Source organism: Chaetodon trifascialis, chromosome 6 (assembly GCF_039877785.1).
Source record: "Chaetodon trifascialis isolate fChaTrf1 chromosome 6, fChaTrf1.hap1, whole genome shotgun sequence".
Classification (NCBI taxonomy): Eukaryota; Metazoa; Chordata; class Actinopteri; order Chaetodontiformes; family Chaetodontidae; genus Chaetodon; species Chaetodon trifascialis.
The window spans coordinates 28,359,635-28,647,992 of NC_092061.1; the positions used below are offsets into that span (position 1 = coordinate 28,359,635).

At 41.3% G+C, this 288,358-nt stretch overlaps 9 protein-coding genes across 12 annotated transcripts; 5 read left to right on the top strand and 4 right to left on the bottom strand.

The window, feature by feature from the left end:
- The first annotated feature begins 18,298 nt into the window (after positions 1–18,298).
- dph7 (diphthamide biosynthesis 7) lies at positions 18,299–26,368 on the top strand. The gene is made up of 10 exons (XM_070965190.1): positions 18,299–18,325; positions 18,645–18,817; positions 20,675–20,808; positions 21,057–21,144; positions 21,745–21,839; positions 22,155–22,312; positions 24,169–24,241; positions 24,331–24,396; positions 24,582–24,754; positions 25,280–26,368. The coding sequence occupies exons 2-10, from the start codon at positions 18,686–18,688 to the stop codon at positions 25,681–25,683; spliced, it is 1,323 nt and encodes a 440-aa protein (XP_070821291.1). The 5' UTR covers positions 18,299–18,325; positions 18,645–18,685; the 3' UTR covers positions 25,684–26,368.
- mrpl41 (mitochondrial ribosomal protein L41) lies at positions 25,863–27,797 on the bottom strand. The gene is made up of 2 exons (XM_070965192.1): positions 27,753–27,797; positions 25,863–27,224 (listed from the first exon to the last, which is right to left on the bottom strand). The coding sequence occupies exon 2, from the start codon at positions 27,214–27,216 to the stop codon at positions 26,809–26,811; it is 408 nt and encodes a 135-aa protein (XP_070821293.1). The 5' UTR covers positions 27,217–27,224; positions 27,753–27,797; the 3' UTR covers positions 25,863–26,808.
- A 382-nt stretch (positions 27,798–28,179) lies between these two features.
- Positions 28,180–56,134, top strand: pnpla7b (patatin-like phospholipase domain containing 7b). Its single transcript, XM_070964493.1, has 36 exons — positions 28,180–28,277; positions 28,830–28,932; positions 29,120–29,163; positions 29,558–29,632; positions 29,923–30,010; positions 30,683–30,759; positions 31,408–31,502; positions 32,146–32,286; positions 32,821–32,980; positions 33,159–33,239; positions 33,500–33,628; positions 33,809–33,889; positions 36,836–36,956; positions 37,050–37,142; positions 37,731–37,813; positions 38,252–38,401; positions 38,757–38,834; positions 44,664–44,869; positions 44,958–45,089; positions 45,397–45,520; positions 45,594–45,783; positions 46,106–46,255; positions 47,924–47,987; positions 49,174–49,342; positions 49,692–49,874; positions 49,976–50,094; positions 51,303–51,459; positions 51,625–51,741; positions 52,153–52,222; positions 52,598–52,714; positions 53,674–53,822; positions 54,055–54,207; positions 54,303–54,419; positions 55,283–55,367; positions 55,729–55,859; positions 55,992–56,134. The coding sequence occupies exons 3-36, from the start codon at positions 29,122–29,124 to the stop codon at positions 56,055–56,057; spliced, it is 3,993 nt and encodes a 1,330-aa protein (XP_070820594.1). The 5' UTR covers positions 28,180–28,277; positions 28,830–28,932; positions 29,120–29,121; the 3' UTR covers positions 56,058–56,134.
- A 7,558-nt stretch (positions 56,135–63,692) lies between these two features.
- LOC139332537 (leukocyte surface antigen CD53) lies at positions 63,693–68,792 on the top strand. The gene is made up of 8 exons (XM_070964559.1): positions 63,693–63,784; positions 64,606–64,689; positions 65,246–65,434; positions 66,848–66,922; positions 67,015–67,122; positions 67,255–67,359; positions 67,493–67,576; positions 68,235–68,792. Exons 2-8 carry the CDS (start codon positions 64,627–64,629, stop codon positions 68,304–68,306), a joined length of 696 nt encoding a protein of 231 aa, XP_070820660.1. The 5' UTR covers positions 63,693–63,784; positions 64,606–64,626; the 3' UTR covers positions 68,307–68,792.
- A 315-nt stretch (positions 68,793–69,107) lies between these two features.
- Positions 69,108–107,816, bottom strand: araf (A-Raf proto-oncogene, serine/threonine kinase). The gene is made up of 16 exons (XM_070964158.1): positions 107,783–107,816; positions 106,115–106,326; positions 104,556–104,659; positions 101,643–101,745; positions 101,369–101,523; positions 99,212–99,310; positions 98,245–98,389; positions 97,866–97,893; positions 97,625–97,755; positions 97,249–97,451; positions 96,793–96,969; positions 95,420–95,466; positions 95,041–95,159; positions 89,035–89,166; positions 74,666–74,800; positions 69,108–74,565 (listed from the first exon to the last, which is right to left on the bottom strand). Exons 2-16 carry the CDS (start codon positions 106,223–106,225, stop codon positions 74,425–74,427), a joined length of 1,830 nt encoding a protein of 609 aa, XP_070820259.1. The 5' UTR covers positions 106,226–106,326; positions 107,783–107,816; the 3' UTR covers positions 69,108–74,424.
- Positions 107,817–108,248: 432 nt separating this feature from the next.
- Positions 108,249–112,863, bottom strand: imp4 (IMP U3 small nucleolar ribonucleoprotein 4). The gene is made up of 9 exons (XM_070964719.1): positions 112,794–112,863; positions 111,819–111,927; positions 111,616–111,699; positions 111,375–111,484; positions 110,435–110,567; positions 109,356–109,510; positions 109,166–109,260; positions 108,994–109,067; positions 108,249–108,689 (listed from the first exon to the last, which is right to left on the bottom strand). Exons 1-9 carry the CDS (start codon positions 112,794–112,796, stop codon positions 108,577–108,579), a joined length of 876 nt encoding a protein of 291 aa, XP_070820820.1. The 5' UTR covers positions 112,797–112,863; the 3' UTR covers positions 108,249–108,576.
- A 768-nt stretch (positions 112,864–113,631) lies between these two features.
- Positions 113,632–115,924, top strand: LOC139332237 (CMRF35-like molecule 8). Its single transcript, XM_070963988.1, has 5 exons — positions 113,632–113,670; positions 114,202–114,489; positions 115,315–115,404; positions 115,698–115,720; positions 115,838–115,924. The coding sequence occupies exons 1-5, from the start codon at positions 113,634–113,636 to the stop codon at positions 115,922–115,924; spliced, it is 525 nt and encodes a 174-aa protein (XP_070820089.1). The 5' UTR covers positions 113,632–113,633.
- Positions 115,925–116,119: 195 nt separating this feature from the next.
- Positions 116,120–136,365, bottom strand: rabl6b (RAB, member RAS oncogene family-like 6b). 3 transcript variants are annotated; one of them, XM_070963638.1, is made up of 18 exons: positions 136,230–136,365; positions 132,890–133,272; positions 132,621–132,755; positions 132,476–132,490; positions 132,199–132,246; positions 131,965–131,994; positions 131,536–131,588; positions 131,272–131,360; positions 129,811–129,951; positions 128,333–128,438; positions 127,111–127,214; positions 126,072–126,457; positions 123,928–124,081; positions 123,508–123,711; positions 120,951–121,212; positions 120,510–120,696; positions 120,057–120,115; positions 116,120–119,966 (listed from the first exon to the last, which is right to left on the bottom strand). In XM_070963638.1, exons 2-18 carry the CDS (start codon positions 133,017–133,019, stop codon positions 119,775–119,777), a joined length of 2,295 nt encoding a protein of 764 aa, XP_070819739.1. In that variant the 5' UTR covers positions 133,020–133,272; positions 136,230–136,365; the 3' UTR covers positions 116,120–119,774. The 3 variants fall into 3 exon arrangements, with proteins under 3 accessions (XP_070819739.1, XP_070819740.1, XP_070819741.1); XM_070963639.1 differs by lacking the exon at positions 132,476–132,490; XM_070963640.1 differs by lacking the exons at positions 131,965–131,994; positions 132,476–132,490.
- A 2,441-nt stretch (positions 136,366–138,806) lies between these two features.
- Positions 138,807–171,229, top strand: traf2a (Tnf receptor-associated factor 2a). Of its 2 annotated transcripts, XM_070964892.1 has the most exons (10): positions 138,807–139,222; positions 143,600–143,678; positions 144,048–144,146; positions 147,611–147,772; positions 148,350–148,424; positions 148,552–148,626; positions 157,899–158,381; positions 158,813–158,990; positions 159,124–159,272; positions 165,450–171,229. In XM_070964892.1, exons 1-10 carry the CDS (start codon positions 139,035–139,037, stop codon positions 165,666–165,668), a joined length of 1,707 nt encoding a protein of 568 aa, XP_070820993.1. In that variant the 5' UTR covers positions 138,807–139,034; the 3' UTR covers positions 165,669–171,229. The 2 variants fall into 2 exon arrangements, with proteins under 2 accessions (XP_070820993.1, XP_070820994.1); XM_070964893.1 differs by lacking the exon at positions 148,552–148,626 and having other exon boundaries at positions 138,895–139,222; positions 165,450–165,797.
- The last annotated feature ends 117,129 nt before the right edge of the window (positions 171,230–288,358 follow it).

The following is a 288,358-nucleotide window of genomic DNA, read 5'->3' on the forward strand; positions in this document are numbered from 1 at the left end:
AGTCGAAAGCTTAACTTCGACCAGCTCTTGAATTCAAATTTCGCTCCTGCAGCTCAACACATCCACACCTCCTCCCCAAAACCTTCTTCTTCTTCTTCTGTGGGGTTTATTGGTGGTTGGCAAACCAACTCATGGTGCATTACCACCACCAACTGGACTGGAGTGTGAACAAGAGATAAGGCAGGAAACAAAACAAAAAAAAAAACAACAAAACAAAACAAAAAAAAAAAAACTAGATTCTGTTATCTAACTTAGTTTCTTTAATGAACTTAACAATGTCATATTGTATCTTGCCTGCTGATTTCCCCAAAAGCCCTGTTAGTGCAAAGTCGTGATGTTTTGCCTTCCTTAATGACTGACTAAGATTTTTCCTCTGGGTGTCATATTTCTTGCAGTGGAGTAGTACATGTTCAACTGTTTCTGGCTGGTTACAGTGTGTGCAGTTTCCGGTAGGGTGTTTGCCTATTTTGTGCAATGTATAATTGAGACCTGAATGACCTATTCTCAGACGTGTTATATTGTTTTCTTCCCTACGTTTGAAGCCCACCTTCCTCCCATCACCCACATGCCTTTGTATTTGATACAGATGCCTTCCAGTTTCGCTGATGTCATGTAGTTTATGTATATTTCTTAATGAATGATTTAACCTCAGCTTTGCTTAGTGGATCTTGCATGCCTACCTGTGCAATTCGGAGTGTTTGCTTGGCCAGAATATCTACCTGCTCATTTCCTTCCACACCCACATGAGCAGGGACCCAGATGTATTGTGTGAATATGCCCTTAATATGCATTCTGTACATTATTAGGTATATTTCATTGACTATATCCATCCTGAATGCTGATCTGCCTGATCTAATACTTGATAGTGCCGAGAAACTGTCTGATGCAATAACTGTTTTTTGTATTTCCCTCTCCTCTATGCACTGTAACGCCAATAGTATAGCCAGCAGTTCTGTGGTGTATACTGAAAGATGATCTGATACCCTTTCCTTAATATGTGTTCCGGAATATATACTGCTGCTCCTGCACATCCTGTATCTGGATCTTTGGATCCATCTGTAAAAATAAACACTGAATCTGAGAAATGCTGGTCTAAATAATTCTGGACTATATGCCATATAGGATGTTTCCCTGACTTTTCCTTCAATTCTTGCTGTATTTTGAGGTCTATATTTGGCAAAGGAAATAACCAAGGAGGAATGGAAGAGGTTGGGACTGTGGGGCTGTACTGCAATTTACTCAGTCCTATGATTCGTGCTTTCACGTCACCAATCCAACCAAAACTCCTGAAATTAGTTTCATTGTGTTCCCAGCAGTCTGCTAAGATATTCTTGGCAGGATGTTTATCACCATGCCCTTGCAGATTGACCCAGTATGACAACATTAGCTTAACTCTCCTAATTCGCAGAGGCAACTCTCCCATTTCCACCTGCATCGCTGACACTGGAGATGTTTTAAATGCTCCGCTGCAGATTCTTAGGGCCTGAGCTTGCAGAACATCCAGCTTTTTTAAATTTGACTCTGCTGCCAACATATACGCTATACACCCAGAATCGAATATTGATCTCATGAGTGCCCAGTTTTGTAGAGATGATCTACTTGCTCCCCACTCCTGTCCTGCCAAACACCGAAGAACATTCACGACCCTCTAACTTTTACTCACAACTTTCCCTATGTGAGTGCTCCATGTAAGCTTCTCATCAAACCAGACCCCAAGAAATTTGATGACTTTAACCTGTTCCAGATGTTGTCCATACAGTCTTAGTGAGAGTGGAGTAATTTTATGCCGTCTTGAAAAGCAGATTACTTGTGTTTTTGCCACTGACAATCTAAACCCCCACTTACTTGCCCACCCCTCCACCTCAAGTATTGCAGCTTGTATTTTCCCACTCACATGAGCTACATTTCGACCTCTTGCCCACAGAGCCCCGTCATCCGCATACAAAGATTTCCCTACACTTCGTTCTACATTAGAAAATATGTCATTAATCATTATATTGAATAGCAATGGACTACATACACTACCTTGTGGTGTACCATTCTCTACCTCATATATACTGGAGTGTTCTGCCCCTACTCTCACTTGTATTTTCCTATTGATTAAAAAATCTAAAACCCAGTTATACGCTCTCCCACCTATTCCCAGTGATTTTAATTTAATGAGAAGACCCTCTTTCCAGAGCATGTCATATGCTTTTTCAACATCAAAGAAGACAGCTATCACCACTTCCTTATTGGTCTGTGCTTTCCTGATGTCTGACTCTAAGCACAATACAGAGTCCATTGTGTTCCGACCCCTACGGAATCCACTCTGATATGGGGACAGAAGAGCTTTACTTTCTAGGAAGTATATTAACCTCTCTGTGACCATTCGTTCCATGATTTTACATAGATGCGATGTCAAGGCAATAGGTCTGTAGCTAGATGGATCTGCTGAGTCCTTTCCTGGTTTTTGAACTGGTAATATTATTGCTTGTTTCCACACTGAGGGAAGTTGACCACACTCCCAAACCCTATTAAACAACTTCAACACTATGGCTTGTGCATCCTCTGTCAGGTGTTCCAACATTTTGTAGCATACACCATCTTTCCCAGGGGTAGTTTGACGAGCACTGATGATAGCTCCTCTCAGCTCAAACACACTAAAAGGCAAGTCTAATAGATCTCCTGACACCTCCATTTTCTCCAGTATGCTGGGGTTCCTTCTTAAGGTTTTACTTCTACTCTGCCTGGCTTCCTCTGTGAGATTGTCTGAACTGTGAACTTTCCTAAATGTCTGGGCTAGAAGTTCAGCCTTTTCCAAGTTGTTGATAGCCATTTTGTCACCACTGTTTCATACTGGTAATTCATAGTTTCTTCTGACACCCCCCCCCCCCCCCCCCATTCTCCTAATCATGCCCCAGATATCTGATAGCTGTACTTCACTACCAATACTGCTGCAATATTGCCTCCAAAATGTGCGTTTTTGTGATCTTATTGTTCTCCTTACTATTGCCTGGGCCCTTTTATACTGCATTAGAGCATCCTGAGAATGGGATTTTTTTTAATTTGCCTAAATGCTTTATTTCTGGCTTTTATGGCTTTGCCACAGTCATCATTCCACCAGGGCACATTCTTGGTACGTCTATTTCCTGTGCTTTTAGGGATTGCTTCCTCAGCAGATTGAATTATTTCATTAACTAAGTCCTCATTAAATATGTTAACATCCACCTGGTTCTACTCTTGAAGTTTATTAAATCTGCTTGCGCTGATCTTTTGGAAAGCATCCCAATTAGCATTTCCCAATTTCCATCTAGGTATTTTCTTTTCCTTTTCAAAGCAAATCTCTGTGCCAACTATAGTCTTCATAGGGTAGTGATCACTCCCCACTGTTGTATTTTTAACCACACTCCATGTGCTTACACCTGCTATTGCACTGGTTCCCGATGTCAGGTCAATTGCTGTTTCTGTGTTTTGCCTGCTATTATATCGTGTTCCTTCCCCTGTATTAAGACACACCAAACCGTGATCGTCTAAAAATTCCTCAACAACTAAACCATTTGTATCTGTGTTATTGCTTCCCCACAATGAGTTATGTGAGTTGAAATCCCCACACCATATTACACTATCTTGCACTAATCCCCCAACATTATTCAATATATCTAGACTTAATTTCTCACATGGATTATAGTAGTTAACTATATCTATAGAACCTTTGTTCGTCCATACCCTAATCACAATTGCTTCATGATCTGTGTTTATTTGTATAATTTTATATCTCATTCCATTCTGTATGAATGTTGCAACTCCTCCCCCTCTACCCGATTCCCTATCTCTTCTAACTGCAATAAAGCCCTTCATAATAAAATCCAACTGTGGTCTCAGCCATGTCTCCTGGATACAAAGCGCATTAGGTTTATCTCTCAAATTATCAATATATTTCTTAAACTCTTGTCCATTCGCAATTAAACTTCTTGCATTCCACTGCAGTAAGGTCAAGACCATTAAGATGATCCAGTGCATGTCTGAGATGGTTGGGCATCTTCATTTAGAATGTTTTTAACATCTTCGCAACTCAGCCCCTTCACACCAAGGTACTTTTCAGCTGACTTGACAATTATTTTGATCCTTTCATTTCGGCTCCCGTACTGTGCTGAGCAGTTAATTATGTCCGCCATAAACAGTACAAAGTCATTTTTATTCACTAGCAGGGTCTCCTCCTTCAGCTTATCACATCTTTTGCATTGTTCTACGTCTTTGTTCTTGCCCACATTTTGTTTTGTTACCTGTATGCTTCCTGAAACCGCTTTTGCTGCCTCTGCGTAGCTCATTCCCTGGGAAACCCTGATTCTCTGCACCCCTGCTGCTTTTTTACTAGCCTCGCATCCATGATATGCTGAGCTATGTTCCCCTCCACAATTGCAGCACTTCAGTTTTGCCCCCTCATCACATTTACCATATTCATGGTCTCCACCACATCTGCCACATCTTTGCTTTCCCTTGCAAACCGCCGCTACATGTCCAAATCTCTGACACTTAAAGCATCTCAAGGGTGGGGGAACATATGGCCTCACATCATAGCACATATACCCAATAAATATCTTTCCTGGGAGTCTTTCTTCATCAAAAGTGATCAGAACCGAGAGACTATCACTTTTAATCCCGTTTCTATTTGCTTTCAGACGTTTGACCTCCCTTACTTTTGCATTTGTTACATTTCCTTTCACATCCTCATCAGATACTCTTATCGGGATCCCTGTCACAACTCCCCTGACTAGCTTTCTGCTTCTAGCCAGGGTACATTGCACTTCCCTGTCCTCTATTTCATTCATTCTGATTGCTCTCTTTTGTTGTCCTTCATCCCTACATATAATCAGCAATGCTCCATTTCTCAGTATCTTGGCACTCCTTACCTCCCCAATTTCTCTGCTGATGATTTTAGTTAGCCGTATTGAGTTCCAGTCGCTGAACGAAGCTCCCTTTTGCACAAGACTAGCGATTACCTTAAACTCCTCTCTCCTTTCCCCTGCTACCGCTGCTCCCCCTTCAGAATCACTATCCTCCGAACTATTCCCCCGCTTTTTATGCTTATTATTCCTAACGATATTCCAAACGTCTTCATATCTCCCGCCACCTTCTTCCATTTCTCCTATCTCACTTCCTGCTCTGTCACTTCCTTCTGCAATCTCTCATCCAGTCATAGTCCAGTGTTGCCAACCGCCGACACTTTCGCTGGTCTCCCATCCTCGCCAAAACCATAGACATAATATACTGTAGTGAACTGAGGTTGTGTTGCCTGGGGAAACAGGGATCACAATTAGAGACTGATGAGTCTCACCTGCTCCAAAAACTGTGGCGGCTACCGGTGGCTGGACTGATGACTCTCACCTGCAGGTGATGAGGGAGGTGAACTGATAAGAGGGAGCGGAGAAAGCAAGAGGGTGTCGCTGGGGAGCGGAGCTGGAAGACATCGGGGCAGTTTTCCCGATCGAGCCGTTGCTGCACTCAAGGGAGGAGGATGGGTGCCGTTCGTAGCTGTATAGGGTTGCCGGCGGCGAAGACAGCTAGTGTAGGCTAAAGCAGTCCTTGTGATAGGGCTGTGGTTAGTCAGGGAACGGGGAGTTAGGCGTGCCATACCGCTGCCCAGCCTCAATTGAGAGCGTCTGCCACGCCGTCAGCCGCTTCATTATCTCCACGCTGGACCGGTGATTCCGTTTGGGAGCGTCTGCCACGCTGTCAGCCGCACCATTGTTTCTGTGCTGGACCGGCGATTCCGCCACGGGCTCCTGCCGTATGAGCCGGGTTGGACCAGCGCCATAAAGCCTAGACCCCGGGGGAGGGTCTTGGCCACCCGGCCAGCTAAGTGGACTTGACGTTTTAAACTGTAAAAGTTGGTGTTATGTATCTGTCCTGTGTGTTATTGTCCGCGTCCAGTTTCCATTGTCTAAATGTAATTTTTATACCTTTTAATCGAATTTCCACAGCAGCGTATTTGTGAGGAGCTGAGAGGAGGTGAGCGCTTCGACAGGTGGCGATACAGGTCCCGCCCAGTTAATCACTCGCCCCTTATTGGGTGAAATTAGGTGTGCGGTAATCTAGAGTGAAACTGGTTGGTGAGCCTTGTTTTACTCAGAGTGTATTTATCTTCTTTCGTGTGACGTGACCTGTGTGCATGCCATTGTGTGCTTACCTGTAACTGGTGATTGGGCTGCTGTGGTACTCCGGGCAGGTGGTTGGCTGGTGGGGGGGACCGGGAGAGGGGGATGTGTAAGGAGTTGGTCTGTTCTCTGCTTTTCTCACAAAGAAACTGTGTGGCTTATGAATTATTTGTTAAATAAAGTGGTTTATTGTCCATACGTGGGGTTTCGGGAGTATTTGTTCTCAGTTCTCTGACACCGGACCAACCCGGTCAAAGGTGGTGGCAGCCTATCTGTCAACCTGCTTATTTGGTTCTACATTAATTGGAAACAAAGAGCAACGCACATTACACTGGTGGCAGCGGTGGGATAGCGCCCAAAGAAATTCAGTTGGTTTTGTTGAATCACAATAACCAAAATGTCAGAGACTGAGAACAACTCACCAGCTCTTGGTGAGTGGAACGCTGAATCCCAGGGTCCTTCGCCTAGTGGCACTGTAGCTTCACTGGGTCCTGGCCCTTCCCCCAACATCTCCACGGTCCCCCTAGGTCTGGTATCAAGTTACACTGCAGCTCCTCAGGGTGGTGGTTCCACCCCTCGCCCCATCTTTATGCCTGAGATGTTTACAGGCACGGGCTGCGAATGGTCTGACTGGGCAGAACAGTTCGAATTAGCTGCAGATGTAAATGGGTGGAATGAATCGCTAAAATTCATGTCATTGTTACTCTCAGGTCGTGCTCGTGAAATTTATAGTGGTTTGTCAGCAGGGGCTAAAAGTGACTTTACCTTGTTAAAAGCTGCCCTGACTAGATGCTTAGAGCCACATGACAGTGAAGACTGGACAAGGGCTAGTTTTTTATCTAGACGGAGGCTGCATAATGAATCTGCTCGAGAGTTTGGTAGTGTCCTGCGCAGGCTGGTTGTAAGAGCCTACCCCTCTGTGGACAGTCAGACCCAAGACTTACTGGCTAGGGACCATTTCATTACACACTTTGCTACCGGTGATTTTCGTATTAGTCTCCGTAGTGCAAAACCCTCCACATAGGAGGACGCTATAAATCTTGCTTCTGAGATGGAGCTCCTTAGAACTTTGGAACAAAGTCAAATTACATCTGATGCTAGAGTTAGAGGGGTTTCAGAGAAGTCAAAAAGCGATGAATGTATGGAGAGTTTGTTGGGAGTGGTAGAGGGGCTGCGCCAGGAGGTCAAATCCTTGCAAATTGCCCTCCATACCCTCCAGACCGCCCCTATTAATCCAATCCCTGCAAACCTCCCTCCCGTCTCTGCTGTGGTTCCTGGGCAAGGGAGGCGGGAGCGTGGCACTGGCTGTTGGGAATGTGGGTGTACTCGTCATATACGGCGTGATTGTCCCTATGTACAGGGAAACTAGAGGGGGCGGGCACAGCGGGTCCAATGCCTGCCCCCCCTTTTCCAACAGGGGCCTATTCGAGTGGTACTGGAGGTTCCGGGTATTTGGCCGCCAAAGTAGGTGGGTTGGAGTCCATGGTATTGGTTGATAGTGGGGCAACCCTTTCTGTAATCCCCAAGCAGGTTTGACTAACTGCTACCGACGGGGGGTCTGAATTGGCGGGGTATACTGGGAATGTTTCAGCTGCTAATGGGGGGGAAATGGGGGTGATGGGACGATGGCAAACGGTGTGCCAATTTGATCAATTAGCCCTGGTGGCGGAGTTCCTGGTTGCGGATATTCCCTCTCAAGAGATTCTTTTAGGGTTTGATTTCCTCTCAAAGTATGGCGTGGTCATTGATTTTGGGGAAAAGACCTGTAAAATGTTAGGTAAAGCCTTTCCATTGGTGGTCCCTGAGGACTCTAAAATGCCCCAAACTGTCGCCGTACAGTCTGACACAGTGGTTCCCCCTCGGAGTGAAGCCATTATTTCAGGTGTGGTTCAGAATGGTTTTTGTGAAAAAGGGCATGCGGGTAGGGACTCTGTTTACGGATGTTGAAGTGGAGGTTGTGGGCCCAGAATTGGAGGGGGTAAGCGGGGGAGGGACAGTACCACCCTGGTCTGTTGATGCCCTTGTGACACAGCTGGGCATTAAGGAGAAAGGTTTGGGGTCTATAGAGTTGAGGTCAGTTCACTAACTGTTGCTGCGGAATCTCTCTGTATTTAGTACTGGTGATACAGATTTGGGCAGGACCCATCTGACCTTACATCAAATTGATACCGGTGAGGCTAGGCCTGTTAAATTACCCCCCTGCCATGTCCCCCTCCATTTGCAAGAAGAGGTGGCAGATCACATTAAGCAGATGCGAGAAAATGACATTATCCGGCCCTCTTGTAGTCCGTGGGCAGCCCCTGTGGTTCTCATTAGAAAGCGAGATGGTAGCCTGAGGTTTTGTGTGGATTACCGTAAACTCAATGATTTGACCCGGAAAGATGCATATCCCCTACCACGCATTGATGATGCCCTTGACAGTTTGAACAACGCCTGTTGGTTTTCCACGCTCGATCTAGCCAGTGGATATTGGCAGGTTGAAGTCGACCCAAAAGATAGGCATAAAACTGCCTTTATCACTCGTCAAGGTCTGTTTGAATTGAATGTTCTCAGCTTTGGATTGTGTAATTCCCCCAGCACCTTCCAACGATTGATGGATCTTGTTTTGGCAGACTTGCAGTGGACCACATGCCTTGTTTATTTGGATGACATCATTGTGTTCGGGCGTACATTTCAAGAGCATTTGCTTTGTCTGGATGAGGTTTTGTCTAAGTTGCGTCATGCAAATCTTAAGGTAAAGCCCTCTAAGTGTAACCTGTTCGCGACCCAAGTTCAGTATTTAGGCCATGTGATCTCAGCAGATGGGGTCGGAGTGGACCCTGCTAAAATACAGTGTATTCGTGAGTGGCCAGTTCCTAAGAACCAGACTGAGGTAAAAAGCTTTGTGGGATTGGCATCTTACTATAGGCGGTTTGTTGGAGGGTTTGCGGAAATTGCGCGGCCTTTACACCAGCTGACAGAGAAAGGACGACATTTTAAATGGACTGATTCTTGTCAGCAGGCCTTCGAACAGCTTAAAACTAGGTTAATGACAGCTCCAATTTTAGCTTATCCCGACCCCCACAAGCCCTTCATCCTGGACACCGATGCTAGTGACGCAGGGATTGGGGCAGTGTTGTCACAGGAGGAAGATGGGTTTGAGCGCGTTATAGCATATGCCAGCCGGGCTTTGACCAAACAAGAGAGGAAGTATGCCACTACTAAAAAGGAGCTGTTGAGTATGGTCACCTTTACAAAGTATTTTAAGCATTATCTGTTGGGGAGGGCGTTTGTGTTGCGTACAGACCACAATTCCTTACGTTGGCTTCATAATTTTCAGGGTCTTGAGGGTCAGTTGGCCCGTTGGGTGGAGCAGTTGGCTAATTTCCAATATAAAATCGTACATCGTCCAGGTAAAATGCATGCTAATGCGGACGCCCTGTCTAGACTTCCAGCATTTGTAATAGAGTCCTCTGTGGATATGGCCCCTCCTGAGAATCATGACCAGGACCTGGGCTCCGGCCCTATCATAGGTGCTGTCCAGAAAACGGCTCCCAAACCCATGTCTGATCTAGAAGATGTAGTTGACGAGTTGGCCCAAGCCCAGCGGGATGATGAGGAAATAGGGCAGCTTATTCAGCTTAAAGGTTTGGGAGGACAGGTAGAACTCCCGAGGGATCCGGCGCTGCAAAAGTATGCTGCTGTTTGGACCCAACTTCAGTTGCAGGGTGGTAGGCTGGTGCGGGTTCCAGCAGCCAACTCAGATGCTGCATCCCAGGGGCAAGTAGTACTTCCAAAAGCCTTGGTTCCCACAGTCTTGGCGCAGTTGCATAGCACGACCACGAGGGGGCACTTAGGAGTGCAAAAACTGCAGGGGAAAGTTAAAGATAGATTTTACTGGCCAGGGTGGTTTGGGGACGTTAGACAGTGGTGTAGGGATTGTGTAGACTGTGCATCCCGCAAGATGCAGGGGCAGGCCCCGTGCGCACCTCTTCAGCCTTCAGTCACCTCCAGACCTCATGAACGCGTGGCTTTAGATATTTTGGGTCCATTGCCAGAATGACATGAACAGGTACATCTTGGTGGTGGGGGATTATTTCTCAAAGTAGGTGGAGGCCTTTCCCCTACCAAACCAGGAAGCACACACCATAGCTCAGGTGTTAGTTGAGGAATGGGTTTGTCGGTATGGTGCCCCACGTAGCATTCATACTGACCAGGGGCGTAATTTTGACTCAAACCTGTTCAGAGAGATGTGTCAGTTGTTGAACATCAATAAGACTCGGACCTCCCCATATAACCCGCAGTCTGATGGGCTCATTGAAAGGTTCAATCGTACTTTGCTCTCTATGTTAACTCTGTTTGTGAAAGATAACCAGACAAACTGGGATGTCCTTTTGCCATATGTTATGTTAGCCTACCGTAGCAGCGTGCAGGCCACAACAGGGTTCAGTCCTTACAAAGTGTTGTTTGGTCAGGAAGTGGTTTTACCTATTGACGTTATGCTTAACTTAGAGGGTGGGGAGAGGTTTGCCTCAGCCAGTGAGTATGTGACAAGGTTGGCAGAGACGCTGTCCACAGTAATAGAGGCAGTGAAAAGGCATCAAGTAAATGCATCCAGGCAGCAGAAGAGGGCTTTTGATTTTCGTGCCAATTTCCAGTATTATTCGGAGGGGGAGTTGGTGTGGATACGTAATAAAGCCAGGAAACGGGGAGTGTGTCCGAAGTTACAGAGGAGGTTTAGAGGCCCTTATAAGATTTTAGAAAGGGTGACAGAAATGTTATATCGAGTTGTGCTGGTTGAAGGAGGGCCAGAATTAGTGGTGCATTTCAACAGACTCAAACCGTATCTTTGTTCCTTGCCAGAAGCACCAGCAGCCCGGGGGAGAGATGGCGCACCCCAAAAAGGTCCACCCCGCTCCCGAGGGCCATCTGAGGTCTCCTTTGGCTCCACCTGGGTTCATCATCGGCGTGCACAGCCAGCCCCGATGGGTGGGGAGAGAGGAGGAGCGGAACCCCTGAGGAGTGGAACCCCCGCCCCTGGGCCACTGGAAGGGCGGTGCCTCTCTGCAGCTGCCCTTACATCTCAGACTGGGGAGGCGACTGGAGGTGTTCCATTGGGAGGCTGCATACAGCCTCAGTCCCTGCTAGCCCTAGGCTCGGGGGATGCTCCAGTTCTTCCTCAGAGCCAGGGGGGCTTGTCACAAAGTCCCACACAGGAAGGGGCAGTCGGAGGATCAGCGCCACAGATACGCCCTGCATGCCAGCGAAGGCCACCTGTGTGGTCTCGGGACTATGAGATGGGCTCAAGGCGACTCGAGGGCGAGTCCTCTCCATTAAGAGTGTAGTGAACTGAGGTTGTGTTGCCTCAAAACAATATGCCATACCATATGTCTGTATTATGCTCTTTAACAAAGACAAAGTATTTCAGCATGAAAGCATTTGTTTTTAATGTGTGACAGTGTCCTGTATCATAACTACATCTCTGACATTTGTAACAAACCAAACTGTGTGAAAATCAGGTAAAAATTAGAGGAGTTGAGATGATTAGAGTAGCTGGACATACACCTTCCTCTGTAGAAATAAGTGCACCGGGGACGCATAGGAGACCCATCCAAGATGGCGGCCGCGCTGAACGTCAGCTCCAATAGGAAGCGGCAGTCAATAAGGTGTCTACGTATATTATGTCTATCAAAGATATACATAGAAAGGCTAGATGGCTGATGGGACTTTCGCCGGCGTCGTCACCGGTCGGCCATCTTACCTGGGGGGACTTTTCCGGAGCGCTCTCTCGTAGTCGATGGAAGGTGAGCGACTTACACAAACAAAAATACCCTTAACTTGCTGAATTCTTGACGGATTTACAAACAGTTTGGTTTATTAAAAACCTTATTAACGTGGCTATGATTCAGGCCGCGCAGACCTGTTGAAATTGCAGTTTTTCTTTTCGAAAATCGCTGCATAGTTGTGTGTTTGTTACAGCCATTTGCAAGGCTGCAATCTGGGAGTTTCAATTATTATATAGGTTTCCGTGAGACCAATAATAATCGTATGACAACAACATATTTTGTCTAAATGACAATTTGTGTGGATGCAGTTGGGTATTAGCTAGCAAAGAAACAAGAGGTTGTGAATGAGACATGTGAGCCACTTGGACTATTACAAAGTAACCTGGACTTAATTCTATACAGGTGGGAAAGGCATAATTACTCCTTCGCTTTAACATGATTTCCAAGCTGTTTCATCAGTGAAATATATCCTCGATTTAGATTTATTGTGATACAGTAACTGGCTGGCTTTGTGTTTGCAGAAATACCCCCCTACAGTACAAGATGCCGCACTTTTGTGCAGCATATGGATGCTCAAACGAACGTTCCTTCAAAACAAGAGCCCGTGGAATCACTTTTCACTCATAAGAAATGACTTGAGGGACATATTTAGGATAATTGTTGCTAACTTAGTGGATTTGTACTTGTATAATACAAGTTATTTTGACCCTGACGTTTTAGAAATGTTTCTACCATTTGTTTACATAATAATCATTGAATATTTCTTTTTCACATTTCTTTTAACATGTTACTGTTATTTAGGTTTTCATAATGGCATTCAAGCATAGGCTACATGAATTACCCCAACAATATCATAATTTAGCTCAGTATTTTTGTCCTTACCATTAATGTTAAAGGTAAGAAGGGTGTAAAATGTTGTCAGTAATTCATGTATCTTGGTACCTTCTCATGTTTTTAAGGTTTCCCCAAAACGCAGAGAAGAGGAGGCAATGGGAACTTTGGGTGCATGTTGGTTTAGAGTGAATGTTGCATGGTTTAGTGTTACTGTTGGTTTGGAGTGAATCTTAAATTGTTTTGTAATTGTGCACACCTGTTAATAAAAGAAACCTTGATGTCATGTTACTGAATGTGTTTATTTAAAAATTTATAATAAAATATATGTAGGGTAGAACAGGTAAGATGAACAAACCATCCCCTTGATCTTTAAAACTATACACATGAGTTGTCACGAGACCCTAAAATAAGAACACAAACATCATTTCCAACTGGCTGTGGAATTCTTTGACTTCTGTGGTATAATTATTTTTTATGCTAAAGCAAATGGACCCAGGTCTAAACTTATACATTATGCATGTTAGTAATATTCAATGTATAGAACTATGTGAATCATTTAGCAAAAGATCATTCTGAATCATTAAATTAATTAGGTTTTATCAAAACGATGGTCATGGGGCAAGATGAACCAAAAGCCTTGGGGTAAATTGCCAATATGAATCACAATTCATATAATGTACATACATTATTCAGGTTAAGTTTGAAATATCATGTGGGTCAACTTACCCCTTTATATTTAATATATGTATTAATTAGAAATATAAAATATCAAACTATTAAATGTTTAACATAAACACTGACGATTTAATTTCACTGTATATGTGTGCAGCTATGGCAGGTAATGGTCTACTATCTACTTTTTTAATTTAATATGAAAGTCCATGGTTATAATTATTATTATTAAATAGTTACAGCGTCTGTAAGCTATCTAGCCTTTCTGTATATCTATGTCTATATGTTACGCTGTGAGCCAATGAGGGCTGACGTCGCTACGCGGCGGCCATCTTACCTAGGGGCTGCTGGCTCACTGATAACATTAATGCCTATGGAGCATGTACTATTTAATTAACCATAACTTGCTCAATTTTCAACCAATTTTTAAACGGTTTGATTTGTTATAAACGCCAGAGATGTAGTTATGTTATTGCATATTTACGGATAATTATAACCATGGACTTTCATATTAAATTAAAAAAGTAGATAGTGTTTATGTTAAACATTTAATAGTTTGATATTTTATATTTCTAATTAATACATATATTAAATATAAAGGGGTAAGTTGACCCACATGATATTTCAAACTTAACCTGAATAATGTATGTACATTATATGAATTGTGATTCATATTGGCAATTTACCCCAAGGCTTTTGGTTCATCTTGCCCCATGACCATCGTTTTGATAAAACCTAATTAATTTAATGATTCAGAATGATCTTTTGCTAAATGATTCACATAGTTCTATACATTGAATATCACTAACATGCATAATGTATAAGTTTAGACCTGGGTCCATTTGCTTTAGCATAAAAAATAATTATACCACAGAAGTCAAAGAATTCCACAGCCAGTTGGAAATGATGTTTGTGTTCTTATTTTAGGGTCTCGTGACAACTCATGTGTATAGTTTTAAAGATCAAGGGGATGGTTTGTTCATCTTACCTGTTCTACCCTACATATATTTTATTATAAATTTTTAAATAAACACATTCAGTAACATGACATCAAGGTTTCTTTTATTAACAGGTGTGCACAATTACAAAACAATTTAAGATTCACTCCAAACCAACAGTAACACTAAACCATGCAACATTCACTCTAAACCAACATGCACCCAAAGTTCCCATTGCCTCCTCTTCTCTGCGTTTTGGGGAAACCTTAAAAACATGAGAAGGTACCAAGATACATGAATTACTGACAACATTTTACACCCTTCTTACCTTTAACATTAATGGTAAGGACAAAAATACTGAGCTAAATTATGATATTGTTGGGGTAATTCATGTAGCCTATGCTTGAATGCCATTATGAAAACCTAAATAACAGTAACATGTTAAAAGAAATGTGAAAAAGAAATATTCAATGATTATTATGTAAACAAATGGTAGAAACATTTCTAAAACGTCAGGGTCAAAATAACTTGTATTATACAAGTACAAATCCACTAAGTTAGCAACAATTATCCTAAATATGTCCCTCAAGTCATTTCTTACGAGTGAAAAGTGATTCCACGGGCTCTTGTTTTGAAGGAACGTTCGTTTGAGCATCCATATGCTGCACAAAAGTGCGGCATCTTGTACTGTAGGGGGGTATTTCTGCAAACACAAAGCCAGCCAGTTACTGTATCACAATAAATCTAAATCGAGGATATATTTCACTAATGAAACAGCTTGGAAATCATGTTAAAGCGAAGGAGTAATTATGCCTTTCCCACCTGTATAGAATTAAGTCCAGGTTACTTTGTAATAGTCCAAGTGGCTCACATGTCTCATTCACAACCTCTTGTTTCTTTGCTAGCTAATACCCAACTGCATCCACACAAATTGTCATTTAGACAAAATATGTTGTTGTCATACGATTATTATTGGTCTCACGGAAACCTATATAATTATTGAAACTCCCAGATTGCAGCCTTGCAAATGGCTGTAACAAACACACAACTATGCAGCGATTTTCGAAAAGAAACCTGCGATTTCAACAGGTCTGCGCGGCCTGAATCATAGCCACGTTAATAAGGTTTTTAATAAACCAAACCGTTTATAAATCCGTCAAGAATTCAGCAAGTTAAGGGTATTTCTGTTTGTGTAAGTCGCTCACCTTCCATCGACTACGAGAGAGCGCTCCGGAAAAGTCCCCCCAGGTAAGATGGCCGACCGGTGACGACGCCGGCGAAAGTCCCATCAGCCATCTAGCCTTTCTATGTATATCTATGGTCTGTAAGCTATCTAGCCTTTCTATGTATATCTATGATGTCTATGGCCAAAACCACTCCAAATCCTGGGTGCTTTTCATTACGTTGAATTGTGCCTCCTCGTCTCCTCTCTCCTTCGTCGACCCGGAAGTTGTTTCTCCTCCGCCATGATGAAGGATCTTCCAATTGCTTAATGCACCTGAAGGAACGAGGAGCGAGGAGAGAGGAGGCTTCTGAAGGAGATCAGAGTGAGGATACACCGGTGTAGCCTACGCGGAAGTCTTTTATTATTTAAGGGGCGTGTCGTATGTGGCACACGTTTGAATAATGGCGGGAGCAGGTCTTCACAAATGTAATCTTGATTCTTGTTTCAACTGTGTCCTTTTAAGAACTGTATCTGTCACCATGAAATTAATGAAAATTCTTGGTATATTACGGTTTTTTAAAGCGAGGCTACAAGGCTGTTGATTTAATCTACCACACAGCCGTCCTCTGTTATGCCTCTAACGGCATATAATTGAAACGTCATCAATGGCAATCAGGAGTAGAACAGTCTGACTGCAGATCTGACCATAATATCACGTTATACAGCTTTTACAGCTGTGCAAACGTCATCAGTAATTGACGTCGCTTCGGACTGAGGATTTTTCATTTCGGAGTTTCGTTTCCTCCGTCCTCACGTCCCTTCCTCGCATCCCTCTTTCATGGCCTCGCTGGGCGGAGCTAAGACGCGAGGAGAGGAAGCGAGTGGAGGAGACGAGGAGACCAATTTATGTAATGAAAAGCACCCCCTTTCTTTCATGCTCCTCTGCCTTCTCCTCTTCTTCCTAAGCTTTAATGACGGTTGGCAAACCAGCTCATAGGTGCATTATTGCCACCTACTGGACTGGAGTGAAGATCCGCCAACATCTTTAACTTCTCTTTTTGTTCATATCCTACACCAGTGGAGACCTTTTTTGTCCCTTCTATTTACACACTAAAGGGGCACAATATTAGAAACAACTCTGAATATAAACAGCTCAATACAACTCCACCAACAACTGCGACCTTGATACTAAAACATATGATTGAATGTATGACAGCATAAAAAAGCCCTGAACATTATAAAATTTATGGCTGAGCTGGAGTTCTATTAGATTGTACAGGCATAGCTAATAAAGTGGCCACTGAGAGAATATCCCTGCAGACTCAAGTCAAGGACTCCCCTGTATGCTCCCCTAGGATGTGTGGTTGAGGCTATGGTCACTCAAAGCACCAGGCTAACCTGCCATCTAAATAACACATAATCTCCACAGTGATGGAGTCACAAACAACAGAATGGATTGTTTCTGTGTTGTTACTCTCCACAGCTGCCTCACCTGTTGACATCATGCAGCAGGTGTGCTGTATGCCTGTCCGCAGGTAGATGACCAGGCCCCTTCAGGCTCAGCAGGAGGTAGCATTCAGAGAGAAAGCAGGTTAGGTTCACACAGTATGTTCCCACAGTAACTGACCTAGAGTTGAAGTTACCCTACCTCTCATTTCACGTCTAACAAAGTCAAAGAGTTTTCTCTAAACCCTCTTTCTGAAACTGGCCTTGTATTTTTGTCTGTATGCCAGTGGAGAATTAGCAGTAGATTCTCACTGCAACCACAAGAGAACAGGAAAGCTCATAGATATATAATATCTTAGAAACCCCTGGTAACAGCTGATTCAATACACAATGATATACTAACTATATCCACTAATTCCCGGTGAAATCATAAAGGACTTCCATGATTGACAAAGATGCAGTCAAACACTGTGAGCACTGGAGGGTAGACCACACTGTTGACTGTAAATACACAAAATTGGTGACTGCACTGGCACCAACACAACAGCAAATACAATGAGTTGTTGCGACACACTGTAAGCACTGGAGGTTAGTGTGCATCCATGACAAACATACTCATTCTATCAAATTTATAATGCTCAATGGCTAATGGTGACATTAGCTAAACAGTCTGGTCAATGTTAAAAAACAAACTTTCAAAAAAGACAGGGGTGTAATTACGCACATGTGACCACTCAGTCACACCATTGACATGCCTGCAATTGCAGTCAGGACGCATATGCGTAATAACATACTAATACTTCCGGTTGAAACCTTCAAAATATGACTTGAAAAATTAAAAGAGGCTGGACCAGGCATGTCCAAACTATTCCACAAAGGGCCGAGTGGCTGAAGGTTTTCTTTCCAACCAAGCAGCAGCACACCAGACTTGACTCATTTCATCAGCTGATCTCAGTCTTCAGACAGCTAATTGGTCAGACTGCATCCTCTTGATTGGTTGGAGGAAAAACCTGCAGCCACACGGCCCTTTGTGGAATAGTTTGGACATGCCTGGAAATGTAGTTGTCTTACCGCGGTGCCATTGTAATGCATTGAATTTCATGACTCTGGAGTTCATGTTATTCCATGGCTACAATATACAGTATACATTATGAATACAGGTGTTTTGCTATCTGTGTAACAAATAAAAGTCAGTCAGTATCCTTATCTACACTATCGGTACGAGCCCGTGAAAAACTGGTGAGTCTCCCTAATGTGTGGGACGGGGAAACCAATCCTTTTAGTTATGTTGCAATGGCACCTGAATGTACCCTTACGCACCGCGATGACGTCACGGCGCACATAGTCGTCGCGTCTGGGCTGGGTCACGTGAGTTTTGTTGATAATTTGTTCTGAGGATATTCAGCATTAAACTGAAATTAATTCGACTTTGGACATTTTATTCACTCGTTGAATATGTTATTCAGTATCTGAAGTGTCTAATTGTTGACAGTTTGCAGTGCGTGACACTGCAGTGAGTTAATTCTGTCTTGCTAGGCTAGCTAACTATCGTACCAAACAGATTAATTTGTTAGCTCAGATAGCCAAAGTTAGCTGGATAGTGATGTAGGTCTAACGTACCGACGTTACTCGATAGACTTATATGTGTTCAGTTTTGTTTTTACCTGGATATAATTTTACTTTTTAGCTATTGCATCGGCACAGTAACGTTATGCAGAGCAGGCAGCCATGGCTTGGAAGTCGAGGACACGCAATCTACAGGTGTTCGACACGGAGCTGAGTGCTGACACCGTGGAGTGGTGCCCTGTTTCATCAAGCCACGATATCCTGGTCTGCGGGACATATCAGCTACAGAAAGGGGTGAGATGAGAGACGAACAGTCTGTCCAACTGCCCCGGTGCATCCAATTACCTGTGCAATGAGCTGTACCTCATACTCAGCGACTATTCTGACCCGTTTTCATCCGCAGTTAATTGGAAGACTTGGAGTTTGGCGATTCCTGTGTATCACATAAACCTTTGTGCAATCCTTACTGCTCACAGGAACACATTGCTTTCACAGTGCAGACGTCTATGTCCAATGTTTGGAGCATTATCAAGCTAAGTGCATACTTTGAGCAAGGAGAAGGCTGCTACAGGCAAAGTGGAGAAATGCCCCAAGTGCACCGTGTGGTCATTGAGTTGTGGAAATTTCATGGTCAGTTTGTAACTTACAATGCATCATGAAAGCACAATATCAATGGACATAATTAGGGCCTGATTTTCAGGCCCTGTGTGAAAATCCACACCGTCACCGTTTTATTTTGCACTCTGTGTACTTGGTGCATATTTCTAATTATTTCTGTTTCATCAAATTTGATGCAGCAAGCTTAGTAAAATTCCAAAGCACAGTGTGGGGATGGGGCCCGCATTTTTATTCCAGGTCCCCATAGCAATGGAACAGAAGTTGGCCTCATACATCCATATCTTCAACCCTGTTTATTTAAATGGACACGTACACTGTACACGTTAATTAAGATAATTAACACATAACTGAAAACATGAGTTGTCATTCCCCAGAGTTTAATGAACTTGAGTAGCAGTCCTGACATTGGCTTCACACAAATCAAAAGGCAATACAAATATGTAATAATGAAATGTAATAATATTAAAACAATATGATAAGATATAAAAGATAAAATGTAATAACAAGTGGTTAGCAGCTCAGATTGCACTTATGGATATCGCAGTAGCCTTATATAGAAAGGTGCAGTTCTAAAGTAATCTATAAGTGTTACTGTAATATTGTAGAGCTGCAGTGCTGATAGTCACAGGACTGAGACAGTCACTGTCAGTGTTTGGCAGTGTTTACTTCTTGTTTGGCTCTGGGGTAGAAGCTCTTCTTAAGTCTGTCCATTATTTGATTAACCTGACCAGCAGGTCAAACAGATGATGTTCAAGGTGAGATGGGTCTTTCTGCCTGCTCGCTGCCTCTACTGAGGCAGGAAGAGCTGCATAAATCCTACAAAGATGGCAGTGACCTTCTGCGCTGTTCTACCTGAAGTTTATCATGAGGTCTTTTATTTTTAAAGAGCTCAGGATGAGGTTGCTCTCTGAACACCACACTGTCAGTCTATGGACTTCTTCTCTGTGAATATGATGGTGAAGGTGGAGTGGATGCAGACACTGTCATGAGTGTAAGGTCTGTGGAGGATGAGGCTCTGTGCACAGCTCTGTGGAGAGCCAGTGCAGACTGTAAGGGTGGAAGAGAAGTGAGGGCCTAGTCTAGCACGCATAGTCCACACGTACACAGGTATTTTTCATAACATAGCCTTTTCGAAATGTTTGGGCATTTCATCCATACACAAATGCAGTTTAAGGTCACTGAAGGTGGAGCTTTTGGAAAACTCCTTCTAGAGGAAAGGTATTGACTCCGCATGCAGTGTTGATGTGAAGAGAGGGCAAATTGAGTTTTTGTCTCCATAGAGAGAGAGTGCACCGTAATCTCTGTTGCTGACTATGGCAAAGGTGGGTCATGCTCTCACCATAGGATCTGACTTCTAGTTGCATGTAGCCTGCTATTAATAGCTTTGCTCTCAGGCTTGTGGTTGGCCAGCTTGGCCTCAGGGTTTGGGTCACTGCCTCTTGATTTGTCATGCTCTTGACAGCGCTTTGAGTTTTTGTGTTTTCCCCTGCTGACTGTTGAATGATGTATGTCCCTTTCACATTCTTCCTGTAGGCAGGGGAAGAAGATGCCACCCCAAGCCGGACGGGTCGTTTGTACCTGTTTGAATTTCGGCGAGAGGCATCAATGAGCCCTCCTCTCACTGAGCTACAGCGCATGGACACAGCAGCCATTTTAGATTTGAAATGGTAAGAAATCAGGTTTAAAACAATAATGAAAATGACACACGCATCCCAATACTCAACAGGATGGATGTTGGATCACAAAATGAATGGCAAAGTAAAAAAAGCAGCTGCTGATTTCAGTCCTTCAAACGGGAGCTATTTGGTGTGCAGATCCCTCTTTTTTCTGCTTTGCCTAGAAATCAGGTTCGACCACAGTGGCTGTTCATGTCACTGTCTGCTTCCTTTTTGTTGATTGGTTTGAATTTTCCCAGGTGTCACATGCCAGTGTCTGGGCAGCCAGTGCTGGGAATGGCTGCTGCCACCGGAGAGCTGCAGCTGTACACACTGTCAGACAGTCAGGTGAGAAAAATGTGGCATCAGAAGACTCACAGCCAGTCACTTCGTATGCTTAGACATTCAGCTGATGTCTGTGAACAGAATCAGCATGTGAGTCCTCTTTTAATTAATTAATTAATTAATTTTTTTGTCTGAAAGCAGCCTGTCTTACCACAGTGACTAAACCGGATGTGTAATTTCCTTCTAAGTAAAGAGCGTCGTTCTAACTAAACTCCATTATAAAGTAGCTTAATGTGGCATTGTCTGTGAGCAAAGAATACATGCAGGGTACCACATAAGAATATTGGCACAGTGTCAGCAACATCTAATCAGTATAAACTCTCATAGCTGTTGCACTAATTTTCTTTACCTTTAATAATATTTGACCACACATGGCTGCTTCAGTCTGTTAAGGATAGTGATTGAGTACAAGCTGAAGTGCTAAGACATATTATTTGTTCAGTGGCTGCTTAGTTCACTGCTAATGTAAAATGATACGTTTGGGCAGTGAATCTGTACGTGCAGGAAAAGTGTATTTATTGTGCTGGTCCGGTCATTAAGACTTGGTGTGACGAGCTGTTGATGTTTGTGTAGTCTGCACTCATGAACATGTGTATCCAGTAGGAAGGCAGTCGCATTCTGCAGACTCTGAGCAGTGTGGAGGTGGGAACAGAACGGCTGGCTCTGTCCTTAGACTGGTCCACTGGAAGAATGGACAGGTAACACTCACCATAGTCCAAAGGCAGAAGCTGCTGCTGCATTTGTCCATGTTGCAGTTAGTGTCATACTTTATACAAAAACACTACAAATATGGTTCAGATTGACAAGGCTCTGAAAGCTTCCATCTGTCCATATGAACATTACATTATTGGTAACATTCTGTATACACACACGTTAAACCCTTTCCTAAATAAAAATAAACAATTGGACTACATTAATGACACCTGAGTGGGTTCTAGGCTTAGACTGGGCTACTTTTTGTCAGTCAAATGTGGCAACACTTGTCATGTGAAATGTCCTGTTTGTGTCAGCAGCAGTGATGTGCGGGTGGTGTGCAGTGACTCTGCCGGCTATGTCAGTGTGCTGTCCCTGGCTGAAGGTGCTCTGACGTCTGTGTCACGGTGGAAGGCCCATGACTTTGAGGCCTGGATCTCTGCCTTCTCCTACTGGGACACACAGCTGGTTTATTCTGGTAACACTCTTTAAAATTATAATCTGGCACATTTGTAACTACAATGCACACATCACATTCGCTGAGGCGTTAGCTTTCCTCAAGGGCCCTACATGAGAGAAAGTTAACACTGCCTGTCTTGATTAAAAGGCCACTCAGCATGACAAGGTGCAGGTCAGCAGTGGGAACATATAACAAGGAACAAACTTACAAGTCACTAAAAAGCACAGATTCAAGACATAATGAGAAAAAAAGAGATAATATGACAGATACAACACTGGAGAACCTGGAATCAGTTGTGAAAACTGAGGGGCGGGGCATAAAGACATCATTGAATATTGAACAAACATGAAATGTATAGTCAAAATACTGCAGGGTATGATTCTTGTTGCATTTGTAAGAAACTGGCACAAAAGTTTTGATGATAAATGTATAATTGAACAGTCTGATAAATTCTTTACTGTACTGAAGTCTGTCAAACAAGGTCATATCATATGACTTAAAAACCAAAATGACATTCAGTGTTCAATGCCCATTCACAATACTGGTGTAACAGTGACACTTCCCTGATGAAGCCCTGATGAAAACAGCAGTCAGACCAAAAAAAACTCATCTTAGACACAATCTGAATTCAAATTGTGTTCAAAGCCATTTTTTGTTCCGATGATGTATAACATAGCCAACAATACTAAATTACTGTATTACCATAAGACACTTTAATATCAAAAATATCAAATCAAACTAAGCATGGATGTCAACTTTTTGGTGCTTGCAACTCAAGTCAATCAAAGAATGGGAAAACGAACTATTTTTAAATGTTTTGTGCTCTTTTAAAATATGCAGTGAACTGTTCCTTAACTCAATTCCAGAAACTTTATACATAAACATGACCAGTCATTTCTCACATATGTATTTCACAGGATGCTTGGTGAACAGACTAGTATCACCTTGGGCTCTATGCTTCTGCCCTGTTTATGCAGGCTCCTGTGTTAATGTGATGTAAACAAGTTTTCAGACCTGGAGGTTGCTGCTTGGATACAACACAGTATTCAACTGGAGCCCAACCAGCACTGAACTTTTGAGGCTGTTAGCAAGCTCTATATTTGAGACATTCAATTCAATTCAATTCAATTCAATTCAATTCAATTCTCCTTTATTCATCCCATGAGGGGAAATTCCAATTCACAGCAGCACTAATAAAGTGGATAGAATAGTAAAAGACAACAAGTGGATGCAAGTTAAACACAGAAAGTATATACAAAAGGGTGGGATAGAAAGAAAACGTCATCCTAAAAAAATTGTAAAAATAGTATTTACAGACTGTTGTGTACCGGTAGTATTGCACAGATTATTGCACAGGTTATTGCACAGATTATTATACATATTATTGTACTGATTACATTTTTTTGCAATCAGTTCACATAATCATAAATAATAAAAGTTGACTAAAGAAAATAACCTTTGAAATGTTCTTGTGATAAAAAGAAATGACTCATTTGGAATGTTCTAACAAATCACAAGCACTGACTTATTTCCCTCACTAATTTCCTTGCAGGACACAAATTTTGCACAATATGTGCATAAATATATTGTTCACTGCCCGTTAGTTTGGAACAATACTGGAGAAGTGAAAAGGTAGCATGAGCAGTGACACTCACAAACATCAGCAAATACAGAGTGCCACCTCCACAAATGTAACAGCAGGGAGATCCCCACATCAAAATGGAAACGTATTATTAAATTGTTTGTTGATTCATTCATGTGTAATCAGAGCCAGTTTGTACTGTTGTGTGTCTTATGTATTGATCCTTTCTAAATGTTTGTATATGCATCTCCACCATTTCCTCTCTCTAAGTGTTTGTGTTGTCCTTCAATAGGCGGTGATGATTGCAAACTTAAAGGCTGGGATCTCAGGGTTGGTCCATCCTGCCCCACTTTCACCAGTAAGCGGTGAGTGTTCATGTTACGGCCATCAGCCCTTATTTGGACTGTCTGTTTTCACAAAATCCATTGACAGTTTGTGATCTGTTCTCTGGAAGGCACTCAATGGGCGTGTGCAGCATTCACAGCAACCCACATCTGGAACACATTCTGGCTACAGGCAGGTAAATATCCGCATGAACTCTGTACGGTTAACTTGGCATTGCATGAGAATTAGCCTTTGTACGATTGTGACTAGTGTTAACTACCACTGTTTCCTTGTTGTTGTTCTTGTCGTCCTGACCTAGAAGCTGACTCACTCTATCAGTCATGTGATTGTAAGTCTTGCATCTTGTACTTCTTTTTGCAGCTATGATGAGCAGGTTTTACTGTGGGATGGCAGGAACATGCGCCAGCCTCTCAGTGAGAGTCCTGTGGGTGGAGGAGTGTGGAGGCTGAAGTGGCATCCGACCCATCAGCACCTGCTGTTAGCAGCCTGCATGCACAATGACTTCCACATCCTTCACTGCCAGCAGGCCCTTGGTGAGTGTAAGGGGGAGCTGGGCAAAGAAATACTTATCATGAGTTTTTGGGTTTTTTTATGGTTAATTATTCCATTAGTTGATGTAAGTATCAAGCATTAGCTTCACCTTCCTTTTGAGTTTGGCCTCCTGATTCATAAGATGCAATGACACTTGAGTTAAATGGCAACAGTAAAGAGATGACAAAGAATGACTCAACAGAAAAGCCAGAGGTTGACTTCTTTACGTTTAGTAACTTTGAGTTCAGTAAATTGTAGAATGAGATTGACACATGTGATTCTCATTGCCCTGGTGCTAAACACAGACTTTGTTACACCTCAAAAGTAGTTTAGCATTGCTGTCCTGCAGCTTCATTACAGAATAAATTAGGATCCATTGGAGTGGTAGTAAACATATATAAAATGTTGTGTGAATGAAATGAATCCCATAATGAACAGGACACATAAAAAGAGTGTGATTTGCTTCTGCCATAAAAGATATTGTTGAGTTTGTCTGACAGCATCGCTGTTTTCCTGTCATTGTCCAGAGGGCAGTGGAGGAGCATGTCCTGTCGTAGCCTCGTACATCCTCCACAACTCCCTTGCATATGGAGCTGACTGGTCCAAGCTGTCCCTGGATGAACTTGCTCCCTGCTCCCCTCCTTCTGCGGAACCAAAGGAATGTCTCATCGAGACCGGAGAACACTTGAGGATTCAGTATGAATCCCCCACTGCCAGCTTTGATACGTCCCTGGAGGATGAAGCAGGACGATACATCCCAGAGGGTACTGCAGCGCCCTCTACCTCCCCTGCTGCAGGCCCTGTGCTTCATGAAAATACCTCTTCACTGTCTGGTCTTCTAGCGAGCTGCTCATTCTATGACCACATGCTCCATGTGTGGCGTTGGGACTGGGCTTCAGATGAGGCTCAACAGGAGTCAGAGCAGTTTTAACCAGGCTGGAGCACTGGCTGCACCGACACAACAGAAATATCTTCTATCAAATTAGAACATGTATTTATGTAAAGCAGAAAGTACAGCCCAACTAAAACATGAGCATGATATACTGTTACTCCATTCACTGTCTTCACTATGAAGGCCCCACACTTTAGAAGAAGTTATCACAGAATATGCAGTTAGGAAAACAATATATTTTCAGAATTATTTTTATGAAACTGTATTTAAACAAATGTTTATAATCCTCTGTTCAAGATTAATGCAACCACACACCTGCTTTTAAGCACTTTGTGATCGTATTTAGGAAAATTGTTCACAAAAATGCAGTTTGAAGACGAGCGCCAATTTTAACACATAATTACTCCAAGTACTTACGCAGTATGCATGAATGTGTCTGATGACTTCAGCTGAACCTGAGGGGCAAATTCTGATTATCTGTAAGTCATAAGGACATTTTGTCAGTGTTAATATTTAATGACTTGTGACTAGTATTAAGGCTCCCTTTTAATGAACATTCTCAAGATAAACCCTTTATGCCAGGCTGTCCTGCTCCATTGAAATCTGAGGTGGTCATCTTCACCATATCATATTTTGGAAACGTCATCACAGTAGTATATGAAAATTTGCTTTGCTGGTTGCATTCATTTCACTTCTTGACCAATAAAGTCACACTGACAAGTTCTAGGTTCACTGTGCATGTCTCAACCTGGACACAACTATATGACAATTAACTCCGGTGTGTGACAGAATGTGAAAAAATACTAAACAGCAGCCTCAGGAAAGTCAGCTCAGTGTTTTTGTAGCTTTTTTAAAATCATTTTTATTGCTAGCCCACATGTAAGATCTTTTCGGACAAACGTAAGAAACCTTGGTCGTCTTGACATGAAAATGAGGAAATACTCAGACTGTTCAACTGATCTTTTTAATGATCCACACGCAATTCTGCAGTATGGATCACAGCCCCATAACTTATTTGGCCCGATGATCAGGTAACAGAATATAGTAATATTCAGTCCACTTTATGACTGATGTGTCACTTCCTGAAAGTGAGACGTCAGTAGGTTTTCAGCTTCTTTCTCAGTCTGTGCCTTTCTTTGGGAATCCTTTACACTGAGCACATCTTTAACGCACATAGTTCTTGGGATAAAGCTTGAAGAGCTTCCCCTCCTGTGTGGGCTCCCATCCATACTTCTCCAAGCGGTCTTTGGTGAAAGTGCCTTCTTCAAAGTCTTTCCTGATGTGAGGGGCCACAACCTCAGCAAACAAACTTTTTGCACTGAGTGGTGGCTCTGTTCCTCTCGGGGAGCGATATGATACGTAGGGTTTCAGTTTGAATCCCTCTAGGTTAGGCACCACGAACTCAGGGATCATGGCCCGTATGGACACAAACTTTCTGCTGGAGAGCCTCTGTCCAGCCGGCCTTGCACCCCTGCCTTTATTATGAGTCCTTGATCCCCGCTTGCTTGTGAACTCCGCCATCCTGTCCGCTCCTCGTATCAGACCCCTCATCAGCGTGGATAACACACCCATGGTGCCACCTGCAGAGAAGACATTGTTTTCCACACATTTTCCAGTAAAGACAGCACACGTACAACGCAAGACAATACCAGAATTTGCATGTGAGCTGTCGTACTGTCCCCATGAACAGAATGATTTCCATGCTGTAAAAACAAGTGAATAAAGCATGAGAGCCAGAGCTGTCGACGGAGTCCAAAGGAGCAATCGTCATCTTTAAGAATATTGTTTTCTGACAGGCTAATGTTACCACGGGGTGTCTTATTTACCGCTTAAGATACTGAATCGACAGATGGATTGCGATAAGGAAAGTCTGCGTCACATTTTCAATTAGAGAACATGTGGAAATGTCCTGATACCTAGTGTGAAAGTCAACGTACCGCTAACCTAGTAACTAGCTAACGTAACGATAACTTACGAGCCAGTTAATGTTGCGTCGTCTGCTAGTAAGCTAACATCGATTCACATTAAAACAGTAGATAACATTTAAATAATAGAATTTTAGATAACCTCTACGTTCAGAAATTGTTATAAAACTCGACTCTTCTCACCTTCAGCACACTGCAGATCCAATGTAAGTAATGTGCCGTCTGACTTTGCAATGAAATACTCAGTGATTGGCCGAAAGGTAACACCATTCACCAATTAAAATCCAAGATACTAGTAGACCTGACAGCGATGAGGGTGCGTCAAGAAAGCCAAAGTTACCTGGAAAATAGATAACATACCCTTCAAAATAAATGCCTAAAGGGCACATTAGAATGCGCAAATCATAAATGTATCTACTTTTTCTGTCAATATTCAGCTGAATTTCCGATATACTTTGTATCAACAAAAAGTAGAATTTAGCTCTATCTCTTTAAATACAGTCTATGTTATCCGGGTCTGTGTACAGTTTCGTCAACAGTGGTTTTATTTTGATAGGAACAACAAGATATCCAGTTTATTTTCCAACTGTCTATATTGCTGAAAGGCATGTAGCTGCACACGAAAACTTCAGAAACAAGAGGGGCAACGTTACGAGGGAAAATTTGTTTTGTCGGTTCTGTCAAAAAGGTTTTGTTGAAGGTGAATTTGTACGTTTGTATTCGTCATAGACTCTGTCAATGCACACTTGTTTTCCGCTTGCATTGGTTTGTCCTTTGGCTGTGTAGCGGATTGCAGCAGGAGCGGAGTCCACCGACAGTCGGTGAGAATGAACGTTAACTTAGCGAACTCTCTAACAAGGTTCAAGTTTATGTTAACGTTGAGTTCGGTCATTTTGACATTCAATTCGGCCTCTGTACGTGCTGTTTTTCTTACTTGTGGCAAATGTAGGTAAATATTAATCTAGTATCATCAATTTTCTGACATTGACACCATTATACATTGTCAACCACCAATAAGAAGCTCCGTGTTGTCGCTAAACTCTTATTTAAAATCTGGCTTTCATTGCAAATATTCTCCCTTCGACGAAAATACGAAACAACGTGATCATGATAAGAAATGTTCAATTTGGCATACAATCCAGAGAGAACTAACAAAAACATCCTGAATATTAGATTGGAGTTTGGAACCAAAAAGAATCGGTCAACATGGAAGGTAAGCTCGCGAGAGGAGTGACCCTCACAGGTGCACTGTGTTCGCAGTGTGACGGTGTGGAGCCTGGTGGAGTTCAGCAGCAGTGAGGAGGTGGAAGAGTGTCTGGTTACCAGCTCTGAGCTTGTGACCTGTTTTTCTTGGGCCGAGTAGGTGAGCTGTAACCCGGATTTCTAACCTTTCGCCGTGTCGGTCAGTCGGGTGGGTCAAGGGTTGGATTCCTGGGCTATTTATATATGATCACCAAAGATGAATCAAAATGCAACACCATGTCAGCAAGTGATCATCTTCCTAAGTTTCAGATTGCCTTGTTTTAGTGTTGCATTATCTTTTTTAGCAGGCATGTTGGACAGTGATGAAGAGGAGAGCTGCAGTATATACCCGGTATGTAACACCATAACACCATCCATTGCTCTTCATTGTCTGAAAATGAAGTTCCACATTCCTGTCTTAATCAGGGTGTTTAGGTACACGATAATGACGATGTAACAGTCGTCTTGACTCGGATGTGTGAAATACATGATGAATGCTTTCTAAACATTCTGCACTGCTTAATGTTTCTTCTTCAGCCTCTGTTGGGTTAAAAGATACATGCTCATTTTGCCCTCATGAAATGCTAAAGAAACAGATGGTTTAGCTGTTGTGGAGTCATATTTTCGACTCAATGCTGTTGTCTCAGTCCTTGTTTTGCTCTGATTGCTGTTACACTTCTTAACAAAGCCTGTATGATGTCCAGCCGGTTCATTCCCTCAGTGTTGTTCCGTGCTTCATGTTTCAGAGCCTGGTTCCCCTTGGCAATGAGATCAAGGCCAGGATGCAGCAGTTTGTGGAAGAAAGGACAGAAGCTAACATGGTAATCTTCAGTTTCTGTTTCTAAAGGTTTGATGGAACATTGTCTACAAATGGGGGGTTTTTTTTGTTTCAGTGAGTGGAATAAATGTGTGTATTTAAGTGCACTTGAGCAAGGGATGTACTGGGTCACGCCAATGTCACGTTTATGTTGTCTTCTGTAACAGCAGTCTACCAAAAACATGGCATAACCATGTCGATGGCTAGAATAAATGAGAGGCTTTTATATTGTTATTGAAGAACTGAATGGAGCTAATTTTAATGTTTGTAACATTTTCTCTGTTGTTCCTCCAGTGGACGGCCGTGCTGATTGGAGCTGTGACAGTTGTGTCTGTCATTGGAGTTGTTGTGTTTCTTCTTTACAGAAGATATAAACTGTCAAGTCAGTGCCCTACACACTCTGTCACACTATGTTTTTTTTTCATATGTCAGTGTTCAGAGACAACATAAACAGTTCATACTAACATGCATTTTATGAGTTATGTTTAAACAGGTTATTGGTTTTAGAAGAATCGCCATTATCAATAATTTTGTGGTGATAGTACAGGTCGTAGATAATATTTTTAAATACTGTATGTGTTTTTTTAAGTGACCATGTTCATGCAAAAGTAAAAATTGGATAACTGGATTTATGGCAGTTGTGATTTATGGCATCAGCCCAGTTTATCAAAACCACGATTCCAAAAAAATTTGGACACCCCATAAAACATAAATAAAACAGAATATGAGAATATGCTTATCATTTTCTACATATAATCAACTGAAAACAGCACAAAGACAATATATTTAATGCTTTATCTCATCAGCTTCACTGATTTTTGTAAATATCTGCTGATTCTGACAAGTTTCAAACACGTTGGGACAGGAGCAACTACAGACTGGGAAAGTTAACTGTTGTTTGTAAATACAGTTCATTTTCAAATGATTGTATTCTGTTATATGATTTAAAATGAGTACAAACTTTTTGGAATCAGGGTTGTAGTATGATGAGCACGCCCTGATTCTTCCTGTAGATTGCAAAGGGTCTTACAGAAGCTGCTGTCTGGTGTTTCAGAGGAGGCTGGCATTCCTCGCTATCGCTTCAGGAAGAGAGACAAGGTGATGTTCTATGGCCGAAAGATTATGAGAAAGGTTGGTGGCTTCTTAAATGTCCCTCAGTCTTTTACTGTTATCTGTACTGTATTCTGTGCGTGATCCTTTCTTTTCCCTGTCAGACTTCAAAGAGACTGATGGTCTACTGATCATCAGTCTGCTTTGGCTCTCTGTCAGGGACATCTGGGTGGTCAACATCTCTGCCCTCACTTTTGACCCAGAAACCGTAAAGTTGTTTATGAGTTAAAATCTTTTTATTGTGGAGCAAACGTTTTAATTTGGGTGCTGTTTAGGAAATACCTTCAAAACATCGATAAAATATGTAAATATCCAAGTGATACTGCTGCAGTGTATTGAACATTAAACGTGGTTTACTGAGTACTTACAAAGTAACAACAGGCCTGCTGTACAGTGTTGGGCTCCCTCTGATGAAGATGTTACCATTACATTTAAATGGATAAGTAAAGTTAAGCACTCATTCACCTTTCAATCCTGACGTTAGGTAAATCTGCTGACTAACTACAACTTGTGGCAATCTTTCCCATGTGGAATTGAAAACTTGGCCAGATATTGGTGCCAGAGGAAGAGTCACCAAAAAATGACAATGAATTCTCTGTGGATCATGAATATACATGACAATTGCATGGAAATGTAGTAATATACATCACCACACTTTTCCTGTTGCAGGTTCAGACGCTGTCCTCAGCCCCTGCCTCCAATTCAAACCTAGCATCCCGGCAGAGAGTGAGGAAGAGGACCAAAGTTCTGTCCATAGCTCGCAAGTAAGTCCTTTTTTTAATCATTTGGTGTAAACAGAAGATAAGCTTGAGTGTTAAAAGTTAATTTTTCACCTTGGGAACAGTTGTTAGACAAAGTAATCTTAACTCAGGCTCCAAGTAAATGAACCTTGAGTTCAGATTGTTTTGTCAAGCATGATAAGATGGTATTTTAACATACCTGGTAACAGGAAAAAAGACGTTATCAGAGACAGCCACCACTAATATATACTGCATATGATCAATTTGAAAAACAGCTTAAGCCCAGAAATACTTTTTCAGTCAAAGTACAATATTTAAACCCGTCAGCATTAACCTGAGCAGTCACTCAGAATGTCCATGAAAGCTAAGATAAACAGACATACATGTACTGAAAGGAAGATTTGCACTAAAAAACATTCTATAAATATAAATATTCTATTAAACATAATGGTTTCTGGCAGGCACCTTTTTAGTTATGTGTTATGAAGGAGAAAGAAGAGTTAAGTTCCAATTCAGATCGGAGAAATTTGGTTTAGAGTGTCAGCTCAGAATTCTGAACTGAGACTTGGATCAGGTTTGAAACTTGAACTTGTTCGACCAATCAGAGCAACGAAGTCCATCTTTTCAGTATGAAGAGCGTGTTTTTATATGTGTGTGTTTGTGTTAGGATCCTGCGCATCCGCAGGGAGCCCCCCACCCTGCAGCACAAGGAGCCTCCTCCCTGTCTGCTGGAGGCTGACCTGACTGAGTTTGATGTGCAGAACTCCCATCTGCCCTCTGAGGTGCTCTACATGCTGAAAAATGTCAGGTTAGTCAAACTACATGCTTTATTTTCGTCCTCCATATGAACAGGCACACAGCGTCCATGCAGCGCCATGGTAACATACAGAATGAATGATGAATAGTCAGTGTGTTAAAATGTGTGAAAATTGATGAATGGTTGAAGTCATGTCTCAAGAACAAATACCAAACATTAATTTGTTCCATGTTCTCAGATCAGAGGATTCGCTGCTTGTCTTTGTTTGATAGTGTATAGTCTGTTCATATGATCCTTCCTCATCCACACACTCTATAGAAGATATTTCAAAATTATTTTTAGCGATTCATTTATAATCAAAATAGTTGCAATTCATTTTCTGTTGATCAACAGATGAATTGTTTCAGCACTGTTTTATTGTTATTGGTGGAGTCCACCTGCTGGGATTTAGATTGCATACCCACACATAATAGACAGGAAGCTATGCATGTACATGTACATATACATGACTCTGAGTGGTCACGTGGTTGTCATCATGAATTCTGTGTTCTAACTACGCTGTGTGTACACGTGTGTTGTAACCAGGGTGCTCGGCCACTTTGAGAAGCCTGTTTTCTTGGAGCTGTGTCGTCACATGGTGCTGATCCAGCTCCACCAGGGAGAGGGACTATTCCAACCCGGCGACACTGATGACAGTATTTACGTGGTTCAGGATGGCCACCTGGAGCTGTGCATCCACGAGAGTGTAAGACTGCAGGGTGACCACAGCACCTACTGCTTCACACTCAGCAAAGCAATAGAACTTGTTTTCTTTGCTGTTTTGTGAATATTGATGATCAGTAAGAAAAATGTCAATGGAACCATCATCTCTGTTGTGTTGTTCTGCTCTCATATTGAGGTCTGTTTGTGTCTTCTTGCTGCAGGATGGTACAGATGCTGTGGTGAAGGAAGTTTTACCTGGAGACAGTGTTCACAGTTTGCTCAGTATCCTTGACATCATCACTGTACGTCCTCATCCTCCTCTGTGTTACAGCTGTATTTAGAACAGATTTAAAACTAAGCAACAAGTAGATCAACTCTAATTTTGGTTGTTATATAAAGCTGACTTTCTGACAAGAACTGCTCTCTTTTTTTAGAACAGTGACCTACAGTATAATCTGTACAATTTTGGTATCATATTGTGTTTCACTAATTCCATACATTAGTTTCACTCTGTCAAAAGTTTGTACTCTTCATAGCACACACTGCATTGTCTGTGTTTCAGGGTTATCCAGCACCTTACAAAACAGTGTCTGCAAGAGCTGCAGTTCCCTCCACTGTCCTGCGTCTTCCAGCGGCAGCCTTCCAGTCAATCTTTGAGAAATACCCTGAAACCCTGGTCCGTGTCATCCAAGTACGTGCACTGAGAATGACAAGTATTTGATTCATCAAGTCAATTAGAGGCATTGCAAGCACCTCGTTAGTCAGTGTATAACATGCAGTGAGTGCAGCCAGCTTCAGAATATGTATCCATTCCCCTTTTTTTGTACTTACTTTTTTTTCTGTTGCCCTGTTTCCTTCTTGTCCTCTGTAGATAATCATGGTTCGTCTCCAGAGAGTCACTTTCCTTGCCTTACACAACTACCTTGGCCTGACCACTGAGCTCTTCAACCCGGTACTGTTTTGTTTTTTTGTTTTTTTGTCAGTCTGGGCTCCAGACTGTGCTTTGGCTGATATGGACTGTGCAGACATGTTTTAGATTGGATTATCTCTCTTTTCACTTGTCTATTATTGGAATTTTTGACCTCACTTGTTTCTCTCTTGTTTTATTCTCGTTCTGTTTCATTCTGTTTTCCTAAGAGCATGAGAAGTGTTAAAAAGCAGGACATCAAGACAATGACCAGATTCTGCACAGGTGTACAACAAAGCTCAGCAAACGAACGTACAGACTCTCAGATAGATGCAATAACCCGAGGGAGAGAACAGATAGAGAGTAATGTCATTAATTACAGTTCTGTCAAAGTGAATCATTTAAAACAGTGTGGATGGTTGTATCAAGTAAGTTTCTTTATTTAATAAATTGTTTCAGTTTTGACTTCAAGCCTTTCATGTTTTCTCTCTCCCTTGTTCGAACTGTGAGCCAGTTTATGAAGAAACTGTTTGTCACTAACTGGCTCATAGATTGAGACAAGAGGGGAGTCCATGCAAGGTTGTGCTTAAAACAAATAAAGTCAACACAGATACAACAGAGTGAGTAGATCAGCAAGGCAGCAATAAAAGCGGTGTGTGTATGTGTGTCATATGTGCTGTGTAGGTGTTGAAGGTGTAAATATAGCTGTAAGCGGGAGAATGGGAGTATTTGGATGCTTTCTTTCGTAACTGATGAGAAGCAGAACTCTTGATTTTCTTTAAAAGTCTTCATCATGTTCTGTTAAAGTATAGAAATCTACTTTCAGGAACTTTCGATTGTGACTTTATGACCTTCAGTAAAGACATGTTTCACATGATTAGATTCAAAATCTGGAATACATCCCATGTCCCAAATGTGAGAACTTATCCTGGAAAATGCAAAGATTCAGACCATGTGCACGATGCCAAAACAGGATTTAAACTCTAAATGTTTGCATGAAAAGACTTCAGCCAGCTACTGAGCAAGTCACATGTACAAGAATTAAAAACACAGAGGGTTGTCTGTGTCACCTTTGGTAGTATACAGTGGCATGTAAACATTTGGGCAGTCCTGCTCTGTGGGCATCAGTTGCTTTCATTGTCAGAGTGCTGGGCAGCTGCTCAGAGGAGCCCATGGCTGCTAATTGTTGGAACTAGGTTTGAGGAGTCAGGGTCTCTTTAAAGCTTTGAAATGTGCATCACTTGGTCTTTCCTAACAATGACTGTGAACATGCCACAGCACTATCAAGCTGATCAAAGACCTCGTAAACGTTGACCCGCCCACCCCCCCCACTGTATGAATTACGGCCTGTGGAGGTATACATGTTTACTGATTTATTTTCATTGGCCAACTTGTATTGAGTCCCAGAAGAGGAGTTTTGTATAGATAAGGACTTGCCTCTGTCGGGTTTGTATTGTATATTGTGTATTGTATAATGAAATACATTTTCTGTCGATCAGAAATTTGTTAGTGACAGTGTAGCTGGAGATTGTACAGTAATCTTGTCCCCAGATAGATATGGTTTTAAAGGCTATTTCCTTCTGGTTGACCTCACTGTCATGGTGATGTTTACTGCAGAGAGTCATGTGTTGTTTATTAGCTATCAGTTCCTAAATCACAGATACAGGATGTCTCTTCTCTACAACAGTTTCTACAACTAGAGTGAATAAAATTTTAAGAATATGTCTGAGTCAGAAATGAGTATGGACCACCTGTCTGAGCCTGTCTGAGCCTTGTCTGCCTCAGTGTCATGCTGGCCCAATAACAGGAGATGTGACGTTAATTCATTGTTTACTTGTTATTTTGTCAATCTGGACCCCTGACCTCAAATAAATGTCAGAGGCAGACCTTTGAGTAATAAGTCTGAGAACCCACTGTGTTGCCAATTATAAGATAAATACCTTTTGCATTCGTGGAGCCCCTATGTTGCAAAACAACCGAAGACTGCATAGTGAAACAAAGCTTGGATACAATTGCTCAAGCCCATTTTGATAAATTTGTGCTTCACTTATGTAAAATTGGACTTAAAGACACAGGTCTGAAATTGTGTCATTTCAAAACGGACTGACATATTGAAATTTCCCTCCTAACCTTCGCTCAGCAAAGTCTGTCGATGACCCTGAAAACGTTTTGTGACACTTGGGCCAAAGGTTGCCAACAAGTTGTCGAAAATCGTGTTTTTGAGAAAACTGAAGTTTGACATCTTTAGAGCAGAGGACCAACATGAACTGAGAGACTAAAATGATGAAAGAATTTTGATACTAAGCCAAGCCCTTTCAGATAATTATGAAAACATAAATTTCATCTGTCACAGCGCCACCCTGAGGTCAATCATTTTATGTGCCTTTGCAGTGGGTAGAATATACAACCCAGCGGCCATTGTTGACATTTTTGCTAAGTTTTTCCTGCAAGAACATTTTAAGTGGAGAAAAATGAGAGAGAAGAGAGAACAATAATACTAATAATAATGAGAACAAAAACAGCAGGGCTCCAGCAGTGAGGTTCACTGCTGAACACCTAATGATGGCGGGTAGAGGAGAGCCATAGTGAACACATGAGCCAGATTTTATAGCCTTAGAGCCCAGGTGAACTTCACCGCTGAAGACCCTCAGACAGTGAGAGTGGACCTTCTAAACGCTTCTTCAATTTCTGTCCTCTCAGTAAAAGTTTAGAGGGGTTTTTTTGTGTTTCCCTGGGCTTATTTAGACTCACTTCAGAGAGGTGTTCTTGTTCCCTGTCCAATCAGTGTGAGGGCTACAGTACAAATAGCCTTTTTGGGAGCATTTGAGCCAATCAAGCTAGTTTGGTGACAAGAGTCAATATCTTCATTTTCCACATAAGTATTTATATATACCTTTATAGACTTTCAGCTAAATGTGCCATTCACCTGAGAATATATAGTGTATATGTGATAAATACACTTTGCGATATTGATTCATGCGTGTGTTTCAGGAGAGCCAAGCCATCTCCTTGGTGTCGGTGGCCCATGTTTTAGGTGAGGCTTATCCACACAAAGGCCTCCGAAGGCAGCCTTCCCACCCTGATGATCTTTGCTCCAAAAAAGCTGATGCAGGTCAGAAACAACAGCTTTCTTTCAACATTTCAAACTGCAGTAATGTGTGTGTTGTAATTTTTGTCTGAATCTATGTCAATCTATCTATTTTAGATTGCAAAGTTTCCGAAAAGTCTGCCCTCTCTGACATGCCCACATTCAAATACAAGAAATCTCGTTCTCTCTCCACCCCGATGGCTGTGACAGGTACAATGTTCTCATATGCAGTATCATTTTGAAACAAAAACATATTTTATATATTTGGTTTTGTGGTTCCTTTCTTGTCTTACTGGGACTTGCAATTCAGTAAACTAAGAACTAAAAAAGTTTGAAATAGAGGGTCCTGGAACATTTACAAAAGGAGACATAACATTTTATAACAAACGTTTTGATACTTTGCAAGTTTTTCTTCAAATGAGCTGAAGATAATGTCAAAAAAGTTAAATCAAATTCGTATCAGTTACATGGGAGTTAATAATGAGTAACTTGTTGCTAATGTTCTCTAACACAAGAACTGATACACAAGCAAAAATCTGAAGCTCCCGTATGACATGTGAGTCGAAAAAACGTTTTGGTTTTTAAATGATGCCACAGTGAAAACTAGCATCAACAGTGGCATCACTAAGCCTCTAAACTATTACAAATACTGTAGCCTCTACATTAGTAAAGGGAGACGCTTGTCCACCTGGCTATCATAATTGATACAGTGTCAGTGAGTGTTGTATTGTAAGATGATCAATATGATGACTGACCTAATGATCAGTATGATGACTGTCAACCTTTTGCATCTTGCAGGTGAAATGTCAGTTGACCTCAACAGAGCATATGAACGGGCTACACTTGCAAAGGAAGAGCCGATGCCTCACAGTCCTACGAAGGTCTCTGGATATGAATGTTCTTTGTTGTACTTGCTGCTGGTTTGAATTCAGGTTCTGAACATCTGGGGCCAGTTTCACTGATACTTTGGACAGGCCTGGAATGTTGAGCCAGTCTTAACTCTGCTCTTAGTCTAATGCAGGTTAGACGGTTTCACAGAAATAACAACTGACTAATGTTATGCCTAAAAGTTAACCAACCGACACCTGCATTAGCTCTGAACTAAGAGCCATGTTTCCATGGTAACAATCAATGACATACACCAGTGGCTGTGATTGGAGGGTAGAACAGGTCTTTGTTTTCCTGCTGGTGGTTTAGCTTAAGTATTAAAATCAGCAGGTATTTGTTGTATTCATGTGCGCTCATTGATTGATTGCCATTTTGATTAGACTTAGCGTAATTTAGATAATCTTCCCTTCTCTGTGTCTTTGTCTCCTCAGTCTATTCTAAAGAAGAACGTGACAATGCAGCACATTCCATCTGCTGTTTACCATTATAGTGAGGCTGGAGGAGGACATGTTCACCATAATAAGGTTAATGCCATTTTCCAAGCTGCCAAAAAGGATCTGCTGCAGGTCATCCAACTACAGGTAGTGTTCATATTACAACTTTATTTGTCTGTGAGATTGTTTTAGCACACAAAATTCACCGTTTTCAAATATGTAATCCTAATTCTTATTTTACAGGGAGAAAAATGCTTTACTGTTGAAGAGTGGAAACATCATATTTCAAGACATTATTGCAATTTAAAGATCATTTTTATTGCTCCCATAAAAGGAAATCTAAATGTTGCAGCAACAGTGAAGTACTGTAAAAATAAGTAAAATATTGATCTGGCAACAGTTTTGTATTTACCAATCCGTGTTTGATGAGGCAGCAATGACTGGATACTTCAGACAGACGAGCAAAAAGGATGTTTCTTAAAATACCATTTCATGTTATCAGGACCCTAGTCTGCTGGAGGGGAGGGTGAATCTTCACCAGGTCAAAGCTGGCTCTACCGTGGCCCACCAGGGAGACCAGGTCAGTCTAGCCAGCACACACGTCTTCATGTGTTGATCTTTGTTGAACACCGGTTATCAAAGCACAGAATGCATGTGTATCTTTCAACAAACAATGGCATGGTTTTCCCACATAGTGACATCGTGACATTAAATGCTCATGCTGTTGCTGCTGGGATAAGGGCAGGATATGGTCCATGATGCACTGGGTCTACATGCACAATAGGGTTGGGCAGTAATTTGGTAATAAGGTATCCCGCGGTATCTAAAAATAGCAACGGTATCAGTTTCATTACCGTCATTAAAAAAATGCTGCGCATATAGGTCTATAGGGGTCTAACATAATTGTAGCATCATCATAACAAAAATGAAGTCCACTCCGTTCAATGTATCTGGTTGAATTTTTACTCGGGAAAAAGGTGACTGTGCAAAATTATATGCTAAAAGACACTGAACCTGAGCAGTTTTACAGATGTTTTAACACAGGTATGTCCAGGCGCTCATATGGGCGCGTCTGGCCATTATCTCGTCCAAGCATACGGAGAGACTCCTCTGTTGAAAACGCTTTTTCAGCCTTTTTTTCTGCTTGCTATTCTTCTTAGCTCTCATAAAAGGATGAAATGCAAATAAAACAGTAAAATAACACTTTGGGCTGCTCAGCAGAGTCCTCTCTGAGCGCTCTGTTCTTTCACGAGACAGAGCGTTGAAACCAACTGCGTGGTTACGCCGGACAATAGCTCAGCGACCCGCCCACATTCACCATAGAAACACCAATGACGATCCAGCAGGAAGTAACCCCAGAGATAGGTTATTGCATGAAGAGCTCTCGACCTCCACTCTAGAAATCCCCTGCTTTTTATGTAAACAAGCAGGACCTTCGTAATTGATCTCAAACTAACGCAGAGTCATAGGAGGAGACATTAGCAACGTTTTTTCGGGCTGGTACATAACTTTTGACCACAAAACAGCAAAGGTAAAACGTACTTTATGATTTAGCGAAGTTTTTTTTCTGGTACTCTTTGGCTGCTAGCTCGCCGAGTTTCCGTCGCACAGTGTGGAGGCACACATCTTCGTGATCATCAGACTCTCTGCTTTCGTATGATACCGGGCTTTGGTGGTTTGGGTGAAGTGGTGAAATCAGCAGATGCCGTAACTTTGACATGCGCTATTTTCGTGTTTGTCGTTAAATGCGCATATAATTTCGTGGGGTATGAATTATGTTTCGTTTGGGTGCCAATGCTTGGTAGAGGCTTTTAACTGAGTTTCCACCCGTCATTCTGGTATGCTACAAGTTAGGACTGGTGCTTCTTCGCGTGAGCACTGACCGTCTGAACTGCGCGTATGTCACGCTGCCCCGCAAAGTGATTTTTAATTAGTCACGGTAATACCGTATACCCCGGGAAAATGTGGGGAAAGTTTGACGGTATCAAAATTTGTATATCGCCCAACTCTAATGCACAACACACACCCACTTCACAAGAAGTCAATAACCAGTCCATCCCTGGCCAGTGCATCACGGCACAGTCAAACACATCATCTGTGTACAGGTGGCAGTATATGATATTCAGCAGGAGGGAGTTAAACTGGAAAACAACATAAAACATATTGCTGTGGGAAGCATAAACAGTTTTTTATGCAACAGTCCAGCAGAGAGCAGAGTAGGAGAGAAAACAGGTCTCCATGGCGAGGCATGAGGGAGAGGCCTGGTGCAATTAACAGGCCCCCTAAAAGAAACAAGGCAAATGGTAATCAAAATCTCCACAGAATGAAAATGAGTTTCATTCTATAATGGAAGAGCAACAAGACCTGCAAATGTAGAAGCTTTACCATCTAACCAAACCCAGCGTGAGCCTGTTGGTTGTGTCTGATATCAGAATCAGAAATACTTTATTGATCCCCGAGGGGAAATTGCTTTTATCACAGGTGCTCCTTATATATGGTGTAAGATCGCTGTCAAAAAGACGTGTCCATAATTAAAGTTTCGTATTTGTAAAGTTAACAATTTATGTGTCATAAAAGTTGTTTTACACAAAATTCTGCTGTCATATATGTGAGTCTGTGAAATTGGGTTCAGGTTACAATTGTTTTTATATGAGTATGAGTCTAAAAGCTGTGAGTGCAAAGTCTTGAGAATACAACTCATTTTTCTACGACTACGAAGTCTTCACTGAGGATACGAATTCAAGTTTACAGGTACGACTCGAAAAGTTCTGAAATGACGTCACTGAGGTCACAGTCAAGTCGCAGGGGAAAGTAATCGATTGGCGATTCCTCTAACTGCGCATGCGCATGCCCCAGACGCAAACATGCAGGGCAACGCCACCAGCCCCGAAGAGACTTCACTGGCAAAGCTCTCAAGTCTCACCGATTGAGCGTGAGACACGCATTTCAACCCATTCACGAGCTCACACGCCCTATCTTGTATTTCTCACGCAGAGAAATTACTAGGATAACACTCACCAAGTTGTGCCACTATTTTTTAAAACTGTGGAACAGGTAGCGGAATTGGTGATGTGCCGGTCGCGAACGAAACGGCTCGTAGAGCCGCTCTTTGAAGTGAATGATCAGAGCAGTCTCCCGCTTGGGAGCCGGAGCGGCAGCCGCTTTGTTTTTTTTTTACACACTGAGCAGGATGGGGAAGGGCGGGGGTTACAGACACAGCGCATGCACACACACACACACACACACACACACACTTGCACTAAGAAATGCTAAATTGAATAAATGTTTTTATTTGTACTAGACCCCCGTCCCCACCCCAACCGTCACTGCCGCCGCCAAAATCTCACTCCGAACTCAGTTCAAAACTTGAGAGCCCTGCACAGGTAACGTCAATAATAACATGCATAGCCCTTATTTATTTCATAAAATCGAACCATTTTATATAATACACATTTCTTGAACTCACGTACTTATTGCTTTAGCTTGCAAGATAAAGATATTTACATGCTAATGAAGCTATCTTAGGGCTGCACAGTGGCGCAACAAGTAGTGCTTGTGCCTCACAGCAAGAAGGTCGCTGGTTCGATCCCCGGGTCGGGCCTTTCTGTGTGAAGTTTGCATGTTCTTCCCGTGCACGCGTGGGTTCTCTCCGGGTACTCCGGCTTCCTCCCACAGACCAAAAACATGCTCATTAGGTTAATTGGTGACTCTGAAATTGCCCCTACTGTAGGTGTGAGTGTGAGTGTGAATGGCTGTCTGTGTGTATATATGTTGCCCTGTGATCGACTGGCGACCGGTCCAGGGTGTACCCCGCCTCTCGCCCGTTGACAGCTGGGATAGGCTCCAGCCCCCCCGTGACCCCGAAAGGGATAAGCAGCATAGAAAATGGATGGATGGATGGATGAAGCTAGCTTAGTGCTATCGTTACTGGGATTAGAAGTGGGCCATTGCTAATTAGTTAGCACTTAACTGAATTGTTGGGGGAATTGTTGGTTTCTTTGTAGATAAAAGAGCTTGGTCTGTACCAGCTCTATATGGAAAGTGTCCTGAGACAACTTCTGTTGTGATTTGGCGCTATACAAATAAAATTGAATTGAATTGAATTGAATTGAATTAACAGCATAATATGAAACATATAACGTTATCCCCCCCCCAAAAATGCACTGTCCTCATAATTTTCGACCAGAGCATTAACAATCAAGCCAGATTTGCGATGAGTTAACGTGAACCAGTAACTCATTGTCTCAAATGTATAATTTCACTCGTGCAATAAGCAGGATGATTCATCATGTCCGGGTTTATTTCTCCATATCAACCTTCTCCCTCTTTCCATGTTAACTCTACACAAAGTTACTGGTTCACGTTAATTCATCCTAAATCTGGCTTGATTGTTAATGCTCTGGTCGAAAATTATGAATGATAGCATAACGATAGCACTAAGCTAGCTTCATCGGCATGTAAATATCTTTAGCTTGCAAGCTGAAGCAATAAGTATGTGAGTCCAAGAAATGTGTATTGTATAAAGTGGTTCGATTTTATGAAATCAATAACAGCTATGCACGTTATTTTTGACATTACCTGTGAAGTCTCTCCGGGGCTGGTGGCGTTGCCCTGCATGTTTGCGTCTGGGGCATGCGCATACGCAGTTAGAGGAATCGCCGATCGATTACTTTCCCCTGCGACTTGACTGTGACCTCAGTGACGTCATTTCAGCACTTTTCAAGTCGTACCCGGAAACTTGAATTCGTATCCTCAGTGAAGACTTCGTAGTCGTAGAAAAATGAGTTGTGTTCTCAAGACTTTGCACTCACAGCTTTTAGACTCATACTCATATAAAAACAATTGTAACCTGAACCCAATTTCACAGACTCACGTATATGACAGCGGACTTTTGTGTAAAACAACTTTTATGACACACAAATTGTTAACTTTACAAATACGAAACTTTAATTATGGACACGTCTTTTTGACAGCGATCTTACACCATACTTATAAGAATCGAAGCGATAGAAGAGATTAATTAGAACAGAAAAAAAAAAATATGTATATATGTATAGAAAACAAAATATATATACTATCAATATGTACATACATATATATTGAAAAAGTCCAAGGGCCATTCAGAGGGAGGAGGTGTACAGTTTGATGGTCACAGGCAGGAATGATTTCCTGTGGTGTTCAGTCTTGCATTTTGGTGGGATGAGTCTCTCACTGAAAGTACTCTTGTGTCTGACCAGCACATCATGAAGTGCATGTGAGATGTTGTCCAAGATAGTCCATAGCTTAGTCAGCATCCTCCTCTCTGACACCACCGTCAGAGAGTCACACTCCATCCCCACAACATCGCTAGCCTTGCGGATCAGTTTGTTGAGTCTTGTGGCGTCTGCCATCCTCAGCCTGCTGCTCCAGCATGCAACAGCGTAGAGAATAGCACTTGCCACCACAGACTCAGAAAATCCTGAGCATAGTCCGGCAGATGTTGAAGGACCTCATTTGTCTCAGAGAATAGAGATGACTCTGGCCCTTCCTGTAGAGAGCGTCAGTGTTCTTTGCCCAGTCCAGTTTATTGTCAGTATGTAGCCCCAGGTACTTGTAATCCTCCACAATGTCCACACTGACCCCCTGGATGGAAAGCGTGGACATTATGTGTCACCTCACATGGTGCATTAAGTCAGTGATTGATTAAGGTATGTGCAACTTTTTTTTAAAACTATGCTGAAGTGACTGAAATAGTGAGTTATTTCGCCATCAACCAGCAAGAGATCCAGGCAGTCTGTACATTTGGCTACACAAACAGCCAAGCTGTGCATCTTCACCAGAACAAGTCTGCTGGAAGACTTCACGAGCCGAACAGCAGAGAGACATAATGATACAGCCTGTTGTCCAGCAGCCACATGTCATCTCAGGGAAAGCGTGAAGGTTGTTGTTGTTCACCTCAGATATCGTAGTATTCATTATTAAAACACCCATATCATCACCTTATTAAAATAATTGCCTAAGTCATTTTTTCAAGTTTTTCTGAAAACTTTTACCAGACACGGGCAGCACGAGGAGCTGATTTAGGCAAAACAATCATTTTGTCGAAAAATGACTCAGTCATTTATCTCTTGTTGATACACAAATGAATTCTCATTTAGACCAAGTTAGTGTCCTTTAAATTGACTGTATTTATATAGCCCTTTTCTAGTCTGATGACCACTCAAAGTGCTTTTACAACACAAGCCTGCATTCACACAATGCACCTGCTCATTATGAAGTTCATATAGCCCTACTGGCTGTATTATATTGTAGTGACTGTAATAGAAAAAAATCACCTTTTGCCTGAGCCACAAAATCTATTTTAGACTGACTAATGTACTGTATATTCTTCATCCAGACCATTTTTATTGTCCTCCTCCACCTCTTACAGGATGTGAGCGTGGCATTTGTCATCTCCGGGTCGCTCCATGTTTACCAGCGTATGATAGACCGTGAGGAGGATACCCTGTTGTTTGTCACCCACCCAGGGGAGATGGTGGGTCACCTGGCTGTTCTCACAGGGGAGCCCCTCATCTACACTGTCCGAGCTCACAGAGACTGCACCTTCCTGTCCATATCCAAGGCTCACTTCTATGAGTAGGATCAAGCTCACACATCAAACACTCCTTTGGGTTCTTCCCATCACACTAATAGGATGCAAAAACCTGTGTTTTCAACTTTGCAGGATAATGCGTGAAGAGCCGAGGGTGGTGTTGAACGTCGCTCACACTGTGGTAAAGAGGGTGTCACCATTTGTGAGACAGATTGACTTTGCTCTGGACTGGATGGCTGTGGAGGCTGGCCGTGCTGTCTACAGGTATCTACTCTATGGAGCCAGTGATGGGCTTTGCACTGAAACAATTAATGCATCACAGTATAGACAGTGATGAAATGTAGTTAAATAAACTTAATTACTACATGGAAACATTGGTTTATCTGCCTCGTATGATCATGTCCAATGTCCTTGTGTTAGACACGAGAACAACTCATACAAGGATACTGCAAGAATATGTGTGAACAATGATAACACTGAATGTGAAAGAAAATAAGCAACTAAAGAAGTGAAATCATACAAGTGTGTGCAGGGTAATATTGGATTTTGTCATTTTTTGGATTGTTTTTAGACAGGAAGAAAAGTCAGATAGCACCTTCATTGTCCTCAGTGGCCGATTGCGCTCTGTCATTGCAAAGGATGATGGGAAGAAGGAGCTGGCTGGAGAGTATGGGCGTGGGGACCTGATTGGTGTGGTGAGTGGTCAGAATCTGTTTAATCTGCTTGGTGAAGCACATTTTTAGGCGTGTTGTCTTGTGGACCGTCCAGGTTGAGGCCCTAACCCACATGAATCGAGCCACCACGGTCCATGCTGTCAGGGACTCAGAGCTGGCCAAGCTACCTGAAGGAGCTCTGAACTCCATCAAGAGGAGGTATCCTCAGGTTGTCACCAGGCTGATTCATCTGCTTGGGCAGAAGATACTGGGCAACATGCAGCAGGTCAATGGACCTCTGGCTGGTAATCGCATACCATTTTTGTTTGTGTGCATCAGGATGTGACTGAATTTACTGTATGTACCACCAATAATAGCAACATCATTAGTTATCATATGGCTTTTATCAAGTTGGCTTTTGAAATATTACCTGACTGAGTAATGACATGTATCAGCCATTGTGAAAAAAAACACGAGACACAAATCAAGATATATGCAAGAGAAGACATAAAATGAGTATATATGTACAGTAAAAAATATTTTATATTTCATATACCTACTCTGTATAGAAAATTTGAATAATGTTTTATCTAAAATGTCCAAGAAAAACCCTCCTCTGCCCTGCAGCTCGTAGTCTGGCTCTGCACACCCCCACCAGTAAGTGGGATGCTGGTAATCCAGCTTCCAACCTGTCCACTGTGGCCATCCTGCCCGTGTCTGAAGAGGTTCCCCTCACTGCCTTCACTCTGGAGCTGCAGCATGCACTCAGTAGCATCGGTACACGCACACACACTCACACAAAGTGAATCCACTTTTATAGGTTGCCTGAAGAGCCATGATTCACAGACCACCGGTAGTGGCAAGCGCAGGCAGGTGCACGGCGCATTCGGTATTTTGGTAAACCGAGGCATACAGAGGTGCGCTAGGATGGGCGTTGCAGCGCAGTAGGGGGGAGGTGTCGGCATAATGAGCCGGTGCATTGGAATTTTCGACCATTTCGGTCTGCGCTGAAAGCTCGCCACCTCAGACCTGGTCAATTCTGTGCGCCAGCGGCGCAAGTGGATTTTCGTAAACCGGCGGAGTCTTGCGCTCACGTCACCAACACCTCACAGTCAGGTTTCCACAGTGTCTGGCATTTCACTGTGACCAATTATTAGCAACAGCCGCAATTCAATGCAACTATCTGTGTCAGCACATACAGTCAGACCTAAATTTATATATTTTGATCAGTATCTCATCTGACCACATCGAAAGCGCGTTCGGCACACATAATGGTCACTCACCCTGACTGAATGTACACAGATGAAACAGGTGATCTGTGACTCAAATGGCCTGGTGACACACGTATATGCCACTTTACAGCACATGACTCGTTCATCGTGGCGAATTCTCGCATCCCTACAGTCTTTCAGGGGGACACCCCTCTGGATGGGTGGCTGCTAGGTGATAACGGCTATCCACTGAAAACATGGTTGATGACGCCATATATCACACCGTCAACAAGACAGCAGCGTGGTTTTAACGGTGTTTTCAGCAGTGCTCGGTCAGTCATTGAACGCACACTGCGATCAAAAATTAGTAACAGCGACGATTCAATGCAACTATTTGAGTCAGCACATACAGTCAGACCTATATTTTGATCAGCATCTCATCTGACGACATCGCAAGCGCGTATAATATATATACACTGAGAAAAAATAAACATTATATACAAACGGGTGTGCAAAGTAATACAAACGGATGTCATGAGACATGAGTGACGTCAGTCTCCTCCTGGGAGAAGTTTGAGCGTCGGACACTTTCCTGTGGGGTCTCAGTCATCCTCGAAACTTGCCATGCTCCTGGCCAGCGGCGTTCTTAAAGGTGAGGCCAGGAGCTGCTGTGATTGGTGAAAATTTCACTCGGCTGTGTCAAACCCACTCCACGCCTTCTCGCCTCCCTCTTTCCGAGTTGCACCGCTGGGTGGGACTGAGATGAGAAGGGGGAGGAGATGCGCCGGCGGCGCAGCGCACAAAAATACCAAAGTCTGCGCTGCCATGCCCCATCGGCGCAGCGGACCTGACTTTGCGCCGCGCCGGTGGCGGAGTCGAAAATAGAGCTCAATGTGTTCAGCATGAACACCATTAACACCGATATATAGGATTTTGAGTATTTAACCTGACTAGAGGTCTAGTCAGCAAGGGAATGTAACTGAAAACATGTATGTGGATGTGTAGAACCTTTAACCAGAGTAAGGATCCTTTACATTGGAGGGGGATTTTTATTTTATTCTTCATGTGATTTTCTTTAAAAAAATATCAAAATGTAGGATTCAGAAATCACAGTCTGCATTTTCAGACACCCCCCCCCCATCTGCTCTGGAATCTGCTCCTTGATGTATTGTACTACACTTTCATTCACAGCAACTTCACAGGTCCCATTTGATTTGATTTCTGTTTTCTGAAGGCCCCACTCTACTCCTGACCAGTGACATCATCAAACAGCGACTCGGCTCTGCTGCTCTGGACAGGTAGACAATTGATTAAGTGATTAAACTGTGAATGTACAAGTTTTTGAAGGTACATTGTTTTCAAGTGCTATGAGGCATTGCTGATAAGACTTTTGACACCTTTCCAATCTTTACCTATAGAAGTCCCCCAAACTCAATTTGTTAACTGGGATAGAATAACATCAAGGTTTATTTGGGGAGGAAAAAGCCCCAGAGTAAGGTATGAAACTCTCCAGCTATCATGCAGCCCTATTTAGATACATAGTGTGCTGGTGTAAGATGGATTACGTGGCTAAGTGGAAAGGTATGGAAAAGGAGTTTGATGGGTACCCAATTCAGAGTATCATTGAAGATAAAGAAACCTACAAGAAAATACAGGAAAAAATAGACCCAATTACATCATTCACTTTGGAGTTATGGTTCAGAGTAATCCAAAAACACAAGATATAGGATATAAACCAATTAAAATGGGTGGCATTTGATAATAATTTTAAACCAAATGAATATGACAGACACAATGTCCTGCAGAAGATACTGGGTTATAATATCCCCATGAAGTGTATGACTCTATACATGTGTAATCTAGATGAAGGACGTATACATATTGGAGATAGATATTTGGTAAAAACATTATTGTTAGCGAATAAGAAAGCTATGACTAGAAACTGTTGTCAGTTAGACCCACCCAACCAGGATCAATGGATGGCAATTGTGCAGGAAATTATACAAAGGAGAAGATGACATTCTGTATGAGGCTACAAGCGGTGCAGGGAGAACAGAAATGGGAAAAGTGGACTATATATAAGAACTCAATCAACGATAGACACGAGGATCTGGAAAATGAACTGAAACATCCAAGAATGTGACTCCCCCCCGTTGTGTTTTTTTTTTTGGTGTGTGTGTCAGTGTTGTTCTTTTGTTAAATGAAAACAACAATAAAAACTAATGTGAAAAAAAAAGACTTTTGACACCGTGTCAGCTGTTGTTGGTTGGTGGTTGCTGGTGTTTGGTTCTCTCTGAAAACAAAACGTTGATTGAGACATATGTCAATTTTCACAGCAATGCAACAGTTTCTTAATTTTAAGAGTTACATACTTCATGAGAAGCAGACATGATTTGTTCAACAATTTACAGTGAACTGTTAAATACTTACAGTAACAGCTAATATGTTGCAAACTGGCTGATATGTGTACCTCATTTTTTTTAGTGTCCATGAGTACCGTCTGTCCAGCTGGCTCGGGCAGCAGGAAGACATCCATCGCATCGTCCTCTACCAGTCTGACTCTGGCCTCACACCTTGGACCCAGCGCTGCATCCGCCAGGCTGACTGCATCATCATTGTGGGACTTGGTGAGCAGGAGCCCACTGTGGGTGAGGTCAGTGTAAAAACACTCACACCTTGTCAGCTGCTGTCGCTTTGTTTTGCAGAAAGCACACAACATGTTATTATTTAGAGAGACAAGTCATACGACTGAAATGATACTGTACCAGCTCTGTTTTCTATGACTTTCAACACATTCAGTTCAATGAAGAATGTGACTTAAAGCTGTGCTAGCACACATCGGCCTGAATCCCATAGTGGGACCAGAGCATGGACCAAGTGCCGTGGCTGAGCTGCAGTGCTCTAGCAGTTTTGTCAGCAGTGTCTTTGTTAAATGATCTGAGTTAATCTGTGCAAACTGCTAGATTAGTTACCTGCTTCTTCTTCCTCTTCTCCACCTGTAGTTGGAGCGGATGTTAGAGGGCAGTGCCGTTCGTGCTCAGAAGCAGCTGGTGTTGCTGCACAGAGAAGATGGCACACCACCCAAAGGGACCGCTGAGTGGCTGAACATGCGCAGCTGGATCTCCAGACACCATCACCTGTCCTGCCCCCGCAGAGTATTCTCCAAGAGGAGTTTACTGAAGCTGGTACTGACCACCCACCCACTGAGCCGTTTATGGGCAGTTCTGGCTCAGTTAGTAAGTGTGTTATTTCTGATTGTGTGTGTGTCTGTGTCTTTGGTTTTCAGAGGGAATTGTACCAGCGTGTGTTTGAAAAGTGTCCAGACCGTCATTCCGATTTCTCACGTCTGGCCAGGATCCTGACAGGAAACAGCATCGCCCTTGTGCTGGGTGGAGGGGGCGCCAGGTACAAATACATATACCCCCATGTGTTAGCTATACTTTTGTCCAGTTAACTGAGGGAAGTGAAATAGTGAAATCATGTAATGTGACATCAGTAAACACATAGAAAGCAATTGTTCACCAGCCTGTCGTGTGTCTAATTCCATATAGGATATGAAATCAAAGTCAGAAAAGCGGGAAGAGCTCTAATGTTTCTGTGGACAGAGAAACCACTAACTGCAGATTGTTTGTTACTTTTTTGTTTCAGTTCATTACTCACTTACAAACCAGGACACATCTATGGTGTCTTAAGAATATAACATTTTCACTTGGTCATATTTGATGAACAAGAAAAGCACTTAGGCTGTTCACAGAAGACAGAGTTGACATGATGACAACATTTTTGCCAGGCTGTGGTGCTTACAGACAAACATGGCTACATCATTAAAGTTGCTACTATCAATTTTGTAATATATTTTGCAACAAAAAGTTTAAGAGAGCTTATTTATTTATTTATTTATTCATTGCTATTCGCATTATATGTAACATCAGTCCAATCACAATACATTTACAGTTTAGCGTTAGAACAATAAGAGTAAATAATAAAATAGAATGTATTATCTCGATACTGGCATTACAGATGTTCTGATGCAGAACAGCAAACTGCTGATAAACAGTATAGAAAATATAATTCCAGTCAGCAGATGTGTTCTGATTGCTTCTTTTTTGCTTGATCTGTTTTTTTTCTCACTGCTCTGGCTTGTCTTGGAGCTCTGGCAAGGTAGGAAGTGTGTTCCTCTCAGCTATGACCTGAGACGATTACACCACTTATAATGTCACTTTCTTATGAACTGATTTCCTCTGAGCCTCCATTATTTGTGTGTATTGGTGTGGTCAGTGCCACGTATCTGTGCACCTGTGGCTCAGCAAACCACACAAATTTGAATTTATCAATTTTGACAAGTAATTTAACTTAGCTGAAACTTTTTAGCAAATTTGATTTACCACATTACAGTACTGTATATATTATATTACTATATAAAGTAATCACAAAAAAGTCAAACTCCAGTAGAAACACATGCAGCAGTCTCATTACAGACAGAATTATTAATATCCTTAAAGTCAGACTGTAAATATGAGACGGATTGGCTTGTTAGAATTCACATTTTTGTGAGTGCTTGAACAAAACATGAGCTCATACGTGTCATTTGATGGAGAACTGCTTCTTTTCAGAGGTTGCTCTCAGGTCGGCATCCTGCGAGCGCTCAATGAGTCGGGGATCCCTGTCGACATGGTGGGCGGAACCTCTATTGGCTCCTTCATGGCAGCGCTGTATGCTGAGGAGAAGAGCAGCAGTCGCATGAGGGTCCGGGCTCGTGAGTGGGCCATGGTGTGTTGACCTTATACTGAAGTTAGGAGAGCACCGATGAAGAAAAAAACATTTTCACTTAATTAGAAAAACATTAGTCTTAATATCTGCTTTCATACTTGTCCAGTGTTCATTCCTGACCTGTCTATACACTTGTTTACTTGCCTTTATAACTTCCTTTCTCAGGATATGACCTCGTACTTTAAGAAGATCTTGGATCTGACCTACCCTGTTACCTCCATGTTTTCTGGAGCTTCCTTTAACTCTAGCATTAGCTCCGTCTTTAAGGGCAAACAGATAGAGGTAAGGTTCTGGGCTTCTTTAAAGCAGGTCTGTTAGACTTAGCCAAATGTAAGAGCTGATTGGTATCGTTCCAGATCACTTAACAAGGAAAATGAGACCAGCTTCTGATCAGTTGGCTCAGCTGTGTGTTATTTAATGGAATGCCATGTATCACTGTTTGACTTCAGGTGCCACAGCTAAAAGTTATCTTTGTTTCTCAGCTGCAGTGAGCGCTCTGTTTTAATGTGCCCAGTACTTATCACGTGTTCTGTGAGAATATTTTATTCAAACCAGAATAAGTAGCATCAAACATAGATGGTATATTTGTTACAACAAAACATTACTCGTGAGATTGTGTCTGTAAATAATGATGATGTAAAACTTCATTAGAAATGTTCATTTTTCCCCCTTTGTGCTCCTCTCTTTTGCTAGGACCTGTGGCTGCCATACTTCAACATTACAACAGATATCACAGCCTCCTCCATGAGAGTTCACACTGATGGTCAGTGCAGCTTTGATCTCCTCCTCCTCTTCTTCTTCTTCTTCTTCTTTCTATTTTTATTTGAAAAACATCCTTTTTTTTTAAGTTTCCAAAATATGAAAAGATTTTCATTTTGGAATCCCCTCTGAAAACATATTTTTACAAAAAAAACTTGGTATCTTTTTACTGAAAGTACAGAAATAAATGAAAGGAAAGGTTACTTGGAGGGTGGAGTGACATGGCAGCAAAGCAAGCGTATATTTGACTTTTAATATTAAGGAACCACAATATGAACTTGGTTATGTAATGTAAAGTTAAAGTCAGCTATCTCTTTCTACTACCGTGTCTTTCTTTCTATTCGTCAAGCTGCTGACTACACGTGTTTCTCCTCTTCAGGTTCATTGTGGCGGTACGTCCGGGCCAGCATGTCACTGTCTGGGTACCTGCCACCACTCTGTGATCCCAAAGATGGACACTTACTCATGGACGGAGGGTACATCAACAACCTGCCTGGTGAGATACACTTGCAGTGAGGATGCTAGTCAGAGGACATCTGAGCAGATATGAGGGGGGATACCAAGCCCTTCTGAGCAAGATGACCAAAATACATTGCCCTTGTTAATGTGCCATGCCCCTCACCATCCCATAGTAGCAGAGAGAGTGGAGGGGCAGGGGAGTTGTTTAGGGAATATGTTAGTCTAGTGTGCCCGACTCATTGGCCCTTCATCTAACTGAGCTTTGTGCAAGTTAGAATCTATATACTTTAAATACTCAATTCTATACTGTTTTGTAGCCCATACTATATACCCAGTAGAGAAGTGTCATCTTCATGATCAAAAGGACAAGTAACAACATGTAGTTAAGGAAGAGTGAGAGGATCATAGAGAAACACTACTGCCTGTAGTTTTCCCATAATATTAATCTAATATTTCTATGATCATTCAGTAACATCCATGCAGCTGAAAATACACCCCCAGACCAAAACAGAGTTGAGTTTCAGTAGGGGCAGATAATAAAGATATAACAACAAAAACAAGATGTTTTATTTAAGTAATTATATATGATGCAGAGTAAACGTGTTATCAAAGAAGCTGAACTAAGCTTTGGACAGATGTGGATGAAATGTGGCTCCACACTGGAGGCTTCAGCTGAAATGTGTTACAGCAATTATCCAGAATATCCAGAATGTTCTGTGTTATTTCAAGGATGCATGTGGGGGTCAGACAGACACCGAAAGGCCCACATTGAACCATTCATTCAAATGCTATTAATATAATGGGAAAAATCAGTTTGGCATGCTTATCATCATCATGAGGACTGTGTGAGTGTTGGGTGATCCATTTGATTGACAGGTAAGAAAACAAACAACCACCAAATACATAAATCTCTCATGTAAAATGACCAACACTGAGATTAGTCATGTCAGACCTCATCAGTCTACATGAAATGTGCTTTTCTCATTTTGTCTGTAGCTGATGTGGCTCGCTCCATGGGGGCCAAGGTCGTGATTGCAATTGATGTTGGAAGTCAGGACGAAACCAACCTGACCAACTATGGTGACTCCTTGAATGGCTGGTGGCTGCTATGGAAACGATTCAACCCTCTGGCTGAGAAAGTCAAGGTAAATGTTGAAGTCAGATGTCTTCTGTTGTTATTCTTGTGGCCATTTACCAAAACTAATGCAGAAATGGATAGTTAAGTAGAAAAATGCCAAGAATATCACCTGCTGAACTTATTTTAGAGAAAGAAATGTAGCCAACATCTATAACATATAGGACAGATAATATAGAATTGTAAAGTCTTGGGATATTGAACACACAGCCCTGTTAAACTCAACTCATTTCACCTTCCAGGTCTTGAACATGGCAGAGATCCAGACCCGGCTTGCTTATGTCTGCTGTGTGCGGCAGCTGGAACTGGTCAAAGAAAGTGACTACTGTGAGTACATCCGACCACCCATCGACCACTACGGCACGCTAGAATTCGGCAAGTTTGATGAGATCGCAGTGAGTTCCCCCTCTTTTCCTCAGTGCTATTCACCATGTCTCTCCCATCTTCTGTGTATAAACGTCGTTGTAACCCTCCATCACTGTGGCTGTAGGAGATGGGATACCAGCACGGAAAGACGTTGTTCGATGTGTGGCAGCGCAGTGGTGTGGTGGACAGCATGCTGAAGGACAGACATCAGGAGGAGTTTCACAAGACCAAAACTGGCCATGTGAGTGCAAACTACAGACATTACTGCTGACCTGTGCTAGATTGTAAAGCCATGATCATGTTATCTTCTTTCATTTTTGTTTAGACCAGTGGACATATCGTGTTGACTTCATTCAAAATGTGTGGAAATGTCAGACCAGATGGTTTGAAAACAAGATATATTGTTTTCAAACCCAACATATTCATTGAGGGAAGATCTCACACATCAGATATCATACAGTGGGGATGGTGCTTACACTAAGATGTGCTCTGTGTAGACTGAGGCATAGCAGAGAGCTTTAGACAATAATAGTTTGTTTGCAGTCACGTGACGTTAAATTCAGATGGAAGGCCGGAAGTGAAAACTGCAATGAACGAGATGAAGGAATGTTCTGACTATGCTAGTTCACATGAAAGTATGAGCCTTACTTGCAATTTTTCAACTGCTGCTGCTACTGAGGCAGTAGATATAACAACTACCTGCTCATTCCGACGTCGTTCCACTCTAGAAACCAAATGAGAGCAGACCGAAGTATGGAGGCAAGAACTCTCTTGTTAGCGGTTGGGTCCTCTACCTTGACACCAAAGTGCTCTGGGATGACTGCCATTTTTTCTGGCATTTTTCCTTTAATTTCTTGCATTTTTCACCCTTATGAACAAGAACTTTTGGCACCCAATAAAAGCTATAGGTGAATGGTTTGTCAGCACAAACTCCCTGCACAGATCCAGAAATAGGGCTCTTATTACATCAGTTCTAGGAATTGTTTTCTTGATGCCACTTGATGTCTGTTTAAATATACAATCTCTATCCCTGCACTCCATAGTGACAGTACAGTGAAACTGAAGCTGAACCTTGGTCTGAATGATGTGGTTTGTGTCTTTCAGGTGGTCACCTGTCCGAATGCCTCCTTCACTGACCTGGCAGAGATAGTGTCACGAATCGAACCAGTCAAGAATGCCCTCATCAATGGTTAGCTATCAGTAAAATACTGAAATCACAAATGAATGACTGAATGATAATGATACATTACATGTACACAGCACTTGCCTAACATGGCAGAAAGCTTTCCAAAAGAAACAAAATAAACACAGTGACAGAATACTATGAAAAAGAAAATATCAATATTAAAACAGAGCATAGAAACAAGGCAAGAGATCTAAAAAAGCACAGTGAGGGAATCGTATATTGGTGTGTGGTGTGATCCCTGTCTGCCATACCAGCAAGATCCTCACTGAAAATGGCCTGAAAAATGATCTCAAATGGGACAGTAATTTTCAAAAAAATGGTTTAAAACAAAGTGTCCTCATATTGTGCCCTTTGTTGTCTTTAGAGGAACTGTCTGATGAATACCAGACAGACTACGATGAGGAGGCAGTGGAAAGCGCCCTGTCTGACTTTGAAGCAGTCACGCCTGGCAGTGAATACACTGAGGGAGAGGAGACAGCAGACACTGCTGAAACAGTATGAAAAACAAAATCATTCAGCTGTTTCAAATCAGTGTAATCATCACTGCTAACCTTTCTCTGATCACTGCAGATGCAATCATCCCAAAATAATGGAAGACGGTGATGAGGTTTTTTTTCTTTTTCACAGGATGAGGAAGTTCAAATCCAAGTGCGACGGCGACTGAAGAACGCCCCACATAGTCCTCGACCATGACAGTCATCAAGGCTGGGACTGCTTGTCAGGACTGCTCACCCAGTCCGCAACACACAAATGCAGTGTTTCTGGTAACCTTTGAGTTTACAAACATGGAGCTGATATTGAGCAGTCAGGTCACATGTTCAGTGTCTTGGTCAAAAACAATGAACAAACATTCCAGCTCGTAGAGGTAGATCTGATGGAGTGAAGAGCCCCAGTGTGTCTCCAAGTGAACTGCAGCGGTTTAAACAGCTCAGGAACAGCCAGGGTTCCCACTCGATGTGGAACGTCACACCTGGGAGATGTGCTTCCATACAGGGAAGATCTCTGAACTCTGTCTGTTCTCTTGGGGAAACTCGGGAATAACAATTTTGCAAATCCTTTTAATGTGGGAATATAGTATTGTTTAGTTTGTTTGTTGTTGTTTGTTTGTTGAGTGACATGTTCATTGAATGTATGGAAGTCTTTCGCTCTGTCATAGTTACGGAAAGACAAACAATTTCTGGAATTGCACTACCATGAGAGCCTTGAAAAGATTAGTTTCATCACACACAACTTAAAAACGCAATGCAGTGTTTCAACATATTATTTCATACTACATAAAGTCACTTTCTGGGACAGTTCTATGCTTAGCTGGTTCAGATCCATAAAATCCAGGGAGTCCAGAGCCCTCAGTGGGATGCTGACTTTATTAATGTTAGTCATTACACACCTTTGCTTTTAAAACCACGACATGTCAAAATATCTGCTGTAAAAGAGGTCTGTTTGTAAGCAAACACTGCAGGGAAATATTACCAGAACAATGTGACAGATACTTTTTGCTAATTTTACTGTGGCCTTCAGCAGAGTCAGAGACTGCACATAGTTATTGTGTTGATGATTGTTTTGCTAAACTTCAGAAGACTTTCAGTGTCTTCACACACCAACACCTCATATGTGCAGTATTAGGTCAATTTTGGTTGTTGTTACGAGTAATGTCAGTAATGGAATGGCTGAGAACATGTTTGTCACCACAAAGTTCAGTTTTAGATTATATTCCACGTCACCGTTCTTCTTGTGCACACAATATCTCAGGAGCACCAGGAGGGAATTTCTTCAAATTTTACACAAATGTTCACTTGAACTTGAACTGATTAGATTTTGAGGGCCAAAGATCACTGTGACTTCACGTCCATCCCATTCTTATGAACATGATCTTTCAGGAATGCCTTGAATTTCAAAGGCAAAAAACATCTACTGGGAATGACGTCTGAATTGATTAGATTTTGGTGATCAAACTGTAACTTTGACCACACACAACACATATTTGGCCATAATGCAATAATTCATATGCTAATTATTATAACATTTCATACAAATGTGACATTTTGACCAAAAGGTCAACTTCACTATGACATCATAATGTTCTGAAAAACACTGACAATGACTGGTCATTTTTAAACACCATAGCTCAGGAGCAGAGGGGCAGATTGTTGTATATTGCACCTTTGGTCAGATACTGAATTGATGACACTAATCTTGGTGCCCACCTTGAAACTGTGGTGATTGTTTAGATCAGGGCTACTTAAGGTCTAGACAGGAAGTCAATCTAGACCCAGTCCATATCACAGGTCGCACCATAGCTTCCCATCCAGCCCGGAGAATATGAATAAATTCTGAAATTAATGAATCTAACGGTACTCATTAGTGAAAGAGGTCCACTCCGTCCTAATTCATCAGCTTGCCAACCCCTGGCAACAAACCCAAAAGTCCGTAATTCATAGTTCACCTGTTCCTACTGAAACTCATGAAGACTGTCCATCAAATGCAAGAGGTGTCACTGTGTGTTTTCAGGTGGCCAACTGTTGTGTTGAGTGTCAAACAGTATTTCTGTTTGCTTCCTGGGATCCCGAAGAGAAGTCTGATTTGTTTTCTTTTGTTTTTCTGATAAGAGTCACTCATTGGTAGCTGACTGCCTCCTTGGTGGAAGTCTGAGAGCATTTTCTAGCAAGTATCTAGTTATCATGGATTTTCCTGTTTGGGAGTCTGTTCACACTGATATAGATTAATAAAAAATATTTATTTTTTATAAAGTGAAAAAAATAAGTGAAAATATTAGTGAAATATTAAGTAGTAATAGGCTAATGAGAGTTAATAAATGCCACTTTTTTTTCTTTTCTTTTCTTTTCTTTTCTTTTCTTTTCTTTTCTGTTCAAAAGTCCTGCCCCACAGTGTCTGCCCTTGGACAAATGCAGGTGAGGACACGTGCCATGTTGTGTTTGGACAGGCTAATGTAGCTGGACATCAGTCACAGCGAACCTGTCCCAGATGATTGTGGTTTTAATGTGGTTTACATACCTGCTGTTGACACAGTTGTCATGGTACTGGGGGAAGTGTTGTGTGTTGTTGCTGCTGAGTTCACACATTATCGTGACACCAGAGAATTAGCTATCAATTTTGCTAGTTAATGTGAAGCTATCAGATCGATAGAACGCGATCACTGTTAAATGTGATAACTTAAACCTAGAACTACCTAACATTGGTACTATACTAAAATGTGTACATGTCAATTAATGCAACATTGTGCTTTTTATAGCTGCTTTTTGTCTTCTTTAATCACTGTGGTTACGGGGTCATGTGTACGGTGCCGCAAACGGCAAAGCGGGTGACGGTTCCAAGATGGCGGCCCCACGGCTCATCAGCGCCGATAGGCAGTAGCGGTCGATGCGGCGTCTACTCTTTATATGTCTATGGTCTGGTCCTACAGGACCGGTCCATCCCTCAGGTCGAGTCCCCCTAGTGGCTTGGCGCACTTCCGTTTTGTGGAGGAATATTGCAGCGTTTCTCTCTTGCAGTTGTTTTGGGGTTGTGTGTGTTTTGATGTTTGCAGCATTTTTCTTTCGCATTTGTTTTGTGTGTTTGTAAGTTTTTTTTTTCTGCTTCGTTTCTGTGATTGCAGCATTTTTCTATTGCAGCGTTTTTCTGTTGCATTTGTTTTATGTGTTTGTGTGTTTTTGGCTTTGCATCATTCCTGTGTTTGCAGCGTTTTGCCGTTTGCGGCGTGTTTGCCTTTGTCGGCCACCGTACATGTGGCATTGACTAGCAATCCAGTTTGAAGTTTTGAAGTGTTACGTGTACAGTGGCTTTCATATTAATCAAAGTGCCACGTTTTTAGTGTTGGTTGATGCTGATGTTAATGATTTTGTGTATTAGGGAGTTATTACCACTGTGCTCTGTTAGACGTTGCCTTTGAAAAACAGAAATCCTTATTTTCAGCTTGCTGTGACTTATTATCTGTTCAACAGTTAAACTGAGTATTGTAGAATGATTTAGAATGTTTAATTCTGAATGTTTAGTGAAGAGAGTGGTGGCTAATTGTAACGTGCTGCTGTGAACGTCTAAATCTTGGAAATGCTGAATGGAAAAGTCCAGATGAATGTTTCTGTGGAATCTGAAATTGAGATGAAACGGTTTACTGCCATGTTGAAATAAAATGATTTCTGACTGTCAGTTAAGGTGTTGAAGGTTGAACTACTATGAAATTAGATCAGATGACTGTTTGTTGATCAATGCTTTTGCAGCTTTTTACAGATGCATAATAACAGCAATGCTATAGTAGTATATAGTGTATTATTGAAGTATGTAAACTTCTAAACTTACAGTAAGTGTCAATTAACAGCACAGATACGGTTTTTATAAGTGGCTGTTCCTGGTTTTAGTCATGCTTGTGGTGTAACTGTACGTTGACCCCTGACTGAAATGTCTCAACAACAGTTAGATTTCCAATTAATTTGGTACAGACATTCATTGTCCCCAGAGGATGAATCCTATGACCTTGGTTATCCCCTGACTGGATCTAGTGCCAACAGCAGGTCAAGTTTTTTACTTATCTCAACATTTTGAAGATGGGTTGTCATGAAATTTGGTAAATTCAGATTCATGTCCCCCATATGAGGGCTAATAACTTGTCCCTAACATTTACAGCTAGCACCATTGTCAGGTCTGCTCAGCTGCTTAGCATTGGCATGTTAGCACGGTGACATTTATGTTTAGATTAACTAATTTGTGGATTGAAAGCAGACTTGGGGATTTCCGGTCTGACTGCACGCGAGTGGATGTCACTGTGAGCGAGGCTCCTCACAAACTTCCAAATATAACTCGAAAATAGCTCAAATTAGACCTCAAGTGCAATGAATACTTACATCATATTTGTCAAGGGATATGAATCTGAGATCTGGAGCAGTTACCCAGGGAATGTGGGCTGGAAATAAGACAAAGGAAACGCACGTGACAAACAAATCAAAAGAAATGGAAATGAGTGGGCTCGAACAAAGCCTGAAAAGTATGCTGATGGACTTCAAAGGAGATATTTCCAAACAGATTGCGGAATTCCGGTTGGACTTCGAAAACTTTTCATCAGAAATGAAGCAAATGCGGAAAGACGTGAATGAAGTCCGCTCTACTCTAGGGGAGGCTGTGAGGAATATTGGAGAAGCCGAACAAAGAATCAATCAGCTGGAGGAGAGAGAGGTGACCACAAATATGACTGTAAAACATCTGTTACAAGAACAAAAAAGATGAATAAAAAGTTGGAGTATCTCGAAAACAAATCAAGGCAGAACAATATACGAATTTACCGAGTGAGAGAAGGAGCAGAGGGGGATGATGCGGTGGGATTTATAAAATCAGTGCTTGTGGAAAAGCTAGAGATCCCTGCCGACACGATACACATAGTTGCAGCGCACCGCTCACCCACACAGAAGCCGGCACGAGAAGACGCAACTCCTCGGTCTGTCGTGGTCCGCTTCCCACAGTGGAATACCCGACAAAAAGTTCTGCAAGCAGCCTGGTCAAAAAAAAAGAGGTTTAAGGTGGAGATGACCGGATTTATTTTTCCCAAGATTTCTCGAGCAAGATAGAGAAAGAAAGAAGCGGGTACGCCTCAATAAGAAGACAGCTGAAAGAAAAAGTGTGAACTCATACATAATATATCCAGCCAGATTGAGGGTCTTTGGAGATGGGGGGGTCCGTGACATGCAACACCCTGGAGGATGCAGAAGCGCACCTACAGGAGCAGGGAATGCTCCCCACCACCAACCCGAGGCCGCATCACGCGCTGGTGCGCGCAGCGGAGGCTCAATCCAAGCCATTCCAGAAAACGCATAACTAGAAGCACAGGCGGAGGCGGAGAGACAAGAAATTGAAAAGAAACTCATGCTCTGTAGACAAACATACTATGATAACAGTCCAAAAGCACTGAAGATATTAGCAACTACATTAAAGAAACGGAGAGAAAAGACTGCAGTAACCACCATTATAGATAAAAACCACCATTATAGATTAAAACCTTTTTATAGATAAAAAGCCTATTTTTTTTTCTTTCTTTAACTATTTACCATTTATGTGCGCATTCATTTTACTGTTTGTTTGTTTGTTTGTTTGTTTTTCTTACTTCTGGGGTATTTGGTATATGTATTTTAAGTTTTGAAAGGTTATGTTTGACTGTGCCACACGGGTGAAAGATAACAAAAACTAAATATTGTGTCAAGTTATTGTAGCAGTGACTTTTGGATTTAACTCAAAGTTAGCAGTTAAATATCTCGCTTTGCCCTCAGGTTTTCTGACTGACTGATAAAAGACTAACTGAACAGACCCTGTTCTTTTCCATATAGGCCAACAGTAATGGTTCTCTTGTAAAGTTGGCCTGTCAGTGCACATGTTCCTCTGCTCCAGTGATGGGTCACACTGATGGTGATGGAGGATTTGAAGAGGAAACGGAGGTGCTGTGCCAACTTTGACTGAACAGCTGCTGAGGTGATGAATCTGGGTGAATAAAGAAGTCAACCAACAGCATCAATCACGTGGAGAACTGCACCATCTTGTGGCTTCTTGATGTTACTGTAAGTCCTACGAGAAACCTGTGCCTCAGCGAGTTTGTGTTCTGTTACTGTAACATCCAGAATCAAGATGCTGAGTTCAGTGAAGCTGACTGGCTCTTTGAATCCGCTTCTTTCTGTGTTCAAGGTCCACATGAGCATTTTAAGGTTAGAAGGCAGCAGGTCCACGTGCTACAAGGTAAGGATTTTATCCAACATGTTGTATCATCCCAGGGACACTGTTTCCCACTGTTGAACAGTTTATTTGAGGTTGGTGATCATCTGTTCCTCCACAGTTAACCAAACTGCAACCAACACACTTCAAGCTCTCTTCCTATAGTTCACTTTGCACATAAAACCAAATTTCCTCATGTGTTAAACAAGAGCTTACTGACAGTTAGCAGCTGCTAAGATGAGAGTGAGAAGGTGGAATGAAAAACATTCCTTCCATTCTGACCTGCGTGGCTTGCTGAAGTCACAATGCTTATGAGCTAAAAATGCAGTAAATCCATTATCATCCACTTGCTTTAGAGCTTTGCTCAATTTGTTTTTAGGTCAAACAAACTACTTGATGAAGATACAATGATGAAGATCATTGATGAAGGCACCTGCTGACATGTCGTCCAGCCCTTCAGAGTGGATAGCTTGTGGAAACAACATGCCTTATTGTTGATGTACCCCAAAACTATCTTGGAGTTAGTCCAGATGTACTCATGGATGTCTGTGCTTGCTACAACTGCTGCAGCCGTCAGCTCTAATGTGGGGATAGTTCTGACCTCAAAGGAGCTCCTCTGGACGTTCCTATAACCAGAGCACAATAAACAATTCATTCACATGTCGCAAATATAAACCCTGGCCTTAATATGTATTTGCATCAGAAAAGTGGTGAAGCTCTTGTCTCAAGACATGTCCAAAGTCAGCTGGCACATAGCTGTTAGATGTGGCGTATCCTTTTTGTGTGTACACATGGTTTAACATTCGGCCCCTGGGCTGCTCATATCAAAGGAGAACACAAGTGCTCCAGAATGTGACTGAGATAGAAAGCAACGTGTTTGACACATTTCTGGAGGTGCTTCTGATCTGTGAGTGAAGATTAACGTCAGCTTGAAGATTTGAGAAGCAGGATTTTCTAGTGACTACAGGTTCATAGCTGTGTGTGTGTGTGTGTGTGTGTGTGTGTGTGTGTGTGTGTGTGTGTGTACGTGTTACTCTGTTATGTTGCACAGTTGCCAGAAAGGGAAATCACTCTATACTTATTCTTACAGGCTGCTCTATTTGTATTTTAAGCAGCTGATTTTCACAAGTACCCTAGTCTGCCTGTGAAATGGAAACCACACCCTGTGGTCCACGAACAGGTTCTCATTTCATACTGAAACTTAATGTTCGGTCAACAGGGGAGCACAACAAAGTTTCCTCATCTGTGTTAGTGTTCCCACTTTAATCTCTAGCTTTTGAACTATGCAAGCGTAGTACAACAGAAGCACATCTTCCTTTTCCAGAAACTAATATTGCTGAAATTCTCCTGTGGCAGCTCATATGCTGTATTATTATTCAACATGTTTTTAACCTCCCAGCTCTCCAGCACAGTTTGGCTGTTTTAGAGTGGGCTTTATCTTGGAATGTACATGCTATCTAAACACATCAGTGTGTCACAGACATGCATCTTCTGTCTTTGTTGCTGTTATTTTGGTTTGTTACCCGCTGCACTTTCTCAGTCATAGATTTTCCAAGTTGCTAATGTTGAGATAGAGGAAGTGAGAGGGAGGTGCTGAAAGCCCCATGAAGCGCTGCACGGGCCACAGCCCGCAGAGAAGTGGAAGTGGAAGCAACAGCAAAGTTCGTTGAGCACAAATCTTAAGAGAGAGACAAACAGATTATTCCTCCAAACAGGTATGACCTACACTTTATTTTTCATCTTTATTCATCTCTTCTGAGTGTTTGAATAAGATTAAACTTTTCAAGTGTTACAAAGATCATGTTTCACGTACTCTTTCACTGTTCTTTTTATCATATAATATAGTATTTCTCATATATTCTATACAATTATAGTATACTTTTATTTATCTATTTAATTAATGACTCATGTCAGTAAACTAAGATGTATGTAAATATCAACCACGTAAAAATACTCATTTGAAAATTGAAAAACAAAATATGGCAGCTGTCGTTTAGTAATGTTAAGGACCTAAAAACAGATCAAATATTAGCAAAATGATATATAGTTGTGTCTTTATTAATCATTCCGAGCAAAGATCAGATCTAAATAGGTCAACAATTTGATGTTATTTATTAAAGTAGTGTCTTAAACACGCTATGTTTCTGGTAAAAGGTTGCGTGGGGCTTTTCCCCAGAAGTATTCACTTTATATTTTGGGAAACTTGTGGTAATCCACAGTAGACCAAACCCCTGTGATGTCATCAGCAACACAAATTCTTGTCTGGATGTCACAGCGACCACAAACTATACTGTATTTGTGTCACGTTTAATAAACATAAAATCGATTTGACACATACCCTGTGCTTGTAAATTGAGGGGAAACAGGAAGTGAGATGTGTCAGCATCTCTTCCCCACAGTGTGAGCTAAGACAGACACGCCGAAACAAAAGGCTAAATAATATGCTGCTTTTGAGTGCAGATCAGATTTATTTTGGCTTTTGGCTTTCATATTCTATGGACTAAAACACATTTTGTTTGTTTGTTTCTTGTTACAGGTCTGATCAGAGGTTTACAGAATGACTCAAGGATGCCTCAAGTGTTTAAAGTTCACCATGTGTGCCGCCAACTTCCTTTGTTTTGTATGTATGTCTCAATCATCCAGCATCATATTCAGAGGTCATTATGGTATATGTTGTTCGTTCTGCAGTTGTCAGGGGGTGTAATTGTAGTATAACTCAGCTAATAACATAGAAACTATGATTTGACAAATACATTTTTAACACCTGGATACCACCAGCTGTTGTTGAGTGTGTGAAAATTAGTAAGTAAACTGTCAAAAAAGTTGATAGCTAAAGGCTGGAAACTCAGGGATTTATTTATGTATTTATGATGCAGCCATGAGTAAGAAGCAGCTGGTTGAGTTGTATATTAACTTTGCCTGTACAGTGACTAGGAACCAAAGCTGTTACATAAATGTAACAAGTAAAAAGTACAATATTTCCCACTGAAATGTAGTAGTACCTGAGTAAATGTAGGACATTACCCGACAGGAAAGAATGCCCTTGAGCAAGGCATTGACTCACCGCTTGCTCTGGTGGTGCTGCTCACTGAAGAAACTGCTGAATGAATGTTATTGTGATGAGTGTGCAGGGTGTGTAGCACGACGTGACCACAGTGTTCGTTCTCTCCTGTCAGATGTGTGGCGTGGCCGTGCTGGGTTTCGGTGTGTACATGATGGTGACCTTCAAGATAGCTGCGCTCACCCCGACGTTGGCCAGCTTCAACTTGGCCAACATGCTGCTGATCAGCGGCATTGTCATTACTTGTGTGTCCTTCCTGGGTTTCCTTGGCGCTCTGAAGGAGAACCGCTGTCTCCTCCTGACAGTATGACTGACACACACACACACACACACACACACACACACACACACACACACACACACACACACACACACACACACACACACACAGCATGTCATGGTCATTGCTCCAGTCAATCTGCTTACATCTCATGGTCAGCTATTCAAGTCCTTTTTTAGGCAACTTTGATGTTGTCAGTCATCTTAACACAATCTGGCGCCATGTCACAAGCTGATAAATAAGTCTCTCATAAGTCAGTTATTACACTGAGTCTTATTATTGTGATGTGCCTACTGCACATCATAGTGAGTAGGTAGGCCAAACTAAGGTGACCTAGTGTAGATGAGGCTGGAGTAACAGGACTACTTTTTCTGCAGAAAGAAGTGTTCTCTGGAAAATCCAGAGTAATTGGGACACTGTTTCTGGAGACACACACTGCGCTTGAGATTTTTTAAATTATGTTATTATTATATTCATCCATTTTCTATGCCGCTTATCCCTTTCAGGGTCGCGGGGGGGCCGGAGCCTATCTCGGCTGTCAATGGGCGAGAGGCAGGGTACACCCTGAACCGGTCGCCAGCTGATCACAGGGCACATAAACACAACCATTCACGCTCACACTCACACCTAGAGGCAATTTAGAGTCACCAATTAACCTAATGAGCATGTTTTTGGTCTGTGGGAGGAAGCCGGAGTACCCGGAGAGAACCCACGCATTGTTATTATTATATATATCATTATATTATGTTTATTTCAAACATTGGTTTGAGAGGATATGCAGAGCATCATTTTAACCACCACTAAGTCATAGAGTCTTAACCAAGCCTCCACAGCCATGCATCAAAATCCCCCAAGTGAATTCAAAGGGAAGGAAACATTTGGAGCTCACTGCATCATGCTTCGGTTTTGAATCTGCTTTACATATTTTGTATCACTAATAAAATAATGAATTAACTAAAGGCCAATTCAGATATCTTCAAATTATTGTAACAATAAATAGGGAAATAAACAGAGGTCAACAGGTGGCAGACAAACCGACAGCGTATGCAGCTGTTAGCAAAGTGTGTGTGCACAACTACAGCAAGTACATAAAGTCAAAGAAGGAAGTTGGTCTGCAAACTCAAGACCATTTGGGAAATAATTTTGTTTTCTCTTCCAAATCCATGTATGTGATCATCTGATTGCTTGTGTTTCTTGCCCCACTGGCCCTTCAGTATTTTGAGTGGTTGTTGTGTTTGTAGGTCTCAGGAATGAATTTAGTGAGTATAATGTTATTAATATTGATAAGAAAGTTGGACAAAACTAAGAGAGTAAGATCCAAGTTGACACGTGTTGGAATTTAATTTCTGTAAATATTATGCAGTGCTGTCATATAATGTGAATGCATTTCAAAAAGTGAAAAGTTAAATACTGTTGTGAAATGCACTCTGTTGACAGTTCTTCCTGATACTGTTCTTGCTGATGCTAGTGGAGCTGACTGCAGCATGTTTGCTACTGGTGTATGAGGGAGAGGTAGGGTCACATCATTTGTTCTCACACATAAAGGAAGCATATACAATATGTATGATCTGCAATTTTAACTATTTCTCACTATCACTATTTAGATTGCTAAATGGGTGAAAGAAGATCTCATTAAAGGCTTGGAAAAGGCAAAAGGAAAGACTGGAAATACAACAGATGTGATGAGTGACTGGGATCTGGTTCAGGAGCAGGTAAGTGAATCAGAGCAGAGACAGCTGACAGCTCTGGACTGTCATCACATAAGTGACTATGGATGTGAATGTGTGCTGAAAAATACTGAGAGCTAAGTGATCTCAGTCTGTTCTCTGACTGATTTGTTCCAGTTCGATTGCTGTGGAGTCAAAAATAGGACAGACTGGGGAGACAAAGTGCCTCAATCTTGCTGCAAGAACAAATGTAACACCCCGCAACCCGAGTACAGAGAAGAGGTAGACACAGTTCGCCCCTGTGAACAGCTTGCATTCAGGCTTGTTTTTTGACATACTGTGAAGGTCAGGGTCACATCTTTTTGAAATGCCAGATGCTGTAGGTCATTTCAACTTTTATGCTCTTTGTTTGCAGGGTTGTTTGACAACATTGAAGAACTTGTTTGAGGAGAATTTCCTAACCACTGGGATTTCTGTCATTGTCCTCTGCATTGTTGAGGTAAACGGATGGTTATTCAATTTACCATATTCACATAATCATTAAAAGTCGCCACCAAACTGCAAGGAAAAGATTCTTTGTTAACTTCTCCACACAACTCTAAGCACGTGAACTGTGCTGTGGGGGTATTGCAAAATGAACATGAGGAAATGGAGGCCTGTTGATTCAAGTTATCAAAGAAAATGAGTGACTGTATGCTACCTGCCCAGCACCACACAGCGGACAATTGTTAACGACGAGCTGGCAAAAGCAGTGACTTGCTGGTGAACACAGTGGAGTATTTAGCTGCTAAAGACCTGGACATATTCCCTAAGGAGTTGGAGACCCAGAGCTAAAATGTGACTCCAGATGAGGCAGCTGTTTGCTGACACGTTTGCCTGAGCAGCTTTGAACAGTGACAGAAGCTGTCTCTGAAATCAGTCTGTTATTCATTAACTCAAAAAATCAATTGAAAATGCTGTTTTCAGCTTGTTGTGCCTTCAAGTGGCCAAAAAATTATTTAACGCAGCTTTAATACTCTCCCCAAATCAGCTCAAATTAAAAAAAAATCCCCCCTTGAGGCTTTTCCATATGGTTGCAGCTATGAAGTATTATCCGTGAAACAAGTTTATCTGTAGCGTTCTTCAATCTAACTTTTTTAAATGTTGTTTGTTGACAGGTCTTGGGAATGTGTTTCGCCATGACACTCTTCTGCCACATCAGTAGATCTGGACTGGGCTACAAATTATAGACATCATTCTCTGAAACAATACGTAAACGTAGCTTTGAGTTAATATTGTTGTACAGTTGTCTTTGCAGAAGCCTGGAAAAGGCATCAGTTGTTTCTGGAAAAGCTCATTTCAGATTTTAGTAAGCTTTATTTGACCATAATTGTAAAAGATTTTTGAGGCTGACAGAACAAACTTACTCATTGAAAGGAAAGATGTTTCAGGCATCTCTGGCCATCCATAACTGCAAGTGATCAAGCGATGTAAAATGCTGTTTCAGTCCACGCTGTGTGAAATGAAAGCCATTTTGTTTACTGTGTGACTTGCTTGTTGCCACATTTCTCTCCACTTGTCTACAATCTACAACTTTTGAAGGAAATCATACTGAAAAGCATCTGTTGTAAAATATAACACATCCACTGTAAGTCTTCCACAAACTTTTCAAACTTGACAACTTTTGGAAAACCCGCATTAAACTAATAAAGTATTGCTTACAGTGTCAAGACTGCACCAGGTCCTCCATTTTGACTGTTTTCATGTTGTCAGATGATCAGCACTTCCTGTATCGAGCTTGCAGTTCACTGATCTGTGGTGGAGCCATACATGTAACCACTTCCTCTTTTGATCTGTTTAACCATCAGCTGGTTCCTCTAAAAATTGTCTGACACTTCTGTTCCTGTAAATCTCATTTGAGAGGCAGTGACCCTCAATTTAAATGTTTGAGACATCCAATGTTTAAGGAAGAAATTCTGTCTAAAAACTGACACATGTAAACATTTCCTTGTCTCACAAAAACTCTAATGAAGGGAGGCAGAGGAGCAAGTAACACAGATGAAATGTATTTATTTAAAGAATAAGTCCTGCATCAATATTTTAAGACCAAAAAAAAAAAAAAAAAAACTAAAAAAATACTAAGATTTCTTTTACACTTTAAAATAATTTTGTTCTTTTTGAAACCATCACACAAAAATAGAAACAAGTACAATTTTTGTAATAAAAAAGATGTAACTGTACACAGCAGAATATACCATTTATTGCAAACTGAACACCCCTGACACCTCAGAAACTATAAACACAAGTATTGCAATTCACCTAGAGATATGAAAAGACAATAAAAATAAAATATTCAAAATAAAATAAAAACCTACTCTGATACAGCTCTCATCCTCTTCTCTGAAACAAACAGCTGTGTTAAGCCTGGTTTCCCCCTCAGTGCAGGCAGCAAAGCATCTTGTTGTATGTGTCATGAAGCTGTTCAGGTCCATTTTAACAAGGGATTTCCAGTAAGTGTGGCACTTGCTCCTTCCTCCTTTAGATAACAGATGAATACAGTTCTCTTTGGGAGACACCATGGTAACACAAAACTGAGCCAAAATGATTGAACATCCTGTCTGAAGAGGGAGATAAAGAGAAACCTGCTGCAACATTCCATTATTGTAAAGCCCTCCTGATCTTACATTATGGAAATTCAAAAGACTTTCTGTCGATGCTATTGCTGAAAGACCATGAAAAGCAGCTCATTTACAACAGATGGGTTTTGCTTAATTCAGCAGGCCATTCAAATTACTTACAGACTGTATTTATCACAGGACACGCTCAAGTTTAACATGCCGCCCACCATATAACTTACTTTTATTTTACAGTATTTTGAAGTGTTACCATTAACAGATACCATTGTAGTGAAAATCTAAAACTAAAATCTGGTAAAAAGTTTGATACATAGTTTGTGCTCAAGATTAAAAACTATAACAAATGCCCCTGCAGGAGATGGTATCAGAAGAAAAGTGATTTGAAGGAGCAGACAGTACCATGCCTAAAGCACATTCTTGTTAGAGAGAAAGTGTCCTGTGATGACATGAATGTTGCAAAGAGTTTTCTCTCTCTGTAAACATTTAATCCATCTCAAAAATGTGGTTGCAGATGAGAACATCTGCAAAAATGTCAATAAATAAAATCCTTCCCAACCCTGGTTCACAAGTCCCCACCCCAAGCCCTGCTGGTAAAACCAATTTCCCTGTGAACACCATCCACTGATAGCACTGTAATGAGTAAGAACACTCAGGGTACCCAGCCCCTATTATTACAACATTAAAATATCAAGGTTTAAATGTCTGATCTGCTGTCAGTCATTACTGATTGACACAGATGGTAAGATCTGTTCCACTTAATGCTCAGTCACATCACATACAATATACAGAGAAGCAAGGCCAGTTCACAGAACACCAAACACCAGCTGAAACACCACCCTCACAGCTGCTGCTAGTCCATTTACACGAGTGTGACACTAAACCCACGACTCATTATTATCATGAAGGTAATACTTTCAAGATCACCAATTATTCCAGTAAGCAATGAACTCTGTTAATTAATTCCTAGGAATAAAATGGAATAGTTACCTCGGCCACTATCAATTGAGGAAAAGAGTGGTCACACATAAGTGCTGTGGACATGTTAAAAATCAAGAAGATAAAACGTCTGATACAAAGCTCTGCTCAGAAACCTGAAGAGTCAAGACAATGTGAAGCGAGGTGTTGCTCTTCCTTCACTCAGGAGCACTTTTTGCTGTGCATTAGCCTACAATTACTTGTTTGAACAGCACTGGTAGAGTTATAAGGACACCTGTGACTAAGGATAGCTTTATTTTCTTCAGTTCTCACACGCCATATGAGAAACTCTGGTTGTTTGTATTAATCCTCCTCTCCATACTGCCTGTGACCTTCTTCTTAGTGCAACTACAAAGTAAGTCACTGTGGCAGGTGCATGTAGGTTTGTATCCAGATGTTTTTGCCTTCCTGGAAACTAACCTACATGCAAATATCACAAACTATCACTCAAGCAGGGCTCAGCAAGGAAAAATGTCCACGGAAACAGAGGGAGGGAATGTGACTTTGAAAGTTAAGATCAAGCCTAATTTTTAGTTTAAACTAGGTATCTGGATTTTGTCCCCCATCTTTTACAGCGTGGTCTCATGAGGAGGGGATCGCTTCACTGTACAAAGAGTAAGAATGATTACAGTAATCAGTAACTGAAGATACTGTACAGTACATGGCATGAACAGTATTATATCCAAATCTATCTTTGATTATTACTAAACCTGAGGCTCAGATCCTCTTTTGGGATATTTTGACCACTTTTTAACAACTGTCAGCAAAAACTATATCATTATCTATCTAATGAGTCCCAAATGTTTTCTTGTTAATATTATCAACTATGTGGTTTAAAACTACATGACTGAAGAATTATGGCTTATAAATTTCTAAAAATCTGAAATCTACAGACATGTCAATTTCTATAGAAAACAAATGTAAGAACACAGAGCAGGCATCTGCTTATGTGATAAACAACAAGCTTGAACCCAACCAAAATCTTTACATTGGTAGTAAAGGGGCCAATGAGAAGACAAGCTTTCAGAAATCTGGTGTTTTTCACTAGTGTCACTGATTGTACAGGACACAGAGAGGAAAAGCAACTCCGGGCAAGGACACTCACGCAAATTCCTTCTGCCATGTACACTTTTGATGATTTCACATTGGCAAATCCAGAGATCACGCTGTGAAGCTACATGATAACTCCTTTCCTGAGAACGGAGCATGGAAGCGTACACACAGCCTGGCTTGGCCAAGAAACTCTGGCCACATGGGAAAAATTCATTGTTCATGCCCAATTTAAAATAAACAGTATTTGAACTTTTCGTCTCTGTATTTCATTCTTTACACAATCACTATTAATGGAGAGCGACAGTGTGAATGCCTTCCAGGAGAGACCGTCCTAAAAGGTGTGCCACCATCCCGATTAATGACGTGTTGTGTTGAGGATACACGATTTAATTCTTGGAGAAAGACTGGTGGCTATTACAGCAGGTTTCCATCCTGCCTTGGGGTGTGGCCATTTGGAGCAGGAAAACACTTATTTGGACTTGGTCTGACAAATGTCTTCCAGCCTAGTTCATCTGAAGCACACTGAACCCTAAGAACATTAATTACCTCCCACAGTGCATCCAGATTAGAGTGACTAATTAACCAAGTTACTCACAGTGTTCATGCATCATCAACAGCTACAATCATAGTTGAAGTGTATGCGTGGGCATGTATCTGTGAAATCTCGACCAGTGGCTAATCCGTGATGCAGTATGAGAGCAAGAGGAATACATTTTTAAGACTAAACAGCAAAAGACCAGTTGAAGCTGTGTGCCATATCAGTACACCCCAGTGCCAATGTGTCTCACCTCTGAGTTGTAGAAAAAAAGACTCACTATATGTAGCAGCAATACAACTAACTATTAAGACTGCAACTGATCAAGGTATGTCAATTCCTCATGAGGCTAAAAATGACTGAATATAAGAAGACATTTGTAAATCTTATCAGAAACCCTGCCATCTGGAGTGTGTTGACATTCTGATAGAAGTAGGAGTCAGTGGAATAGAAAGCCTTGGGAGGTTCCACGTTCTTTGAGAATTCCTTGAATTTGATGGTGTACTCTGCTGAGAGCTTTGCATGAGCACATGGATGTGTGTTTGTCGTGGATGTATTAGGGGCAGACCAATAAACTGAGCAGATCTCACACAATAATGTGAGCCGTTGCCTTTAACATAGTTGTAGTATTGACCCACACTAATCTGTCTATTGAGAGGATTAACCTCAACTATCTTTCTAGAGTATTTTTATCAGCATCAAAATGTTAATATTCTGGGTGTTTGTGCCCTGTGATGATTAAACTCATTTTTAATGGGTTTTCTTTGAACCGATTAAAATTAAAAGCTTGAGAAAACATGACATTAAATCATTGGACAAACCTTTCTGTTCAATCTGAACTTCTTACAAGAAACTACAATAAATCCCAGTGAAGTAAGGTAAATAACATTATAAGCATGAAATTCATTTGTTTCAGGAATTGACAGCATCTTAACGCAGCAGTAGACAACTGAACACACACAACGTAAAGCCTTCTGCCTGCATCACTTTGCTAAACCACTCCCACCAACCCCACACGTTAGAACGGCAGCAGCGAGTCGGTTGCCAAGTGAAAGCTCATGCCTTGTAGGCCTGATCTCCACAACGTGGCCTCGCCAACACCCTGGTCCCTCTCACTGTAACTCGCTGTGTAATGCGCTTTAGTTGAACTTTTTTAGTCTGTTGCAACAATGAAAACTTGGGTCCAAGATGAACATTGTGATTTTAAAGACAATGGCGTGCCTCCTTGAGGATGTCTACCCAAATAAGATAAATTATTCTGAGATGTTAACCCTTTTGTTGGAGGTCATTTTGATTTGCAAAGATCCGCATATTTTCAACAAAGTTACAAATATTCATTTTCATTTTTCACTGAACTTTTTCGCATAGTTCAGTGTCTGAGGTTTGCCTATCTATTCTCAACCTCTCATAGTTTGAGCTTTCCCTTCCTCCGCCTTCTCATGTTGGGTGTCAATTGTAGTTAAATATGTTGTATGACTTTCCATTGAGACAAAATGTATCTTTTACAAGACACTCTGAAACAGGCACTCAGTCTGCTTTCAAATCACTACATTCACATCTCAGATCCCATTTACATTTATATTAGACTGAAATGAGCTCATGACACTGAGCAAGTATGGAAGCTGTTCAAGAGACCTGAACCTGCAGCTCCAGCGTTATGGCTGATGAACTGATTTTAATTTTGGGCTATGATCACAGTACTCCTAAAAATGTCTGAATAACACTACTTTACTATTAAAAATGGGCAACACAATTTTGTATGTGCAAACAAGTCTATTTTTACTTTTCCTCAAAACAACTGAAGAAACCTCCTAATAGGTCAGAGTATCTAATGCTAGTCAACCAGTTTGATGGCTTTTCTCAAGTGGACTTACCAGAGGCGCTTTGACATACTTCTAGATACCGTAGACATTATATCACCTAATGAGTAGATTTTGTCATTTGTTTAACGGACGAGAGGATTCCCTATCAGACTAAACAATGTGTTACGGGTATTTCTACAGATACAGATTTTTGTGTTGAATGCTAAAGCTCCAAGGCTCTGCAGGACCAGGGAATAAGCTGGGGATCAGTGTCCATCAGGACTGTCAGCCTGTGGCCTCTCTGAGGCACAAGAATGCTGTGGTTCTGGACAAGGTGATGGCCTCGCTGCCCAGTGCTGTGTGGAGCTTAAAGCGGCATCAGCCTAGTGGTGTGGAACAGGAGGGGGTTCAGGTCCTCTGCATGGACGGCCCGATGGAGCGATGGCTCCGAGCGACTCCGCTCGATTTTTGGCAGTAGATCTTGAACCTGCTCAATGGCTACCAGGATCTGATGAAGGAAAACCAAACGTAAAGGCGACTGTCAATATGAGATTAAAGTGCATTGTTCATATACCTTTTGGCCTATGTGTAACCTATATTCTCCTTACCTGTGGAAATAGGGGCCTCTCATCACGTTTGAACTTCAGGCAGTCAATGATAAGCCTTTTCATAGACTTAGGTGAGGTACTATACAGCTTACTGAGGTCTGGAGACAGGTAACCACGTCCAACCATAAAGATTATCTGAGAAAGAAAACAAGGACACAATTACTGAAATCTGTCAGTGCTATTCATGTAGGGGAAGAGTTCCAGGAACCAATTTAAGTTGGGGTAAAAGTAGGATTGCTTTCGTTTGATTTTACTGTTGATCAGACAAAACAAGCAATTTAATGACAAAATTTTGGAAGTTGAGTTGGGCATTTTTTCAACACTTTTCTTAGATCTTGTACATAAAACAAGTAATCCTGTAATTAAGAATATAATCTCCATATTGCAGTGTTTTACCTGGATTTCTTTTTTGAGACAAAAGCCAAGGCTATAGAAAGTGCACGACGCGCATGACATACACAATTTAAAGTGCTGTGAGCTTAAGTGGTGAGAAAAAAACCCCAAGAACATGATTTCACTTTTTGCTAACCAACAGAAAAGGACAAAAGGGCACAAAATGAGATTAATAAAGGAAAAGAGCTATGTCCAACTACTTAGTGCCATCACTGGGTGAAAATGAGGAGGAAGATGCTGCTGGATCTGAATGTCCAACTTAAAAACTAAGTAAAATGCAGTGAATATCTGCTTTCTAAAAGTGATCTGTCAAATACCAGCACTCAAAGAGTAGGATACTGAGGATCAATATTCAATCCTCCTTTATGTCTGTAACTTAACCCACCCTTTCATTACAACAGGTTCTGCCATATTTTACTTGTCAGTACACTTTTCAGATTATATTTGATATTTGAGCTACAGGGTTGGGAATCAGCACCCGCCACTCGCCAAACAGGGGTGAGTTTGTGCTGTGGTGGGCAAATTTGCCAGCCACAGTGGCAGGTAAATAAAAGTAGCCTAACAGAGCAAATTTAGACATTACAACACAGCACATATTGAATTGCTAGCCTGCTTGTTTCACTTGGATACTTTAACAAGGAGACACAGAAAAACAGTGTGCGGGTACACTGCAGCAGTTAGGATGTCTGCAGAGAACACTTCCCAGAAAGAGACACAGCCTAAAGAGGCAAAGGTCATAAAATGTAAGAGAAGTGAAGAAAAACTGACAGTGGAGGAGACAAGCCGGACAATGTTGTGTTCAGTATGTCGTCAACATGCTACAGATGCCAATAAGAGAACTATTAGTTTCATTATTAGGTCTAAAAACCTAAAACTGGAAGCCGTAAAAGACCATAAATCATCAAATGCCACGTAAAAAGATAGGTAAAAAGATAGTACTGGCAAAATCAGCCGTGGAGGATACGGCTTCCATGAAGGTACTAACCAGCCTGAAGACAGCCCAGTTGGACAAAATTAGCGTACTGTTGGAAGGGCTTAAAAATTTAAGCTTAAGAAATAGCCTATTCCTTGAATATTGCAGATCATGTTTCATTATTTTTCGCATGCTGTTATACACTCCTAGCTAAAAGAGGAGTTGGCTGTATTAGAATTCTCCAACATTCTTATTATAGGTTAAATATGTCACTGATGTAAGCAGTCAGGAGGATGAAATGTATAATTAGTCTGAATCTCTACTAAATGGCAGTACTAGCACCATAGCCAAATCGATACAGTCTATGGTAGGGCACATGCACCTGTGCATTCGTCCCCGTTGATATGGCGTGAAATTCAGCTTAGACAAGAGAGACAGAAAAGCAATACCACTGCTCATCGAATAATACAAGGGCATTGTGCAGGGCAGGTTTGTGATACCACATATGACATTTAACTACATATATTACCAATCTGCCCTGATATGTATGAAATTAAAATGAGTTAGTTAAATCTCATTTTAAATGTATTTTGTACATTCTGTGGGTCTCATGGTTTGGCAACATCACATTGTATGTCCACATTTCTCATCAGACCTGTTATTTTAATTACAGAGTTCCAGTGAAACTATCAAGGGACCACAATTCAGCTTTCCATTTCCACCATCCTTCAATTGGGCAAAAAAATACCCCAAAGATGAGATGATGATTTCTGATCTTTTAGCTATCAAGTATCAAAATTGTATTGTTTCAATTTCAAGTATCGCTTTCGTATTGAGTGTTGTTATACTATTGTTACTATAACAACACTATAAGCAGGTGGACAAAAAAGTACATTTCTAACCCTGGAGCTGTTTTGCAGGCTGCGATGTAAAGGTCTGGGCCAGCTCTGTGTAGCACTATGCATTCAGTCGCACATCAAACTCCTTGCCTTGCTTTCGACTACATCAGGATCACTCTAATCCCACTCTCTCACACAGTGGTTAACATTTTATCTACAATACCTGCACAAAACACCATGAAAACACTCTTAGAGATTCACTTACAAATTCTGAATTTCATATTTTAGAAAACTAAAGATTTTAGAAAACAATACAAATATTTTGTCATACTCTTCATTTATACATGTTTATCCCGACCTGGAAATTACTTCGGAATTACTTAGGAACCCTGTTACCCAACGCATATTTGTTTGTCTCACAAATAATGACAATTCATCAGTTAACTTGATCTTGCAGAAACTGTGAATGTGTCATTTCCCTGTGGCCTCCACACTCAAGTGCTGCACGTAACATGCACACAGTATGGTAAGCTTGGTAAGTGCATCAAAATACGTGCTGATAAAAGTCACAGTGGTTTTGTGTACAGCCTTTTAGTTAGATCGACAGGGAAAACCCTCTATTGTTCGATAATGAAAATTATTGTAATTGTCCTCCCACTGACTTTCCCCCTTGTGCAAACGTCTAAAAATTTGAAAAGCAAAACACACAACCAAGCTGGAGGGACAGCAGCCCTATGTTTGGATCTCACTATGTGGATGAAAAAAGACAGGCCTGTATGTGAAACTGAAGGCCTGACTAAAAAAAAAAAAATCAGGACTAAGAACAAAGAAATACTGCCAAAATCCCATTACAACTCGCAAATCACACTTGTATATAAGACTTGGCTTGAATCCAAATCCTGATTTCCAACTGGTCAGGAACCACTAGAACACAGGAGGATATAAGAATCGACATGCTCCGCTCGACCTCCCCTTTTCACTGTGACATGTAGTTGCTGCAGGAGGTATAACATTTGTAATTACTCTATAGAATGTTTTATAACTTGCTGGATGAGTAACAGACTGTTCATGTTCACTGAACACATTTGGATCCTCAAAAAAAAAAGAAAAAAAGAAAAAAGAAATCAGTGGTTTGAGTAGCCAGCAGTCTCACTTCACCTACAGAATAAAGACACGGATTAACACCACGGCAATTTATAAAAAAGGACAGAGCAGACTATCTGCTCAGGAGGCTGAGGTCTTTTGGGGTGCGGGGGGCACTCCTGAAGACCTTCTATGACTCTGTTGTGGCCTCTGTCTTGTTCTATGGTGTAGTCTGCTGGGGGAGCGGCATCACAACAGCTGACAGGAAGAGGCTGGACAAATTCATCAGGAAGGCCAGCTCTGTCCTGGGATGCCCTCTGGAACAGGTGGAGGAGGTGGGGGAGAGGAGGATGACAGCCAAGCTGTCCTCCATGACAGACAATGACTCCCACCCCCTCCAACACACAATCACTGCACTGAGGAGCTCCATCAGTGACAGGATGCTACATCCAAAGTGTGTGAAGGAGCGGTATCGCAGGTCATTCCTTCCTGCAGCCGTCAGACTACACAACAAGAACTGCTGAAAGTAATTTTTTGATAATTTATCTGTAAATCATCTATAAATTACCTGTGCAATAATCTGTGCATTTATCTGTAATTTATCTGTAAATTATCTGTACAATAATCTGGGCAATAACCGGTGCAATAATCTGTGCAATTCATCCTGCACATAACAGTCCGCAAATACAATTTATAATTTAAGATAATGCTTATTCTTATTACACTCTTTTGTATATACTTGCTGTTTTTTACCTAATTCTATGTTTTACTGGTGCTGCTGTAAATTGGAATTTCCCCTTGCGGGACAAATAAAGGTATGTTGAACTGAACTGAACCGTTCTGCTGTTTCCTCTCCTACCTACAAGGACTAGCCTGCCGTTAAATTGCCAACGCAGCGACACAATGACCTTGTCACCATCTGAGCTGAAAGAAATGCTAGATGCACTGAATGGACTGAAACACACATTAATCATTCCTGAAGAGATCTCAAGTCAGAGGCTTTTGTCTGAGCAGACAGATGAATGATAGTGTGTTACTGTAGCAGTTAAATACGGAGCCCCTTAAATGCCACGAAGAAAAAAAAACACTAAGTCGAGTGCACGAGATACTAAAACATGCGCTCGATACAGTTATTTCCCACGCTTTGACTTGTCCGTGCATACGCCTCTCCGTAGTGACCACTTTAGATGTTCACAGTCACACACGATACAATGGAGAGAAGAACTCAGCTAATTAACTTTTATTTTCACCTCGGAATGTCATATAATGACATTCTTGTTGCTCTTGCCCTGAGACATGGGATGTGTTGTCACCTGTCTGTATAAATGAACAAGTTAATTAAATCGAGAGCACGATTTAGCTTAAACGTGCGCACGTTTTACTATCTCTTGTGCTCGATTCAGTATCTTGTGTGCACTTTATAGTTTTTTTTCTTCGTGGCATTTTAGGGGCTCCGACCAGTGCCACAACACAACGCAGGCACGTGCTTGCACACACGTATGCAACACACTTGCTTGCTGCCTTAATGCTTGTTAGTGTAGTTGCTTGCATCGCAGCTGCTTGTGTTGCAGTTGTAGTTGTAGACTATACGTTTGTTTATTTATTTATTTATTTTATATTATTTTTATTAACAGATTTGTGGTAACAAAAAAGGAAAACAATCATATCCCCAACCCCATTCTAAGTCCCCCCTCCCCCAACCAACCAACACGGTACGCGTACCAATACGCACACACGCTCATGCACTTCTGACTGATGAGGAGGGGTACAGAAAAAAAAAAAGAGAAATTCATAGTGACTCTTGACAAAGGGCACAAAAAATATACATTAAGCCTACCATGGTAATCCTTAAACATCTTTGTACAGAGAATAACAGCGAGCAATAAAAGAAAAATAACAATGAATAGAAATGTGATTAGGATGATTCCAAATGTTGCAGAAGGGGACCCCATGTTTTCTCCAATTTGAGTTGGAATTTAAGATTACTGTTTCGCAGTTTTTCTAAGTGAATGACTGAAACCGATTCATGCAACCAGTTTTTGAAGCATGCTGAAGTTGGTGTTTTCCAATTTTTTAGAATACATTTTTCTAAAATCCAAAAAGAGCAAATTCCCTGTCAGGAGGGAGCTTCCTCTTATAAACCTCAGAGAAAAAAAAGACAAAAATTCTGACCCAGAACTGGTAGATTAACAGTCCCAAAATAAAGGCAACATTGTACCATCACTGACTTTACATGTATCACATTTAAGAGAAAGAGGGGTAAAACTTATGAAGCTTGTCTTTAGAGTAATAAAAACGGTGAATTACTTCAAACTGTATCAACCTATGTCTACTATTTATTGAACAACTATGAATACGGGAAAGAGCAGTCTTCCACAGTTGGTCAGAAAACACAACAGTTTCTCTTTCCCATGCTTTCTTAATACTGTTGGCAGATAGTGAGTCTTCTGAAAGATATCTTGCAAATTTGGTAATAAGCTTCTTACTGCTAGGTAAAAGAGAAAACCGTTCCAAAAGAGCATGTCTATCACAGTGAGGGATGTGCCTTAGTGCCTGGAATTAGGTATATCATATTTGGAGCTTAACTGCTGAAATGACGCAAAATTGTCTACATATACAGATGCGGCTCCCAGCCGGCACCCAGCCGGCTGCCAGCCAGCTACCAGTCCCCCCCTCCTCTTGGGGGTGTGCCCAGAATCCACTATAAACACGCCTCTTCATTCAATTGCAGGGTGTCACCAGGAGATGGCGTGTCCCTCACAGGAACACATCTCAAGGGCAAAGATTTTTACTCCACTACATTCATCTGCTTTAATAGGCTTATTTGTAGTTAGGCAGTCACAGTTACTCAACTTGTGCATTTGATTTGATTATTTAAATCAACTTAGAAAAACATTTCTCGCACAAAGTCTTAAAAAAGTCATAAATGTGTGTTTCCATCAGCCTGTTTTAATGCATATTTTCAATTTGCAAACAGGAAATTCCTAAGTTTTTCTCTTACAATATACTGTATGAATGTTTTTGTGATTGTTGCGATCAAAAAAACCAAACTCGTGTAAAAAAGTTGTATATAATCACTTCCGATATGATAATAACCATACTTCACATTACAGAACCAGTCGAAAAGATTCAGTTCCCATCTAAAAAAAAAACAAACAAAAAAAAAAAAAAAAACAGTTTTGACTTGAGAATGAGAAGCTCAAAGTTACAAAATCATGTGGCGGGGATTTGGCGCAGTTGGTAGAGCGTCCGCCCCATGTATGAAGTTCTCTGCAGCAGCTACGGGTTCGATTCCCGCTTTCAGCTCTTTGCTGCATATTATCTTCTTCTTCGAAAAAGTTACAAAATCATTCCTGAGTCATAAAAGTGATGTAGCTTTACAAAACAGCCTGTGACTCCAAGAATAAACAGGCTCCATCTGTTTACACAGAGTTTGCTTTTGATAATTATCAACAAAAATGAAGATCTAATTTTACTTTACATGCGCTGGAACAGAGACAGAGCTGCAGGAGCAGAGCGCGTCATCTGGAGATTCCAGGGCTCGCCTATGTTTTCCGCAACAGGCGCGCGGCTCTCGGCAAAAATAGACCAGGAAGCGGCCAGTAGACAGTCATATTAGTATTGGTTGAATATGCGCTCATTTTTGCGATCGCAAGATTTCCTGGTCGGACAGATAATATACATTTTGATGCATGAGGGAGGTGGGAAAGTTGGCTTATCCATAAATGTAATTAAGTGTAATGGAAACATTTAGTGAAGTCTATAAAGTAGCCAGCGACACAATATTAATATCTGTGGCACAAATTGATTTTTAATTACTGGAGGTACGCGCTCCCCTCAGCCCTCCACCTATTTTACTGGCCATAGCTAGTCTGTGGGACAGTGGGGGCTGGGAGCCTGTTTGGCTGGCGACCATCCATTGAGTTAGAACAAAGGATACACTGTAATGCAAATAATGACTTCTCAGCCAACAACGCGGCCGGCTCGACACTACACATGCCTGACAGAGTGACAGACAGGAGAACATCATGACGCCTGTGGTGATGATGCGCGATGTGTCAGTGAAACTACAGGTTTACTCAGCTCTGAAATGTGCCGGGAGTTAATCGCTTCAAATGCACAAATGCAGTGAAGTTCACAAACCACCAACAGTTTACAGAATAGGATGGACTGTCTATCAGTGGCCATTAGAGCAGCTCTCTAATAATTAAAATAGATGTCACACTGTGCGGAAGAGCTTAATAAGTTAACAAGAGATTTGGCCACGACAGCTGAAACAATGAAACAATTGGATTTATACTTTATCCAAAATCGGGTGAAATATTGCATGCCACGGATTAGATAGATACAGAAATCATCATCTGAGAAATACTCATGATACTGATTTCACTGTTTCTTGGCCGTTTTCATGTGTGTGTGTGTTAACTGATTGGCCAATAAAAACAAGTAGATTGGCCCATCTACATCGGCCCATTGGCCCTTTATGCCCCACAACATTGTTTTTTTTCATGGGTCTGATTGGCCCATTAGGATTATTCATGATTGAATGTCAGTGTCGTGTGGGGATGAGGCTCGCTGGCTGCGGAGGGAGAGTTGATGTTGTAGTAAGAACCTGTCTGCCTGGTCTAACATGATGAAGTCATGTTGAACATTTCCGTTTCCCAAAAAAACATTTATTTGAGGTGCAGCGGCACAATATTAATATCAAACACGCGTGCACAACGCCTGACGTAAAAAATGCATTCTTGGTGTGCTTCTGAGCACTATGTTTACCCGCGACTATAACAGAGAGGAGGACACAGACAGAGTGATGAAAAAGATCAGTGATAATTAACTACAGTATATTAAGCCTATGATGTTGAACATCGCAGTGCGCAGAGCGAGCCGTCTGCTGCGCTCCGCAGCCGCCTGTGAAGGCGAACGAAATCTGGAACCTTTCAGCTCAATGACATGACTTTGAAAGCACCAAGTGACTTGTTTTAACGAGTTTCGTTAGATTAAAATATGTAGAACTGTAAAATATCACTTCCATGAGGCTGTTCAGTCAGACATTAACAGATCACAGGCTGAAATTGGCATTTCATCCTCCCGTCCCTCCCTCTTCAGCGCACTGTAAATGATTTCTGTCCAGTAATATACAGTACACACACATACAGGACTCTGCGTATTGCTGGTCACCGCATCAAATAGCGACTCGCAAATCTAAAATGCGCTACAAACAGGAAACCCACCAACTGAAAAGCAGAGTGGCTCTGCGAATCAGGCAGAGTATTAAACATTTAACTGTTTAGCAGTTCAGAATGCTAGAAAAACGCGACGCACAACTTCTGTTATTCACGATTAATTTTCTGGGCACAAATCACTCGGCACGCGGAGATGCGCTGGGAGCCTCTCCAAAGGTGGAGAGAGATGTGGAGGAAAAGGCAGGATGGGCAGATGAGCAGATCCAAGAAGTTTGTGAACGCGCACTACAATAATGTGGATGATTAAGCATAATTATATTTAAAAAACTGCACAGGGTGCTCTACTAGACAAGCAGTTTTTCTTACAGCAGTGGAGGCTATGTGCAGATCTAATGAACGACTCAGCAAAGCTGACACAGTAATAATGACTGCTCCTCCTGGTGGACTGATCGAGCGAGTGCAGGTAGTTTCCGCAAATGGAGCTTAGGGGCGTTACGAGTTGGCCCCGCGCCGATGACGTCATCGCGGGGGATGTCATTACAGTCACGAACCCGCCTACTGCAGAGCAGGGACCGGTCACGAACCCGCCAGGGCCCCAGCATGAAATTAGGGGAATTTCGAGGCCGCTATATCTGTAAATCCCCTATACACCTCAATCCTTTGGCACACCATAAAGAAAATGTTTTGCCACATTGGGACAAAAGCATGATTATTGCAGACAGGAGTATAAGCTGATAAACCAGGAGTTTTAAAGACATTTCTTATTTGGTTGAGAATTTTAAGAGAATTTCTCACAACAAAGCTATGACTAACTGATCTAATAGCAGAAGAAAGGTTGGTAAAAAGTAAGGAGGAAAGGGAAGAGTATGGTTTTTTTTCAAAATGCAAGCTCCAATTTTAGCCAGAGGGAGGCAAAATTGAGTGATTGGTGGTCTGGAGAACCCCACTGCCAGTATGCCATTGCCCTAGCATTTGCTGGCCAATAGTAATCCCTAAATACTGGAAGACCAAGACCACCATCCTGAGTCGGCCTGTATAAATGTTTTTTGGAGAGTCTATGTTTTTGTAACCCCAAACAAAACCTAGAACAATTGTCTCAAGCTTCTTAAAAAAAATCAGATGTGATCCAAATTGGCAAGTTTTGAAAAAGGTACAAAAATTTTGGTAGTGATACCATTTTTATAGCATTAACTCTGCCGATCATAGATAGTGGTAGAGTCCTCCAGTATTCTATGCTTTTAATTTATCTATACCCTCTAATAAATTTAATTTTAACAACTGTTTTTGACTTTTGGAAATTTGAATGCCTAAATAGATTATATAGTCCTGGACTATCTTGAAGGGACAATTTTTTAAAATCTTACTTTCATTAGTGAACATAAGTTCACTTTCATCCCAGTTAATCAGTTATACTGTAAAAGATGGGGAATGCTTTCTTCAGGATTTATTCAAGTGTCACAAGACATTCTGTTTCACTGGCTGCTATACCCTTTATGTGCGGGTGATTTCTTATCCCAATTGCCAGAGGCTCCAACGCTATATTAAATAACAGGGGAGACAGGCAATCCCCCTGTTTCACACCCCGATATAAGCTGAATGGCTCTGATGAGACATTATTAGTTAAAACACAGGATTCAGGAGAACAGTAAATCATTTTATTCCAATCCATGAAAGTCTTTCCAAAACCAAACCTCTTTAGAGTTTCAAATAAATACCGCCATTCAATGGAGTCAAATGCTTTCTGGGCATCCAATGTTATGACAGCTGCTTTGGTATTTTCACATGTGTCAGTACAGTATATTCATCACTCGACACACATTAAAAAAGAGAAAGCCTACCCGGGATAAAGCCTACTTGATCTGGATGAATAATAGTTTCAATTAATTTATTTATTCTGGTAGCAAGAACTTTAGTTAGAATTTTGTGGTCTAGATTAAGCAGAGAGATAGGCCTGTAATTAGCAGGATCTGTGGGATCTTTTCCTCTTGGTGATAACAGACATATGTTTGCTTTGTACAAAGACTGTGGAAGTCTATCCTGAGTAAGTAAGGAATTAGAACGTCCTTAAATGCTTGGTAAAACTCAACCCCAAGCCCATCTGGTCTGGGACATTTACCAGTAGGAAATGCCTTGATTGCCTCATTTAGCTCAACAACAGAAAAACCCCTTTCCAGAGATTTCTGGTTTCTATCACTTACAGTAACTGTGGCAGATTCAAAGAATCAAAAAATTGAAAGTAATCTCTATTTGTTGCTGTGGAAGTAGAAGTATAAAGATCAGAATAAAACTCTCAAAAACGTTGATTAATATCTTCTTGGTCTGTAAGTATTTGCCCATTTTTTGACTGTATTTTGTAAATAGCTGATTTTGCCTGTTCACATTTAAGTTGTCTTGAAAGTCATTTATGAGGTTTATCATTTAATTCAAAATGTTTCTGGCGGATTTTGAGTAGAAGGTTATGAATTTCACTTCACATTAGAGAGTTATACTTAGATTTTAATCTCAGAATCTTGTTATAGTCAGACTGTAGTAAAGAGGTTTTATGTATTTGTTCAATTTGAGTTATTTCTTGTTCTATTTCTTTACGTCTCTTAATTTTTGCCCTTTTTCTATAGGTTTCAAAAGAAATAATACATCCCCTCATAGTAACTTTAAGTGCTTCCCAAAGCATAGAGTCTGAAACTTCTTTATTATTATTAATCTCAAGAAAATCAGTTAGCTTTTTAGTCATGTACTCCTTAAACCCAGGTTCTTTCAGAAGTAGGATTAAATTTCCAGTTGTATTTTGGTCTAGAGACAGAACTCTGCAGCTGCAGTTCAACAGGACAATGATCTGAAATTAATATATAATGATACAATGCATTTCTGATGGTTGAAATCAAACCGGCATCAAATATAAAATAATCAATTCTAGTATAGGTCTAATGAACATTTGAGTAAAAGGAATATTCTCTAATGTCAGGTTGTTGTATTCTCCAGATGTCTACCAAATTTCTTGATTTAATTAAACGATTGAGGGTCTGAACAGTATTAATGGTTGGAGGAGGTTTAGTGGATGATCTGTCTAAAGATACATCCAAATAACAATTAAAGTCCCCTCCAATTACAATATTAGATGATCCATCTCCTGGGAGTAAATCAAAAACTTAACGAAAAGAGGTAGGATCGTCAGAATTAGGCCTGTAGATATTCAACGGGGTAATAAGAAATTAATTAATACATCCAGAGATTAAAATAAATCTCCCATTTGGATCAATAATTTTAGATTTCAATTCAAAAGGGATACTGTTTCGAAAGAGAATTGCAACCCCCTTGCTTGGGATGTAAAAGCCGCATGGTACACCTGTGAAATCCAGTTTGGTTTCAGTTTGTTTTCAGTAGCTTTGACAGTATGAGTCTCTTGTAGAAACAAAATATCTGCCTTCAATAAATTCAAATGAGAAAAAACCTTCCCCCATTTTAAGTCATTGCCAAGGCCCCTTAAATTCCACGAAGAGAGCGAAATTGTTCCATTAAGATTCATTTACTTAACGTTAACAAATGAAATAATCAGAAATTGTAAACCTCAAGAGTTTTATACATGACGTCAACATGACAAATAATAATGAGCGTACCCTCTGAGAGACTAAATCAGGATCAACATATCTTTCCCCACACAGCCTCATCACTCGCACGCACACACACACACACACACACACACACACACACACACACACACACACACACACACACACACACACACACACACACACACACACACACACACACACACACACACACACACACACACACACACACACACACACACACACACACACATACACCAAGAAGGAAGAAGAAAAACCCCCATCAATAATAGGAGAACGCATGGCGAATGTCCAGCAGTCCAGAATCCCTCTGTGAAAACGGACTTAAACACAGACAATGGACGAAAAGAGTCCACAGGCACTCCACAGTGGAGATAAAACAGAAAAATAATAAAGAATTCATAACATTTAATCCGCCGTCTCTACTTAGAGGAGGTAGACGGTTAGCAGGTGAAAATTAATATTCTCAAAGTTCTCAGTTCAGAGGCCTGCATCAAGAAGTTATCTTTTCATGTCATGTTCTATAAACGACATAGCTTCTCCGGGGCTGGTGAAGACTTTTACCTGATCGTTGAAGTGGACATGAAGCTTTGCTGGGAAGCGCAAGGTGAATTTCACCTCCCTCTCCTTGAGCGCCTGGGTCACCTGGCGAAATCCCCTCCGTTGTGCCATCACCTCTGCTGTATAATCCGAGTAAATGAACACCCGTTGGCCGTTATAGGTCATCTGTTGTTGCTGACTCAGCCGAAGGATCAGCTCTTTCTCCTGATAGAAGTGAATTCTGGCGATGATGCTCCTTGGCTTTTTAACATCTATAGGTTTTGGCACAGGTATGCGGTGCGCTCTATCCACAGTCACAGGCTTCGCAAAGTTATTCACCCCGAGTAACCTCGGTATCAGCTCCATGATGAAGTCCGTGGGCTTGCCCTTTTCCTCACCCTCCAGTATTCCCACAATCTTAACATTATTCCATCTAGATCAGGGGTGGACAACCTGTTCCACAAAGGGCCGCTGTGGCTGCAGGTCTTCTTTCCAACCAAGCAAGAGCTCACAGTTTGACCAATCAGCTGTCTGAAGAGTGAGATCAGTTGATTGAATGAGTGAAGTCTGGTGTGCTGCTGCTTGGTTGAAAAGAAGACCTGCAGCCACAGCGGCCCTTTGTGGAACAGGTTGCCCACCCCTGCTCTAGATCGTCCCTCCTAGTCATCAATTTTTGTTAACAGTTTTTCGTTGCTTTTTTCATATCAGAAATATACAGCTCCAGTCTGAATGTGTCGCTCGTGGTTGGTGCCTTGCTCCTCTGTGGCAACAATTCTCTCAGTCAGTACCAACTGAGTGCTCATAAGGTCTTCAAATTTATGCTCTAAATGGTCAAAATGTTTGTTGACTGATTCCAAAATTTTATCCGAAATCTTCTCCCAAAGGCAACAACTCTTCACCTGCATCAGGCCCATTGTCCGCAGTCGTGTCTGATTGTTTGGCGTGCTTTGTTTGACGCGTGTCAGGCATCTTCGTGGCTTTCAAAGGTTGCAATAAAGTAAAATGATCCCACAGTACTTCGTATGGATGTTAGATGTGTTGATGAAAATGATTTTAAGACGGATTGAAAGAGAAAAAAACTTGATTTCCACCTGGAGCTCTGAGAGACCTGACTACCCCATGCGTGCCTCCAACCTCCCACATATTTCTACACTATTGGGACTATATGTTTATTCATTGAAGAATTACTGATTGCTGATCAGTGTTGCAGAAGTGAAATAAATGGTTAATATTATTATTATTTGTGCACATGCGTTGTGATAACACCTGGCTGATTCAATCCTTCACTGTTCACCTGGTAAATGTAAAATTGTATTTTAAACATTGTCATTTTAAGTGAACATCCCTTTTATGAATCTGTATCCATGGGTGGTTACTGCTTCCCTGATCTCAGGCTTGATCTGATGGTCAATAGCTATCCTTGATATCTGTAACCAAACGTGCTCCTACCAGATCCCAACAACTATCAGCAAGTAAACACAAGTCCCCATAGTGTTGGGTGAGATTTCTGCTCTTGTGCCACCTATGTGTCACTTCTTTATCATTACTCAAATCAGCTTGCAGTAAGCAGTAAGTAAGCATGCAACCTAAACATACTAACAGTAAAAACCCAAACCCAGTAATGTATAGTAAATGGTATCAGATGATACTATGTAATATTAGATAGCTAGCTGTTCCTCATGATTGTGACTAAACTGTGTTCCGAACAGGTTAGAAGGTAAAAGTGAAGACACTTAATCATTTTTGGTGAAGATGAATTGGATTAACCAGATACTCTGCTTTAGATTGTGTCGGTGTTCCATAAACACAAAGTTGAGTAATGTCATGTTACCTGATCTCTGTTGTTGATATTGGAGTAAGGCAGGGTCCCTGACATCAGCTCAAACAGCACTACTCCATAACCGTACACATCAGACTGGAATGTATATGGGTTGCTGTCCTGCATTCGGATCACCTCAGGAGCCTTCAGAAAAATAAGAACAAAAGCAGCCACTTAATTTGTGTAATGACCTTCAAAAAATGTCATAATAGATGAAATATTATTGGTTATGCCCAATTAAGCTGTTAACTAGGCTGCTGTGTCTTAAATAAGACAACTACATCTATGCAAGCACTTGTTTTCACATACCAGCTCCATATATGAATATGAAATGTATCCTATACGCATTGAAAAGGCATACACTATTAGAATTTTCTATATTTACGTTAAGATTTATGCAGTAAGTGGCACCAAAATCAAACAAGATCATCAATACAGAGAGAAACTATTTGAAGGTTCAAACATATTATTCTGGAGAGATTTAACACATAGATGGGTGACAAATTAAAGGAGAAAAAAAACACTAAAAGTCTTAGTTAGGTGTTGAGCTAACACATGCCACCAGAACACACATGCAACCTCCCGGGCGCTGTATGAGCGGCAACCTGTTACAGCAGCTCTCTAGACTCTTAGGAGTTTTTCTTCTCTTTTTCTGTTTTCTTGTGCGTCTTTTTTTATTCATTTTAGTTCTACGTGCTTGTAAATGTCTGGTGCATCAGAGACATTAAACATGGTAACTCTGGCACTACTTCTTGATCACTTTTACAACCTGTGCAACTTTCTCCGCGTCTGTGGGTCCGTGAGAGACAATGGCTTCCATTGTGTACAGTAGGGATCAGCTGCTGGCCCTGCGTAACACAGCTGTGCGGCCGAAGGAGCGACCTGATGTCCCCCGCGAGATAAGGAGGAGGATGCAGGGGTGCCGCGCTGGGATCGAACGTCGCGACAGGAGGACAGCTTATAGACCGACTCTCCCGCCCGTCATCATGGGGAACATAAGATCTCTCCCCAAATGGCGTTAACCCGTCATGATCAGGAATACTGGCGGTGCAGTATGCTACTGTTTTCGGAGACTTGGCTGGGAACGCAGCACACAGACGCGACTGTAGTGCTGGATGGATTTTCACTCATACGGGCAGAGCGGGGACAGAGAGGAGCGGTAAGAGGAATGGAGGAGGGCTGGCAGTGTTTGTGAACGACAGATGGTGTAACTCCAGGCACATCACTATCAAAGAGCAGCACTGCTGCCCGGACATTGAACTGTTGGCTGTTAGTCTGAGGCCATGTTATCTGCCACTGGAGTTCTCACACGCCATTGTGGTGGCTGTGTATATTCCTCCCTCTGCTAAAGCCGATGCAGCCTGTGACGTCATCAACACTGTGATCAGCAGGCTGCAGACTCAGAAACCACAGGCCCTCTTACTGATCTCTGGGGATTTTAATCATGCCTCTCTGTCCTCCACTCTGCCAAAATTCATCCAGTATGTCACATGTGCCACCAGAGACAATAAAACACTGGACTTATTCTATGCCAACACCAAGGAGGCATACGAATCATCACCCCCCCCCTCCTCTGGGAAGAGCTGATCACAACCTGGTTCATCTCCTGCCTGTCAACAAGCCCCTTGTCAACAGGCAACCAGCTGTGTCCCACAGAGTGAAGAGGTGGTCTGCCGAGGCTGAAGAGGCTCTGAAGGACTGCTTCGATACAACCGTGTGGGATATATTCAACGACTCTCATGAGGAGGACATCGACAGTTTGATAGACAGCATCACAGATTACATAAACTTCTGTGTGGAGAACACTGTACCCACCAGTACTGTACGGTGTCACTCAAACAACAAACCCTGGATTAATCCTGACATTAAGGCTCACAAAGAGGAGCTGAAAACAATTCAGAGGGAGCTCAGAAGGAAAATCAGGGAGGGGAAGGACAGATACAGGAGGAGAATGGATGAACAGCTGCAGGAAAACAACACCAGGGGAGTGGAGAGGCCTGAAAACCATTTCAGGCCACCAGAAGCCAAACTCTCAGGCAGCTGGGGATTCAAAGTGGGCAGATGAGCTGAACAGCTACTTCTGCAGGTTAAAGGAAGCATCTGCCCCTCCCTCAGCCATACCAGCACTGCAGCAGCCCTCCTTTGATCTGCCAGCACTCTGCCCAAGTACCCCAATGATACCCCCCCCCCCCCCCCCCACACACACACACACACAGTATTCAGCTTACAGCCACCAACGCCACCCCCCACTGTTCCTCCCAGCCCCCCATCCACTTCATAAGACACTCAGCCCCCCTGCTCCAACTTGTCCCTCACACCTCTCCAGATGAGAAATCAGGAGGTTAAAGACCAGGAAGGCTGCAGGACCAGACGGCCTCAGTCCCAGACTCCTCAGATCCTGCTCTGATCAGCTGAGCGGGATCATTGGACATCTGTTCAACCTGAGTCTGAGGCTGGGAAGGGTGCCACACCTTTGGAAGACGCCCTGCGTGGTACCTGTGCCAAAGACCCCACATCCTAAGGACCCTAGCTGCTACAGGCCGGTGGCACTAACATCACACCTCATGAAGGCCTTGGAGCAGCTGGTCCTTGCCCACCTGCGCCCCCTGGTGAGCTCGTCCATGGACCCGCTGCAGTTCGCGTACCAGCCTGGCATCGGAGTGGATGATGCCCTCATCTTCCTCTTCCATTGAGACCGGGTCCTTTTCCTGGACCTCAGCAGTGCTTTCAACACCATCAGGCCAGCCTGAGAAACAGGCTGGAGCTTTCAGGAGTGGACCAACACCTCACATGCTGGATAGTGGACTACCTCTCCAACCACCCACAGTATGTGAGGACACGGGACTGTGTGTCAGGGACTGTCCTCTGCAGTGTGGGGGCCCCCCAGGGAACGGTGCTGGCACCGTTCCTCTTCACCCTCTATACGACTGACTTTTCCCACCTGTCACCCACCTGCCACCCTCCTGCCACCTGCAGAAGTTCTCTAATGACTCTGCCATTGTCGGCCTCATTACAGATGGGGATGACAGGTCATACAGAGGACTCATTCAGGATTTTGTGGACTGGTGTCAGCAGAACCACCTCCTGATTAATGCGGATAAAACCAAGGAGCTGGTTGTGGACTTCTGTCGGCGCCCGCACTCTCCCCTATCACCAGTGAACATCCAGGGAAGGGACATTGAGATGGTGACATCGTATAAGTACCTGGGTGTTGATCTGAACAACAAAATGGACTGGACTCATAACACCACTGCACTTTATAAAAAAGGACAGAGCAGACTTTATCTGAGGTCTTTTGGGGTGCGTGGGGCACTACTGAGAACCTTCTATTGGCGCATTTCCATTACACAGTTCCAGCTCTACTCGACTCAGTTCTACTCTACTCTACTTGGTTTGGTTGAGTTTCCATTACAATTGAGTACTTCATAGTACCTCCTCAATGTAGGTGGGGTCGTCATACCATGGCTGTGCGAAACTGCCATGACGTCAATTTGTATGCGACGCAAACAGAGCCAACAAACAATGGAGGACATCGAGGCGATGTTGTATTTGCTGCTCGGTTTGTGGCTTTTTGTCGACGGACCACGGTGATATTTTACGAGCAGCCATTTCCCTCGAGTGAGAATAAGGAATAAAGTCAGCGGTTGCTGTTGCCCGGCGTTACAATGGAGGGGGGCGGGACTGTTTTTCCGGTGTTGGACGTCGTAGACCAGTGACGACACTCTCCGGCCAATCAGTGGCCGACAGGCTGTTGACGTCACACATATAGTATCGCTTCTACTCGCTTGGAACCTCGCCAGAGCAGGTACTAAAAATAGTATTGGGTACCAGGTACTAGCCCTAATGGAAAAACAAAACAACCGGGTAGAGTAGAGTCGAGTCGAGTCGAGTCGCGCTAGTGGAAATATGGCATATGACTCTGTTGTGGCCTCTGTCTTGTTCTATGGAGTAGTCTGCTGGGGGAGCAGCATCACAACAGCTGACAGGAAGAGGCTGGACAAACTCATCAGGAAGGCCAGCTCTGTCCTGGGATGCCCTCTGGAACAGGTGGAGGAGGTGGGGGAGAGGAGGATGACAGCCAAGCTGTCCTCCATGACAGTCAATGACTCCCACTCCCTCCAACACACACTCACTGCACTGAGGAGCTCCATCAGTGACAGGATGCTACATCCAAAGTGTGTGAAGGAGCGGTATCGCAGGTCATTCCTTCCTGCAGCCGTCAGACTGTACAACAGAAACTGCTCCAAGTAATCAGTACAATAATATGTATAATAATCTGTGCAATAACCTGTGCAATAAGCTGTGCAATACTACCGGTACATAACAGTCTGTAAATACTATTTACAATTTTTTAGGATGACGTTTTCTTTCTATCCCACCCTTTTGTATATACTTTCTGTGTTTAACTTGCATGCACTTGTCTTTTACTATTTTATCCACTTTATTGGTGCTGCTGTGAATTGGAATTTCCCCTTGCGGGATGAATAGAGGAATATTGAATTGAATTGAATTGAATTGAATTGAATTGAACAGCTTCAATGCACATTGGCACTGATTCTACAAGTTGCTGGGACTCTACTGGTAATTAGTAGTATTGTGGTAATTCTAGTAGTAGTACTACTAGTATCTATACTAGTAAAAGTAGTAGTAGATCAGCAGTACATTACAAACAGTGCTGTTAGTCAGCTGTTAGTGAACTGTTAGTCAGTGCTGTCGTACTCAATCTTAGCCTTAAGTGCCTTAAGTCTCAAGAAATTTTTTCTCTTAAATCACTCACCCAAGAGCCCGTCCAGCACATAACCCACACAAAATGGTGAATTGTCATAATATTTCAATTTTGTGCAAATTAAACAAACAAAACATATATTTTTCTTATTTAATGGGTTTTAGAGGTGCTAATAGCCAGGTGAGCCAAGCTAGCTGCTAAGATAGCTCAGTGGCTTCCTTGCAGTAGCTTCCTCTTTACTGTATAAATATGACTGTGGTTCTGCACTTTTCATCTAACTCCCAAAATGTCAAACTATTCCTACAAATACTTTTCTATTTACAATGCATCAAATGACCAGGTGTTTGTGAAAGGTGTTGATTGTAGCGATAAATTCACAGAGAATTGGCAATGGACTCAGTTCTATTGAGCGCTTAAGCATTATTCATTTGGTTTTCCCATTGATCTAAATGCAGATGCCAGTTTAGTGACTGTTCCTACTGAAAGACTAGCCAGTTGAGCAGTTTTTCTACCTGAAGCTTGTGCCAACAATGAACCCTATTTCACAGTCACGTAGTCACTTTTCCTCTTGTCATCTTGACATTAAAATCTGAATCAACTGGGCCTGTTCAGCATTTTTATACATGCCACGGAGCATAATTGAATGTTCATAGCTGAATTTTATCATGCAGTGCATCTGTCTGTCATCTGCATCTGCATTCGTTGTTGTTTGTCCATTCGTCTGTAATTTCTTGTAATATAAACGGGCTATCATTAGATTTAGTTTCCATTAATGTGGCAATTTCATTAAGATGCAACAGCTCAACAAATTAAAATAAGATAAAAGTAAAGTTTTGATTAAAATTTTTGACATTGACAAAACTTGGCTTAACACAAACAAGGAGTGTTTACCAGAACTGATGAAAAGAACTGCACAACTGCTCCAGCAAACAAAATGCAGACCACTGTTTGTCATTTTGTGCAGTCTTGTACTAGCAACAATTTTTACTGTGGCAATTCCCGAAACAGGTGAAAAATGGGTCAAATTGAGGGTGAACAATAAAATCAAATGAAGATATCTGAGAATCACAGAATGATACAAAAAGCAGCCTTACTAACGCTGAGGTTGCTCGGTCCAAATCAAAGAGAAGCTGAATATTTATCAAAACATAGGTGGCAAGTAGGGCTAGCTGTGTGGGGTATCAGAACTAAAACAGGAAAACGGGAAACACTACCCTTCCAAATATGAAGGCAGTGAGTCATACAATCCTGGTAAAATATACATTAAAACATACATTAAAAGAGAGGCTTACCATCCAGAGAATGGATCCACTGGGCTGCTCAACCTGCTGAGAGCCGCTCCACCGAGATTTGACTGTGGCCAAGCCAAAGTCACCAATCTTAACAGTCCAGCCCTCATGGAGAAAAATGTCTAGCAGCAGAGCTCAGGAAATATTACAACAGACAACTGGTGTACATATTCATGGTGTTAGTATTATATCAGGACATATTATTGTCCCAATACTTTGACTATATGTCTGCCTAGAAAAAGGTTATTTGTGGTTAATTACTTGCTTGCTATAGACCATGTCATTTGATTTTGCTATTGTGATTATCAGTCTACAGCAGTTTAAGCACAAAAATCAACATACCTTCGTAGCTAAAAGCTACCACTGGACAATACAAGGATACTGTTTGATTTCAGATCTCGATGAATTATGTTCTTTGCATGAAGATAACTGAAAAAGAGAGAGAGTGGGAGAAAAAAATCCAAATCAATGATTTAATTTGTGTAAGCAAAAAGGAAGAGCACCAAATATACTTTTACATTGCTACAGGAGTGCCTCCTGCATTATATCTGCACTATCAATCCTATGTATCACTTTTCAGACTAAGGTTGCCCCTGAAAGTTGATTATTTAAATCATCAATTGGAGGCCCCCTCAGTCAACTGAGATTCTTCAAGCCAAGTAGTCTTTTTTGTTGCTGATGACTACAAGATAAAACACACAGAAACTTACAAAAAATGCAATACTGGGAAAGCTATAACCATGTCTCAGAAGAAACAAAGTTAAATGCAAACTCTAAACGCTTATCATTAAATGACATTGAATATGTCAAGCCACTTGAAATGGATAAGCTGCATAGCTACTTAGCTAGATGGCCATTCTACAATTATTTGAGTAGATCAACTATAGCAAACATACAGTATAGCATAACATAGGCAGTAAGTCTATTTACAAGGCTAATTTGAAATATATGCAAGGGTGCACATAACTGGTATGCAGGCATGACTAAAATCAAAAATGCATAATGTCCAGTTGTTTAAAAATACACCTTGCATACCAGGTAGCAACTTAATTAGGTCTGGGTGACTGAGTGCACAATGGGATCACTTTGGGCGGACGCAAAATAGTTTGTCCTGTGAAACTGCTACAATCGATCAGATGACAGTAATGCAACACTTAGGCATGTTGACCACCATAAAACTGTTTCAAGGGTACATCATGTAGGTGAGTGATAGAGTCAATATGGCTGCCATAAATTTCATTCATCAGAAAATGATACAAGTTAATTTACTGTGAATCATAGATTTAGCCCTATTACAACACCAAATCTGGTTTGGTTGATATAAACTCTTAATTCACAGAATCAGGAGAGAAGTGAAAGAGAGGGCAGACATCAGACAAGCAGTGGGGGGCAAACAGAACGTAGAGCCGGAATGTTTTCACATGTGACTCAGGAATCATCTTCACCAAACATTATGACCGGAGAGACTTAAATATACTGTACTCAAACAGATTTCTACTGGAGAGTGAAACTCTGGTTTTGTAACCCTATCCTATTTCAGACCTTAGCTGAGAGTTAGTTAAATATTTAAACAGATTCAAGTGCATTAGGAAAGTTTAAAGTTGAACAAATGTAAACGTGATCTATCTATAAATTACCTTTACCAAACTAACACAACGCTTAAAATGCTGCATCAAATCGATACTTGATGCAGAACAAGGGTGTCAGTAAAGGGTAAGTGATAATGGTGAAATGGAATCAAGCAGCAAGTCTTACTCCATGCCCTGTGCTGTCTGTCTGGCCACATCAATGCGACGCATAGTGTCAAACTTGGTTTCTGTGACGTGCAGATGCCGGTACAGGCTGCTGCCTTCACACCACTGGGTGATGATAGCAAAGTTTGGCTTAGTCATGTAGCCCATGAACAGCAGGATGTTGACGTGGCGGGTCTTCCTGCAGAAACAAGAAATGGTAATAGTGTAAAAAATTCCACTGTTTCATCCATGACCGTATGAAGAGATGAAGGCACAGATACTAAATAATTATAATTGAGAGTTTAACAAAAAGACATGCGATAATATGAACTGGGGTTGGCTGAGGTACCACCAAGTTATTACAATCTAAAAGCCATTTTTAATTACTAGACTAAAAAAAGCTGTAGCTGTTAATGCCATTTTTCAAAGACAGACTTATAGATTTCAACTTATGTAAAACACAAACAGCATTTCTCACCGCAAGACCTGCATTTCATTTTTGAAGGCCTGTAACTGCTCAGGCGTTGGCTCTGTGACTTTAAGGATCTTGATTGCCACGTCTCCATGCCACTTGCCCTTGAACACAGTTCCAAAGGAGCCCGCGCCAATTCTCTTCTGAATGTTGACTTCTCGAGAGTGGACTTCCCAGTAGTAACTTGAGTCTCTGTAGCCCCCTCGGTGCTGAAACAACATTTGGATTCAATGTTCTGATCTACTAACTCACACCATAAGTAAATGCCTTTACCATGGATTTTTGCTCATCCTATTTATGAATGGACCATGTCAATATTAGCCCTCTAAACTTCTGTCTGAAGACAACCAATGATGGGAAAATGAGGTCAAAGACCACATACCACTTTCTTTTTGTCGTCAGATGAGGAGGGCTTTCGCTCTTTGTGCTCTGAAGGAGACTTGGGTGGTCTCCTTCCCGGAGAGCCAAGAGAGGACGGTGGGCTGGTGGAGGGCTTCGGTGAGGGCTCCGGACCTGCAGGACAATGAAAAAGCAGGACAAGAGAGTTTTTCAAATGGTGAATAATACCACATGTAATATTACAAATGAACACAAATTTTGAAGGAAAAAAATCTAAAACATACCCATTGTGTTGTTAAATTTAAGTGCTTCCTAAAAATGAGCAGAAACACAACATTATAAATTCACATTTGATAACAAACACTTGATGGGTGTGAAAACAGTCTTATGTGTTTCCACTGGAAGCAAAGTTGGGATTTGTGCTGTTGTATTGACAATTGCACCAAAATGCCTGTTAAAGCTGAACATTGCTGAGGCACCACAACCAGTTCATTTTCTGGGATTTCTTTTTCCCCCACCAAGTGTGATTTTGGCTTTACAGGCAATGGATAACACTGTTCACCAGTTCAGATGTTATGTATAGAGCAGCTAAATGACTACATTCAATCAGATCCTTATAACAGTAGCAACCAATAAAGCATGGACCAAGCAGCTAACACTGACCTCTATAATGCTGGCACCAGCAGGGCCCACTGTGCTGACCATATGAACATTGGGAGTGGAGGTGGAGCGATGCCTCTGTAGAGACTGGCCATCTCCACCTGGCATGGGGAAGCGAAAGGCCGAGGTCGGGGACAGGAGGTCCATCCTGAGCGATCAAGTACAATCATCAAAAATAATACATATCTGAATATCACTTTCTCTGCTTAAGGACATTTTCCCACCTGCACCTCCTTTTCAGGCCGGTTAAATCAAATTCTGGTTCATTTTCCCCCTTTGTGCAATTTATTTGGGCAGGTTTGAATACAGTAGTTACACTCCGGTGCAGAAAAAATAACTGCACAGAGACCTTTTGGAGGTGATGGTCTCAGTCCAATTCCAAATGAACACTGAAGCAGTTTGTTTGAGGTGGGATGTGTTTCAACATTGATCCAATCCAACAACCAGGTGTACTTTGCAGGTTTGAACAAAATGGCTCTCATATCCATGTGTGCTTTGCGTAGTGGGATGAGAATGAGCAAATTTACCAGTTGCTAGCAACTAGCTGGAGAATGGATCGAGGTCAGACCTGGACTAACTCATTTGGCCAGTGAACCTGCTTCAGAACTTTCTTTCAGTGGGTCAAGTGAACAGTACCATTTTGCTTGTTGTGCTGCATTTCGGCTTGCTTGGATTTTTCTCTGTGAGAAAAGAAACTAAGTCAAGGGGAAAATGAACCAAGCTCACCAACTCTAACTAATCGGCACCAGAGCAGACATGGAATATAATATTACAAATTCTATTTTCATTAGTGTATAATCACCTAAAAATATGATCTGTTGTGTTTTGTTACCTTAGAAGGAATTCATTACAGGGGAATGTGAGGCGGGGGGTATTCAGTTAGTTACAAGTTGCAACCTCACTCCTAGATGCCACTAAACACACACTGGACCTTTAATTAGAATATGCTTTGTTTAGTATGGGAACTTACCCAGCAGGCTCTGGGGTTAAGGCTAAGTTGCTCTGGGATGGGGATTTCTCTGGCAACAATATCCGTGGGTACTCATCTGCGCAGGTATTGGAATCACCCCTGGACAAAATAGAGGAAAAGGGATGACTGAAGTCCGAACAGAAATAATGAAAGAAGGTGTCAGACAAAGGAGCACTCATTAAAGTACGTCAAGTTAGGAGGCTCTAGTTATGCTTTTTTAACCTGCGCTCCTAAACCTAAAACTAAAGATGAAGGCCAGCCATTAAGCAAAACAGAAAACACAATGTGATGAGCACACCAACTGAGCAATTCAGCGGTTGGAGTTGATTTTTTTTTTCATAAAATCTGAACAAAACAAAATATATTTATCAACAACCTTTCTTTCAATGACTTCAGTGATTTTAACACATAATTAACACTGGAAACCCCACTAATCACATCTTCATAATAACGCAGACAAAAAACACAGACACAAAACTCTATCACAATATAAAAGACGGGCTGATGTGATAATTATCGACTAGTAACACATTTTAAACTATCAGTATAATCTGTGGATCCTTGCCATTCTACATATTTCTTTTTGATGATTTGCACTCAAACTCTCTTCATTGTAAAACCTGCAGCACCAACAATGCTGGGAATGCTTGCGTCTTTCTGCAATGAACGCATGGTCTTGCCTTTGTTCTTTTTATCTGGTCCTTAATACTCCTGTTTTTGACTGTGAATGTTAAAAGAACCAAAAAGCAAAACCAAAAACAAAAAAGTTTTTCAAACTAGGAATGAAACGAGGTCGAAAAGCAGACTTTGGGTTCAGATTTCTTCCTTAATAAAACACAAAATGCTTGTTTTATTGTGAATTTCTATCTATCTATCTATCTATCTATCTATCTATCTATCTATCTATCTATCTATCTATCTATCTATCTATCTAGACTGTATGTATGTATGTATATGTGTGTGTGCGTGTGTATATGTACATATGTATGCGTACACATACGTGTGTATGTGTGTGTGTGTGTGTATACACACACATATACATACACAAACACACACACATATATACACACACACACACACACACACACACACACACACATATATATTAGGGATGCACACGGTTAACAGTTTAACCGTTAACCGATAACAGGAATGTTAACCGATTAATACTAACGGTCAATTTTGTTTTTTAGCTACGTAAGTCAATCAACTCATGGGGGCGTGTCGAGTTCGTAAGTTCGTGGCTATTACAACGTACCGCTGGACCGCGCTCAATACGTGACAATTACATGTCACTATATCGATGAGTACTGGAAAGTTAATTCTGCCGTCCTGTTAACGCAGAGCATGCCAGATAGACACACAGCTGATAACCTCACAGCTAAACTGGTTGATGCAGTGGAGACGTGGGGACTTAGTGGGAAAGTGTCCGCATGTGTCCTCAACAACGCGCGCAACATCGTGGCAGCCACCTCTCCCGGACGGGTCAGCTGACTCGATCCCCTGTTTTGCACATACACTGCAGCTGGCGGTAAATGACGGATTTAATGTGTTTGTGCATCGTGTTATTGTTGCAGCGGGGCGGCTTGTCAGGCACTTCAACCACAGCACACCTGCATGCAAGGCACTGGAGGCCAAACATGACCAAATGCGGGATGGTGATATGTCTAAACGGTATGTCGGAATGGCAGTATGTCGGAATGACGGAATGTCGGAATGGCAGCATGTAAGGGCATTTAAATTTTATCGGTTAACGGTTATTAATCGTTAAAGGGTGTCGGTTAACGGTCATAAAAAAAATTTAAAATGTGCATCCCTAATATATATATATATATATATATATATATATATATATATATATATATATATATATATATATATATATATATATATATATATATATATATATATATATATATATATATATATATAGTCAAAGGTCAATGGCACATTCAGCCACTCCCACCTCATCCATGCTAGGGGTAGCAGCTATGCTAAACAGTGATGAGTTGGAAAATTTCTCTGGCCTTTGTTGACGTCATATGACCAGAAAGGAACTTGGTGCTCTTATCTTGTATAAGTGCACCAAGTGCCTACACTCATTTATAAACTGAACAGAATCATTGTACGATACTGAACATTTCTTATCCAACTCACCGTTTGCTCACTGTGTCCATGTCCAGACACACAGTTGGGACTTTGCTACTGCAGTGCTGGTGAAATTTGTAGCCGCATGTCTGACATCTGAAGCCGTTAAAAAGAAACTTGTGGCAAAAATCACAGTAAGCCAGCTTGAAGAAAGTTTTCCGTACCTGCAGAGATGCAGTAAAATATAAGGTAATTCTTGATAGGCTGGTATTCTGTAAATGTAAGGTACTTAAGAGAAGCTATAAACATGTAAACAGGGTATGTGTGTTCGACAACTACTTACAAAGTTGTGCATGGTGAGGGGAATATCATCCAGAACCTCGACTAAAAGCTCCTCTCCAACCAGAGGAGTGATGTCTGTGTCCCAATCCGTCAGCCTCTTACGACTGGAGAGGCAAAAATATGAAAAAATGAAAAACTTATACGAAAAAAAGAGTTTGGAGATAATATCAGTTTCAGGATTTCAAACCTGAAAATGCTTTTTTAGAAGTTTCACTGTTTCTCAAGATAAAATGATTCTATCTTATAATATTGTGAGGAAAAGGTCACATTGGTCTTCATCAGCCTACACTGCCTGATAAACTCATCATGAATATGTTTTTTATATATATGTTCATTTTTGTTATTAATCTGAAAATACACTGCCACACATGCATACACACAAACAGTTGTGTTACCATCACCTCAGGACACACGTGCATGCATGCACTTTCACACATGCACACACAGTTTCCCTAATTTTTAGGGAGATTACATAGACTGACATTGATTGCCTGGAGACTACTATAAACATAATGTTCTGAAAGGGCACATTACAAACACTAACAAACAGCAACATTTACATTTTGGAACAGCAAACTTAAACTACTCAGTCCAACATTAGGTATGCATAATGAGACATGTGGGCCAAGTATAATAATGCATATGCACGCATGTCCTGGAGTGTGTGTGTGTGTGTGTGTGTGTGTGTGTGTGTGTGTGTGTGTATGTGTATATACACACACACACACACACACACACACACACACACACACACACACACACACACACACACACACACACACACACACACACACACACACACACACACACACACACACACACACACACATTAGGAAATTTGAGGGCGCGAAAGTAGGGGCGTAGAGACACAGGTCAGCAACTCTAGGACATGCGTGCATATGCATTATTATACTAAAAAAAATCAGATACCCCACTGGTATAATCATCTGGTCAGAGAAGGAGGAGACAGAAGCCAATGACATCAAGACAAGGACGTGACCCACATGAAACAATTAAGATCCAGCAATACATCCAGAAGATGGCCCCCAAAGATGAGCTGCTAAGTGAATACTTCAGGCAATGGAAACCTGATAATGCAGAAGAGGAGAACTGACCATCACGGAAAGACAAGCCCCTTCACGGCCTGTACCACCGCCAAATAGACGAAGTGGCAAGAAATCCTACCAGTGGCTTGAAAAGGCTGGATTGAAAGACAAGACAAAAGCACTAATCTTGGCTGCACAAGAACAGGCCTTAGTACAAGACCAATTGAGGCAGGGGTCTACCACACCAGACAGGACCCCGGGCACAGGCTGTGAAAGTTGTCCCTGAGACAGTTCAACACATAATAGCAGGGTATAAGATGCTGGCAAGAAAAGCGTGCATGGAACGCCATAACCAAGTGGCAGGCAGAGTATACAGGAACATCTGAACTGAGTATGGGCTGGAAGCCTCAAGGTTAAAATGAGAAACACCTCCTAAGGTGGAGAATGACTGAGCCAAGATCCTGTGGAACCTTCAGATCCAGACCGACAAGATGGTGGTGGCTAACAAACCAGACATTGTGCTGACAGACAAACAACAGCAGACGGCAGTAGTGATAGACGTAGCGATCCAGAGCAACAGCAACATCAAGAAGAAGGAACATGAGAAGCTCAAAAAATACCAAGGGCTGAAAGAGGAGCTAGAGAAGATGTAGAAAGTAAAAGCAACAGTGGTACGAGTGTTAATTGGAGCACAGGGGGCAGTGACCCACAAACTGGGAGAGTGGCTTCACAGAAGAGCGCAGTCCTAGGAACAGCTAAGACACTGTGCACAACCCTCAAACTCCGAGACCTCTAGTGGAGGACCCAAGCTTGAGGAAAAAGACACCCATATTTATAAATTTTTGATCATATTTATAAACTGACCAAAAATGACATCTGAATATTCAATCTACAAACACACAACCCCCCACATTTTCTAACCATTCCAATATTGATTTTTGCGCAGACTCCATTCACAGAAGCAGTTATTTTATCATAGTAAAACACACTTTATTGAAATGCGACTAAAACAAAATAAAACGAACCAAAACCTTCTTGGTTTGTCTTGTCACTGTTGCAACAATCATCACTAACTCTGGTTTGGTTGAAATAAACTCTTAATTCACCGATTTGGGAGAAGAGCGAGAGGGAGGGCGCACATCAGAGAAGCAGTGGGGTAAACAGCACATGGAGCCGGAATATTTCCCGCCGTCTTCCAAGATGGTGCTGCACGAGTGGCAGCTTGTTACAGCAGCTCTGTCCGTTTTCCTTTGTATTAGTGCGTTTTTGTGTCTTTGTCGTGTTTTTTCTTGTATCCTGTATTATTTTTTATTTTGACCTCTTTATGCCACTGTGCTTCCTTTTTGTAACTTGCTGGCTGTAACGACTAAATTTCCCCCGGTGTGGGATCGATAAAGTCCTATCTTATCTTATATTTAATATTTTCACATCTGAGGAACTATTTTCAGAGGACATTATAACAGGAAAGACTTAAATATGTCAGACTTCGACAGATTTTCCCAGTTAAACAAAGAAAAACAGTAATTACTGGAAACTGCTTTTTTTGCAACTTCTATCTATCATGCAGTGCTGTCAATGTGGCTGCTTCCTGTCCCGAGTCGAAAGAGTGGACTATTTTTTAGCAAAAATATAGATTAAAATTTAGAACATTCATTGACAGCCCTAATATACACACAAAAATTAACATATACACGCACACATTATACACATACACAAAAAAATATATCTACAAACTACACTATAAAATGTGTTCACCTGAGACTTAGTTTGCTGTTTTTTCTTGATCTTTTATGTAGGCAATGAGGATTGTAACCCATTACCTCTATTCAGTGTGGGAGGACATGCAGCAAACAATATTTCAATCTTACCCTTCCAGAAGGCGAAATACAGCACAGCACTCTTGGCTTAGGCCTCTCACTTTGAGTGCTTTATCTAGACTCTCGTGCACAGTCTGTCCTTGGCGAACATTCACCTGAGAACAGGAAAACTGTATCAGAGCAAGTGTGTCTTCTACCTGACATTCACTAAACAGGTACTCACATGTAGCATATACAAGGGGGCATACTGAAAGCACTGAAAGACAAAAATGACAACTGCACAATGAGTTGATGTTAACGCTACAGATGAAGTTGCATTCAAATAGATTCAGGCAGAAGGCATAGGAGAAACTGGATACTATTTTAGTGGACGACAGCAGGATGGTAGAACTGGGTGAGGCCGTCCAAAGTTAAAATATTTAAACTTTTTTTGTCCTCTGTAGCTCCCTCACACAAAGAGAAAAAACAAGGTGATCTGGACGAGGATTAAATAAATAGATGCACAGATAGATACATAGACAGATATATAGTATATATAATAATGTTATATATTACTGTTCTGATGACATCAAAGCTCTTAGGTCCTGCTCCTGCCTGGCATTAACATGCCAACATGGGTGATCTGATCACAAGCAGACAGCTCTAAAAACGTCACTTCACGCCTGACATTAGAATGCATCTCCATGTGTCTCTAGTGACCACTTGTGATTGGATCTCACTTCCCTGCTCTATATACAAATAAACACATACATCATTTCTGTTTGTATTAACTCTCCTGCCAAAATGAAAATTGGACAGCATGTTCTGGCAGTACTTCATTTATGAAGTACTTTTCTGATTTCTGATTTCTCATGGGAATCCATTTCCCATAACACAGAGGAGGATGTCAGTAGACTAGGCAGTCCATCAATATGGCCCATGACACATTTGTGTTGACAGTTCAAAAAGAATGTGGCCATATGTCACTCTGACCACCTCAAAATGTGGTCTAACCAATCAGATCTCAATATGTCCTCAATGCATCTTGGGTCCATTCACACCTTTCTGTTAGAGCTGCCACTTGTGATCGGATGACCCAAGATGCATGTTACGTGGTAAAACACTGTGTGATGTCACTCAATCACAGCTGCTGGTACCATGGTGATATTACCACACAAAGTGTTTCATAATTATAGGTGTTACATTAACGCTCAGCTTGGACTTATTTCTGAAAAAACAGACTGTGTCTCCGAAAAAAACAAAACAAAACAGACTTGTGTGTATATATTTATATTGTCATATTTTTACTACTTTAATATCTTATTTTTTACTAGATGTGTCATGCATCAACTTCACCAAAGAAAATTCCTCGTATGTGAAAAATCATACTTGGCAATAAAGGCTTTTCTGATTATGATTTCTGATGTGCGTTTTTAAACATAGTAATACAAACAGCCCATCTGTGAAACCTGACATCAACTGTCCACTAGGTTACTCAATAACATTCTGTGAAACATGCCGAATTTGATGTAAGGAATTACACTTAAATAACTGCTGTATGTAAAAAGGTGATTTCCTGGATAGAGCTGTTGTGTCATTGATAAAGAGCAGTACAGAACCAATAATCTCACCACTGTCCTCTGTTTGTTGGGGAGGTAGACTCGGATGGTGCCCCCACCTCGGGGTACATCCTCTGGACTAGTCTCTCCCGAGGAGGAGTAGGAGGAGGAGGTGGAGGACATGATGAGAGACAGGAGCTGGGGGGACGCGGGAATTAGACACCACAACCTCAGAAGAGCTTCATGCACCGTAGGATCAGAATAGTTAGCCCTTTACTTAGAACCTGCAACAGGATGGACAAATTGCAGTTTGGACAAAACATACTTGTGGAAATAAAGTGGATCCAATTGTTGGTCTAAAGGGCATTGTCTGCCCTATATATTATGATGATAGCATGGGTTAAGAATGAAGATTTGAAACTGCAGACAACACAAAATTAATTGAAAACAGGACAAAGAAAATAAATATATTTACTGTTTTACCTTATCAACTTCATTGATTTTTTTCTTTTAAAGACATACAGCTACAACAGCAGAAAGTTGTAGAAATCTATCAATATCAAAATGTATCAGGACAAACAATTCCAGCTGTCTCAATTAACATTATCAGTGTATAATGTGTTAGTAATGTGCAAACGCCAAATTATACTTAAATTCAAGTTGCAAAGAAAAAGCAGATCGCAGCGATAACTGGCATATGTTAGTTATTCATGACAACACCAGTTAATGCATCTGTACTCTCTCAACATCGCCCTTATCTGTATGGAGAGAAGGTGATGTCAAAAGCTACAAAAAATTCTAACAAGATTTGTTTGGTGGATGCCGGATACACAGAAAACGCTAACGTCGAGTCGTAAAGAGTTAATAATTATCACATAAGTATAACGTTAGTCGCTGACGAGGGCAGCATTTAGTTCAGTCATATCTTTGGCGTTATCTCTGGCGATACGAGAGAGACTGGCACACACCGGGTCTTAATGTTCCATCAGTATAATTAAGCAACACTGACAAACGACAACGATGTTTATACCAAGGATTACCTCACAGAACAAGTGATAACGTATCCCCAACAATGTATTCTCACGATGTGCTCGGCCGAGCTTAACATCAATGTTTAAGTGAAGTGCTGACAGTAAAAGTTGCAAAGTAGCGAACTTGCTAACTAGTTACATGCATGACGCTAAGGCTAGCTGACGTTAGCCAGTTAGCTTAGAGTGGGATTTGCTTGCTATACAATATGACATTTCGAGTTTTGGGGAGGCCATATTTCTATCGGGGCGCCAGTTAAACGAATTTAGCTAGTAGCAAACTGCTTAGAAAGGTAGCTTAGTAGCAAGTCGGTAAAAAATGACTTCATAGCAATTGAATGCTAATGATGAAAAGTTATCAAAGCTTTTGTAAATTCCTCTCAGCTCAACTTGAAATTGTGACAGCTAGCTGGCTGGCTAAGTGCTGACTGGAGAAGGTGAGGAGATTATCTCGCTAACTGAGTGGCTAGCTTTACTGTGTATTGCTTTTATGCTACGTATTCTTAGCAAGCTAACATTAGCCAACTTGGGGGGTTTTACCACCGCGTCAGCTTGTTGGCTACTTCTGGTGCCTTCAAGAAATACACTACTGTGACTGATTTAATTGACATGCGTAAAACATTGACATACAGTTATTTAATTCGTCAGAATAACAGCAAAACCTCCATTCGTCAGTGTTGTAATACTACTTGCATACAAGTTTAATTCTTACCTGTAGCAGCCATCTTGAATTCTCTCAATCTGAAGTCGGATCTGTCAAGAACTTGGGGGAAAGCGGAAAACCCGGAAATGCTCCGTCTTCATTGGCTGATTCTTGTAGCTGAGTTTTTCATTGGACAACGGAAGTTCTACATGTAAGAGGTGGGAGCTGTGAGTATACGGTTTTGTCACGTCTAAATAAATAAATAAATAAATAAAAGTTTGTCATGTAAATGAGCTACATAACAGTTTGCAACGAGAATGTGTCACTACTAATTCCACTAATACATACATACATACAAACAAATAAGTAAAATATATCAAACAAATGCAAACAAATAAGTAAACTATATCAAATCAGATTTGCACTGCTATGAATACACTTCAAGTATAGATTTACATATCCGTTATGTTTGCATGTATGGGCAAGTATGAACTTTTTTTCCACTATGGGCAAAAAAACACAACCTGCCAATTCTAGTCTTCAGAAACACATTTTATTACAAAACAGTACACAGTTAATCTATAAAGCCCAGAAGTGTGTGCATTAGGTATCTGTTCAGTAATGAGGGAAAAAAAAAAAGTTTACTGTAAACATTACCATAATTGTTAACATTACCATAATTGTCGACTTTCAAGGAAACCCTTGAAATGATTACACTTCTGGTCACATATTTGTTAGGCTTCTCTAACAAAACCTCATGTCATTTTATAAACTCACATTTTAAGTATTTTATGAAACGTAGTCCAGAAAGTACAGATTTTTACAAGAGTTTGATTATGCTGTATTTGTTCCTTTATCAGTTCCTATTGCACACTAAGAAACCTCCTTTTCTTAGCTGTGTGTGTGTATGCATGGTGACGCCACTCCACATCTGCGGTGCTCTCATTCTCCAGAGTGCCGAGTTTGATCATGTACACTAAAAAAAAGAACAGATGTAAAAATGTTATACATCCCAAAAGAAAAATGGCACAGAACAAAGGAATTTCACTAAAATACCTAAAAATTACAATATCTTGAAAACAACTGCTCATTCCACACTGGTTATGTCAATTCCTTTGGCTGATGTCTCTTCAATCGATCTAAATTTGTAACTATGTGCATTCATGCTGAGTCTGACATTTGCACTGCGAGAACAAAACAGAAAGCCTTGCCAGTACTGGATGGTTTGCGGTCCCATGAACCTAGATGGTGAAAAATCTGTTTTATCTGTCAAAACTCACATTTCATTTCAAACCTGGGTCCTACTTCTGTCAACTCAATGTTCTTGTGGTCTGTTTTCTTGTAGGTGTGATGTCTGTAATACAAAAAAAAGGTATCACTTTTAGTGCTGTTCACCTCAAATAACAAAAAGTTTGTATGGCATTTGCATTGAGGGAGTCCTTACATACTGACCTGAAAGTGATGAAGTCCTCTTGGTTGGCGAATGTTATTACACGTGCACTGTCCTCCTTTGGCACTGGAAAAAGATACTTGAGGATATTCGATACCTGTCCAAGCAGAATGAATTAATTGTACGCACAAACAACTGGTGAAAGATAATATCACTGGAATGTGTACTGTGCATGGTCCAGCACTTGCTCACCCTCTTGCCAAGTCGTGAAGTGAAGTTGTGGAAAATTAGGTGGGGGTAGGCCTCAGACATGGTGCCAATGTCTGGAACATCATGCCTCATTACCACGTTGTAAAGTGTGAAATAAGCTGTGGGTCCAAATGGCAAGTGGCACACCACCAGGCCATCTGTAAATATAGAGGAACCAAAAATGTAAATAAAAATCTAATCCTCCCAATTGCAGTTTCTGTACTAACTGTACTTTACTTCATATTAATACTCAGAGGTATTACAGGGAGCATGCTGTTTAAATCACATTTTACCTTGCTTTCCAACTTTTCTTTGACCACTTGGAAAATTATATATTTCATATATTTTATATTGGATCAACTGTCATTAAATGTAGTGCTAACACACATCACATGTGTTGGTGATACCATGGGCATCATCGAACCAGTGTGTTAGCATGCAACAACTGAGGATGAGGAGAATTAAGTTATTATAATTCATCTGCTGGGGCAATGAAAGTCCTCATACAATTTCATGGCAATCCATTAATTTCAGTCTAGACCCAAGTGATGGACTGACTGACAGACCCCGAGCCACACCACAAGCGTAGCTAAAAATGAACAGAAAGTGTGCAATCTGTGTTTAATCAGAGAATAGCTTTTTTAAAATTTTTTCAAAAATGTATTTTGCTCAGTGCCTCAGCTATATACTATATAGAAATTGTATATAATATGTACTATATACTGATTCTCAGTCTGTTTTTGCAGTTTGTGTACAATAAATACGATTTATTAAAAGGTTTTTTCGAAGCTTTAATATTACTTATTTGGTAATTATTTTTGTTTTCCGAATTTTGCTATTTCACCACTATTCATACTTAGATTAAAAGATTTGCAGCTGTAATTCTACAAACTGACTTTTTCATTGGATGTAATTTTTCTAATGTTTTTTCTAATAGCCAAAAATGTGCTTACAATGAATGTGTAGTCTAAAACTGGGGGGCAAGCTTAGCTTTGTTAGTGGTTGCTTCATGTGGTTCCTGTAGTACCTTTAAACATAGCTCTAGGGACTACTTGTTGATTACCTGAAGTAAACAGGCATACCTGGCTGTCCTCTTGTTTCATGCACGATGACAAGGTCTGTAACGTTGTTGGCTTTGCAGGCTCGTACAAGTGCAGCAATCTCATGATTTCCTCTGTTCATGCGTTGGGCTCCAGGGAACATCAACTTTACCTCCTGTAACAAAACATAGTTCCAAGTTCTTCACTGCTTTCTTTTCAATATTCCCTGATATTCCCCGATGTCAATTTTTTAATAAAGAAAAGTCAGTTAAAGAGGAAGGTGTTTGAGTCTTTTCTCTGGCATGTAGCTCAGGTGGATTAAGACTCCAAAGTAGACTTCAAAAGAGCAAGGCCAATCATTATGACATGTTGCCAAGTGTGGAAAGACAGAGTCCATGAAAGGGAGGACTGGAATTATATAAAAAAAGAAAAACATGTCACTCAGATGTGTCTGTTATTTTGTATTCATACACAATGAGTTCCTATAGCTGTGAAGCATTAACGATTGTAAACAGCATTAAGCAGCCTTAAACTGTCCTTCTACAATTAGTTAAAAAATTCTGTCTTCTTAGGAAAATGATTCTTTTATATGGAAATTACAGACCGACAAAATAAAGTATTGTAGATGTTGAATGCGTGTAATCCAGGGCCAACTCCAAAACAGTCAGTTTGTGTGTTTAGAAAATCAGACTGGCTGAGCCACAGTCCAATGGCAACTGCAGATATGCAACCATGCAGGACACGCACATATACATTTCATCATGTAGAGGGAAAAGACGGCTGCAGCTTTCGTTTCACTGCCTTGCTCAGAGACGCTAAAACAATGAGCTCGACATGATACACAGACCATCATGTGGTGAGTTTACATAATTTTCTTGGCACCCAAGAAACATGTTAGAAGCTTCCAGTTACTGGTCAGCCTTACAATCTTTAGGTCTATCTGCTGTCCTAACAGAACAATTCACAAAGAAACTGGCCTGACCTTGGCAAACATTTTGAGTCTGGAGCTGGGGTCTCTAGATGTGGTGACCATGAGTTTAGGATCTTCAACTCCAGCCCATTTATACTCATCATCCATGTGTGAGCTGACACCTGTACAGACAAGACCCAAGAAATCAACATAAATGAATACACTGATCATCAAACAAAACTGGATGAACACTGATTCAGAAGTGCTATCAGATAAGATGCTGTTGATAATAGCAAGAAATAATAACACTCGCCTTCTGCGCCTCCATCATCATACTCCAATAGTTTCTGCAGCTGCAGAGCGTCTTTGCGTACCTCAGTTGGAAGAAGATGATTTTCTGTCAATAAAGAAAGCAGCATGTTTTATACCAGAATTTGTGGTACGATCATTTACATTGCTGGTCAGTTGTCTTACAAAATTCAGTATGAAAAATGGAACCTAATGATGGCATCCTACCATCAAGTGCGCCCTTCAGCTTCTGTTTCTTTTCCTCAATTGTTCGGAGCCTGTCCTCTTGAGCTTTCCTGTACAGGTACTCTCGTCTCAGCCTTACCTCGCGACGCAACTACAATATATTGCATCATGAACATTAACAAAATTCTCTCAAGGAAAGAGATGCAGACTCTTTAGAGACAAATGTCATTCTGATATTAACGTATGAGCTTGGTCCAGAAGCATGTTAACAACATCAACAACTGGACTATTTTGACATTTGTGGTGTTTTTACATTCTTAAGAGGGACTGTTAGATTGTGCATTGTCAGAAAGATTATTAAATGACTTTCAAGACATAATTGTCAAATGTTAATAACACATTAAATGGTATTTAAAACATGCTAAATACTTAATATAATATTCCTAAACAGTAAGAGACCACTCTTCAATTCAGCACACATGAGAATGGCAATACTTTCACTCCTACGTTTGAGTCCCATCTCTTCAGCAGTGGGAGTTGTTTTAAAGTTAAGACCCTTTTGTGGATCCTGCTTGACGAATCTGAACCTTGTCAATGCAGAATATAAGCACAGCGTTTGATACTCGAGGAAATCTCTTGAATAATCACGTTTTACGAGATATTTGGGTTTGTAAGAATTAACGTAGCAGCTTTGAAAAGCAGTTCTGCGTTTCTTCTTACCAGTCAAAAAGGTGCTATTTCCATGACTATATGATACTATAGGGTATCATTACTTCAACAGGCTTTCTCAAGTTATGGACTGACTGACTGACTGACTGACTGACTGACTGTGATGTTTAACCACATTCAATGAGGGAACAGTATCAAGCGCACACGATTATCCGTAACATAACCGGTATAGCTTCCTTTATACATGTTGCAATAAAGAAACTGGTGGCTGACGCTGGTGTGAATATCATACCAAGCTATTACAAGATTTAATGTTCATACATTTTTAAAAATCAATTTCCAACTTACCATAATTTTGCTTTAGCTAGTAGCTACCTAGCAGGAAAGCTCTACTCACATGGAGGAACACATGGGTATAATAGTTTCCTTCATTGGCTGACAGAGGAGCCAATGAGAGCACTCTATACTGACTAGCACGCTTTACAAAATAAAAGGCCAAGATTCAAGGACTTGCTGGCTTTGCTGACAGTGTTGAGCAATATGGGCTTGGGAGTGCAAACCTCTCAAGTCTCACGCATTGGGCGTGAGACACACGCATTTCAACCCGTTCACACGCAGAGAAATTACCAGTATAACGCCCACCAAGTTGCGCCGCTATTTATTTTTTTTTATAACAGTGGAGCAGGTAAAGGAATTGATGATATGTCGGTCGCCAAGGAAATGGCTCATAGACGGCTCTATGAATGAGCTATCGGAGCTGGCTCCTGCCTGGGAGCCGGAGCGGGAGCCTTTTCCTCGACTTTTTTTTCCGTTCAAGCCGCACGTGTTGGTCAACTACATGACTTGTGTGAGTACGCACTGAGCAGGAGGGGGAGGGGCGGGGGTTACAGACACAGCGCACGCACGCGCGCACACCTGTAGTAAGAAATGCTGAATTAAATATTTGTATTTGTACGAATTTATGTGTCTTTTGTCAGATCAGACCCCCGTCACTCTGAACTCAGTTCAAAACAAATTATTAAACCAGTTCTTTTCTTGATGAAATCATATGATACCACCACCCACAGCATGAAGATGACACAGCACACATATGGGTAGGCATTTCCTGAAGCTGTATCACAAAAAAAGCAGCTTCTCTTCCTTTTTACCATAACTGATGTCAGCACAACCACTTTCAGCACTTGGACTATGCATCCTCTGATACTTATGTTGCTTTTGATTGTAGGTAAGTGTAAAACCTCACCAAGATGTAGATCTTAAATTCAAATGCTCCTTTACAGTTGAAAGACTTGATTACTTGATGACTGCATTGCTTTATTTAACCTTTATTAAGTCCTGCTTGTTGAAATTGATTAAAGGGTGTGCCGCTGACACAAAATATATAGATATGAAAGCAAAGCTAGCTGGCATATTGTCAAAGAAAAAACTGTTTCCTGATATGATAATTATCCACTAAAGATATGTGTTTTTCTCTCTGTTCATTTCAAATTTCTCTCTACTATATTCACTTAGAAGCCAAAAACACATCAGCTGCTACATGTACTTGATGTACAAGTTATCCTCCTTGAGTTAAATTCATAGTGTAGCCTTTTCAACAGTAAAATACAGTAAATCAGTACAGGGAATAAAGGAATAAGCTGCAACACTTGTGAAGATGATACATTTTCCTTTAATGGTTAAGCTTCTTTTGTAATGTGTTGGTCGAGAGTTACACATTAATAAGCGATTTTATTCACCACAATATGGCTGTGTGCAGGTGCCTGTGAGGCAGTGTTCTGGCAGAAGCTGACATGTCCCTATGAAAAACAGCACCAGAGCCTGCTGAGGGTTTGGTGTAGGCAGAGCTCCGCTGGCTGCTGCACGGGCCTCACCTTTAGTCAGAGTGCACACCTATTGGATGGAGGCAAACTGAAAGTGACCCAGGGTTCAGACTCCTTCACTGTGGCAATGCTGGAGCCAAGCCATGGACATGGAATGTACTGGTGTGGTGTGTTGAGCAAAAATGACACCATCATCAGGCTGGCTGAAGGCTACTTTCACAGCTGTAAGTACAAGAGAACACTGAAATGTTAATGCACAAGAAACTAAGTCAGGTCATACGCCAGGTTCTTGATGGACAGTGTGCACAGGATGATACTATATGTTGCTTTTTGTCACACATTGGTCAAATCTGGTGTCAGTGTTGGCAGTCATGTGCTGGCACACCAGTAGTGGTGTGGTTTATGTCAACCAGCTGTGACTGGTTTCCTAGAATTGAAGGGGGGAGCAACCACAGCAACAGAGAGGGCTACAGCAAGAGTGCATGATGGAGCATTATCAGTATCAGTACATTTTTTGTCTCCCCCCCTGCCAGAGGGGGGAGACAAAAAATGTGGACAATATAAATAAATCATTTAAGTCTCTAAGTATGCAAGAGTAAGTGCAGCTACATTAATTGAGATTATCAGAGCTTTTTAACTGAAAAAAGCTTTGATTTCGGGCCTGAAAAACAAAAGAATGATCTAAAAGACACTGAAGAGCTCTGTAGAACTGAGATGAACCACAAAGTTGGTGATAATTCTCCATGGATTTGCCACTACTAATAACACATTTCACATTATATATAGTCATTTTATGTGTGCTCATATTTATAGAAAATATTGATCAGTGCAGCTTTAATTCAACCTACTTGTGTTTTTGTACCTGCTGTTGATTAATACTCCTCAGTATAAAGATACATACATTGACATATAAAGTGTAATACAGAATATTAATGTTCTTCAGAGATCATTACTGTAGGTAACCCTGCACATGTATATGTAAATAACAATCTTCTTGCACACTCAATACTCAAATCACATTTCTGCTTCTTTGCCATCTGCTGCTGCAGCCTCTGGTGCTTTTATCTGGAGTGTCACTCGCTGGATTCTGCTGCCTCTGCTCCCAATGGTGACCATATTCACCAATGTTTACTCCAGAAGTAAGTCGCTCTGCTGCTCCACCAACAAACACAGACAGACAATTACATTAAAATTTAGCTCGTCAGATGGTCAACTCCATACAGAACTAACAGTACAATGATCAAAAGCAACATACAAATACTTCAAATAGAAAAGAGGCACCAAATGGTTCTTTCCTGAGAATGATTCTGAATACTTAAAAAAACTGGAAGAGAAAATAAAGCCTTTGAAGTGCTGAACTGACATTATTTAGTTTATACAACCATTTCACATGAGGAGGATGTTAAACTGAACTCAAATCTTTCTCCCACAGCAACAACAAACAACATGTGTAAGGTAAAACACTGCACCGCTCTATAACTAATCATTTGAATTTTGAAAATGTAAAACAGAATTCCAACATTATGGTGATGGAGAACAACTGGCGCAACATCTTTCTATCTTCTTTTTTAGGAGGCAGAGTATGATGACATAACTATGAGCAGAGCCCTGACCGATCCACAGTGTGTGAATGCAGCAGCTTTCTGTGAGCTGGAATGATGAAGGAAAGGATCAAAGGTGGTCTCACATGGCGTTACCATGAAGAGACTATGACACAGGAGAGACTCGCATACTGTTAGTGAAGTAGTTTTGGACCTGGTGGCAAGACTTACACAAAAGTCACTGTGTTTTCCAAATTGTTTCAATGGTGAAATTCTTTAAAAAAAGAAAAGAAAAAAAAAAAGACGAGAAACGTTCTTTATGAAGAAATAAGTTTGCATTTATTGGACAAACCAAACGTAGGCAAACTCACACACAGTGTAAAGATGGAACATGTCATTGGGTGAAAAATAAATGAAGGGTTTCATTCCAAAATGTCATACATCCATTTGGAAAAAATACCTGAAAAAGTATGTCTGCCCTCAATTCTCAGAAATGTTATGACTTTAGAGCATACAATTTTACAATGATTTCCCCTACTGGATCTTCCTGGTCAACAGAATTTGATAGGATTTCATTGACATTTTTTCCACATGGCATACACTGTATATCATTTTTGGAACAAACCTCTTCAAATATATAGATTCATTAATATACTTTATACATTCTTTTCTTGTACATTTGAGTCTCATGCTTTGCTTGAAACTGTGCTTTCAGCATTTATCCTCAATCACATGACAAAGACAAAAAAAGAGTAGAAAGTATTCAGGATCAATGCTGCATAGTTTCAACTTTGGAATATCAAACACAATTTCTTTGTAAACCAACAGAGTGCAACCATGTGTATATGGGAGATGGAAACTGTATGAAATCTGCCAGTTGTCAAAACAACTCTAAAAATACATAGAATTTCTCTCAGATGCAAGAATGCTTCACTTATTTGAAACATTTTGGTGATGCAGTCTGTGGAAGATATTGCACGTCATCTCTGTCTATTATGAGCAGGCAATTTGAGGCATTGGAACAAAAAACATAACGTGAAATATGTAGCAGTTCATGTCACCAAGTACATGTCCTTAGAAGCAGTGGAAGTAAACCATTGGAGGATGTATTACAGGAGAGAGGAAATGTGAATGACTGTAACCCATAAAAAGCTGCATCATGTGATTGACTGTTGAGGACAGTTTCAGCACAAAATCACACACAAAATCCTGACATTTTGAAACAAAACAAGATCAAAGCAATAAATACAATAAGGGTAAAACAATGAGAAAATCCTGCAAATGTTACTTACTGAGAAATATGAACAAAATTCCATAATAATCATTTATAATGATGGTATTTTGATGTCCAAAGAGAAACAAACAAAAACAAAACACAAACAAATACACTGATTCACTGCAATATCATAACAAGCTTTAAGGATGGTAAAGACTCGGTTTCACCAATATGAGGCTAGGACAACAATCTGAACTCAACTGAGCTACCGAACACTTAACAGTAAGAACACTTAAAAATGGTTTATGAGGAGAGCGGCTCATCATTCCCTTGTAGTAACCTCCATTAAGGCAATTGCAGAAAACATGAGGAGAATTTGCATTTGTCCTACTGGCTGAAGCAGAGAAAGGTGGTCATTAAATTAACAGTTAAGTTGTGTGAACGGGGCAAGAGAGTAAAGTGTATCAGCTATTTTGACCAGTGGATTCAATCAGAAAATCACCAGTGATGACTTTTTCACTGCCAAAGTGGCTTTAGGGGGAGACAAAAGCCAACACTGCTGGCTGTTCCACACCAAGACTACGTTCACACCAAGCCGACAATATCTAAAATGCTGTGAAGATGTCATACGCATACATGAGACTTAGAACACTGAAATACCAGGAAAACTGCTAATGATGGGATCTATATTTGTCTTTCAAGAGGGTCACTGTCACATTAGGCAGTCGAGAGGCATACACTGTGGCTTTGACTTGACTGAGAGACAAGACAGACTACAGTCCCCATCTGAGCCTGATGCAGTGTTACGTGTGGATCAGTAAGGTTTCAGGCACCAACTCACTGTTCCACCCAACAGCTTCAACAACCAATGCTTACCCAGTTTAAAGTCTGAGAGTGAACGAGGACTAATTCATGGTCACTGGGGGAGATAGGCTGTCTTTTCCATTTGCAGTCAGCAGAAAGAGGGTGAGCAGCAGACATGCAGCATGTGTGCAGAGGGTGATGTCACACCCACAGGTATAACTCCTTCTATGTAGTGCACCTGGCGTGAAGGTGAGAGTCAAATGGTTACAGGTTTTAGCTTCAACAGTTATAGAGAGACAGGAAAGGGGGAGAGAAGGGAAGACATGCAGCAAAGGGCCCTGGACTGCTGCTGAAGACACTTTACCAGGTGAACTACCAGGATGTCCTCTCCATGTTCAGACTTTTGTGGAAACGGTATTTTGTTGCTTTATGGGTAAACATCATGGAACACGTTACAGAGGTTATCAAAATAAATTCAGGACACTGACAGGTGTCTCAGATGCTGAATTGGAGTTCCTCCACTACACACTGCAAAAGTGCACCCGTCACCAGGCTTATTTCTGCTCCGAACACCATCATATCGTGGTTTATTCTTGGCACATACTGTATCTTTTTACCTTCTTTATCGTCTTCCCCTGCAAACAGCAAAACTGTGCCACACAGCCAACATCTGTTCAAACAGACACAGTCTCAGCTGTTTAAACAGCCGTTCTTAACGACAACCCCTGACCTGTGTGATCAGCTACACTGACATTATGATCAGAGAGTTAGAGAAGGGACTTTTCCACTGAACTTCGCAGCCACACAGCCGTGTTTACATCATTATTGTTAAAAAGCTCAGTTTTCTTGGTCAACCCTGAAATGCACAGTCAGGATTTTAAGACTTACTCACTCTCCAGACTCTTTAGAAGTATGGATGAAAACAAAGTAAAACCATTTTCAAGTTGAGCTGGCTGAGTGTGGACATACTCCAAGAGTGAAAAAGGTCATTTATTTAAATTCTTAAAGGTCCATAGTGTTGGATTTAGTGGCATCTAGTGGTGAGGTTGCAGATTGCAGGCAACTGAACCCCCCTTGCCTTGCCCTCCTCTATAGTGGCCGCAAAAGGAACCGCCTAGAGTCAGTGTTTGGTGTCCATTCTGCACAACTGTAGAAATATTGTGGTGCAACATGGTGGACTCCATGAAAGAGGACCCGTACTCTCTGTAGATATTAAGAACTCATACTAAGGTAGCAAAAATGCAACAATTCTTATTTTCATGTGATTATACAGTAATGAAAATATAGTCATGAATATTAGTCAGTACATCGCCTAAATCTTACAAATTGGACCTTAAATTAAACTCACTCTGAAGCTGTATTAAGTGTTAATAATTAGAGACACAAGACTGAATCTGCCATTAACCATTTAAGCAAACAAATCGGAAAGAAAGAAAAGACAGAACACTATGGAATCTCTCAGGAGTCAGTCATCACTTTTAGCATGCTCTCAATTATTACCCCAATCAAACAAACATTCAACCAAAGTGGTCATCCTATTTACAGAAGCTGATTTGGAGTGGATCACTTGCAGAGTGTATCAAATCAAAGAAAATATTAAGCCAACATATTCAATCATGTCAAAGTACAAAGAGCCAATTTGTGGCTACATCGATCATCAAATTTAAACGTCACTTCTCACAACAGTACATGTGGGTCTCCTTGCCATTTCTTATAGGTAGGAATGCAAGTGACAGCACTAGTGCAGATGGGGAAATCAATCAGAAGGAACATACAGGTACCAGAGTCCTTGGGTATTTTACCTGGGTGTCGTCAGTAGCCTTGTGTATTGCGTATGGCTTGGAGATGCTGCTTTATGCACAAACAAGTCAAGGAACCGAGAGGTTTTAGAACGACCACATGCTTCACTGCTGTTCTGCAGCTCCAGTTCCTCTTAAAACAGGAGCTTTTATAGTTCTTCATAATCACCATCATCTCTTTTAACCGATCCTGCTCCTCCACCCAGAAAGTCCTCCAACTCGTCCACTTCTGTTTTCTTGGTCCGGGATTTTTTTTTCTTTTTCTCTTTCTCATCTACTGCTGCAGCTTCGTCTTTTTCCTTTTTCTTGTGTTTATGTTTCTTCTTGCTCTTTTCATCTTCCTGAAAACAAAGGATAGAATATATTGATATTTCTATTTTTTAGGCATGTTACAGCTTACAGTATGTAATATGAGCAAACAGTCACTTTACCTCTTTGCTTTTCTTCTTCTTTTTCTTCTTTTCTTTGGAGGAGTGCTTGCTTTCCTTCTCTGAAAGAGGAACAGATGCGTAGTCTTACAGTGATGTACCTTTATACCTTGTTATTACATGAACATCCAAAGATTCAAAACATAAAATACTTCATAAATGTATTCAAATGTAATTTGGAATCCGTACAGTGCCTATATCTGTAACTATGGCCCTATAAATTCCGGATAACCACCATTTCTGGAAGTGAGTGTCATGTTGTCTCGTACTATGGGCCTTTCACAGACTTCTTTTGGTCTTGAGAACACAATTACCCCAGAACTGCCGCCGCAGTCAACATTACAGACTGGGACCGGAATCAATCAATCATTTATGGATACCAGTGTGATTTCTAATCCAAATGTCAGTTGATTTAGAGAGTTAAAAAGACACGTGGACAGATATTTCATGGCTTGCCTTCCTGCTCCTCGCTGCTATCTTTGGCTGCAGGAGCCTCTTCTTGGATGCCGAGGCCAAACAGGTCGGTATCGTCCTTGTGTTTGAAGGAGATCACAGTGGGCTTTAGAGGTTCTGGCACCTTGGCTAACTGCATGTCATTGTCAGAGAGGTCGGACAGAAGCTCATCTCTGACTGGAAATGTATCCTGGGACCAACAGGGCAGCAAGAAAATGAATGATCACATGAGGAAATGTTTAGACTTTTCCATAGAACAACAAGAAAAATAAAGGATTTTTCAGAAGTTGTGAAAGAAGAGCAACTGAGATCTCTTTAGTAGTACTCGCTGACTCAGTCCAACAGTTACATTAAAAGCTCAGGCTGTCAGAAGTAAAAAGATCTGTGAACTGAACTGACCTCTCAAACTGAATCTGCTGTGGTGGCAAATCTGTCCTACTTTACCTTTGCTATTTTTGGTGTGTCTGACGCTTCAGACTCAAAGTCAGGGTCATCCATGACAAATGAGAGCATCTGCTGAGCTACAGGGGCCTCGGGGTCTGTATCAGAGTCCTCAGCTTTGGGTGTGCTTCCCTTCTTCTTGCCTTGGAGTCTGGCTGGCTGCTCTGCTGCTGGAGTCAAAGTGAGGGAGATGGGTACTGCAGTCTGGCCTTTGAGCTCTGGAGCTTTAGGTGCAACCTTTGGTTTTAGGATGTGGATCACAGGCCTGAAAGGGGTGATATAGAAGATTTGTTTACATAAAAATATGTTGATTTTTTTGGTACACAACATACACTGGATAATTGTCCATGTCTTTCACTTATTCTTTAATGTTCTTTGCTTGTTAATTTCTACTACAAATTTCCTTTTCTTATCCGTATGCTGATCTTTTGCTGCAGCAGTGGTAAATATTCAAGTTTCTTAACTAAAAATCTCAGAAATGACAGAAACTGGGAACCTGTCATGGCTACATTGGCCTCTGCGGTGTGATTGTGTAAACCATCTTGTCACACTGCAGCACTTTATGTGGCAGATTGAAATCATTTGCAGCTCAGGCCATGCATTAGCACAGTTATACTATAAGGCAGGGGTGTAAAACTCACATACACACTGGGCCAAAATAAAAAAAAAAATTGTTGAGGGCTAGACTGCGTCAATGTTTATTGAAAACTGACTGAAATTACCTTATTGCACACATTGAACCTGAAACTAACACAGCCTATAAGTTATTTCCTATTAAACATTAATCATTAAATAAATGAAAAATCAGTTGCAATCATTTCTTATGGCTTTATCTGCAGTTTTCCATTGTAATTTCAGATGAAAACACTTTCCCACAGGCCAACAACAGCCTAAAAATTATTTCCTTCAAAGAAAAAGCAAACATGCCCAGTGGTAGCAAGAAAAGAATGCAAAAGGTCAACATATATTAAACCTGAGTCTGAGACTTGCACACCTTTGATGGCCATGACAATGCACTGGCAGTGCATTGTGGGACTTCCAGTACTAGTGGTACGTGCAATAAATTGGTGGGCCAGCTCTAATAATAATGATTAGATATTATCATGCGGGCCAAAGATAATCCATTGTGGGCCGGGTTTGAGTTGAGACATGAGTTTGACATATATGCACTAAGGTTTCCAGTAAATTACAATAAGGAGTCTACATCATCTGGGCACTAACCAGTCACAATGGAAAGAAATGGCAAAGAGGAAATAGCACAGATGCCTTCGAGTGGAATAAGTGAGTTTTTGTTTTTGACATGAGTCTAGGCAATTATCTAAATGTGTTAAACCCATGAGAAAAAACACTTCTACACAACTGAGGACAAAATGGGATGCAGAAAATGTCAATCACCTTGATTTTGTGATTGCTGTGTTTCAAAATCAAACCAGGCTAACTTGGAATTATGGGAGAATTTTCAGTGAAGAAGTTGCTGGTTGTTGAAATGAACTCCTCTCATGAACTCAGTATGTGTTTACTATTGATTGACACCATTTGATTTTTGGAATTTCCCCTTGTGGGACTAATAAAGGTATATTGAATTGAAAAAAAAAAAAGGTATATTGAATTGATGTGAAGACAGGGCTGTGATTATGATGTCATGACATCCAATTTGAAGGTACCAATGCAGATTATGATACAACCCCAACTCCAAAACATTTGGGAGGCTGTGTTATAAATATATGAAACGTGATCATTTGCTAATCCCTTTTCACATATACACAATTGAAAACATTACAAAGACAAATGTATTTAAAGTTTGACCTCGTCGGCTCCATTGATTTTTGTAAATATCTGCTTATTCTGAATTTGATGCAGCAACACATTTCAAACCAGTTGGTCAGTTGTTCACGAACAAGGATGGAGCGAGATTCACCACTTTGTGAACATGTGACTGCATGAAGGATATAACTACATGGGCTCGGAAACACTTTGTAAAACAGGTCATATGCAAATCTGTGCAGCACCCTGTTTTTTGGCATAGGCAATGTACATCCTCTTCAGTTTCACTGCTTTTTTTGCTGCCACTATTACTATTCCAAAGATTTACTATTGTCAGTCGCCAAGGATAAAACAATTATTATCTCAGATCTGGTCTGACATGTCATATTTAGATTTGCAGAACCAATTCATTATCTCTTTCTGAACCATTCCAGTACATTGGCTTGTATAGAGTGTCCTATTAAGGGAAGGCCAAATGCAACTGCAGCAGTGTGTCAAACCCAGTTTGACACATTGTGTCAAATTTCTTTGAGTTATGTATGAAAGTACAGCAAAGCAAACAAAATACGTTGCTTTGCTGTTGTCCGTTTAAGATGTTGCTAGTTAATAGTAAACCCCTGGCTGGAACACTTTTATTGTGGCTCCCTATGACAGACTAAATTTCCTCTAAAATCTCTGCCAGGTTCCAACATGGACATCAACCCTTGATATGGCACCATATTTTTATATGAGAATCGATAAACTGCTAAACTCAGAGAGTTTCACACCATGTCATTGGAACTGTCATTGGACTTACGCTTTCAGCTCAGGCTCACTGTCCAGGTCTTGGTCATGTGTGATAGTGGGGGCTGCTGGTACTCCCTCCTCCTCGTCACTGGTCAGAGTGATATCTTTACTGAGGGGCAGGGACTTAGGTTGGGGAAGGCTGGGATCAGTGTCATCAGGATCAAGCTCATCCTGGAAACCAGACACCATGGGGTTTCCTCTGTCCTCACCATCACTGGGACAGAGACAGAACAAGAAAACTGTCTTTTTCCTTTACTCATTGAGGCACACTACTGTGGGCTACTGTGCAACTCTGCTGGAACAGCTGGGGTGGTTTAAAGCAGGACCTCAGTGACAACGAATGTACATATGCCCATTTTAAAATGCACAGACCTCTGTTAAATATAACTTGTATATAATATTAGATAAAAAAAATTAGCAGACATCTCACCTGTCGCTGTCCACAGCAGCAGCTGGTGCAGGCTGAGGCACCTTGGTCTTGAAGGGCAGGCTGTCCTCCAGGAAGCTTTTATCCAGTCTCTCATCTGGCACAAAATCATCCACACTCTGAACCTTAACAGGGCACACTGGTGCAGGTGGGCCCTCTGAGGAAAACATAGTGGCCAATATATGTGAGTGACTACCAACCAAATGAACTTTATTCAAATCTAACATTTCCCATCAGAAAGCTCCCATCACTGCACTGCCATGTTTTACCTTGTTAATTACACAAAAACTGCAGTGAAACAGTGAAATCACTAAATAAACCATTACCAAAAAAAAAAAAAAAGCACATAAAAAAAAAACACGACATTTAAGGAAGGAGCCATGTGCTCATGCAACACTTAGCACCTGAAGTGGAATGCTGCTGAATTAATTAAATGTGAATGAACCGTAATATAACGGAGGAGGAGTGCTTTCTGTTCTCTTACAGGCTCACTTTGCCACTAAAGACTTCATTACTGACCATTTACATGTGAGGGATTCTTGTCCCCTTTCCTCATAGTGAATGTTGCAATATATTTATTTACATTTTGCTCATCATAATTTCATTCATGTCAGCTGCATGAATGAAACCTGAACATATAAAGAGGGAGACTGCTGGCCCTTTTTTTAACCCCTTTTGAACAGCACTGCCAGGGGGAAACTATATAGACTAAACATACTGTCTCAACAATGTAAAATTGGCTCATGCGCAGTGTTTCATAGTACCAGACTGATTGTATTTTCTTTGAACACAGGAAATGGGCAAGATTAAGGGAGATAAGAACAGTGATCTTGTGAGCACAAGATGTACTGCTACTGTGTATTTAACTTTGTGTTGCTGCAGTCTGTACATTAATCTGACATCTTTCTGTTCAGTTCAGACTTGCACTGAGGTGGAAGTGTACTAAAAACCAACACTGCACTCCACCGAAGACAAAAAAAGAGGGCTGGGATTCACGCAACCAAAGTTCAAGTTCAAGAAGTACAAAAGGGGTTTGCACACCCACTTGGTCTGATGTAGCAAGGCTGCTATCACGAGGAATATTGCTATGTATGTTTTCATTAGTGTACAATAACCTCAAAATTAGAATCGTTGTGAATCTTTATATCTACAGGAGGAGCGGGTCCTCTTCACAGAGTCCACCATGTTGCACTGCCATGTTTCTACAGTAGCCCAGAACAGACAAACCAAACATTGTCTCTAGGAAGCACCGTTCACATTTTTTGTAAGTTCTCTTGTCACTACAGGTTCTCCTACATGCTGGGAAAGGAAGGGCTGAGAAGAGGGGTATTCAGCTGGTTGCAATCAGCAACCTCATTGCTAGATGCCAATAAATCATACATACAGGGCCTTTAACGTAAAAATGACTTATCTATTCAGGACAGACATGTACCTTTGCTATGAAATCTTATATAACAAGGTGCATGTCTGAGAGATGCTAAAGAGTAAGATTTAAATGCAAACATTAGTGAGTGACTCACAGTCTGAAATCATTTAAGTGGGAGTGTTGCCTTTGTCTTGACTCCAATGCCATATACTGTATCAAAGGCCATATACTTTACACTTAGTAAAAACAGTATTTCTGAAGCCATTGCCTTTATGTTCAATATAACACCCTCTTAAGAGCCCACTTAAGTGTGAATTTACAACAGCACTAGGTTAGGGCCTCTGTATGGTTCTTGTGCTGGTCTTCACACGTGCATGCATGCACCAACAAAACACTGCAACTGCATACGTACATGCTGGCACATGCTGATATCTGGCTCCTGGTCTGTGTGACCAACAGCTGTTATCAGCTGGTGGTTACACAGAACAATATTATTTTTGTCCACTGAGTGACTCTTGATACTGCTTGATCTGTTTCTCATTGGTCACAATGTGGTGGCCCACAGTAGCAAATATCTAAAACACGCATCAAGATGTATGCCTCTGTTCCATCTCTGCTCAGGACATGCTGAAATGATTATGTGTAGCCTACATTTCAAAATAATGACACAGCAATGAACAAGATCTAAATGTACATCTCACCAAATAATCAGCAGTGTACAAATGATCTGCAGCCATATGCATCAACCTTCCATGTAACTTTCTGATATGCCGAATCTTACCTGGTGCAGAGGCACTAGCCTCAGCAGCAGGAGATGAACCGAACCAGCGGGAGATGAAGCTGCGTTTCTGGGGGGCTGAGGCCCCAGACGCAGCTGAGGACTGAAGGTGCTCGGGCGACTGAGCCGATGGCTTTGCCTCAACAGTAGGTGAAGCTACCACGCTAACCACTGTTGAGGGAGGTGGAGGGGAAGACGCTGACACAGATGGTGACTGTGGGAGCACCTGGGTGGGAATGGGGGGCTGAGGAGTGCTGGGGCTGGAGCTGCCTGTGGAGGCCCCACTGGGAGGCACAATGGGGGACTGGGAGCCTGAAGAGGGACTCTGACCATTGGCTGGACCAGGAGAGCCATAGCCCTTACTGCGAGACTCCAAGTTCTCCAGGAAGCTGCAGAAATCACAACAGGGATGGTTAATAAACAGCGACTGACCTGAAATAATATCTGAGGCTGGGAGCACAGTGTGGGGATGGTAGAGTGTAAATGCTGCTCTTGATTCAGTCAAAGTCATAAATATTTCTGTTGTGTTGATGTCACCCTGTGCTATAATCACTCAAAACACAGAAGTCATGACTATTACAAGAAATTTATAATATACTCTGATGAAGACAAATGTGGATTTGTACTTATTAAATGTTAATATCCACAACCACCTTTACATGTTTGAATTGTTGTGTCTTCTGACACCATACGGCCAAAAGCTGAGAATCAAGAACAAGAACTTCCTGTCCTGTACTGATGAATTCCCAAGAAAAAGAAAATAGAAACTATTTTTATTCTTACATTAAGAATAAAAGCGTAGCTGAAGGAAATGTACCCAAACAGCAGATTTTATAAAATGGTGTAAAATTCAACAGATGGACAGAAACACTGCTACAGTCTACAGCTGGTTTCAACCGGGAGTGTAGACATGTTTCTGGGGCCCACCAGAATGCAGCCGGTGTACACAGTATGCTATCTGGTGTGAACAAAAAACTTTTGCTCATGTCCCTCTGGAGCTCTGTACAACAGAACACTGGCAGAAAGAAAAAGCAGACAGTACATCTCATAGTTTTGATCTTCAGTCTCCTGCTGGACACAGAGTTCCTCCAGGGTGGCATCCATGTCAAGCTGGTTGGTCTCTAGCTGCCTCAGGAGCGTCTCTCTCTGCACGCACACACACGCACGCACGCACACACACACACACACACACACACACACACACACACACACACACACACACACACACACACACACACACACACACACACACACACACACACACACACACACACACACACACACACACACACACACACACACACACACACAACTCTTTAAAATCCTCAGGACAGGATGGAACAACTGAGGGGGTGCAAACTGATGATGGCAACAATGCTGCCAAAAAAAAAAAAAACACACAAAAAACAATGATGTTTTTGCGTGGAAACAAAAAAAATGATCAATGTGTGGCGTCCAGGCTCCGTGCTACATCCATCTATATCAGCTCTGTGATATATAAAAGCCTGCTCGTGATATTAACTCCCACTGTATGAGGCAATGCCAAAGATAAGAAAAACTCTGAATTTTAAAGATGTGTCGTCCTTCTGCTGATGTCATTCACTGCCTGCAGTTACTGCTTTATTGGCACCCAATTTTTAAGATAGTGTTCGAGTCAAACTATAGTAAACAGTTCAGCTACACACAGACAGCCTTCCTGAAAAACATACTGAAACAATACAATGGAAGCAAAGATGAAAATATAGATTTTGACACTTCATCTGTTTTGGTAAAGTACTCTTAGTGGCTTTTTACAGTTTACATGTACAAGTAAAACATGATCTTTTACTTCACCTGGTTTCAGTGTGTCTACCTCCCTGCTCTACTATCTGCTTAAGTCATGACCTGCCCTTACTCTGCCTCTGATTGGCTAGTACTTGTTGCCTTCACTGGGTTGGTTCGGTTTACACCGGGGACAGACTGCCTGCCTAAGAAGTGTGTGTGCATTGCAGAACCTCATTTAGGCATGAGGAGCAAGACTGGTTCAGGTTATTAGGTTAAGAATATCAGAGTCAGCCACAGGGTGAAACCGATTCACAACATGACAGAATATGTGTTATGCCTGATTGCAGATGACTTGATGGATGACATGTGGACACTCCAAGAAAAACAATGCGTTTCTGTGCAGATCTACAAACTAATTTTGCCAAAATGTGACAAGTCTGCAATCCCAAACTAAGTAAAAATGAATATTAATTAAGTCACATGAGGGTTGAAAAAATAACCTGGAGCTGCAGGAAGGGGATGTTGAAAAACCTGTGCAGATATTTCAAGCCAAAACCATTCTTCATTGAAGACTCAGCATAGTGGATGTAAGATGATCCCATTGGTCTGTAAAACACAAGTATTACTAGTTATCTTTCATGACCTATACAGTACCTTTGTACGTTGTAGAAATGTCTTTGTAATCCTCTTTATTATTCCAAGGTTAAGATTGTAAACATCTGACAAACACATCTGACATATTATCACTATCAGTGTTTTGCAAACAATAGTCATTTCATACATCCAGCAGATATAGGAATAGAGTTTGCTTACTGGCTGAATATATTAGCTATATTGGCTGAGTTCATTGCTGGTTGTTTTTTTTTTTTCTTGGCGGGGGGGGGACACTTTCCATTTTATTTTGCCAATGTAATGGTGTGCCTCTAAAGAATGAGCTGCAATGCAGCGACAGACTCTGTTCTGTAAGTAGCTCAAGGTAGCACAAAGTGGCCAGCAATGTTTAGAGAGGCAGCAGGGATAAACAGTGTGTACAGGCAGAATATTTTCACAATGTGCACACACACACGCAAATGCAGTGGCAATCACCAGTTGTTGGGCTGACGTGGGCAATTTTTATTTTGCCCAACCCCACAGAGCAACCTTATCATTCATCTGGAGACATGTTTGAAAAAATACGATAAATTAAGCTCTTCTGGTCTCCACCAACTCCTGGGGGAAAGTCTCTTTAGCTGTTAAATGCTCCACTGTGTTCACCAGGTAGTATCTAACTGTGTCTCTCTGCTGTTTGTTGCTGACCAGGCACAGTATACCACCAAGAGTTGGTGGATACGCCCACTAATTATCAGGTGTTTCAGGAACACCCATTGCTAAGGTGCAGAAAATCCAGCACATAGTTCTGAAATCACCATAGACAAACTTTTAGAATTAGTCATAAAGAGCTCAGTGACTTTAAAATGTGGCACTGTCATGACATGCAACATTTGCCTTAAGTCAGTTTGTGAAATTTCTGCCCTACTCGGTCTGTCCTGGTTGACTATAAGTGCTATTATTGAGATGTGGAACCACCTAGAAGCAACAACAACTCAACAACAAAGTGGAAGACTACATAAACTCACAGAGTGGGGCCAAATTGTCTATCGTCTTTTGCATCATTTGCTACAGACTTTCAAAGTGAAGGAACGTCTCTGGAAGGAGCCTCAGCCCAAGAACTATGCACTGGGAGTTTCATGAAATGGGTTTTCATGGCCAAGCAGCCTGCTTTGTATCCAAAGCTTGCTGGAGTAGTGTAAAACACGCCGCAACTGGATGAAGAGAAATAAAGCACACCTTGCAGTCTGATGGACGAATCTGGATTTGGCAGATGCAAGGAGAATGCTACCTAGGAGACTGCACAGTGCCTACTGCAAAGTTTGGTGGAGGGGGCTTTATGGCTCAGGCTCCTTTTCTTTTTGCCATTAAGCTAAATACTAATCTCTACCTGTTAAGTCCAGCAATCAGGTCTCTTATATCATCAGGGAGGATGACACGATGCTCGCCCATGTCCCTGTGGTTTCCCAACACACACACTGGCACATGGGTGGGTACTTTGGGCAGTTCCCTCAGGATGTAGTTGAATGTCCTGCAATTGACCACAACAACTCATTGATCAGTGGGTGAGTGAGGAGAACTTATCCATAGCAGTTTTCTAAAGACATTAACAAGTACAAATACATAGATGAAAACTATACAAAAATATGCTGCTGCAAGCTGTTTCAGAAAGGTATATTAGAAAAGGTACACTAAAAGTCTATTTGAGCATACCGATTTAAAAGAAAATCCAGTTCAGATTCAAGAAATCATGAAGTAAAATAACTTAACAAATCATATCACACAGTATGGTGTATTCCCATCACTGGGTAGAATTAAGGGTTCTGTTTATAAAAACGCTTACTTTATTCAGACTAAGATATACCAATAAGGCATCAAATCAAAAAACTTTAAAACTTTTAATCATACTGATGCCTTTTTTACAATATTTACTGGATACGGCCAGTACTATAGTTTTCTCACAATCAATAACCCCCCCCCCAAAAAAAATTAACAACATGGTAGTCTATCAATACTGTCTTTCCTTCCATTTGAGCCTCTAATTCATTCCTACTGAAGACATAAATATTTAATAACAGCTCACTGGTGTATTCTTACATTTTTAAAGAAGACTGTATCATTTCCTAAACAGCTGGGCCTTACAGTTTTCAGTACACATCACTCAAACAGGAAGGAAAGCAACATTTTCAACTTTGGGCTCAAACAAAACTACAGAGTTTGTGTTCATAGTAATGAAGGAACATGTTGAACAGTGTGGCTTCTGGGTGTGTTTCTAATAGCTGTGCTATAGAGCTCCAGTGTTGCCAGACAGAGGAACAAAAGTACAGCATATCAGGTTTTGGATACACACAATACTTGCAGGATATATTTATTGTTGGTTTAGGTGTTTTTATTGGACTCGCTGATAATAAGAAAAATGTGGGACCACACTTGTCCTGTAAGTGTCAAAATAGCATATATTTACTCCACGCAGTGAACTAGAATAAATGTTTTTTATGTACACCTGAGTGATTGGCATGAGTGCATACTGAAAATGACACCAATACTGTAACAGGACAGCACACCCGCATGGCACATCTACAACAAACATTTAAATACCTATTGGTGGGAAGACATGCCGGTATTAAAAAAAAAAAATCAATTTATTCCCTCACGCATGAGGCCCAAAATAGCAATAGTGAAAAGTCTTCAAAGGTTTTTGACTTTCAAGTTAAACAAACTCCAGGAGTGGAAACTCAGCTTCACAGCCACATGCAGGCAGACTGAAACCTCATCCGTCCATGCATATTGTAACATTAGAGTTCACTGACAAGACAGTGTTAGGACAACAACTGAAGACAGACACTCTTACCACTGCTTGGTAATGTCAAACATCATGATGACTCCATTACAGTTCTTGTATACATCCAGGAACTCTGCATCCAGGGCCACCTCATCCGACTACGACACACATATTAAACAAATGTATTAATCACACAGCTTAGAACATAAACATAATAGTTACATTTTGACAACTTATATTCTTAATCATTTATACTGTATAAGACAAGCCAATAAAGACACTGACACACACAGTATTAAGGGAGCCTTTTTCCAGAGCACATATGATACTCACGTCTTGGGGCTCATTCTCCAGTTTCAAATTGTCTCCACGCCTTTTGCCTTTGCCTGAATGAACAAGGAATTGAGAAGTGCTAAGTTTATACAAACTGGCAAGAAGAAAAACCTCATGCTTTACGTTAGTTTAATGAGTAAAGCAAGCAGAGCAGCACAGCCACTTTTCTTTAGGAAAAGCATCTTGCAGCCTAATCTTAACACACATCATTCTTTAAGTACACTGTTGGCATTACGTCAAGGCTCACACAGTGCAGATGCTCAAGTTCTAGCTGTCTACAACAGAAAACTTAGCCAAACTCTGAAATGTAGCCACGCAGGGTATAGCCAAACCTTGAGACTATTGGTGTCAGGTTATGAGTGGAACAAGGCATGGCAAACCCACGGCACACAGGCGAGTTACATTTCTACACACTATTGTGGTGCTCACCTATACCTTCAGGAAGAGGATATTTTTGGCCTGAGATGAGTGCAAGAGAGGTGCAAAAAAGACAACATCAACAATGAGGACAGAAAAGAAAACAAGCAACCATGCGTCTATTTGGTGTCATGACATACTGTAGCAGGCTGACTGCAGTAGACAGAAAAAGGTGTCACTTCTTATACTGAGGTAAGCCTCAGCGGAAGGTCTGATTCTTTAACTGGCATGTGTGTCAATACTCACCTTTGTCAACCACGTCCCACACCTCTACCTTGACCACATCATCAGTAGCTGAGAATTGAGACAGAATTGAGTGTTTTTATTATTCATGTTCTTGGGCTACAGAGAAAAATAATTCATATGTACAGGCTGTCAGGTGACTAATATAGATCCAGTAACTTAAGAGAAGTATTGGTGGAAAGGCTTTGCTTTGTACGGACCAACTAACACAAATACAGGACACCTACTCCAAAAACTGGTTATCTGAAGCGTAATCTAAATGCACAGTCTCTCTTTTTACCTTGATATGGAGCCACTGAAACAAATCACCGAGGCACAAACAGCAGATGTCAAATATTCACCAAAATAGAAACATAATCAAAGCAGTAATGATGAGATAAAATAAATGGTAACATTCAGAGATGACATGAGTAATAATGGCTTACTTTTGTAATTCCAATGGATACTTGTGGCTTGGATCTCCTGAGTGGGAAGGTACTCCTCCACAAACTTCTTGCCCTGCAATCGATGCCATAAAGTGCTCTTTCCAGTGTTTCTATCTCCCCGGATGACTATTTTCACTTCAGAGGGAAAGACATTGTCCATTAAATTAATCAGGAAATAGTTCCTACTGCACTGACAGGCAGCATTTTATAGATGATACAGACATGTCAGACTGCAGAAACCAGTTCACCTGATTGGCTAAATGACTTACTATTATACTGGACCCCTTTGGCAAAGCGTCTCTGCAAACTTTGGTTCATCGACTGCAGCCCAGCCGGGATGTTCTTGTCCCTGAGCTGACCTGGCTCAGATCCCACCAGCTTCTTAAGTGCTGAAAACATCTTGACGAGACTTCACAAGCTTGAACAGCAGCACGCTTTATTACTGAGGAACTTCCCCACAATTTGTCGCACACAACTGAAGGAAAAATGTAACAGTGTATCCTGGTGGCTGAGGAAGTTATGGGTCCATGCTTAGAAGTAAGGATGACGCCAAATCACTAAAAACAGACTCTTTAGCAGGGGTGCTCTTGAATCTGACTAGATGTTCTTGCTTGCCAGTTAGAAGCAACTAACACCTGGTTTTGAGCATCATCTGTGGGAAAAACAGAATACAGAAGTTATGGTATGTCAACTACCCTTCCCTTTCACGTTGTAGGCATGATAAGAAAGGCAGGACTGTCAAACACTTAAGTCCACACAATACCATGTCTTCATGACAAGGAATGACAGAAATGCACAGTCAGATCTGCTTCTTTGAAGGAGATACATAATGTATTTCAGTTCATAAATATCAACAAAAACAGATAACTGTTTCACTTATACAGTAATAATACCATGAATACTTGTTTCGATGTAGCCTCAGGTTGTGCCTGTCATGTTTTGTCATTACATTTTCTGATTTTGATTCTGAATATATTTTCAGAGACCTCATGGTTCTCTGAATTGAACTATACTGCATCCTCTGTACACTATAAAAGAGTTTTAACACGTTTCCCAAGTTGATCCACTGTTTCCTAATCCACAAAAAGATGGAAGCCAGAAATGAAATGTGTGTTGAATTTACACTTCAAATCAGATTTGTGTTCAAGCCCTGAAGGGGAGGAATCGTATTGGGCTTGTGCCAGTTTATATTATAATTACTATTATTTACATGACACTTGGGCCCATAACTGGAAATGATGTCCCTGTGTGTTGAACTTGTTGGATTTTTGACTGATGACTGAGATGCACATTTCTATTTCAAACGAGCAGATTGGTTGGAAAACATGGCCACAACCAACCGAAAAACTCCACAACAGGGTAAATGGCCATAACTTCTTAACGATTTGCCCGGTCATCCTAAGTCTTGGTACGTCTCATCAGGCCATAATCAGGAATAGCCCTACTCAAGCACTCTGAGCCTGGGGGGCATCATTAATACCAAAAACATATATTTCAAAACCCACTGAACAGAATTTCACCATGTCAGGTGAGCTCTGTGGGCAAGTATGAACAAAATGATTGATGTCTATGAAGATTCTCTTTCATCCAGGTCATGGTACTTCTAAGTGCTTCCACAGGCAGCTGGACGTGCTTGTGATTCTACAAGACATTTCACCTCTTATCTAAAAGGCTTCTTCAGTTCTAACTGACTGGTTAGGAGTCTAAGGCATTTGTCCTCTGGCAGGATCATAGCTCCACCCAGCTTTCATGCAAGCTGTTAGGGTCACATGAATCATGGTGCTGATGGCTCAATGGCTGTTAATGGGGGAGAATGGGTGGGTCATTGACCCACCTTACCATCATGTGACTCAATAGGGTCACGCGAGTCCTGGTGTGAATGGCTGTTAAGCTGCCTTGGGAGAGATCTCAGGACTGCATTGTAGATGGCTGATAAGTGGTGTCTTAGACCACCTCCTGTCTCACTGGTCTCCCCTGGCCAAAATCTGTACATTATTGTCCTCAAAGGACTGTCCCTTGTCCTTGAGATGTAGACTGACTGCTAAGTCTTAACCTGTGTTGGCTCTCCTGTGTGCCATGCACTTGTGAAGCAGTTGTTTTGTTTCCCCAATCCCCAATCTGCTGCATTGCACAGCATGTGTCTGGTGTTTCTGCCTGAAGTTGTTGGTGGGCTTGAAGTGAACAGGGATTTGGTGTTTGTTGAAAATCCTTCTGAATTTTCCAGATACTCCTGCAATGTAAGCGATGACAATGTTGTTCTGTTTATGGTCCCTTTCTTCTCTCTCTGTTCTGTGTTTTTTTGCTGTCTTGATGAAGGCCCAGTTTGGGAAGCCACATGTTCTGAGTGCTTCCTTGATGTTTTTCCTGCTCCTTATCCTTGCCTTCTGTCCTTGTGGGCAGTTCTGGGCTCAGTGTTGAAGGGTTCTGATAACCCCCAGTTTGTGCTCCAGAGGGTGGTGAGAATCAAAGAGCAAAAACTGATCTGTGTGCGTGAGTTTTCTGTATACTTCAATGCTGAGGCTCCTGTCATCTTCAGTGTGCACTGCACAATCCAAAAAGGTCAGGCCATCTCCTCTAACATCCTCCCAAATGACTGATGCAAATGGACCTGACCTGTCACATTTTACTCATAACTCAAGATGCCTTTGAGCAATCCTGATTAAACTTGGTGGACATATCCCAGGCTCTCTCCTGACCATACACACTGTTTCTCACTGGACATATCTGGTCATTTCTGGCTACCTTGGAAGGAAGTGGTCACAACCTGGGAAACAAGCAAGTATTTTTTCATTCAGATATTCTTCTGGAAATGACATTAAAACAGCACTAAGGGCTATTAATCATAGATGACAGAAAAAAAAAAAACTGATGATTATCTTAAGCTATGTAAGCAAACTTTGATGTAATGCTAACACATAAGGGCACAAACTGGTGCTATAGACTTGTTTGCAGTGGGTAAATTGAAAAGGCATTAGTGACTGGCTCACTGATTTATAGGTGAAACATTAGGTCCATGTTGGTGATACGTGAAACATGGTCTTACAGCAGTCCATCAGAGCAAATGTCCACGTCCCAGTAAAACCCTATTGGGAGCTGTCACCCTGGAGGTGTTAACATTAATTATCTATTATCGGGATCAGCGTCGGGATTTGGCTCCGGTTAACATAATTAGTACAGTACGTCTTTCTCTGTTCGTCTTGAGCAGAAACTCGATCAAATTCAAAGCCGAATTGTGCAGAACTGTAATACAACACAAAGAATGAAGTCTTTCCAGGGTAATTTTCCCTTTAACGAAATGCAACTAGCTTTAGCTGCCCAGGCTATTAGCTGGGTCCAGAGTGCTGTACCGATTTTTTTAAGCAATGTTTAAACGTGTGAAAGAAAAGTAGTCTGAGTGTACGTCAAGGATAAAAGAAGGCTTCAAACAGTGATAAGGCAGCTCTGTCTGTTTCCTGTCCTCGCTAAAAGGTAACGTTATCTTCTGGCTCTGTTTTAGCTAACGTTTGCCCAGCCAATATTAGCCTAGCTTTCCCCCTGTACGCTTATTAACATGAAACGGCAGCGAGACAGGGTATTTTCTTCCAGCTAATATCAGCAACAAATACTCACGGTCATTTAATAAAATGTGATATTGCGGCCCCGACATTTTTTTCTCAAAACATCTGTCCGACCTCCATCCCGATGGCGATATATCAGCGACATTCCTTCGCAAAAACGGCACCCTCACCAACCCAGCATGAAGAGTGACACAAAAATGAACAACTTCCGTTATCACTTTCAAAATAAGGTTCATGATTAAGAAATGATAACAGTACAAACGTGAAAACTACTTGTACTCTAACAAAACTGTTAAAATTCAACTTAAACACTATTGCCCATTTCCAGTTTATGTAAAGGAAAGTTGATCAAGTATTTCCTTATGGAATATTATTTCTGTCCCATAGGTATACTTGACCTCAATGTGTTTTACTGCAGGTTTGATAAGTCAACAGTCACATGCCTCACTAACTCTGAACACGAGTCCCCTCCTGCTTCAAACACTCCATAGTCATCCTGGTCCTCAAGAAACCCTCTATCACAGGATTAAAAGACTACAGGCCTGTTGCCCTGCTGATCTGTGGTCATGAATCCTTTGAGTGACTGGTGTTGACTCACATAACTAGCCCCCTGCCAAACCCCCTGAAGTTTGACTATTGGGCACACAGGTCAGTGGATCATGCTATCAATATGGGAATGCAATACACCTCAAATCCCTAGTGACATATGCAAGGGCCCTGTGGACTTCAGCTTACCATTCAGCACAGTCATCTCAGAAGTCTTCCACTCTAAACTCAGCCAACTCCCTGTGCCAGCCTCCAACTGTCAGTGGATGAAAAACTTCCTGCATGACAGGAAGCAGCGGGTCAGGCTCAGGCATGTCCAGACTTTTTTGACTTTGACAGACTTTGGGGTAGCGTGAATGGGCACTGACTAATGCAGGGATTGCATGAAGTAATGTGTTGGTTCACACACACACACACACACACACACACACACACACACACACACACACACACACACACACACACACACACACACACACACACACACACACACACAAATGTGTTGGTTCACACACACACACACACACACACACACACACACACACACACACACACACACACACACACACACACACACACACAGGTTTGAATACCATGTATTTACCATTTCTCATATCTGCTTTAACTAACACTAGGGTATGTTACTGTTTCTTACATTTTGGTGTTTACATTTTTATTGTTATTCTTTATTCTTATTCTTACGGTAGGGTAGCACAGGGTGGCACAAGTGGCAACACTGACGCCACACAGCTAGAAGGTCCCCGGTTTGAATCCCGCTGTGGGCGCTGGTGGCGTGTCCTCCACCATGCCTTCAGTGCCTGCTGCTCGAGGAAAAAGGGGGCCTTTCTGTGTGGAGTTTGCATGTTCTCCCTGTGTTCACCCAGGGTTTCCTCCTTAATAACCCCCACTCAAAAACATGCAAGAAGATCACCACCTGACCAATGGTGACGAAAAGGATGGGTCCCCAGGCGCCACTGTTGGCTGTCAGCTGGCAGCCCACCGCTCCTGGTCTGTTGTGGAGGAACGATGGACCAAGATGGGTCAAACGCGGAGAATCAATTTCACAGTAGCATGGCATGTGCATGTGTGCATGTAATGTGTGTGATTAATAATCGTTCTTTCTTCTTTCATTACAATGCATTCATTTAGCTGATGCTATTATCCTACCTCCAAGTGTAGGCTACTTATGACAGAAAACAATCAGAGGTCCCACCTGTCACTGGGCAGATAGCCAATCATACTTTAGAATAATGGGGTGGCACTTGAGGTGGCCAATGAGATTTCAGAAGTGGCCAGTGCCAATCCAGCCCCCCCATCTGGACAGACCCCAGATGAGACCCCCAGGCCTCCCCAGGGGAAAATCACATCCAGCATCTGTAAAATCACCATTGGTGCCCTCCAGAGATGTAAGCTCTCCCCTCTCCTCTTCTCTATTTACACCAATGACTGTACCTCAGGAGACCCATAATATCGTATTATGTAATATATAAAGTCTATTTACATACTGTATATTATATTATATTATATTATATTATATTATATTATATTATATTATATTATATTATATTATATTATATGTGTATAACAGTCCTATCAATTCTTTGTCTTTACTTGTTCATCTTTGTTGTCCTTGTTCTTGTTCCGTCTGTTCCTGTGTAAGTACACTGAGAGCAATGTAAAAAGTCAGTCAAATTCCTTGTATGTGTACAGGTAGTTGGCTAAGAAAGCTGATTCTCATTTTCATTACTTGTTAGGTCCACAATTGTCCAACTAAATACATATAAGAAAGGGTCAGTTCACCAAAGGTACAAGGTCACATCTTTTCTCTCAAGTCTCAGACATCTTTAGAATTTACAATGTGAGCACAAGATCCCATTCTTTCGTCGTCCTGATAAATACAAAGACTTTTCTTTTATTTTGAAGACAAAATGACAACGCTTCTGAGATTATGCTGGCTAAATATCGCCAGTTTACTGCAGTTTTATCCTATCCAATGTAGCCTGTTTCCTAGTACCACTTGCCTCGATGCTCTTCTCTCGGGCTTGCGGCCCCTAGCGGTAGACGTAGTAATCTACAATTCAACATAGCATCCTCAGCTGTCACTTTTATCACATGCAAACGCCTTGTTTATTTGTTGCACAGGAGGATCAAACATCGTTACGCGTCCTTAACACAAGCAAGAATACATATTTTAATAACGTATCAAAGTACAATGACTCATTGATGGCGATTATTTCTAAAATTACATTCAGCTGTATTTGCGGTCTTGAACACACCCCGCTGAGTACCCCGATATTGTTCAAGGGGAATAATGGCTGCACAGGAGCCGTCTCCACCATCTTCCCTGGAAGGTAACAAACCGGGCTTCCCAAAGAAGATTCTGGCCAACAACCTTGAAGACAAGCATTTGTGCAATTCGTGTCAGAAGATCCTAAGAAGGCCTTTGCAAGCTCAGTGTGGTCATCGCTTTTGTTCGTTCTGTTTCAACAAAATTGTGAGGTGAGTGCTGTCATGGTTGCCAGTAAGCTAGCTGGATGTGTGGTCTGTACGAACAATCACAACTTGCCACCATCATCCTGCATATATGTTTCAGATGAACGCCGCCCTGCTCATTGTCACACTTAACGCTGCTTATGAGTCCAAGGACAAGTTACGCTGATTAGATTCTAGAGACCTACAGAAAAAATCATCATACATTCGCCAGTCATCACTTGATTCCATTAAAATGTCAATTCGTGTGATGGGATGTCAAGTAGCCTCATAGTCAAGTCCCGCTAACCTCTGTTGTGATTGTGCGGAGCAAGCAGTGCAAATGTGGGAGACTTGAACTTGACAGTGTTGCAGTGACGTTAAATAAGATCGGTATGTATGCCGAATTTACGAGAAGATCTGACAACTATGAAAACCTTTCCAATACATTCCATTCAGTGTGGTTTTTAGGCGATGAGTGAGCCGACATTAAACTGGGCGGTTTTTTAAAGGAGATCTGGATGACCTTTATCCAATAGTAGATAACGTGACCGATGTTTACTTGTATATGGATTTTTTCCCCCTTTTTTTTTCGTAGGAACGAGAATACACAGAATTTCTTTCATTTTTTAAATCGCGATACAGAAAGAAAGATAACTTAAAAATCCCCCATATTATTATTATTATTATTATTATTATTATTATTTGGACAAACAGCAGTGAGAAGACAGAAGTAACATCACTGATTTCTTTTTTCTTACACCGTATGTTTGTGATGGATTCATTTATTCCTTTTTCAGTTCAATTTGCATTTTAGTTGAATAATTTTTGGTCCAAGCACCACCAAGAGTAATGATGGCAGCCACAGCAGGACTTCACCTGTCTGAAATCTTAGTTAGCACATGCTCTCATAAAAAAACAAAACCTGTGACCCATCAGATGCTGTGACTTGATGGAATTACAGTGGATGTGGCAGTGTATAACACTGTGAGAAATACTGCACTCCCAGTAAAAGTCCTACATTGAAAACCTTACTTAAAGTGGAAGTACTCACAGTGCAGTAAAATGTTCCCTGTTGGTGTTTTTCTATCTGCTGTTTTTAGATTAATATTCCTGCTCTATTAATGTGAATGTTGCGTTTTACTGCTGTAGATGTTTCAGGTTGAGCTCATTTCAACTACTTTATATACTGTTGGCTGGTTTAATCCACAGCAATGCATCATACTCTCTAAGATCACTGTATGTTTGTAGTGTCACTGTCCTTTGAGAACCATGTATCTGTTTTCAGCTTTGTGATGCTGCATTTTCCAGGAAATCCAAGAGGCTTTTTAAGGTGCTTATTTATCACAACATTCAGATTCAACACACATGGGGATACATGGTTTTGGCAGGACAGTCAGGGTATGAACAATTCTAATCTTAAAAAGTAACATACTCAAGTGTAGTGGATTAAGGAGTTCAGTATTTTTTCCCCGACACATGGAGTAGAAGTATACAGTATGTAATGTAAATACTCCAGTAAAGTAGAAGTAATGTGATCAGTGCAGTAAATAAATAAATAATAATAATAAATAAATAACCTCAATAAGCTGAACTTTCTTAAATCACATAATTGTCACAGATTTTGGTGTAACACTGGTACAGTAGATATGACCAAAAAATCAGGTGACTTTAGTGTAAATCCAGTTGTGTAGACTCTGGTTACCACCCCAGTTATTGAAGCCTGCTTTTGTGTTTATAAATATGTATAATAAAGACATTAAAGTAGCTCCTGTGTTATGATCTTACTCTCTCTTGTGGGAGGCCTATCTGTTAAAATCTAAGCTGCAATTATTCTTACATAGTCCATATTCCTAAAGACATTTGTATTTAATAAAATTCTCAAAACTAAATGATACTCTGAAAACATGGTGTCAGATCATATTCCCACATGCAGTAGGAGTGCTGGTTGGTCTCACTGGTCGGTGTACACTGTACCTGAAGGGGAACTTGTCATGGTAAATATACAGAGATGGAGAGGGTTGAGGGTGGATGTTACCACAAGCCTAAAAGCCTTTTTCCCCCAGGTCCCCCTAATAAGATGTAGGGGAATTAACTTAAGTTGATGTTGCATTGGTTAATAAAATACTGGGGCACGACCTTCCTCAGCTTAGAAAGACTGTATTGATTAACTCTTGTAATGCTGATGTAATGCTAACGAATGAACCAACAGTAGACCAGTCTGATAATCTAAAGTGTAAACTCTTGATACAGGGATTGTTTATATCCAGCTCAAAAGGACACCGCCCGACCATGACTTGAATAAAAAGTCTTATTTATTAAACACAATTATGGATAATGAATAATGTATCATGAATAGTACGACAGAGGATATAGGTGATATGAAACACCTACAATTCCAGAGAGAAACTTATGGCAAAACAATAGCAGAATGAGTTTGGTGATAGTGAGAAGTAGTTTTAAGGAAAAATGGGGACACAAATGTAAAGTTCATTTCTTGAATGAATGGTTGAGAGAATTTAGGCAAATTAACAGTATCATAACCTCACGGACCAGCTCTTATTCAAACCCGCTTAAGCTTGCCTACTTTGTCAGCGACGTTCCTGTAGAGGCCTGCTCCGAACTGACACGAAGAGGCTTCCAGTGGTCGTCTGTGACTCGCATTACTTGGAGGTCCAGTGGAAGAACCAAGCACACCAAGGTTGAGAGCCGATGTTGGACAGGGATGTTTAAAGAGCTGGAACTCTACGGTGTCGGCAGCAGGCGAGGAACGGCTCCAGATGGTTGTCCAGATGGGTCAGCAGCTGGCTGCAGGTCTTTGGTTTTGTTGTTGGCCGCGAAGCAAGACTTTAGATTTAATAATCATAAGATTGATAGCCTCTTTGATGGCTGGTCGAAAAGTGTCTCCAAAAAAAAAAAAAAATCATGCAGCTTCACGTGTCGAGTAAAAATCAAAGTTTCACAACGAGAAAACAAAAGAAAATACATCTTCTGAAGAATGAACTCAAGCTACTCGGCGTGGCTATGAGCAGCACAAAAGACTGAGAAAAACGACGAAACAAAAACGACTGAACAAGACTAAAGGCAAAAGAAAGCTGGATGAAAGTCAGCGGAAAACAACTGCAAGAGGCAAAGGAAAAATTAAGACTGACAGAAAACGAAACTAGAACTGACTGCATGCTGCAGACGGCATATCGCTCCAGGCCGTGTCTAATCACCAATAGGCTGTCACACATGTGGGATGGCTTTTTTTGATTATCGCTACTTATCATAATTTCTTATATCAAGTATCTAACATAACCGCTACAAACCTCTAGATGGCAGCATGGTTCCATGGTAGAAACTCAGGTAAACTTTGTAGGAAAGTTAAAAACTTTGTCATTTTACAAGCTAGAAACACTGGAAAAGCATCGATATTATACAGATTATGGGCTTAGTACTGTAAGAAAATCAAAAGTTGAATCAAACATTTAGATTGCATTATCCTGGTGTTATGGGAAAGAAGGCACACAGACATACAATACAGTTTGCTTCAGGAATGTCTGAACCCCGTCAGCATTATCTGATTTGGTAGATTCCTCTGGGACGTGGCACTTTTCATTCAGACAGTTTTATTGTTCTTATCTCTAATGGGGCTATCAAGAAAGAATTAGCATCTCCATGAGAAACATCCTGTGCGAAAGGTAGTCTTTGAAGTGGGAGCCTATCTGTGACTCTTGTGCCCCTGAAAGAATGTGAGAAGTTGCTCTATAGCCAGACATCTTGTCTCTCTCCGAATTCACACCTCCCTGTGAACAGTCCAAATGGTCAATAACTCTTAAAAGTTGGGATGTTTACAACTTAATTTCCCCTGAAGGAATGCCAAAAAGGGGGAAAGAGGGTCAGTTACAGGTCAGTTCTTCTACAAAGATAATGCGATCATGCATTATCGCAATGGTATTGCAACTGATTACTGAAGTGCCTTGTAAACAGGGGTTTACAGCAAGAAGACTAACCCATATAAACACGTTAGTTTTTCCTTGTTATGACATTTCTTGCAGTACTCTGGTTTCTGGTGTGAATGTTCATGTGAGCTGCATTTGTTACAACAGGTCACAGACTTTACTATTTTATTCTATGAAGTTTAGGCAGTAAAGCCTGTGTGTTCTTCAATATCTTCTTTAGTAAAAAAAGTAGACTACAGTTTTTGTGAAGACCATGAAAATGTTGTTGAAAGCTCCGATGAAACCTGGAATTGAGATTTTATTGTCATACTTACAGATCCTACAGGCAGGGAGCGAAGTCGACACAGTCAAACAGGATTTGGAAAGCAGTGATGGTGATATCAAGTGTCTATATAGTCTGACACATGGTAGATGGTGTCATATACTTTACACTCATGTCATGTCACATTGTCCTCCCTTCAAGTTCTGGACCACAGAAATGCGGTGCTTGCATCAAAGAAGACTTGTTTGAGGAACCCACCTCCATTCTCAAGCAAGGTTGTGTAAGTACATTTTCTATCTTTTCATAGTTCATCACAGTTACATTAAAGACAGCATTAGTATGCACTTGAGATCCCTAGTTTGTGAATATGTCTGTCATTAGGAGGGAGTTTGGCCAGATTTGGTGTTTTTGGTTAGCAGGTGATGAGAACCAACATTTTTCTGGATCAGAAACCCCTCAAAATGAGCTGGAGAGTCAGCACTGGAACATCATAGAGTATAGAGGTAGAAAAACATAACATTTTGTGAATGCTCTATAACTCTTGGCAGTGTAGACAATAGATGGAGCGACTACAGTCCCGTGTCCCTAGAATGACCATAGGTGCTGGAGAACCGCAGCTGACAACATCCTCTTCTGTCTCTCTGTGCAGGCGTTCCCTGACAATGCAGCTCGGAGAGAAGTGGAGGCCTTGGCAGCTGTCTGTCCCAATGAAGGATGCACGTGGACTGGAACTATCAAAGAATTTGAGGTACACACTAATGCAAAGCAGGCTGGGAAATGAACACCTGCAAATAGTCAAATATCCATTTAATGTAGACTGTGGTTTGTGTCTTTGTTTGCTCTCCAAGCCACTCACGCGCGTGCATGCGTGCGCGCCTCTGCCCTTTCAAAATCCCTGCAGTTGTTTCTTTATGCTATCATGGATGATGTTTCTGCCACTGATCACATTTTGATAGTTCTCAGCTCTACAGTTAAATAAATGACTGTGCCGTGTGTAGTCCGTCATAATCTGATCTGAGTGATATCAGCCTCACTGTTTATTGTTTACTCTGCTACAGTCTGTCAGAGTTGGGTGAATTTATTACTAATGCTCATCCAACATTTCCAACTGCTGCTGCTTCAAATTGAAAGTGTTCAACTGGACAAATGCAGAGTTGCCTTCTCTGTAAAGCGGCTACAGGAAACCCAGTGTACTTGTTTGACTGCAATCGTTCATCAGAAATGTTGCTCAGTGGATCGCAAATACTGCAGGGAGTAATGGAAGTGCTGCAGGGGACAACCTCCACACTCCACGCTCCATGCACATCCGGATATCAGGGTCACGCCCACAAAGCTCCCTGGTGCAAAAATTTGCTCTGACAATTTTCCCAAATCGCTGCTAGGCTAGGACTCCTTGCTAGGAATGTTTAGGCTAAGTGAGAGGACTCTCAGACTGCTTGTGAATATGACCCCTGTTTCATTTGGCGACAGCAGAGGTTACTGTGGTAACAGCAAGTACAATTTAATTCTACATTAAACACTCTTTAAGCAGCTGCTTTGTGAGAAATGCGATAGACGAGCAGCTGGTGTATCCATTTACAGTGCAGTCAAATAAAGTCATGTTGTTTTCAGAAAGGAGACAATAACTGTCCTGAATAAACATCCTCTCTGAGAGCTCCTCATCTTAGGATCTTAGGAGTGATTTTGGAAAATTCTCAGAGCAATTCTGAGCAAGGGTGGGACTGAAACTTTTGCCTTTGTGAAGAGGCGTGGTTGATGCTGTTTGCTAGGTATGACATGTTTAAAAAGGTGTGATTGGTTGATAAAAGACATGACATTCTGAGTAATACTGGACCATGAAATCGATAGGCCTAAACATAGAATTTAGTCTCTATTAAGACATGGTATAGTTCTGAATATTGTTTAATTTAATGAACATTGTACATTGTATTCTGTACTTCAAAAGTAGCAAACACAGGCCTACTTGTGCAGTAACCTGTTCATGTGCTCAGAGGTGTTATGCTTATGTTTACTATGCTTATAACATTAGTACATGATTTATTTGAATGGCCTGTTAACAGGGAAAAATTGCTCAGTTTTCATCAATTTCCATGACTGCTGGCGTTAGTGTCATTGCATTGGGTGTGAGATGTGAGTGCATCTCTAATGAGATCAACCACAAACATTATCTCTTTGTTTCATCAACTCACAGTCATTCAGTTTATCAAGAATATTTCTCTTACCTCTGTGTCTTTCCACCATTTTCTGCGCTGCTTCAGAAACTCTTACGTCCCCTAAAAGTCCTTCCTTCTCCTAACAGTTTTTTTTTCCTTTCTGAGGAACTTTAAGTGGAAATTCTGATTTTTTTAGAAATTTGCCACTAGCAGCAGCTCTTTCTGAATATGACCCGAGGAGCGGAACATAGCATTTAACATAAGTTATGTCAAAGATAACAGAACATTGCTTAACAAAGAAACAGGCTAAAACTGGACCATACACAAGAATATCCTTCCAAAATACAACACAACTGCATGAAATCCAAGCAGCTCATTTGGACTGCATTGTTCATTGCCTGACCACTATCACTGTGCTCATCGAAACATTGCCCTATGGCACCCTCTCATTCATTTGAATGGAACCAGGCCTTTGACACAGAGGGCTCCAGCTTGTACTGCAACACAATGCGATATAATATGGCAAGGTACTGTGTTGGCCAATCAAATACATGCGAGCACACATTTACTTTGTAATGTGAATGCCACATTTCTGCTCTTTACCACCTGATCATCACCACCAAAGATAAACTGATTTCTGTTAGAATAACTTTGTTGTAAAATCCCTCCTCATACTGTAATATCATAAGCAGTGTTTTGGTGTTGGTTCAGATTTCTATCCCATGGATCTTTTATTCACACCGAGCCTCTTAAATCATCTCACTGGTACGTAAAAAAAAAGTACACCCCCACCAACATATTTTGTATATTTTTTTTAACACAGGGCTTCATTCAGTGTACGTGACAGTCGATAGAGAATAACTTGCTCCTGTCATAAAATACAAAACAGTGAAGGGAATTATGCCAAATTATTTGAGTGAGAAAGATGCTCAAAGTTTACAAAAAATTCCTTCTCCCGATTTGGAAAAAAGCAGCTCACCCCTCCATGTATCTGACATTAAGTGCTGAGTTGGTCGAACTCACAACTTCACAATTTATGACAGTGAGACGCCAAGAATAAGAATTGAGTATGGTGAACTCTAACTGAAACTCAAACTGAAAACCTTTGTTTATAGAATGAAAAAACAAAAAATAAACCAATTGCAGAATGCAGGAGTCACATGGCTAGATGTGCTGGAGAATGCTGGTCTAAAGAGCACAGCATGAAATCTGAAAACACAAATGAAAGTCCAGTGCTGTCACATGCTGAAAAGACAGAGAAAGCTGTGTCAGCATGTGCTCTCACTCTGTGCTACCAATGAACACTTTCACACAGCTTATGTGGTTTTTACTCACAGTGTGTCATAGTAATGCATTTTACATATTCATGGATAAACAAGTTAGCCAAACTTGGTTACAGTTTGACTAACTGTAGAGGAAGGGACAGTAAAATATATGCTTTCACATGAGTGGACTGAAGGAACGTGTGTGCATTCATGACATCATTATAGTGATGTTTAAATCTAACCCACAGTTAACATAGAAGACGGCAACATGAGAAACCCAGCTGAAAATACTTCATGATATGTACCCAACTAATGTTCTCCTTTCCAAAGTCAACTTAATGACATTGATAAGAATTTTTTTACGACTGAGCCTGAATGACTGATTCACTTATTTTATGATTGTAGTCAAATGTCTTCTTCTTGCAATGGTGTCTTTTCATTTTCTTAGAAAGCACTTCAGAAATTCTCTACATTAAATTGGAATGATGATATTTTTATACTTTTAAAAACTCAGATAAGAATAATTATCTCAATTTGATCATTTTATGAGGAAAATTGTTGTAATAATTGTAAATTTGATGCCACACAGCTCCCAATTTCTCCGCCTTTAAATATGAAGTGCTTTTTCTACTAGATGTGTTAAAAGTGTCAGATTTGTATTTTTATACACATACACCACCTGGTGGCAATTTGCAGTCAGTGACATCATCAATTCAAAGGTACACCCAAGTTCATCAACAATAATTGAACATTAGAAAAAAATGTTTAAAAGACTGTTTGTTGGTCACCCGCAGGCCAACCATGAGGGCAACTGTGACTTCATGATCATCCTGTGTCCTTCCTGTAAAGAGCTGATGAGAGCCAACGAACAGGAGCGCCACAATGAGAGAGAATGTCCAGAGAGGACGCTCAACTGCAAATACTGCAAAGAACCCTTCCTGTTAAAGAACATCAAGGTCAGGCTCCTTTGCGTTATTCAAATCAAACACTGTTCGGCTGTTGTGTCTGTATATGACTTGATTTAGGGAGTTGTTCTTTCAAGCACATATTGCATTGTAAAATTCTAGCATGATACTTGTATCCTTATATACTGTAGGCTTATTAGCATCGATGTATGTTATTAAGTATCTGTGATTAAATATTCTAAACTAGAGGTTCACTTATTAGCTTTCCCAGAGCTTCAACTTTTACTCCTGGCCATCCTCAGAAACTGTAACTGTCTCACGATCTGAACATACATGATACACATATTTCTAGAACTGTTGTGACTTACACTTCCTGAGGATGCTATCTCTGCTGGCCACCACAGGTAAATGTCCATAAACCTTGAAAATCATAGAGAAAGACGTTCTTTACAACTCCAGAACTTACTCGAGAATCATAGTTTTTTAAGTCTTTTCTTTGGTTTCATTAGTAAGATTGATCTTCTTAAAAAAATCGTCAAATATTTTGTGTTTAGAACTGAAGAAGGAAAAATGACAACTGCCCTATGATAAGATATTTCCTTGTGAACTAACTTTACTTTGTGTTTAGGCTCATGATGAAATTTGTCCAAAGTACCCCATGATTTGTGAAGGCTGTGCAAAGAAAAAGATCCCCAGAGAAAAGGTACCCCAGATATTTATTTGATGTAATTTTTCATAATTCTGATCTCATTTACCATTTAGCTAGGGATCAAATTCTACATTCTACATATTCTACAGATCATTGGCTTCTTTCATTTTTTGTTTTGCAGTATGTGGACCATATTAAGTTCTGCAGTAAATTTAAAGCACCATGCAGATTTCATGTTGTTGGCTGCGATACGTCTGTAAGTAGACACTTTTGTCATAATTTGCTATATGTGTAACAATGGCTAATGTGATAACTACTGTATCGTGCAATAACTTGAGAAATTCAGCAAAATCTCCCTCTCGGTTGATAGTTTATAAACTCAAATTTTCAGACTGACGATGTAACTAAAGGAATGAATAACATGATTTTTTTTCCCAACACTATATAATTCAATAAATTATGGTAGAAATAAAATTGTATTATGTTCATAGAAGAGTCTTTATTACATTTAGAACATTTCCTTAGTTTGCCAAGGTATTACATTATTCAACAGTTATTACAGAATATTTTGCCACATGCCTGCAAATGAATCATGTGCTGTGTGTCAGCATGCACATGTGCGCATGTATGAGTGTGTTTGTGCAAAACGTCTATATAAAGTGTTCACCTAACTTATGTATTTGGATTTTAGAATAACACATGAAATGCTTGTGTTAATGTTTTGGCACTGATCGACAGAGAGAGTGGAAACAATTTGTGGAGACTTATGTGGAAATATAAAACCTAAATTTGATTACAGTATTTCTCCCTTTGTGTCACTATTCAGTAGAAGCACCTTTGGTAGCAGTAACAGCCTTGGAAAAAAAAACATTGCACTCCTGTAACCTTGCTGCACTCTCACTGGACAGTTCCAAAAACTTTAATGCAGTTGAACCAGAAATATCGTCCTTTTTTTCATTCCATACATTCTACTTCCTTCTCAAAACCTGGGGTTTACGTTACCAACAATGCAACTCAACGATTGTTTGGTCAGAAATTCAGGTGTCTTATGCCAGTTGCAGCAAATGTAGCCTGGAGCACTAGAGATCTGATAACCTCTCAAGCTAGATTTTTTAAAATTTAGAGTCTTCATCCCCAACTGATCCTGACTCGAGTGACATCACTTAAGGACTTTAATGCAACTTCAGATAGCTCCTTCTAAAGACACCAAATAACTTTTTTCACATAAGCAGTGGTACTCCCCCACATCTGAAAACAGACTCAGATGTGTAGAATGGGTGCAGTTCCACTCTAAAATGGATGTGGATACGTCCTCTGGTCTTTCTCTTTTCTTCTTTACGAAAATGTTCAAACTTTTTCTAATTGAATTCAAATTATTTTACAAAGAAAACTCCATTTCCTGGAGAAGACCGTGAAATGTGGTTAAAAGCAACCAACAATGCTTGTATGCAGACTTTGAATTAAATTTTCTTTTTTTTTTTTTTTTTTGTTCGGAGGGGTCAAAGAGCTGTTTCCAAGAATCAATTTTCAGTTTCTGTGAAATTTTACAAATTCTGGATTGATTTGAGATCTGACTCAACTGCTCCGGGACATTATTTTTGACATTCTTCTCATGCAGCTTTGGCGTTATTTTTTTATTTTTATTTTATTTATTTCATCTTTCTTATTTTGCTGGAATATAACTCCTGTGCCAGTGGTAGTTTCCTTGCAGCAGGTCCCCCAGATTCCTTTGACCTTTCCTCCAGGGCCTGCTGCACAGAAACGTTCTCATTGCATGATGCTGACAGTACCATGCTTCATGCTGGGGATGCCACATTTATGATGATTCTGCCATGTATGGCTGACATGGCAAAACAGTATTAATTTTGTCAACAAAAACTATGATGAAAAATAAACACTAATGAACTTTTTTTTTTTTTTTTTTAACAAAAATGAGACTAAACTGAATAAAAAGTAACATTTGTAAATGAGACCTCATTTTTGGTCAGAGTAAAAACGAAATAAAATGTAATGGACAAATGAACCCAATGGTTCTCACTCACTGTTGAGATGTCCTCTAATTTCTCATCTTCTGTGGGGTGGTATGCTGGGGCAGCCACATTTTGACTGGTGTCAGTAAGAGACTTAACAAACTGGTTAAGAAGGCCAGCTCTGTCCTGGGATGCCCCCTTCAACTGGTGGAGGTGGTTGGACAAAGGGAGATGATGGCTAAGCTATCATCACTGATGGAAAACATGTCCCATACGACGCAAGACACTGTGAGAGCACTGGGCAGCTTGTTCAGGGACAGACTGCTTCACCCACTGTGCAGATTTTTATTAAACTAGCCACTATAGCCTAATAAACTCCCCTCTGGAAGGGTAATCAGGACAAGTATGGCGGATACAACTCGAAACTTTTCTTTCTCACTTTTCCTGTTTATTGCACACACACACAATAAACATTCGTACACTAGTTAGCTTGCCTGCCACACTAGCCTACTGATGCTTAACTCGCCAGTTAATTAGATAGATAGTTAGGTTGTAAACCTGCAATGCAAACACAAAACAGAACCCAGAATTAGCCACCAAAAGTTCACAATTATTCCTGTCTTGATACGCTAGCAATGCCAGCTCGCAGTCACCTTCCGACAAGGCGTACTGGTTCTGACGATCAATCAAATGAATGAAAACATTAGTCAACTGCGCTTACTGCGCATGCTCCACCCACACAGGCCAGAGATTAGGAAACTATGATTAAACAAACCTCAAGATAAGACAGTGACCAACATTGCAGTAACCTGGTTTGAATAACATATACACAGTGTAAACACAAAATATAACTATTACTTAAGGTACATTCTATATGTATACGTACAGTAATATTTTCAATTATTGGAAAGTTCTACACCCACAGTGTGTGAAGGAGAGATGCTTCCTTTCTGCTGTTGTCAGATGTTCCAATCAGACCACACAGACACACACACAGACACACACACAGACACACACACACACACACACACACACACACACACACACACACACACACACACACACACCTTACAAATTCAGTCAGGTGCAACATCACTGTATGTCAAATGTTCCCCATGTGCAATAATGTGAACTCAACTATTGCCTTGTTTAATTTATTGTATTGTTTATTTATTTATTTATTTATTTATTTATTTTATTGGTGCTTCTTGGTATTTATCTGCTTTGTTGCTGTTCACACATTGAAACTTATGATTAGTAAAAAGGTATCCTCGAAGCTATTTCTTTCTCAAAGACCTATTGCACTATTAGCACCATCTTGCTTTGAGTAACATCTCTGTCAGTAATATTAGCTAACACAACCAGATGGAAAGCACTTTTTTTATTGGCACAAATTCAAGCTCCAGCAAACCAGATGGGACAAACCACCATTTATATGAAGGTATGCTCATGTAACATTATGAAGGGATGTGGACGTGGATGTAATGTTGTTGTTACTTTTAGTCAGCTGTTTTTCATGTTCCTGTCATTCATTCCCTATAGATTTTTGTTGAAGAAATATTACTGCATTAATGTTATCTGACTCTGCTATCTGACTGAAGTCACGGACAAAAACCTGTCTAAAATGTTTTTACTTTTTGTGCACTAAGTTTGACTACAACAACAACAAAAAAAAATCCAATGAACTAAAATTTGAAAACACTAAAACTAAATCAAAATTAGGTGCCAAAATTAACACATGGAAGTCTCAAACATACACAAAGCTGGGTCTGATGAACCATTGAGAGAACAGTGCCCACAGGCCCATAATCCACCAGTACACTCCAACAGAAATTTTTGTTGGATAGTCAAACTGCTTTGGAAACCCATTCCTCCCTCTCCTTTCCAGCATCGGGACTGGGGGTCTGCATCAAACAATTTTTATAACACTAACAATCCCACATTGATGATCACTTCATGCAGTGATCATTCAGCTGTGTGTAGGTGAGAAAGTAAGCATGCTTTCAGTTCTAAAGGAGTGGAACACTGAATGCCTTCCAGGAGACGAGACACTTTATGATGTTGTTGGAAAATATGCTCTACGAACTAGTTGTTTTCATTTACACCCCAGCCCATAGTGGCCTTGCTCACCAGTGCCCACTTCAGGGGACTCACTTAACAAGAATGACCTTACATATACAAGATTTACAAGTGTGCCACATTTTTGCAGTTTTGTTATGGTTGACCTTACTGTCCTCACTTGGTCCCTTTTACATTTTCTTGCATCTTTTCTTTCAATGGTCCTTTTCATTATCATTATTTTTGATTAGTTTGACATGTATTTTTATCCCTTAGGTTTTGATAGGAAACAGACTCAGAATCAGCTATTGGACCATCTGGATACAAGTGTATTTAACCTAAAATCAAGTGTGCACCTTCATAAGATAGGATAAGATATAGCTTTATTGATCCCACACCAGGGGAATTAGGGTGTCACAGACAGCAAGCAATAAAAGCAGGAATAAAAAGGAGATGAAGAAAAGGACAAATAGACTATAAAAATGGATACAAAATAAAAAAAATCAACTATATATATGTACATTACTTACAAAAGGAGTATAAAAATAATATTGCCAGTGGAAATTTTTTGAAATTGCACATGGTAATATATGTATAATAAAACACAGTGTTTTGTACTATTGCATGGTAGAGTATATAGAGAGAACAGAGAATATATGTAAGACAATTAAAAAAAAAAGGAAAAAAAAAAGATAGAGGCCCAGTACGAAAAATAAACAAGATATTGCACAAGAAATTGTTTGGATATTTGTTTGGATATAATAGCCAAATGTTAAACATAAATCACAGCAGTGCAAACAGTAGGTTTGTTAACACAGTGCTACATTAAACAGTGCTAGAGTTGAACAGTCTGACAGCTGTAGCGTTCCTTCTTACACATTGGATGCGGCAGTCTGTTGCTGAAGGAGCTGCTCAAGCCCCCACTGTCTCATGCAGGCGATGAGAGGGGTTCTCCATGATCAGTGTCAGCTTGGCTAACATCCTTCTCTCACCCACCTCCTCGATGGTGTCCAGAGGGCAGTCCAGGACAGAGCCAGCTCTCCTGACCAGTGTGTTCAGTTTTTTTCTGTCCCTCTCAGAGCTTCCACCGTCCCAGCAGACCACTGCACAGATGCCACCGCAGTATCATATAATGTTTTGAACAGTTTCCTACATACTTTTAAGGACCTCAGTCTTCTTGGCAGATGGGGATGACTTTGGCTCTTCTTGTACAGGACATCTATGTTGTTTGTCCGATTCAGTTTGTTGTTGAGGTGAACACCTAGGTATTTGTAATTACCCACAATCTCAATGTCCAGACCCTGGATGATCAGTGGTGCAGTCTGTGGCACCTTCCTACAGAAGTCTCTCACCATCTACTTTCTCTTGCTGGCGTTTATGTGCAGGTGGTTCATTCCACACCATTTGACAAAGTTGGTGATAGCTCCCCTGTATTCCAGTTTGTTCTCCTGTGTATCATTGGAGAATTTCTGAAGGTGACAGCTGTCTGTGTTGTGTCTGAAGTCTAATGTGTAAAGGGTGAAGAGGAAAGGAGAGAGCACTGTGCCCTGCAGAGCCCCTATGCTGCAAACTAAAACACATCAGACACATAGTTGTGAAGCCTCACATAACTGTGGTCTGTTGGTGAGGTAGTTGATGGTCCACTCAGTCAGGTGGCAGTTTACTCCAGCTCCTCCCAGCTACCCCCTGAGCACTGACGTTTGGATTGTGTTGAAAGCACTTCGAATGTCTCCTTTAACTTAAAAATGTGACTTCCAAAAATATGTCATGGCAAATAGTGGGAATGCTTTGGTTATACATTTGTGCTCAGTTTGTGAGATCACTATGATTTTCAAAAGCGTTTTTTCAGTTGTTCAGTGTCAGTGACTGACTGTTTACACCACACACACCCTCTTACTCTACGCCACAGCCTGTTGATCCCCACAACACTTAATCAACACACACAGAACAGACTCACCCGCTCTCATCCCGTCACTCATCTTTCACCACAGACCTACAGTAAAATGCCCACTATCACACCCTTCAGGCGTAAACCACTGTAACTTAATCAGAATTCCTCTGCTTTCTTTGCCTTATTAGGCCACAGAGGGGGGGTTGCTGTTATTTATAAGAAAGTCTTTCAGTGCAGACCCATTCCACAGAGCAGTTTTACCTCTTTTGAACATCTTGGTTTTATCTGCAATCCCAAAGACCCAGTGTTGGTTTTTATTATCTACAGACCACCAAGGCCAAATAATACTTTTATCCAACAGTTTGCTGAGTTTATTTCTGGTTTTATAATAAAGTGTGAGAAAAGTCTTATTTTGGGTGATTTTAGTATACATGTATGCTGTCCCTCTAAGACTTTTAGTACAGATTTTATGGACATCTTGAATTCTTTTAACCTAACTCAGGCTGTACAGGAACCCACACATGACAAAGGCCACACACTTGACCTGGTGCTTCATCATGGTCTCAACCTAGACAACTTCACAACTATAGATATCTGTGTGTCGGTCCACAAAGCAGTTTTATTTAATATAGTTTTATCTCTCCCCCATCTTCACCATATTTTCCTGTCCGTCGTCGTGTTTTTAATTCCCGGTCTGCCAGCCAGTTTACTGAACTTTTTATTGCTACTTTTTCAACTGCTTTTAATCCAAATTTTAGCCTAGAGGAGCAAGTCTGTTTTAACCACATCTGTCAAAATGTCCTGGACTCGGTTGCTCCTTACAAATTAAAATGAAATAATGCTACTCCACAACCATGGCTAAATGAGTCCACCAATGACTTGAAACGGGATTGTAGGAGAAAAGAACGGCATTGGAAGAAGACAGGCCTAGTGGTATTTTATGAAATTTGGAAAGCGGCTACGAAGACCTACCAGCGAGCAGTCATAGAAGCAAGAGCTCTACCTTAGTTTTAACAAATAAAAACAACCCCAGAATTTTATTTAAGGTTTTAGATGCTGTCACCATCCCCTCCCCCTGTCCTTTTAATGATGCATCTGAGGGGCTGTGTGAAGAATTTTTTGAAACTTTTTTTTTACCAATAAAGTCACATTTTAACCTCTAGTATAGAAACTCTCACTGTTATTTAAGCAATTTTATTCCAGTCTCCCAGTCATTTTTATATCAAACCATAACCCACAGGCATTTTTCCAGCCTCTTTTAAACATGTTGTGATCCAGCCTCTTTTAAAGAAACCAAACCTAGACTCCTCTGTTTTTAGTAATTTTAGACCAATTTCTAATCTTCCATTTTTATCTAAGGTTTTAGAGAAAGTGGTTTCAACCCAGCTTTTAGATTTTATGTCTCTTAACCTCTTTGAGGAGTTCCAGTTATGTTTTAGAGCACAACATAGTGCAGAAACTGCACTCCTCAAAGTGACCAATGACATTCTTTTAGCTGCTGATAGGGGCGAAAGTGCAATTTTAATCCTTTTAGATTTAACAGCAGCCTTTGATACAAAAGGTCACAGCATTTTAATTAATTGTCTAGAGACTTGGGTTGGCATCAGGGGCACTGCACTCAGCTGGTTTCATTGCCCAAATCTTTCTTCAATTCAATTAATCAAAAACAGAAATTGTATTGTTCACTCCCCCACATTCCACCTTTCCCACAGAAAACACCCTGGACACACTATCCACATACATCCAGCCCACTGCCAGAAATGTAGGAATTATATTTGACATAGCCCTTACCTTCCAACCCCACATTAATAAACTTGTCCAGTCCTGCTTCTTCCAAACACGCACCATCTCCAAAATCAAACCCATGTCACACACCAACCTGGAAAAAATAATACACTCCTTCATCTTTTCAAGACTGGACTACTGCAACTCACTCTTGTTCGGCATAAACAATAAAATACTCTCTCGCCTCCAACTGATCCAGAACGCAGCAGCTAGGCTTCTCACCGGCTTTAATAGATATCAACACATTACCCTGATTTTAGCTTCCCTCCACTGGCTCCCTGTGTGTTTTAGGATTGATTTTAAGATTCTACTGATCACTTTTAAAGCTTGTCAGGGCTTAGCCCCAAATTATATTGCCAATTTGTTGACCCCATACAATCCAACTTGTAGCCTTAGATCCTCGGGTGAGTCACTCTTGGTTGTTCCGTAGTCGAAACTCAAGACGAGAGGTGACCGTGCCTTCTCTGTCAGAGCCCCTTTGGAATGACCTGTTGAGGAGATAAGGCTTGCAGTTTCAGTGGACTCTTTTAAATCACTTCTTAAAACTCATTTTTACAGACTTGCATTTTTATAATGTTATCTCTTCATTTTATTATATTCTACTTTATTTTTTTCTTCTCTTTTTCTTATCATTTTCTCTGTTTCTGTTTTAGAAATTGATCTTACCTTCTTACTCTTGACCTTCCTACTCTCCTTCATGTTTTTATTTTATTTGCTCTTGACCTAAACATGTTCAGCCTGTTTACTGGCCCTCTGTTGGGCCCTCTGCTCTGTACAGCACTTTGTAAACCTTGTTTTTAAAAGGTGCTATATAAATAAAGTTATTGTTATGCCCCAGTCTAGGGGAACCCTTGACATAACAGATGTGCTCCCCCAGTCTTCCCACTCCAAAGAAGGCCAGCAACTAAATAAGCCGAGTCCAAACAAGGTGCAGTTTTATTTAGTTTCAGGCCAACATAACAAACATAACAAGCTAAAATCTCCCTACACTTACCTAATAAACAAAAGGAAAATAAATGACAAATTTATAACCTAAGCTCCTGACATAGAAAAACAGGAGAAAACGGGTTCAAAACAAAAAGGCTCCTCCCCCCTACTTAACTGCCCTAACTATTTACAAGTATTTAGACTATTTACACAAGTTCAAAACTTGATTTTCACACACTCAGCTTCTTCTAACATAAACAATTCAAACACCATGTTGGCAGTTCCTTGTGGTGGAAGGGCTGGAGAAGGATGTAGGCCGCCGGTGTTCAAATAGACCGGGGATCTGCCCCCTGACCAATCGCGCTGCAGCAGTCATCATCATGCTCCATTCACACTGAAGAGAGAGAGAAAGAAACACACACACACACACACACAAACACACACACACACACACACACACACACACACACACACACACACACACACACACACACACACACACACTGGGAGAGGAGACACTGCCGTAAAGAAAAACACATACACACTCATAAATGACCCACAGGGTCATAACATTATTATTATTATTATTATTATTATTAGTAGTAGTAGTAGTAGCAGTATTAGTATTAGTATTAGTATTAGTATTAGTATTAGTATTAGTATTAGTATTAGTATTAGTATAGTGTGGTTAACCAAAACCTGAAAAACTGAAAAATAATTTGTATGGTGTATATATCCATTATTAGCTCCATTATTTCTTTGCTGTATGCTCTTACTTTTTCTTCTGTGGCACAGTTTCTCATGTATCATTAAAATGTCACTTCTGTTAGTATGTAATGGATGGTGACTATTTATGTTCCTGATGTGTTTCTGCTTGTATCTTTCTTTGACACCAAGGTGGAGAAAGAAAAGATCCATGACCATGAGCGGCAGTGTTCATATGAACACCTCAACCTTCTCCTGCATTTCATTATGGGCATCAAGGTGAGCCTGGAGAGCCTACAGCCCCAGAGTTTGGAGGTGGCCAGTCACAAGCTGCAGGAGCTTCACCAATCCCTAAGGGATCTGGAGCTGAGGATGAGCCAGGTGGCTGGGGGTGGTGCAGCTCCCGTGCAGGGTGCATGTGCTCCTACCCTGGCCACCTCCTTCACCCCGCTGCCCAGTGCTATAGGTGCTGCACTGGAGCTGCAACTGCAGAGCGAAAAGACCAAGGTGGCCGAGCTGAGCCGGCGCTGCCAGGAACTGGAGCTCAAAGTGAACACATTTGAGAACATTGTCTGCGTCCTCAACAGAGAGATGGAGCGCTCCTGCACCACCATGGAGGCCTATAACCGCCAGCACCGATTGGACCAAGACAAGATTGAGATCCTCAACAACAAGGTGACAAAATGAGACGTGATCTATGCATCCCAGCTGTGATATCCACTAGACTAAGTTGCAATCTTTATTATCCTTGAGGGAAATTAGATTGTCTAGACACTAGAAATTCAGTTAAGTTCAGTGACACTGTGCCTGTAGCTCCATCTTGTTTTTTCTAAAAGGGCATTATATTAGCTTTTTCAAAACATCTTGTGCAATGTAATGGAAATGCATTGCAAATTATTGCTCTATAATTCTATTTATTCCTATATTGACACAATTATACCTATGTTTAGCTCATAGAATCATTGCTGAAGGCTTGATCAGGTATTTGCTCATCATATTTGTCACATTACACTGCAGCAGTCTACTTATCAAGGAGCATTGGTTTTGGTCTCACTGAAGACTCAAAGATAGCTTGTTAAGTGAACTGTCTTGTTGCTGTGCTGCAGGTTCGTCAGCTGGAGAGGACAGTGAGTCTGAGAGACCTGTCCATCGTGGAGATGGACGGAAAAATGAGGGAGATGTCCGCTGCCACATACGACGGCATCTTTGTCTGGAAGATTTCAGATTTCACCAAAAAGAGGCAGGATGCCGTGGCTGGCCGTGCCCCGGCTATGTTCTCTCCTGGTAACAACTTCCTATGATAACTAACATCTGAGTTATAATCCACACAGTTATGAGGCATATGTCTTATTAAGAATTTTCACTTAATATTAATTAATATTATCATTACGCTTTATTGGTGCAATATATTTTCCAGCCTTTTATACCAGTAAATACGGCTACAAGATGTGCCTCCGGATCTACCTGAATGGTGATGGGACAGGCCGTGGCACCCACTTATCTCTGTTTTTTGTGGTGATGAGAGGACACAGTGACGCACTTCTCAAATGGCCTTTTAATCAGAAGGTAACATTCATTATAATCAGGTGTGTGTGTGTGTGTGTGTGTGTGTGTGTGTGTGTGTGTGTGTGTGTGTGTGTGAGTATATATCTATCTATATATAAATATATATATATATATATATATAACTGTAAGTGTGTGTGTGTGTGTGTGTGTATTTATGTGCATGCACTGTTTACTGAATATGTATGTGGGGTGGAAATAACAGAAAATAATTAATGAAACTGGAGTTGATGAAAATTGAGAAATAGAGGGATAAAAATGGATGGGGAATGAAAAATGGAGTGATAACATCATGATTTGAATCATTTCAAGCCGATTTGAATAAAATACTCATGATATGATGAATACAGAGCCATGTTTCATCATTACATTCATTCATTACAAACATTTGTCATTATAAACACAAAATTGCCATTTATCATTAAAGTAAAATTACTTCAATGGTGAGAGTAACAAAAACTAGTTGAATAAAATGAAAGTGATGAAAATGCTCCTGAAATTAATAGTGGAAGTGATAAAATACATGCAAATTGAAAAATAGAGTGATAGATGGTCCACAATTCAACATTCACTATACCTGGCTGACATTTGCTTACACAGTGACAGGAGAATTTATTGTTATTTATCATTTTTCCCTTCCACTGACACAAACACTACTGTCATGTTTATGATAATATTATCAGCCATTTTTAAAATTAATGCAACATCTCTCTCTTCCTCCCTTCCAATTAGCATCGATGTGCCCCATTACTACTTCTGGAAAGCAAAGCTTCAGAGCATTACCTTTCAAAAGAGACTAAAACCATGCATAGTTCAAGATTAGCTTTCAATCGACTTTAGTTATGACCTTGGATAGTTGAATAGTTTTAGGCTAGAATGATATGAGGTTACTGCAGGTTTAATTATGCCCAAAATATAAATCAAAAACCACTCCCACTGACTGACTATCTATGCAAGTTTATGGCTCTCAACTTGCTGATGAGTTGAGCACCATGCTGTGTTAGCGTAAGCTCACAGCCTTAATACATCTGGGTTTTTGTGTTGTTGCTGTAACACCTCTGACACACCCACTGAACGAGAGAAAACGTGGTTCATGCAGCTCAAAAGTTCCAAAGCAATCCACGCTGTCAACCTGTTTGTTCAATATTTATACACAATGTGCTTTGATTGCTACGTGTCGTTAATTTCACTTAAATTCAATGGAACATTTTTTCTGGGGAAAGAGAGAGACGGTGTTAATCAGTTTTTCTGTGTTTAGTTTTGGAGGGAAGAGGGACTGCTCCCATAATGTACAATACATTTCCAACAATGGTGGAAAGTCACTGATTAAGTGCTGTACTTAAGTACAGTTCAATTTACTTGTACTTTACTTAAATATTTCCACTTGCTGCTACTTTCTACTTCTACTCCACTACATTTCACACACACACACACACACACACACACACACACACACACACACACACACACACACACACACACACACACACACACACACACACACACACACACACACACACACACACACACAAACAAGAATCACTGAGCAAAAACTCCACACCACCAGTAATGCTGCAGGTGCTTTATTGTTTTGGTGAGGGCGTTCCATTGCCAGAAGCAGACCATGTCATAGACTCAGAGGAGATGCAGCACTTTGAGCTGCAATTCCTGTATGAAAGGTGCTTTACAAAAAAGTTTATCATTATATTATTATTGTTATTATTAATTTCATTGTTGCAGGTGCTTACATTTATTTCCACAAAAGGGACTGATGGATAAGACAAAGGTCTCATGTAAATGGAAAAAATATGAAACATGGCTCTGTTTTCCTCATATCACTACTGTTTTAATCAAATCGGCTTTAGATAAATCAATTAATTGCGAACACACACATATATACAGTGGTGTGAAAAAGTGTTTGCCCCTTTCCTGATTTCTTCTTTTTTTGCATGTTTGTCACACTTAAATGTTTCAGATCAAACAAATTTAAATATTAGACAAAGTTAAGAAAAGTAAACACAAAATGCAGTTTTTAAACGCTGCCACAGATGAAATAGTGAAGGGTTAGGGTAAGGCTCCAAGAATTGAACGTAAGTCTATGTAATGTCCCCACAAGTGATAAAAACACAACATGTGTGCTAGTGTGTGTGTGTGTGTGTGTGCGCACACACACACACACACTTCCACTTTAAAATAACAAAAAGGAAAAGGGCCTGAAGCATCGTCAGTACTCAAAAGTGACAATTATCACAGCTTGTAAAGGTTGTTGTAGCCAGCTAGGAGTCCTTCAGGTCTTGCTTGCAAACTTTTGCCCATTTTTTCTTTCAAAAGGCTTCTAATTCTGTGGGATTCTTGGGCTGTCTTACATGCACTGCTCCTTTGAGGTCTTGCCACAGTTTTTGATGATGTTTAAGTCAGGGGACTACAAGGGCCAAAACCTTCAGCTTGTTCCTCTTTAGGTAGTCCATTGTGTATTTTAAAGGATGTTTAGGATCATTATCCTGTTGCACAACCCTGTTTCCAAAAAAGTTCGGATGGCATGTAAAACGCAAATTGAAACAGAAGGTGATGATTTGCAAAACACTGAAACTCCATATTTAATTGAAAATAGCACAAAGACAATATATATATGTTGAAAATGAGAAATTTCATTGTTTTTCGAAAAGTATATCCTCATGATAAATTGATCCCCACAACACGTTTCAAAAAAGTTGGGACAGTACCAACAAAAGACTGGAAATGCTCACACTGCATTGGGTGAACTGGCAACAGGTTCATAACATGATTAGGTATTAAAATCACATCCTAGAGAGGCTGAGTCTTTCTAAAGTAAAGATGGGGAGTGGTTCCCCACTCTGTGACACACTGCACTGGCAAATAGTGCAACAGTTTAATACTTCTCAATTTAAAATTGCAAAGAATTTAGGGATTTCATTGTCTACAGCACATAATGTCATGAAAAGATTCAGAGACTCTTAAGAAATCTCTGTACATAAGGGACAAGATGAAAACCAATATTGGCTGGCCGTGATCTTCAGGCCCTCAGACGGCACTGCATTGAAAATAGATGTGATTCTGTAGTGGACATCACTGCATGGGCTCAGGAACACCTCCAAAAACCATCGTCTGTGGACACAGTTCATTGCTGCGTCCACAAACACAAACCGAAACCCTACCAAGCAAAGAGGAAACAGATCCAGAAATGCCTCTGCCTTTTCAGGTTCCGAGCCCATTTCAGATGGACTAAGGCAAAGTGGAAAAGTGGTCCTGTGGTCTGACGAGGCAAAATTTGAAATTGATTTTGGAAATTGTGGATGCCGCATCCTCCAGGCTAACAAGGAGGTTATTAGCGCACTGTTCAAAAGCCAGCATCCGTGATGGTATGGGGTTGTATTAGTGCACAGGGCATGAGTAACCTGCACATTTGTGAAAGCGCCATTAATGCTGAACAATATCAAGTGGTTTTGGAGCAACAAATGCTTTTTCAGAGATGGTCTTGCTTATTTCATCAAGATTATGCCAATTGACATTCTGTACGTGTCATAACAACATAGCACCACAGTAAAAGAGCGTGGGTGCTAAACTGGCCTGCCTGCAGTCCTGACTTGTAACCCATTGAAAATGTTTGGCGCATTATGAAACGTGAAATATGACAAAGAAGACCCCAAACTGATGAGCAGCTGAAATCGTGCATAAAGCAAGAATGGGAAAACATTCCACTCTCAAAATTATAGCAATTGGTACCCTCAGTTCCCAAATGCCTACAGTGTGTGTCCCAACTTTTTTGGAAACAGGGTTGTGGAAGCCATCCTCTTTTGTCTTCAGCTTTTTACAGACAGTGTGATGCTTAATTGAGAATCGCTGGTATTTAATTGAATCCATTCTTCTCTCTACCAGTGAAATGTTCCTCGCGCTACTGCATGCAACACAAGCCCAAAGCATGATCAATCCACCCCCATGCTTGACAGCTGGAGAGTTGTTTTATTCATGAAATTCTGCACCCTTGTCATCCAAATATAACTTAGCTCATTGTGGCCAAGAAGGTCTAATTTAACTTCATTAGTCCACAGGACTTGTTTCCAAAATGCATCAGGCTTATTTAGATGTTCTTTTGCAAACTTTTGATGCAGAATTTTGTTGTGAGGACACAAGAAAGGTTTGCCTCTGTTGATTCTTCCATGAAGGTGATATTTGTGCAAGTGTAACTGCACAGTGGAGCACCACTCCAGAGTCTGCTAAATCTTCCTGAAGGTCTTTTGCAGTCAAACACAGGGTTGATTTGCCTTTCTTGTTATCCAATCAGCAGCTTTCTCAGAAAGTTTTCTTGGTTTTCCAAACCACAGCTTGACTTCCACTGTTCCTGTTAACTGCCATTTCTGATGAAACAGCTACTTGAAAATACTTTGCTATCTTCTTTCAGCGCTGCACGGTGGTGCAGCAGGTAGTGCGTGTGCCTCACAGCAAGCAGGTTCGATTCCCGGGTCGGGCCTTTCTGTGTGAAGTTTGCATGTTCTTCCCGTGCATGTGTGGGTTCTCTCCGGGTACTCCGGCTTCCTCCCACAGACCAAAAACATGCTCATTAGGTTAATTGGTGACTCTAAATTGCCCCTAGGTGTGAGTGTGAGCGTGAATGGTTGTGTCTTTGTGCCCTGCGATCGGCTGGCGACCGGTCCAGGGTGTACCCCGCCTCTCGCCCGTTGACAGCCGAGATAGTCTCCGGCCCCCCCGCGACCCCGAAAGGGATAAGCGGCATAGAAAATGGATGGATGGATGGATCTTCTTTCAGCCTTCTCTTGCTCTGTGGGCATCAGTTATTTTCATTTTCAGAGTGCTGAGCAGCTGCTTAGAGGAGCCCACGGCTACTGAATGTTGGAACAAGGCTTGAGGAGAGTTTTTATGAAGCTTTGAAATTTGCGTTACCTGGCCTTTTTTAAACAATGATTATAATCAAGCTATAGCCCTAAAAAAGTGAGAGGGGAGAGCTCAAATCTCTAGGGGTGTTCAAACATTTGCATGGTGCTCTTTTCCTTTTTTCACTCTTGTAAAAAAGCACAAAATAGTACACTAATCCAACTTGTTGGAGATCAGTCTGTCGTTGTCTCACTCAGCTATTGACCGCAACATAGACTTTGACCAGGGATGCCCAAATGTTTTCACGGAACCATATATGTCTGTATCTATAGATATAGATGTGTGTGTGTGTGTGTGTGTGTGTGTGTGTGTGTGTGTGTGTGTGTGTGTGTGTGTGTGTGTGTGTGTGTGTGTGTGTGTTTGTGTGTGTGTGTCTGTCTGTCTGTCTGTCTGTCTATCTATGGTCGGTAATGTGCTGTATTTACTAAAGCACACCTACTTTTGAGCAATCCAATCAAAATGGGTAAGTGCTTAGCATGAAGCCCAAAACAGGTTAATGTGCTCTGTCCAAATTCAAAGTTATGCCTACCAACACCTGGAAAGCTTGCTAACATATTGTATCTCATCTGTGTAACCTGTACACAAACAGAAATGTAAAAAAAACAAAAACAATTTGTGGATTCAGAAGAAGTTAAGTATTTTGAAGTTTCTGTTCTTGAAAGTGTTAACCAAGGTATCAGTTATGTGTAGAGCTTTAGAAATGCTTGCAGGTGCATTTTTGAGCCGCTAGCTGTTTTCTCTTGTTAACAGGCTTTATGCTAAGCTAGGCTATCGACATCCTGATTCTAGTTTCAAATGTAATCCTCTACCTTTCAACTCTAACTCTCTAACTCTCTCTCTCTCTCTCTCTCTCTCATATATATATGTGTGTGTGTGTGTGTGTGTGTGTGTGTGTGTGTGTATGTATATATGTATATATATATATGTGTGTGTGTGTGTGTGTGTTCCTTTTTGTTATTTTGCTTTGTTAATCATCTCAAGTCATTTTCTAATTTGTTAGCAGTTGTTTTTAAATAACTTTGAAATCCAGCAGCAGCCTGTTGTTTTGTTTGTTTGTTTCAGATATCAGGTTGTGATTGCACCAATATTCTTTATTTATTTGAATTACCTTTGCTATGATCCATTACTAGTTTAGAATACACTTTTAATAATATTATAACTAGCACCTTAAACTGTCATCATTTTTAAGACTGGAACTGTATTTGTGGATCAACTTCAGTTTTTTTGTAAGAGCAGATGTAAGGCTAGACTCCTGACATGTGTGCCCAGGTCACCCTAATGCTGCTCGACCAGAACAACAGGGAGCACATAATCGATGCGTTCCGGCCCGACATCTCCTCCTCGTCCTTTCAGAGACCCGTCAGCGATATGAACATTGCCAGTGGCTGCCCACTCTTCTGTCCGCTCTCCAAGCTGGACTCTAAAAATTCCTACATACGTGATGACACCATCTTCATCAAAGCCATTGTAGACCTCACTGGGCTCTAGGCAAACAGCAAGGGCATAAATCCAACCCTGCCTTTTTATTACTAGTAAGCTGTTTGAATTACCAGGTTTTTGTAGCTGGCATTTCTCTTTGGGGTCCATCTAGTTCTTTTGGTTTTCGTATGGGTTGTTTGTGGCAATATGCAAGACCAGAGCAGGAAACTATCTTTTTTCTTGGCCATGTCTACAGTGGCAGGTGGTTTTCGAGACTTCCTTACCCACTGTAACTATTGTACCAATCAAATTGAGTTTGTATTTGACAAAAACATAGATTACCTACCAAAGTGACTGGAGTGAACATATTATAACCTGTATGCCAGTATGTTGGTAGTGACAAGTGTCAATTTTCCATCCTGCAGAAGACCCTCAAACAGCATTTGAACTGATAGAAGCATTCCAAGACCTAGGTATAGTATTATGCTGAAATAAGTAGACAACGAAGATGATATTGCCTCTATTCTCCAGTGGTCATCCTATGGCTTCTTGTACCATTGATGAGGCTCATCATGTCAAGTTTTACACAGAAAAATTACCTTACTTTTAAAAGAGGAGCAGATAAGTATGATGAGGACTTTCTGTTCATTCACATTCAAACATTGTTTCCTGCTGCAGTGTAACAAAAAGCAGTTATTGGTGCTAAGTGCTGGTTATGTCTCAAAATAATTGGGCCTTAGCAAGTAGTATAATTACAAACATAACACAAATCACTCAAAATCATTAAAGCTACATTAATCATTTTGGTCACTTTGGGCTAAATTCCACAATAAGAACTCCACATTTGACATAATATAGTCTTAAAAAGTTGATTTGGCAAACATGTTAGCAAAATTTTACTTATTTACACATCCAGCAGAGACAGAATAACATTGGCATTCATTGGGGGTGGTGTCTCTGGCAACTTGAAATGTAAGTGCAATATTCTCTCCCTTTAGCCCTGTTTCAGTCTCTACCAACTTCTGAGAAAAATATCTGGCTCTTAAACTTGCCATGCTTTACTATATTCACCAGCTAGTTGTTAACTTTATCTGTCAGCAGGTCGGATACATTGGGTTACAAGGAGTGACCCCTTCCATATTATGTTAATTAATTGGCCCATTGTCAGTATATAAAATTGATGGTGCAGCTTAAAAAGAAATCTGTTCAACTAAGTGCTTGTGATGCAAACAGTATTTTTGTTATCTGATTTTCACTTTGGTTTTTGTATTGTATTTTTGTATTGTTAATGTTTGAAATTTCTAACACAATACATTTTCAGATTTTTTTTAATTAAAAACTGAAAATAATGAGCCTTAGACCAGTGACAACATATCTATGTAAATCAAACAGCCTACGAACACAGTGATAGATCAAGCAGCTCTGTGTTCACTGTTTGCATGCACTGCTTAACATTTGGTTAACTAATAATTTTCATTGCATTTACAAAGGGGGGGTTCCAGTGACAGTGTGACCCATGTAGCCTTCAGAGTATTCCTCAGCTTTGCACACAGTTTGCGGTGCATTTGGACTTTTAACTTGTTTACTGTTTCTTAACATCTTTGCCTCCAACTCTCAAGCTCTTCAGTTCAATGGTAAACATTTGTGGTGGTGGACATTGCTTGAATTCCATGAATTCTGAGTGCAGTATCTCAGTTGTGAATGTTGTCATGTGTGAACTGTACATTTCTTTGCTGTTAGTTGTGTGTGTTAGTTTGCATGTTGGATCTCTGAAACATGCACCATAGCTTGCAACAGTTTCTGGGCTGTTTTTCCCAGAAACCAATGATAGTCAAGCTGATTTTCCCAAACGGAAATATGACATATTTTAGTAATTACATATATAAAAACATATATTTGCATACAAGTTCTGATAGATCCAATAAATATCTTTTGATATTAAACTTTGGCTTTTTTTATATTTATTGTCTGCATATTTACAGTTTATTTGACCATTTTACCAAGGATGTATTCAGTTTTATTTTTGCAATTTATCGTATTTAATAACATGCGTATGTACGAATATTGAAATGGACAAAATAGAATATTAAATGTCCAATGATTTTGTACATATTTACCTACATGAAAGGTATAGCAAAATATGTCCACTGAAGTGTCTTCACAAAGTCTTCAAATCCATTTTTTTCTACATTTTGTGGTGTTGCCGAATTGAAGTTTTCCAAACTTAATGTATTCATAATGACCAAAGTGCAAATATTTTTGTGTCCTAGTAGTAAGAGTGTGGTGCGATCTAAATGGTAATATGGGTGGGTCGGTTGATAAAAAAGACCTCATCTTGGACTCTTTTGTGTTGTTTAGAGGAAGATCATATTGTGACTACCAATAACTGTACACTTGTAATTATGCATGATGGGTTATTTTATAACACACTCTGAGTTCTGTGGTGATGCATAGGGAACCTGATTTGTCAGACGAGACAAATATGTCCCTGTCGAGGTTTAATGGTGGACTAGCAAAGAATTATTGTGAGACCCTTGAAGGTTGTGAACACTGTTAATATATATATAGGGCTGCCTCCAATATTGAAAATATTTTTCTGTTGCTCTGTAGCCTGTGTCCCGATAATCAATCTTAGAAATTAGCATGTTTTCTACAAGCTTTTTCATGAACGCTCAATTTCTTAATGTGTTTCCCAAAGCAGCACTTAATAGTGTGTGCGTGCACATGGCATTAAGAGCTTCATAATGTTGTCTCTCTGCGATGCTGAATACAGTTTGAAATAACTTCACATATTTAACGGTCTATAAAGTGTTGTAAACAACACAAAAAATGTTTAACAATTCTAGAAAACGGTGTACAGTCTTCTGCTTGCTGCCCTTAATTCATGTTATAGGATGGAAGTCTGTTTAAGAAAATAAACTTTGATTGGTTTAGCTGCTGCTGTACTTCTAAACTCATCTTATAACTAAAGTGAAGCAGCGGTGGTTCCAGTAGTTCATATAATGTGATTCACAATAAAAGAGGCATGCAAACAACATCCACACCATAAATAAAGACATAAAATACAAAACCTGAAAATATCTGATAAGAAATGTCACATTTCAGCCAGAAGAGATTAATATTGTACTGGAGAAGTGAATGGATGATGATGATGACAGCAACTGGCAGCTCAGTTGCTTGTTGAATTCATTTGCGTGTGTTTGTGTAGTTTTATTTTGTTTTAAACATTATTGCACATTTCATCATATGAAACATCATTTAAACAATGTCCTTGTTCACGCAAAAAGTACAGACTTTAAAATGAACAAAACAATACAAAAACTAAAACAAAGCATAGAGAAGCACTTGGCTTCCTGTAAGTTGGTAAATGGGGACCTGGTCCATTTTTTGTACCTCTCAGAGGATGTGGTCACTGCATCTGCTGGACACTTTCACAGGGAAGCTCTGAGTGATTTTTATCTGGCTAATGAAGATGCAGAGATCTGGAATTGTGCTATTCTGGGGTCCATACTTAGGGATTAGGTGGAGGTGAAATGAACTGAGCAATGAGCAAAGGGCCTGCAACAATAAAACACTACAGTAAGTGGCAATTATTACAACTGAACTCAATCGTAAGCCAGTTTTCATGGATTACTTCTCTCCAGAATTTTTGTTATAGTTCCCAATTCCTCAGGGATCATGTTGTTGTGAAATGCAGTTATAATAATAGCAATGTGTTTCTTCTATAATCACATCTCATCTTTTAATCTGGAGATAAATAACTGACTTTATCACCATACTGCATTTCAGCTTTTCCATTTTAAGTGCATAATTAGGATTTGTGAGGTGTGTGTGGATATTCTAACTGAAAATCATGTAACCTTGATGCTGTAAAATGATTAAATGCAGGACACAGCATGGTTGTTGAACACTTTGTGAAGACACAGTGATATATCCGCATGGGTATAGCCTCTGGCTGTGCTTAGACACACAGATGTTTGGAGGCTGGAGCTGAGGCGTGAAGGCCTCAGGAATGAAGCAGAATTGAGGTGTTAAAAGTGGAAATGGTTGTTATTGTAATATTTTCCTATTTTTGGCTTTCCTTACAGCTTTGAACTGACCTACTTTTTACAGAAAAAGTGCCTGTACCTTTTGTTATGTTTCATAAGCTCACTGATTTGTGGATGTGCTTTTCTGTGAGTTCCAACCTACCAAATGTGAAACTTTTGATTTTTTGCAGTGTATTTTGATTTGTATCTTTATCTTTTTTTTTTTATTGTTGTCCCTAATGAAGCCCCCCTTTACCGGATCCTTTGATGTGATGAAATCTAAGTGACTAAGAATGTTTTCCTTTGCATACATAAATGAATGTTACAGCGATTTGATTTAGTCCTCAATTAAACTTGGTCAGAATAATAATAATTAACACACAACTTTTAGAAGCTTCATCCAAACACATCCAGTATGTTTTTAAACTTCTCAGCAAATACTGAAACCTCTCTGTGTATGAGATGTTTCGGTAGTTTTGTTAGTGCATATAAACACTGGTTCATATCATAGACCAGCATTTCATTTTTCATTTTTTATGATCACTATATACTGCATATGAGTGTGTGGTACAAGCTTTGATGTGCTTGAGTTTGATGAGGTGTGTAATGCTGTGAGAAAGATAAACATATCTAAATAATAAATAGATTGTATCTATTGAAGAAGAAAAACACTGTTGAGACGGTTTAAAAGCATGCTTTGGTTAGTTTGGCTTATTGTGAAAAGATGCATCTGCAGTCTGACCTCAGTAGTTTGTAGCTTATGTTCCTGGCTCATTCAGCTGAATTTGTCAGCTATTGCTTTCTTGTTATTGCAGAAACATATGTCCTCTTTTTTCCTCTTTAGAATATGTTGTTATTGTTGCACATTATGTGGACTACATTTTGCATGTATGACTGCGGTCTCAAATAAATTAGCTGCTACATTAGTTTGGCCCTATGTGCTGATTCGTGTTCGTAAATGCAGCCTAGCAGCTCTGTATGGATGTTTATCTTTGCTCTTTCTTGTAAAATATGTTAACTGATGTTGGCTGGGACTTCAGACTTATTCATAGCTGGTGAACATAACAAAAGGGCTTCGCATTTCATTTCCATGTACTAAATGTCACATAAAGGCATAAATACACATTTGTCTGTTTTTCACTGGCTGTAGCTTGATCTGTTGAATGGATCTGACAGACCCTTCTCTAGACTCCAGCTGGGGAACGTTATCACAATTGAGCCAGTTGATGTTATGCTGTATCAGCGATATTGATTTGTAGGAAATGCCACACTGCCTCACTGTTACTGCAACAGAATAAACAATATGTCAATGTGATGTACTGTATGTATTTCAAATAACACTGTCAGACCGAAACAGGTAACTTAATGCTTATATTACATATCTATTTCTCTGTTTATGGATCTCTCTAAAGCCTGTGTTGAGATTAAGATGAAGAGCTTTCATCTGTAGCAATGACGTCAAACTGCAATCTACTTGTTTTTTTTCTGCTACATTGTGTGGATTGTGATTTGTGTGTTAGTAAACTCTTTGTACTACAGGAAATTTGTTCCATATTTGTATTTAGTTTTGTTTTATTAAAAGTTTTAAGATGCCCTCTATGCAAAGAAGTGCTATGTTTCCCAATTTTGTAAAGCCAATATTTACATATTTGCTGCGAAAACTCAACTACAGCACACTGGAGCTTTGATTAAAATGATTTCACCACATGGGGGCGCACAATGCAAATGCTTGCTCACAAAGCAGCTGCATGCTGGTGTTTTGACATTTCAGAGACCATTTTTTACATTTTGAAAATAATACAATCAAAAAGAAGCACAATAAATGAACACAATGTCACAGATAATAGTTTATTACATTATTATTACCTTTATTTAACCAGGAAGTCCCACTGAAATTCACAATCTCTTTTACAAGATAGACCTGGCCAAGGTAGCAGCCAGTCAGAACATATTCACATGTAGCAAATACAACATATTAAACAAACAAACAAACAAACAAACAAACAAACAAACAAACAAACAATATTCCACAATAAAACAACAAGAACAACTATTAAAACATAGTGGAGCGGACCTCTCAAGAAAAACAACCACATGTCTCTGTCACCACATTCTTTATGATGCCCTTAAATGTATTAATTGATATGAGTGTTTCTAATCCAAGGTCCTTCTGCAGATTATTCCAAGCCCATGGGGCATAGTAGGAAAAGGCAGTTTTCCCCAAATCAGTTAAAACCTGGGGTACATTGAAAAGTAACCACTTGGAGGAGCGTAGCTGGTAATTAACAGTGCTGACACAGAGAAGGTTACAGAGGTTGGCTGGAAGTTTGCCCAATATTGCTTTATAAATGAAAATGTACCAGTAATGTAGTCAGTGATGTCCAACCTATAAGATCATAAAGAATGCAGTGGTGAGTGAGGGACTCGTAAAGATGCATGATACACTGAATCAAGACTACGTAAGATGGAGGAAGCTGCATGTGCATACAATATGTCACCTTGTCACCTACATGAGGGGTTCAACCTTTCAGTGGCTTCAGAAATATGCGTTTAGTGTGCTGTGTCTTTGTTTTGAGCATCCTTTTGCAATGTCCTGAAGAGATCACACAGATCACCAGGTTAGCCAGTCTTTTTCATTTACAAGACAAAGGCAACTGCACCCAGCCACAATGCAGTCAGAAAGAGCAGATTCAATAAAATAAAGTTACACTGATGGAAGTAGTACTTGCATCCTCTGCTTAAGTAAAGGTAACAGCACAACTATACTACATAGTAACTGTACTATGACAGACTACTACAACAAAACTCCATTACAAGTAAAGGTCCTGCATTCAAAATCCTTCAAATGAAAGTACAGAAACAATATCAGCAAATAGTATTAGACAGAGTATTAAATTAGTAATGCTATATATGTATACCACATATAGTTTAGAGTCTATTATTAGAGCTGTCATTGTTACTGTGATTGCATTTCTCTCTCTCTCTCTCTCTCTCTCTCTCTCTCTCTCTCTCTCTCTCTCTCTCGCTCTCTTTATAAACCAACTGGTCGAGGCACACCACACGCACACCAAAAGTTTTTCTGTGCCACTGTCGCCAAGTGCTTGCTCATGAAGGAGTTGTTGGGGCTCTGCAGATCAAGAGTTTGGTCTGTACCAGCTCTATGTGGAATGTGTAGAAAGTGTCCTGAGATGACTTCTGTTGTGATTTGGTACTATATAAATAAAATTGAATTGAATTGAATTAAAAGGTGACAAAGGCCCCAGCTTGACACTTTTTTGTGTTACAGGTCACTTGCCAAAAAAGGGAACCAATTGTTAAGTTTATTACACAGTTGTTTCATAAAACACCTTAATTTGAAAAGTAACAAGTGGCAATAGTGTGTGGAATACAGTACTTGAGTAAATGTTCTCAGTTACTTTCCACCACTCTAAAGAAGAAGAAGAAGAAGAAGAAGAAATGTACTTTAATTTATCACACATGTTAGTTGCACACACTACATGCACACACACCATACTTCCGTGAAATTATTTTCTCCGCATTTGACCCATTCTCAGTCTGTGGATCCTCCACGGCAGACCAGGAGTGGTGGGCTGCCAGCCGACGCCGACGCCAGTGCCCGGGGACCAGTCATCCTTCGTCACCATTGGTCAGGTGGTGATCTTCTTGCATGTTTTTTAGTGGGGGTTATTAAGGAGGAAACCCTGGGTGAACACGGGAGAACATGCAAACTCCACACAGAAAGGAGTTTGCATTACACACAATTGATGTGTAATTAATCTTACCTAGTTTCATGTTCCACTCACCTATTTGGTGGAGCACATTTTAAGCCACTATGTTTTATTGAAAAATGTATTGAACATAACCTAATTGAGCCATCTCTACCACTCGGTCTTGGTATGTCATGCAAAACAAACAAACAAACAAACAAACAAACAAACAAACAAACAAACAAACTTGATGATGCTGAGTCTTTAAATAATATGCCTTTTCATTTCACCTAAATGGAAGTGAGGAACAGAAAGTCACTCCAGACATGAAGACTCTGTTTGGTGGAACGCTTATAGGTTATCATATTTTCCGACAGATTATTGTAAAATCAGTCAGTGCCCATGTCTTTGGTTTTTGCCATGTTCAAGTTTAGATAAAACTCATTACACCAAAAATGCTAAATCATCAACAGCTGGTCAACAACAACCCCATCTTAGGCAACCACTGAGGTAAGATAAATGATGGATCAACTTGCCTAAACTCAGTTAACCTTTTATAGGGCTTTTATAATTGTCATGATAAACACTTGAGTAAAATGTTTCAGGGGTAACTTAATGCTTATCTTCATCTTAACTTTACTGCTGAACACTCAGTGGGAAAGCCAGAATGGTACCACAGACATATTCACAAACAAATGTATTATTGATCTCCTCCAAGGTGTGAGAGGACTAATGTCAGTTTGTAACTGATAGGCGTCACTGACTCCTCATTATATCATCCTGCTAGCAATGGTTCTTAGTCAATCCTCTGGAAACTCTACAAACCAATGTCTTCTACACATCTGGTAAAGCTCTACATGTGTACCACAGACAGACTTCCTCTTGCATGTGTAATTGAAAATCAGGCAGTAAATCACGTTCTTTCACCATCATCATAAATGGTAATGACATCCAAATGACAAATAATGTTAGGTTGTTTTGATACAGTATGTCGATGTTCTCTTGATGTTAAAGCTCATACTTATTGTTGCAATCAAGTGCTTATATTTTATTTTTTGATAAAAGAAAAGACATAAGAAAAACAGGTTTAGGTTCATGAAATTTGCTCCACACATGAGGGACAATGAAAATCTTTGAAGTTAAACATGAAAGTAGAGTTCCTTAAATAAATATCATGATTTCTGCGCTCAGTTTTTTCACAATTTTCCCATTTTTTTATAATCTTTTGTAGTAACTATGTAACAATACAATAAGATACATACATGTAGGTACTGGGGAACAAGATGTCTAGTTATGGGGTAAAGGGCTATTCTATTATCAGAGTCTGTACATGATCTGCTGTGAAATAATTGGATATTTAGGAGGAATTTATAGATAATTTAACCTTTAACTAATAAGTACTAATTCAATTACTATTACAGGGTACAGTATGACCATTAAAAGGAGCACATCTGACAAAAACAAATTGTCACCCAGTGAAATGTGTTATCCTCTTAGTATGTATCCATAACCATAATATTAAAATTTTGATATAACTGCTTTGATGTTTTATGGACCTTAGACCACATTTAGACCACATTTAACTTAAATTACGTTAAGTTTAAATTAGGCACAATTTATCTTCTAATTTATTAGTTATGATAAACAGACCAGGGAAATGTATTATAAGACCATAAGAGGCCAATGATAAAGTAAAATTTCCAGAAAGAACTTGTATGTCTTTTAATACAGGTTTAAATGAGCAGTTACTGATAATTACTCCTTTATGGGTCAAAACTGACTGCATTTAACAGGTTCCTGTGCAATTATTGCAGGATATAGTATGACCATAACATAAATTACCACATACTTGAACAGTCCCAATACCCTGTAGTTACCCTGTAACTAAATGTCTCAAATGGAGAATTAACAATGCTTGAGATTATAGCCTGCATACCCTGTAGTTACCCTGTTACTAAATGTGACATGGGAATCAATAGTGCTTGAGATTACAGCTGACATACTCTGTAGTTACCCTGTAACTAAAATTTAATGTAAAAAAGGGAGTTCTGTCATCACATATACAGTATATCTAATTTACTGTTTAACTATAGAGAACAATAGGAGAATAGTTCGTACACATATACAAGACACAATGCACATATGATCGTTAGGGCCAGTATGAGGATGATAGCAGATGCCTATAGGTAGAAAGTGGAGGGTGATGGCAAGTTGCTCTGAACCGACTGCCTCACACAGTGAGGTTTGAAAATATTAGTGGTGTTACTCATTATCAATTTCTTGCATTGACAGAACAAATGAAACATACTTACCACTGTCACAAAGTGCTTAGCGGCTTTAGGGGCTTATCTACAATAGCACCACTGTTGCTTTTTATGGCGTGATCTCAGAATTAATTAAATAATAACCTCCTGTTTATTTTTACATCATTCAAATCCATAGGTTCCATACAGACTCTGGTGTGCCCTCTAGTGGTATCCTCCAGTAATATGTAGTGACCTAAAACATGAAAAATTACATTCACCATGCAGCGGGTTGTGTATAGAAATGCACTGAAAAACAAAATAAATGTGTCCAGCAGTTAGTCCAGTAGTCCTGTAGTTATTTTAAGTACCCTGAAATGATCAAAGAACAATGTAGTTTGGTTATTTGTTGGTTGCTTAAGAAGGTTAGAAATAAAATCACATCAGGTTTAAGTGATGCAGAAATCATCACTCCGTCATGCCTGAAAAGTCCAGGGTTTTGGTCAGTTTTATGGTTATACTGTAAGCCACTCTGTAACTGTAATAGAATTGGTACACAGTAGTTAAATAATAACTACAGTACACATTCTCTCTACATTCCTGCCTAATGTCCAGTCAGATTATTGCTCAGTTGGTCATACAAACTCTTTAATAATATAAGAAGTATCCACTAGTTCTAGTAAGTATAAGTTCTTTGTATGATCTTAATTTCGTACCACCGTATTCCTTAACTTCACCTCTTGGTCCCACTGGTACATACTGTACTGGTACACCATTAGTATAAAAGATTACACCATAATAATTACACTGTACATCGCAGGCTGTAATTGAAAGCACTACGGAGCTAAACTTTACAAAGATTCATTTTTGGGTTTCTTTACAGATTGGAAACAGGTATTTAATGCATAGATCGAAGACAAAAATCATGTGAAGGAGCCAGCACCACTGGGACAGAGGGACTTATCAGTGACTCTAAGAATATGGTGAATTCATCTTACGGGTGAGCAAACATTACTTGCCATTTCTATGAAGGAGTTTATAGTTGCCCACACAGGCTGATCTTTGTGAGATGTGCCCTCCACTTCTCCCCGATGTAGGCTAATATACTGCTGTAAACCATACATACTGGTTAAGAGAGTTGAGAAAGGCCTCAAAGACCTCCTTAAAAGAATATAGGCACAGTTGTTGAAATGTGGATTAAGTGAGGTTCTGGAATAGAGATTCTTCTTCAACAGAGACTTCCTTGCCAATGTCACTGTATTTTTACTATGCTTGCTTCTAAATTAGACCTCTGATTCATAAGGAAAAAGAGCAAAAGAGTCACTGGGCTCTATTTTCGACTCGACTATATTTTGTGGTATATTTTGTTTATATATATATATTCTCAATATAAATATTTTGTTTTTATATTTGCTTTTTATGTATATAGTTCTCTCTCTTTTTTTTCTTTTCTAATTTTATTCTAATTCTATTCTTAAAAGGAGCACTGCAACAAAAGCATTTTCCCCTCGGGAATAAATAAAGGATTTCTGATTCTGATTCTGATTCTGATGTCTAAATATGAGGTCCTTAGATGGTAAATCCTCGGCCTCCTGCTCCTCCTCCTCCTCTTCAAAGCAATGATGTACTCCATCTTTGTAGATAACATTAAGCATTACAATGATAACATTTGTATTTGGAATGAAATGATGTGAGTAATAGCGGACAACGATCATCACTTACGTTTTTTCCATGTGTCTGTCTCTCTCTGTCTCTGAGTGCTCTGAGATAGATGCAGAATATATGCTCTGTAGGATGTCACGGCTGTTTCTGGTTGGCACAGCGACGTTAACCGATTAGTTCGCATCCCTGTTTCAGTGTACATTTGGTCTGGGTGAGTGACCATTACCAGGTCTGACTGTATGTGCTGACTCAGATAGTTGCATTGAATCGTCGCTGTTGCTAATTATTGATCGCAGTGTGCGTTCGATGACTGAACGAGCACTGCTGAAAAAACCATTAAAACCACGCTGCCGTCTTGTTGACGGTGTGATATATGGCGTCATCAACCACGTTTTCAGTGGATATCCGTTATCACCTAGCAGCCACCCATCCAGAGGGGTGTCCCCCTGAAAGACTGTAGGGATGCTAGAATTCGCCAGGATGAACGAGTCGTGTGCCGACCCGGGGAAAGTGGCATATACGTTTGTCACCAGGCAAAGTCACAGATCATCAGACATCCCTGTTTTACCTGTGTACATTTGGTCAGGTTGAGTGACCATTATACGTGCCGAACGTGCTTTCGATGTGGTCAGATGAGATACTGATCAAAATATATAAATTTAGGTCTGACTGTATGTGCTGACTCATTAGTTGCACTGAATTGCGGCTGTTGCTAATTATTGATCGCAGTGAAACCTGGAAACCTGACTGTGAGACGTTGGTGATGTGAGCACACGACTCCGCCAGTTTACGAAAATCCACTTGTGCTGCTGGCGCACAGCGTTGACCAGGTCTGAGTCTCACCTTTGTCGCAGTGCCTGAGTCCAGTTTTCAGTCTGGAGACTTTGAGGCCTTAAAATTCCTTTATGTCTGTATTGACTCATATTTGTCTTGGTCTTAAGAAGATTACATCCATGCGACATAGTTGTGTTTTGAGCTATGTTTAGCAGGTAAATGTTAACCATTTTCATCATCTTAGTTTAGCTTGTTAGCGTGCTAACAGGCATACTAATTATTGCCTAATTATCACTAAGCACAAAGTACAGCTGAGGCTGATAAATACTAGTTTTGCTGGTATTTGGTCCAACCAAAGTACTAACTTAAAGCGTTTTTATTTTCTAGCATGACTAAAAGCTTTACTTTTTTGTACAATATATAGTATCCAAAAACTTGATCAGTATCTTAAAGGATTTAGAGTAAGAGACTCTTTACTCTGACTCAATTTAATGTCCTCTGGTCTTGATATTTTAAGTCCTGACATGGTCTCCACCTGCTTTGCATCTGGACCACAATTTGACTGGACATGGTGCTTAAACTATCTTAGACAAGTGGTCAGTGTGGGTGGGAGCATCACTAACCAGTGTAATCACACTGTGCATGTGATTAGAATCTTAATAATGCCTTCTGCAGTCAGTGAGCTGAGCTGGGACATGTGGTCTAATATGTGGATTAGCACAAGGGATATAGAGGAAGAATTTGTTCTATATACCCAGAGGCATTGTGGGGCATGCTTAGCTGCAAATCCCTATACTAGCAAAGAGCAGAGCAAGCACTTGTTATCAATTTATCAGCGTCCTTGTAAAAGTGTTACTCAAAGGCAAGAAATGCCATGGAAATATACTATAGACAGAGTGAGTGGGAAAATTACATCTAACTCAACTCTCTGTTTTGTCACTGTCAGTGAAAAAGGAAAAATCAATTTCAAAAATACACTTTAGTTTTTAGCAAATGGAGGAAATAGAGCATTTGTCGGGGACTATTTTCAGTTTATTTGGCACTCTATTTTTTCCAGATGTACAACAGTGTATGTGTATGTGGGACTGAGTCAAAATAAACTGATGCTCAATGATGTGTTTTTGATAGCTTTTGCACAACAATGGAGCTCTATGAAGACACATCAAGCTTTGCATACACACACAATATTTGTTAGTAAGATACATTCATTGCTGGTGGTGAGTATTGCTACTCAAAGGCACTGAGTGATTACTAGACTGGGAAAAAGCTAGTTTGGATGCATGCACTCTATGCAGACAATTTCCATAGCTTGCTGTTTATTCTAATAATACAACAATGACTCTGAATGGGTACACAGTAAAAAACTGTGTGGTCACCCCAGTCCTAAACTGTATTCATACAGTGTTTAAAAAGAATAACAACAACTAAACAAATCACACATACATCCTTAATGGCTGCAACATTGTTTGTAGTCTGTTGTCTTTGTGGGATTTGCTGACAATAAGAAAAATCGTTCTTTAAAATGCATTGCTACAGTATTTTATTTTTCTATTGTAATCATGAAGGATGATTCTGTTTTTTTTTTTTACTTTCATTGTTTTGGCCATCATTCCAGTAAGAATAACACTGTGCTCACCAAGTTCATGGCAGGGATCTGGGAAGGTGGTGACATTGCTAAGAAGAATTCAAACAGAAGAAACATGAATGTAGCAGAACTGGCCTCTACTGACCTTCTCTTACCCTCTCTGCATTCCTTCAGGAGAAATGGAGTTGTAAAGCATCCCAACTCTCAAGAGCTATTGACCATTTGAAATGTTTACAGGGAAGGTGTTAATTTCAGAGACAAGATGTCTGGACAAGAGACATCTCCTCCATGTTTTCTTTTCAGGGAAGCCAGAGACACAGACACCTCAACATCAAAGGTTGCCTTCTCCTCACCTTCTCCTCACTATGTTTCTCATGGCAACGCTTATTCTATCCTGATAGCTCCATGAGAGATCGGGACAATAAAACTGTCTGAATGAAAGGTGCCAAGCTCAAGAGGAACCTCCAAAAATCAGATAATGCTGATCGGTTGTAAATTAGACATTCCTGAAACAAACTGTGCTGTATGTTTGTGTGCTTTTTTCTAATACTCCAGAATAACCAAACTTCTATGCTGAACTTAACTTTTGATGTTTTCACCTTACAGGACCCACAATTGTTATGATCCTGCCTTCCTGTCTCTCCCAGTGTGTCTCCTCTCCCTTTTTCCCTGTGTGTGTGTCTGTCTGTCTACCCCTGGAGTCGTGGCCAGGCAGCCCCTCACCTGCTGCCAGCTCCTCCCACGGCGACTCACCTGCATTCACTCTCCCTTCATCAGGGAGAGTATAAAAGACATAGACCTGCTTCTCCTCATTGCCGGATTATTCCTCATGCCATGGTCGATGTCTGGTTGTTTGGTCCGTAAGTACGAGTCTCTTTGTCTTCCTCTCCTAGTTAAGAAAAGTCATTGTTTTTGGTCCATCGTTTTTTCCAGCCATTTATTGTGCTGTGGTTTTCTTTTGTTTCAGTGTCTGCCTGCCGCTTCCACGCGTGCCTTGTGTCAAACCCGCTCCGTCGGTGCTCCTTCTGTTCTTCCACTCCGTTTGAGTGCGTCTTTTGTTGCTTCGTCTCCCACTCCTTTTGAGTGCGCCTTTTGTTTGTTATTTATCCGCTTGTTGAGCGCGTTTTCTGTTCTTCGTTTGTTAATAAATTTTCTCTTGGTTGTACACAATTCCTGCCTCTGGTTTCTGCATCTCTGGGTCCTATTACTTAGCGGCTGCAAGCCTAACAACAATATATATACTATTGATGTTTTTCCAGTTTCTCTAACTTGAAGAATGACAAAGTTGTAATTTTAACTGTTTTATAAAGTTCGTCTGAATTTTTTAGACACGCCCTGGAGCGAGATTTAAATGTCTGCAGCCGCAGCATGAATTCAGTGGGCGTTACTCAGTTTTGTTTTAAGTTATGTTACGTTATGTGATAGTTTTGTTTGTTACTTCTTAGTTGTCTTAGTCTTGTACAGTCGTTTTGCTCTTTAAGTTTTTCCCGTCTTCGAGCTACTCAAAAGCCATACCGAGTAGCGTGATTTATTTTCAGAAGACGTGTTTCTATAGTTTTGCCGTAAACTTTCATTTTTCTAAGTCACACGTTTTCTTTTAGTATCTGTAAATTTTTGTCAAATAATAATAATAATTTTGTAGACCCTTTTCGACCGGCCATCGAAGAGACTATCAATTTTGTTGTTATCCGTCTAAAATAATTCTTCACGGACTCAACCGAACCAAAACCCTGCAGCCAGCTGTTGATTCTTGGTCTGGGCTAACGACCATCCGGAGTCGTCCCTCATCTGTAACCGACACCGTAGAACCCAGTTCGAGAGACATCACTGTCCAACATCAGCTCTTCACCTTGGTGTGCCTGGGCCTTCCACCGGACCACCGAGCAGATCGAGCCACGGATGAACACCTGGGCATCTTCGAGTAGTTCGGAGCAGAACTTACCGGGACGGCATCAACCAAGTAGGCATGCTAAGCGGGTCTGAATACGAGTTTGTCCGTTAGGGTAACCTCTTAAGATACTGTTAATTCATCCAAATTCTCTCAACAACTCATTTAATGCCTTAACTTTATGTTTGCGTCCCTTTTATCCCCTTACAACTACTTCTCACTATCGCCAAACTTGTTTTGCCATTGTGTTGCCATAAGTTTCTTTTGTGTTATGTCATATCACCTCATATCTTCTGTTGTACCATTCCTGATATATTATTCATTACCCACAATTGTGCTTAATAAATGGACAGGTTGGAAACAAATCCCAGATTATCATATTTATGAGGAAGGGGAAATTAGGACAAACTGTAAAATTCAAAGGCATGGTTTTGGGGCAATAATTTTAAATTTTACTTCCAAATTTCCAAAAGATTTAGATTAGATTTAGATCTGGCTAACCTGTTGTCTTGTTTAGTTTACCAACTTGTTTTTGCACTGTTTAAACTCTACTGGATTTTTCTTTTTCATTGTTAATAGATAATAAACAACAATTGCCATATTTTTTGTTTTACTGACTAACAGTTAGTTGATGACACACCAGCACACATGAAAGACGAATCAACACAAGCTGTTCACATGCCACAGTATCCCAGCTTCTATCAGTGCTCTAGTTACCATATTCAGTTTTCTCAAAACAGGGACAAGGGCTCATCCAGGTGTCTGAAACCAGGATATTGTGTTGAGATGAGCAGCACTTGAACTTGACACTCCAAAAACCTGATCATAACCAGGATACTCATGCGGATGTAAATGCATTTCATATATTGTACCAACAGACAACAATTTTATCTGACACAAATAGATTTTCATACAAGGTATCAGAGTAGTGTTTGGTTGTTCTCTTTTCCACTTTTACCAAACTACTCCAGTATTGACAGTTTAAGATGTTAATTTATCTTAACTCAAATTAAAGATTAGAGAATGACTTACTGATATTAATTGATTATTCATAAATTGAAAACATGTTCCCTATTTCTTTGTTAATTTATAGGCATGAATCCAACTCCAGTATAGATTTTGTATGTTGTGTTCTGTGCTGTGTCCCAAGGTGAGATTTGTATCATGTTGCTATACAGGGCAGGTTTGCCTCAGTTTTCGCTGAAACACCTACTCAAATATGAGTGATAATGTACCCCTTTCTTGGGTTTTATACCATAAACCTCATCCTGTTTCATGTAAGATTACTAGAACTGTTGTTCTTCTAGTGTATTGTTAGCTGTTGATACAGCCCCTTCCACAATAGTTGATTCACTATAACCTTGTGTGTATCATAATAGATCCAAGGGGGAAAGACAGAGTTACATGTGATAAGAATGATAAATTCATTTCAATTCAATTCAGTTTTATTTGTATAGCGCCAAATCACGACAAAAGTTGTCTCAGAACACTTTCCATATAGATCTGGTACAGGCCAAGATCTTTTATCTACAGAGAACCAACAATTCCCCCATGAGCAAGCACTTGGCGACAGTGGCGAGGAAAAACTTCCTTTTAACAGGCAGAAACATTAGGCAGAACCAGACTCTGGGTGGGCGGCCATCTGCCTCGACCGGTTGGGTGAGAGAGGGAGAGCAAGAGAGGGAGAGTGAGACAGACAGACAGACAGACAGACAGACAGACAGACAGACAGACAGACAGACAGACAGACAGACAGACAGACAGACAGAGAGAGATGGACAGACAGAAATGCAGTCAGAGAGAGAGAGAGAGAGAGACATACACAGAGAGACAGACATGCATACATAGTAGCAGTTGCAGTGGATGTCAGGCAGGGCCAAGGCAGGAGATGCAGCTGCAATCCACAATCCAGATTCAGCCGCTGTGGAACCTGCGAGACGACAAAGCACAGAGACTCCGAGGAAGGAGCTAAGTTAGTAACACGCCGTGGTAGGACATGAAAGTGCGCAGATGGAGAGGGACAGAAGGACAGAGGAGCTCGGTGTATCTTTGGAGGTCCCCCGACAGTCTAATCCTATAGCAGCATAACTAGGGGCTGGTCCAGGACAAGCCTGAGCCAGTCCTAACTATAAGCTTTATCAAAAAGGAAAGCTTTAAGCCTACTCTTAAATGTAGAGACAGTGTCTGCCTCCCGGACAAAGACTGGAAGATGGTTCCACAGGAGAGGAGCTTGATAGCTAAATGCTCTGACTCCTGTTCTGCTTTTTGAGACTTTAGGAACCATAAGTAGGCCTGCATTCTGGGAACGCAGTGTTCGAGTGGGGCAATAAGGTACTATGAGCTCTTTAAGATAAGAAAGTGCCTGGCCATTTATGGCTTTGTAAGTAAGGAGGAGAATTTTAAATTCTATTCTAAACTTTACAGGGAGCCAATGCAGAGCAGCTAGTATTGGAGAAATATGATCTCTCTTCCTGGTTTTTGTCAGAACACGTACTGCAGCGTTCTGGAGCAACTGGAGAATATTCAGCAACGAATTTGGGCAGCCTGATAGTAAGGAATTGCAATAATCCAGCCTGGAAGTTACGAATGCATGGACTAGTTTTTCTGCATCATTTTGAGACAAAATATGCCTGATTTTTGCAATATTATGTAGGTGAAAAAAGGCTGTCCTTGAAATTTGTTTTACATGGGAGTGAAAAGACATGTCTTGGTCAAAGATAACTCCCAGATTCTTTACAGTGGTGCTGGAGGCCAGCGCAATGCCATCCATAACTGCTATGTCATCAGAAAGTGACTTTCTAAGATGTTTAGGGCCTACTACTATAACTTCAGTTTTGTCCGAGTTTAGCATCAGAAAATTGCAGGTCATCCAGGTCTTTATGTCATGAAGACATGCTTGTAGTCTAGTTAACTGACTGGTTTCTTCCGGCTTCATTGATAAATATAGCTGGGTATAATCTGCATAGCAATGAAAATTTATTGAGTGCTTCCTGATAATCTTACCTAAAGGAAGCATATATAAGGTGAATAGAATTGGTCCAAGCACAGAACCCTGCGGAACTCCATAGCTGACTTTAGTGAGCACAGAGGAGTCGTCATTAACATGTACAAACTGAGAGCGATCTGACAAGTAGGATTTAAACCAGCTTAGCGCAGTTCCCTTAATGCCAATGAAGTGTTCCAGTGTCTGCAATAGGATGCCATGGTCAATGGTGTCAAATGCAGCACTAAGATCCAGAAAGACTAGTACAGAGACAAATCCTTTATCAGATGCAATTAGAAGGTCATTTGTAACTTTAACCAGTGCTGTCTCTGTGCTATGATGCACTCTAAATCCTGACTGGAAATCCTCAAATAAACTATTATTGTTTAGAAAGTCGCACAGCTGATTGGCAACTGCTTTCTCAAGAGTTTTTGAGAGAAAGGGAAGGTTGGATATAAGTCTATAGTTGGCTAAAACCCCTGGATCAAGAGTAGGCTTTTTAAGTAGCGGTTTTATCACAGCTACTTTAAAGGACTGTGGTACGTAGCCTGTTGATAAAGAGAGATTGATCATGTCTAATACTGAAGAGGCAATTAGAGGTAATACTTCTTTAAGCAGCTTAGTCGGGATGGGATCTAAAATACAGGTTGATGATTTTGATGATGAAATTATTGAAATTAGTTGGTGAAGGTCGACAGGAGCAAAGCAGTCTAAAACTGCGACAGCAAGTTTTAGACATATTTATGTGTATGTATAACCTGCTGCTGCTGCAACAAAAGAATTTTCCAAATCGGGATAAATAAAGTAAAAGTCTAAGTCATTTAAATCAAACTTTATGAACTTACAAACAAAAAAGTCAGGTTAACTACCTGTTACATTCTTAAATGTAAACATGATAGCCCAAATTAGCTATGAAATATTATATTAACATTACTATTGTAGCCTGATGTTGAATCATTACAGTTTAGCTGTCATCCATGATCGAGAATGTCTCCTCCCCCCACAGGACACTTGAACAGCACTGGAGAGCTCCTTCAGCGACTGCTTCACCCAAAGTGTGTGAAAGAACACTATCGCAGGTCCTTCCTTCCTGCAGCAGTAAGACTTTACAACCAGCAGTGCTCCCAGTAGACCACACACTCACCAAGACTTTCAAACTAACTGCAGTATAATACACATCAACTGTGTTCACTCATACTGTGAAAATATTTAGCTCAGGTGAATTTCAACTTAAGGTGCAATATATCAATCTTTCAATCAGGTGTATTATTACTCCTATGTGCAATATCAATACTTAAGTCAATGTGCATTATCAGTACCTGGCGAATCTCTAATTTCCAATGTGCAATATTGGTATTTCCTCTGTGCCATGGTGTAAACTAGAAAACACTTTATACTGTTACCCCTCCCATATTTTACATTTCTCCATACTAGGTTGTTAGTTTCTGTATTTCCCCTTGTTTAAATTGTTCATATTTTTCTGTATTCCTTGTTTATATTGTTTATATTGCTGTTTGCTATTTAATGTATTTTTACTAATGCCCTCTATTTTTTGCTATCCACTTTGCTGCTGTAATTCTGGAAATTTCCCCACTGTGGGACTAATTAAGAAAAATCTTATCTTATCTTATCTTATCTTATCTTATCTTATCTTATCTTATCTTATCTTATCTTATCTTATACCAATAGTGGACTGGTGGTATAGTCCCCCATGTTGCCCCCATGTTTGCTGCAAAAGTGCCCTCTTACGTGCACACATGCTAGATAGAACATGATAAAGTGCCATCTTTGGTGGCCCAGTGTGAAAGAAAACTTGATGCAGGGCCCTCTAGGGTGCCCTTCCAGTGGAGAAAACGTGATACAGTGCATGACTGGTATCCCTTTATGTGGAAAAACTGTGATGCAGTGCCATTTATGCCTCCCATACATGCTAAAAGTAGTAGTAATATTTATTAGTTATGCTTTTTAGTTCTAATTTTAATCAGTCACAAAATAAAACAATGTAAAATCTTAACTTTTTAGTCCCTGCCCCTCAGGCACTGCATTATGCTAATCTGTCCACCCCATTTATATCAGTGAGGGTAGCCCAGATATTAGAAACAGCTATCATTATAACATTATAACCCTCAAGATGTATTTGCATTTCTTGACCTGAAAATCAATATAATGCCAACTGATATTATATTGCCTCTGTTTCCACAAATAAATAGGCTACATGTTGCCTTTGTAAGCACATTTTCACAGCATCACCATAAGCCAAGTCTCCATCCAAATTTAATGCAAAATTTTATACACATGTCCAGAAAAAGGTTAAAGGTCCCTTAGGACTGTTTTAAGATGTAAATATTCTAAATAATAATTTGTATCTCATATGGATTTTCCACAAAAAAGTTCAAATATCTAGTTAAATTCTAAAAATTACATCAACTCCCCTCTCCCTTATTTAAAATTGCACAAGATGTCTCCTACTCCACTGTTTCAACACAAGATGTCTCCTACTCCACTGTTTCCCAGAATCTGTATAAGTTCATGATCTTCTAAACCACCATCTAAACCAACCAATATTGAACAATCCATCCATCCCATTGTCCTGCATTTGAGGACTTTCTTGATCTTTATACGTCATCTTGCTCTAAGCTTCTGATATTGATGCAGAGGCTTCAGGTTTCCACATCTCACTCACCATAAGTATGTAAAATAATAAATTAATTATGGGAAAAAGAAAGGGAAAAAGGGGGGGGGGGGGGGGGGGGGGGGAGCGGGGGGGGGGGGGGTAGTATAGGGGAGTTTACACTGACCTTAAAACATCAGTAAAACATAAGGTTTGAGAGAGTTCTGATTAGTCTTTAAGCCACCTTTTTATCCATGCCCTTCTTTGTTTTATATGTTAGCCATTTTCTCCCAGTCTTTCTTAAAGTGATCTTCCTTGATTCTCAACCTGTATGTGAGATTTTTCATTTCAAATATGTCCTCTATGATGACAGCCATTGTTTGTATCCGTTTGTTTGTGCTTCAGTCTTTAGCCAGTTCTTGGTGATAGCCTTCTTCCTGGCTGCAAGAAGAATTTTGACCAGATATTGGTCTCCTGTGTGCACAGTTCCCTCCAAATGTCCAAGGTACAAAACAAAACATGGTCTAGGAATTACATGGCCCAATACTTCGCAGAGAGCCGAATGAATAGTGTTCTAGAAAGGCTGTATTTTCTCACATTTCCAAAAAATGTGTGTGTGGTTTGGTTCCATATGCTTACACTGTCTCCAGCATGACTGTTGATTATTCATCTGTTTACTTTTAATTTGGGGTGTGATATAATTTGGGGGAAACGGATTTGATTCTTCCAATTTAATTCTCTCCATCTCACTGAATGTGATGTAGTGTGATGCGTTTTCCACATATTGTACCACATCCCCTCTGGGATTTCTTCATTCAGCTCTCTTTCCCATTTAGCCTTAACATATAATGTTGACTCCTTTCTTGATTCTGTCAAGCAACAATGTAAAATTGACACAGCTGTTGGAATAACGCTGCTATAGGCTCTTACCAGTACTTTTATGATAGGATGTATTTTATCCTTGTTTATTTTAATGTTTTTATTATAGTAATCCCTTATTTGTAGATATCTAAATAAATCCTAATTTGTTAAATTTTGCGTATTTTTAAGTTCCTGAAAGCTTTTCATTTCACCCTTTTTAATAGTTGTGCATATAGCTGTAATTCTTTTTCCCACCCAATTTTTAAATCTGGAATCATAATTACCTGGTTGGAATTTATCATCAAAAGCAATCCATTTTATAAGCCCAAGTTCCTTTCCCAGTTTTAGTTGTTTCACAGTAAATTACCATATGTCTAGGGCAAGTAATGTCACTGGATTAAAACCTACCTCTTCTTTTATGTGCCTTGGGGTCTCTGTTTTGCCAATACTGGCTTGGATTTGTATTTGAGTGCAGACATTTCAGTATCTTTCCATCGGGCTGCATATTCATTATTGCACCAGTAGATAAGTTGACGCAATTGTGCAGCTTTAAAATATTCTTTCAGATTTGGAAGTGCCATTCCCCTTTGTCTTTAGGCAACTGTAGTGTGGTGTAACGTATTCTAGGTTGTTTACCTTCCCATATAAATCTTGATATGAGCTTATCCCATTGAAGAAATTGAGCTGTTGAAACATTTATAGGCAGAAACAGAAACAAATATAACATACATGGCAGAATGTTCATTTTTATCACGTTTATCCTGTCATTTAATCCCAGTGGATAAGTGGACCATCTGTCTATATCCCTCCTTATGTTATTATCTATAACTTTATAATTGCTTTGATATAATTTTGATAGGTCTTTAGTTATGTTTATTTACAAAAATTTGAGTGATTTTGCTTCCCAATTTATTTTCCATTCCTTAAGTTTTTGGTTTGGTGTACAGTTAAACATAAGAATTTGGGTTTTAAGTATGTTTATTTTATAGCCAGAGTACAGACTGAACTTTTCTAGGGTTTGTGTAAGATGTATAAAAGAATTTGTTGGATTTTTTAAATAAATCATAATATCGTCTGCAAACAGACTTATTACATATTCTTGTTTATTTATTTCTATTCCTGTTATTGAGGTGTCCTGTCTTATCATTTGGGCCAACGGTTCAATGTAGAGAGCAAACAAAATCGGACTTAGCAGCCCTGTCTAGTTCCTCTCTCCAACGTGAATCTTTCTGACAAAGATCCATTGACTTTTACTCTGGCTGTGGGTTTGTTGTAGATAGACTTTATTCACAGACATTTCTAACACTTCACTGGAGACATGTCACATGCCAGCCTGCTTCAAGTCTTCAACAATCATCAAGAAGCCAAAGACCACAGGACTTAATGACTTCAGACCCATCGCCCTGACCTCTGTGGTCATTAAGTCCTTTGAGCGCCTTGTGCTCTCACACCTCAAAGACATCATCGACCCTCTCCTGGACCCCCTGCAGTTTGCCTACAGAGCCAACAGGTCTGTAGACGATGCAGTCAACTTGGCCCTCCATTCCATCCTCCAGCACCTGGACTCTAGGATCCTGTTTGTGGATTTCAGCTCTGCTTTTAACACCATCATCCCAACTCTGCTTCAGGAGAAGCTCTCCCTGCTGAGCGTGCCTGACTCCACCTGCAGGTGGATTACAGACTTCCTGTCTGACAGGAAACAGTGCGTGAACCTGGGGAAACACGACTCTGACACAAAGACCATCAGCATTGGATCCCCTCAGGGCTGCGTTCTTTCTCCTCTGCTCTTCTCCCTGTATACAAACAGCTGCACCTCCAGTCACCAGTCCGTCAAGCTCCTGAAGTTTGCGGACGACACCACCCTCATCGGACTCATCTCTGATGCTGATGAGTCCACCTACAGGTGGGAGGTTGACCATCTGGTGACCTGGTGCAACCAGAACAACCTAGAGCTCAACGCTCTAAAGACAGTGGAGATGGTTGTGGACTACAGGAAAAACTCAGCCTCACCTGCCCCCATCACCCTCTGTGACTTCACTATTGAAACTGTGGAGTCTTTCCGCTTCCTGGGAACTATCATCTCCCAGGACCTCAAGTGGGAGCCGAACATCAGCTCCCCCATCAAGAAAGCACAGCAGAGGATGTACTTCCTATGGCAGCTGAAGAAATTCAATCTGCCAAAGACAGTGATGGTGCACTTCTACACAGCCATCATTGAGTCCATCCTTACCTCCTCCATCATCATCTGGTACGCTACTGCCACCGCCATGGACAAGGCCAGACTGCAGTGTGTTATTAGGACTGCAGAGAAGGTGATTGACTACAATCTTCCATCTCTTCAGGACCTGTACACCTCCAGGACCCTGAGGCGTGCAGGAAAGATTGTAGGTGATCCCTCCCCCCTGGACGCAAACTCTTTGAGACACTCCTCTCTGGCAGGAGGCTGCAGTCCATCAGGACCAAAACCTCAGGCCACAAGAACAGTTTTTTCCTGTCTGCTATCAGCCTTATCAACAAGGCCTGGAACCTCCCTGACACTCTTTACACTCCTTCTCTGCCTCTACTTGTCACATTGACATTGCCATAACTCTATGTGTTACATTAACGCTCAGCTTGGACTTCTTTCTGAAAAAAAAACAAAAAACAAAAACAAACTGTTTTTCTGAAAAAAAAAAAAAACGCTTCTGGATAAAAGCAAAAAAACAAACAAAAAAAACAACCCCCCCAAAAAACAGACGTGTGTGTGTGTGTGTGTGTGTGTATATATATATATATATATATATATATATATATTCATCCATCCATTTTCTATGCCGCTTATCCCTTTCGGGGTCGTGGGGGCTCGGCTCTCAACGGGCGAGAGGCAGGGTACACCCTGGACCGGTTGCCAGCCGATCACAGGGCATATATATATATATATATATATATATATATATATATATATATATATATATATATATATATATACTTTATAATAGCATATTTTTTGTAGATGTGTCATGCACCAACCTCAGCAAAGCAAATTCCTCGTATGTGTAGAATCGTTCTTGGCAATAAAGCTTTTTCTGATTCTTTTTTTTCCCTGAGGGAAAAACAGTGGAACTCTTACAAGAGAATAGCTTTATCCTGCAAACCAAAACAATAATAAATAAACCTACTATGAAATATGCATCAACACAATGAGAGTTTTGCTGTTATATCTTTGAAAAATTGTATTATGAAGTTTTTTGGGAAAGAAATATATGTTCAGTTTTACTCTCATTTTAATCTCATTCCCCCTGGTATCTGTCTTGGAAGAGATATAAATACTATACTCAGTTCTTATGTTTGTCTTAGATCTCTCTGTGCCAGACAATCACTATTGCTTACCACTGCAGTGTGTGTTGTTGTTGTGTTGTCTTGTGTTGTCTTTGGGCCAGCAGCTGTTTTATTACTCAGTGGAAATAGTTAATGGCATTCAAGTGGTGCCGCTAGGCTCTCAGAGTTTCCACCTGCTGTGTTGTTATTCATTACGGTAAAAAGATACCTGCTGAGCGACAGGGCTGCTTCTGAATGCTCCTCCATCAACCTTTACTTTGAAATAAACCCCTGTTAACCCAAAAGCACAGTCATGATGGAAAAAGTTGTGTGTGTTCACCTCCTTTTAGTTCTGACACACTAGAATTTACTAGCTCTGGGTCAACATGTCAGAGTTAATCTCAGCTGACAGATTAAGTTGGCAAACAGTGAGTGAGTCATCCTCACCCTAAACTAGCAATTTTCAGTGTGGTCATTGTAAAGTCTACAGAGGTACACAGTATACAGTTAAATGAACAGTAGCTGATTTGCCATGTTCATGTATCACTCAGCAACACTCTTTAACCCATGATTAACATGAGGCCCATGACTGGAAAACTCCCATAGTCAGGGGAAAAAAAAACAAGGATTCCCACAAAACCCATAGGAGCCCCTTTCATGTGGTGTTTTAGCTGTGTGAGACACATTCTGGTGGTCTGAGCTCACTTCCAGACATCATCTCATGGTTCTGCTTTCCCCTGCTGATGTGGTGAATACTCACATTCTAATAATGTCCTTTATTAATCCTTGCAAATACACACAGACACACACTTTGAAACAGATGTACACAGTCAGTGGCTGGCGGGAATGGAACAAAGTAGTGATGACAGGAGGTTGGAGTCTTTGCACACCTTGAGAATCTGCTTAACTAAACCATATTTTCCTGGTGCAATAGCAACACCACCAGCAAAGTTGAGAACACTTCTTAGGTTTGCTTGTGAAGGGCATTTTCCATAAACACTGTACAGACAGGCACTTCTTAAACATCTGGATGCAGGCTGTCAGATACAAACATATTGTATTTATTTAGGTTTTCCTCATATCCCTGTGACATTGAAACATTGTAATATTCATCAGATCTTTCTGGTTATGTTGTTATTGTTCTTCTTAATGGCTCTCTCTCTCTCCTTGCCTGGCGGTGTGGCCTGGCGGTGCTGCCTCTCATCGTCACACTGGGGGCTGATCTCCAGATCTCCAGATTGTCTGAGCTTCACGTCACGACTTTCCAGCCTTTCCTTGTTCTCGATCTCGTTCCATTACATTCTTGTATTGCTTAGCCTAGCTTCTTGTTGTCTTTACTTCCTGGTATCGTTAGTTTAGTATTCTGGTTCTAGTTTTGTCTTCGCTTGTTATTTCTTAGTTTATGGTTATTGTTCCTACCCGCTTGCCACGGTGTAGTGATTTTTGTGTTTCTTAGGGCTGATTTTGTGTTATTGTCATTCCGAGGGTTTTGGTAGTGACAGTCAGAGTTTAGTTGTTATTCCTTAGTCTATGGTTATTGTTTCCTACCCGCTCGCCATGGTGTAGTGATCTTTTGTTTTATTGGGCTGATTTTGTGTTCTTGTATTTTTCTTGTTTTGTAATACACTGTTGGTTTTTGTGAGCGGCTCCTGGTCTCCTGCTGTATGTCTGCACCCCTAGTCCAGCAACCGCTCTGATTCTTCGGAATCTTAACAACAATGTTAAATAGATAATATATATTTACATTTTGGACTATGATTCAACTGTCATACTGGTCATAATTTCCTGCTTCTTCATATGGTTAACTGTCATCTTGAGGATCAAAATTCAAAGTTTTCTTTAATAAGAAAACCCACTCCATGCTAAAATGTGCTCAAATGTGTTTATGGCCATATCCTTCCACCTTGATTGGCTTGATTGAATTTGATAAATGAGGCCATCCAAGTCCTTCTTGAACAAAGAAAAGCTTCATCTATATGTCGCAATGCTAAAAAAAGAACAGGGCATTTGTAAAGGCGCTTTTTATGTGAAAAGCAGTAAGTTAGTAAACTATTCTGCCCCTTACTGCAGAGGATGTTATTCTGGACAGTGAACACTGTAGATTTAAAATGAAACAGAATGTACCCTTTTCACCCACAATTACCTTAAAGCTGACAGTCCAGTGCCCCACATTTATGTTGGCAGGCAACAATAGCAAAAATGCACCAGCCAAAAAATACATCATAAACAGAAATGTGATGTGATTAAAGAAATGGCACAATATTCAAAATGGTGACAAATGATTACTTTAAGACAGTCTAAAGAGTTTTTCTAAATATGGATATTTATATAAAAAAAAAAAAAAAAAAAAAAAAGCACCTGGGGACCTCAGAAAAAGCAGACATATTATCATCATAGAAAGATGTTGTTGCAAATGTGTTGGCAAACTTAACACACCAAGCAGACAAGGAGCAACATTTGCATTGAGCTACAACTGTGTTTGTGGCCATGTGATGAACGTAAGTCCAATATATACTCTTCTTTTAGCTCAGTTTTGGTTCTTTCTGTCTGTTTAATACTCCACTACGGTATAGTCGCAGCCACATGGTGCTGGGCAGAAAGTGTATAGTGGGCAGACACAAATGGGAAGAAAACAAAATAAGCAGCTTGATATGGTCCCAGCTACCTCACAGCTATTAAAGCTCCATGATTTTTTTGATTAATTGATTGAAAACTTTATTGAACAACATTCAGTAAGAAGTGTTCAAAAGGATAATAACACAATAAACCCCAAAGGCTTGTTTCCATTGGGGTCCATAAAGATGGAAAGGGAGTAACAACACAGATACAAAAAACATTGAGGATAAAAGAGAAGAGGGGTCAATTAACAATAAAATCAAGCAAGTAAAAATAAGACCCCCCCCACAAAAAAAGGAAAAAAAAGAAAAGAAAAAGAAACACAAAAGACACAATGACTAAAGGAATTGCAAGAAAACAAGGGTAAGTCCCCAGACAGACAAGCAGACACAGAGATGGATAGCACAATATTCCTGTTTTGTTTTTGTTTATGAATTTGTTAACTTTTTTATTGAAGATTTAAACTGAAAGTAGGAGGAGCTCAACAGTTTGAGGTTGGCAGGCAGGCCATTCCACAAGACAGCTGCCAAGTATAGGAAAGAATACTTTCCCAGACAGCTCTTATACTGGCAGAGCCTGTAATCAGTGGAACTCCCCGTGGTGGAATAATTGTGCGAGTCACTAATTTTAATGAAATGATTATCAGTTGAGAGACTCTCCCTTCCACTCTGAGCCATCTAAGATTGGAGAAATCTTAGATGGCTTAGAAGGAGTTCCAGAGAGGACGCGCCGAGGAAACATGAACGTGGGTTCAAATTGCATTATCCGGTATGGAAATTTTAAACTCGAGACTTTCATGTGAGTTGTTCTTTACTTTCTAAGTTCCACACAGAGCATAAAGCGCCTGGGAGAGGCGACCTCTCCTCTTCATATACTGTCTAAGTTGGACTAATAGGATGGCGGAGTTTTTTTTGGACTCATTACCCACCCTTAACATTGGGCCCTCTCGGAGTGAGAGGCTGCTCCCTCGACCCACCAACGGGGTCACAGTTGAGGGGCAACAAGATCTCCCCTCACTTATGGAGGTCCGTTCAAGTTCATGTTTGTATTTTCTATTTGCAGTTCATGTTACTAAGTGTTTGTTTTGTGGGATCACTAGCTCATTTGTTTTGAGGAGTATATATGACAGGGTCACATAATCTGAAATGTGCCTCCTTAAATGTGAATGGCCTCAGCAACCCTGTAAAGAGAAGTAAGGTTTTTGCTAAAATGAAAAAGGACAAGGTGCAAACCATATTTCTCCAGGAGACTCATGTCAAAATCTGAACACGAGAAATTAAAAAGGTTTGGGTATTTACACTCTTTTTTCAGTTCATGTGAAAACACCCGGAAAAGAGGTGTGGCTATTCTGATCTCCAACAACCTCAATTTTGAATTAATTAAGGAAAATGCTGATAAACAGGGTAGATATATAATTGTTAAAGGAAGGATAGACAATATCTTTGTCACATTTGCTAATATATACGCTCCCCCAGAGAGCAACAGAAGATTCTTTAAATCTCTGTTTCACATATTAACATCTGAGAGTGAAGGAGTATTAGTCTGTGTGGGAGACTGGAACACAGTCTTGAATCACTCTATAGACACAACAAGTGTTAAAAGACATAAATGTCTGAAGTCTAAAGATCTTAATTTGCTTATTCGAGAGACAGGTATGTTTGATGTCTGGAGGAACCTGCATGTATCTGAAAAAGATTATACCCACTACTCAGCCACTCACCAAGTTCACTCCAGAATAGACTTCTTTCTGATGAATGTTACAGATATACACAGGGTGAGGGAATGTTCCATAGGAACAGCAGATATCAGACCATAATGTAATTCATTTATCTATTCATCTGAACGACAGACAGAAGTGTACATTGTGGAGACTCAATATCAGTGTTTTAAACAAGGAAGCGGTTGCCAAGGAGATTAGAAGAGAAATTAATGAACGTATAAGGGATAACAAGACTGATCAAGTAGACCCAACCATTTTATGGGACACAATGAAGGCAGTAATAAGAGGGAGGCTCATTTCAAGAGCAGCACATTTAAAAAAGTTGACGAGGTTGAAATATGATGAACTGGAGAGAAATTTGCAAAGATTAGAGAAGCAACAACCAAGAGAGGAGGACGAAGGGGTTAAAAAACAGATTAAAGAATTAAAAGTCCAAATTAATAATATTCTGAATGATGAATTGGAAAAGAAATCGAGATTCACGAAGCAAAGCTTTTACGAGTCAGGCCCAAAAGCAACCAAAATTCTAGCAAAACGCCTTAGGGCTCAACAAATGAAACATACAGTACATAAAATTAGGGATCCTATAACCAATAGAATAACTTATGATCTGGATGAAATCCATAAAATTTTAGAGAAGAAGATTATTATGAAACCCTATATTCACAGCCGAAAACTGCGGATGAAGAAAATATTACTCAATATTTATCATCATTAGACCTCCCCTCCATAGGAAAACTTCAAAACGATAAATTAACTGCTCCCATTACAAAAAAAGAATTGGACATGGCCATCAGTAAACTGAAGACAAATAAATGCCCAGGAAGTGATGGCTTCCCGAATGAATGGTATAAGATTTTTAAAGAGGACCTTGCTCCTACTATGTTAGATTCATTTAATTGGACTTTATCGAAAGCAGTGGCACCACCATCATGGAAAGAGGCCGTGGTATCAGTCATTCCAAAAGAAGGGAAGAATAAAGAAAATTGTGCATCATATCGTCCAATCTCTATATTGAATGCAGATTACAAGTTGTTTACCTCTATTATTTCTAAAAGAATTGAGCATCTCCTGCCTGACTTGATTAGCGAGGATCAGACAGGGTTTATTAAAGGACGCCAAACTCAAGATAACATCAGGCGAACTCTACACATAATAGAACAGATTAATAATAAACATCTAAGTGCGGTACTGGCCAGTTTAGACGCAGAAAAGGCCTTTGATAGGGTCTCTTGGTCCTTTTTGTACCAAGTGCTAGAGAGGCTGGGCTTTAATGGTCAAATTGTACGGTGTATACAGGCTCTCTACAGGGACCCAACCATAAGAATAAAAATCAACGGCCATCTGTCAGGCAGTTTCAAGCTATACAGAGGTACCCGCCAGGGCTGCTGCCTCAGCCCAGCACTTTTTGCAATATTTATAGAGCCCCTAGCACAGAGTATAAGACAAAATAAAGAGCTGAGAGAAATCAACATAGCAAATGAGGATCATGTAATAGGGCTCTTTGCAGATGACATTATTGTCTATCTCTAAGACCCTAATTCAACATTCCCTAAACTCATGGAGATCCTAGAAGACTTTGGCCAAAAGTCAGGTTATAAATTAAATATAACTAAGATACAAATACTTTCTTTTAATTACACACCAAGTAAAGATATTAGACTGAAATATAATGTGAAGTGGGATGCAACCTCAATAAAATACTTGGAAGTGTTAATTAGTTAGAAACTTGATAAAGTATATGAAATAAACTTCAAAATAATAAATAATAAGATACAGGAAGACATTAAAAAATGGTCTACACTAGGGTTGGACTTTAGTTCAAGGACTGAGGCAGTGAAGATAAACCTGTTACCGAGGTTACTATATCTCTTTTTATCTCTACCTGTCAGAATCCCAGAATTCCAGTTTTTAATGTGGGACAAACAGTTATCAAGGTTTATCTGGGCCGGTGCTAGACCAAGGGTAAGATTCAAAACACTTCAAATTGACAAAGAACATGGAGGCCTCGCAGTACCAAATCTAAAGGAATATTATTATGCTGCCCAGATGAGATACGTTGTCTATTGGTGCTCTTCTGAGTACCAAGCTAGGTGGAAGCACATTGAACTGAACCTGATTAATTCACCTCCCCAGACCAAGTTAGGTGAAAAACAACAAAAAAAAGGAGGGGGAAAAAGGAGACAGTAAACTCTTAATTTGGCCTTCTCAAACATCTCTGTTCAAACCTGCTTTAACTGACATCACATTTGCGAGGTGGAGAGAAAAAGGGATTACAGGCATGTGTACACTCTTGGATGGAAAAACTTTCAAAACTTTTGAAAAACTTAAAAGAGAATTTGGTTTAGATAATTGTGACCCGTTTCAATACTTGCAGCTAAGACATTTCTATGAGACAGAAATCAAAAGCGGAATCTCTACAGAGGGAAACAAAATGATTGAAGTATTCATTAATGCATATAAATGTACACCTGTTAAGATTGTCTCTAAAATGTATAGAGGTCTACAAAAGCAAGATGGAAGGAGCTCACTTTATGTGAAATCAAAATGGGAACAAGAACTGAACATTGAACTGACAGAGAATGATTGGCATGCTGTGTGCACAACTCAACAAACCTCCACCAGCTCCAAAAGATGGCGGGAGTTCGGATGGAAGAATATAATTCGCTTCTTCATCACACCACACATAAAAAATAAACAAATAGGTGAACAGCAACAATGTTGGAGAAAATGTGGGCAGATGAGTGCCAATCACACGCATGTTTTTTGGTCATGTGTAAAATTGCAGAGGTTCTGGTACAGAGTGGTTCAGATTCTGGAAAAAATCTTCTCTTACAGGATACCCAGAGACCCCCAGACTCTGTATCTGGGTCTGTTTCCAGAAGACATTATACAAAAGAAAGACCTGTATCTTTTTAAAATACTGATCTTGGCATGTAAAAAGGCCATAACAAGAAACTGGTTGAAAAGTGACCCTCCAAGCCCAGGACAATGGCTGGATATTGTTGAGGAGATTTACCTGATGGAAAGACTGACTTACTGTCTCAGAATGAAAACAGGGACCTTTGACCAAAGGTGGCAGAAATGGTTGGCTTATAAGGAAGAAAAAGGCAACAGACCTAATGATCAGTGATCAACTCTGTAACCTGAACTGGTGTGTTCCATCATTTTTTATTTGCTTTTATTCATTTGTTTTTCTTTTCCTTTTTTAACATATATAACTTCCATTGATTTTCTTTTCCTGTTCTTTTCTTCTACCAGTTTGTTATGTTGCATTAATGTACATTGGTTTTTGTTTCTGTAAAAGAAAAAAGCAAAATAAAGAGTGTAAAAAAAAAAAAAAGATTGGAGAAATTGTCAGGAAAGAGATGAGTTCTAGGATGGATTTTGAGGACCACTCTGATCAATTTATTTTGACAGATCTGTAGTTTGTCTTTGAGGTCTTTAGTAGTGCCAGTGTACCAAGATGTCAAGGTGTTTGTATCTAAAACGCTGGATGTTCTTGCCAGGAACTTAGTCCTTTGGCTTACCTTTGAGATGACTCGTTGGGCCATAAACTCCCCTGTTAATTTATTATCTATTATACAGCCCAAGGAAGTGACCACTTCCTTGGGCATAATTACAACCTCCCCTACGACTACCCTAAACCCTAAAGACTTTTTCAGTCTATCTCTGGACCCAAAAAGGATTGACTCTGTCTTGCCAAGGTGGAGAGTCATCTGCAAATAAAAACAAATTACAATCTATGGCTGACTGCATATCATTAACATATAACAAAAAAAGAGAGGACCCAAAATACTCCCCTGGGGAACTCCACAAGTTAATTTAAGTGGTGAGAACAAGGTCCCTTCCACATCCATCACCTGCTCTCTGCCAACCAGGTATGACCTCACCCACTGAAGAGATGAATGGGAAAATCCCAGAGCTTTGAGTTCAAAAGGATATCGTACTGAACAGTGTCGAAGGCCTTTTGAAGGTCTATTAACACCATTCCACAAACTTCCCCTTGTCTACCTCTTTCCTAATAAAATCGGTAAGATAAAGCAGACAGGTATCAGTGGAATGGGCTTTTTTAAAGCCTGACTGGAAGTCAAAAAAGAGGTTTTGTTCAGCTAAATAACTGTCTATTTGTTCATAAATTATATATTGAACACAGAATAGATACGGGGCAGAAATTTCCAGGATCAGATCTGGACCCCTTTTTGAATAAAGGCACCACTCTTGCCACCTTAAAACTATTTGGGAACTGGCTGTTTTCAATGGATAAATTAATAAGGTTATAACAGGAGTGATTATTTCCACAGCATCACTGAGAAATCTAGCAGGGATGTTGTCAGAGCTGGTAGCCTTGGAAGAGTTCAGGCCTTTGAGTTTTTTTTAGTACCAGTTCCTCTCTTACCTGCTTGAAAAAGAAAGTGTTTGGCTGGACTCCCTTTCCTTCATAAAACGTGTGCACCCTCTGTGGATCACTAAAACACCAGAAGTAGATGGAAGCTTCTGCACCAGACTACTTGCAATTGTTGTGAAGAAACCACTAAAAGTATCTGCCACCAATGTTTTATCATACGATATGGTCCCATTGAGGCCTATTTTGCCCTGTTTTTGCTTTGGGTTCTCTTTTGTCCCCAAAGGCCTAAGAGTTGCCCACAATTTCTTGGGATCCCTTTTATGCTTTTCAATTTTAGACCTAAAAAAATCCTTTTTCGCCTCATCCACCATTCATACATACATTATTTCTAAGTATTTTATATTCTTTAAAAAGAGCAGGTTGTTTGGTTCTTTTAAACTCACTTAAGATTTTAGATTCAAGTGAATGGTGTCCAAGATATCATTATTTATCCAAGGCTGAGATCTCTGTTAAATCCTGGTCTCTTTTAATGGGGTTAGTTAACTTCCAAGAGAGTAGATTGAAAGCGATCCCATACTTTATCTACATCACATATGTTGGTAATTTCCATCCAGTTAATATTGTTTAGAATGACTTGAAAGTTGTTAATATTATACCCTTCTACACTTCTGCTCTTCACAGATTTGTGACAATTAATCAGAGCCCTCTTAACTTTCCTGGTGCAGTAGGTTAGAAAATGGTCATTCTATGTCTAATTCCATACACAATGACACCACTTTGTAGGATTTTACATGCGTCAGATACCATGATGTGGTCAATAGCAGTCTGACTTTGCTCAGTTATTCTGGTTGGTACACTGATTAATTGGGTTAAGCCATGCATATTCAAAAAGTCACAAAAGCCATTGTACAGTGGGCCTTTTGTATTTAAAACATCGATGTTATTATCTGCCATTAAGATGACTTCCTGGTTTAAGAAATCATGATATCCTGCACACACGCATTCCAAGGTTTGGATAAAGTCATTCTGATGAGGAGGGCTATGTAGCAGTATGATTGGCTGCTGTGGCTGAATCCAGGTGGGTCTGCTGCTCCGTACTTTGCCTGGCGCATTACCCTATCAGTGCCAAGTGCGAGGGTATAAAAAGGAGACGGGGTGCTTTTCATTCGGTAAATTGGTCTCCTCGTCTCCTCCATTCGCTTCCTCTCCTCGCATCTTAGCTCCGCCCAGCGAGGACATGAAAGAGGGATGCGAGGAAGAGACGTGAGGACGGAGGAGATGAAACCCCGAAATGAAAAATCCTCACTCCACAGCGTCAGTCCGAAGCGATGTTAATTACTGATGACGTTTACCGGGTCCCGCCATGATTCAAACGTGTTCCTCTTTCGACACACCCCTTAATTAATAAAAGACTTCCTCGTAGGCTACACCGGTGTATTCTCACTGTGATCTCCTTCAGAAGCCTCCTCGCTCCTCGTCTCCTTCAGGTGCATTTAAGTAATTAGAAGATCCTTCATCATGGCGGAGGGGCCTTCCACTTCCTCCTCTGTTCTCCATGCGGGTGGGTATGCGGCTGCATTATCGGCGGGTTATTTTTAGCTCTCATTAGCCTATTAAATGGTTCGACTTTGTGTTTTAGTGGTCTATCGTGATCAAGGGGATGGCGGCGATCTCCTTTGTTTGCCATAGGCACTAAAAAGACAAGGTACGGATACATTAGTGTATGTTCAACTTTAGCACTAGCCTATTAGCCCAGGTATTAAACACCTCACCGGTCTGTTTCCATAGCGGATCGTAATGCATCACCGGCGCACCATAGACACTCCCCTTCGCAGGGAGCTGTGCAGAACCTCCTCATCTTTCTCCTCACTGGGAGGACGCCTGCTGATCTGGACCAGTGGATGAACTTTGGACATTCGCACTGCTGCTTCACCGACCCTCATTGACTGTCGCTCGCCACTGCCTGCTTCGCTTGCTGTTGCTGCTACTGCTTCATTCTGGGACTGACTTTAAGTGGTTGCTTGGCCCCTGGTATGCCAGCCCAGCTTATCTCTTAGCATCGGGCTTCAGCGGTAGTTGCCCAGCCAGGACTGTGTATGTTTGTGTGTGTGTGAGCACGTGCGTGCGTGGATGAGTGAGTGCGTGCAGGGGGGGTTAGATGGGATCAGGGAATCTCACCTGTTTCTTTTGATTGCATTCTATTATTTTGAATCCATTGGTTGGTTAGTTATCATTTAGTTTTCATTTCAAATTAAAGTTTATGTACATTTGTTTTAGTATCTCACATTATTGTGAATTAATTGTGTTCTTCCCTCTCCTTGTAGTTGTTGGGAGCCGACGGTGGTGGTGGTGTCCCAGGTGGCGGTGTCCCTAGTGTGTTGTGTGATCCTGGAGTTTAGTTTGCGGTGTATTTCACTTTTGGCTGGGTGTCATGTATGAGTGGGGTGCTCCTCCTTTAAGTTGGACTTCCTCCCCCAAGTCTCCCCTGCACTGTCGGTAAGCCTCACCATTGGAGCAGGGTGTTAGCACCTTATGCCACATTTCCACTAGCGCGGCTCGACTCAACTCGACTCTACTCTACCCGGTTGTTTTGTGTTTCCAATAGGGATAGTACCTGGTACCCGATACTATTTTTAGTACCTGCTCTGGCGAGGTTCCAATCGAGTAGAAGCGATACTATATGTGTGACGTCAACAGCCTGTCAGCCACTGATTGGCCGGAGAGTGTTGTCACTGGTCTGCGACGTCCAACACCGGAAAAACAATCCCGCAGCTCGTAGCATCTCATCTTTGGCGTCACACTGCTGAATGAATTCCCAAACTCGCCTGTACTTTTCCAGAGTGTTCTGCCTTGCAGCCCGAAGCCTTTTCTAGGTTTCTTCTCTTGCTTTGTGTGTGACAAAAAGCCACAAACCGAGCAGCAAATACAACATTGCCTCGATGTCCTCCATCGCTTGTCGGCTCTGTTTGTGTCGTGTACAAATTGACGTCATGGCAGTTTCGCGTAGCCGTGGTATGACGACCCTGCCTACGTTGAGGAGGTACTATGAAGTACTCAATTGTAATGGAAACTCAACCAAATCAAGTAGAGTAGAGTAGAACCGAGTCGAGTAGAGCTGGAACTGTGTAATGGAAATGCGCCATTAGTTTCCTTTTAAGTCTTTTTAATCTTGAGTGTGACCAGTTTAATAAACCTAAGTTTTGGTTAACATTGAACCACACATCCTGCCCTTCTTTGTATTACTTACCTGTGTGCCTCTTTACTACACTTCTATTCATCCAAAATTCCCTGGGTGAAATTCCCAGGGTGGCATGACAGGTTTTCCTGTCAAATTTGTATACTTAGATCTGTACCATAATATTGTATTAGCCCTCGTTCCACCACATCTATAAACACCACCACACAATATTGGTTTGCTCTTTGGAAATAAAATATCAATCCACAGTTTCAAGGTTGACATTGTCCAGGTCCTGTCTTAATTTAAAATCAATATCCGACCTCACAAATATGCATACCCCTACCCCTTGTCTGTTCTTATCTTTGCAAACGATAACAAAGTTTTAAATTTCAACTTCGGAGTCAGTGATATTAGAGTCTAACCATGTCTCTGAAAGACAAAGTATGCTTGCCTTGATTTTCCTGGCAAGCTCACGTACCTCTGTGATCTTTGGCAGCAAGCTGCAAATGTTTAAATGAAAACAGTGCAAACCCAAGAAAGAAGAAAGAAGGATATCTGCTCATCAGTGAAGTCCAAGATGTTACTCCTCACTGAAGCGTTGGGCAGCAATTTAGTAGCCGACTCTACTGCTGTCTCCAGCAGTAAACAGTGTGTGTCAGCCTCCTTGCCTTACCCAGGCACAGCAGCCCCGACCTCATCCCCTCCAGCGCCTGGTGTCTGATAGTGTTGGGTATTGCCTCGGTCCCCGGTATCCGCTGGCTCTTGAGTTCACGGCGGCGTTCGCACCATGCAGCTTTGGCTTTGCCTGCTGCAGCTGCGAGTGTCCATTAGCCACATCACAAATCACGTTGGATAGTACGACATCCAGTGGAGACAGCCTGTTCTCCAGATTCACGTTAGCGACCGTGGCAAGTTGAAGGTGGCTGATCGCTTCCTCATTTGATGACTTTATGGGAAGGCTGGCTAGCTTCGCATTTTCTCTGAGTGCAGTCTCAGGACCAAGGCATTGCACTGCATGAAAAACCACATTTTCGACCCGTAAATCCCCGCGAAGTTCGTTGATTTTCGGCGATTTACGGCAAGTTTACGGGGAACTTCGCCGGCTCCGAATATTGTCGGAAACGAACCATCTGTCGGCGGGGGGCGTGGTTAATTGCGCTTTCGCGAAGGTGCGAATAGCTCTAATTAGCACATGAATGCTACCGACGTTGATCTACTCAGGCTGGCCTGCTGACTTCACAAACAACCATTGGATGATTCCACAGGCATTTTAAAAGGAAACCATCATGTGATTGGATAGCAAGTCCAATCACATGAGTGAGCGATCATGTGATTGGATGACAACTCTGCTGCTATTGGTCATCTGTGCGCCACAAATAATAATAGTAATAGTAATAGTAATAGTAATAGTAATAATAAATACATATTAAATTAAATACTATATAATAAATTAATATATTAAAATAATTATTATATTGTTATATTTATGTATATATAAAATATAAATGATATATATATATATTTTATTTGATTGATGATTCATTGATTTATTTGGCGATCCACCTTCTACACTACCACACAGTAGAACACAAAGGACACAGTTGACAGAAACATTTTGAGAAAAAGTCTTTAATGAAATCGTGACACACACATTAACAAGGATCAACCAAGTAAAATCAGTGACTACTGGGGAAAAAAGCAAGGAAATGTGCAGAGGGGTTCACTGATAAGAGTCTCTGGGTTGGCTCGTCCATGGTGCATGAAAAAGAGTCTAAGGCCTCTGGAAATGCTTCTTTGCTGCCTCTGGGTCATACTGAGTTGGCGCCTGTCGCTTTGAAGGGGACTCGATGCGAAGCCTCTTGAGATGTGTCGCCACATACTTTGAGTCGCTCTCCAGCCTATCTTGCGGTGTCTGGCAGAGTTTGGAGAGCTAGGACACTCCTTCTTGCTTCCAGCAGCTGTAAATACAGGTGTTAATATAATATTAGTACTGCCAAGAAACAATAACACATGATAACATATGTGACCATGTTTGTCAAAAACAATGCAGCTAATAAATAAAATTCAGCCCATTTTTACATTGTTGTGAAAATAAAGCGGCATTCATGTAACTCTTACCCGCTTCCTTCTCTGTCTGCTGCGAGCTGAAATCTTCACAGCTGCTGCCTGAACTGAAAGAGCTGGCTGGGCATAGATATGTATAGAAAGGCTAGATGTCTCAAGGCGGAGTCGGCGGCCATCTTAGGACAGGAGACCGCGCTGCTGCACCCTGTTGCTGTGGACGTAAGGTGAGTGATATACGCAAACTTAAATGCTCGTAACTCGCTGAATTCTTGACGGATTTACAAATGGTTTGGTTTATTACAAACCTTATTAACGTGGCTATGATTTATGCTGCTGCTGGTGTTTAAATTGTAGCTTCACGTTTTGAGAAACACTTAATATTGCAGCGTAGCTGTGTGTTTCATGGCTGCCCTCAACTCAAAAGTGATACCAAAGTCGACATTTTCAATTATTAACAGGTTTCCTAAGACCAATAACGTTTCTTGACAACCTAATCTTTTGTCTAAATGTCATTTTGTGGATGTGGTTGTATTTATTTGCTGGCTAGCAGTGAAGAGGTCGTAAGTGAGTCACCAAGCAATTGTAAATTGGTGGGAGAGGCAGGATTAGTCTTTCGTTTCAACATAGCTTTGAGTTACACATGATTTCCAAGTGGTTTGGTTTCTTAAAAACATCTTTACATTTAGATTACTTTGTTGGTTTTTTGTTTACAGAACTTCTGATAACAATATCGTGAAAATGCCTGATTTTTGTGCCGCCTATGGCGGCACCAACGCACGGAGCCTCCAAACGAGGACGCGTGGGATCACCTTTCACAAGTAAGATATGTAAATATTCTGACTATTATTAGGATACTCGTTATGTACAATACACATTCTGCTACTCAGGAACAGTGTGACTGAGACAATATTACAAGATTGCCATTGACCCTGGCTTTTTAGAATGTTTCTTCCACCTACTTTTCATCTTTTTATTCTGATCATTTTCTTCCGTCTAATTCTCAATATCTACATTGGCTACATATATTTGCATACATGCAGTACATAGAATCAAAATGATAATATATTTTATACTGTATTTTTGTCCATACCCTCAATGTTGAAGGAAATAAAGGTGGAAGGTTAACAATCATTTATATCTGACTACTATTTCTCCCATTTGTAAGGTTTCCCAAATGCAGCGAGCGCAGGAGACAGTGGAAACGTGCCCTGAGAAGGGATGGTTTCGTGCCTACGATAGATCACTGCTCTGCAGTGAACACTTCAGCAATGAAGATTTTGACAGGACAGGGCAGACTGTCAGACTCAAAGCTGGAGCTGTTCCAACTATCTTCAACTTCTCTGTTCATCTTCAGAGGGTATGTGTATAATTGGCCAACTAGAATACAAGGTGTTAAAGATGGATACATCGATATTTAAATGTGATTTAATGTCACACTCTCTGCAAGTTTAGCAATACATAATGTGTATTACAGATCAATTGAATATTTAATTATTTTTTTCAGCCGGTAGCACCAAGAAGCACAACCGCTTCTAGAAGAGCAGGAGAAAACCTGCCCATGGACCCCCAGCAGGATCAACCTCCGCCTGATATTGTGAGTATTTGTACACATGAGGAATGTCACTAACAAATGAACTAACCCTAACCCTAATTAACTTCATTATATATTTATTTATTATTTATTGTATTTTTTTTTCAAAGCCACAGGCAGCCACTGGAGAGAGGCAAAGGAGTTGGAAGAGGAAGGCCCCTGACCACCAGTATGCATTCCCTTCCTCTCCAAAGGCTCTTAAGGCCAAACTTGATGCAGCCATGGCAACAGTGCGTAAACTTCAGCGGGAGAAGAGCAATGCCTTGGCAAGGGTAAGGAGGGCCAAGAAGAACATGAAGGCTCTTCTGGAGGAGCTGAAAGCCAAGAACCTCATCAATGAAGAGCTTTGATACTGATGGAAAGATAGTTTTGTGTCCAATTGTGTCTTAATGTTTTTTTGTTTTATGTCCAACTGTGTCTTAATGTTTTTTTTTTTTTTTGTATTTGCTTGATTGCACATTTTGAACTGTTTTCTAATTGAGTGCATGTGAACCTAAGTAAAAAACAAACAAAAAAAAACAAAGACCCATCTCTTTTCTCTTATTTTACAGAATGGCAACTTGAGACAGATTTCTATAATACATAAATTTACACATGTATTTAATAATGTAAATATTAGTAATAAACTAAATTGCACTATTTCATGTTTCATGTATCTTATAAATATTGACAACATCATTACTGTGTGTGTATGGGTATACCTATTACTTTACTCTACTTAATATTATACTATTTTCATAATAAACTCCGTGGTTATAATTATTCACAAGTATGCAGTTAAATAGCCACATCTCTGACGTTTATCACTGGATGAAAAGTCACATTTCCGTCAATTTCCGTCACTGTAAATTGCCGTGGAAGTTCTCTCTCAGCCACTGTGACCATGAGGTGTAAAAATGCAAATGTAAATGCTGCAAAGCTATACAAATGCAAATTGGGATTTTGTGTGTGTGTGTGTGTGTGTGTGTGTGTGTGTGTGTGTGTGTGTGTGTGTGTGTTCTGTGCCAACAGAATACAAAGATTTTTTTTTTTCATGAGGATTTAAAAGTGTGTTTAAATAATTTTATAGGTTACATACAGGATAAGTGTCCTGACTCTCAAAGGTCTTTAATTTTCCACTTAAATTGCTAAATCAAAATTGTGAAAATTAAAGCATCTACAGTTCTTGGACACTGGTCACAATTTTTCGCATTTAGCCACCACAACACCAGATGAACAATGCTTGTATGATTAGCTTGCAAAATTCCAGCAGGGTAAGTCCACTAATGATTCTTTAAGTAGGAATAAAAAGGGAATACAACCCAAAGTACCCAAAGTAACTTTTCTTTTTTTTATTTTCGATGATGTCACTTTAAAGAAGTTTACATGTTTTATAAAATATTCAGGTACAAAAATAGAAAATCAAAGTACCATTCATTCTACGCAACAAAAATGGTCTCGCGAGAAATTCCGAGAGCGTGACCTCACATATGATTGGACGCCTCCTCTGACGCAATGACGTCGGCAGAAAATGACCTCGGCGCGTCTGTGAACGCGAATCGAGCTTGGATTAGAACAGATACGTTTCGGGTCCTGCTAAACTTTAACTCTGTTCATGCAATGGCCGGACGTCGTCTTCGGTTCATCGCAGAAGGCACTGCTCTGCGACGAGTGGACGGCCTGGCTGCGGCGCGACCATATCCAGAAAGTCCAAACAATTTAGAGAAGAAACTGCTGAGCATCTTCAGTGGACTGTCTCGGCTGCTAACGCAGCTGATGGCGCAGTTGGCGAGGAGAATGGCCGTGAAAAAAGCCAGACTGCTCGCTCTGGAGGAGCAGCCCCGACCGAACTGCAGCTGCGGAGACGAAGAGACGGGTGCGTAAGTTACGTATGTAACGTTAGCATTTAGTACCACACTGTGCAGTTTTTAGGGCGCCAAACCTTTATTATTCTTATTGCACTACGTTCCAAACGTTTGGAAATTGTTCACGTTACATTTAACATTACAATGTATTTTGTATTTTAAAGGAAAAGGTGCGACGTCTGCACAATAGTGACGGACACGACAGGCGATATGAACCTGAGCAGGGGTAAGTTAATAAAATGCACAGGAAATATTCTGCAGAATATAATGTTACGAGCCAGGCTCTTATTTTGTATGTGCAGCTTTGTCGTATTTGGCATATTGGTGACGTGCATCCGGGGGGAATGGAGGTGTGTGCCGTAGAAAACCGCAGCCACAGTGAGTGTTACTTTGGACAGTGCCTTACGTCTCTCAAGACCGCTTATTTTATGTTTTCGGTGTACGCAGTGTTTGTTTTTGTTGCCGAATAAAGTGCCGGTCGTCACGGCAGAGTTGACTCGCTGTTGTGTAGTTGCCACTGCGAGCCAGGCTAGTTTAGTTAGGGTTAGCTAACTAGCCATCCAGAGGATCCTTACCACGGTTCGGACCTGAGGCTGGAGAGGTAACAACAAGTAAATGTAAACGTTGCATGACCTGTTTGTACTTTTTGCGTTTTACAGACTAAACTCGCCCCACAACAAAACGGTGACGTCATATTTGATGGCGACTTTAACTGGGAGTCCAGACATGGATGGTGTGGACAGCAGTCTTTTAAACCCTTTCTGTTGTTTCTTGTTGTTGTTTTTACTGAAGCCTGCCTTAATTATTTCAAACCAATATATATTTTCTTCCAGCGGCCTGTAAGACATATTATGAGATGGTGCAGAGGAGCTTCAGGTATGCCCAGCCAGCTCTTTCAGTTCAGGCAGCAACTGTGAAGATTTCAGCTTGCAGCAGACAAAGAAGGAAGCGGGTAAGAGTCCCATGAATGCCGCTTTATTTTCACAACAATGTAAAAATGGGCTGAATTTTATTTATTAGCTGCATTGTTTTTGACAAACATGCTCACATATGATTGATGATGGTGATTGATGATTGATGGTTGGTCCTTGTTAATGTGTGTGTCACGATTTCATTAAAGACTTTTTTTCAAAATGTTTCTGTCAACTGTGTTCTTTGTGTTCTACTGTGTGGTAGTGTAGAAGGTGGATCGCCAAATAAATCAATGAATCATCAATCAAATAAAATATATATATCATTTATATTTTATATATATATAAATATAACAATATAATAATAATTTTTAATATATTAATTTATTATATAGTATTTCATTTAATATGTAATTATTATTATTATTTGTGGCACGCAGATGACCAATAGCAGCAGAGTTGTCATCCAATCTATCCAATCACATGATGGTTTCCTTTTAAAATGCCTGTGGAACCATCCAATGGTTGTTTGTGAAGTCAGCAGGCCAGCCTGAGTAGATCAACGTCGGTAGCATTCATGTGCTAATTAGAGCTATTCGCACCTTCGCGAAGGCGCGATTAACTTAACCACGCCCCCCGCCGACAGATGGTTCGTCTCCGACGATTTTCGGAGCCGGCGAAGTTCCCCGTAAACTTGCCGTAAATCGCCGAAAATCAACGAAATTCGCGGGGATTTACGGGTCGAAAATGTGGTTTTTCATGCAGTGTATGACAAACCAAGCCGTTTGAAAATCGGTTGAAAATTGAGCAAAATATAGTTATTTCAGCACTACATGCACAATTGACTTTAATGTTATGACTGGACGAGCGGTCCTGTCCCAAGATAGCCGCCGTGTGACGACGTCAGTCCCCATTGGCTCACAGCGCCGGTAAGCTATCTAACCTTTCTATACATATCTATGTTCGTCTCCGCAGCTGCAGTTCGGTCGGGCTGCTCCTCCAGAGCGAGCAGTCTGGCTTTTATCACGGTCATTCTCCTCGCCAACTGCGCGATCAGCTGCGTTAGCAGCCGAGACAATCCACTGAAGACGCTCAGCAGTTTCTTCTCTAAATTGTTTGGACTTTCTGAATATGGTCGCTCCGCAGCCAGGCTGTCCACTTGTCGCAGAGGAGTGCCTTCTGGGATGAACTGAAGACGAAGTCCGGCCATTGCATGAACAGAGTTAAAGTTTAGGAAGACGTAAATGTTTTAATCCAAGCTCGATTCGCGTTCACAGATGCGCCGAGGTCGTTTTCTGCCGACGTCATTGCGTCAGAGGAGGCGTCCAATCATATGCGAGGTCGCGCTCTCTGAATTTCTTGCGAGACCATTTTTGTTGCGTAGAATGAAAAACATGCTGTGATTTTGTTGCAAGCTAATCACACAAGCATTGTTCATCTGGTGTTGTGGTGGCAAAATGTGAAAAATTGTGACCAGTGTCCAAGAACTGTAGATGCTTTAATTTTCACAATTTGATTTAGCAATTTAAGTGGAAAATTAAAGGCCTTTGAGAGTCAGGACACTTATCCTGTATGTAACCTATAAAATTATTTAAACACACTTTTAAAAACATGAAAAAAAAAAAATCTTTGTATTCTGTAGGCACAGAACACACACTCTCACACACACACACACACACACACACACACACACACACACACACACACACACACACACACACACACACACACACACAAAATCCCAATTTGCATTTGTATAGCTTTGCAGCATTTACATTTGCATTTTAACACCTCATGGTCACAGGGGCTGAGAGGGAACTTCCACGGCAATTTACAGTTGCTTTTCATGCAGTGTTGGTGTATATCACCAGATAGCAATAAACAGAGTAAGATTATCAGCTTGTTGTTATTTTGGCGCTTCCTTGCGGCCCGGGTTTTACGCTTTGGTCCAACGTGCGGAGACTTTGCCGAAATGTATGAATTACACCCCGTCCAAAGCCGAGATGTTTGTAGCCAGTGCTCGTTGTTATTGTTTTACCAATCTGGAATTACACTCCTTTGCATTGGGAGGAAATATTCTTCCTGATCAGATAAACTTCAAGGCTTTCAGTTGAAATTACCCAAAGGTTTGATAATAAAGCATACCCTAGGAGAGCAGCAAGCACACCTGTTTCACCTGCTGCCGCCATGACACCCGACTCACACCGACACTCTGTCTCTTTAGCTTGTTAGATGTTTCACTGTGTTGACCAGCCACTTGCTAACTTTGCCTGTCTTTTGTTTGGGCAGTAAAATGCTGAAATGTTCCATCGAGCTCAGTAGAGCTGCAAATTCCATAATAATTCTCCGTGGATTCAGTCATCTCATCTATTATTAATACAAATATATTTTCATTGCAAATTTCATGTATTTTAAACTAACCATGTGGTATAATAGGAATAAGGTTCCACTGCTGTGATAGAAATTTTCTGTGAACGTACAGATTCAATACCCTTACACAATGAACAAGAGACTTTGCAATCAATCATATCTTACTAATTCAACCCAGGTCCTCTTTGTGTTTTAAAGACAAAGGATCTTCACTCTGAACACCTTTACTGTTCCCCAGATGTATTCATAAACCCATAATGTACATTGGCTGTGTGCTGGTGGTTCACTGGCTGTTCTGTTCATATAAAGCCTCTATTCACTGGACAGTTTTATAACCATTGGAACATTCATCCTTTCAGATTTCCCTTGTGGTTGGCTTCGAAGAGGCTTGCGTCTGTTTGTCTCTAACTGGTCTGGACTTAAAGGAGACTTTATTTTCATTGCTGGAAGCAGTATCCTCTGAAGCACAGGGGCCTCTAACCAAGGCTGTGTTTTCCTTGTCAATGGCTACTGCTTACTTAAGAGGCCTCATGCTCTCACTGATAGCTGTGGTAGCATAAGGTGAAGAGTTTTCCCCAAAAAGTGACATTTCTAACTGTGGCCCTCAAGCAACACTGCTGTGGGTTTAATATCCTGCAGATGTATGTAACATATTTGAAAAATGATACATGTCTTCATTGACGCAGGAAAATGGGTCATACACTCACCCACCCCCGTCTCCACTGTTTCATTTACTTCTGTTCAGGCTGTAACTTCCTTTTCATGGAATTGCTCCTTTTTGTTAGGGACCATATAAAGTTACTGGGCAGGGGAAGGGGGATGAACTTTACATTTCATATTGAAATAAAGCAAGGCCCTCTTCAGCTTTGTTAATTAATTAATACAGACAGTAAACAGTAAAGAATGCATATTGCTCTATTCCCCGTTCAGCCTTTAAACTCTCAGGTCACTAGTCCATCTTCTTCCTACCTACAGGCAGAAATTTAAATCTGCCAAGCCTGTAGTTAAGGCTCCTGGAACAGATCAACTCACTGACACTATACATCTTACACTAGTTCTTGTGAGGACTTGTGTTTGCCAATTAAAATCTTCTGCACATACAACATCAAAAAACTGTGGTTCTCAGCTTAACTCAGGCAACTTTGCCAGGCAAAGGAGGAGACCCACAGAAGCCGGGACAGAGTCCCGTATAACCAAGCCAGAAACACACTGTCAAAGGAGTTTAAAGCAGTTCAAAAGTACACCTTAAAGCTGAAGGACAGCTTTTCAGCTAACAACCCTTTGTTCTGCAAGTTTAAGAGGCTCACATCATCATCACATCATGTTTTATGAACATCCATCTCTGTCTGGTTTGGATCTGCCACCAAACAGGACAAAAACAGACTGCTACGTACTAGTTATATAGTGTCAATAACACTCTGACAGCAAATCATCCACTGACTGGCCATTTATAATCCATCAAGACACAGTTTTTAACATGTATATTCACCACTCCTTCCTTGTTGAACTGTATGTCTTTTTTTCCTGTGCAAACACATTGATTGAGTGCAATCTTTAAACTGGAGTCAAATTGGAGATACTTGACCAACAAAGACGATTCTGATTCTGATTCTTGGACCCATCCCTTTGTCTCAGAAAAAACTGCAACACCCCCCACCCCAAATTTCTAAATAATTGTTTACAACAACAGTAGTGCAACTTACCAATAAGAAATTAAGAAGCCAAAGAATGCACCCATATTTCCACATGATCATCATCATAAACAGATATTCAATTTCAATTCAATTCAATTTTATTTGTATAGCGCCAAATCACAACAGAAGTTGTCTCAGGACACTTTCCATATAGAGCTGGTACAGACCAAGCTCTTTTATCTACAGAAAACCAACAATTCCCCCATGAGCAAGCACTTGGCGACAGTGGCGAGGAAAAACTTCCTTTTAACAGGCAGAAACAGAGTCAGTCAGAGACAGTGTCTGCCTCCCGGACAAAGACTGGAAGATGGTTCCACAGGAGAGGAGCTTGATAGCTAAATGCTCTGACTCCTGTTCTGCTTTTTGAGACTTTAGGAACCATAAGTAGGCCTGCATTCAGGGAACGCAGTGTTCGAGTGGGGCAATAAGGTACTATGAGCTCTTTGAGATAAGAAGGTGCCTGGCCATTTATGGCTTTGTAAGTAAGGAGGAGAATTTTAAATTCTATTCTAAACTTTACAGGGAGCTATGCTATATGAGATATGTGAAGTGATCAAAGAAATGGCACCAGACTCAAAATGGTGACAAATAAATTTCACAATAGTTACAAAGTGCACATTAGCAGAGGTGAAATGAGCAATTCCAAAACATATGGTATGAAACTATCTAGCTTGGTGAGATCAAATGCCAGTGCAGCATAATTACCACAACTGTGTGGATGTATTCTGTTTTAACTTGAACATTAACATCATTGGAAAATTGGGCATGCCCTCAATGATAGAGATAGAGATAACATAAAATAATACTAAAATGCAAAAACAATTCCCACTGCACTGAAGTTTAAACATAACTATCAAGCAGACTGTAGCAATAAGTGTTGCCGAACTCTGCATGTAGCAAGAATGAAATCCATGGGCTAACAAGCATACAGCCTAACAGACCAACAATATAATGTTCAGAAACAAGTGGACCCACATGCAGCACACAGACTCAGGGAGTTTAAAAAGGTTTAATGCAAAATTCTGATTCACAAGATGAATAATGGTCGAGGGAGGACTGAGAATTTATGGGTTCAGGTGAAAGTGAGAGTGGGCAGAGCAGAGAGCAGTCTTTGGTGAATGACAGTGCCGTTGCTAGGGTCTCTTGGGACTCCAAGCAAGGCCCCCCACCCCACTCGTGCACGCTGCAAAAAATTGTTTTTTGCACACATAAATGCACAATTTGTGGGACATTTGAGATGACTACTGAAAAAAAAAATTTAGTGCTTCTCAAAGTGAGGTCCAGGAACCAACAAAGGTACCTGAAAGCCCACGCTGATCAACAATCGTTGTTGTAAATAAGTGGCCGGGGCCCGCCTAGTGGCTGGGGGCTCCAAGCAACTGCCTGGCTTGCCTATCCACAAGCCCCACCCCTGGTGAGTGGATAAAGAGGATGATCCAGTGGCCGGCTGGCAGGAAGAGGAGAGATGATAATGGTGGTAGAGTGTTGTGGAAATTGTATTGCCTATTCCTAACCATATTCCTAATCTAACCTAACCCGTAACCCTATCGTTAGTCTTCACCCTAAAATTTAATGATTTACATTAAGGGGACCAGGGTGGCGCGGTAGCACAGCAGGTAGTGCGTGTGCCTCACAGCAAGAAGGTTGCCAGTTCGACCCCCGGGTCGGGCAGGGCCTTTCTGTGTGAAGTTTGCATGTTCTTCCCTTGTATGCGTGGGTTCTCTCCGGGCACTCCGGCTTCCTCCCACAGACCAAAAACATGCTCATTAGGTTAATTGGTGACTCTAAAATTGTCCTCAGGTGTGAGTGTGAGCGTGAATGGTTGTCTGTCTGTATATGTTGCCCTGTGATCGACTGGCGACCGGTTCAGGGTGTATGGGCCAGAGTCATCCCGGTCTATAAATCTGATGAAATGTCTAAATTTTCAAATTATAGACCAATATCTATTCTTCCTTGTCTGGCCAAAGTACATGAAAGAATTGTGTACAACAGACTGAGTATTTAAATGATCACAATCTTCACTACTCTCATCAATATGGATTTAGAGAAACTGCGATGGCTCTGGTTCAACTGATTGATCGATTTTCAAGGGCTCTGGATAATAATGAATTCACTATTGGGGTTTTTATAGACCTGTCCAAAGCTTTCGATACTGTTGATCATTGTCTCCTTGTTAAAAAATTGCAGATGTATGGTATAGGGGGAATTGAGCTCAAATGGTTCCATGACTACCTCAATAATCGTAACAGTTTGTTTCTTGGAATGGTTCTGATTCTAGTTATAGGAAATTAACTTGTGGTTTACCGCAAGGTTCTATTCTTGGTCCTTTGCTTTTTATTATTTATGTAAATGATTTACACCTGGTTTCAAAAAACATGTTTTTTATAATTTTTGCTGATGATACGAATATGTTTATGTCGAATCAAAATTATGAAGACCTAATTCCTCAAACAAATGATGAACTTGTTAAAGTTAATCTTTGGTTCCAAAAAAATAAATTATCTCTTAATATTAAAAAAACAGCCTACATGTTAGTTACACCAAAGAATAAGAAAAAAAATATCTTTTGATAAAGATGTCTACATATCCAATCAATCTCTTGTTAGAGTACAATATGCCAAGATTTTAGGTGTCTACATAGATGAAAAATTAAATTGGAAACAACATATAGCATTCATCAGTAATAAAGTTGCCAAAAACACTGGTGTCATCACCAGGATAAGACATGTTTTGCCTAGAAAAATTCTTATATCACTTTATTATACTTTAATATATCCTTTTCTTTCTTATTGCAATCTTGTATGGGCAATCACTTACAGAACCAACCTTAAACACCTTGTTACTTTACAGAAACGATTTGTTAGAATGATTACTTATTCTGAACCACTTGCGAGCTCCGGCCCTCTGTTTCAAAAACTTGCTATTTTGAATGTTTATGACATAAATGTATATCATAAATGTATATCAGATCTGTTTATTTACACGAAACTCTTCCGATCTCCACACTGCCTTCTATAGAACTACTCTTGGGCAATTTGCAATACGATATCAAGCTCTGGAATCAGCTACCTAACTATTTGAAAAAAATTATTTGTTTAAAATCATTTAAAAAAGCTCTTAAAAGGTACCTCGTCAGTCAAACCATGAACCATCAAATATAAGACATTTATGCTATGTTGTTTATTTGTCTTGTCTATTTCTTTTTCTTTCTTTCTTCTCATTATTGCATATGTTATTATTGTTCTACATTATTCAGTCATGTGTTTTTTATTTTTTTTTATATTCACTGTATAATCACCCAAATGGCAGTTTACTTTTTCCCACTTATTTTTTTGTTATTCAATTGTTTCCTATTTTTTAGTCTTTATTTGTAACAAATTCGTTTTTTCTTTGTTTTTTGATTATGATTTTCATGGGTGAGATTTTTATATAAGCCCATTTGGGTTTCATACCTCCCCTTTGCACATTTCAATCACAATAAGTGTTCATAATATCTTAAATGATATGTTTGTGCTAAAATTAAAAAAAACAAAACAAAAAAAAAACAAAAAAACCCGCATCTCGCCCATTGACAGCTGGGATAGGCTCCAGCTGTCCAGGGATAGTCGGGTATAGACAATGGATTGATGGATTAAGGGCCTGCATTTTGACCCTATAAGGCAGGTGAGTCCCCACAATGTGACTGTCGCTGCTCGTTTGCATTGGTTTTATTCTTTTCTTTTTCTTTTCTTTTTTTGCTCTGTTTTGGGCTTTTTAACTTAAGCCTCGTTAACTTAGTTTGATTATGGTTTTGTTTTTGTATTGTATTTAGGTATTTATTGTTTACAGCTTTTGTGATCACCTCTTATTTTTTAGTAGGTTTTGGGGTTTAGTTACTTAGTTATTCTTTTATATATTTTTGTTCTTTTGTGTCTTTTTCATTGGACAGGAGCTGTTGGGCCGGTGTGGCGGGTGGCTGACTGATCCCCTACGGTGATGGTCTCTTCACTCCTTGTACAGTTGTACACTTGGGTGTCCCTCAATGGTGTGTGTGTTTTTTTTTCTCACGTGTGGTGTGCAGTGCCAGGACCCTTCCCTTTCCCCCTCAGCTAGTCATCTCCGCCTGGTGAGCCCTCAGCCCTGTGCCTTTTTAAAGTGTTGTTAATAAACTTCCTTTTTTGTACTCTATCTCGTAATCACGTCAGTCTCTGGTGTCAGTCGTACCTGTGTGACCTTTTGTCAGCAATAGAGTGGGGGGGTCCACCCTGCGATTTCCTGGGGGTGAAATTCCCCTAGGTGGCATTGTCGGACACTAATTAACTAACAAAAGTAAAATCTAACCCTCGTAACACTGCCACAACTGCATTCACTGACTGGAGTAAGAGGAATGGTCTTATTTTGAATACATCAAAGACCAAGGAGATGATTGTGGACTTTGGCAGGAAGAAACTCCCCCGTCTGCCTGCCACAAATGATGGACAGGTCATTGAAGTTGTTCACTCTAGCAGATATCTAAGAGTGCACCTTGACAGCAAACTGGACTTGTCCATACACTCGAGTGCGCTGTACAAAAAAGGTCAGAACAGATTTTTCTTTCAAAAGAAATTGAAGTCCTTTGACATATGTAATGAAATGCTGCACATCTATCTATCTATCTATCTATCTAAATCTTGCCAATTGCCACAAAGTCACATTTCTTGTGTTTATCCTTCACAGAAAATCTGTTTTTCAGCTTGTCTCATTCAGTGGGGCCTCTTTTCCAGGTCACTGTGGAAAGAACATAGAATAAGAAAATATGTAGGCCTAAGTAAAATAATAATTAATAATAACTATTATTACTATACTAACTAATAACTCAATTTTGATAGATAGGCAGGTGTCTGAAGATGGGAGAAAAACGACTGGCAGATGAAGGAAGTCTGGCACACAGGAAAGCACACCAGTAACAAGGAAAAAAAACATTAACAAGAGTACAGAGTTCTGGCCTGAAAGTATAGCAACCATTGCAAGGGTCTCTGTCACAGTATATTGAGCCTAAGTTTACACACAGCAGGGTATTTTGGAAAACGGATATTTTGGCCCCTCTGTTTTCAAAAATAACATCATGCACACAACATTGTTCTCAAATATGTTGTCAGTTCAAATCAAATCAACTTTATTTCTATGGCACTTTTCATACAATGCAGTAACACAAAGTGCCTCACAGAGGGTAAAAACAAAAAACAATACAAAACACCTTGATAACCCGAAACCTCCCACCCCCCCAAATATACACATAGATACACAATTATATACACACTCACGCACATACATAGACATACGGACCGACATGCATACCCACACACACAAACATACACACACCCACATACATCCACTATCTGTCGCTGAGGAGACATGGCTGGGCACCGAAATCCGAGGTGAGGAAGAAGCTACCTTTGGGGGCCATGCACACCGAGAGGAATCATGGTCCATGACTGCGGGGGCGCTGACACAGGGACCACCCCAGCCCAGGCAGACAGGAGGCTCCACACCAAGGTGTGAAGCTCTCTAGCTACCCGGGCCGGGGCCATCCATGGAACAGCACCCCCATCCGTTAACCAGAATCGATTCCCGGTGTGGTAGGCCCCCAGGAGGAAACACTGGAAAATCGAGGGGCTAGAACAGTAAAATAAGATAAAAGGTATAGAAGCTAAAACTGAGGATAAAACAATAGAATGTATAAAATAGACCATAAATAATGACTAAAACAATTGAAATAAAACATTGAAATAACACAAGAAAAAATAAAATAAAAAATAAAAATTTATATAAAATAATAATAAAAAATGTAAGAATAGAAGTCAACTTAAGAAATTATAAATAGTTAAATGAGTCAGTTAAAAGCCTGATTAAAAAGATGGGTCTTGAGCCCTTTTTAAAAACATCAACATTCTCTGCGGCCCTGAGGCTCTCTGGGAGGCTGTTCCACAATCGGGGGCCATAATAACTGAATGCCGCCTCCCCGTGTGTTCTAGTTCTAACTTGTGGTATTGTTAAAAGGCTGGCAACAGAGGACCTCAGGGTCCGCGAGGGTTGATAGGGTAAAAGTAATGCAGATAAATAAGAAGGACCAAGATCGTTAAGACACTTAAAAACTAGTAAAAGAACCTTAAAACCTGAAGTGCACGGGGAGCCAATGCAGCGATTTTAAAACAGGTGTAATATGCTCCCGCTCTCTGGTCCTCGTCAGCACTCGTGCGGCTGAGTTTTGTAATAATTGTAAGTTATGTATGCTCTTTTTGGGAAGACCAGAGAGCAGGGCATTATAGTAATCTAAACGACAAGAAATAAAGGCATGCATCAGCACCTCCGTACTGGCCTGAGAGAGGAACGGGCGGACTCTGGCTATATTCTTGAGATGGTAAAAACCTATCTTTGTTATGTTTTTGATGTGTGGAATAAAGGTGAGCTCAGAGTCAAAAATCATGCCCAGATTTTTTACTGATTTTGAGGGTTTAAAATCCTGTAACTTTGGTAAAAGTTTCTCTCTCTGGCCTTCAGGACCAATGACTAAAACCTCTGTTTTGTCCCGGTTGAGCTGTAGGAAGTTTGCTGCCATCCATGACTTGATGTCTAAAATAAAGTTAAAAAGGGCATCAATTGGCCCTGTGTCATCAGGAGACACGGCGATGTACAGTTGCGTATCATCAGCATAACTATGGAAGCTGATGCCGTGCCTCCTGATGACGTCCCCAAGGGGAAGCATGTAAAGATTAAAAAGAGTTGGACCTAAAATTGACCCTTGGGGAACCCCACACTTAATCTTATGGGTTCCTGAGGACCCATAAGATAAAGTGATAAAGAGATACTTACAAAGAAAAGAAACTTTGATCAGTGAGGTAGGACGTGAACCAGTTAAAAACAGTACCAGAGAGGCCGACCAGGTTCCTCCGTCTATTTAATAAAATGTGATGGTCTACTGTATCGAAGGCAGCGGTTAGATCCAGTAGAACCAAGACTGTGAGTTTATGATTATCTAAATTACACCCGATGTCATTTAAAATCTTTAAAAGTGCTGTCTCTGTGCTGTGGTTCATCCTAAAACCAGACTGATGAGTCTCTAAAATATGTTTCGAATTTAAAAATTCAATAACTTGATTAAAAACAAGTTTTTCTAACATTTTACTTAAAAATGGTAGGTTGGATACAGGCTGGTAGTTATTTAAAACATTGGGGTCAAAATCACTCTTCTTCAGAAGGGGCTTCACCACCGCCGTTTTAAAGGAGGTGGGGAAGAAACCCGTCTGGAGAGAGCAATTGACCAAATACAGCAGCTGTTCCTCAAAGAATCCATAGTGTTTTAAAAAACGGTGTGGGAATTGGGTCTAAAAGGCAGGTTGTGGGCTTTACCTGGGAGAAAATTCGACTAAGTGTCCTCGCATCAACCAGGGCAAAACCCTCCAGTGTTTCCACAGGTCCAAGCAATGATCCAGGTGATAAAAGCTGTTGAGATAAAAAACTGGATCTTATGTCATTGATTTTTCTTCTGAAGTGGTCTGCAAAATCCTCACAGAGGGCGTTATCTGGTGTCTTGGAGGATTTTTTAAAATTTTTGTTTGTTAAAAGATCAATTGTGGAGAATAAGAATTTGGGATTATTTTTATGGTCATGGATTAGGTTTTGGAAGTGGGAGATTCTTGCTTGTTTGACTGTGTTATTGTAGATTTTGAGGTGTTGACGTAGTAATTCATAGTGAGCTGTCAACTTTGATTTCCTCCATCTCCTTTCAGCACTCCTGCATTCCCTTTTGAGTTTTTTAATTTCCTCAGTTCTCCACGGAGGTGTGGGTCTTGTTTTGATTGTTTTGATAAAAAGTGAAGCCACTGAGTCCAGTGCTGACTTTATTTTATTGTTAAAGTTGTCAGTGATATAATCGCAGGGTGCTGGTAAAATTTCGGCAGGAGTGCTCTGTAAGATCTGGATAAAATTTCCAGCCACTTCAGAAGTTAGGTAGCGTTTCCTCACTGTTCTCACAGGGGCCTCCCGCTGATTAAAACTGGTGATTGTAAAAAACACACAAAAGTGGTCAGACACAGCCAGGTCCACAACAGAGGGTGCACCAACCGACAGACCATAAGATATAACAAGGTCCAAGGTGCGCCCCCTGCTGTGGGTTGGCTGCGTGACATGTTGCTTAAAATCAAGGCAGTGTAAAAGGTTCAAAAATTCTCTGGACATTAAGTCTGAGGAAAAGTCAACGTGTAAATTAAAATCACCGGCTATTAAAATTCTGTTAAAAGAGCTATGAATAACTGATAAAAGCTCAGAAAACTCACTAATAAAAGAAGTAGAATACTGGGGTGGCCAGTAGACAGTTATACAGAGGATCGGTGGGCTGCTAAAAACAAAGGCATGGTATTCAAATGATGAGTAGTTGTTAAAATTGACTTTGTTCATGTGCATGTTGGTTTTTGTGATTGAAGCAGTACCGCCCGCTCTTTTGCACCCCCTAGTTGAAAACAAAAAGTTAAAATTGGGTGGGGAAGCCTCGGTGAGAACAACAGGCGCGTCAGTGCCAAGCCATGTCTCCGTAAGGAGAATGCCGTCCAGGTTATTATCTAAAATTATGTCATTTATAATAAAAGATTTGTTTAAAAGAGAGCGCACGTTCAGCACAGCCATTTTAACATCTGTGCCGAATGTACGTTCATCACGTTTTTCCAGTGGAATGTTAAAAACACAGTTTGATCTAAAAGTAGTCCTGGGTCTCATTTGTCTGTGTGAAATTATGGTTTTGATTGTGTAAATATTGTCCTGTGCCACTGGGGTCACTGAGGGAGGGGCGTGTATGATGTAGGTGGGGGTGGGTGAGGTGCAGAGGGCGTGTGTATGGGTATAGTGAGTCAGGAGGTGATAGACTGGATTGTCAAGTCAATGTTTACTGATAAAAGCCGTGACCCCTCCTGGTTTGGGTGTAGGCCGTCTGGTTTGAAAAGGTGGGGTCTGTTTAAAAAAGCGATAAAATTGTCCACATATGGAATACTTTTACCAAGGCAGCATCCCTTCAGCCACAGGTGTAGCTGGCGGAGGCGACTGGTGGTGACGTCACCATAGCGCGGTGGGGGAAGTGGGCCGGAAATAACCAGTCGCTTCCCCGTGTCCAGCATGCGGTCCACCATGGACCTGAAATCCCACTTGAGGATCTCGGATTGCTGGTCTCTGAGATCGTTAATGCCAGCCTCCAGGACCAGCGTGGAGGCTGAGCTGTGGTGAGCACACAGCTGGAGGGCGGAGGACTCAACTTCCTTTACGCGGGCCCCAGGGCGGCAGAAGGTCCGGCCACCATGCACCGTCATGTGTCTGACCATCGAGGTCCCGACGACCAGCACAGAGGGGGTGCGCTGCTCCACGGGCTGCCTGGAGGTGCGTCGCTGGCGGGGCGAGACCCGGGGTTGGTGGCGCCGGCCCACGGTTGCTCCTGGCCGAGATGGAGAGGAGGGGCCAGGGTGGACACGCGGATCCCGGCTCCTGGGCTGGCGAGAGCCACGACCAGCTGGGTGGACAGGTCCCGGAGGCGAGCTGGAACACACTCCCATGGGAGGGAAATCCTGCAGGCTCAGGATGTCATACCTGTTCTCTAGCGGTAGATCCGGAGGCGGAGGAGGGGGAGATGGATGGGCCCCGGCGCCTCTGGTCACCGCTGACCAGGATTCCCTCGGCTTGAGTGGCGTTGAGCTCACCGATGCTGGAGCCGCCGCTCCATCTTCCCTGATGGAGTACTACCACTCCGGGGGGCGAAGACAGGAGGTGGAGGGTGCTGATGGCTTGGGCTTGGCGTCCTGGTGGAGCCAGCGGAGCTTGGCGAGTGCTGGTGCCAGAGATCCGGTGGTAATGGAGCCAGTCCACGGCAGGGTGGTGTTGTTCGTCATGCTCCGGTTACCAGCGCCAGATGCCCTCATGTGGGCGATGAGTTTTGACTGGGTCGAGGCGACGGTGGAGAAATCCATGATGATTTTGTCCCTCTCCTTGAGGTCAGCCTTCAGGTAAGAGACGCTGTCCCTCAGTTTTGAGAGGTTGGGGAGACAGGACTCACAGACCGCTATGCCGCCTGTGCCAGGGATTCGTCACCCCAGAACGCAGAACCACCACAGGCAGGGGGTGAGTTACATGAGCCCTGATAAATACGCCATTGAGCGCCATCATAACTATGCCAAACCTATGGGCGCGAGTGTAAACATAGGTCGCTCACATGACGTTAAGTATTTGCAGTCGCATGTTGTGATGTTTCGGAACCTAAAACACACATAGCCAGCATTTTCAGAAATCTCCACTTTTGCCAGAGTTTTAAAAAAATATTGTTTTCCGTGAAAAAAAAAACTCTGCGTGTAAACGAGAGGCCAAACCGCATGAAAACATATGCATTTTCCCTAAGTGTAAACGTAGCCTTAGTCTACGTTTAAACGGTGTTAAATGGCGTGGCCGATCTCCTCTGAAGCAAGTGGCTTCTAGAAACACCTGAGTCTAATCCTCACTCATCAAGACCTTTTTAAGCAGGTTTCTTCCACAATCCTGTGCCAGATGATTCTCGCTCTTGCCCTTTGTGTCTCGCCACAGAATTATCTCCTTGTCCCTGCCATGCTCCTCCAGCTGACGCTGTAGTCTTTTCCTGTGCTTTTGGTTTGCTCACATGAGTTGTGTTAGTCTTCCCTAACGATGAATTGTTGCTCTCTTTTTGTGTGCTGATTTTTTCCCCCAGCAGTGATTTTTTTTTTGTCTGCCTGAGCTGCATTTTTCCCTAACAGTGACTTTTTTTTTTTGTTGGTTTTCTTCATTTTTTGGTTGCTGAGTTTTTTCCCCCCATCTCCCCTTTTTTCCTCCTTCTCCACCTCCAGCTGCTGAGCCACCTGCCAGCCCTGCACCTCCGCCAAGGGAGCCATATATCCCCATCCCAGCCAGGTACTCAGGTGATTTAGAGACATGTGCTCAGTTTCTGCACCAGTGCTGTCTAGTTTTCAGCCAACAGCCCGCCACCTACACCACTCACTCACTAAAGTAGCTTTTGTCATGAGCTTATTATCTGGTCAGGTGGCAGCTTGGTCACTAGCCATTTCAAGTCGGAACACTGAGCTAATTACTGATTACACCCTATTTACAGAAGAGATGAAGAGAGTTTTTGATCACCCCGTTAGAGGCAGAGAGGCTGTAGGTCAGTTACTCGATTTACAGCAGGGAAGCCAGCCAGTCTCTCAGCATGTGGTAAATTTTCATATTTGGCAGCAGAAAGTGGTTGGTGGGAGCTCGCTCTTCAGGCGATCTTTTTTAAGGGCTCATGTAACACATAGAACGGAACCCATCACGCTAATTCTCTCTACCAACCTCCATGAATTTGTTGAACTTTATGTTATTTCTTCACCTTTCTCCTCTGTTATTTTAGGGATACCATGGCTGAAGAAACACAATTCCCACATCGATTGGTCCACAGCCACCATAAGGAACTGGAGCAACAGCTGTCATGCTCACTCTCTCCATTCAGCAGATCCCAAAAAGACCCTGGGCACCACCCACCCACCAGAAGTAATAGACCTGACCAGTGTTAGAATGTGGCAGTGCCTCCACTTAGCAGGAAGATGTATTTACATGTTTTAATTCTTCTTTTTTTTAAGAATTGAGTCTTGTAATTTATGTTTTTCCTTTATTGCAACTCCTGTCTCATCCTGTTGACATACTGCTACATGAAAACAGATGTTCTCATCGCTTCTGAACATCAAGAAATGTGGAGTATCCTGTTGCGTAATTTTTTGTGCAATTGTATACATGTACTAATTGACTCACGTATTGGCTCCAGTTCTGTCTCTTCACTGCCTTCAGCATTCCAAACATTGTTAGCACTGTTCTTTTGAAATGCTCTGGTTGGGGTGTCACCTTGACGGGTGGTAAGGGGATGTGCAACTTTTCCGGATACCAAGCATGGTGAGAAGCTCTTTGCCTTGATCAGAGTGTATCCTTGCTTGAAGACCTGTAATCTAGACTCTCATATATAGCTGAATGGCTTCTCACTGGCTGTGTCCCAATTCAGGGGCTCCATCCTTCGGAGGACCCAGCCTGTGTGCAGCCCAGACCACGGCCTCAGAGGCTCCTCCGTCGGCCGCATCAACTATCGGTAAATGGGACGGTCTAGCCTTCGGAGCATTCCCTGATTGCGTCATGATGTCATAACGTCTTCTCTCCTAACCCGGGAAAAACACACGTACGGAGACAAAAATTTAACAGACAACACATGACACAACAGAAACATAACCGACAGACGATGGAAACCTAAAAGACAGACGACAGACGACAATGGAGCCAGAGGTTTTGAGACACCGGCGGCTCGTTTATCTCCGGCTGGGAGAGCGCTGTGGGGAGGTAACATTAACCGGCTATTTTAACCCATATTAATGTTCATACATAGCTACCATAGTTCGTGTTAATTAATATAACCATTAATAAACGATACCGTTTAGTGACAAACGCTTGCCATATAAACTAAACTATGGACTGACTAATTTTAATGCTATGTTTTCAAGATCTGAAAAGTGCTTGAATTGAATAGTTCAATGTGTACAAACCCTGTAAATAACCCTGACTTAATTCAATAGCCTATTAAAATGTTGTGTTATTAATCATCAGAACCATATTGAGAAGCCAAAGTGTAATAGATGGAGATATGAAGCATTATTGGTCTAAGCTTTAGCATTCACTAGAGTTGTCGTATCAACTAAAATTCAGTTGCTCTTGTTTAATCCTCCTGTTCTTACCCTCCTTTCTCCATCCAGGCAAGGGCGATGTACTGCTGCATAAACATCAGTGTTCCTGTTCTGCAGTTCTGTTTCAACGATCATGACACCAGACAAGATTTTAGGCTGAGCAGAGAGTCCCTGGCAGTGCTGCTGGAGCTTCTCCACCAGGAAAGTCGACACAGATGGGGTGCCACAATAGAGACCTTGGTCTGTCTCTTCTGGCTGGCAAGTGGGACATCCTCCAGTTGTGGTGGCAAGGGTGTTTGGGATGCCTCGCTCCACTGTTCACAGCATCGTCCATCAAGTTACTGAGGAGGTGGTGGCCATTCACCACAGGGTCATCTACCTCCTCAAGACCACAGAAGACCTGGCGGCAGTAACTCAGGGGTTTGCAGGGCTGGCAAGACACAGAGCTTTTCGAAAAGCTGCTGGAGCAATCGACGGCTGCCATGTGAGGATCAAGCCTCCAAGCGGTCCTGATGGTCACTGTTATTGGAACAGGAAACTGTTTGCTTCAATAATCTTGCAGCACCACCAGGGACTCCTGCTCAGCCTCAACTATATATATATGTTCTCTGTAAATCTGCAAATATCTGTAAATAGTAATTTCTGCTGATCTTTTGTAAATAGTTGTACATTTTAAGAATGCCCACTTGTAAATAGAAATATTCATATTGTATCTTTGTAAATATCTGTAAATATCACAGAAAAAATAAACTAATTGTGTTGTCACTGAAAAGTAGTTCAAAAGTCTACTTATATTGTAAATAAGAAATAGAATAGATAATGTAACGAGGTTATAAGATTTTAATTTAGAACGCAATATTTTTAATTAACAATTTAAATCTAACAACACAGAACGTAATCAAACAGAAAAAAAAAAATTTAAAATAATCAGCACCTGTCAATCATTTTTTGTCAATCCCATTTTTTGCAGGATTGGTCTAAACATGAGTGAAGCATGACAAAAGGTAAACACATTAGATCACATTATCACAGATATGTACAGATTCACAAAAAGTGACATCAGGACAGACATAAAATTCCCACCCCCACCCAAAAACAACATTCATTTGATGTGTAGCGATGCATCCTCCGAAAACAGGGAAAAGGAGGATGCATTTGTCGGCTGCATTTGGAGGACCCTTTGAATTTGGACGAATTAGGACAGCCTTCGCGCAGCGCTATGACGTAATTGACCTTCAAATGCATCCTCTGAAGGATGCAGCCCCTGAATTGGGACACAGCCACTGTCTAATCGCGAAGTGTGCATCTGTCAAAACGCAGTCCACCAGGTTCCCCTAGGACTCAAGGATGAAACAGATGATCCGTTTATGGTGCTTCAATTTAACAGAACTTCACCCTTACAGATATGGTTGTGCATGTGTTGTTCTGGGATAAACAGAAAAAAATAATAATCATTGATAACCAAATACAACTGTTATACAAATGTTATACACAGTAATAATAATTATCCTGACCATCTCCAACTTCCTCTAACTCTTCCTCTAACTTTCTCAAAACACATGAAAACTAAAATACACAGGGCGGTCAGTAACATAAATATAAATGACTGTTTGTATCATTACTGGCGATAACGAGTACCTTAATCATTAGCAACACACACTCATTAGCACCAGATATAAACCTGAATCTAACAGGTAAAGAGTAACAGCATAACCATAACATGCATTTGGCAATCAGAACACAACTGAAACTCACTTTTCTCTGGACGCACATCTAACCACAACCGGAGTATAAACCAACGTGAAGCAACAACCCGAACATCATCCACTCGATGCAATAAACTACTACTCCCGACAGTCTCTACTTCTCTCTCTCAAACCAGCAGTACACAGCTTGACTGAGCGCGGCCGCGCCCCTAGTGGTCAGGCTCTGCTCATCACCTGCCCTGCCATACACTCTTCAGAACAAGACCATAATGCACAAAATACTTTTCCCACAAGACTTTGGCAACTGTAGTGGCTTTTTGATCTATGGTGGGAAATGCTTCTCCCACAAGTTTTAATATACTTGTGACGCTCATGAAATGGAAGGTCACATTTTATGTAATTTTATTTGTTTTATTTTATTTTGAAATATTATTTCTGTGAAAGAAATGCTTTAATTTGGGTCAAAATGCTCAATAATTACCTCTTTTATCTCATAAAAGTGAAAGCTGGAGAGCTACTCAGTGTCACCAGCAGGAGGCAGTGTGGCGATTTGCTTCCCCTCTTGGACTCCTCTTCTGAGCGGACTTTTGTTTACTTCCTCATTCGACTGAGCGAAGCTGCACTGAACAGAAGTAAACTGTCGCCTGTCTCATTCTTTCTCCTGTTTTACAGGTCAGTAGTGTTTCAAAACATACATAAACACCCACATTTGTGCTTCACTTCTCAATATGATAGTAGGTCGACTTTGTAGTGTTATTGAATGTGTTTAAATGTGTTTTTGAACCAGTGGCAGAACTTATAGTTCTCTGTGTATCGCCGGCGAATCAAAATGGCGCTGCTGTCTACATTTTCTTTATGTTGTGACCGAACCATGTCGTAGTTACTGGCTCCAGTACATTTCATTTTGGGTTAAAAACTATTATCTTGGGTACAGTATTTTGTTACCTGCGTGAATAAATTAAATGTGATAGTTATGAAACATATATTTTGTCGATGTTGTAACCAGTTAAAGTTGTTAAAACCTTGCAAGTCTTCAGCTCAGGCCATCAGCTCAGGCATTTATCTTGAATCAACAGTCAGAGCAATATGCTAGTTTCTTCTTTTATTTGCACTACGAGTGAGATTAAATAAGGGAACGTGAGGTCCTGTACATTTTATGTTTCATGGTATTATTTTCAGCAGTTGTAAACTACGTGATAGCTCAGTTAATTGACTGAATGCGGATGTATTAATGCAGTTGTCCACTGAACTCAGGATTATTCTTTATGAAGAATGGGTAAATGTGTGTTTATTTGGAAATAGGAGGTTTGTACTGTAATCAGCTTATTTGTACAGTATTTTGATTTTGGTTTTTGATATTATGGATGTTGTACTGTTATTTGACATTTGAGTATGGAAAAGATGTTTGCCAATTTGTTAAGTAAAGATTCGACTGAGCGAAGCTGCACCGAACTGAAGTAAACTCTGTCGCCTATCTCATTCTTTCCCCTGTTTTACAGGAACCTTATCTGTGCACAGGTACTCTGCCTGGGACCTGTTACATACTGCTCTACTTCACAAACCATACGAGGCCAATAAACTTTTTGTCTTGTTGTTTTGTCTTGTCTACTCCCATAGTATGGCAGTTCTGTACCTTTCTGGTAGGAGCAATTGTTGGATTTCTCTACCTATTTGTGTCTTTTTAACTCTGTAGACTAGTCCCTCTTTTAGCTCTAGGTTTGAGCTTTCTCAGATAAGCAAGGCAGCTTCAGGTGGATCATTATTGGTGTAGTGTGTACTACCTTAATTTGATGTTGCATTCGTTGATAAAATGTCGGGGCACCACCTTCCTCAGCTAAGAAGGACTGCAGAAATTAACTGCTATAACGCTGATAAATACTAACGAATGGACTAACAGTAAACCAGTCTGATAACCTGAAGTGTCAATTCTGGATACAGGGATCGTAGATATTCAGTTCAAAAGGACATCGTCTAACCAGGACTTAAATCAAAATATCATTTATTAAGCAGAATTGTGGATAATGGGTACTGTACCATGAATAATAACACAGGAGATGGGAGGTGATATGACAGAACACACAAGAAACTTATGGCAACACAATGGTAAATAAATTGGCGATAGTGAGAGGCAGGTGAAAGGGAATAATGGGGACACGAACGCAGAGTTAAGGGAAAGAACGATTAATGGAGTGAATTTGGACGAATTGACCTACTCTTAACCTCACGGACCAACTCTTATTCAAACCCGCTTAGCGTGCCTACTTGGTTGCTGGCGTCCCGTTGTGCTCTGCTCCGAACTGACTCGAAGACGTTCCAGATGCTCGTCCGTGGCTCGATCTGCTTGGTAGTCTGGTGGAAGGCCCAGGCACCAAGGTGACGAGCTGATGCTGAACGGGGTGTCTCTGGAACTGGTTCTGCGGTGTCGGTTACAGATGAGGGACTGCTCCGGATGGTTGTGAACTGGACCAAGGATCAACAGCTGGCCGCAGGGTTTGGTTTGGTTGAGTCCGTGACGGACTATTTTAGACTGATAGTACAAATTAAGAGTCTCTTCGATGGCCGGTCGAAGAAGGCTACAAAATTAGTATTACTTGCCTAACTTTACTGATGTTAAAAACAAAACGTTTGGCTAAAGAGAAAGTTAACTTTGAAGCTTACGGCAAATTATAAGAATACGTCTTCTGAAGATAATTTACGCTACTCGGAATGGCTTGGAGTGGCTCGAAGACGAAAAACTTAAAGAGCAAAACGACTGTGCAAAACTTAAGACAAAAAGTAAGGAAAAGAACTCAGCTGAGAGTAACTAGACGTGAAAAGAAACAAAGGAACAGAACTAAAAACCAACTAACAAAAAAAACAACTTAAGACAAGACAAGACTAAATCTAAAAAAAAAACTGAGTAACGCGCACTACACGCAGTTTTTTTTAAAGGTCGCTCCCGGGCGTGTCGAAAGGGCAGGCCATCGAATCACGTGAGACGGTCTGTGACGCGCGATCGCCTCAAGGAGCTGAACTAATCAATGATTCATACGAGGGGCTCATCTGCTTCTCACTATGGTCAATCACATATAATTTCAATGACAAAATTTCAATGACATTTCAATATTGTTCACAGCATGCGTTAGACACTTACTATGGTTGGGTGACAACATTAAATGGTAATCATGGTACAGTTTCATCTCAACATGTATAATGATTCAATGTATAACTAATACACAAATAAAGATACAGGAATAAAGAAGGCAGGCTATATTTGCCAAAAATGATTATCACGATTACGGCTACTTATCGATAAATGTGCCAAGTCAAGCATATTCAATCTGATGGTTAGGAAACTCTGGATGGCAGTATGGTTTTGTGGTGACAATTCAGACAAACTTTTATAAACAACACAACTTGGTCATACTTCAGGTCAGAGATACTGGGAAAACATCAATATTATGCGTACCCCGAGTCCTGCAAGTTGAAAACATGAAAAGTTAAGTTTAACATAAAAGTCTGGTTATCCTGGGGTATTGAGAAAAGCACGCAAACATGTGTCACTAGTTGCTTCAAGGGATGTCCGGTTTACGACCCATCAGCATTTGCTGATGTTTGTGGATTCCTCTGAGGCCTGCCATTTGTCTCTTCAGGCAGTCTTGTTGTATGGAGTCCTCGGGCTATTGGGGGAATAATTAGCATAGAGTGGGACATCCTGATTTAGAGATAGGTGTTGACCTTTTGGATCTCTTTCTTCAGTGTGTTAGTAAAGTAGTTGGTAGTCTGGTAGTGAGCCAGACTTCCTGTCTCTCTTCGAAATCAGATTGCATTATAGGTAAACCAGATGGTCTATAATTCAATCAGTTGGCAGGTTTACACCTCCATTTCCCTTGAGTATCACCAGAAAAGGAGGGAAAGAAGGGGTCAGTTAAAGGCCGGTTCTGCTACATTGGACTAAACTGGGAGCCAACCAGCTACAAGGGCATGTTTTACTGGTCCAATAGCTGGATCCAGATCTTGAGCTTAATTGGAGTCAACTGATTCATTGTACTTGCACTTCAGCTGGACGGAGGAACACTTCCAGCATAGAGGTGGGAGGTACTCTGAGATGATCTGCTAGCCTACCAGGAGCATTAAATGTTTCAAGGGCACAAGCTTTCATACAGATAGCTTTAATACCTGATGGGGGGTATAAGTCCAGCTCTCTGTATCAGCTTTAGTGTACTGCCTAGACAACAGATCAGCGTCAATGTTATGACATCCAGGATAATACTGGATGTTAACTCATAATTTGCTAAGGCAGCTAACGATTGACGTCCTGGGGCATTTAGTCGAGCTGTTCTGAGTACATAAGTTAGTGGACTGCTATCGTTATGGTCAACTTAGCTCCATACAGGTAGTCATGGAATTTGTCTACCACTGCTCAATTCAATGCTAAAAATTCCAGCTGATGGATAGGGTAATGCTGTTCGGAGTTGCTGAGCTTACGACTGGCAAAGGCTATGGGCCTGAGGCCCTCTGGATACTTCTGTTTTAACAGCGCCTAAGCCATTCATGCTGGCATCAACATGTAAGATGTTAGGCTTGGTGGGTCACAAAGGTGCAATCAATGTTGTTTTGGAAGGCCTCATGACAAGCATGATCCCAATGTTCTCCAAATGGTTCTGACATATGGAAATACATTCTGTTTGGATCTTTTCCTTTGCCTTTTTGTGTTTTTCTGAGATGGAAGGTCGCTTTTGGTGAGTTCAGCCAACGGACGTAGTTTAGAACGAATCATCTGCAATATCTGCAGAAGCCAAGAAATGACTTCAAAAATTTGAGGTCTGTTGGCTCTGGAGAGTTTTTTACAACTTCCTTTCTGGGTCGGTGGTGATACCTGACTGAGACTGGCCTACATATTTGACACTGGACTGGCAGGTAGATGAGGACCTGGAGAGGATGCATATCACCGACATCCTCCATAAGCCGCTGAAAACTTGCTGCTACGCCAGTAATGCCTTGGGTCATTCTCTAAAATTGCTAAAATCTGAGAAGGCAAATGAAAGTAGTCTTTTCTTTATCTTCTTTGGCCATAGCTATATAGCGAAGGTCAAATACAGAGAACCACTTGCTACCAGAGAGACCATCTAAAGCATCGTCAATGCGAGTCGTGTACTGATCTGCTATTGTGTGACTATTTACTATTTGTGCACGATAGTCGATGCAGATCCTGATGGTTCCATTCTTCTTGTGCACTACCACGATTGCCGAAGCATAAGGGCTTCTGGACTCTTTCAGAATTCTAGCTGCTAGTAACTGCTGTAGGTGGTATCTCACATTGTTGATATCAGCTGGTGTCAAGAAGTAACGATCCTGCAGACGTATCTGTCCCTAGTGTTTCTTTTTCCCTTATGTGTTCCGCCTCCTCAGGTGCACACCTGCATGACCATGATTAAGGCACAGGATAAAAGAGGAGAGCTTTTTCCTATCTGTTGCTGGATTGTCCTGAATCCCTGGCATTGTCTTTGTTCAATCAGTGTGACTACTACGTTACTATCCCCTCTCATTGTGAGTGTGCTAATGTTAGTTTGTTTGGACTGCCACTTATTGTGTGCTCTGTTTCAATTTGTCTGCCTGCTGCGTTAGCATGTGCTTTGCTTCAGAAAACCCAATTTGTCGGAGCTCCCTGCATCAATGCTGTTAGCTGGTAGGCTTGGTGACTGAGGCTGAACAACCGTATCTACAACATGCATCTCAACAACGACTGTCCCAGCTTGACTGGACTTTTTGGACTCATTATGCAGAAGCACTGTGAAACTATTCACATCTATGTCAGTTTCCAGAGGAAAACCTGGAGGAACAAAGACACCAGCAGACCATGTCGTCTAACAATGACATCTGTGGTAGCGTAGCACCTTTCACGTACTTTACGCTCAGTGCCACTCTCTTTGGAAAGTTTGAACAGTCTATGAAACAAGAAAGCATTCATGCCTACAATAACAGGAGCTTGGTGGCAATGTTGTGGCACAGGACAGATGAGGGCAAACACGATGACGGATCCTTTAACTCCTGCCATGTCTTCAGGAAACTCCATCTGTACCATGATGTTGCCTGGTAATCTATATCTGCTAATCCCCAAATGGCGAGCTGAGAAATTGGCTATATGCGAACGTGGGGCAGATGTTTTCTTGGACCAGTACTCAATGATGGTCACATTAGAACCAGAATCCATGAGTGCACCACAAGAAAGGTTAACTTTGATGGTGGCAATTGATGAGGGACCTACAAGACCTTCAGGTAACTCAGAGTCTGTGGTGGTATCAGGGATTTCCACTTTATTAACCCTGGCTATGCACTCTTCTTTGTCTTTTGTGCTCTCTTTTTGTTCATCTGTTGCTCCTCACGCTTGAGCTTTGTGATTCATTTCTGGTCATTTTCTGGAGCAGTGCATTTTGAGGCACTGTTTTTGTAGACCTTTTGCTTCTTTTTTGAGTGACTGTATTTCACTGCTTGACTCATTTTTAGCTTTTTTCTTCTCCTTGGACCCTTTTTCATTACTTATTGACTGAGATGACTTATTCACCTGCTCACTCAACTTTAAATTCCTGAACCTCAGCTCTGACATGTCTGATTATGTTTGTTCCACCTGCACTGCGTGAACATAGTGTTGCTTTCGTCAACAAAAATTCTGAATAAACATCATCATCAACGAACCTTTATCACGTGATGAAAACGAGATGAGCCGCAATGTAAATGCTATGGACAATTACTGTAATTAAATATATCATGCAATATTGTTTACAAATAAAAACGAGACCAAATGTGGTTAGGGTTAGGGTAATAAAATAAAAACTCTGCTAAAATGTCTCTTCATTTTCGTTGACAAAAACGAGACGAGACGAAATGTTCCTACGTTATTTTGTCTCGTTTAGTTGTTATTATTATTTTGCAGTATTTCTGTTTCCTGTGTCTCACTTCAGGGGCTGCGTCAGGTGGCAGTGCGCAGTCGCAGGCGAAGTCACGGCATTAGTTCCCACTTGCAGCGTTATTTAGAAGATGCAGCTGCGGTAGGTTAGCGCTAACGACAGACAGCTGACACAGAGAACAGGATCGATGGCCGGCCGGCCGGCCGGCTTTGCATGGTAAAATAAATATGTTGTAAATTCAAATCAGAGTGTCTTTCGTCTCTGGAACGGATGTATTCTTGAGTCTATAAGGTAACAGTAATATAATAATAAGACAACCTTGTTTAAATTGTGAAATGAGTTTGACTAAAAGAAAATTTAGGTTTCATCTATACTACTAGGTACTTAGACTATATTGACTGGGTTAAATAGAATTGCATTACTTAAAAGAGACTAAAATACAATTTTCATTTACTAAAACTAGACTAAAGTGTCATCAGTTTTCATCGACTAAAACTAGACGAAAATAGTCATGGATAATTCTGACTAAAATAAGACTAAAATGCTCAGACTTTTAGTCAACCGAAACTTGACTAGACTAAAAAGAGTATGGACATCCATCCATCCATTATCTATACCGCCTATCCCTTTCGGGGTTGCGGGGGGCTGGAGCCTATCCCAGCTACAATGGGCGAGAGGCGGGGTACACCCTGAACTGGTCGCCAGCCAATTGCAGGGCCACATGCAAGGACAAACAAACATTCACACTCACACCTACGGACAATTTAGAGTCATCAATCAATCTAATGAGCATGTTTTTGGTCTGTGGGAGGAAGCCGGAGTACCCGGAGAGAACCCACGCATGCACGGGAAGAACATGCAAACTTCACACAGAAAGGCCCCGCCTGACCCGGGGATCGAACCGGCAACCTTCTTGCTATGAGGCACGTGCACTACCTGCTGCACCACCGTGCAGCCAGAGTATGAACATGACTAAAACTAATAAAAACTAAAATGACAGCTTGACACAAAGACTAGACTAAGACTAAAATTAAAACAGGCCACCAAAAACAACACTACATGAACATGCTGGCAGTGGGTAGGCTTTTTATGAGTATGTCTATGTCTGTGGTTTAGGTTGGGTCTGTGGTTTTGTTGTCTTTTTTTTTTTTTTTTTTTCTTGCGGTGTTCTTGCAGCTCGTGTGGCAGGAATCGGGGCTGGCCAATTGTCCACCTACTCTGGTCTTCAGCGGAGGCACACCTGTTTCTCATCATTAGTAATCAACCTCTCCATAAAATCCTGGTCATCCCTCCACCTGGTTGCCAGATAATTGCGGTCTGCTCAGATGTGTCTCGCCATGCTTCTTGGTCTCTGTCTCCTGTGCGTCAGCTGCCACCCACTTCATTCTTCGCCAGCCTCCCAGTGGACTGCCGACTCCCGTCTCCTCTGCCAAGGGTTTAGAAGAGCTGGATCTTTCGTTACTCCTTAGCCAGCTGAATTTTCTCTTTGTTCATTAAAGACTCTCAAACTATTTGCCTTTGTCCGGCTCCGCTACTGTTGGTCCAAATTACCAAAATGCAACAGATTTATCTGGTCAAAAAATGGACCCAGCAGACTCAGATTGGATTAAACAGATTCTTTCCACTCAAGGTGCTTTAGTGGGGCAACATGAGTCAACTATACATCAGGTTATGGAAACAACAACTTACCACAAGTGTTTCTCAGCTTGGTGATCGGATGGATCATGTGGCTGCGCGCAACTCACCTTCCCACTTCAGAAACTCCGCCATCTTCACCTCCAACTGTGCCTCTCACTGCTCCGCCCGTCATCTCCGCTCTCCTGCCTCATGAACCCTACATTCCCGCTCCTAACAGGTACTCCAGTGATTTAGGGACTTGCACACAGTTTCTCCACCGGTGTAATTTAGTTTTCAGTCAGCAGCCCATTACTTACTCCACTAATCAGTCCCGTATTTCTTTCATTATGAGTTTGTGCGTAGATAAAGCTGCAGCCTGGTCTCTAGCCATTTCCCTCAACAATCCTGCTCTGTGTTCCGATTATCAAGCTTTCACTGCTGAAATGAATTTTTTAACCACACAGTTAAGGGCAAGGAAGCTGTTAGTCAGCTGCTGTCTCTCATCCAAGGGAAGGGTTCAGTGTCACAATATGCCCTAGATTTTCACATATTGGCAGTGGGTGGCATCAGAGTGCTTTTCAGGGGGTGTTCTTAAAGGAACTACCTGATGAGTTAGGGTTCACTGGAGGAGCTAATAGGGTTAGCCACGAGGCTGGACAATAGACTCAGGAAGAGGTGCAGGGAGAGAGCAGAGAGGCAGAGGGCCACCCTCAACCCATCCACTCTTTGCCACCGCCTGCAGTTGCCACCACCCTCTCCTGCACCATCCAGGATGGTTACCAGGGGACGTGATGGGGAACCTTCTCTGGCTCCAGCCTCCGTGGGCAAACCAATCCTAGTGGGGCATTCCAGGCTCATCCTGGCGGGGAGGCAGCACTGGCTTCGTCTGGGTCTCGGCCTCTACTGTGACAATGGGGGACATTACCTGGCCGACTGCCCCACTCTGCCAAAAGTGTAGGCTCACCAACTGATCGGGGGGTATTGGTGAGCCATTCTCCCTTGACTTCAACCCCTGCCAAATGTCTTCAGTTGAGAGGTATGCTGCACTGGTAACATGTTTCACATCCCATACATGTCTTAGTGGATTCTGGACCAGATGATAGCTTCCTTGACACTGACCTAGCCGAGCAAATCACATTCCTCTGGTTAGTTTGTCTGAACCTAAGGAGGTTGTGGCCCTGGACGGCCACCTTATTGCCTCAGTAACCCACCGTACTGCTCCCATTTCCCTCACGCTTTCTGGTTTTCCTCACCCACTCATCCACTGGTTTTAGGTATTCCCTGGTTAGAGCACCCTAACCCCATTATTGATTAGTCCACTTCCATTGCCTCCTGGAGCAGTTTTTATCACCAGAAGTGTCTCAAGTCTGCCATCCCTACTGCTGTCTCTTTTTCACAATCACCTCCTGCAGACATTGACCTCTCAGCTATCCCCGGTGCCTATCATGACCTTAAGCAGGTTTTCAGTAAGAATAGAGCCCCCATCCTTGACCCCACACAGTCCCTACGATTGTGTAATTGACCTGCTGCCTGGTGCCCCATTACCTGTACAACCTGTCCAAACTGGAGAAGGAGGCCATGCAGACATACATCCGAGAGCCCTTGGCGGCAGGCCTCATTCGCTCTTCTTCCTCTCCAGTTGGTGCAGGTTTTTTCTTTGTTGAAAAGAAAGATAAGACTCTTCGACCCTGCATCGACTTCAGAAGTTTGAATGACATAACTATTAAGAATAAATATCCTCTACCTCTGATTGACTCTGCTTTTGCCCTCCTCCACGATGCAGTGGTTTTCACCAGGTTGCACCTCCGGAACGCCTACCACCTGGTTCGAATGCGAGAGGGGGACGAAAAGAAAACTGCATTTAACACTCATCTGGGCCACTTCGAATACCAGGTTATTCCTTTTGGCCTCACGAATGCTCCAGCCGTTTTTCAGGCACTCATTAATGATGTCCTTAGGGACGTGTAGAACATATTTGTGTTTGTTTATTTAGACAACATTTTGATTTTGTCATGTCAGGACATTAATGAGCATATTGTGTACTTCAGAACTGTGATACAAAGGCTGTTGGAGAGCAAATTATTTCTGAAAGCTGAGAAATATAAGTTTCATGTGTCGTCTGTTGCCTTTTTGGGTTATATTGTGGAGACGGGTCAGCTCAAGCTGGATCCGACCAAGATTAAGGCCATGTTGGACTGGCACTCAGCTCCAAAGGTTCCTGGGGTTCAGCAATTTTTACAGGAGCTTCATTTAGAACTACAGTAAGCTGGCTAACCCCTTAACTCAACTGACTTCAGTAAAACATTCTTTTGTGTAGTCACCTGCGGCTGAAGCCGCCTTTAATCAATTTAAGATTTTTCCAGTGCACCTGTGCTAATACACTCTGACCCTCAACTGCAGTTTGTGGTTGAGGTGGACGCCTCGGATTCAGGAGTCGGGGCCATACTCTCTCAACGCTCTCCAGTGGACCAAAAGCTCCATCCTTGTGCCTTTTTCTCCCTGTGCCTCACCCCGGCTGAGAGAAATTATGATGTTGGGAACAGGGAACTCCAGGAGTGGAGACACTGGCTTGAGGGTGCAGTACATCCATTTATTGTTTGGACAGACCATAAAAACCTCTCTTATCTCCGTTCTGCAGGCAGGCTTAATTCTCGCCAGGCTCAGTGGGCTTTGTTCCTCGGAAGGTTCAACTTCACCCTCACCTACCGACTGGGCTCCCAGAACATTAAGCCTGAAGCACTGTCTCGTCAGTTTGCACCATCAGTCGAAGACACCCCAGTGGAGACCATCTTGCCATCCTCCTGTGTGGTCCGAGTGGCCAGTTGGGGGATGCCAGGTGTGGAGGCCGTTTTGTAAGGCACTGGGGGCCTCGGCCAGCCTGACATCTGGTTATCACCCTCAGACTAACGGCCAGTTGGAGAATGCCAATCAGGACTTGGAGTCCTCCCTGCTGTGTGTGGCAGCTTGTCTCCCAGCCTCCTGGTCCACTCACCTGCCCTGGATTGAGTACGCTCACAACTCCCTGGTCAGCTCCACCACAGGTATGTCACCATTCATGGTTGCTAATGGTTTCCAGCCTCCTCTATTTCCCTGCCTGAAACAGACGTAGCCACACCTCCTGTGCAACCCCTTCTTTGCCGCACCTGCCAAGTCTGGCGAGAAATCCGTGCCGCCCTCACCAGGACTGCCGCTCACAACCAGTGTATCGGCAACTGTTGCTAGACCCCTGCCCCCAAATACAAGGTCGGTCAACAAGTCTGGTTGTCGTCTTGGGACCTTCCCCTGCAAGTGGACTGCAGGAAACTCGCTCCCCAGTTTATTGGTCCTTATACTATTGAACGTGTGATTAATCCCAGTGTTATGAGAATCAAACTGCCACCTTCTCTCAACGTTCACCCCTCCTTCCATGTGTCTCTCCTCAAGCCAGTGTCCCACAGCACTCTCCATCCATCCACATCATCGCCAGATAATTCCGGTCTGCTTGGATGTGTCTCGCTGTATCTAAACCTTTCTCACACACCCAAGCTGCAACCAAAATAAATAAAAGTCTCTTTTATAGCAAAAACAAACCGATGCAGGCCTAAGCTGCTGCTTGGTAGCGTGGTGACCAAAACAGGTGGCTGCTTCACTTGATCTTCAAACTACAACAGTAGAATAGCACATGCACTGGTTTATTGTTACTCACAGACCAAAAGTTGTAAACATGGGCAAAGGATGAAAAATGGTGAGACTTGAGAAAAAAGATGAGGGAGAATCAGTCTTGATGAAAGAATAGCTGAGCAGGAATCATCCACTCTTCCACAAAGTCCTAGGAGTATTTTCTGGCCCTCTCAGTCTTAGCCCTTTCAGAGTGTAATATGTCCCTTACACCTTGCGTTTGTCCACCACGTTAAGGACATGACAGCTCTCCAACAGCGTTTAGTCTACATACAACAGCTCACCTGGTTTGCTTCTGGCTAACATGTACCTCCGCTCTACGAGGTCACATTTTCGTCCGCCCATCCACCTTTCTGATTGGTTTGTAACATCCCATGAAATTAATAGAATATCATGACAGACAACCTTATAGTTAGATTGTGAGCTGACCACGTTTGTCCTATGTTCACTGCAGTGGCGGATCTAGGATCTTTCTAAGTAAGGGGCCATCAAGGGGCCACATTTCTCACAGAGGGGCCAAGTCACATTTATGATAAAGCTCAGCCAGTCACACCTTTTTCAAACATTTTAATTAAAAAAGTGTAGACAGTAAAACTCATTTTCAATTTCACATTTGAGGATGTGAGCAACTTCAAAGGAAATAAAATAATATTCAAAAACATGTTTCACAATTTAGTGTTCAAAAACATGCACTTTTGTATAACCTGTTCTTACTTTTTGTTGATCAGAGAAATTACCAACACTGTCAGTTTGAGAACATCTCTCTCACACACAGTACCATGTGAGCGACATAAGGCAGAGGCAAGATCCAGACAATACTTCTCTAAACTGAAATGAGCTTGGTCTGTACCAGCTCTATATGGAAAGTGTCCTGAGACAACTTCTGTTGTGATTTGGCGCTATACAAATAAAATTGAATTGAATTGAATTGAAATTCAGTCATATCTAAAGACTTTGCCCGTTGGGACTCAAAGCTCAGGACCCCAAAGTGATTCAAATGACCGATCTGCCATTGTTGTTCTAGGTTTATTTTTAATTAAACTTAAGGCTGAAAAGCTCCGCTCACATGAGGCACTGCTCATGGGTTTAACAATGGCAATCCTTCCTAGCCTTAACAGCTCATGAAACACCTCCTTGAAAGGTTCTAGGAATACTACAAACTCAAGAAGTGTAGTGAACCTCTGCATCCCATCTTTTTCTTTCTTCTCCAAAACTCTCTTGATCTGATGCGGTTCTCCGTGTCGTCTCCAGCCCGCCTGTGGTATCGTAGTCACGGATGATCGTTGTTGCGTTCATTCACATGATAGTCTTCTTCTGTCAGCTTTATTGACGGTGGACCTGCCTATTTGGCGCACTACAGCCAGCAATGGTTGGGCATGGGATTGCATTCACCTATAATCTGAGGTCATTGTCTAGCAAAACGACAGATGAGTGACAGGACAGGGGCACTTCAGGGGGCCAATTAGATTTCAGATGGGGCCAATGCCCCTGTGGCCCCGCCCCTAGAACCGTCACTGGTTCACTGCAAACAAACAAAATCTAATCTAAATTTCTTGTTTGTCAAGATCAGAGACATCACTACACTCTGGTGTAAAGGTACTTACCAAGGCACGTTCCACAAAATGTAATCATGCCTGTTAGAAAGCTTTACTTAAAAATATGAGGTAGATGTGGACAGATTAAGGCACTACTTTGATGAGTAAAATATGGTTCAAGAATATCTGCACCAGTCTTTTTTCATGCTTTTAACCAAAACAGCTTTATAAACATCTGTACTGCTTACCAAACTGGAAGAAAATTAGCAAACAGAGGAAGCTGTGGTATTGGGGACTTCCTCCTCTTGACAGATATTGCAATTGTCTATTGTTGAACAGACATATTAAATAAAATACCATAGGTGAGGAGGTGATTAAAAACTTCAAACATGGGTGATATATCCGTAATATGACCTGAAGTGAGAGGGGTGGCCATGATGAGCTCTGAAGAGATGCTATGGTATTCAAACATTTTGTGGAGCCATCACAGGCAGAGAGAGCTGACTTATAGTAATTTGATTTAGCCCTCCTAATCATGCTGGTGCAGATGTTTCTTTGTTGCCTAAAGAGTACTTAAATCCCTTATTCTAGAAAAACAGACTGTGTTATGGTTAATATGCTGATTATGATCCAATTATGAGCCTATGCCTATTAATGCTTAAGAACTGAAACTCAGCAAACACCTTGAAATATTGATTTGATTTTGCTTTGAAGTTGTTGGATGGATGATACAGGCTGTGGATTAGTAAAGCAACATTTTGATCGTTTGTTGTCTTGACCGATGGAATGGTACATCACTTTAAATGTTGCTGCTGCAAGGAATTGTGGGATGGCATGACCTTCTTTGCTTCCTTTTGTAGATGATGGTCCACTGTATCCTATGCTGAAGTACATATGAAGGGAAGCACCGAAGCAACTTTCCCTAGCATTTTGAAGATTTAAACAACTCATCGTGGTTTAGATACTTCCAGGTCATTTCACTCAGTTAGGGACTATTTGACTGCAACCATAATGTGGCTGCTAACTCAAGGTGGACCTAATTCTTTCCCTTCTCCTTCTCCTTCTCCTTCACTTCCTTCCTGTTGTGGCTGTGTTTTGCAATCTGCTCTGATTTTGCCTCTGTGTGTTTCCAGGGCTGGAGCGTGGCAGGGGCGGGCCGATCTCCCCTGAGGTAAGCGGCGACCAGACACACCTGTCATTAATCTCCTCTCATTAGGACCCCCCTTCTTAAGCAGGCTTCTCCCATACTCTGGTGCCAGATGATCCCTTGCTCATGCCTATTGTGTCTCGCCACAGTACGATCTCCTGGTCCCTGCCATGCACCTCCAGCCACCTTGCCCTCGTGCAGTGCTTTCTCTATTTGCCTGTGAGTTTGCCTTACCTGCCTGTGTGCTATTTCTCATAACGGAGATTTTTGTTCTTTCCATAGTGGCTGTTGAGTTTCCCTCCAGCACCTGTTTGGTTCTCATCTGCCTGTGTGCTTTTTCCCTTAACAGAGATTTGTGTCCCCTTACTAGAAGCTGTCGAGTGTTCTCCAGCCGAGACTACATTCTTCATTCTGAACTACATCCTCCTGTTTTGAGAGCTTTTTCAGTTGCTACTTTGTAAAAAAACTTGTGAGAACTTCCTCTCTGCATTTGAGTCCTGCTTTCCAGCACACGTCACACTTCCATCCCTTTTGCTTCCCTTCTCTTCCCTTCTTTCTCTCTTCTCTTGGTAATATGTCACTTTGTTTTTGACCAATACACTTGTACAGTGATGGAGAACAACCCTCCCACTCAGCACATTAGTGTAACACAATGTAGGTATGTAAGCTGCTGCTGACAATGACCCTGATGAAGACCTATGTTGGTTGCAATGCATTGGTCATTTTCATACAGTGGGACACTTTTGAAAGAGACTTTTTTTCTTTCTTTTCCTTATCCATTTTTTATGGATTCATGCAATGAGCCCCTCACAAGATGGAGTAAGATTTTTTTGGTATTGGGGTTGTATAGAAGGCCCTAAATGGACGTGGTTTGTATGGAATATCCCGTTAAATCCTAACCTAATAATTTTTAACTAAGTTTTCTGATCTGTCTGAGGCTAAGCCAGCTCCATAAATGAAATAACTGTCACAACAGCAAAATAGTACACCACCAAATGAGACGAGATAGAGATGTAACTAGGACTCAGGCTATAGTGCAGTTAAACCATGGCTTAAACTTTCCTTTCTTAAGTTTCCTTTGAACATAATAGTATCTATATGCCTCTCTCGAAAGCCATCCATTGTCGTCTGGTTTTGACAAGGAGCCGGCAAAGAATTCGCATTTGACTTGTGTTGGCATCAAGTGGTATTTCAGACTGGATGTGCTACAGTGATAACTCAGTTCACACCAACAATACACACAGATAACTTTGGTTTTGTCAGTTGACCCAACTTTCTGAAACTAAACTTTCCATTCAGAATCCACACAAACCGGTAGCCACTCTATTACAGCTAGCAAGCAGGTAAGACCAAACACATGGGGCGTGCCTATTGTTTTGTTTCCGGTTTACAACCGGATCCTGTAGTTTTGGCCACAGCTTATAAAAAACTACAAGCTCACTTGGTCACAAAGAGCGTTAATCTTGCGATAAAAAAAATGACGCTGTTAAAATTGATTTGCGTTAACATGTTAATAACGCAATATTTTTGACGGGGCTAGTAATTATCGTCATTTTTCAATGTGCAGGGTAGTCTGATAGAATTCTATGATGGCCCAATCTCACTCCCAACATGTCAAACGATGTACTATAAAGATGGTTGGATGGATCAAGCACAGGATGTGGACACTGGGATTCATGTCCTGTGTGAAACCAAAGGTGAAGTTTGATTTCTTTGTAAGTAAAGTGACATAGAATACGTAATACTTATTTAAAGCCAAAACATGATCTTTTCCTCAATCTAACCAAGTAGTTTTGTTGACTAAACCCAACCAAAATGCACCCATTTCACAATGTCAACCAGATGCTTATTATTGTCAGCAAGCTTTATTTTGAAAGTGTAACTTGACCACAAAGCCCTGCACAACCCATACAGAAATCTGATATGTGGCCATATATGTAAATAACATATAAAATATCGGTGTATATATGTCTTTCACCAATGTGAACATATATTTCTACATATTTGGAACATATATTTCTACATATTTGGAACATATATTTTAAAATATTACAAAAATGGCCCTTTTTATATATGGAACATATATGTGGCACATATATGTATGGCATATTCAGCACATATATTTTTCAAACATAGATGTCACATATATTAGTATAGCATCAATGTTGGTATATGAAATAGCAATATTTTGCTTATCATATGTTTTTGACTGTCATAGTAATATATGTCATATCTTAATATAGCAAAGATGGCTACTGACATATATGGGGGGGGGGGGGGGGGTTGTCGGTTGCTGGAGCCTATCCCAGCTGTCAATGGGCCCGGAGAGAACCCACGCATGCACAGGAAGAACATGCAAACTTCACACAGACCTTCTTGCTGTGAGGGACGCGCACGACCTGTTGCGCCACTGTGCTGCCATGATACTGACATCAAATTATATATTACTCTCAAAATAAGACCAGTAATTACACATGTCAGTTTAAAGGGATTCTTTGTTGTTGTTTTTTTCAACCTGGACCCTATTTTTTCATCTACTTTTATGCGTCACACTGTTCCCACTCCCAAGGACAAGAGACAAGTGTTATGGGTTACGTTTTTATGTTGATTTTCCGGTTATGTTGTTGTTACTTTTGTTAATCACTCTCTCTCTCTCATTACCTGCAGTGGAGGTGTGGCCTGGCGGTGCTTTCTCTAATCTCCGCACCTGAGGCTGATCAACAGTCTGAGTTTGGTTGCTCTTTTGTTATGATCATTGTTTCCTACCCGCTCACCATGGTGTAGTGAGTTTTTGTTTTCTTTGGCTGATTTTGTGTTCTGGTATTTGTTTTCTTGTTTTTACAAGAAATTGTTTAGTTTATTATCTTGAACGGCTCCTGGTCTCCTGCTGTGTGTCTGCCTCTCTGGTCCAGCAACTGCCCTGATTCTTTGGAATCATAACAGAACAATCTGGCCAATATGGACCAAGCAGACACTCGGCTCGGGGACGGGGACCCCGCTGTGCATTCCGCGTTATGGAAGCAGGATGAGTGGCTAAGCCACCACGATCACGCATTGCATTCCCTGCTTGAGACTATGCAACAACACCACGCGAGCGGCTGGGCTAGCTGTCGCACCATTGTCCTCGGGAGCTCAAGCTTCGGCTCCTGTTCCTGCTTCAGCCGCTCCAGCAGATGCTCACCCTCGTGAAGTTCCCATCTCCAATCGGGGGATTTAAATCACTGTCGCGGCTTCTTATTACAATGCTGCTTGATCTTTGCCCAGTGTCCCCATGCCTTTGCTAATAATCAGACCAAGATTTTCTTCGTGATTGGGTTACTATGGGGTTAGGCGTTAGCCTGGGCAGAAGCTTTGAGCTGCCAGCTGGTGTTTGAGGAGCTTAGTTATGAGTCATTTATTCAACAGTTTAGCTCGGTTTTCGATCACCCTGATCATGGCGGTAACGCCTCGGCCCGGCTGCTGGAGCTCCGCCAGGGATCACTCTCCGTGGGGGATTACTCCGTGCAGTTCAGGACGCTGGCGAAAGAAGCACGCTGAAACGAGGAGGCACTGAAGGCGGTTTACATCAAGAGGCTGAATGATAAATTAAGGGATGAGTTGGCTTCTTGGGATAGTCCCGCGGATTTTGATATGCTGGTTAACCTCGCCTTTTGATTAGATAACTGGCTGCGTGAACGCTGCCGCGAAGGGGGACGCCCGATCTCCGCTGGGGAGAATTCCAGGCGGTCGGGCCCGGAGCACTCCTCGCCTCCGCCTTCCTGTCTGGTGGAGGAACCCATGCAGTTGGGTCATACTCAGCTTACACCGGCGGAGAGGTTGAGCCGGAGGCGCTCCGGTGCTTGTTTCTATTGCGGTGACAAATCGCACCACTTAGCCCAGTGTCCTATTCGGCCAAAAGAGCTGGCCCGGCAGTAAGCGTGGGCGTACTGTCGGATCAGCCCAGCCCCTTAGATCCTACGCGCCCTCGCTTCGAGCTGCGTGCCACTTTGATATCATCTGGTGGCTCTTGGCCAGTGCGAGTCTTGGTCGACTCCGGAGTAGGGCTGCAATGATTAGTCGACGTTGTTGACAAAAATCGATAATAGAAATAGTCGAATTCCATTGTCGACTATTGTCGCCAGACACGTTTGGCATCTCACTTGATTATAATCTCTGCCGAGAGTCGCTCATGCGCAATAGCGTCTCTGTCTCTGAGCGGTAACATACGGAAATGGCGGTGTCAACAGGTACGCGTACCAAAACTTCTAAAGTTTGGGAGCATTTTAGCCTGGATGCGGCGAATAAAAAGACTACTTGCAAGGTTTGCAAAGCAGACCTTGCGTATCATGGCAGTACCTCGGTGATGCACGAACATTTAAAGAGAAAGCACGTCGGGCAGTTGAACGAAACGGAGTCTGACTCGCCTCGGTAAGATTCAAGTAACATTCAACCAATATGGTTTTACGGCTCCCAGAAGAGAGCATGTCTCACACGAGACCATGTTGATATGCTGACTTTTCTTAGTATGAATAAACTGAACGACATAGCCTGAGCCTCATGTTGATTTTAAACCTGGTCTGTCCACCATGACAGGTTTGTGTCCAGGTTATATCACACAGTCCATGTTTACAACTTGAATATGGACAACTCTGAATGCTTATTTTCAGCCGTGTATCTACAAACGTCAGTTGTTAAAACCGTTAGATTTCAGACTGTTAAGAAAGAATTGAAAAAAAGTTCTTTTGCAACAAACTGCACAGAGTTGACCACTGAATGTACTTCACAAAATGCACATAATATTTGTTTTATTTACTGTTCTACTGCTGCTAATGAGCCTGTTCTTTGTTTACAGGAAAAAAAAAGTTTACTTGATTTTAATTGATTATTTATTATTTATTTGCCTGTCCCTAAAAACAGACAAAAAAGACAGAGGTTTATTTATTTATGGATTTATGTCTCTACTGACTGAGCACTGTGCCTAATTGGTTTTAGACAGGACATTTTTACTTAATTTTTGTACGAATCCGCAGTATGTTCAATAAAAGATGTATTTTTCATTGTACCCATCTTTCTTGTGTTTATTATCATTTGCCACATAATTAAATCAACTTCATGCTAAATTTAAGAAAAAATTTATAATTATCCGATTAGTCGACTAATCATTTCAATAGTCGGTGACTAGTTGACTATTAAAATAGTCGTTAGTTGCAGCCCTACTCCGGAGCTGAGAATAATTTCCTTGACGCGGAGTTCGCACATCAGGCTAGCATTCCGCTGGCTGAGATAGCCACCAGTATTCGCGTCAACGTACTAGATGGTAAGCTCCTCACCACTATCACCCACCAAACTGCCCCTCTTCAGTTAATAATTTCCAGAAATCACCACGAGCAGCTACCATTCAAGGTCCTCTCTTCTCCTTCCACTTGCATTGTTTTAGGTCATCCCTGGCTTCAAGCCCATAACCCCCATACTGATTGGTCTGCCAGAGTCTTGGAGTCTCTTGGAGTTCATTTTGTCACGCAAATTGTTTAGGCTCAGCCGTTCCTCCCACTGTGGAAGCAGAGACTCTGGAGAAGGTCACTGCGGTCCCTCAGTGTTACCATGATTAAGCCGAGGTATTTAACAAGTGTCATGCTCTTTCTCTGCCTCCTCACAGACCGTATGACTGCTCCATAGACCTCCTGCCCGGAGCGCCGTTACCATCCAGCCGCCTTTACAGCTTGTCTAAGCCGGAGCAGGAGGCTATGGAGCAGTATATAGGTGAGTCTCTGGCAGCAGGTATTATCCGGCCCTCCTCCTCTCCTCTCAGTGCAGGTTTCTTTTTCGTGGATAAGAAGGACAAGTCGCTGCGTGTGTGCATTGATTTCTGGGGGTTAAATGCCATAACTATCAAGAATCCAGGGAGCTAGTCTTCTCAAAATTGGACTTGAGGAACGCCTTTATACAGGCCAGATTGGCCAGATTGTTCCAGCCACCTTTTCTATAAAAGAGGGGGATGAATGGGAGACAGCCTTCAACATGCCGCTCGGTCATTTCAAGTACTTAGTCATGCCATTCGGCCTCACGAACGCCCCAGCCGTTTTTCAGGCGCTGGTGAACGACTTCTTGAAAACAAACTTTTCATTAAGGCAGAAAAGTGCTCCTTCCATCAGCCTTCAGTGTCTATCCTGGGATTCATCATCGAGGAGGGGCGGATCAGAGCGGACCCGAGTAGGGTGCAGGCGGTGAGTGAGTGGCCTACCCCGGCCAATCTTAAACAATTGCAGCATTTCCTTGGTTTTGCCAATTTTTATCGCCGATTTATTAAGGACTTTAGCCGTGTGGTAACGCCACTCACCCGTCTCACCTCCACCAAGCTAAGGTTCGCCTGGACGGAGGAGGCGGAACTGGCGTTTAACCGTCTTAAGACTTTGTTTACCAATGCCCTTGTTCTTACCCAGCCAGATCCATCCAAACTATTCATTGTTGAAGTGGATGCCTCGGACACTGGAGTCGGAGCTGTTCTCTCTCAGTGGTCGACCCCTGACCAGCACCTTCACCCCTGCGCCTACTTCTCCCGGAAAGTAAGCCCCGCTGAGAGGAACTACGACGTGGGGAACCGGGAGTTGTTGGCAGTCAAGATGGCGCTGGAGGAGTGGCGTCATTGGCTGGAGGGGGCCGAACAGCCCTTTGTGGTTTGGACAGACCACAAGAACCTGGCGTACATCCAGACTGCCAAAAGATTGAATTCACGCCAGGCCAGGTGGTCTATGTTTTTTGGCCAGTTCAACTTTACCTTAACCTATCGGCCAGGCTCTCGCAATACCAAACCTGATGCCCTTTCCCGGCAATTCACGCTGGCAGAAGACGACAGGGAGGAGGAGCCAGAGACCATCCTGCCAGCTGAGTGAGCTGTGGCGGCAGTCTCCTGGGATGTGGAAGCAGTGGTTTGCAATGCGCTCTAGGCTGAGCCGGATCCAGGCGGCGGACCTCCCCACGCGCTATTCGTTCCTGCTGCAGCGCGCTCCCAGGTTTTGCAATGGGGGCACTCTTCCCGGTTGGCTTGCCATCCTGGAGCGACCCGGACCCTGTCCTTTCTGAAAAGAAAATTCTGGTGGCCAACCATGGAGACCGACGTCCGCAAGATTGTGGCGGCATGTACGGTGTGCGCCCGGGGCAAGGCGTCACATAAGGCTCCCTGCAAACAGGCAGAGCGCAGGTGGCGAAAAACCAAACATAATACCAGGTTCATTATGAGATTTACAAAAACAGTCTCTACACCTATAACCATGAACTAAAGAAGGCAAGGCAAGCATTCTTCTCAGAGATTATCAACAGAAACTGTAATAATGCCCGGACTTTGTTTTTTGTTGTGGATAGACTGACAAACCCCACAGCATCAGTCCCTCCTGAGCTGCTATCCAACAAGTCATGCAATGATTTTGCAGCCTTTTTTACAGATAAAATTTCAAGGATAAGACAAACAGTGTGCAGTTCCAGCTCAGGCAAAATGATAAGTCCATCTGTGCCTTCTTGTGTTCCAGTTAATCTAGCACATTTCAACCTTTTAGATCATACAAGGCTGACAGTTTAAATCCACAACATGCTGCCTTGATACTCTGCCAACAAACTTTTTAAAAAATGTTTTTAATTGCATAGCTCCAGATGTGTTGCAGATAATAAATAATTCTCTTCAGTCTGGTCAGTTTCCCCAGGCCTTGAAAACTGCAGTAATAAAACCTCTCCTAAAAAAGACTAATCTGGATGCTTCAGTAATAAGTAACTACAGGCCAATATCAAATCTTCCCTTTCTAGGAAAAATTATTGAAAGGGTTGTTTTTCAACAAACACATGCTTTCATGACGCAGAACAATCTTTTTAATGCATTTCAGTCTGGATTTCGTCCACACCACAGCACTGAGACTGTACTTATCAAAGTTTTAAATGACATACATCTGAATAATGATGCTTCCAAAACCTCAGTCTTAGTATTATTAGATCTCAATGCTGCCTTTGATACAGTTGATCATGACACACTTCTTGACAGACTGGAAAAGTGGGTGGGACTTACTGGCACTGCATGAAAAGTCACATTTCCGTCAATTTCCATCACTGTAAATTGCCGTGGAAGTTCTCCCTCAGCCACTGTGACCATGAGGTGTTAAAATGCAAATGTAAATGCTGCAAAGCTATACAAATGCAAATTGGGATTTTGTGTTTGTGTGTGTGTGTGTGTGTGTGTGTGTGTGTGTGTGTGTGTGTCCTGTGCCTACAGAATACAAAGATTTTTTTTTTTCATGAGGATTTAAAAGTGTGTTTAAATAATTTTATAGGTTACATACAGGATAAGTGTCCTGACTCTTAAAGGTCTTTAATTTTCCACTTAAATTGCTAAATCAAAATTGTGAAAATTAAAGCATCTACAGTTCTTGGACACTGGTCACAATTTTTCGCATTTTGCAACCACAACATCAGATGAACAATGCTTGTGTGATTAGCTTGCAAAATTCCAGCAGAGCAAGTTCACTGATGAGTCTTTAAGTAGGAATAAAAAGGGAACACACCAAAGTAACTTTTCTTTTTTTATTTTCGATGATGTCACTTTAGAAAATCAATTTAGAAAATCAAAGTACCTAACAAAATCACAGCATGTTTTCATTTATGCAACAAAAATGGTCTCGCGAGAAATTCCGAGAGTGTGACCTCGCATATGATTGGACGCCTCCTCTGACGCAATGACGTCAGCAGAAAACGACCTCGGCGCGTCTGTGAACACGAATCGAGCTTGGATTACAACAGTTACGTTTCGGGTCCTGCTAAACTTTAACTCTGTTTATACAATGGCCGGACGTCGTCTTCAGTTCATCCCAGAAGACACTCCTCTGCGACGAGTGGACGGCCTGGCTGCGGAGCGACCATATCCAGAAAGTCCAAACAATTTAGAAAAGAAACTGCTCAGCGTCTTCAGTGGATTGTCTCGGCTGCTAACGCAGCTGATCGCGCAGTTGGTGAAGAGAATGACCGTGAAAAAAGCCAGACTGCTCACTCTGGAGGAGCAGCCCCGACCGAACTGCAGCTGCGGAGACGAAGAGACGGGTGCGTAAGTTACGTAAGTAACGTTAGCATTTAGTACCGCATTGTGCAGTTTTTAGGGCGCCAAACCTTTATTATTCTTATTGCACTACGTTCCGAACGTTTGGTAATAGTTCACGTTACATTTAACATTACAATGTATTTTGTATTTTAAAGGAAAAGGTGCGACGTCTGCACAATAGTGACGGACACGACAGGCGATATGAACTTGAGCAGGGGTAAGTTAATAAAATACACAGGAAATATTCTGCAGAATATAAGTAAACGTAAACGTTGCATGACCTGTACTTTTTGCGTTTTACAGACTAAACTCGCCCCACAACAAAACAGTGACGTCATATTTGATGGCGACTTTAACTGGGAGTCCAGACATGGATGGTGTGGACAGCAGTCTTTTAAACCCTTTCTGTTGTTTCTTGTTGTTGTTTTTACTGAAGCCTGTCTTAATTATTTCAAACCAATATATATTTTCTTTCAGCGGCCTGTAAGACATATTATGAGATGGTGTGGAGGAGCTTCAGGTATGCCCAGCCAGCTCTTTCAGTTCAGGCAGCAGCTGTGAAGATTTCAGCTTGCAGCAGACAAAGAAGGAAGCAGGTAAGCGTTACATGAACGCCGCTTTATTTTCACAACAATGTAAAAATGGGCTGAATTTTATTTATTATCTGCATTGTTTTTGACAAACATGCTCACATATGTTATCATGTGTTATTGTTTCTTAGCAGTACTAATATTATATTAACACCTGTATTTACAGCTGCTGGAAGCAGGAAGGAGTGTCCTAGCTCTCCAAACTCTGCCAGACACTGCAAGATCAGCTGAAGAGCGACCCAAAGTATGTGGCGACACACCGCAAGAGGCTTCGCATCGAGTCCCCTTCAAAGCGACAGGCGCCAACTCAGTATGACCCAGAGGCAGCAAAGAAGCATTTCCAGAGGCCTTAGACTCTTTTTCATGCACCATGGACCAGCGGCATGGCCCAACCCAGAGACTCTTATCAGTGAACCCCTCTGCTCATTTCCTTGCTTTTTTTCCCCAGTAGTCACTGATTTTACTTGGTTGATCCTTGTTAATGTGTGTGTCACGATTTCATTAAAGACTTTTTTTCAAAATGTTTCTGTAAACTGTGTTCTTTGTGTTCTACTGTGTGGTAGTGTAGAGGGTGGATCGCCAAATAAATCAATCATATATCATCATCAATCATATAAAATATATATGTCATTTATATTTTATATATACATAAATATAACAATATAATAACTATTTTTAATATATTAATTTATTATATAATATATGAATTTAATATGTATTTATTATTATTATTATTATTATTTGTGGCGCACAGATGACCAATAGCAGCAGAGTTGTCATCCATTCACATGATCACTCGTGATTGGAGTTGCTATCCAATCACATGATGGTTTCCTTTTAAAATGCCTGTGGAATCATCCAATGGTTGTTTGTGAAGTCAGCAGGCCAGCCTGAGTAGATCAACGTCGGTAGCATTCATGTGCTAATTAGAGCTATTCGCACCTTCGCGAAGGCGCGATTAACCACGCCCCCCGCCGACAGATGGTTCGTTTCCGACGATTTTCGGAGCCGGCGAAGTTCCCCATAACTTGCCGTAAATCGCCGAAAATCAACGAACTTCGCGGGGATTTACGGGTCAAAAATGTGGTTTTTCATGCAGTGGTACTACACTGGTTCAAATCCTATTTACAAGATAGAGACTACTTTGTGTCAATTGGTGAGCATGTGTCTGAACGAAAAAGATGATGTGTAGGGTGCCACAAGGGTCCATTCTCAGACCACTTTTCAATATCTACATGTTGCCCCTAGCTCAGATTATGGAGCATCATAGTATTTCTTATCATACTTACGCAGATGATACACAACTTTATATTTCTGTGTTGTCACATGACTACAGTCCCTTACTTTCACTGAGTGAGTGTATTCATCAAATCAATGAGTGGATGTGCCATAATTTTCTTTAGCTTAATGTAGATAAGACAGAAGTGATTGTATTTGGCCCCAAAAATGAAAGGTCAAAGATCAGTGCTCACCTTAACTCCATGTCACTGACAACAACAGATAAAGCCAGAAATCAAATCAAATCAAATCAGCTTTATTTATATAGCACTTTTCATACATAAAATTGTAGCACAAAGTGCTTCACACACACGCCATGGCCTGGTACTGAGGATCCTGGTGAGGAAAATCGCATAAAGGGGCCATCCACACCAAGAGGCACCATTGTCCACAGACATAGGGAGCACAGCTAGGTGTGGAGGGCCCCCATGAGGAGACACTGGAGCTACTAAGAGAATAAAATGCAGTCTAATAACAGTAATGTCTAAAAGTAATAAGAGCTGAGATAATTCAAAGAAATAAAATGTGCAAAGACTTAAAAGAAGTGAATTAAATGGATGGAAATCAATTAAAAACAAATAAATAGATAAATGAACAAATAAAATCAATTAAACGGCAGACTAAAAAGGTATGTCTTGTGCCTCCGCTTAAAAATATCAACGGTCTCTGCGGCCCTGAGGCTCTCTGGCAGGCTGTTCCACCGATCAGGGCCGTAATGGCTGAATGCAGCCTCACCGTGGGGTTTTGTCTTAATTCGTGGAATCGTTAAAAGGCCGGTACCAGAGGACCTCAGGGTCCGCGAGGGCTGATATGATAAAAGCAGGTCAGATAAATAAGATGGCCCAAGACTGTTAAGAAATTTAAAAGCCAATAAAAGAATCTTACTGTAAAATCGATCCTGAAGCAGACGGGGAGCCAATGCAGCGATTCTAAAACTGGTGTAATATGCTCCCACCCTCTGGTCCTCGTCAGCACGCGAGCGGCTGAGTTCTGTAATAATTGTAGGCTATTGATGTTCTTTTTAGGAAGACCAGAGACCAGGGCATTACAATAATCTAAACGACTCGAGATAAAAGCATGCATGAGCACCTCCGTACTGGCCTGAGAGAGAAATGGGCGGACTCTGGCTCTATTCTTAAGATGATAAAAACCTATCTATCGTCATCAGAGACACGGTGATGTACAGCTGCGTATCATCAGCGTAACTGTGGAAACTGATGCCTTGTCTCCTGATGACATCCCCCAAGGGAAGCATGTAAAGATTAAAAAGAAGTGTGCATAAAATTGACCCTTGGGGGACCCCACATTTAATTTCATGTGTTCTGGAGGAACATGTATCCATACTTACAAAGAAATATCGATCTGTGAGATAGGAGCGGAACCAGTTAAAAACAGTACCAGAGAGGCCAACCAGGTGCTTCAGTCTGTTTAATAAAATGTGATGGTCTACTGTATCAAAGGCAGCGCTAAGATCCAGTAAGACCAATACTGTCAGTTTTTGGTTATCTAAATTGCACCTGGTGTCATTTAAAATCTTCAAAAGTGCTGTCTCAGTACTGTGGTTCATCCTAAAACCAGATTGAAATTTCTCAAAAATATTGTTTCTCATTAAAAAATAATTTATTTGGTTAAAAACAGCTTTTTCTAAAATTTTACTTAAAAATGTAAAGTTGGATACAGGTCTGTAGTTGTTAAAAATATTGTAGTCTAGATTGCTCTTCTTCAGAAGGGGCTTCACCACTGTCATTTTATAGGCAGTGGGGAAGACACCCGTCTGAAGTGAGCAATTGACTATGTTTAAAATCTGTTCCTCAAAGAATTCATAAAACGTCTTTAAAAGTGATGTGGGAATTGGGTCTAAGAGGCAGGTTGCTGGGTTTACTTCAACAACCAGGTTAAAACTCTCAAGTGTTCCCCCGGCAAAAGCAGTGATCCAGGTGTATTAAGAACAGCATTCTGATGGGATAAAAGACTGGATCTGATGTTATTAATCTTACCTCTGAAGTGGTTTGCAAACTCCTCACAGAGGATCTCAGTTGGTATCATGGAGGATTTATTAATATCAGTGCTGGTTAAAAGATCAAAGGTGGAGAAAAGAAGCCTTGGATTGTTTTTATTGTCTGCGATGAGTTTTGAGAAATGAGCCCTTCTTCCCAGTTTGACTGAGTTATTGTAGGTTTTGAGTTGATCCCGGTATATTTCATAGTGAACTGTTAATTTGGTTTTTCTCCATCTTCTCTCTGCACTGCTGCATTTCCTTTTCAGTTTTTTGATGTTGTCATCTCTCCATGGTTGTGTTTTCTTTGTTCTTATTGTTTTAGTTAAAAGTGGAGCCACTGCGTCTAGTGATGTCTTTAACTTAAAATTAAAATCATCAACAATAAAATCACAAGGTGCAGGTAAAACTTCGGCAGGAGTGCTTTGTAAAATCTCAATAAAATTAACAACCACTTCAGAAGTAAGACAGCGTTTCCTCACCGTTCTCACTGGGGCCTCCTGATGGCTAAAGCTGGTGATGTTAAAAAACACAATAGTCGTCAGACACAGCCAGGTCAACAACAGAGGACACACCAGTGGACAGGCAGTAGCTTATGACCAGGTCCAGGGTGTGTCCTCTGTTGTGAGTTGGCTGTGTGATGTGCTGGTTAAAATCCATGCAGTTTAAAATGTTTGAGAATTCTCTGAACGTTGCATCCAATCTGTTATCAATGTGTAAATTAAAATCACCAGTTATTAAAATCCTGTCATAAATTGAGTGAATGATTGAAAGTAACTCTGAGAACTCACTGATAAAAGCTTTGGAATAATGGGGTGGCCTACAGACCGTAATACAGAGGATAGGGGACTGCTAAAAACAAATGCGTGGTGTTCAAAGGATGTGTAACTGTTAAAGGAAACTTTGTGAGAGTTAAGAGATTTCAGAATAAAAGATGCAGTCCCAACTCCCCTACCTCCCCTGGTAGAAAATAAAAAGTTGAAATCAGGTGGACAGGCCTCAGTGAGGGAAACTCCTGCCTCAGAACCAAGCCATGTTTCTGTGAGCAATAAAATATCAAGCTTATTTTCTAAAATGAGATCATTTATGATAAAAGTCTTGCTTGAAAGAGAGCGCACCGAACGTGCGCACCTCGCCGCTTCCACAGGTCCACGGCACTAAGCAGCTCCGTTAAGCCACCTGGGGCCGCGGACCAGCAGAGGTGGGCCTATGTGGATGGGAATGGCGTGAACTGATTTTTACTGGGATGGGGTAGTGAACAGAGGGGATATGGTCGCGGTGGGGGATAGTGGGTCCATGGGGGGCGGTGTTGAGTGAGGCAGGACTAGGAGCTGCCACAGAAGGTGGAGAGAAGAAGAGGTCTGGAAGGGGGTGTGTGATGTAAACAGGCGTCAGTCACGTGCAGCGCGTGTGGCAGATTGCACTGCGTGTTGCAAATTAGCAGCTAGCATAGTGCTGGCCAGTTTGTTTGGGTGTACACCGTCTGGCCTGTATGAGGAATAGTGATTCCAAAATAGATTAAAGTTGTCAATAAAACCCACCTCACAGTCTCTGCAGGCGGAAAGCAGCCAGGTATTGAGGCTGAGCAGACGGCTGAACCGCTCGGCTCCACGGGCCATTGTTGGGATTGGGCCGGAAATGAAGACGGCTTTACCTGTGGTGTTTAGAAGTCTAAAAAGGTCTTTAAAATCAGCTTTCATCTGCTCGGACTGCTTACGAGCAGTATCATTGCATCCCACATGAACAATAATCTTGCTAATCGGGCAGGGAGCGCAGAAGCTCCGGGAGTTCATTCAAAATGACGGGTACAGTAGCACCTGGGAAGCAGTGAGTGACAGCATTGAAAAAGTGGACATGTCTAATTATGGAGTCCCCTACAATTAAGGTGGTTGGAGGGAAAAGAGGATGAGGGGGTGCCGGTGTTACCTTGTCCCCATTGGACTGGGACTGGGTTCCCTCTGGTTGCTGCTGCTCAGGAGCAGCACGGCGAGAGATCTCCTGTGAGCACCGCTTCCCTGAGCAGCCTTCGCTGTGCCGACGAGCCAGCAGAGCGGGGTGCATTCCGGCCCGGCTCCAAGTGATTTGAAGCTGCAGGGATGGGTTCCGCTGGAGCAGAAAAGGGGGCACCAGCTTGAGCCTTGGTGAAGGGAGCGCTGGCCGAAGCCGCCACGATGGAAACAGTGGCCCGTTCAGGAACAACCTCCGGCTCCGACTCTGGCTCCCTGGTCAGCGGGGGGAAATCCTCCAAGCTCAGGACTTCGTACCGGTTGGACAGCTGGAGTTCACCGAGGGGTTGCAGGCTGGTCCCGTCTGCCTTCCTGCCTGGTACCGTGGTCCAAGGCTCTCGCGGCGGGGTGGAACTATGTGCTCTGTGCCTCGGATTTGGGGTAAAATCCATAGCAGCAGCAGACATGCGCTTGGGCTTTGCACCCAGCAATAGCCAGCGGTCATCAGACTGGAGACATGGTGGGACCGAGACAGCCAACCCGGTTGAAGTTGGATTATCCCCGAGGCCAAGGGAAGGCTGAGGGACAGAGGCGGCCAGATGGTTAGCATCCGCGACCGGGATGGTAGAGTCCAACTCGGAGTTGACCGGCAGACCGGTGCCCAGTGTGATCAATGAGTCCAGGAGCTTTTCTTCATTACGGATCCAGTAAAGATCGGAGATACGGTGCTCGAGTTGTGCAATGGACTGGGATTTTTGGAGACAGCCGTCGCACCTGTGTGGGCAGGTAAGTGGAGTCGTTGTAGTGGCAGTCATGGATGTAGCAAGCGCCACCACTTTCAAATTTTCCGCCATGTTTGTGTCCACCGAAATCTTGGTATAATTATTGATTCTGACCTGAATTTTAACAACCATTTAAAGCTGATTTCCAAATAAGCCTACTACCACCTGAAAATTATAACCAGAATTAAGGGATGTCTGTCCAAAGAAGACATGGAAAAACTTGTTCATGCATTCATTTTCAGTAGGTTGGACTATTGCAGTGGAGTCTTTACTGGCCTAAACAAAAAGTCAATTAGTCAACTACAGCTGATTCAAAATGCTGCTGCACGAGTCCTTACAAACACCAGAAAAATGGACCATATCACACCAGTCCTCAGATCACTACATTGGCTTCCTGTGAGTCAAAGAATAGACTTTAAAATCTTACTGTTGGTCTGCAAAGCATTAAATGCTCTAGGACCAAAATATATCCTAGATTTATTAACTCCATATGAAGCATCTAGACCTCTCAGGTCATCAGGTCGACAGCTCTACTGTGTGTTCCCAGAATGAGAACCAAACAAAGTGAAGCAGCTTTCAGTTATTATGCTCCTCACCTGTGGAATATTCTCCCTGCACACCTGAGGTCTGCACCAGCTGTCAGCTCTTTTAAATCAGGGTTGAAAACATTATTATTTGCTACAGCTTTTACTTAAAGTAAATATATTTACTCAATGATTTTAATCATTCTAAATGCTAAATTATTGTCTTTAACTGGCTTCCGTTTTTTAATTTTCCTTTAATTGTATTTTATTTTAATTTTTCTATTCTCTTCTAATCTCTCTTTCTTTGAAATGTATGATTTTAAGGTATTTTTATGCTTCTGTAAAGAACTTTGAATTGTCTAGTGTATGAATTGTGCTATACAAATAAATTTGCCTTGCCTTGCCTAAATGAGTGGTGGGATTTGCAATATTTGCAATTTCTCCTGTATGAAGCAAGGAGTTTCGATTGCACTTGAAACTCGGAAAGATCCGACCTCCGACCCCAACTTACAGCATATGATGTTTCTCTCTCTCTCTCTCTCTCTCTCTCTCTCTCTCTCCCTTAAGTAGCTCATGTACTTCCCCAGAAGAATTTTTAAATGCTCGAACGACATCCAAACAAACATCAACTTACTGTGGCCGGCCATGTTTTCCGAGGTTGCACAATGAAATGTATTTACCTCGGAAGTTGGAATTTCCGACCCGGATCTTTCTGAGTTCCGAGTGCAATCGAACACAGCATACCGGGCAAGGTAGCCTATCATGTTCAGAGGCATAATGGAGTAACTTCATCGCTCATTGATTCGATTTCAGATAACAGTCCTTTCATGGTTGAAACATTTGTCATAGCTGATCTAGGAAAAGGAGAATCGTGCTATGCCATTGGTCAGTATTTTGAGGAAAAACGCCACATCCATGCTGAACCCACACCATTTCATACCAAAAAGAAATTCACTTCAATTCAATTCAATTTTGTTTGTATAGCGCCAAATCACAACAGAAGTAGTCTCAGGACACTTTCCATATAGAGCTGGTACAGACCAAGCTCTTTTATCTACAGAGAACCAACAATTCCCCCCCCCAAAAAGAAAAGTTCTTGGGCACCTTACAGCAATACCTGCCTCGTCTCTTCGTATGAATTGCCCATTTATGGATACGCCAAAGCTAAGGGTGAGCTATGTTTTTACATTCTTGAATAGATATGAATCCATAACCTGAGACACCTTTGACAGTGTAGTTGTCAAAGGCTGTAAGCAAGCCCCCCCCCAACTTTATATTTATCTATTAGTTATTTATTTTACTTGTGCTCTTTGTTTTATATTTTGTATTGTATATGGATTACGTTTTTGTGCATGTATTGTAATAGAAGAGTACATGCTGTTTCATGATTTAAAATAAAAATTGATAAGTAAATGAAACTGCATTTATTTTATAGACAAGTATAGGGGATACTTTCTCTTAAACACTTATGGTCTATATGTTTGAACATTTACTTTGGAATACATCACAAAAATCCACTACATACGTTTGCACATTTATACTGTAATGTATGTCATTAAAATACGTAGACTACATGTTTGTAGAATTATTCTGACATGTGTAAAGAACAAATATGTAGACTACATATTTCAACATGTATTTTTGAATGTTTGTCATAAACAAATATCTAGATTACATGTTTGTATATTTTTTCTAACATATTTGTGATCAAAAATATCTAGTCAACAAATGTCAATAATTATTTTGTAATATATAATATATGTCATAAACAAATATCTAGAATAATATTTGAGCATTTATTCTGAAATATATGTTCTAAACAAATATCCAGACTCTAATTTGCACATTTATTCTGACATATATGTAAAGAACAAATATCTAAACTACATATTCCCACAATTATTGTGGAAGATATGTCACATACAAATATCTACACCACTTAATTTGCCATATATTTTGAAATATGTTTCAAAAGCAAATATCTGTTTTACATGTTTGCACATGTATTTCAGAATCTAAGTTTAAAGCAAATATTGTAATTGCATATATGAACATATATCATAAAATATTTTGGCAAATATGTCACATATATCTCCATACATGGCCATATATCAGATTTCTGTATGGGAATGAAAAATTACACTAAAGGGGTACCCAGTGCCTTAAAATGTAAAAAACGTAATGGTAGGGCTGTCAGTTTAACGCGTTAATTAGATTAATTAATTACGCTGCAAATTAACGCGCTATAAAAATTAACGCAATTAATCATGAGTGGCAAGTCAATGCGCAAGCATTTTAAATTTGGCCCTTTGAGTGACCCGTAGGCTGCAGCAGCAGGTCACATCCTACCTGCGCCACTAGTAAAAAGCAGGGTGACAACAGACGTGGATGCGACACCGGAGAGCGAGGCAAGCCTACTTGGACCTTTGAACGGCAAGTTTATTTATAAAAAGTACAAAGACGGGACTATTAACAAGAACACAGTGATTTGTACCTTGTGTAAAAAAGAATTTTCCTATCACCGTAGCAGCTCCAGCCTGAATTATCATTTAAACGCTAAACATGTAGTTGCTGCTAGTGCCGCTAGTGCTACCGTGAGCTCACTCCGCCAACCCACACTTGCTGAGTTAGGAAAACGAATGAGCAAAGCCACGACAGAAAAACTGACAAACTCAATCGCAAAGTGGGTTGCTGCTGATTGCAGGCCGATTTCAATCGTGGAAGACGAGGGCCTAAAAGAGGCGTTTCAGATAGCGTCATCTGACTCTAATTTCCAGCTACCGTCGAGAACTACAGTGATGAAAAGAATTCACCAGCTGTAATGTGAATGTCAGTGAATTATAATGTCCTAGAATTCAAATTCTTTATTTGGGGACCTTTAGCAGATATGAGATTAAAATGCGATTAATTAGATTAATTAATTACAAATCCTGTAATTAATTAGATTAATTTTTTTAATCGCCTGACAGCACTACTTAATGGATATTTAGGTGTAGAAATCTGTGTACACACAAAACAGGAAACATGCATTAACAAGCTTTGTCAAATTTATAAAACCCTATGTATGTCTGTTCCCATGTGTGCTTTTTCTCATACATTTCAGTCATTCTGAAATTGTGTGTGTGTGCATGAGCCTTCTGACCATCCCCACAACTTGCCATAAATGGCTTCAAATATGCTATCAATTGCCTGGTTTGCATATAAAGGGCCAGCATTTAGATAGTTTTGATGAGAAAAAACAGAAGAAGCACATTTTTGCTGACTGTGAACTTGAAGTAATGGATGATCATATTAACGAAAGACAACGTGTAGTATTTGGAAATTTAAGTGCTCAGCGCTCCTTCGCTTGTTGAGCACTTGGTTTCCATCCTGGACCAAACTGCCATTAGTGGCTTTGTGCCAGAGGAATTAGGAGACACAGATGCACCTACTCAGATAGAGCTGGGTAAGTTGCCTAGTTTAAATCTCATTCATTCATTCATTCATTCATTCATTCATTCATTCATTCATTCAACCTTTTCTTGGAGAAATCATTGAGGGTGACTGGATTTACAGTGATACTGAGATTACACAATGGAAAATGCAAATATACACACTCAACAAACAAAATTAAACTGTTAAACTGTTGCAGCTGCAATTAGACTTGCTATTAAAAAAGACATGTTTGTCCTCTCCCTTTCCCAGCATCTCCCTTTTAAAAGCCCATGCAACACTCTACCACAGTAGCCATGGCCTCAGTGGATTACCCATTGTAACCTCAGGGTATAAATTGTGTGCATTTAATGATTTACTTTGCACTGAATGGAAATCACATCTTACCAAGATGCCACCTGTCACAGGACACAGAAGTCTCCTCACCACACAGCTTTCAGACAGTATAAATGATTTGTGGCTTGACTCAAGCGATTTGGAAACCACATTTATTAGAATTATTCGTCCATCACAAATGATCTGGACATTGATGGAGTGAAAATATTTCCGATTAATATAAACAAATTCATGCTCCCAAGGTGTCCTTATTGCAACATCCATCCATCCATTATCTATACCGCCTATCCCTTTCGGGGTTGCGGGGGGCTGGAGCCTATCCCAGCTACAATGGGCGAGAGGCAGGGTACACCCTGAACCGGTTGCCAGCCGATTGCAGGGCCACATGTAATGACAAACAAACATTCACACTCACACTCACACCTATGGACAATTTAGAGTCATCAATTAACCTAATGAGCATGTTTTTGGTCTGTGGGAGGAAGCCGGAGTACCCGGAGAGAACCCACGCATGCACGGGAAGAACATGCAAACTTCACACAGAAAGGCCCCGCCTGACCCGGGGATCGAACCGGCAACCTTCTTGCTGTGAGGCACGCGCACTACCTGCTGCGCCACCGTGCAGCCCCTTATTGCAACATATGTGCAGTTAATAGCTCTGATTATATTTGGGAGACCAGACAATGCCGCAAATTCCATTTTGATGTTGGCCTGTTCAGCTGCTGTGTAAGGGAACCTGAAGTATCTGTTACTCAAAGATATTATGCCACCCCACAACATGGGTACGACCTGGTTCAGGGCCAGGTTTATTCCTGATCTGTCAGCAAGGTCTTGCTGAAACGAGATACCTATGGATGGATGGGGATAGCATGGTTTCTCTGAGAATGACTTTCTAAAACAGGGCCAATTCTGAGAGAACAGCTCTCATAGTGAAGGTATTTTTTATAGATTGCACCCTAATGAAATGTGGAAAACAACAACAACCTGGAAATAAAATGCCACCAAAATTCACACTTCTATTATCCTTTTTTTTTTTTTCTTCTTCTTCTTCTTCTTCCAACTTCCAACATCGTAGTAATCAGGCCAGTATGAACATTCTCCCTGGCTGTGAATTTTTATGCATTCAGAAACCTGTGTGGAAATTTGGACCCTGTTATGCATTGAACTTACAAAAGTATGGCATAATAGAAGAAAATCAACACTATTTTAGTATATGAGTAAAATGAAAAAAAGTAAATTGCTTGTGAGTTGGTCAGCAGAATGAAATGCAACTGAACAACACTGACAACATGGTACATTTGCATCATTGCATTTTTTCTCTTTCTGTGAACAGATAATGTTCAATCTTTAATAAATATGAATGTGTATATTCTGTGTTTCTCCAAATGGACATACTGATCCTATTAATTACTCTGATTATAAATGGAAAAATAATTCAGAGACAGGACTGATATCCTCTGCGAATGGCAAAATGGACCTTTATAGTTGATGGTGTCTGCTGATATCATTCGTTTTTTTTTTTGTTTTTTTTTAAGATAAGTCTTTAAAAGAAGACTGAAATAAAATACAAATCAATCAATCAATCAATCAATCAATCAATCAATCAATCAATCAATCAATCAATCAATCAAAATTTATTTATATAGCACTTTTCATACACAATGAAATGCAACACATGGGGCTTTATTTTCGACTCCACTGACCTGCAAAGTCAGGTCCGCTGCACTGATGGGGCATGGCGGCACAGACTTTGGTATTTTCATGCGCTGCGCTGGCACATCTCCTCCCCCTTCTTATCTCAGTCCCACCCAGCAGCGCAACTCGGAAGAGGGAGGGGAACATGCGTGGAGTGGGTTTGACACAGCCAAGTCAAATTTTCACCAATCACAGCAGCTCCTCGCCTCACCTTTAAGAACGCCACTGGCCAGGCGCATGGCAAGTTTCTAGGATGACTGAGACCCCACAGGAAAGTGTCCAACGCCCAAACTTCTCCCAGGAGGAGACTGACGTCACTCATGTCTCATGACATGCGTTTGTATTACTCTGCACACCCATTTGTACACTCTCAAAAATGAAGGTACGAGACAAGTACTTATCTGTACTTACAGGTACACTTTTGAAGAATGTTCCTTCTGAAGTACAGTGTTTGTCTTTAAGAGATCACACAGCATTGAAAAACATGTGTAGTTCATGTTGTAACTAACAAGCTGGACTTTTATAGCAGTAGGTATTTAGAGTAATTATCATTGTTATTTATAATAATATAATAAAATATAATATATATTAAGATATATATAATTTAGTGCTGTCGATAGTGCTATCGATTAAAATATTTAATCGCGATTAACCACATGAATGTCATAGTTAACTTGCGATTAATCGCAAATTAATCCCACATTTTCATCTATTCTAAATGTCCCTTGAATTATCATTTTAATACTCTTATCAACATGGAAAAGTGGATATCAATCAATCAATCAATCAATCAATCAATCAATCAATCAATCAATCAATCAATCAATCAATCCATCCATTATCTTCCGCTTATCCGGGGCCGGGTTGCGGGGGGAGCAGTCTGAGCAGGGACGCCCAGACTTCCCTCTCCCCGGACACTTCCTCCAACTCTTCCGGGGGGATCCCGAGGCGTTCCCAGGCCAGCCGAGTGACGTAGTCACCCCAGCGTGTCCTGGGTCTTCCCCGGGGCCTCCCCCGGTGGGACATGCCTGGAACACCTCCCTAGGGAGGCGTCCAGGGGGCATCCGATAGAGATGCCCGAGCCACCTCAGCTGACTCCTCTCGATGCGGAGGAGCAGCGACTCTACTCTGAGCTCCTCCCGGGTGACAGAGCTCCTCACCCTATCTCTAAGGGAGCGCTCCGCCACCCTGCGGAGGAAACTCATTTCAGCCGCTTTTATCTGGGACCTCGTTCTTTCGGTCATGACCCAAAGTTCATGACCATAGGTGAGGGTAGGAACGTAGATTGACCGGTAAATTGAGAGCTTCGCCTTTCGGCTCAGCTCCTTCTTCACCACGACAGACCGATACAGCGACCGCATTACTGCAGCCGCTGCACCGATCCGCCTGTCAATCTCACGTTCCATCCTTCCCTCACTCGTGAACAGGATCCCAAGATACTTAAACTCCTCCACTTGAGGCAGGAACTCTCCTCCAACCTGAAGGGAGCAAGCCACCTTTTTCCGGTCGAGAACCATGGCCTCGGACTTGGAGGTGCTAACTCTCATCCCAGCTACTTCACACTCGGCTGCGAACCGCCCTAGCGCATGCTGAAGGTCCTGGCTCGAGGAAGCCAACAAGACAACATCATCCGCGAAAAGCAGAGACGAAATCTGCCGGCCCCCGAACCGAACCCCCTCCGGTCCCTGGCTGCGCCTAGAAATCCTGTCCATAAAAATGATGAACAGAACCGGTGACATAGGGCAGCCCTGCCGGAGTCCAACATGCACTGGGAACAGGTCCGACTTACTGCCGGCAATGCGGACCAAGCTCCTGCTCCGGTTGTACAGGGACTGTACAGCCCTCAACAGAGGGCCTCCAACCCCATACTCCTGGAGCACCTCCCACAGAATGACGCGAGGGACACGGTCGAATGCCTTCTCCAAGTCCACGAAGCACATGTGGACTGGTTGGGCAAACTCCCATGAACCCTCAAGCACCCTGTGGAGGGTATAGAGCTGGTCCAGTGTTCCACGGCCAGGACGAAAACCGCATTGTTCCTCTTGAATCCGGGGTTCGACTATCGGCCGGATTCTCCTCTCCAGTACCCTGGAATAGACTTTACCAGGGAGGCTGAGGAGTGTGATCCCCCGATAGTTGGAACACACCCTCCGGTCCCCCTTTTTAAAAAGAGGGACCACCACCCCAGTCTGCCAGTCCAGGGGCACTGTCCCCGTCTGCCACGCGATGCTGCAGAGGCGTGTCAACCAAGACAGTCCTACAACATCCAGAGACTTGAGGTACTCAGGGCGGATCTCATCCACCCCCGGCGCTTTGCCACCGAGGAGCTTGCGAACTGCCTCAGTGACTTCAGCCCCGGTGATGAATGAATCGACCTCCAAGTCCCCAGTCTCTGCTTCCTCTACGGAAGACATGACAGAGGGATTGAGGAGATCCTCGAAGTATTCCTTCCACCGCCCGACAATATCCCCAGTCGAGGTCAACAGCTCCCCACCTCCACTGTAAACAGTGTTGACAGAAAGCTGCTTCCCCCTCCTGAGGCGCCGAACGGTTTGCCAGAATTTCCTCGAGGCCAACCGGTAGTCCTCCTCCATGGCCTCCCCGAACTCCTCCCAGACCCGAGTTTTTGCTCCTACAACCGCCCGAGCTGCCGCACGCTTGGTCTGCCGGTACCCATCAGCTGCCTCAGGAGTCCTATGAGCCAACCAGGCCCGATAGGACTCCTTCTTCAGCTTGACGGCATCCCTTACTTCCGGTGTCCACCACCGGGTTCGGGGGTTGCCGCCACGACAGGCACCGCCGACTTTACGGCCACAGCTACGGACGACTGCATCAACAATGGAAGTGGAGAACATGGTCCATTCGGACTCAATGTCTCCAACCTCCCTCGGGATCTGGTTGAAGCTCTCCCGGAGGTGGGAGTTGAAAACTTCCCTGACAGCGGGTTCCGCCAGACGTTCCCAACAGACCCTCACGGTACGTTTGGGTCTGCCAAGTCTGTCCCGCTTCTTCCCCTGCCAGCGAATCCAACTCACCACCAGGTGGTGATCAGTTGACAGCTCAGCCCCTCTCTTTACCCGAGTGTCCAAGACATACCGCCGAAGGTCAGATGATACGACTACAAAGTCGATCATTGACCTCCGGCCTAGGGTGTCCTGGTGCCACGTGCACTGATGGACACCCTTATGCTTGAACATGGTGTTCGTTATGGACAAACTGTGACTAGCACAGAAATCCAATAACAGAACACCACTCGGGTTCAGATCGGGGAGGCCGTTCCTCCCAATCACTCCCCTCCAGGTGTCACTGTCGCTGCCCACGTGAGCATTGAAGTCTCCCAGCAGAACAATGGAGTCCCCGGTTGGAGCACTTTCCAGTACCCCTCCCAGGGACTCCAAGAAGGCCGGGTACTCTACGCTACTGTTCGGCCCGTAGGCCGAAACAATAGTGAGAGACCTATCCCCAACCCGAAGGCGCAGGGAAGCGACCCTCTCGCTCAGCGGGGAGAACTCCAACACATGGCGGCTGAGCTGGGGGGCTATGAGCAAGCCCACACCAGCTCGCCGCCTCTCACCGCGGGCAACTCCAGAGTAGAAGAGAGTCCAGCCTCTCTCAAGGAGTTGGGTTCCCGAGCCCAGACTGTGCGTGGAGGTGAGCCCGACTATCTCTAGCCGGTACCGCTCAACCTCCCGCACTAGCTCAGGCTCTTTCCCCCACAGTGAGGTGACATTCCATGTCCCCATAGCCAGAGTCGTTGTCCAGGGTTTGGGTCGTCGGGGCCCCCGCCCACGACTGCTACCCATTCCACATAGCACCGGCCCCTTCTGATCCTTCCTGCGGGTGGTGGGCCTACGGGAAGGCGGGCCCACGTCGCTCCTTCGGGCTGTGCCCGGCCGGGTCCCGTGGGCAAAGACCCGGCCACCAGGCGCTCGCCTGCGAGCCCCAACCCCAGGCCTGGCTCCAGGGCGGGGCCCCGGTGACGCCAATCCGGGCGACGTACGCTTCCTTGCTTTAATTCCTTTCATAGGGGCTTCTTGAACTGCTCTTAGTCTGACCCGTCACCTAGAACCTGTTTGCCTTGGGAGACCCTACCAGGGGCATTAAGCCCCGGACAACATAGCCTCTAGGATCATTCGGGTACTCAAACTCCTCCACCACGATAAGGTGGCAGTTCAAGGAGGAGATCAATCAATCAATCAGACTTTATTTCTATAGCACCTTTCATACATAAAAATGCAGCACAAGGTGCTTGACAAAAGATAAAAACATAACATAGCAATATAAAAGCAACTACCCCTCCCAACACACCCGCAGACATACGTCATGCACACACCCACCCGCACACAACCACACACATACACATACCCACACACACCCACCCCAACGACAATGGCAGGGCACTGAGGCATCATGAGAGGAAAAAGGAAAAGGGAAAAGAAAACCACCTACAGGGAGCTCATCTGCACTACGAAGGATCACCGGCCGTGGCCACAGGGAGCGCTGCCGCAACAGAGACCCCCAACCCAGACAAACTGGGGTGGACTCCACACGCAGGGCAGAGCCCCCCAGTCCTCTGGGCCTGAGGGGTCCCCAGGACGACACCCTGGCGTGCAGACCAGACACCCCTCCCAGTGCGGAGGCCCCCCATGAGGAAGCACTGGAGCTAAAACCTGAAAGACAATAGAATTAAAAGACCTAGAACCTAAAAGACAATAGAATAAAGGACCTAAAACCTAAAATTGAATAAAATAAAAGGACCTAAGAGCTAAAAGACAAAGTACTTGGATAAAACATGTCTGAGTTAAAAGAGTATAAGAAATCAATTGAAAGCTAAATTAAAAAGGTGAGTCTTGAGCCTTCTTTTAAAAACATCAACAGTCTCTGCGGGCCATAGTGGCTGAATGCTGCCTCCCTGTGGGCTTTGGTCCAAACCCTTGGAACAATCAAAAGGCCGGTGCCAGAGGACCTCAGGATCCGCGAGGGCTGATATGATAAAAACAGGTCAGATAAATAAGATGGCCCAAGACCGTTAAGACACTTGAAAACTAATAAAAGCACCTTAAAGTCGATCCTGAAACACACGGGGAGCCAATGCAGCGATTCTAAAACCGGTGTAATGTGCTCCCGCCCTCTGGTCCTCGTCAGCACACGTGCGGCTGAGTTCTGTAGTAATTGTAAGTTATAGACAGTCTTTTTGGGAAGACCAGAGAGCAGGGCATTACAATAATCTAGACGGCAGGAGATAAAAGCATGCGTCAGCACCTCCGTGTTAGCCTGAGAGAGAAACGGGCGGACTCTGGCTATATTTTTAAGATGGTAAAAACCAATCTTTGTTATATTTTTCATATGAGGAATAAAACTAAGCTCACAGTCAAAAATGACGCCCAGGTTCTTAACAGATTGTGAGGGTGTAAAACCTTGTAGTTTTGGTAAAAGTGTCTCTCTCTTGCCTTCAAGACCAATAACTAAAACCTCTGTTTTATCCTGGTTGAGCTGTAGGAAGTTTTCTGCCATCCATGACTTAATGTCTAAAATACAGTTTAAAAGGGTATGAATAGGCCCCATGTCATCAGGAGACACAGCAATGTAAAGCTGTGTATCATCAGCATAGCTGTGGAAGCTGATGCTGTGTCTCCTGATGACATCCCCAAGGGGAAGCATGTAAAGATTAAAAAGTACTGGACCTAAAATTGACCCTTGGGGTACCCCACATTTCATTTCACGGGTTCCGGAGGAACATGTATCCAAACTTACATAGAAACAACGGTCTGTGAGATAGGAGTTAAACCAATTAAAAACAGTACCAGAGAGGCCCACCAGGTTTCTGAGTCTATTTAATAAAATGTGGTGATCTACTGTATCAAAGGCAGCACTTAGATCCAGAAGCACCAGGACTGTGAGTTTTTGTGAGTCCGCATTACACCTGATATCATTTAAAATCTTTAAGAGGGCTGTCTCGGTACTGTGGTTCACTCTAAAACCAGACTGATATTTCTCTAAAATGTTGTTAGTATTTAAAAAATAATTTAGTTGGTTAAAAACCAGCTTTTCTAAAATCTTACTTAAAAAGGGTAAGTTGGATATGGGTCTGTAGTTATTAAGAATGCTGGGGTCTAAATTACTCTTCTTCAGAAGGGGCTTCACCACTGCCATTTTGAAGGCAGCAGGGAAAACACCCGTCTGAAGAGAGCAATTCACTATATTTAAGATTTGTTCCTCAAAGAATCCATAAAATGTCTTTAAAAGTGATGTGGGAATTGGATCTAAAAGGCAGGTTGTTGGATTTACCTGGGAGAAAACTCGACCGTGTCCTCACATCAACCAGGTCAAAACTCTCCAGTGTTTCCTCGGGTAAAATCGACTGTCCAGGTGTGTTAAAAGTTACATTCTGATGTGATACAAGCCTGGATCTGATGTCGCCGATTTTACTTCTGAAGTGGTCTGCAAAGTCCTCGCAGAGGGCTTCCGTTGGTGTTTGTTTGGTTTTTACCGTTTTTGTTAAAAGTGGAGCCACAGAGTCTAAAGTTGATCGCAGTTTCCTGTTAAAATTGACAACAATAAAACAACAACAACAATAAAATCACAGGGTGCAGGTAAGACTTCTGCAGGAGTGCTCTGTAAAATCTCGATAAAATTTTATAGATAGGCTTGCTTTGTGCAAATGTTTTTTTATTGAAAACAGCAATGTGTGGTGTTATATTTCACACTAACATTCTCACTATGAGCAGTCATTCACATTTGAATGAATTAAATCTCACACAATTTAACACTGTCAATAAACTGATGACTAAATAAATAAATGAATAAATAAATACATGGTTACAAAAAAGCCCCTTCAACAACCCTTTCTAAGGGTTTAAAACAGGGTGATACAAGATGAAGTTACAACGTTCACATCAATGTAAACTAGGACTCAGCCTATAGTGCAGTTAAACCATGGCTTAAACTTTCCTTTCTTAAGTGTCCTTTGAACATAATAGCATCCATATGCCTCTGTGGAAAGCCATCCATTGTCGCCTGGTTTTGACAAGGAGGCGGCGGAGAATTCGCATTCGCTGTGTGTTTGGCCATCAAGTGGTATTTCAGACTGGATGTGCTGCGGTGATAATTCAGTTCACACTGACAATACACACAGATAACTTTGGTCTTGTCAGTCGACCCATCTGGCAACTTTTTGAAACTAAACTAACTTAAACTCTTGTTCACATCCATTTCAGTGTTTTGCACTTGACGTCCACACAAACCGGTAGCCTACTCCTTTGCAGCTAGCGAGCAGGTGAGAACAAACATGTGCGTGGGGTGTGCCTATTGTTTTGTTTCCGGTTTACAATCGGATCCTGTAGTTTTTCTTACGTTACTAGCAGTGGCCACCATAGACATAATATACGTAGACGCCTCATTACGTGCTGGAGCGTAAATCCAGCGCCGCCATATTGGGTGGGTCTCCGCTAGCACCAGAGCCAACCGAAGTCGTCGTAAAGACTATTTGTAATTATTATATAATAATAAATAATTATTTATTTATTTTATTTTATTTAGCTTCCCAGCCCCAGTTACAAGCTTAACAGGGTAGTGTAAGATGCTGGAATGACCTGGAATTTTAAAGCTAACTTGTCCAGGCCTTAAAAAAAAGAAAGAAGGCAAAAAATGTAATGAGCAGGTATATATGGGAGCTTTGTATGTATGTATGCGTTAAAATCAGTGTATATCACAAACATCAGCAGTTTCAGTCCAGGCTATTATGGAATCTTTGTCATCCTAAAGCTGTGAACAGTTGTTTAAATTTAGACATGTCAGGCCAGACGGTGTGTGTGTGTGTGTGTGTGTGTATGTGTGTACATGTGTGTGTGTACATGTGTGTGTGTACATGTGTGTGTGTACATGTGTATGTGTACATATGTGTGTGTGTGTGTGTGTGTGTGTGTGTACGTGTGTGTGTGTGTACGTGTGTGTTTGAAAGCAGCAGTGGACTGTGGGCCGACGAGTTGGCCAAAAAGAAAAAACCTTCCTCGTTTCGACAGTTTGTTTTGGTGAAGTTTTATTCCAACACAAATTAGTATAAAAACTTACTCAAAGTTTAATACGCATGTCAACAGGTTATGCGAGATGTCTGGTTTTTGTGCGTGTGTTGTGTGCGCGCGCGTGCATGTGCCTGTGCTTAAATAAACTCAGCGCACAAAAACAAAAATGAAGAAATTCTTGTGTTATTGGTGTGTACAGAAGGGTCATGATTTTGTGTGTGTGTGCGTGTGTGAGAGAGAGAGAGAGAGAGAGAGAGAGAGATCAAATGAACAAACTGTTTCTTTATTAATATATAAAATTAATTCATTTTTACATTTATTAATATGCCATACCATATGTCTGTATTATGCTCTTTAACAAAGACAAAGTTTTTCACCATGAAAGCATTTGTTTTAATGTGTGACACCATCCTGTATCATAACTACATCTCTGACGTTTGTAACAAACCAAACTGTGTGAAAATCGGGTAAAAATGAGAGGAGTTATGATGATAATTGTAGCTGGGCATACACCTTCCTCCGTAGATATAAATGCACTGGGGGCGCATGGGAGACCCATCCAAGAGGGCGGCCGCGCTGAACGTCAGCTCCAATAGGAAGCATCAGTCAATGAGGCATCTACGTATATTATGTCTATGGTGGCCACAGCTTATAAAAAACTACAAATTCACTAGGTCACAAAGAGCGTTAATCTCGCGATAAAAAAAATGACGCTGTTAAAATTGATTTGCGTTAACGCATTAATAACGCAATATTTTTGACAGCACTAATATGATTGAATATAATTTGATTATTTTCTTTGCAGTGATTTAATCCTGTTATGTGAATCACTGTGGGCTGCACTTGAAAGGTGCTATATAAATTAAGGTGAGTTGAGTTGTTCTAAAATGTCTGTAAATCACGACCTCAAGTGGCTTTGGTTTAATAGTTGCTAAAATAGTTAATATAGGCTACCTTGTAAGACTTCACAAAATAAAAACACACATAAAATGCAATAATTTACAGGCGACAAACTGTTATTCATCTGCCAAGCAATATAGTTCCCAATGACAGCACCAACAGTAGCGCATACAGGTGCTGGTCATAAAATTAGAATATCATGGAAAAGTTGATTTATTTCAGTAATTCCATTCAAAAAGTGAAACTTGTATATTATATTCATTCCTTACACACAGACTGATATATTTCAAATGTTTAGTTCTTTAATTTTGATGATTTTAAACTAACAACTAATGAAAATCCAAATTTCAGTATCTCAGAAAACTAGAATATCACTTAAGACTGATACAAAAAAAGGATTTCTAAAAATGTTGTCCAACTGAAAAGTATAAACATGAAAAGTATGAGCATGTACAGCACTCAATACTTAGTTGGGGCTCCTTTTGCCTGAATTACTGCAGCAATGCGGCGTGGCATGGAGTCGATCAGGCTGTGGCACTGCTCAGGTGTTATGAGAGCCCAGGTTGCTTTGATGGTGGCCTTCAGCTCTTCTGCGTTGTTGAGTCTGGCATCTCGCATCCTCCTCTTCACAATACCCCATAGATTTTCTATAGGGTTAAGGTCAGGGGAGTTTGCTTGCCAATCAAGAACAGGGATACCATGGTCCTTAAACCAGGTACTGGTAGCTTTGGCACTGTGAGCAGGTGCCAAGTCCTGTTGAAAAATGAAATCTGCATCTCCATAAAGTTGGTCAGCAGCAGGAAGCATGAAGTGCTCCAAAACTTCCTGATAGACAGCTGCATTGACCTTGGACCTAAGGAAACACAGTGGACCAACACCAGCAGATGACATGGCACCCCAAACCATCACTGACTGTGGAAACTTGACACTCGACCTCAGGCAACGTGGATTTTGTGCCTCTCCTCTCTTCCTCCAGACTCTGGGACCTCGATTACCAAAGGACATGCAAAATTTACTTTCATCCGAGAACATGACTTTGGACCACTCAGCAGCAGTCCAGTCCTTTTTGTCTTTAGCCCAGGTGAGACGCTTCTGACGCTGTCTCTTGTTCAAGAGTGGCTTGACACAAGGAATGCGACAACTGAAACCCATGTCTTGCATACGTCTGTGAGTGGTGGTTCTTGAAGCACTGACTCCAGCTGCAGTCCACTCTTTGTGAATCTCCCCCGCAGTTTTGAATGGGTTTTGTCTCACTATCCTCTCCAGGGTGTGGTTATCCCTATTGCTTGTACACTTTTTTCTACCACATCTTTTCCTTCCCTTTGCCTTTCTACTAATGTGCTTGGACACAGAGCTCTGTGAACATCCAGCCTCTTTAGCAATGATCTCCTTGTGCAAGGTGTCAATGATCGTCTTTTGGACAACTGTCAGGTCAGCAGTCTTCCCCATGATTGTGTAGCTTACAGAACTAGACTGAGAGACCATTTACAGGCCTTTGCAGGTGTTTTGAGTTAATTAGCTGATTAGAGTGTGGCACCAGATATCTTCAATATTGACCTTTTCCACAATATTCTAATTTTCTGAGATACTCAATTGGGGGTTTTCATTAGTTGTCAGGTATAATCATCAATATTAAAAGAAGTAAATACTTGAAATATGTCGGTCTGTGTGAAATGAATGTATACATTATACAAGTTTCACTTTTTGAATGGAATTACTGAAAAAAAATCAACTTTTCCATGATATTCTAATTTTATGTCCAGCACCTGTAAATACTAGAGATGTTAAAAGGTCAGAGTGATACTCTGCCAGAGTGCCTGAGTGGTTGAAGGTGAAGGGCGGTGAGTACACGGCAATGGCACTCAGGAGTCTTTCGACGGAAGAACTGCTTCAAAGGCTGATCGAGGAAGAGGGAATTGATATTTCAGAGGAGGAGGCTCAGAAATTTAGAGGTAAGTGAGTTTTTTTTAATAAGTTCAGTATTAACAACGTTAACATGTTAATGTTAGCATGAGTGTCGATAGCTGCATTAAGCTAACGTTACCGTAAAAGCACCCATAATCTCTGTGTGTCTGAAAAAGAAGTTTAGACATCAAATATATAATTTAGTAAAAGTTAGCTCATATTTTTAACGTTTATTCGCGTTAGTGCTGCCAATTTAAGCAAGCGAAGACACAATTTCCCGCTCAAAGTGAATTTAAACGAAGGGAACAAATCTGTACCCCAAAGGTACCTGCAGCATTAGGCTTGGTAAAACGGGGTTGGGGGAATGGGGCTGTTGGAATATGGATTTGCTACAGAAAATCATACAGTATCACAAACAAAATATCTAACTGGGGCAGCTGTACAGCAGCAACTCTCTTCATGGAATGAAATGAAATTCAATAATTTAGCGTTACAGCTAACGAATTTTGCATTGCACTGTAAAGCGTTAGCTTGTCTCCTGTTAGCCCAAGCAGTTTTATATTTCAACGGTCTGGTTAAACGCACCTACAAGCATTGATAACACTCCAAGGTAAATTTAATGACCAATCCAGTTGGGATTAAGCCCTCACTACCATTGAGTATCAGTGCTGGAAGGGATGCCAGATTGTTGACTAAATATTATGGTCCAACTGATTAGATCATGTAATGTTGCATAATAATTAGCCATGTGCTTCTGTTTGTTTGAGAAAAGGTGTGTGTGTGTGTGTGTGTGTGTGTGTGTGTGGGGGGGGGGGGGGGTTAAATCCTTACATCTAAAAGGGCTAAACTAGGAATTCTTACCTTTTTTTATTTAAAAAATGACTTAAATGATTAATCGATTATCAAAATAGTTGGCAATTACTTTTCTATTGATCGATTAATGGATTATTCAGTTAATTGTTGCATCTCTACAGTGAAGATGAATAAACCTGGTCACTTGTTTATAGGGAAGTAACAAGAATTTAATTTTTGTCTTTTACTGGCTGACATAGATTCTGGTAGTATTTAAAGCTTGTAAAGATAGTAAGTACATATATTTTTGTTAGTTCATACCAAAATATAGTTAGACACTTAGATAAAAACATGTTTTGTTCAGTAAGGAGAGAAAACGAGTCCATCACCAATGCTTATACTTTTAAAGTGAAAATGCCTAATATTTATTTGGTTGTGAATGGAAACTTATTTATTAATTGTGTCAGACATTCTCTAATAATCTTGCTGTATATGTCCAGAGTTTTAGTGCTTAAGTGTCATTAATACCCTTTTCATTTACATTTCAGACAATAATGTGGATGGAGAGACAGTAGACCGCGGACTCACAGAAAGTATGATTGCATTTCTCTTTGACAAGTCTTTCAAAAAGCAGCTAAAATTCAGAGACTTCACATACCGCTACAGGGAGGTCATCCTTACTGTAGAACCAGTCAACCCAGAACAACAATCATGTGAAGCTCCTGTGTCAATCCAGAGGTATTATTTATTAAAAGTGCTGTTTTTTTATGCATTGAGATATTATTTAGTCCTTTTAAAAGTGGTTACAAAATGGCAGAGATAGTGTTCATCTCCGGTTGTATTGCAGTTTGGAACCTACTTCCCACAGACTGCCCGCTGTCATTTCCATTCCACAATTCTCGCAAGATGTTCAGAGACGCTTAGATGCAAAAGAACCAGTCCACAAGGAACAAAAGTACCACAACAGAATAATTGGAACTCTGTATGAAATGCTGTCATGTTATACTATGTAAGTATTTCTTTATCATCAATATCATCCTGTCTTCAAGGAGAAAAACATGCGTATATATGTGTGTGTGTGTGTGTGTGTGTGTGTGTGTGTGTGTGTGTGTGTGTGTGTGTGTGTGTGTGTGTGTGTGTGTGTGTGTATTGTTTGTTCATTTTCATTAATACTGTCTTGGATGTGTCAATAATGAACAAGCCTGATTTTGACTATTTTTTACTATACGTTTTTTAATGGCAATGTGGTTTGCTTTATCACTGTTTGAGACAGGTATCCAACCCACTTGGACTATGTTCAGGTCATCAAAGCATTGATTGTGAAGTACTCTTTCTTAAGGGATGCACACAGGAATAGTTATGTGAGTTCCCTTCTTTTTCTCTCCTTTTTAAAAGGATAGTTCAGATTTAAGTGTGGTTTCATGAGATATTTATCTATAGTTGGTGTTCACCTGCAGTAGATTTGGGTTGGCATGCTTCCATTTTGGAAAAGCAGGCAGTAGTACTGGTGTTGAAACTAATCAACGTTATGCAACTGGGAGCATCATGAGCCACATCTACTGCAGGTAAACACTGACTATGGATAAGTACCTCAAATAAGCTCACTTAAAAAATCCTGAACTTTCATCAGATTCCAGGTAAACATAAGTATGCATAATTTACTTGAATAATATCTGTTTGGAACAATTAGCATACCTGGCACAGCCAACTCAAGAGAAAATTCAAAACAGAACGGGCTCCATTAATAAACAATGAGGAAGTGAAACGGGTCAAAGAGAAGTTTCGGCAAGCAAGAACATTGAACACCCCAGAAGAATCTACATCAGCATGTCCAAAACGACTGAAGCCATCACCTGTAAGTCCCCACACTCTCAGCCTCACAAACGCTAAGGCAACATATCTAACCATACTGTGTGCATATGATCTGTAATCAGTGATACTGTACTGTGTATGCTTTCATTAAGTTTCCTTAATGTGGGGGAGGATGCAACCTCCATTGAAGCACATATCAAGGTACTGCTTGAGCAATACAGGAAGTTGCATCCTGACGTGAAGCTGGTGAAAGACCGCATGATGAAAACCTTTGCATGGCAATGCCGAGAAGCAGCGGAAGGAATGTCTACTGAGGACCTCTTGAGGAGATATCCATTCCTCAGAACATTAACAGGGGTAAGAACATCTAAGTGGATACCAGCTTAAGCTGAGGAAAGGACAAATTAAAGTGCATTAAATTGGTCCCCAGTCTGTACATTGACTCTTAACCAGATTCTGAAAAAGTCTGTTACAGTTGCACATTTTCGAAGATGTGTACTGCATTTTTCTTGGCTGCCACTACAGCATTAATCAGAAACATCCAGGTTTTGTAGTAATGCCAGCTGGGAGGAGGGGGCATACCATACATACATATTAACATACAGTATGTTAAATTTTGAACTTGTAAAGTTAAATACTTGAAGTTAAATGCCTTTCTTTCTCCTATTTCTCTTTTTTTGAATCTCAGTTGTGTGATGAGGTTGATGCTATATGCACCCCTGTTTTGCACTGACATGATCAAGACCACTCATGACCCACCTGCAGTACCTTGTGACCCACAACTGAGGAATTGAGGAATCATTGTACTATTGTAATTGTAATATGCATTCTTCTACAGTCTTCCAGAAGTGATGGTTTGTATGGAATCAGCCTCCCCGGTTTAGATAATAGTTCAAATTAGCTAACTTTTTCTCCATCCCATCCATCCTCTCGGTCCTGCTGGATGATCGTAATTTAAGTCTAGTGTATGTGTCTGTGGCACTTACTGAGTGTATAATGCAACATTATCTCAACCAAAGTGTTCATTTCTGACATTTGAACTTAATTACCTGTTTAATGTGCTGTACTTGTAATAACATAGTGACTCTAATATTGGTAGCCTCTGTATGGGACTTTGTATGTTATTCATATCAACTAAAATTGGTTGAAATGCATTTGCAATTAAAATTGTAACATCTATATGACCTAGGGAATTGACTTCAGGGGTGGACTCCTCCTCTTGCCATCCATTTTCAAGGAGAAGATTGAGGACTTCATTCTCTGTGGAGAGGTGAATACTGGGTGTCATGTTCTTTCAGATCACTGTGCATGCCTAATCAGATCTGTCTTGTGTGGTATGCTAACTTTCCCCCCCTCTCTCTTACATAGAACAGTCCTCCAACTCCATACCCAACCATTCAACTGAAAGACCAAGACTGGAAAACTACCCTGTCCAGCAAGTGCCAGAGTGTTGTCAAAGCTGAGGGAATTGAGATCTAATCTTGCACTTCAGTGGATGAGGCCTTTATTGTAGAATTCTGCATGTACTTTGTCTTCAACATGACATATCCTGCTTACTTCAAAAAGACACTGACCTGTCTCCAGAGGCACATCGTGAACATCAACACAGATGGAGACAAACCCCTCCCAGTAACTGTAACCCGCGTGGTTAAACTCCTTTACTGAACATGCCTGGGCTACATCAATGTTCAAAATGCTCTAAGAGGACATTTACATTTAGAAAACTTATTCAACATATTGGACTTGTACATGCTCATGAACCCAATTTCAGCATAACCTGTGGGATAAGTAACTGCCAGTCAGCTTTTTCAAGGTATCACTCTTTTAGGCGGCATGTTTATCGAAAACACAGAAACACCATTTCTAATTGCTCTCAGGTAACTGAAGAACATTTTGAAGAACATGAACATGAACACCCACCCATTCCTGAAAAGCCTACACCACCTAGTGTGGACAGTTTACTTGAGAATTTACAAGACCATTTGTTAAGCTTTATTCTCAAGTGTACTGAAAAAAATAATTTTTCCCTCTCTGTCCAACAAGATATTGTTGATGATAGAAATTTTTTATTGTGTTTTTTCAAAGAAAATTATGACTCATTCATTTCTTATCATTTGGATAAGAATGGTTTGAGCATCAGTGACTCCCCAGAACTTGAGCAGGTTTTGTCTACTTCAGACTTTTTCCAGAAAGCATTTCAAGAAAGCAATTCAATTCGGTCACCATTCATGATAAAAGAACACTGTAAATCAAAACTGGACATGACAGAACCTGTCAGTTACACAATAAGTGACAATTCAGGAATGAAAATTGGTACTTATTCTTACATTCCAGTCATACAGGTGTTAAAAAAATATTGCCAGGTGGAGGATGTGTGGGAACAAATTGTTGAAGATAACCATAGAAAGCAAGATGATGATGTTCTGACCAACTACACTGATGGGATGCACTTTAAAGAGCATTGATTTTTCAAAAATCATCCTCAAGCTCTAAGACTTCATTTTTATGAAGATGAGTTTGAAATTGTGAACCCACTGGGAGCTAAAGAAATAAACACAAAGTCTCCGCTTTTTATTACACAGTTGGGAACATAAGTGCAAAATACCGCTCAAAGTTGAGTCACATTCATTTAGCCTTAATGGTTCGCCATTCACATGTGAAAAAGTCTGGGATGAAAACTCTACTTCAGCCCCTGATAGCTGACCTCAAGATACTTGCCACAGAGGGCTCCACTTTCAGTCTTAATGAAGAAGAGCACACAATTCAAGCTGCTCTAGCAACCATTTCATGTGACCTCTTTGCTCATATGATTGGGCAGTTTTCTATGTCCTTCAATACTGGCCGGATATGTCGATTTTGTATGGCCTCACATTCAGAGATAAAGCAAAAGTTTTGTGAGGACAGTTTTGTTCTTAGAACAACTGAAGTACATAAATATCATATAGAGTGTGTGAAAAATGACAAAGGAAATGCTTCTTTTTATGGTGTCTATGGCAATTGTACATTTGATGCACTGCCTTACTTTGATGAGACAAAATGTCTTCCCCTTAATGTGATGCATGATTTGCTTGAGGGAGTGTTGCCTCTGGTAATGAAATTGGTCATCTGTAAAGCTCATAATGAAAAGCACATAACCATACGTGAAATCAATGATGAGCTGAAAAATTTCAACATCGGGAAGAATGACAGACCAAACCAACCAGTACCACTGACTGAAAAAATCCTGAGGAATTCTAACATTGTTCGTTCAGCCAGTCAGAAATGGTGCCTGTTCAGGCTGTTACCTTTTTTAATGGCTCATCGTATCCCACGTGAATGACCATACTGGCATGTCTTCCTACTATGCTCAGAAATAGTGGATATTGTAATGGCTACAAAACTGAGAAAAAATGAGCTTGCTCATTTAAAACTGCTCATTCAAGAATTCCTTGAAAAAACTACTGAAGTTTTTGGACCAAAATGTCACTATCTGATACACTACCCAAAACTTCTGTTGATGTATGGTCCTCTTCGTCATTTGTGGTGCATAAGGTATGAGAGTAAGCACCAATATTTCAAAAATATTGCCAGCAAATGCAGAAACTTTGTAAACATAACTGCTACGCTAAGTAACCATCACCAAATGAAGCAATGCTGGGAGTTTTCCTCTGATAGGTTAGGTGACTTTGAAAATGCACTCAGCAAAAGCAGTTCTGTGCTATTTTCAGAAATGCGTGAGATCAAAGACGCAGGACCCAGATGCGGAGTGACCAAGAGTTAAACAGTTTATTTCACAGTCAGTAATAACAAAAAACTCTCAGTGGCCGAAATCCGTTGCTCTACAGCTCTGTGAAAAAACACAAATCTCCGTTAACGGGAAAAGCACACAGGCTGACAAAAACAAAAACGTACTGGAGAATCGCTCGACAGCACGGCTGGAACGAAAAGTCACTGTTAAGGGAAAAGGGCACTCAGGCAGTCAAAAGCAAACGTACTGGAGAAACTCGATAGCACAGCTGGAAACGAAAAATCACCGTTAACGGGAGACAGGCACTCAGGCAATCAAAACTCAGAAATCTCGAGGGTAACTCAGAACATACACAACAGCGGGAGACGCGTGGCAGGGACCAGAGACTATCACCTGTGGCAACACACTGGGATGAACCGTAATCTTCTGGCACCAGAGAGTGAGAGGAGCGTGCTCAAGAGAGGGAGCTCTGATCAGCAGAAAATGGTGAGATGAGCCCCGCCCCTGCCACACGCCAGCCCTGGAGAGACACAAAAGCAGAATCAGAGCAGATACCAGAAACCAGGCCATAACATCTGCCAGGTGATTTACAGAATGCTCTGAAGTTAAACCAAAGTTTTACAAATGTGCAGTTTGAGGACGAAGTGGTTCAGCGTGTGTCATCTTTGTCTGTCAATAGTGTGAAATATGCACTTGAGGATGTTTTTGTAATTGGTCATGTTCACACTGAAGCCATCCAGTATTTTGTAAAATCAAGCACATTCTTAACATTGAGACTTGTTGGGTGTGGAAAACTTTTGTTTCCTTGTTCTTATGACAGTCATTTCCATGCTTATCATGTGACAGTTCACAGAGACTTGGTTCTGTTCAATCCAGGGAAGGAGCTGGACCATCAAGCTCTGGACGCATATTTTGTTGATGACAGGCTGTTTGTTTCATTGAGGTATTCTATCTAAATATGTGCTGTCGAAGTATTCATGATGTGAAATTTCACAATACTTGCTGATAGCAAGAAATGGATTCACATGTTTGTATTTTATAATTGTTATTATATTGTTAACCTTGATCTATTGTAATGAGTATACCTTGCTTATTGTGCCTTTTTAATTGCTGTTAATAAACAGTGAAAGAATTGACTATTTTGGGACAATACTGGTACATTTTTGTCTCTTTAAAGTCCAGAATTGCTTGTTGCTGGAGTGGTACCCTTTTAAGTACAGTCTAGTACCCTTTTAATGAGTACATTGCTGTACTATTTTTTAAAGGTACATTTATGTCTCTCAGGGTACACAATTGTACTTTAATTGGTACAATTTGGTAAGGTACAAAAATGTTCCAGCACTGACGGGTACACAATTGTCTCTCAAAAAGGTACCTCCCCAGCGAAGCATTTGTACCTTTTTAGGTACACATTGGTACTGTTAGAGTGCAATATTTGCCACTGTGTTATTTTGGTTGGCACTACTTTATTATGCGAAAGGTTACGTGTATAAATAAAGAATGGCGGAGCCCACCTGCTCTCTGGGTTTCTGCAAGAGTGGGTCATGGCGGCTACCGGCTTAATGAGAAACCTGTCTCCTGCCTCTTATGTACTTAGTGACTAAGTTTGTACCTCTGCAAAGATGTCAATAGAAGCCATGGACCCGGGAGGAGGGTCAGGTGCCTCCCGTGCTCCTAACCAGACACCCGCTGCAGATGTGTCAACAGGTACCTCCATTTTTTAAGAGTGTATATACTGTTTATTTTTTCTCAGTATATATATATATATATATTGTTTTATATTCTGTTCTATATTTTGTGGTATATTTTGTTTCCTCCTCAAAGCAATGATGTACTCCATCTTTGTAGATAACGTTAAGCATTACAATAATAACATTTGTACTTGGAATTAAATGACGTGGGTAATAGTGGACAACGATCATCACATTTTTTCCATGTGTCTGTCTCTCTCTTGAATGCTCTGAGATGGATGCAGTATATATGCTCTGTGGAATGCCAAAGCTGTTTCTGGTTGGCACAGGGACGTTAACTGATTAGTTCGCATCCCTGTTTCACCTGTGTACATTCGGTCAGGGTGAGTGACCATTACGCGTGCCGAACGCGCTTGCGATGTTGGCAGATGAGATGCTGATCAAAATAGGTCTGACTGTATGTGCTGACTCAGATAGTTGCATTGAATCGTGGCTGTTGCTAAATACTGATTGCAATGTGCGTTCAATGACTGACCGAGCACTGCTGAAAACACCATTAAAACCACGCTGCCGTCTTGTTGACGGTGTGATATATGGCGTCATCAACCACGTTTTCAGTGGATAGCCTTTATCTCCTAGCAGCCACCCATCCAGAGGGGTGTCGCCCTGAAAGACTGTAGGGATGCTAGAATTCGCCATGATGAACGAGTCATGTGACGACCCAGGGAAATTGGCATATACGTTTGTCATCAGGCAATTTGAGTCACAGATCACCAGACATCCCTGTTTCACCTGTGTACATTCGGTCAGGTTGAGTGACCATTATGCGTGCTGAACGTGCTTTCGATGTGGTCAGATGAGATATATATATTAGGTCTGACTGTATGTGCTGACTCAGATAGTTGCATTGAATTGCAGCTGTTGCTAATTATTGATCGCAGTGAAATACCGCACACTGTGGAAACCTGACTGTGAGGTGTTGGTAACGTGAGCGCACGACTCCGCCGGTTTACGAAAATCCACTGCGCCGGTCGAAAATACTACTGCGCCGGTGGCGCAGCCTGCGCCGCGCCGGTGGCAGAGTCGAAAATAGAGCCCAAAGTGCTTTACAAGTGTTAAAAACAATATAAATAAAAACAGAACAACATTGAAAACCCATCCCTCCACCCTCCGTATGTACTAACACACACCCTGAACTACATGCACACACACACACACACACACACACACACACACACACACACACACACACACACACACACACACACACACCACAAAAAGTAGTACAGTAAGAGTAACGAGACATGGCAGGACACTGAGGGCTCTATTTTTGACTCCGCTGCCAAATGCGCCGTGCGCCGGCGGCGCATTTGGTATTTTTGATAAACCCAGGCGTACAGAGGTGTCGGCATAATGAGCCGCCATAAGCTCGCCACCTCAGACCTGGTCAACTCTGTGTGCCAGCGGCGCAGGTGGATTTTCGTAAACCGGTGGAGTCGTGCGCTCATGTCACCAACACCACACAGGCAGGTTTCCAGTCAGACCTATATTTTCATCAGTATCTTATCTGACGACATCGAATGCGTAATGGTCACTCACCCTGACCGAATGCACACAAGTGAAACAGGGATGCGAAGTAATCGGTTAACGTCAACCAGAAAATGCCGTGACATCCTACAGAGCATATACTGCATCTATCTCAGAGCACTCGAGAGACAGAGAGCGACAGACACATGGAAAAAACGTAAGTGATGATCGTTGTCCGCTATTACCCACGTCATTTCATTCCAAATACAAATGTAATCATAGTAATTGCAAATGACCCTTTGTTTATTCGCCTGTTAATGTATTAATGTGTTTAGAGCCTGAGCTTTTATTTTGAAAGCGTCTCAGTTGGAGCGGACACTTCCGCCACGTCGATCGGCAGTCGAAAGTGCAGAGTGTGCATATTATTAAAATGATAAATGTGTCTCATGAGCGCCTGGTTGATAGAGGCACAAGGTTTGTATATGTTATCTCTCATGTTGTGTTGCTCTAGGTTTTAATGTTCTTGACACCATTTATGTTTGTGTGAGATCGTTTACTAGTGCGAACCGTGCAACGTTAATTAGCATTAGCATGAGCATCAGCCGTCTTACTGTGTCGGCTTGTTATTCGTTGTGATTGAGAACTGCTTACCATTTGTTCAGCTGTACCTTGTGTGTTTATATATGATGCTAAGACAGCTAAAATTGAGCATTTGATATATACTGTTGGATAAGATGGTTAAATTTATGGTTATTTCTGCTGCACTCAATATAGGTTTGTCATTCAGTTATGATGTAAATTGTCTTTATGGACATTGAGATAGTCGTATATGCTCTTTATTTTTCCACAGCTCTTACGGTGTGTGTAACATATAAGAAAGGAATAAAACAATGTGAGCCATCAGTTCAAGAGTACCATTATTCAGCCGGGCTGCTAGAGTAATGCTTAACGTTATCGTCATCATTGCTTTGAGGAGGATGAGGAGTATGCCGAGGATTTACCATCTAAGGACCTCATATTTAGACATCAGAATCAGAATCACAAATCCTTTATTTATCCCCGAGGGGAAATTGTTTTTGTTGCAGTGCTCCTTTCAAGAATAGAATTAGAATAAAATTAGAAAAAAAAGAAAAGAGAGAGAACTCTCTTTTATAAAAACAAAATATTTATATTGAGTATATATATATATATATATATATATATATATATATATATGTACATAAAAACAAAATGTACCACAAAATATAGAACAGAATATAAAACAATATACACACGCAGACATAATACTATTTCACGAAAGTCACGTGACGTGAGTGAATGCTGGCGCGTTTGGCTGCCACTGCTCACCTGCTCTTTTTTTTTTTTACTTTTCACTTGTTTAACACCTTCTGATGCCTGCTAAACAGCCTCTAGTAGTGGTATCAGTGTTTTATAATTCAATTACCTGGGTGGTTCGTATTATTACGATCATTTGTCAGCCACTGAGGAATCCCACTTGCTGCGAACGGGACCTTTCTGAGTTTGGCGTCCTGGCGTGCATGCTCCTCACCACCGCTTCCTGGTTCTCTCCTGTTACGGCACTGCTACAGTGTGGATACTCAAGCTCCTGTTATGGATTGTCTTGTTCTCCACCATCATAACTGCTCTGCCACAACTGACATACTCCGCTGATGAAATCCACCGGCATCGATCACGGTATGAGCTACCAGCCAGCCTACTCGTCCACCGGGACATTCTCTGACGTCCGAGATACATCCACCGCGGATCCCACAGGAACTTCTGCTTCAATGACAGCGGTTCCATCCGATCCTTCTGGTCGAGGGATCCACGCCAGCAGGACAAGGCTGGAAACGCCGGTAGGACTGCTAACCATAAAGGCCCATTTATACCCTCCGGATCCGGACGAAATCTGTCCGTCCGTCCCACACGTCCCTCCGTCGGGGGCCTTCATACCTCCGTCCGTTTTCAGTGTTTTGTCAGTGTGTCCTCTAGGGGGCAATGTCGAGTCATAAATTACAGAGCCGTTGTCATGGCAGCCGTTGCCTTGTCAACGCTTCTGTCAGCATATACCGGCATCAGTAATGGCGTCAGTAGAGGAGGTTATTATAATGACAGTACTGAGAAATAGGAAAAAAAGAAAAAATCAGAGGTCTGCGAGGTGGTGGCATGTAAGGCCACTGAATGAAGACCGATATGTAAATGGAGAATTTTTCTCACTCGTGTTGCCCATGCGGGAAATGGATGAAGAAAGGCATTTCTCCTACTTTTGGATGTCTGCCGCAACTTTCGACCAGTTGCTTCGCCGGTTCTCTTCTTCGTCGGTTTTTAGTTTGTCTCATTTTGCTCATTTTGACTCTACACTGCCTCCACGACTTCTGGTGGTTTCGAGTGGTTTCGTCTGGAGAGCTCCGGATGGCTAAGCTCACAGCCGACGGACAAACTGATGGATGAAACAGCCTCTGGATACGGACGAAAACGTCCGTATCCGTTATTTACGGAGGGTATAAATGGGCCTTAACGTGTTGGCTTCTCTTCCCAGGATGGCGGAGCGTTCTCCCTCCAGCCGCTTTAAATTCTCCACCTTCAATGTCCACTCACTAACTAACAAAGCACCGCTTATCTCCGAATCCATCATGGATTTAAAACTGGACTTTATATGTCTCACGGAAACATGGCAACAGCCGAATGACTTTTTCCACCTGAATCAAACACTACCGCCTGGGTTTGTTTACATCTGCAAATCACGTTCTTCCGGTAGAGGGGGCGGTCTTGCGCTGATCTATCGCGAGAAATTAAAAATCACGCCTGTCCCAGTGACAGAGCCATCCTCCTCTGAAGTCCTGGCTGCTCAGCTGAATGGTCCTACACCTACCCTCATTGTTACCATTTATCGACCTCCTAAACTCTCTGCCATTTTCATTAGTGAGCTCATGTCCCTTTTAGCTGATCTTTGTGCTGTCTCCTAATGTTATTTTAACTGGTGATTTTAACATTCACCTCGATAAGCCCACTGAAACATCTGCCAAAGATTTTATTTCTACTCTTAACAGTTTTGACGTTGTTCAATTTGTTAATTTCCCAACTCACAACAAAGGGAATATTCTCGATTTAGTTTGCTATTCAGGAGTCACACCATGGTAACCTCAGTGCTGTTGATCTTCCCATTTCTGACCATAAGCTTGTCATTTTTGATATTCATCTTCAACTTTCAAAATCCATCCAGAACCGCTCCATATCTTTCAGAAACCTTAAGAATATTAATATCACTGAGCTTAACAGTCTAATTAGCACTTCCACTCATTTCAGCTCCCCTCACTCTCTCACTGTTGCTGAACTGGTTGATCACTATAATACCAACCTCCAATATGTTCTAGACACACTTGCCCCCCTGATAACCCACACAGTTACATTCACTCGGTCCTCCCCAGAGCTTCACCAGCTTAAAACACAGGGTCGTCAGCTGGAGCAATTAGTGAGGAAAACCGGTCTGGTAGTGCATCAGCAAATGTATCTGGACCATCTCAC

What these genes read in the sequence shown, in the direction of transcription:
- LOC139332237 (XM_070963988.1), top strand. Translation starts at nt 113,634, where the DNA reads ATGCATCCTCTGATACTTATGTTGCTTTTGATTGTAG. An exon ending in TGAAGGCTACTTTCACAGCT is followed by an intron (nt 114,490 to 115,314) that starts GTAAGTACAAGA and finishes CTGCTGCTGCAG; the next exon opens with CCTCTGGTGCTTTTATCTGG. An exon ending in CAACAAACAACATGTGTAAG is followed by an intron (nt 115,721 to 115,837) that starts GTAAAACACTGC and finishes CTTCTTTTTTAG; the next exon opens with GAGGCAGAGTATGATGACAT.
- mrpl41 (XM_070965192.1), bottom strand. Translation starts at nt 27,216, where the DNA reads ATGGGTGTGTTATCCACGCTGATGAGGGGTCTGATACGAGGAGCGGAC.
- LOC139332537 (XM_070964559.1), top strand. Translation starts at nt 64,627, where the DNA reads ATGACTCAAGGATGCCTCAAGTGTTTAAAGTTCACCATGTGTGCCGCC. An exon ending in TACTGGTGTATGAGGGAGAG is followed by an intron (nt 66,923 to 67,014) that starts GTAGGGTCACAT and finishes ATCACTATTTAG; the next exon opens with ATTGCTAAATGGGTGAAAGA. An exon ending in GGGATCTGGTTCAGGAGCAG is followed by an intron (nt 67,123 to 67,254) that starts GTAAGTGAATCA and finishes GATTTGTTCCAG; the next exon opens with TTCGATTGCTGTGGAGTCAA.
- traf2a (XM_070964892.1), top strand. Translation starts at nt 139,035, where the DNA reads ATGGCTGCACAGGAGCCGTCTCCACCATCTTCCCTGGAAGGTAACAAA. An exon ending in TCCTGTTAAAGAACATCAAG is followed by an intron (nt 147,773 to 148,349) that starts GTCAGGCTCCTT and finishes CTTTGTGTTTAG; the next exon opens with GCTCATGATGAAATTTGTCC. An exon ending in TTGAGATCCTCAACAACAAG is followed by an intron (nt 158,382 to 158,812) that starts GTGACAAAATGA and finishes GCTGTGCTGCAG; the next exon opens with GTTCGTCAGCTGGAGAGGAC.
- imp4 (XM_070964719.1), bottom strand. An exon ending in CTTCACGACTTGGCAAGAGG is followed by an intron (nt 109,261 to 109,355) that starts GTGAGCAAGTGC and finishes CTGCTTGGACAG; the next exon opens with GTATCGAATATCCTCAAGTA. An exon ending in GAGGACTTCATCACTTTCAG is followed by an intron (nt 109,068 to 109,165) that starts GTCAGTATGTAA and finishes TTTGTATTACAG; the next exon opens with ACATCACACCTACAAGAAAA.
- araf (XM_070964158.1), bottom strand. Translation starts at nt 106,225, where the DNA reads ATGTCCTCCACCTCCTCCTCCTACTCCTCCTCGGGAGAGACTAGTCCA. An exon ending in TTAACCCCAGAGCCTGCTGG is followed by an intron (nt 98,390 to 99,211) that starts GTAAGTTCCCAT and finishes TTGATCGCTCAG; the next exon opens with GATGGACCTCCTGTCCCCGA. An exon ending in GTGGATCCATTCTCTGGATG is followed by an intron (nt 89,167 to 95,040) that starts GTAAGCCTCTCT and finishes ATTTTTCTGAAG; the next exon opens with GCTCCTGAGGTGATCCGAAT.
- pnpla7b (XM_070964493.1), top strand. Translation starts at nt 29,122, where the DNA reads ATGTTGGACAGTGATGAAGAGGAGAGCTGCAGTATATACCCG. An exon ending in TGCCTCACAGTCCTACGAAG is followed by an intron (nt 37,814 to 38,251) that starts GTCTCTGGATAT and finishes TTGTCTCCTCAG; the next exon opens with TCTATTCTAAAGAAGAACGT. An exon ending in GCATGCACTCAGTAGCATCG is followed by an intron (nt 46,256 to 47,923) that starts GTACACGCACAC and finishes TGTTTTCTGAAG; the next exon opens with GCCCCACTCTACTCCTGACC.
- rabl6b (XM_070963638.1), bottom strand. Translation starts at nt 133,019, where the DNA reads ATGTTTTCAGCACTTAAGAAGCTGGTGGGATCTGAGCCAGGTCAGCTC. An exon ending in TCCTCTTCCTGAAGGTATAG is followed by an intron (nt 131,589 to 131,964) that starts GTGAGCACCACA and finishes TTGTTCATTCAG; the next exon opens with GCAAAGGCAAAAGGCGTGGA. An exon ending in GCTGCTGTGGACAGCGACAG is followed by an intron (nt 123,712 to 123,927) that starts GTGAGATGTCTG and finishes TCTCTGTCCCAG; the next exon opens with TGATGGTGAGGACAGAGGAA.
- dph7 (XM_070965190.1), top strand. Translation starts at nt 18,686, where the DNA reads ATGGCTTGGAAGTCGAGGACACGCAATCTACAGGTGTTCGACACGGAG. An exon ending in CCCACTTTCACCAGTAAGCG is followed by an intron (nt 24,242 to 24,330) that starts GTGAGTGTTCAT and finishes GTTCTCTGGAAG; the next exon opens with GCACTCAATGGGCGTGTGCA. An exon ending in CACATTCTGGCTACAGGCAG is followed by an intron (nt 24,397 to 24,581) that starts GTAAATATCCGC and finishes TTCTTTTTGCAG; the next exon opens with CTATGATGAGCAGGTTTTAC.